A 288,358-nucleotide genomic window follows, 5' to 3' on the forward strand; every position below is an offset into this window, starting at 1 on the left:
CCTGTGTTAATAAAGTTTCAGAGACCAATACTTCCTTCCTTAGGTCAGGAGAGGATACCATACCAGCGTTATGCTGACCTGAGGCAGGAGGTTTTGGCCTCTGAAAGCTCATTGAAAAGGGTGTTAGGCTTTTAAATAAATTTTCTGAAACCTGATGCACTGAAAAGCAGCACTTTACCCCTATGTGACAAATGCATCTGATTAGTGTGAATAAATTTTGCTGGGGGAGGGGGAATAGAGAGAAAATTTTGTGCCCACCCACTTTAGGTTCAGGCCCATCCAAAATTGGCAGTCTGGCTACGCCACTGTTATGCACAAAGTACCCACAGTGCAGGCAGTTTGATTATATATAAAATACTGTTATATACTGTAGTATTCTATAAACCACGTTTAAAGTTAGGCTTAGTTTATAGAATAGTGCCTAAGCCCAGGGATCGGGCTTACCAACCAAAACATGGTGCAAATGCCTGTGCTTATATTTAGGCGCTGAACACCCTTATTCTATAATTACGCATGTAACTAAAAGTAATGCCCCCAATCTGCCATAGCCCTCCCATTTCCACACCCTCTTTTCCAACTCGCACATATAATTACGGTGCAAATCCCTCACCTAAATGTGCATGTGTACATGTTAATTGAATCTAATTAGTGTCAATAATTGCTTGTTTAAAACACTACTAATGGTGTTAATTAGCTCGTTATTCAGTTAAATTGCATGCACAAACTTTCCAACCAGAATTATTACAATAATAAAGTTTTCTGAATTAGAGAAATAATTTAGGGGCCCGCTGCTGCATGGCAACCTAGAACTACCACCAGCCCAAGGCAGGTGCTGGCGGTAGTTCCACCAAGCAGCACAGAGAGGGTCCAAAGTACTACTACTACTAATCATTTCTAAAGCGTTACTAGACGTACGCAGTGCTGTACACTTGAACATGAAGACACAGTCCCTGCTCGACAGTGCTTACAATCTAATTAGGACAGACAAACAGGACAAACAAATAAGGGAATATTAAAGTGAGGATGATAAAATAAGGGTTCTGAACAAGTGAATCAGGGTTAGGAGTTAAATGCAGCATCAAAAAGGTGGGCTTTTAGCTTAGATTTGAAGATGGCCAGAGATGGAGCTTGACATACCGGCTCAGGAAGTCTATTCCAGGCATATGGTGCAGCAAGATAAAAGGAATGGAGTCTGGAGTTAGCGGTGGAAGAGAAGGGTGCAGATAAGAGAGATTTACCCAGTGAACGGAGTTCCTGGGGAGGAATGTAGGGAGAGATGAGAGTGGAGAGGTACTGAGGAGCTGCAGAGTGAATGCACTTAATAAGAGGAGTTTGAACTGTATGCGGAAACGGATAGGAAGCCAGTGAAATGACTTGAGGAGAGGGCTGATATGAGCATAACGACACTGGCGGAATATTAGTACAGAACAAGTACAAATATCAAAGAAAAGCACCAAGAGCCTTCAAAATTGGGACACAATTTCTTTATTTGTATACCTTGATCATCAATTCCTTCCTAAATGACCCGACACAGGCCGTGTTTCTGTGCACAGCGCCTGTGTCGAGGGTCAGTCAATGGAGTGGTGATTTCTGGGAAGAAGCTAAGGCTTTCTTCTATGGTGGTGACGAAGTTGGATGATTATCCCACTTCTCGAAAAAAAGTACACTGAGTAGTCCAATAGGACTGTAACCAGATCCATCCCTTCAAACTTAGATTCGTGTATCAAACAAAACACCCAGTGCGCACCATTTCCGGCACTAGCAGAAATATTGAAAGAATTATTTCCGCAGAGGCTTACCCAGCGGTAATCGGGCAGCGTAGTGCACTGCTAGTTACTGCTAGATTAGCGTGGGAGGCCTTACCGCCACCTCAATGGGCGGCGGTAAGTGCTCCTCCCCGAAATAGCTGTGGGGCGAGTGCCATTTCATTTTTGTGTTATTTTCATTCGCTGAGGTAAAAGGGGCCCTTAGAGGGTCTTTTACTAAGGCACGCTCACGTTTTTGGCGCGTACTAAAATTGTGGGCATGCTAAACATTAGAGACGCCAATGCGTTCCTATGGGCATCTCTAAAGTTTAGCATGCCCACAGTTTTAGCGTGCGCTAAAAACGTGAGCGTGCCATAGTAAAAGACGCCCTTAATTAAGTATGTTTCTGTATCTCTATAAACTGAAATGCAAACATATTTCTTTCTTGACCTGTGTGTTTTTCAATCTGTTTTAGGTAATTAGGAAGCTTAAGTTGTCATCCACAGAGCACTGTAATAAGAGGCAAATGTCCCAGTCATTCAGTGCCAGAGGCTGTTCTCTCACTTGAACAGTAACTCATCTCTCATGTATCACTGTTTACAGAATAACTCAGTCAACAGTTAATTCTGGTACTCTGGTTCCCCATAGTGGAGGTCTCTATTACCACATCCCCCTGCCCCAATACTATGGATTTTTCAGATTTTGTGTGCTATGGGGAAAATGTATTGTATGTCTGGTCCTATATTTTAAACCGATGAACTCGTAATTGTGCCTGCTAGGATTTGATTGTTAAGTTTTAGAGGAACAGACAATTAACACAAGAGAGACAACACAGATCTAAAACTGAACAAAATCTATTACATTGTTACTCAGAGCAACTCAAGTCACTGAGGGATGTTACCAGCCATGCCACATTAGGAAACCAAGCTCCTGCTGCACATATATGCATGCAGTGGTTGAATTAACCTGCAGTGTTTTCTAGTATTCCCAATATGCTGGAGTAGTGTGTCTATAGTAGTGAAGGCAACCACTAAATGTATGTTTTGTATCGTTTCCTGTGTAGTTTGTGGGAATGTTCATTTTATTCATTTTCCTTTGCACATTTTTTTGAAATGGGGCGCACTTGGGGGGGGGGGGGATTCTACGTATAGCGCCATAAAAATCAGTGTTCAAAAAATGCCATTTTATAAGCCAGGCTTATAGTTAGGCATGATTTATGGAACAGCACTTAGGCACTGGGGTCACACGTAAATTTAGGCACTGTCATTTGCACCAAGAAAACGTGGTGCAAATGACTGTGCCTAAATTTACACGTGGTGCCCCAATTATATATGTAACTCAAAACCACGCCTATGCTCTTCCCTGACATGCCCATGACTCTCCCATTTCCACGCCCCTTTTTTTGGGCTGTGCGTAAAATTTAGGAGCAGATCCTGCGCCTAAATGTAAACGCCTAATTAACAATTAAATCTAATTAGTTGCAATAATTGCTTGTTAAAAGGCCAATTATTGACACTAATTGGCTTGTTATTCAATTCCATGTGCGAATCGGGAGCGAGCCCAAATTTCCGTGTGCAATTTCTGGTGGCTTTATTGAATTAGGTGGGCTATATGGAAAGAGAGTGCACTCTTTCTGAAAGAGTGTACACTATCCAGCTTATAATCGAAAGTGATCGCCGGCCATCTTCCGACACAAATCGGGAAATGGCCGGCGATTTCTTAAAAGCGGCGAAATCGGTATAATCGAAAGCGGCATTTTTGACAGCTTCGCCACTTTCCCGTCGCTTCGCCAGCGAAAGTTCAAGGGGGCGTGTCAGTAGATTAGCGAAGGTGGGACATGGGCGGGCATGGGCGTGGCTACCAGATGGCCGGCTTTCGCCGATAATGAAAAAAAAAGCGGCGTTAAGCAGTATTTCGCCGGCTTTACTTGGTCCTTTTATTTTCACGACCAAGCCTCAAAAAGGTGCCCCAACTGACCAGATGACCACTGGAGGGAATGGGGGATGACCTCCCCATATTCTCCCAGTGGTCACCAACCCCCTTCCATACTAAAAAAATAAAACTAAAAACCTTTTTTGCCAGCCTCAAATGCCATACCCACCTCCATGACAGCAGAATGTGTTGTATCCTCCGACAGCCTTTCCGTGGTTGCGATGTGGCTCTCGGGTGAGTGTGACACCTTTTCTGTTAGGTGCCCTGCAGAGTCACATTAGCAATGCATTGTGGTGGGTGTAGGGTACTGGGCTCTACTCCCATGGTGCTTTTCCCCCCTGCTAACTAGGTCAGAGTGTGCCCTGTTTTGTTTCCTGTTGTAGTCCATGCGGTAGTGGCCATTTTTGTAAGCCAGTTTTAGTTCCCTTTCCTGTGTTACCCACCTTAGAGAACGTAGTTCTTACCTTGAATGGTGCTGAAAGAGGGCATTGTACACCATTGTGCCAGCTCTGACCTACTGCTAATCTTAGTACCAGGGGGCTCTTTGCCAGTGGGGCACAACCTCTGATCTGCAGTTAACTGTGAGTAAACATGCTTATTTCAAGAAAGGACTTTTTTAGATAGATTAGTCTTCAGGTGTGAACTGGTGTGCCAAAGTTATACAGCAGCAATAAGTCCTAGAAGCTGTATGAAGGTCCCTGGAGCAGTTTTAGTGGGTGCAGTACATTTGTGGGTAGTGGGTTTGGGGTGCTCAGCTCCCAAAGTAAGGGAGCTATGCATGTGGGAGCTTTTCTGAAGTCCACCGCAGTGACCCGTAGGGTGGCTGGTTGGTGTCCTGGCATGTCAGGGGGGCCAGTGCACTAAAAATGCTGGCTCCTCCCACGGCCAAATGCCTTGAATTTGGCCGGGGTTTGAGATGGCCGACATAACTTTACATTATCGCTGAAAAACAAACCCGGCCATCTCAAACCCGGCGAAGTCCACGGCATTTGGCCGGGCTAAACCATATTATTGAAAAAACAGATGGCCGGCCATCTTTTTCGATAATGCGGTTCCGGCCAGCGATCTATTTGGCCGGCGACGTTCGATTATGCCCCTCTATGAGCTCATGCTCACTGATTCATATATGCACTATGGTGTGCACATGTGCAATTTATTTAATTATTTATTGCATTTGTATCCCACATTTTCCCACCTATTTGCGGGTTCAGTGTGGCTTACAATACATTGTATTGATGGAAGTACAATTTGTTACAACTCGATTATGGTTACATTGTGAGGAGTAAAGTGAAAACAAAGTCTACGTATCGCAAGGGGAATAGAACAATGGAACAGAACAATGGAATAGTGGAAGAACAACGGATACTGATAGGATTACAGAACAATAGCTAGAGAACGTTTGGTTATAACATTTTTACCTGTAGATTAAGGATTTGAGTGTGTTAGAATTTCGGGGGATAAGAGTATAAATGAGTATGTATTGATGCAGTATTAACAGTATGCGTGGGCTTCATGTGTTTTAATCCTTTCGATAGATTTTTTCGAAGAGATAAGTCTTCAGTGATTTGCGGAAGTTGGTCAGCTCGTAAGTCGTCTTCAGGTTGTGTGGTAGTTTATTCCACAATTGCGTGCTCATATAAGAGAAGGTTGATGCGTGTAGCACTTTGTATTTTATACCTTTGCAATTTGGGAAGTGGAGGTTAAGGAAAGTTTGGGATGATCTTTTAGCGTTTCTGGGTGGTAAGTCTATTAAGTCAGACATGTAGGCTGGGGCTTCACCGTGAATAATTTTGTGAACTAGTGTGCATACTTTAAAAGTGATTCGTTCCTTGAGTGGGAGCCAGTGTAGCTTCTCTCGTAAGGGTTTCGCACTTTCGTATTTTGGTTTCCCGAAGATGAGTCTGGCAGCTGTGTTCTGGGCTGTTTGAAGTTTCCTCAGTATTTGCTCTTTACAACCTGCGTACAATGAGTTGCAGTAATCCAGATGGCGGAGTACGAGTGATTGCACTAGGCTGCAGAAGACGGATCTTGGGAAGAATGGTCTTATTCTTTTCAGTTTCCACATGCTGTAGAACATCTTTTTGGTTGTGTTGTTTTGCAAATAGTGCACACTCTCTTGAAAGACTGTGCACTATTATCAGCAAATAATAAAACTCACATTTTTCTATATTTTCTGATCCTTTTCTGTGATAATAACATGTCATGACATGGGATATGTCATTAGCAAGTCCAAAAAAACCCAGGAAGAGCCTCCATGGAAAAATCAAAACAAAACAGCAAAAGTAGAGGCTGACAAATTAGATATATATAGATATATATAGATGTACAGATATTGATAGATAGTTCTAGAGAAAAAAGTCTGTCTGTATATTTATTTGTTCTTTATGCATTTGGACATGAGAGAATGCAACAAAAGTTTGTAGGAACCATCCTCTGATCCAGGAAGAGCTCAACAACTGCTTTTTGAAGCCCCCACCCCACATCAGTTCTCCACTTGCAACAGCCCGCCTATCTATCTGACTAATGAGATTGCACCATTTGATAGTATCATAGAACTACTGAACAGCACATTATCAGCAAGCACAAAATACATACCTAGGGCTTCCCGAGAGTGCTTGGCAGTCCATTTGCCTTAAAATCAGATTGAATGCAATATCGCATTTTCTGTGCAATGCCAGGTACTTCTGCTAGTTAAGAACAAAGATTCCAAACTGCATAGATAACTAGAAATCAATACTAGTAAGTCAGTGCACAATGATTATATCAATACATAGGCATACGAGTTAACTCAGTGTTTTTCAACCCTGTTCCACAGGCACACCTGGTCAGTGGGGTTTTTAAGAGTTTACAATAAATATGCATGAGATAAGTTCACCTACACAAGGTCTTCATTGTGTTACATTCTATCTTTTGCATTTTCATTGTGGCAGTCCTGCAAACCTGACTGGCTACGTGTTCATCTAGGGCAGGATCAGACAACACTGAGGGGCTGATGTAATAACATACATTAGGCTTTGTGCATGGTCAGCATGAATTTTGTGAATGTGCAGATGTGGAAAAGGGTTTTGCATATAACCTAAACCCTATGCAATGCCTTTGGTAGACACCAACGCATAGCATATTTAAATGCATGGTAATGAAGTTGTTAGCTATTCTGCACAGGTACAAAGAAGTGCGTAGAAGACTTGAAAGACTGAGCACAACTCTGCGGTTTAACCCCAAGTCTGAGGAGACTTAAAAGGTTGACTCATTCTTCTGCAGTCACATGAGTGGGGATTTCATACCTGTTTCTTCTCTTTACTGTCAGCATATAAGACCTGCAACTTTTTCTCTTGATTCTACAAAGAGCATTGGTAAAAACAAACCAAGACAACTGATGTTTTAGAACAGCTGGATTTTTAAGAGCTTGCATATTTGCACAGGTTTGAACAGAATTGTACCAACACTCAAAGCTGCACATCCATTTGTGCAAATGCTGGAATGCTGTTTTGAACCTAAATATCAGTATTTCAAACATTTTCTGCACCAATATACAAAAAAAAGGAGAACCACTACAAAAGTGAACACACCAAAAATACAAATAGTGGATCAATAATACTTCAAATCTACTCCAGGATGTGAAATATCTATATACTAGTAAAAAATGCCCGTTTCTTGGAGAGATGAAACGGGCGCTAGCAAGGTTTTGGGGCACGGGGAGATCGGGTTTTCAGCATCGACGTACCGTCAGCGAGGCAGCTGTCCCGCAACCCCTCTGTGATGCAGGTTCGGTGTGAGGCATGGCCGCCGAGTCGCTGAGGGCCGGGCACGGGGAGATAGCATTTGCAGCGTCGCTGTCCCAGCCGGGAGATTGAGTTTGTGTCCTGCTCCTGCAGTGTGCTCCGCCCTCGTTGTCATGACGTTCTGACGCGAGGGCGGGGCATACGGCACTTCAGAGTTCTGAGTTTCGGTTTGGAGGCCTGGGCAAACAGGATATCTCTGACGCCTCACACTTCCGGTTTGGAGCAATTTGGAGGCTTCATTTAGAACGTTGGGGTTACGAATTATGTCCGGAAGGGGCGTGGCTGGGGGGGGGGGCGGGTCTATGAGTGACAGTGGTGCATGAGTGTGAGAGTGAGTGTTGTGTTTGCCTCCCACAGAGTGAGCTTCAGCACAGATTGAGCTTCAGCAGGTGAGAGAGAAGGTGAGAATTATTTATATAGATAGTATAGAGTGATCATATAGCCACACAGTTCTTATGACATCTCTTCAGTGTCCTTCTACCTAATTTAAAGAAATTTAGAGAAAAAAAATGAAAAAAAAAATCAAAAGTAAAAAAAAAGTAATTAGTATGTACGGGAAGGTCCTGCAAGCCACAACTGCTGTGTTTTGTTTGTTGTTGCTGCTGCTGGTTCAGGAAAGCAGCAGCAGCAAACAGAGGTGAAGGGTGGCAGAGTAGTGCGGGAGGTCCCGGTGTGCCGGCTGCGCGATGCGGCTGAATGGCTGCACAGCCTCTTACCAAAAGGTGTGTGGCTGTGCAGCCATGCAGCTTAGAAAGAACAGAGGAGGCAGTCACTTTTAATTGAAATAAAGCTCTGGAACGAGGGGCATAGGGTGAAGGTGAAAGGGGATAGACTCAGAAGTAACTTGAGGAAATACTTCTTCACAGAAATGGTGGTGAATTTGTGGAATGACCTCCCAGTGGAAGTGGTGGAAACAAAAACAGTATCTGAATTAAAGAAATGTAGGGACACATTTATAGGATCTCTAATGGAGTGATAGGGAGAATAGATGGCATGGATGGGCAGCCTGGATAGGCCATATGGTCTTTGCTTATATTTTTCTCTGTTTTCAAAGTATTTTGAGCGCCACAGGCTGACACATCCTTTAAAAGACAACTATGGAACAACTCAGATATTCAGTTTTTCTATAGCCCTTAAAAAAAATAGTCATAGATGACAAATTGGTCTGTTGGCATTTACATGTTATAACCCTGCCATGGTTAGCAGATTATCAAAATTTTCTGAGAGAAATTCTGTTGTTGAATATCACAGTTACTAGCGCATACTTTATACATAATGAAACGACTTATTATGTTCAGAAAACTGTCCCAATGAGCCTAACTCAAAACCTCTTCTGCCAGCAAATGTCTCCTATGTACAGCGCATTTAAATACTGAAAAAGGCCAAATAACTCAATTAGACTGACAGACTTGACCTTTCCAATATTAGACTTAGCCTTTTACATCTCAGAGTTATTTGCTGGCAGCAAAGGTCTGAATTGGACCCAGTGGGTTTTGCATGTTCTCTTAAAACTTTTCTTCCGTAGATGTGCAAGCCCTAATCACAACAATACAATAATATTGAAAAGGTCCATTGAGCCTGGCATCCTCTCATCAACAGTGGCCAGTCTGAGTCATAGTTACCTGGCAGATCCCAGAAAGAATATCTACTTCTCATAGTTCATTTCCAGGGATCAGCAATTGCTTTCCCAACATCAGGACCTGAGAGCATTTTCCTTCCCCCTGCCTCTCAGCATCCTAAGAGACTGATATTCAGCTGGCAGTACTCTTACTGACTACCAGGGCATTATACCCAGAAATTCAATGCCATGCCATATCTGGGCTCCAACATTGAATATCTGGCTTTACGGAGCCAACGGAAGTGTAATATTCAGCACTTAGCCGGCAATGGTGAACTGTATAAAGATAGGTTACCTTGGCCGTTAAAGTGCTTAATATTGGCACTTAACCAGCCAAGTGCTGACTTTGCCTCCAGAACACCCCCAAAATAGCCAGTTTTGAGTTGGGCACTAACCAGTTAAGTGTCGCTGCATATGACTGGTGAGCCCCGAGCAATTTAATCAGCCAGGAACCATTTCTGACAGTTAAATTACTTTAAATATTGACCCATAACTTTTCCTTCTTTGGCCCCTTGGAGCCATAAAATAATAGTCTGTTGGGGATGGGGGTAAAGATGGGGCAGTTCTGGCTCTAAGGATAGAAAGCTGATTAGTGTAGTTCTACAGAGACTGGTCCTGCATCCAGTTCAGTTCATCTTTGTGAATGATATTGTGGAGGGTTTAGAGCAGGCTTGTCCAACCTATGACCCGCGGGCCAGTATCCGGCCCACCAAGTACTTTTTTCTGACCCTCGGAAGCTTGGCAATTCTTGTGGTGCTTACAGAAGGGATTCCTTACTCAGCTCTCTGTAACTTTGAGCCATGTGGTATGAGGTTTGGATCAGTCTTCCAGTTTCAATTTCATGAGACTTCAAACCATGAGACCAACCCAAACTTCCGGCACCAACTGGCTCAAGCTAGCAGAGAGCCATGTTGCAGTGGGGAAGCAGGAATCCCGCTGCTTCTTCTGCAGCTGAAGCCAGGTGAGTGGAAAGAGACTAGGTGAAGTCTTGAGTGGGGGTGGGGGAGTACTTGAGAGAGAAATTGGATGAAGGCTGGGGGAAGGGGAGACAACGTACCTTTGTATTTTACCACTGTTTCACGAAACATGTGGCAAAATATGACAGTGCATGTTTTGGCTCCCAGAATATTACAAAATATAAACTGTGGCTCCCGATAGAAAAAAGTTGGATAAGCCTGGTTTAGAGGTAAATATTTCCTTTTGTGGATGATACAATGCAATGGACATCCCTGACTGACCAGGCAGAATGAGAAATGATCTAACAAACTTTGTGCAGTGCTCTAATGCTTGGAAGTTAAGATTCAGTGCAAAGAATGCAGTCATTAGGCAAAATAAAAATATAAAAAGCAAATTTTATCAACTAATCTCCATAGTCTTTTCCACTTAGTTTTAAAAACTCTGTACCACAGCATTAGCAGATAGAATCTAGCAGGCACTGCAAGATCTAGTTTAGTATTAAGGGGGGAATAAAAAGAGAGAGAAAAGCAAGCATCATTAATTAGTTGCCGTGGTGTACAAACCCTTTCCTCATAGTTTTAAACTGAAATTTTCTCTAGAAATAGGCATTTTCCCCATAGTTTTAAACTGAAACCTTTTCTAGAGGTAGAAACTAAACAGCTAAAAACTCTTGTTCTAAAAGGCAGTTATTTTCTGTTCCTTGGCTGCCGGAGAGGTAGCTCATCCAGCGATCTCAATTAAGTGTTAATTAAGGTGTGGGGAAGTAGAATACTTGCATAGGTTGCTGAGTCAGCTTCAAAGAGCCTGTTTAGAAAAGGCCCCTTAGATTCAAAACTATATAAAGAGGAAAGGACCCACTGAACTTTCTTTCCGAGAAGTTCCAAGAGAAGAGGACATTTCTCTGGTAAGTGAATGCTATTTTGCTTTGTGCTTTGGGAACTTAAAGATTGGGGTTTAAAGGAGGAATTGTAGGTTAGTGTTAGGTAAAATAAAAATATAAAAAGCAAATTTTATCAACTAATCTCCATAGTCTTTTCCACTTAGTTTTAAAAACTCTGTACCACAGCATTAACAGATAGAATCTAGTAGGCACTGCAGGATCTAGTTTAGTATTAAGGGGGAATAAAGAGAGAGAGAGAGAGAAAAGCAAGCATCATTGACTAGTTGCCGTGGTGTACAAACCCTTTTCCCATAGCTTTAAACTGAAATTTTCTCTAGAAATAGGCATTTTCCCCATAGTTTTAAACTGAAACCTTTTCTAGAGGTAGAAACTAAACAGCTGAAAAATCTTGTTCTAAAAGGCAGTTATTTTCTGTTCCTTGGCTGCTGGTGAGGTAGCTCATCCAGCGACCTCAATTAACTGTTAATTAAGGTGTGGGGAAGTAGAATACTTGCATAGGTTGCTGAGTCAGCTTCAAAGAGCCTGTTTAAAAAAGGCCCCTTAGATTCAAAACTATATAAAGAGGAAAGGTCCCACTGAACTTCCTTTCTGAGAAGTTCCGAGAGAAGAGGACATTTCTCTGGTAAGTGAACGCTATTTTGCTTTGTGCTTTGGGAACTTAAAGATTGGGGTTTAAAGGAGGAATTGTAGGTTAGTGTTAGGTAAAATTAAAAAAAAAAATTTCATCAACTAATCTCCATAGTCTTTTCCACTTAGTTTTAAAAACTTTGTACCACAGCATTAACAGATAGAATCTAGCAGGCACTGCAGGATCTAGTTTAGTTTTAACCAGGAAAGAGACCTACGGGTGATAGTGTCTGATGATGTCAAGGTACCCTATCCGCCTTATTTTCGAAAGTGATGGCTGGCCATCTTCTGACACAAATCGGGGGATGGCCGGCCATCTTCTAAAAGCGGCCAAATCGGTATAATCGAAAGCTGATTTTTGGCCGCATAATATCACATTCATTGTTGATTTAATCATGAATTGATAATGAATATGACAGACTGGATGGACTATTCAGGTCTTTATCTGCTGTCACTTACTATGTTACTGTGTTACTATCAGGCTTATTTTCGAAAGAGAAGGGTGCCCATCTTTCGACAGAAATCGGGAGATGGGCGTACTTCTCCCAGGGTCGCCCAAATCGGCATAATTGAAAGCCGATTTTGAGTGTCCTCAACTGCTTTCCATCACGGAGCCGGCCAAAATTGACGAGGCCGTGTCAGAGGCGTGGTGAAGGCGGGACTGGGGCGTGGTTATGGGCTGGACAGAAATGGCCGGCTTTTGTCGATAATCAAAAAAAATTAGCCGTGTTTAGCGAACATTTAGGTCACTTTCTTTGGACCTTTTTTTTCACGATCAAGTCCCAAAAAAGTGCCCTAAATGACCAGATGACCACCGGAGGGAATCGGGGATCACCTGCCCATACTCTCCCTGTGGTCACCAATCCCCTCCCATACTAAAAATATAAAAACATAAACCTTTTTTGCCAGCCTGTATGCTAGCCTCAAATGTCATACCCACCTCCATGAGAGCAGAATGTGTTGTATGGGCTTTTCGGGGGGGGGGGGGGGTTGGGGGGGGTCAGCTCCCAAAGTAAAGGAGCTATGCACGTGGGAGCTTTCTGAAGGCCACCGCAGTGACCCCTATGGTGGCCGGTTGCTGTCCTGGCATGTCAGGGGGGGGCCATTGCACTGAAAATACTAGCTCCTCCCATGGCCAAATACCTTGAATTTGGTCGGCTTTGAGATGGCCGACATAACTTTCCATTATCGCTAAAAAAAGAAACCGGCCATCTCAGACCCTGGCCAAATCCAATGCATTTGGCCGGTTAAAACAGTATTATCGAAAATGATGGTCAGCCATCGTTTTCGATAATACAGTTCCGGCCAGCTTTAGTGCTGCGCCTAAAATAGATGGCCGCCAACCCATTTCAATATATAACAAATCAGTAAATGTTCTTTCTTATTCCACTGCTTGCATTGTTTTATTATGTCAGTAATACAGTATTCTTGGTTTACCTCATGTAAACCATGGGGCTGGGGATGGGGTTGGAGACTGCAGGGGGGGTGGGTCCCTCATCATCCCCCTCAAGGGGAGGCATGTAAGCCACATTGAACCTGCATCCAGTGGGAAAATGTGGGATATAAATGCTACAAATAAATACATTATGTTTGGTACCTCTGCCTTTCCCACTCATGGCAGGTTTGATGCAGCTTACATACTATATACAGGTATTTATTTGTACCTGCGACAATGGAAGATTAAGTGACTTGCCCTACGCCTGCAGTGGGAATTGAATGCAGATTCCCAGGACCAAAGTCCAACACCCTAGCCACTAGGCCACTTCTCAGCAATGCATATGCCCTGCATGTCTTTTCCACATTATTCAACACAGTCCTACAATCCTCCATAAGTATGGAACAACAACATTTCTACATTCTAGCCTACAAACTAATTTCAAGGTGGCCACAGGTAGGTGCCTACTGAGCCCTTAAGTCATAGTGAGAGAAAGGGTTTATTGTTACAGTTCCTACTCCAAATTACCTGCAGGTGGCTACAACCTGGTGGCTGGAGTGGCCTAGTGGTTAAAGCACTGGTCTTATAATCCAGAGATTGTGGGTTCAAATCCCGTCTGTTCCTAGTGACCTTAGACAAGTCACTTAACCCACCATTACCTCAGATGCAAGCTCAAAGCCTTCCTGGCACTGAGAAACATGCAGAATACCTGAATATAACTCACTGTGAGCTACTACTGAAAAAGCTGTCATCAAAATAAAAAATACATATTTATGTGCCCTTCTGTACCTGTTGTATTTTATTGTGATGAAGTAAACATCCATCTAATGCTTTTACCATTGTTTTCCCTTTTCTCCTCAGCACTATATACCATTGCTCAATGTGAAAAGATGACCCAGCTGTTTGTAGCTCCTTCCTTGCCCTCACCAATGAGGATTGGTTGTGGGTAAGGGTGTCTGGCGATCACAGAGCAAACATCGTCTATGTGATACCTATGGGTATCTGCTAGTTTCTAATTGGCAGATCACTAGTGCTTTGCAACATACCTATTATTTACCCAACTCTGTGCTGTGGGGCTTTATGGTAAAGGGGGGGGGGGGGAGAGTCTGGATGGGCATTTGTGTTCCTCAACAGAAACGCCCACCCAGCCTCCCCCCTTACCATACAGCCATGCAGTTTGGTTGGAACAGGTGGTCTTCTATATGGCCACACATCACACCTATGTACCAACGTTTATCTGTCACAGGTCACCTGTCATGCAATTCATATTGCTGCCTCCTCTCACATCAACCCCAGCATTTGAAAATATGTAGTGTACAAAGAGAGACACACACCCTGTTATATCAAAAGTATCAAATGTGTAGCAACTGGGTTTGGCCATCAACCAGTTGCTGCAGGAGGTGCAGTACTGGGGCAAGGAATGGGGCTGGGGATGGGGGTAGGAATGGGGGTGGGGATGGGGGTGGGGATGGGGTGGAGACTGCAGGGGAGGTGGGCCCCTCATCATCCCCCTCAAGGGGAGGCATGTCTGCCCAGGCGTCCTCCTCCTGGCCCTCCTCCTCCTGGCCCTCCTCCTGCATCTCCAGGGCCTCCTCCTCCTGGGCCTCCTCCTCCGTCTCCTGGCCCTCCTCCTCCTGGGCCTCCTCCTCTGTCTCCTGGCCCTCCACCTGCTCCTGGCCCTCCTCCTGCTGCCGCCCTGTGTATGTAACAGGATTGTGTTTGAGATCAGCACATCCAACATAGCTTATGTAGCTGGCCTGAGGAGCTGGCTGGCCTGAGGCAGGGGATGGGGTGTGAGATGCATGAGATGAGATGACAGGGAGCCCTGGATACTGGTCTGACTCAGACTACACAGGCAGACCACACTCATTGCTGAGCAGCATGTTTGCATAATGATTTGTGATTCTGCTTGGCTGACCATTTTGGGGTTTCCTTTATTTTTGTTTGGGGGGGGGGGGGGAAGCGCATCACTTTAATATGAGGCAATGACATCCAGTAAGAGTAGGACCAGAGGCAGCACTACCATGAACGAGTATCCACCCCAGAAAGGGGGATACAGAAGTGAGGCATGTCATCTCATTCATCTCATCTCAGAACAGGTGAGTTGGAAGTTGCAGCCATACTCACGGGAGGGTAGCGGCAACCTCAGGCCTTGATCTGGGACAGAGGTGTTTTGACCTACTAGTTGCCTATTAGCCACTTGGAACGTGATATTGTACAGGACATATGCATTATGAAGTCATTTAGAAATGAGTACAGGTGCCCTGTTTATAATACTTACGCTGATCTCTGATCCGCCGTCTCATGGCCCGGATCATGTCGGGCCTTTGCAGCCGGATGCGGCGGAACCTACGGTGGAGGGACTCCAAGTCCCTCCTGATTCCAAATCTTCTGCAAGATATAAGTTTGTAAACCAGGCGTTAGGGGATGGGCCTTCTTGCCTTCAGCACACAAATAATCATTTGTACATCAAATAGAAGACATTCTGAACACTTCTTGGGGAGGGACATAACATTGGTAGAGATGATGTCATACAGGTGGACATGAGGACAGAGAAATGTTTGTGTGTAGTATTGTAGGGATGTGGGAATGTTGTTTATTTCTACTACCTGGATTCTATTAATAAATGGGCATGTATACATATCAGTGATGACCCTTGAATGCAGACTAAAGTTTGTGGTTACACTGCTGAGGGAGCTCTTAGATGTATAGCTGCAGGAGGGAGGGGGGGACACCTACCTCTCTATCTGGTCTCTGATGTAACCCCAGGTTTGTATGCACCGATTCCTGGAGGGCAGATGGTGGTGCCAGGGGAAAAGAACACGCCTATGCCTTAGGCACAGGGTCACCAATAGCAGGTTTTCTGCCACAGAGAAGTTGGGCTCCCTTCTCATCGCCATATTTTTAATTGAATACAGGAAAACGTGCCTCACCTTATATGGCCGGCCATGCCGTGATGGCCGGCCTTAGGCTCCATATATGGTTCGCCATTCCATATATGGATAGGTTAGTACGTGCACGTCCACATGGCCGGCTATGACCCATGGCCAGCTGTGACGCATGGCCGTCATGCGTGCGGGGCCTACGTGTGGAGTTTTCCTTATATGGGATTTTTCATTTATGGATCATTATCAAATATGCAAACTTCATCCACAATATATTTCCCATACCTGCATGTTCTGCAAGCACACTGCATGTAGTTGCGAACATCCAGATAGTGGGAACATTTAAGGAACAGTGAAAACTATCAAGTACAGTAACGTATTATTTGTCACCACTACCGTATTCTTCGTATACTTTGGCCGTCCCTGATTTGGCCGGTTTGAACTGCAGTAATGGAATGTTTAATGGCAGCCTTTTTGCTATGCTTTAGCTGGATTTAATTTGGCCGGCTTCTACCGCGATAATGGTATATCTATGGCCGCCCTTATGGCCGGCCATCTCGTTTGAAAATACGGTTTGCTCCTCTGTTTCACTGAGCCGGCCATAGCGATGGCCGGCCATCTATTTGGCCGGCGCCGTTCGATAATGCCCCTCCACATCACCAATGTACCTAATAAAGATCTTCTTCAGATCTATGAAGGCCTTCAGCTGCTCTGGCACAAAAAAACAAAACAAAACATATTTAACACTGCCTAAATGGACTAAACATTTACAAGGATAGGCTAGTAAAAAAGTAGCTCCAATATTCTTCGTATCCTGTCTCCTGTCTCAATACAAGAAAAGCCTTTCTTCTCTCCTGTTTATAGAAAAATGAGCACAAAATACAGCATTTATTACTGCTGTTTCTACCAGTTACAATAATTTTTAAGCTGCTTTAGTGATATTCAATTGTTATTTCATGATATTTATATCTACATATGGGAAGCTTGTAGTTTGTAGATAATGAATGATTGTGAAGTTAAATACTGATGGCCAAATTTCAGTGAGAATATCCTGTTTCCTGATGGGTTTATGTTAAATGTTGTAATCTGCCTTGGAAGGCCTGGTGTTACAAAGATGGAAAGCAGGACTAGAGGAGGAAGATGGTGGACCATAGGAGGAGGAGGAGGAGGGAAAGTGAGTAAGAGAAGGGAAGAAATGCTGGGCCCACAGTTGCAGCTACACAAACCCTGATGGCTTTCTCCTTCCCGGATTGTGTATGCAGTAAACCACACTTAGCAGGCTTTCCATTCTGGTATGTGGTTTGCTGTCTATACAAACTGGAAGACTCACGGCATTAGGGATTTGTGTAGCCATGTCTCCTGGCATAATAAGAAGGAAAGGGGGAGAGAGGGGAAAGGGAATTGCTGGACCATAGTGGTGGAGGGGACAGGGAGAGGGGATAGGGAAATGCTGGACCATAGTGGTGGCGGAGAGAGAGGGGTTGGGGGACATTGAGATGCTGGACTACAAGGGTGTAAGGGGAGATACTGGCATGGTGGAACAATGTGGGGAGAAACCATGGCAGTTCTCAAGGAGAGATGGGTGAGAGGAGGATGGTAAGTACAGAGGGTAGAATTGTATAATGGGGAGTGGGTGAAAGAAGGGAATATGAGGCCAGGGATGGAGTGAGACAGGAGAGGTAGGGGTGAGAGGAGAAGATAGAAAGTTGATAGGTACTGGTAAGTGAAATATAGGTGGAGGACTGAAGAGTGAGAAGTTGAAATCTAGGGGGAGAGAGAAAACAGAGAAAGAGGAAATGTGTCAGAGACAGATATAGTGAGGGAATAGAAGATAAGAGGAAAGTGGATAAAGGACAAATGGATCCCACCCTCTGGAAAGAGAGCAGAAGACAGACAGGAAAACAAAAGAAGAAACTGGGACCAACATGCTTGAAAAAATAAAATACCCAGACAACAAAGGTAGGAAAAAGTGTTTTATTCTGAGTTTATTTGTTGGATTATGTTAGCTTTGGGAAATGTGCAACACGGATGCCTTTGTAATTTTATTTTATTTTTTCAGTACAAGAGGAATTACATTTGTGTCTTCATTTCTCCTATGTTGTGGAGCATGCCTAGTTTGAATTCCTGGGGTTCCCAATTCAGTTTTTATCTTTATATTTCTAATTTGTGATTCCTTGTTCTGTATTTGCTGTGCGACCTAGGTGTGGTATTCTGTGGGCAAGTAGTTTATGTGTACAGCTCTGTAGCAGTCCCACTTTTTCTGTTTTACCAGTAGTAGTTGTATTGGTGTTCTAGGGCCCCATAAGATATTTGCAGTGCTGTATGTTAAGTAGGATTCTTGTTTAAATCAGTGCTACCTTTCTATAGCAGATTTGCTTCATGTATATCAAGTTAGGATTTTTTCAAGTTTTGTATTATTTCATAATGTGCCTGGTAGTGGAGAGATTTATTTCACTGTTATTGAGATGATGTGAGAGTCATAAGTTTTTTTTTATTTTTGTATGGTAACTTCCATAGAGAAAATGTGCTAGTTATGATATACACTGTTTTTGTGGGGGAGATAAGAATTTTGTGGACGCAGAGCATGTTTACATTTAACATATAAGAACTAATATACTGTTTCAGACTAAGGTCCATGAGGATTACTACTACTACTACTACTTATCATTTCTATAGCGCTACCGGACGTACGCAGCGCTTTACACTTGAACATGGAGAGACAGTCCCTGCTCGATAGAGCTTACAATCTAATTAGGACAGACAGAACAAGGAAGGGATAAGGGTTAGGAAAGTGTTAGGACGGACAGGACATATCAGGGATAAGGGACGGTTGAAGGGAGGATGAAAAGATGAGGGTTGAGGATTATGTGAGCAGGGTGTAATGGATGCAAGCATCATCGATCATGTGTGTCCTGACTGAAAAAAAAGTTGAGAACCACTGGCCTTGGCATCACTACAGGGTCACACAGGGAATTGCACAGAACTTGATCCAGCATGTCTCCCTCTTTCCCGCGTAGTCCTATATCTCTCTTGGCCTTTCTCCTCAGTGGACCTCCCGTGTTTCTATGCCTGCTGGCAGCATCGAGACGTAAAGCAAACTGCGTCTGGCTGGCCCCACAAGCGTTCCCTGTATAGGTTTTAGTGTCTTTTTGCAGGGTTTTGTGTTATTTCATTTATTTTTTTTTATTACATTTGTACCCCGCGCTTTCCCACTCATGGCAGGCTCAATGCGGCTTACATATTATATACAGGTACTTATTTGTACCTGGGGCAATGGAGGGTTAAGTGACTTGCCCAGAGTCACAAGGAGCTGCCTGTGCCTGCAGTGGGAATTGAACCCAGTTCCCCAGGACCAAAATCCACCACTCTAACCACTAGGCCACTCCTCCATTTTGTAAACTGTTTGGCTCTATTTAAAAGTAGGCTCTGGGGCAAGGGCTGCCTTTGGCGGCCCTTGTCACCAAAAATAATGCTCAGGGCTAATGGGCTCCACATCCTGTAGAGTCACCACACAAACAAAAGCCCATCTGATTTAAACAAAGTGTCTACCGGTGGAAGGAGTATTCTGAGGTGATGGTCACAATTTGAATAATTTTACTTGCAGTCAAGACAGGCTGCTTGCTCTGGCTGGTCCCGGGACCTCTGCTACCTCCTGCCTCCTGATGTAACTTCCAGTTTCCTTGTAGGTGGGATGCAGCAGAGGCAGCCTGTATTAATCTTTGCCAGCCAAAGTCAGTGTACCTGAGCAACAATACTGGCACTGCTGCCTGTCCGACACCGACCAGCGCCTAATTTACAAAAGTCTGCTCCCCCTGAAATGAAAACCTGGCTACGCCTCTGAGACACCCTATGTATTAAAGTCTTGGGAGAAGAGCCAGACTTTCACCTGCTTCCTGAAGTAGAAGTAGTTTTTATACGCAGCCACTCTGGGAGTGAACTCCAGAGTGTGGGGGCTACTCCTGAGAAGGCTCGCTGGCAGGTATCACACTACACAATTTCTTTTACATAAGAACATAAGAGTAGCTATACTAGGTCAGACCAATGGTCCATCTAGCCCAGTATCCTGTTTTCCAAACAGTGGCCAAGCCAGGTCACAAGTACCTATTCTTATGATTTATGCCTTAAACTGTTCAGATAAGATTAGGATTTAGGTGTTATTTTTGATTTAAAAAATTAACTTTCAAACAGCATATAGATAAAGTATTACAATCTTCGTTCTTCGCATTACAATGTATTCATCCAGTTATAACTTACTTGCCTACAACATGTATCCAAATGCTTATTTAGTCCCTAGTCATCATACATTTAGACTACTGCAACTCTTTATTCTCAGGTCTCCCCCTTTCCTTTTTAAAACGGTTATAATTCATTCAATCTACAGCAGGAAAACTCCAAAGAGCTCATTGGTTTGATCGTGTCATACCTATATTAATTTCAAAACATTGGCTGCCAATTTCTTCTCACATTAAATTTAAATTATTAACTTTGGTATATAAAGGTTTAAAACTTCCAGCTCCAGACTACATCCCCAACTTATTTGATTCCCTACATCCCTGCTTATGCACTATGTTCTTCTCAGAACGCCCTTTTGCAACTTCCTCCACCTTCTTGTTTACAGTTGGATATAATTCGGCAAACTGCATTTGCCTGTGCTCCTTCAAAACTCTAGACCACACTGAAATTAAAATTGAAACCTCCCTACACCTCATTCAAAAAAATTACTTAAAATGTGTCTTTTTATTCAAATTTTTACTACACGCGGAGGATCATTTTTGATATGATGTCTAAATCTGACTTTGGACGTTTTGCTCAAAACATCTAAAAATCAAATAGCAAACATGACCATTTTTGAACTTGCAAAACGTTTATCTTTCTGTTTCAAAAATGCCCTTTTTCTAAACATTGCTGTACTTAGTACATTTATCTTTTTTGACCATTAAAAAAAAAAGTAGAAGTGAAAAACGCACTAAATCAAGCAATTAGAATGTAGGAGAAGCCAACATTTTTAGTAAACTAGAGAGATGGGGCCGGGGCAGACTGAGGGTGGTCTGGGCCCCCCGCCTGGCTGCTGTCCGACACCCTCTGCTGCCCCTGCTGCCACCACTCCTGCTGCCCCGGTCCTACCTGAGGGGTTCTAGTAGTCTGGTGGCCTCTGCGGGGGGGGGGGGGGGGGGGGGGGAGGGAGGGCATGTTCTTTTCTGCCTGTTGCACTGCCGCTATTCCCCCACTTGCCGGAGTCGCCGTGTTTTCAAAATAGCAGCTGAGACTTCCTGCGGTAATCTCACGGGTCTAGGGAGTCTCTGCTGCCATTTTTCAAATATGGTGGTGCCAAGTTGGGGGGGGGGGGGAATAGCAGCAGCCCAGCGGGCAGGAAAGAACATGTTTCCCCCTGCTGAGGCCACTAGATCGCCAGCGGCGTGCCTGGCGTCTGGGCAGAGCCTCTGGGCCTCCTAGAGCCTCTGGGTCCTTGGGCACTTCCCGGTTGCCCGAATGGTCAGTTCACCCCTGACCAGAAGTAATTCAGTCATTGGTGTAGCCAGGGGGCCTGGGCCATCCAGTTTGGGTTTAGGTCCCCAAAGTCTGCTGGTTTGGCTGTGGGGGTCCCCAAGCCCCACCAGCAGAAGCTTTCCTGGGATGATATTCACTGTCACATGGTCTGCCCTGCTTCCCCCTAACTTGAGCACACGCTCAGTTTTAATTGAAATTGAACATGCGTGCCAGGGGAAGGGGAGGGCGTGAAGCAGGGCAGGCAGTGTGGTGCCAAGTATCGCCACAGGAAGGTTTCTGCTGGCGGGACTTGTGGACCCCCTGCAGCCCAGGTATGTAGGGTTGTGGGGGGAACGGAGAGCGATAGGGAAGCAGGGCAAAATGCGCCCCCCTCCAATTTGGGCTCAGACTCCCCCCAAAATCAACGTCTGGCGATGCCTCTGAATTCACACCTCTTTGTTCCTTTGAGTTGGAATTCCAGAATTGGCAATGATCCTAAATTCCCTGTAGAGGGACAGGAACACAGGCGAGGGGAACTAGAAGTATGAGGCATCTGCTGAAATGGTAATTTCCCTTTTTCTGTTGCTCCCTATCCCCTCTGTATCCAAATTATCGTTAAGCTTTGGCACATTTCCTAGAGTCACTTTCTAGCGCACCTTAGTAAAAGGACCCCTTTGTGTGTTAAACAGGAAAAGAACTCTGATTACGTTATTGCTGACTTGAACTTGACAACCCCCCCACTGACTTCTCTTGTGCAGTTGTTTTATTTAGGACACTTTCCACCTGACATTTAACCGTTCAGGGCTCCTGGCCGATTAAAACACACGTAATTGGCTATCTGGCAATATTCAGTGGGAGATAGCCAGTTATCTCCCACTGAATATTACCGGTTAGCGGATAACCGTTTATATCATGCGATATAACTGGATAATCCACTAATATTTAGCGCATCGCAGGATAAGTTTGGTGGCCAGATTAGGCCGCCGAAATAGCAGGTCTATCTTTCACCGGTTTCAACTTAGCTGGCCAGTGCTGAATATCAACCAGTCATTGGGAATGGCCTGGTTAAGAGGCCTAACTCCCATGGTCTGAATATCAAGCCCTTTGAGAATAAGAACTGGAAACTGTTCCTATCAGTTTCCCACCAGTTTATGGATCATAAGGCTTTATGATCGTAAAATTATAACTGCTTTCTTTTTCAGGCAGCTATCTAAGATGTGCGTGACTATATATGTGGATATTAACTCAAATTATGTAAATAATGCAATTATGTGGTTAATATGTATATTTAGAATGAATCTGTTTGGGAAGTAATCCAGGGTAAAGGAAACATGGTACCTTCTAACGTTTAAGTCAATGGGTTAATTCACAGCTGTCAATAGAAACTGACAAGTGGTGAAACTGTAGCATGATATGAGTTTAATTGTCAGAGTTATTGATTTTGCTGGATCAGATACAAATGTTTATATATATATATATACAATCAAAAAATATATAGGCTTAAATCCACAATTGGCTGCATTGCTTATATATTATTATTCAAAACAACCGTTCACTCTAATTAAATTCAATACAAAACTTTATTAAGCTCAGAACTTTATATAACAAATCGACTTAGAATAAACCACATGCACATTCAATCTTCCATTCTTTCACACGATATTGATACAATCATCTAATAGATCATTAAAACAACTTATGCTTAAATAAATGTTAAATCGTGACACATTAACTGGTCCTTCTTTATCATAATCTTAATATGTCCATTAATACAACATTTGTAATGTCCCGTATCAAAGTTTGATGTTGCAGTTCTTGTCAAACATCTCTGATCTTCCACCAGACTTTATATGAACTGTGCTTTATAATACTGGGACAAAAGGACATCTCTTGTTTAATCATATACTTGTAGACGGTCCAGTGTTGGTGTCCGTAACTTTCTTTAGCCTCAATATTTTCCAAAATGTAGAAATGAAATGTAAAACCCGACACAATGTGTTTCGCCATCTATGGCATCTTCAAGGGTCGTACATTCATCCGACTTCTATCGACAGTCGGGAACACACCTCCACCAGCGGCATGTGTGGGCGTTTTTTTGCTTCCTATGTCGCGGTGGAGGTGTGTTCCCGACTGCCGATAGAAGTCGGATGAATGTACGACCCTTGAAGATGCCATAGATGGCGAAACACATTGTGTAGGGTTTTACATTTCATTTCTACATTTTGGAAAATATTGAGGCTAAAGAAAGTTACGGACACCAACACTGGACCGTCTACAAGTATATGATTAAACAAAAGATGTCCTTTTGTCCCAGTATTATAAAGCACAGTTCATATAAAGTCTGGTGGAAGATCAGAGATGTTTGACAAGAACTGCAACATCAAACTTTGATACGGGACATTACAAATGTTGTATTAATGGACATATTAAGATTATGATAAAGAAGGACCAGTTAATGTGTCACGATTTAACATTTATTTAAGCATAAGTTGTTTTAATGATCTATTAGATGATTGTATCAATATCGTGTGAATGAATGGAAGATTGAATGTGCATGTGGTTTATTCTAAGTCGATTTGTTATTTAAAGTTCTGAGCTTAATAAAGTTTTGTATTGAATTTAATTAGAGTGAACGGTTGTTTTGAATAATATATATATATATATATATATATATATATATATATATATATACACATACAGCTGCAAAGACTTATTGGAACAGTATCAGATAAATTGCTCTGACCATCACCCTCCCATGAAACAAAAACTAGCTAGGTGGATACCTAAGTCCATCTCCAAAGAACAAAAATCTGAAGATAGACAGCAATCACAGAGACTGGAGGTAACAAAAGACAGTGAATCTCCACCTATTCTCAGACAATGACTCAGAGACTGAAAAGCCCATCTACCTATCTAAGCTGACAAAAGAAGCCCACCTATTTCTCAGACAAAGACTCTTTTAATCCTGTCAGATGCCTTCTGGATGTATATCACAGCAGATGTCCAGACAAAGTCTTATGGTATCATTAAAACATGTGACCAGTTACCATGCTCATCTCAAAACTAGATGAAACCAGTTTTCAACTATCCCTGAGTTTTCATTGGATCGAGTACACCCCACCTGACCTCAGCCTATGGTCCAACAAGAGATTAGAAAAAGCCTGGAAAATGCTCAGTTCGCCCTCTTGCGCTCTGGCCCTGCTTTCTTTATCCGCTTCCTGATCTGGACCTTCACTGAGCCTTGCTAGACTTCACACACATCCCAGATAAGACTTTCTCCAGGCTCCAGCAACAACTGTGCAACAAAAAGACTTCTTTTCCAGCAAGAATCTCCAACCAGCAGCCTCCATCAAAGTGAGTTACCATTAATCCAGCATAATTTATAATTCAGACTTTATATCTTGAAAAGCACATTTCCCTTGTGAAAGATCTCTAAAAATTGTCTCTCTCTTGTTGTTAACATTATTACATTGCTTGTATTGTAAATAAACATTGTAAATACACATTTTAAAGTTAAATATATGGTCTTTATGTCCTGAGCACATGTCCTTAAATCTTACAGTGCAGGTTAACGTAATTCAACAAATATATTAGTTCATTCCCCTTTGTTCTCACTGCCTTATTTGTTAGAACATGATATAGCTGGACGCTGAACACACTGACCAGCCCATTGCACTGCCCCATTGATGAGTCGAGCAAGGGATCCCTAACCTTGGATCACTTTAAAGTGGAGGAGTAGCCTAGTGGTTAGTGCAGTGTTGGATTTGGGGGCTTCTTTTCAACTGTATTTTCCTTCTAAATGTTTTACTTCCCCTCCTTTTATGTGGGCTGTATTGGGTATACATTGATCTTATTGAATTTTGAATATTTCCTGGTTTTCTTTCTGGATTTCTTGTCAAAGTGGAATATTTGATGTTTTATGTTAAAAGTTATAAATAAATAATTTTTAAAAACTATTTTTAAAATTTATTTTTTATATATATATTTTTTACCAACAAGTACATCAAGTACTATACAGGAAACCAATCTAGCCCACATCACGGGAGAAAGAGGGAATCAATACAATCAAAGAAAAATAAACAAGAAATCAAAGACAGAAAGTCATTTCATTATCTGGAGAAATTATTTACGATGATATTATATTAAACCACCCCTATTATTATAGTTTAGCTTACCTATCTAGTAATAGCCTTTCCAACTGATCTGGTTCACAGAAGACATAATTGACATCAGATAGAGTTAAGCTTCTAAAAAACGGCAGCCCCAAGGCTAAAAGCTTAGGCTTTAACTGAAGAAGTTACCTGCACCTTAATTGAGTAGCTTTAGAAACATCCAGAAATACCTGTATTTTCCCTCCACCATAAAGAAAATCTTTCTTTTTAAAATAATTACGCATAATTAAAGCCTTGTCCAGTTCTGAAGAAAGAGACACCAGAAGGGTGGATTGTGAAGAAATATCATCATAAGAAGATTCCAAAAAGGCAAATTATCTAAATCATCTTTTACAGATAATACCTCTGACATCACACCCTCCAGGGCCCCTCTCAATACTTTCCGAGGCAAATAATATTTTGTTTTGTCAGTACTATAGTATGTGAATTAGACAAAAGCAAAACTTCTTTGAAATATTTCCTAAGTAATATCTACTACTAATAATCATTTCTATAGCACTACTAGATGTACGCAGTCAAGCGGCATGTTCATTCCTTGACCAAGAGGGGTTACTGAGGAAAAGGAGAATGGTAGAAGTTCGGTACCAGTAGGGTTTAAGTGATGGACACTGAGTTAGGAAAAACAGACTGCTATGTTGTATAGAAGAATAGGACATAGGGCGACTAAGTTTGAAAGGGCAAAGAGTGGGATTGATGTCTGCATTCAAATGTCAAGCACCTTAATCTCCAACTTTAACTCAATTTGCCCTCTTTGAAGCTATGTGGTTAAAATCAGCTAGCTCAATAAGTGTTGCACCTGCATATGTCTTCCGCAAAGTCTTTCTTTCCTCCGCTTGTTAAACAGTAAGTTTCCAGCTAGAAGTGTTATAAACAACATAATGCGCAGTGGAACTATAGATTATATTGTTGTAAGTTACCTGGAGGGGAGCCAGGAAAACAGGGCCCAGGAAAACTGGAGAGTTGGGGTCCAGTAGGGATGATGGAGAAATGGAAAGTCTGTATAATGAAGAAGGCTTGTTAAGTTCCTGTGAAGCTGAAAACACTAACCATGAAGGGTATGAGCTGTGAATATTCAGCTGAGGATAATTATCGTTGAACCAAATGTACAAGCAAAGGCCTTGAAACCTAGACATGAAGGAAACTGAGCAAATTGTGTATAGCTTAGCCAAAGAAGGAACAGTGTGGGCCAGAATGATATGGTGTACCTATTGATGGAACATACAGGGCCTGAGATAGGGAAAAAGTGTGTTACTTGCCAATTTATCTTATCATGCCAAAGAATTAATCTGTATTCAGAAATTTGCTCATAAAAACAGCTCACCTGATAGAGAGATTAGAGACTTGACTAGCATCAAATTTGCAGATGTCACCAAATTATTCAAAATTGTTGCATAAGTACATAAGTATTGCCATACTGGAACAAACCAAAGGTCCATCAAGCCCAGCATCCTGTTTCCAACAGTGGCCAATCCAGGTCACAAGTACCTGGCAAGATTCAAAAAAAGTACAAAACATTTTATACTGTTTATCCCAGAAATAGTGGATTTTCCCCAAGTCCAATTTAATAACGGTCTATGGACTTTTCCTTTAGGAAGCCGTCCAAACCTACTCTGCTAAGCTAACCACCTTTACCACATTCTCTAGCAATGAATTCCAGAGTTTAATTACACGTTGAGTGAAGAAAACTTTTTCCGATTCATTTTAAATTTACTACTTTGTAGCTTCATCACATGCCCCCTAGTCCTAGTATTTTTAGAAAGCGTAAACAGATGCTGCACGTCTACCTGTTCAACTCCTCACATTATTTTATAGACCTCTATCATATTTCCCCTCAGCTGCCTTTTCTCCAAGCTGAAGAGTCCTAGCCGCTTTAGCCTTTCCTCATAGGGAAGACGTCCCATCCCCTTTATCATTTTTGTCACCCTTCTCTGCACCTTTTCTAATACCACTATCCAGCTTATAATCGAAAGAGAAAAACGCCTATATTGCGACCCAAATCGGGAGATAGACGTTTATCTCACAAAAACAAATAAAGCGGTATAATTGGAAGCCGAATTTGGACGTTTTCAACTGCACTCCGTCGCGGATGCGGACTAAGTTGGCGGGGGGCGTGTCGGAGGCGTGGTGAAGGCGGAACTGGGGTGTGGTTATCGGCCGATCAGAGATGGGCACCTTTTGCCGATAATGGAAAAAAATATGCATTTTTAGCGAGAATTTATGGCACTTTTCCTGGACCCTGTTTTTCCACAAATAAGGGCCCAAAAAGTGCCCTAAATGACCAGATGACCACTGGAGGGAATCAGGGATGACCTCCCCTGACTCCCCCAGTGGTCACAAACCCCCTCCCACCACAAAATATGCCGTTTCACAACTTTTTATTTTCATCCTCAAATGTCATACCCACCTCCCTGGCAGCAGTATGCAGGTCACTGGAGCAGTTATTAGGGGGTGCAGTGGACTTCAGGCAGGTGGACCCAGGCCCATCCCCCCCTACCTGTTACACTTGTGCTGGTAAATGGGAGCCCTCCAAACTGCCCCCCAAACCCACTGTACCCACATGTAGGTGCCCCCCTTTACCCCTTAGGGCTATAGTAATGGTGTAGACTTCTGGGCAGTGGGTTTTGAGGGGGATTTGGGGGGCTCAACACACAAGGGAAGGGTGCTATGCACCTGGGAGCTGTTTTACCTTTTTTTTTTTTTAAGTGCCCCCTAGGGTGCCCGGTTGGTGTCCTGGCATGTGAGGGGGACCAGTGCACTACGAATCCTGGTTCCTCCCACGAACAAATGCCTTGGATTTATTCGTTTTTGAAGTGGGCACTTTCATTTGCCATTATCGCTGAAGAACAAAAATGCCCAGCTCAAAAAAAGATAAACGTCCATGTTTTTCAAAAATACGGTTCGGTCCGCCCCTTCACGGACCCGTTCTCGGAGATAAACGCCCATGGAGATAGGCGTTTCCATTCGATTATGCCCCTCTATATCTTTTTTGAGATGCAGTGACCAGAATTGAACACAATATTCAAGGTGTGGTCGCACCATGGAGCGATACAAAGCATTATAATGTCCTCATTTTTGTTTTCCATTCCTTTCTTAATAATACCTAACATTCTATTTGCTTTCTTAGCTGCAGCAGCACACTGAGCAAAAGGTTTCAACGTATCATTGTTAAATTGTGTAAGAAATTGCAGGAGTAACCTGAGAGACTGGGAGACTAAGCATCCAAATGGCAGATGAAATTCAATGCAGAGAATTGCAAAGTGATACACATTGGGAAGAATAACCCAAATTATAGCCACATTAGGAATCACCCCTAGGAAAAGGATCTAGGCATCATTGTGGATAATACATTGAAACTTATGCTCAATGTGTGGTAGTGACCGGAACAGCAAATGGAATTTTGGGAATTATTAGGAAAGGAAAATAAAACAAACAATATCATGTTTCTTCCATATTACTCTTGGTTCGACTGCATCTTGAGTATTGTGTGCAATTGTGTTTGCTGTATCTCAAAAGAAATATGGCACAATTAGAAAAGGACAGAAAAGGGCAGTGGGGTGGTGGTTACTACAGTAGACCTTAAACTAAGGGACCTAGGTTCAAATGTACACCACTTCAATAGCCTTCATGCTTGCAGGTGGCTTATATATTTCGTAGGTATTTTTCTGTTTCTTGAGGGCTCACAGTAGAAAGATAAAAGAGTTAAAGTGGGATTTGATCCTGGGTCCCTTGCTTTAAAGTCCACTACACTAACCACTATGCTACTCCTCAGACTTGTTTGCTGCTTAGCTAAGAATGCCCATAATACCTGAAGCTGTCATAGAGCTTAGTATAGAGGCCAACTGAATTTTGGTTTCGGGTTTGGGTTTTGACTGAAAATGCCAGGGGATTTTCAGCTGAAACTGAAACTCCCCCAACCCCTGCTGCCATATCCACCACTGCACACAGCCTTCCTTCTCCCTCCCTCACCTCACCACCACCGCTGCCATACACAGCCTCCCTTCTCCCACCTATCAGCTAGTCCCCACCTCCCCTGGGCCTACCTCATGTGCCCTTTTGTGAGACCTCAGGTGCCCAGTTTCATGAGACTGCTGATGAAGGTCACGGTGGCCATTTTGGTGGCGGAGATGGCTGGGATAAGAGCAACTGTAAATCACTCTTGCCCCGGTTAGGCCACTAGACCAACAGAGCACCTGAGGTAAGCCCGAGGGGGGTGAGGGGGGAGATGTCTGATGTGTAGGTCTGGGAGTGGGGAAGGGAGACTGTGCAGTGATCGCAGTTGTGGGTGGAGGAAGGCTGGCTGGCTGTGTACTGTGGCAGTGCTGGGATCTGGTTGACTTTGATTTTGGCTTCCGTTTCTGCTGAAACCGAGCAGCAAATTTCAGCCACAGATTCGGTTTTATAGGGCTGTAGTCTAGTATCCTCTTTCAGTTTCACTTTTAGGAAAGATAGAGGGGGATAGCAACCACTGATGGATTAAGGAGGTGTCATGCCTTAATTGTTTCAGTGGTCAGCTGCTCAATCAGGGCACCTTTTTGTACCCTGGCTGTGACTGAAACAGGATGTCCTTCTTGTTAGGCTTGGGTGTTTCTCCCCATTCAGTAAGCACTGTTGGATGCCCTGATTTTGGGCCCTCCCTAGTCCCACCCACCAGAGGCATAGCCAGGTTCTGATCTCAGGGGGAGCAGACTTTATAAAATAGGCGCCGGTTGGTGTCAGCTAGACAGCAGTGTCTGTGTTATTGCTCAGGTGCTATGGCGGGCAATGATTAATACAGGCTGTCTCTGTTGCGTCCTGCCTACAAGGAAACAGTAAGTTACATCAGGAGGCAGGACGCAGAAGAGGTCCCTGGACTGGCCAGAGCAGGCAACCTGTCTTCTTAACTACAAAGTTAGACACCTTGTTTAAATCAGATGGGTTTTTGTTTGTGTGGTGACTGGCAAGGGGGTACCCCAGGAGTGCCCTAGAACACAAAACTTACCACACCATAACAGCCCTAACCCACCTATCAGAAGACAGTGCTATATATATTACACTGGACTGTGGAGCACCAATACACCTACTGTTGGGAAACTGGAACAAACTGCACTGTTACACATTCCTACACAGAGACTACACGCTAGCAGAATCCTTCACCTCAGTCACATATGCAGAACAAGGACAGACCCTCATCTATATAAACATAAGATTAGCCATACTGGGTCAGACCAATGGTCCATCTAGCCCAGTATCCTGTTTCCAACAGTGTGCAACCCAGGTCACAAGCACCTGGCAGAAACCCAAATTGTGACAACATTCCATTCTACCAATCTAATACAGAATAGGGAGCCACAAAAAAAAATTGAAATTGAGACCCCCCCCCCCCCCCCCCACACACACACACTCTCTGTCTAAAGAAGCCAGATTCTATAAACAGAGCAATACTGGTAAAAAAAGAGATATAAATGCATTTTCTCCTGTACATTTTACAAAGCAGGTACATCTCAGTCTTTAAAAAGTATTAAATAAAAATTTCTACCTTTCTTGTCTGGGAATTTGGCTGGTCCCAGTCTTTTTTCCATGTTCCATGAGTCAGTCTTACAAATTCTTTTCCAGGTTGGCCTTTCCATTTCTTCTCTCGCCTCTTGTCTTCTTCCTTTCCTTCTGTAGCTTCCTCATCTCAGAAGGCCCTGCAAGCTCTACTATTACCCGTGGCTGAATAACTCAAGCCTGCAGGTCACCTCTGAGTTTGGAGACAATTAAATTAACCTCGCCTCAAGTCCTAGACCATGGAGAGGAAAGAAAACTAAAAGGATTTTAGGACCCAGTAACCAGACAGATGGTATTTTAGAACTCAGTAACCAGACAGATGGTAAGTACAAGTTACTAGTGGTTTATTTAAACCCAATTTGGGGTATGGAAAATGTGATGTTCTTAACACATTAGGTTCTTTTGTAAAATAAAAATACATTTAAACATAAACTAATAACAGAAGTTTTCCCATCAGGTGCAGTAGTAGAACAACAACAACAACAACAACAGTGAAACCAACTCAACCCAAGTATCTTAGTTGTTCTTTCTCAATCTATAAATTTCTTTTATAGTGTGTGTCTCAAGAATCAATTATTTTTAATTACTTTGTCTTTTAGGTGTGAACACCCAGATTCAGTCTCTACAACAGGTAAGTCAAATTAAACTGTGACCTTTCAGTGCCCTTTTTGCATAGGAGTGAAGACTTATCTTTGGCCTTTCTTGGAGCGTCTTCTTTCTTCTCCTTGCTTGTACGTTGGAGATCTTTCAATACAGGAACCTACTGCCACACCCTTTAAATGAAATCAACAACAAAAAAAAACCCTTCCTTCCTGACTAACAACAGGAACAGCACTAGCTGGGATTCAGGGATAACTGTGGCTTGCTAACAAAATACATAAATAATAATTCTATATCCTTAAATAGTTTCTCTGTTCTTGTACTGAGTTCCCTAACTAAGGAAGGGCACTCTTCATTGGATCTTGTAGTCACACTGCCCACAGCAACTTGGTCTCTCCAAACTCATACAATCATAAACTCATGCACCAGCAGACCATGCAGAGCACACATACTGCAAGCCCAATCTTAAGCTTGGAGATCAGTTTCCTAGTGGCTTAACTGGGATTAATCCACTTGCATAAACCTGTTTTACACAACCTTGCACAGGGTCTCTCCACCACAGTCTTAACTGCAAAACTTTTAAACAGTACACAAACAAAAAAACAGTTTAGTTCTTTCTTTCTCTTGTTCAAATCCAACACCTTTCACCTTCAGCACACTTCACCTGCATTCAGTGTTTCAGCACTAAACACTAGCAGAGAAATTCCCTTTCAGATACTTAAACAGCACACAAAAAACCCCATCAGTTTTAGAACTTTCTTTCTCTGCTCAAATCCAACACTTTTCAAATCCAACTCCTTCAGCTCACTTCACCTGCATTCAAAGATTCAAAGCTCACAGAAAAACTTACTTTCACATACTTTTCTGCCTAGAAATCCTGTCATGCACTCAGAGCTCTCCCAAACACATCTTTCCTCTTCAGTGTCTTTAGCCCTTCCTCCACTTCCTGGCAAGCTGTTGCCAAGGGACACTGGGTCTCTGAGTCACCAGCTGACCTCTGCTGGCCAATAAAGTGTCAGAACACAGGGTGTTTGCCTCATGGACACTAATTAACATTTTTTCACAATCTCCATTTTGGAAAATAACTTTCCATAGGAAATAATAGAAAAGTTATATTTTTAGACAAAAACCCATACAATTTCTATACAATCAGATCAAAATATCTTACAGTCATTGGTGCCATCAAACTATACATACAGTGTATTTTTTATATGTTTATACACACATTTAAATATATTTACAGACTTTTATCATAAATCTGTCAAAACTCTTATAAAACTAGAAATGTTCACTCAGATTAAACGCTGATTCACCACCACATACACGCCCAAGCGATGCCCACTCAAAAAACCCAAATCCAACACTCAGAGCATTGGGGCAAGCTGCAGACAGCGCAGCTCCATGCAGGAAGTCCAGAATCGCTTCTGGAGTCACAGCACTGGCCACCAACAATCTCTGGGAGCCCAGAGCCTCCCCCGGACCCCAGGTAAAAATAAAAAAAATAAATATAACCCAGCCGGTTACACTTCTCTACATCTGTTTGGCACTGATCTTGCATTTTACATCCCCACTGTCAAATAGCTGTGTAAAGAGCTGCCACATGATCCAGTTCCAGAAGGGAGATTTTTCAACCAGTCCTAGTGTGAACTCACATCCCAAATTCATACTGGATTTGCAGTCCCTGATTCAAATGACAGCGGTTCTAGCTGTTCTAGTTTTCATTAGCATACACGCTTATGTCCGCTATCAGACAGCACCAGCGTTTTTTGCTTTTTGTTTCATGAGTATCTCGGAGGTGCATCTGTAAATGTCAGATTCAGGACCCCTGAGGAAGGCCTGTTGGCCGAAACACGGACCGTGTAGGGTCCTAATAAACTTTTCTGGTGCTCTTACTCCTTATGGTTTTTCTGGTCTGTTTTGGTTCATCTTCCGCCATTTTTTGTGGTTTTTCTTCTGCCCATCTGACATTTCTTCTGTCTCCAAGTGCACCATCCTGCTTTCCTCTGCACCACTATTTGTTCTGTCCAGCATCTCCCTTCTGTGTCCCTGGTCCCTATCCTACCCCCAAGTTCAGCATCTGCCATTTCTGTGTCCCCATCTCCCCCCCCCCTTTTCAGCAAAAGCCTATCTGGTCTCCTCATCTCCCCCTTTTCTAGCATCTGCCATCCAGGTGTCCCCATCTCTCCCTTTTTCACCATTGTCCCCATATCTCCATTCCCCCTTCCAGTGGTGCCTCTCTTTGTCCTATCTCCTCCCCCCCCCCTTTCAGTAGTGCCCCTGTGTCCCCATTTCTTCATTTTCTAGCACTGCCTCTTTGCGTTCCAATGTCCCTCTCCTCTCCCTGTCCAGTATTGACTCTGTGTCCTTCTCCCTCCCTGTCCAGCATTTACCCTTCTCTCTTCCCGTGTTAACCTTCTTCCCTGTCTCTTTCAGCACTCCCCATCCTCCTTGGGGCCACATATCTCCCTGGCCTGCTCCCATGGTCCATCCTCTGGCAGCTCCAAGGAGGTTTAATAGACAGGAGACCAAGTGACATCAAAATGTTGAAACCAATTAGGCCAATCTCACTTTCCCCTTCCCCACACAGCTGTCATTGCTGTACTCTCAAAGCAAAGCAAGCAAACCTATGAGCTGCTGCATCCACGTTGTCACTCTTTATTGTTAAAAAGCAAACAAACAAACTTTATCCTTCACCTTTTAAGACACTGCCTATACTGCTGGATAGTGATGGCACAAAGAAAGCAAGTTTGGTCCAGTGAAGACTAGCTCAAAATAACCTGTTTCTTAGCTGGGTCCTAGTATTACCATATTAAAAATGCAACCATACCATGCCTCTGTGGCTATGTTCCACTAATGTTAAACAATTAACTGGATTTCTTGAAAGGATTATATAAACGTAGGCTGACTAGTGGCACAAACATACACTTATTTATTCAATATCACAATTCCTCATGTAAAGCCACAAAACAACTTTTAGGGCAGATAGTGTTCCTTTTATTATCGACCAGAGAGAGATAAGAGTTTTTAGTTTTGGCACAATATAAGTCATCATCTCAGGAACAAAATATAAGAAAACCAGTGGACTGAATTTGGGGCTTATATCCCATTTAAGTTTAAACAAAAGAGATCTGCATGAAACAAAATATTTATTTTTATTTTGACTTATAAAACTACTTGCCCCTGAAACACGTTCAAAACAGAATAATCCCTTTGTGTATCTAAAAGGTAACGTCTACAAAACAGATGAAGATGTGATTCCATGTGCCCCAAAGAAAGGAGAGTTTAATTCTACTTCCATTTAATTTCAGTATATTCTATCATCTTTATAACACTAGGCTTCCAAAGGCAGATTACAACTACAGTTAAGATGAACCCACCAGGAAACAGGATAGCCTCACTGAAATCTGGACATTTATATCTAAGAAGTGAAGAAAAATGACACAAACTATAGAGTTTATAATTGCAGTTTCTACCAGCTACAACAATTTTTAAAGCTGTTCTAGAAATATTCAATTGTTATTTCTTTTCTCCTCCACATTTTAAGATGGAGCAACAATAAAGAATGACAAGGTGGATGCAGCATCTCATAAGTTTGCTCGCTTTGTTTTGAGTGAACTGAAATGACGGCTGCGCAGGGGAGGAGGTGGTGGAAAGTGGAAACAGATTAACCAAATTGGCTTCCTTGCTTACAGTGGAGTACTAGTAGATAGGCTCACTTCCACTCTGGTCTTCGGCAGTGCTTTCTCCCTTCTCCATTCCCCCCCACCCCCGACTTTTACTTCCCTGAGGCCTTCTCCCTCCGGCACTGGCGATTCACTGTCAGCCTTCTGCCACCATCGGGGCTTCTCCTCAGGCGCATCTCACCTCTGCGCAAAACAGGAAGTTGCATTAGAGTAGGCGGAACGTGCCTGAGGAGAGACATTGACGGTGGCAGAAGGCTGACTGTGAATCGCCGGTGCCGGAGGGAGAACGGCACTTCAGGGCAGTAAAAGTGACTGACCATGCGGACGGGGAGAGCGGGCAGAGGAAAAGATTGGAGACTTGCTCGGGAGGGGACAGAACAAAATATTGGCAAGAGGCGCATAGGCGCCATTTTTTCTAGAAACCTGTTTGGGGGAGCAACTGCTCCCCCTGCGCCTCCCCTAGCTATGCCACTGCCATCCACAATTCGCCCCCTTGCTATCTGGATGTACTGCAGTGTTGAACATCCTTTGGAAAATCAGGATTTGGGTGTTTAAAGCACATGGATGTCTATTTGGACATTTTGAGACATCCATATTCTTCAAAAATAAGCTCCTTTGAGTATTTTTGTTCACCGATAATAGTGTGCACTATTTGGAAATACTGTACACTATCCAGCTTATTTTCGAAAGAGATCGCCGGCCACCTTCCGACACAAATCGGGAGATGGCCGGCGATCTCCTGAAACCAGTCAAATCGGTATAATCGAAAGCCGATTTTGGCTGGCGCTAACTACGTTCCATCGCGGAGCCGGCCAAACTTCAAGGGGGCGTTTTGGCAGGGTAGCGAAGGCGGAACGGGGGCGGGGCAGGTTTATGAGATGGCCGGCTTCGCCCGATAATGGAAAAAAGATGGCTGGCTCTGACGAGCATTTCGCCGGCTTCACTTGGTCCATTTATTTTCAGGACCAAGTCTCAAAAAAGTGCCCCAATTGACCAGATGACCACCGGAGGGAATCGGGGATCACCTCCCCTTACTCCCCCAGTGGTCACCAAACCCCTCCCACCCTAAAAAAATTAAAAAAAAATTTGGCCAGCCTGTATGCCAGCCTGAAATGTCATACCCAGCTCCTTGACAGCAGTATGCAGGTCCCTGGAGCAGTATTTAGTGGGTGCAGTGCACTTCAGGCAGGTGGACCCAGGCCCATCCCCCCCCCACCTGTTATACTTGTGGTGGTAAATGTTGAGCCCTCCAAAAAACCTCAAAACCCAATGTACCCACATCTAGGTGCCCCCCTTCACCCCTTAGGGCTATGGTAGTGGTGTAGAGTTGTGGGGAGTGGGTTTGGGGGGATTTGGGAGGGTTCAGCACCCAAGGTAAGGGAGATACACCTGGGAACAATTTTTGAAGTCCACTGCAGTGCCCCCTAGGGTGCCCGGTTGGTGTCCTGGCATGTCAGGGGGGCCAGTTCACTACAAATGCTGGCTCCTCCCACAACCAAATGCCTTGCATTTGGCCAGGTTTGAGATCGCCGGCATTAGTTTCCATTATCGCCGGAAACCGATGCCGGCCATTTCTAAAGCCGGCCCAAATGCTGACATTTGGCCGGCTCCAACCGTATTATCGAAACAAAAGATAGCCGGCTATCTTTTTCGATAATACGATTCGGCCGTCGCTTTACAGCGCCGGCCATAAAGATGGCCGGCCATCTATTTGGCCAGCGCCGTTCGATTATGCCTCTCCACGTGACAATAGTGTTCACTATTTGGAAATAGTGAGTACTGTTTGAGAAATAGTGCCCACTATTTCCCAATAGTGGAACCACCATGTATGCATGATCCATTGTGCATACAAAGCTAGTGCACATTTCCAAATGTGTTCTCTTTCCACACAGTGTGCATTATTTCCAAAGAGTACACACTATTAGCACTTACAAAATGGCAAAATGGCCATTCAAAAACAAATAAAATGAAAATTCCCATAAATAGCACAGGAAGTGATGCAAAACAAACATTTTCTAGCCTCCTATCCTTAGTTACCATACATTATTTTTGGCAAGTGCTGTACACTAACTGCAAAGCCTTAGCCCATCCTAGTGAAAATGTCTCTTCTCACAGGCAGCTTGTAAACCTGTAATTACATAGAATGTACCTTCAGGCCTTTGGGTTTTCATGACTGCCCTCTCCCAGTGTACAATATTGGTTTACCCTTATTGAAATGATGGCTTAAACCCTCTGTACATACCCACACCATGAACTAGGTTTAACTGATTCTGAGATACAGCAGAAAAATCATGTTGGATCTCCCTGGGAGCATCAGATCTTGCCCATAGCTGATAGAACTTATAGGGACATTACAAATAAATTTAACAATACTATCAAAACTATGCATCTTGGATCATTTACACTAACCTTTCAATATCAATGTTCTCCCAGAATAGCCAGAATGGGAAGCACAGAAGGTTTCTTATCTAAGGATTACAGCCTTGTTTGAAGTTTGGAATCATAATTAAATTTGTCTTGCAAGACTAAGAAGGTGGTTATTAAGGAGAACATCAGAAGCCTCATCAATCTGAAAAATGAGTATAAATAAATTTAAATTGTTATCTTGACTAAAATTGAAAGAATCAAACACATCTATTACATAATCCTACAGATCCTTTGGTACCTGAAGTGAAGGTTCACTGCTTGGCAAAAAGCAATAGAGAGCTAATGCTGGCATATAGCTAGAAATTATTTTTCACTGAGACACAGTTTAGTGGTTTTGGATCTTTTCATTCTTGCAAACAAGAGTCTGGTGAGATAATGGAATTTCACAGAGACAGCCTCCTCTGCCTGTTGAAGCAAATTAAATGGTGGGAGATCAAAACCTGTTGGGCTAAGAACAAAAGAAAAAAAGCTATGAATCAAGGAACTCAGTCTACTACACAAACAGCAGGTAGGATGATGAAATTTGCAGAGGGCTTGCTATATTATTTTGCAGTTAACAAAACTAACATTTATGACTGTGATCATCCTTGACTTTCTCAGCATAGCTGTGCAAACTTCTTCCTGAGTCATGTTTGTCTTTCTAATAGTTCAGTATAAATCTGCACTTTAGAATATTTAGGAATAGCTAATAAAGTAGTAAAAGCAGGGACATAGCCAGACCTCAACGGGAGGGAGGGCCAGAGCCCAAGGTGGGGGGGGGGGGGGCCCGCAGCCTCTACCGCCTCCCCGCCACTGCCCTCTTGCCACCACATTCGCCCCTCCCTGCTGCGACTTCCCCCCACCACATCTGCAAAGGTACCTTGGCTGGCGGGGGTCCCCAACCTCTACCAGCTACAGTGTTTGTCCTGCACTTGGTCTCACATTGCCTTGTGCCCTGTTCTGCTTTTAGTCACTGTGCACACTCATTTTAATGAAACTGAGCATGCCAAACTGGGGGCCCCAGGGTCAATTTGGGGCGGGGGCCCAGGCCCCAGTAGCTATGCCACTGAACAAAAGTAGAACCACTTTACTTACATATCCAAATAAGTGAATTTTTTCACAATTGATCTTCAGAGGTAGTTATCAAACATTTATTCTACATCAGGCCAAATTTCAAAAGCTCAGAATTCGATTAACCAGTAATCCTCAATATTCTTCAGTGGTTTCAACATTCATAAATATATCTATACTTATCTGTTTTACCAGCACTTAATTTTTTATTCAGGAGCCAGGAAACATTTCATTTACACCAGGAAACATTTCAACAGGAATCCATATTTTACTTAACACTACATCATGGAAAGGTCTCCTACAACAAACTACATAAAGCATCAAAAATTTAGAAACTCATCCACATGAAAAATGATCCATATGCCATCTTTTCTTTGTGATTGTCTCACTTTCAGAGCTTCATCCAAAATGGCCACGGAATCTTTTCAGTTTCTTATTTGACCATGGTTCAATGATTCCCATGAATGGGATGTGACCATTCTGGGCTGTAATCTTTTTAGGAAGGATAGGGAGGGTGAAGAGGTGGAGGAGTGACGCTGTATGTGAAAAATAATATCAGAGTGGCTGAAATACAGGGAACCCGGAAAAAGGAAGAAGCTATATGGATTGTCCTAGAAAGAGAAGATGGAACCTGTATCCACATAGTCGTAATCTACAGATCTCTGGCACAAATGGTGAAATTGGATAAGGATTGGATTGAACATATCCATAAGCTTGGAATTAAAGGGGAGGATCTGTTGCTGGGAGATTTCAACTTTCCTGATGTGGATCAGAACATCCCATCGGTAGAATCGGAAAGAAGCAGAGAAATCATGGATGCCTGTCAAAGTGCTTTGCTGAAATAGTGACGAAACCCACAAGGGAAGGGGCAAAATTGGATTTAGTGCTCACAAATGGAGGAAGAGTTTCCAACGTCTGAGTGGGTGCCCACCTAGGCAATAGTGATCATCACACAATATGGTTTAATATAAGAGCAAACGCAGAATGCAGGCGCACAAAATTCAAAGCACAAGATTTCAGATGTTCTGATTTTGGTAAAATGGGGGAATACCTAATGAAGGAGCTGATGGCATGGGTAGGCATAGGAGAAGTGGAAGGGCAGTTGTCAAAGCTGAAAGCTGCTATAAATACTGCAACAAGAAAGTAAACAAAAGCAAGAAAAACAGGAAGCCTATATGGTTCTCCAAACAAGTGGCCAAAAAGATAAGGGCAAAAGAGGCAACATTCAAGAATACAGAACACAACAAGAGGATCATAGAAAAGCTTATCAGATTAAACTAAAAGATGCAAAGAGGGAAAAAGAGAAGGCGAAAGCACAGGCAGAATTAAAAATGGCTAAAGATGTAAAGAGAGGTGACAAGACCTTTTTCAGATATCTTGTGGAAAGGAGAACAGCTATGTGAAGATTGATGTGTATAAAGCGAACGAACGTGCTAAACAAATACTTCCTTTTGGTGTTCATGGAAGTAAATCCTGCAGAGGGACTGCAGTTGGCTGCCGAGGGTAAATCTGGGAATGGAGTAGCCGTTGCACCGTTCACAGATGAAAGCGTTTACATACAACTTGAAAATCTGAAAGTGGACAAAGCTATCTGTCCAGATGGGATACATTCCAGGATACTAAGGGAGCTCAGAAAAATCCTGGTGGGACCTCTTAAGAATTTATTTAATAGATCTTTAGAGACGGAAGAGATTCCGTGGGATTGGTGACAATGGGATGTGGTCCCTCTTCAGAAAAGTGGGGACAGGGAAGAAGTGGGAAACTATAGGCCGGTAAGCCTCATGTCGGTGGTAGGAAAAATAATGGAGTCACTGCTGAAGGAAAAGAGAGTCAATTTTCTAGAATCCAATGGGTGGCAGGATCTGAGGCAACATAGCTTTACCAAAGGAAAAGCCTGCCAAACGAATCTGATTCATTTCTTTGACAGGGTGACCAAAGAACTGGATTAAGGATATGTGCTAGATGTAATCTACCTGGAGTTCAGCAAAACCTTTGATATGGTTCCTCACAGAAGACTTATGAATAATCTGAGGGCTGAATTTAGGACCCAAAGTGCTGAACTAGATTGAAAACTGGTTGACCAACAGGTGGCACAGGGTGGTGGGAAATTGAATTTGCTCAGAGGAACGGAAGGTGAGTAATAGAGTGCCTCAGGGGTTGGCACTAGGGCTGCTTCTGTTTAATATATTTGTGACAGACATAGCTGAAAGTTTAGAAGGAAAAGTGTGCCTTTTCACAGATGACACAAAGGTAGCTTATAGAGTGGATACCCTGGAGGGAGTAGAAACCATGAGAAGAAATCTCCAAAAATTAGAAGAATGGTCAAAGGTCTGGCAGTTAAAATTCAATCAAAAATATATATACTAGGGTATCCCCTGGTACTCAACTCAGTAATTATAGGAACCTTAGTAAATGGTACACACTTAATTTTCATCAATATCTTTTCTTAATTCATTATATAAAATATTATATGTGCTCAGAGTGAATTTGTGTTGCCCAACACTGGACTTATGCATTTCCTGCCTTCCAATACAAGTTTTATTACTCCATCATTGCACCCAAGACCTCTGTCCCTCCACTCCATTTTCCAATAGTATGCTGTTAGAAATGTCCATTATTGCACACCAGAATCTTAGTGATCACACCTATATTAGTTCATCTCAGTTCTTATACTCCAAAACATTAATTTGTTCAAATTATTATCTCTTATTCAAAAAATGGTCACTTATCTGAGTGCAGATTCCTTAATTGGGTACAGTTTCCTTCGGTGTTCCAATGACGCTTCTAGATTCCATAATCTTTCCAACCAGGGCTGGGCCCATGTAAAAAGTGCAAACTACAATCCCATTGCCAACAGTCCTGTTCCCGACACGGAACCACATTTTGCTATGCTGGCGTCTTCAGGAGAACAAGACTGTGAGCATTGACATTAATTAATCAATCTGCACTCTCTGCTCCCCCTAAACATTTTTCTATTTTAAACCTTAAAAAATTTTATAAAAAGATTTTTTCTAAAATTTCTTGAATGCCCTGGACTGAATAAACTCTATCTCAAACTGGCTTCACAAAAACACTAACGCATGCGCACAGTTACTGATTTATATAGTATCGTTCTCCACCCATTCAAATACAGCCAATCCACCCCCCCCCCCCACCTCCTTACTAGTGAAGACGGAGACTGTATAAATCAGTAACTGTGCACATGGAAAAGGCTGAGCTAAATTCTAATCATATCATACCAGGAAGATGCTCGATGGGTTTTATTGTCATTTGGATGGGATAATGGGGTCATTATGAGCTAGATTCAGTAAATGGCACCCAAATTTAGGCACTGAAATGAGCGCCAAGTGTTATTCTATAAATGGCGCTTCGAGTTGGATGCCGTTTCTAAAATTAGCATTTACTGCCAGGATCTGTCCCCAATTTTGAGTTCAAGGATTTATATCAGCTGAAACTTGGAGTAAATCCTTGCTCTTAAAATAGGTGCAGATCTCTCATATCCTATATTGCCGCATGCATCTTTAGTGAATATTCCAGATCCACCCATGCCCCTCCCATGGCCACACCCCCTTTTCAGCTGAATACTAAAAAACGTATGTGCGTCTTTATAGAATAGTGAGATGCGCACGTAAATGCAAATTGTTGCCAATTAGCATGAATGATTGCATATTAGTGCCCAGTTATTGGCACTAATTGGCTCATTAGTCGATAAAATTGCAACATGCACCCAAATTTATGTGCACAATGTTGAGCGCCATTTATAGAATTGGGGGTAATATGTACTATATACTGGAAGTTTTTATTTTTTGTAAACTTTTTGCTGTATCTATATATATATAAATAATGAAAAATATTTGTCTATATTGTTTGTTTGTATGTTTGTTTTTCATGCATTTGGACACAGTACATAAGCAAATGCAACCAAACTTTGCAGGGACCATCTTCTTAAGCAGGAGGAGGTCAATGACTACTTTTGATGAAAAAAACACCAGTCCTCCACCTGCAATAGCCCAGGGCTGCCGAAAAAGAAAGCTGGGCCTGGGGCAAACAATCTTCAGGCTTGCCGCCCAGGTGATTCTTCTTACCGTGTCCCGTTTCCTGTGAAGTAACTTCCTGTTTCAGCATAGGCAGGATGCAGCAGGAAGGACCTGTGGCTGGCAGAGCAGTCTCTTTTGATCGCCGGTGCTGGGCCTTGCTTGGAGGTTGGGCCCGTGGAATCTTGCCCCCCTCCCTCTTGGCGGCCCTGCAACTGCCCCTGATCTGTCTGAGCAATGAGACTGCAGCATTTCATAGTATTGCAGAATTACTGAACATTGTCACTAGGAACAAAGCAGGTGCCTAGGGCTTCTCGATGGTGCCCAACAGGCCATTTGCATCGAGATCTGATTGAATGCAATGCTGGGTATCTCCGCTATTCTCATATAGAAGGCAGTATATCAAATTTTAATTAATAAATTAATACACTTGCCCAGATTGTTGTCCACTGTTTTTCTAATTTCTTGTTTTCTCTCTTGCTTCGCCTTCTCCTTCATATTATTACCAGCCAACAGATCCAGTGGCAGCCCTGGCTCTACTAGACAAGCTGTACTATCCTCTGTCATTACCACTCAGTCTCCTGCAGGTTTTTGGCAATCTTTGACAAGTTAAGGGTACAGAGTGGGGATGGGGATATGCAGTGGATGGATCTGGCTGCAGGGTTAATTGTTGTAAGAGATGCAAATGAGGGCAATCATCATCTTTAACTGCCAACTCAATTACTGGTGCAGCATGCATCCTTCTGTTTTCACTGCAGGTCACTTCCAGGGTAGCAGTCAATCAAACACAGGGGAGAAAGAACCCTGGAAAAAGTTAGCTTGGAGGAGGGGACATCACAGATGAAAGGTATAATCAGGGAACAGCTGTCCAAATTCCAAAGCAGCATTGTTACACTCAGAAAGACATACTGTAGGAACATAACATTAGAACAGAGTCAGCATCTTACAACTTTAAACAAAAATGCATTCTGGAAAGTTTGGCACTGAGCCCTCTAGAGGCAGGGAAACCTACGATATCTGAATGTAACTCTTGCGCTACTGCTGAAAAACCTGTGAGCAAATCCTGCTATTTCTGTTCTTGAAGGTGTGCAGGGACTCCTTTTTCTTTTTTAACCAGTGCTCTAGGGAAGCTCTCAGGGACAATAAATGAACTGGTGTATTAGGACTGAAGAATAATGCCTTCCTCTTCTAGTAGCATCTAAATTGAAGTCATGCTTATTCTTGCTATTTGTCTCCCAGGGGAAAGATGTTTATCTGCATGTCTCTGATGCCTTGCCTACTTGCAGTGTTCTTTTTTCTGTCAGGGAAGCTGCAAATTCCTCTTCTAGTAGGTTGCTGGTAGCTTTACTAAAGGGATAATCACCCCCCCCCCCCCACCAACATAGCATTCATATGCAGATTTTCGATCCTTTTTATATTGTTGTGTATTTTTTATTTCATACTTGTAAAACACTGACCCATATAAAATGCTGATGCCACCTAGTGGTGTAAAAACATCCTCAGCACTTCCAGAATCACATGGTTTAAAGCAAAGGAAACATGAAAATACTGGTCCAACCATTTGGCAGGACTAGGCAGTGGCCTAGGGCAGCAGCTTCTAAGGGGGGGGGGGGGGGGGGCGATCAAGAGCAGCTGCAGTCAAAGCAAAACAAATGGACTGATGACAGAAGCAGGAGGTACATTTACCAGCAAGAAGGGTGAGCAGTTTTCAAACTGCCCATTTACCCGGATTTTTCTGGGAAGGGCGGCCTTCACTTGATACAAAACAGGGGGCCAAAAAAACCTATGCAGACAAAAACTGAAATGGAGACACCCCTCCCTCTCCTCCATCCAAGAAAGCCAGACTCTATTAGCAGAGCAATACTGGTAAAAGAGAAACAGAAATGCATTTTCTCCTATATTCTACCAATGAAATATAGAAAAAAAAGCATTCATTGCCCAAAGTGGACACATCCCAATCCTTAAAAAGTATTACATTATATTTTTATTTTTCACCTTTGTTGTCTGGGCATCCTATTTTTCTAATTGGGCTGGTCCCGGTCTCTTTTCCTCTTTCCTTGTCTTGGTCTCTCCTAAATTCTTTTCCAGATTTTCCTTTCCATTTCTTCTCTCTTCTCTTGTCTTCTTTTCCATCTGTACATCTATCTGCCACTGATCTTTCTATTTTTTTTCACTTTTCTCTATGTTTATACCTTCATTTTCCCTTTCTTTTACCCTCTTTTTACTCTCCTTCTTTTTACGTCTCATCTGCCTACTGGCTTTTCCCATTTCCCTCTCATCCCCTCTCCAGCATTCCCCTTGCTCCCTTCTTTCTCAGTTTCCTACCCTCCCATTTTCACCCTCTCCCTAGTCCCTCATTTTCATCCTCTATACTCACCCTCTTAGACCCCCACTTACCCTCCACTGCCTCTCATCCCTTCACCAGCCCCAGCGTCTCTTGCTGTCCCTCCTCCCTGCATGGTTCAGTATCACTTGTTCTCTCTCTAACCTCCCCCCCCCATATGGTCCGGTGCCTGTCTCCATTTCCTCTTCCAGGTCAGTGCTAGGGTTTCTGGCACCCCCACAAACTATCAGTCGGTGCCCCCTAACCGTCCAGTATATCCCCTTTCTTTCCTCCTCCAATGTCTGCCTCCCTCCAGTACCTTCTCTCTTTCCTCCCCTTCACAGGAGCAGCAGAATGCCTTTTTGTTTGGGGGACCTAAGCTCTGCCCCCAGTTTCACCTTCAATTCTCAACTTCCCACACCGATTTACCCTTTAGTCAATTTTATGCAACTCACATACCCCCTAATTCTATAACAGGGTGACTAAATTTAGGTGCCATTTGTAATGTATGCACAGTTTATATATGGCACTGTAAAAATTGGCGCAAAAAATACACCTAGGCGTATTCTATAAACTATGCCTAAAGTTAGGCGTGGTTTATTGAATATGCCTAGCGCCCGTCCACATGACTAAATTTAGTCACAGGTATTTACGCCAAGTAAAACTTGGTATAAATGCCGGCGACTAAGTTAGGTGTGAAGCAGGTGTATTCTATATCACAGCGCATAGATTTTAGAAATGCCCGTGACCTGCCCATTCCATGCCAATGGCCATGCCCCTTTTCGATTCTGTGATTTAGAATTTACGCGCAGAACTTTACAGATTATGCTTAGGAAGTTCTGCACGTAAATTCTAATTAATGCCAATTAGTGTCAGTAATTGCATGTGAAGTAGTAATTATGAGCACTAATTGGCTTGTTAAGATAATTAAGTTGCATGTGCAAATCAGAATATGATCTGATTTGTGCATACAACTCTGGTCGCACTATATAAAATCTGGGGGACAGGGGATAATTCTATAAGTGGTGCTCAAAAATTGGCACCAGAAAAGATCGGCACTACAGTAAATTAAGGAGGGTTGGCCCCTAGAACAGCTTCTGATCACAAAAGCATGCTAGCAAGACCAGGACCACCGAGAGGGGAGGCAGGAGGGACAAAATTCCCCGGGCCTCCAAGGGGGGTCCGGCGCCGCATTCCCACCCGCCCTCTGTCATCGACCGTCTGCCACCGGGCCGGGCCCCCTGCATTGAAATCACAGCACCTCTCACCTCCGTGTGAAAGCGCTGCAGGCAGCAGCAGATCGCCTCCCTTTGGGCCTCCTTCCCTCCCTGTGTCCCGCCCTCGTCTGACGTAACTTCCGCGAGGGTGGGACACAGGGAGGGAAGGAGGCCCGAAGGGAGGCAATCTGCTGCTGCCTGCAGCACTTTCACATGGAGGTGAGAGGTGCTATGATTTCAATGCAGGGGGCCCGGCCCGGTGGCCGATGGAGGGGGGTGGGTGGAGGGGGAGCGGCGGCAGCGGCAACCTCAGGGGGGTGGAGGGGGCAGGGCCCCGGGGGTGGCCTTGTCCCGGGCCCAGCCCAGTCTCTTGGTGGCCCTGAGCAAGACTGGGCTCTCTCACACAGCCTGCAGGGGGTAGAGAGGGAGGGCTGGCCCTAGCTCAAAGCTAGCAGCAAAGAGTGAGAGCTCACAAGGAGTCAATCACAGGATATTGCAAACTAAAGGGAGGGGGGCCCAGTACACAGTGCTATCTATTACACAGATAATGTAATAAAATAAAATTAATACGCATATTACATATGCTTAACAATACACCCTACCTCCATGAATATGGGGGTAGAATAATCCCCGCCTAGTATCGGAAGATACCACTATTTAAATCCTCAAACTATAAACATTATAAACATGCAAAGCCCATTCATTTCTGGATCTAAAACTTGGTAACTTCTTGCTTGCTTCCAGTTCACTGTAGCTCTAGCAGGAGCTGAAACGAGAGATAGACAACGTAAACAACAAATAAAACAAAAGAGAGAGAAAAGTCTTTTGAGTCTCTGGAGTGGACAAAGGTCCATAGTGTCCTTATCTTTTTGTGGTGTGGATCACTGGCTCAGTGATGGCTCTGCTGAAGAAGTCCTTTGTTTGTCTTCCAGGAAAGTCTTGTGTTGAAGTTTCCAGGTGGTGCCAAGTTGATATCGATGATCTGTAGTCCTTGCCTTTCGGCGCAAGGCTTCATTCTGTTTCTGTGAGTCTGACGTTGTGTGAGTCTGTTGTACATGCAGGACGTCAGACTCACAGAAACAGAACGAAGCCTTGCAGATCAGCCAGCAAAGCGGCTGCTGGCTGATCTGCAAGGCTTCGTTCTGTTTCTGTGAGTCTGATGTCCTGCACGTCCTGCACGCCAGAAGACGAGGACCTCGGCTGGCGGGGGCTGGGGTCCCCTGCCAGCAAAGGTAGGCAACGGCAGGAGAAGATTGGCGGCTGGAGGGGGGGGTCAAGAGGGTCGTCAGCAGGGGGGTCCAGGGCCAAATCTACAGGGGCCCAGGCCCCCGTGGCCCCACATAGCTACAACACTGCCCTCTTCAGATCCCAATGTAATCCAAGGCTTCTTTGAAGCGGAAGGGTGTCTAGTCTTAGATCTAGATCCTTTAAACTTTGGCGTGATCCTCTGCAGGAAATACGCTCATTACGTCTGGACTATTGGAGGCAATTTTATGGAGTCTCAGATTGGCCTCTGCCAGCATTGCTTGTGATATATTTAGCAAGTCAACGGCTTGTGCTACAGTAGGTAAGGCCTTCATTATCTATGTAAAAGTCTCTTTCAATGAAACTTCTGCCAACCATGCCATACTCCTTTTGGGCTGTCATTCTAAGCCCATAGGTTGCTACTGCAGGTGATGGACTATTACTAAAGACATGAACTCTCATTCTGTATTCTACAATCTCCTGGTTGATGTCATTGTCATAATACTACAGGAATTTCAAATAGTATCTGTAGTCTTGGTGTACAACAAAGCAATAGAACATTTGCTGGATATCTGCTGTTATGGCAATAGGGTCCTTTCTGAAGCAAATCAAGACTCCTAATAAGCTGTTAATGTTTTGTTTATGTTCAAGAAACTCCGTCATGGTTGGTAAAATAAACTCCCTTAATCTGTGGGGTTTTTTCCTTAGAACACCTTTGCAGAGTGAACCTTGACTTTGTGCCAAAATGTGCTGAATAGGAACAGCTAGGGGGTGAGGGCATGTAGCTCTCTGCCTCCCCCTGTTGCACAAGCACCTTGGCTAGGAAGCCCTTATATGGACATTTTTTTCCTTCTCTTTGTATCTTGCAGGCAGTGTGGGGAAGAAGTAGAGCTTCTTGCACTGTGAAAAGCACCTGCTTCAGCCAATTGAATGTTCCACACAATGTGGAGGCTGAAGCATATCAGGCACGTCATAACAAGGGATCTATTCCGTTCCCTAGTCCATTGGCTGGTCCTCTCCCATATAGACTACTGTAGTAGGATCTATGCTGGTTGCCGGGAATACATTCTGAAGAGGCTTCAGACAGCTCAAAACACGGCTGCAAGGCTTATTCTGGGCAAATTGCACTTCGACAGTGCTCACCCACTATGTTTTCAACTACACTGGCTCCCTATAAAAGACCGTATTGCATTTAAAATCTGCTCACTAACAGACAAGATAATTTATGGTGAAGCCCCTGACTACATGCACCATCTAATTGATCTACCATCAAGAAATGCCTTAATAACTGCAAGGACCTACCTCAATCTATTATCCCAACTGCAGGAATGTTAAATACAAGACCCTTTTTGCTTCATCCTTCCCCTACATCAGTCCAAAAACCTGGAATGTTCTGCCGAAACAACTACAACAGCTGGTTGACCATCAACTGTTCAAGAAGTCCTTAAAAACATACTTATTCGATAAGGCTTATTCCACTGGCAATTCCACTGTTTAACATCTCTCTCCTGTAGACTGAATAGGTTATTCGCCGGTTGCTTCACCCCCTGTAATTCATCCCATGTTATCCCATGTTCCTTCCCCTCCTGTCACATTCTGTATCTGAGCCATCTATATATTGTATTGTATCCTCTTGAATTCATGTAAGCCACGTTGCGCGTGCTCTTGTGGGAAAATGTGGGGTACAAATGCACCAAAATAAATAATTAAATAATTAATTATGCAGGTTGCATGCTCTTTACAGGGAAGCTGGCTCTACACTGTCTGAAAGGGCTCATGGAGTTTGTACAAATCCTTGGCTTATAGACTTGAATGCAAGGTCCACAATTCTCAGTTTATTCAAGCAGACCAGTCTCTCACTGAAATTCACACAATAATGTTCCAAGTCATGCATTTTTTTTTAAGCTTTGATAAGTTTCCTCAGAGAGAGAGAGAGAGAGAGAGAGAGAGAGAGAGGGAGAGAGAGAGAGAGAGAGAGAGAGAGAGAGAGAGAGAGTATTTCCTTTACTGTACCAAAACCGCCTTCTGTATAACTCTCTAGCAGAAATTGCCATTAGTCTTTTAGTTTAACAATCCAGCTTTCCACTCAAACTGACACAAGTTCTTTTAAGGCAATGCCATTTTAACAATGATACTTTAACAAAGTTTTCTACCTTTGTATTAAATTTGAGATGTTTTATATTTCATTTCATATGCATCCACTACTGATACATTCACTCTTTACAAAAAGCTGCATTAGAGGCTTTAAGCAATGTAGCACTTAAACTGTCTTTGTCAGTAAAATCCGCTGAGTTATTTTAAGAATTTTCACTCTTCCTGAGATTTTATGGCAGTGTCCAAGATTTTTTACCATGCTGTTCTAGGCAAAGTAGCTTCAACAGCCGCTTAAACCATCGCAAAGTAGAAACTTTACCAGTAGACTCTCAGGGCAAGATGCACTAAAAAATCGTTAAAGCCCTTCCCTTACTGATTCCCTTAGCGAATCGGTAAGGAACGGGCATGCATCAAGGAATAGGAATGCAAATGAGCTGCTCGTTGTAGCTCACTTGCATTCTCTATTCCATCGTTAAGCAGTCGACCGGTCGAGCATGCGCAGAGCAGCCAAGCGTTATGCTGGCTGCTCTGCATATGCCAAGGAAGTCCTTTATGGACGTCCTTCACTATATATAAAAAAAAAGACGAGCTGTACCTATGGACGTCGTTTATGAACGTCCTTCACTATATATATTTAAAAAAAAGATGAGCTGTGCCTATGGGCGTCCTTCATGGACGTCCTTCGCCCCCCCCCCCGAGATCGCCGCCGCTCCCCCTTCCCCTGCATTGAAATGACAGCTTCCCGCAGCCTCGGCCTCCCTGCCATCCTCCGCACTCCCGAGGCACCGCCCCCGCCACCCCCCTGAAGTCGTCACCCGCCGCCGCTCCCTCCCTCCACCCGTCCCCTTCGTCTGCCACTGGGCCCTCACAGCGCCTCTCACCTCCGTGTGAAGACGCTGCAGCAAGCAACAGCTGATCGCTTCCCTTCGGACTTCCCTCCTTTCCTCCCTGGCTCGCCCTTATGTAAGTTACTTACGTCAGACGAGGGCGGGCCAGGGAGGAAAGGAGGGAAGTCCGAAGGGAGGCAATCAGCTGTTGCCTGCTGCAGCGCCTTCACATGGAAGTGAGAGGCACTGTGAGGGCCCGGCCCGTTGGCAGATGGAGGGGGCGGGTGGAGGGGGGAGCGGCGGTGGCGACAACCTCGGGGGGCGGGGCCACGGGGGTGTGGAGGATGGCGGGGAGGCCAGGGCTGCGGGAAGCTGTCATTTCAATGCAGGGGGGAGCGGCGGTGGCGACCTCGGGGGGGGGGGGGGTGACCTCCGGGGGGGGGGGGGCTGAGCTAAACGCGCTGTGAGAGACTTCCAGGTCTCTCAGCTGAGTGAAGCACGTCCATAAAGGACATCCCTGACAAGCCCTTTTTTCCCCGATTTTTTTTTGTAACATTTATAGATGTTTTTCAATCCCGCGCAGCCCCAACGCCAGGTATAGACCCCTCGTTAGATTTTCCAGCGTTAAGGCAATTGGAAAAGGTTAGTGCATCATTACAATAGGGTTTCTACACAATTTGCTCATCTGCATTCCGTTTTCGTTAGCTGCTACCGTCATCGGAAAATGGCTTGGAGAAGTCTTTAGTGCATGCCAGGGTTTACTACTTGCTCGTTAATGGCTCTTTAAGTTTAGTGCATCTAGCCCTAAATTCTTAAGCAAATCTTCTCTATTGTAGTACTCAGAATAAACAAAGAAAATCTAACTTACAGTTCAGTTGCTTAGAAAAGAATTGTTGCCTTCTGCACATAAAGTCTGTATCTAGCCCTAGAGGCAAGGAGATGGCCAGAACCTCAGCCCAGCTGAGAGGAAAGCTGTAACACTCAAAGGAGAATGAAGGGGGAGAAACTCAGGGAAAATAAATGGGAAATGACTTGGAGAGATGGTGAAAAATCTTGATGGAATTACAGTATATTAAGGAAGGATCAGCCCCTAGAACAGTTGCTGAACACAAAAGCATGCTAGCAAGACTGGACTCTCTCACACAGCCCACATAGGCAGAGAAAGAGGACTGGCCCTAGCTCAGAGCTAACAGCCAATAGGGAGAGCTCACAAGGAGTCAATCACAGGATACTGCAAACTATAAGTATGGGGGGCAGTACACAGTGCTATTACATAGATAATGCAATAAAATACAATTAATACTCATATTAAATATACATAACAATACACTCTGCCTCTATGAATATGAGGGCAGAACAAAAAGTCATAAGAACATGCCATATTAGGTCAGGCCAATGGTCCATCTAGCCCAGTATCCTGCTTCCAGCAGTGGCCAATCCAGGTCATAAGTACCTGGCAGAAACCCAATTAGTAGCAACATTCCATGCTACCAATCCCAGGACAAGTAATTGCTTCCCTCATGTCCATCTCAATAACAGACTATGGACTCTTTCTCCAGGAACTAGTCCAAACTTTTTTAAAGCTATCCACTGTTACCAAATCCTCCGGCAATGAGTTCCACAGCTTAACTATTGTTTGAGTGAAAAAATATTTCCTGCTATTTGTTTTAAAAGTATTTCCATGTAATTTAATTGAGTGGCCCTGGTCTTTGTACTTTTTGAAAGAGTGAAAATCGATTCAATTTTACCTGTTCTATACCACTCAGTGATTAGTAGACCTCAATCATATCCCTCTCCCCCCCCCCCCCACCCCAGCCATCTCTCTTTCAAGCTGAAGAGCCTTAACCTCTTTAACCTTTCCTCATATGGGTGGGAAAGACATGGGGGAAGCCACTGCTTGCCCTGGGATTAGTAGCATGGAATGTTGCTACTATTTGGGCTTCTGCCAGGTGACCGGGACTGGCCAATGTTGGAAGCAGGATACTGGGCTAGTTGGACCTTTGATCTGACCCAGTTTGGCTATTCTTATGTTCTTAAGATTAGTAGGAAGTATAAAGCACTAATCAACTGTACTGGTTTAGGCCAGCAGGTCTTTTCACTGACAGGGGGAGCCTTTTGTCAGCAGTTTCACTCCTTTGACTCTCACTGACAGAGGCTGAGAATCCAACCTCTCTATGTCCAGATCTCTCTTTCTTTGGGCACTCTTGTATCTCAGGGGAGAAGCTGTGGATCATGACAGGCCCCTGATGAGGTTTCCTTAAATTGTGTGAAAACATTCCTTCCTCCTCCTCCTCCTCATGCATCAGAGATGGCTATGAGCAAGACTGACAACCCCTGTGCCAACGTCATCTCCTTCATTTTACTATAGTCCCTTGAGTAAAAAGTCAAGGCACCAGCGGGCCACCTGAGTGGGATTCCCCACTTACTGCTTCTCCAGGAGGAAGTAGAGAAGCTGCTCCTTTTACTTAGGGGTTTCTTCCTTCCAAAAGATCAAGCTCAATTGTTGTTGGACCACCTTTCCTTGAATGGACCTCCTCTATTTAGAACTGTATGGCACCTTTCTTGAGCAGGGGTCCAGAATGATCTTCCTGCAACTGCATGGAAAGAGCATTTTGGCAGCCTTTTACATAAGCTTTGCTTTGAGTGGACATGTTCTATTACTTTTATTCTATCCTCTTGCTATAAAGACATCTCCTATGTTTGCCCCATGCCTTTTTGAATTCATATGAGGTAATTAAATATCCTGATGACACAAAGGGAAATGGAAATGGGACTTGATATACTACCTTTCTATGGTATTTTGCAACTACATTCAAAGCGGTTTACATGAATACAGGTACTTATTTTGTACCTGGGGCAATGGAGGATTAAGTGACTTGCCCACAGTCACAAGGAGCTGCAGTGGGAATCAAACCCAGTTCTCCAGGATCAAAGTCCACTGCACTAACCATTAGGCTACTCCTCCACTCAAAGCTACTCAAAGTTGTTAAATCACAAGAGGATTGTGAAAAATTGCAAGAGGACCATACGAGACTGGGAGACTGGGCATCCAAATGGCAGATGACATTTCATGTGGGCAAGTGCAAAGTGATGCATGTAGGAAAGAGGAATCCAAACTATAGCTACGTGATGCAAGGTACCACATTAGGAATCACTGCCCAGGAAAAGGATCTAAGTATCATTGTTGATGGTATGTTGAAAGCCTCTGTTAAGTGTGCAGTGGCGTCTAAGAAAGCAAATAGGAATTATTAGGAAAGGGATGGTAAACAAAAATGAGAATGTTGTAATGCTTTTGTATTGCTCCATCCCTCGAATACTGTGCAGAATTCTGGTCACCGCATCTCAAAAAAGATATAGCGGAATTAGAAAAGGTACGGAGGAAGGCAACAAAAATGATAAAGGGGATGGGACGACTTCCCTATGAAGAAAGGCTAAAGAGGCTACGGCACTTCAGTTTGGAGAAGAGATGGCTGATGGGAGATATGATAGACTAGAGATACAGTTTATAAAATACTGAGGTGAATGGAACTGTTAGATGTGAATTGCTTGCTTACTCTTTTCAAAAATACAAGGACTATGGGACATGCAATGAAGCTATTAAGTAGTAAATTTAAAACAAATCAGAGAAAATATTTTTCACTCAACATGTAATTAAATTCTGCAATTTGTTGCCAGAGAATGTGGTAAAAGCAGTTAACATAGCAGGATTTTAAAAACGTTTGGATAAGTTTCTAAAAGAAGAAATCCATAAGCCATTATTAAGAAGGACTGGGGGAAAATCCACTGATTATTTCTGGGATAAGCAGCATAAAATCTGTTTTGCTGTTCTGGGATCTTGCCAGGTACTTGTGACCTGGATTAGCCACTGTTGGAAACAGGAAACTGGGCTTGATGGACCTTCGTTCTGTCTCAATATGGCATTGCTTATGTTCTTATGAATCAATTGATTTTCACGCATTAGAAAACTGTAATGCAGTTAAAACAATATTTTATTAACAAGAAATGTGTGAAACAAACTGTATGTTGTATGAAAATCAGGGGGAAAGGCTAAAATTGACAAAAACAAACTCAATTCCTTTTTGCTAGGCCATCTTCCTAAGAAGACACACAACATTTAGTGTACGCTAATTCCGATAGCACATGCTAAGCTTTGGTAAAAAGGCCCCTTTTACTATCGGTATGAAAGATCTCCATCACTGGTGGTTTTAAGAGCAAGATAGGCAAGTGTTTGTCTGAGATAACTGAGATACAGGAAATCCTGCTTGGGATCAGAAAGGTGAACCGGGTGATCATTTGAGGACCTTTCTAGCACTGTCAATCTGTGATTCCATTTCAGGGTTTTTGCATTTCTCAGCCAAAATAATTAATTGAAACAACCTGCAGAAGGCTGTGGTAATTAGAGAAAACTGAAGAATCCCAGTTAATATAGTTGCAGTTCCAGCTAGCTCACTAGAATTACATCAAATGAGGAATGAACTGCGACTGTATGAAATGAAATTCTCCTCTGTGTAAATATCACAGCATTCATGATATTTTTTAATTTGTTGCCTTGGTTGTGTAAAATCCTAGGATACTGCTCTTGTGAGTGGGGAATTTTTACAATAGGGCACTTCAGTTTCAAACAGACCTGAAAGGGATCCCACTTGGGAAAGCATCATCTGGCTGTAAGACACACCTTTTTGTGAGAGTTGTCAGGGGTATTGTCTTGCCTGTTTGCTATTCAGAGGTAGCTAAATTGCAGCAGGCAGCCACAGAAGACAACTGTATTTTACCTAAGGTAGCTCAAGGTCTGTTCAGGTGGAGGAGTAGCCTATTAGTTAGTGCAGTGGGCTGGGGAACTGGGTTCAATTCCCACTGAAACTCCTTGTGACCATGGTCAAGTTGCTTAACCCTCTGTTGCCCCAGGTATTAAAAAATTTAGATTGTGAGCCAGGCCCGCTGAGGGTGTGTATGTGTGTGCAAAATTCCCTAGGCCCGACCTCCAAGGGGGGGGGGGGGGGGCTAGTGCCAGAAGGTTCTGCTCCCTTTGTCTGGTTCTCTCATGCTCCTGTGTGTTGGGTCCCAGATGATTGTGTTAACGTGATAACCCAAGTCCCGGCACACAGCAGCAGAAGAGTGACAGACCGAGGGAGGAACAGACGCATGAATGTAAGGGGGTGTGCGATGGTACCCAAGTGTGGGAGGCGGTGGCCCAACTCTGTCTCTCAGCGGCCCTGTTGTGAGCCCCCTGGGACAGAGAAAGTATCTGCATATCCTATATAATAATTTGCACCTCCAATGTTCTACGTTTGGATGCCTGGGTTCATAACATCCATTCCCACTCATTGCTCCGCCCTCGAGTCAAAACGTAATGACATCAGAGGGCGGAACAATGAGAGGGAAGGGAACACTGGAGGTGAGCTGACTATGCACAACTTTTAGGAAACCCATGACTCGCCCTTGCACTTCTCATGGCCAACCGAAACAGCGCTTGCTAAAGTCTCCAATGACCTGTTCCTGGCCAGATCCAAAGGTCTCTATTCTATCCTCATCCTTCTCGATCTATCTGCTGCTTTTGACACTGTTGATCACAGCCTACTCCTTGATACGCTGTTCTCACTTGGATTTCAGGGCTCTGTTCTTTCCTGGTTTTCTTCTTATCTCTCCCAGCATACCTTTAGTGTATATTGTGATAAATAAGAGGCTGTCCTAGCCGGGGCAGGCCACTAGATGGCGATGTTCATCTAAAAATGTCCAGGATGTCCGGGATAGGCCACAAGAGGGCGCTAGGAGAATAGTGGAGGTCACTAGGACCGGGGAGAGCCCTGGGAGGTCCTGTGTGGGGAGGCTCAGTGTGAAGATATGTAAAATGTAAAAAGTATTTAAGCTAAAAGAACTTTGCCCAGGGGTTGGAATAAAGAATTGCCTGAATATGCTGTTGGTAAGACCTGTTTAATTTTGCCTCTGGAGAACCAGGTCACCCTGAGCGTGAAAGGATAACATGCTAATCTGCATACAATTTGCATACTGAGAACCAGCTCACCCTGAGTGAGAAAGGGGCCCAGGAGCTTGAGGTTGGATTGCTCAGGATATTAGAGGCCTGTTCAGAGACCACAGGCCAGTGAGGTCTGCTGGAGAGTGGGTGCAAAAGCTGCATGGGTGCAGTTGGGTTCCAGATCAGATCAGACCAGACCAGATGAGGGGCTGGTGTAAGATGGAGGTGTCCTTGGATATTCTGGAAGTTTGCTGAGAGGGCCAATACTAACAAAAGCACTTTGCTCACCTATCCCAAGTAAAGGGTACCTAGGGGGGAGGTGAGGGTGGATATGTAATGTTCTGGAGGCTTGGGAGTGGTTGTAGGGGATGGAGAAGGCCACAGGTGCAGCGCAAGCGTGGGGGCCAGGAGAGTTTACAGGCTGCACTTGGATTTGTTTGTGTGTGATTGCAGGCTGCACCCCATCAGACGGCCAGGAACCCTCATCCACACTCTTATCACCTCTCACTTAGACTATTGCAACTTGCTTCTCACAGGTTTCCCACTTAGCCATCCCTCTCCTCTTCAATCTGTTCAAAATTCTGCTGCACGACTAATATTCCGCCAGTGTCGTTATGCTCATATCAGCCCTCTCCTCCTGAGAAGCAGGAGGAAGGCCAAGCTGGAGAAAAGAAGGCCAGGGCTTCAGGAGCACTTGTCTGAGTCGGTTGCTGATGGAGAAAGAACAATAACAAAGATGGACATTGAGATCCAGGTTTTGGGACTTGCAGGGGATGAGGGTCAGAAGGGACCTAATGCAGAGAGCCAGTCTGGGGGAGCATGGTATCGGCGGGCGCCCTAGTGAGGGGGAAGGGCCCGGACCATGTGAAGTGCTAAGAGAAGAGTCATCAGGTGACCCCTTTCTCGGGGGGATCGTGGTGAGGTCGGATGCCCCAGGAGGTAGGAGGTGGCTGCAGTTGGAGGGTCAAAGAGGACCTGCTGCAGTTAGGCACCTCAGGTCCCTGGGAACGGGGGGAAGGGCCAAGCCATGTGAGGTGCTAAGAGAAAGATAAGGGACCTGGGCGAGCTAGGTGACCCCTCCCTCAGAGGGTACATGGTATCGTCGGGCACCCAGGAGGTAGGAGGGGGCTGCAGGGGATGAGGGTCAGGTAGGGCCCGCTGCAGTGAGAGCCCCTCAAGGCCTAGTGAATGGGAAGGGCCGGGCCATGTGAGGTGCTAAGAGGGGGATGAGGAGCCTAGATGGGGTGGTGAGGCCCAGGGATAGAACAGGGATGAGCCTGAAAAAGAGTATGCCCCCCTGTGTAGAATTGCTGCTCCTCAGTGGAGAAGACTTAAAGGGTTGCTGAGGGTGAGCAGCAATTAGCTTAAGGGTGGGGGTATGTGATAAATAAGAGGCTGTCCTAGCCGGGGCTGGCCACTAGATGGCGCTGTTCCCCTAAAAATGTCCAGGATGTCCGGGGTAGGCCACTAGAGGGCGCTAAGAGAATAGGTGGAGGTCCTGTGTGGGGAGGCTCAGTGTGAAGATATGTAAAAAGTATTTAAGCTAGAAGAACTGTGCCCAGGGGCTGGAATAAAGAATTGCCTGAATATGCTGTTGGTAAGACCTGTTTAATTTTGCCTCTGGAGAACCAGGTCACCCTCAGCATGAAAGGATAACATGCTAATCTGCATACAATTTGCATACTGAGAACCAGCTCACCCTGAGTAAGAAAGGGGCCCAGGAGCTTGAGGTTGGATTGCTCAAAATGCTGGGAAAAGGTTGTTTGGAGGCCTGTTCAGAGACCACAGGCCAATGAGGCCTGCTGGAGAGTGGGAGCAGAAGCCTCATCTTCACAATACTCTAGTGGATTCTCCTCTACTTCTATCCCACTGTCAGTTAGTGTACCTCAGGGAATTGTCCTGGGATCTCTTCTTTTTTCCATCTATACTTCTTCCCTTGGTACTCTGATCGCATCCAATGGTTTTCAGTATCATCTTTACACTGATGACTCCCAGATCTATCTCTCCACACCAGAAATTTCAGCCGAAATCCAGGCCAAAGTATCAGCCTCCCTGTCTGACATTGCTGCCTGGATGTCTCAGCACCATCTGAAACTAAACATGACCAAGACTGAGCTTCTTATCTTTCCCCCTAAACCAACCTCTCCTCCTCCCCCATTCTCTATTTGTGTGGATAACACTCTCATTCTTCCTGTCTTATCAGCTCGTAACCTTGGGGTCATTTTCGACTCCTCCCTCTCCTTTTCTGCACATATTCAGCAGACTGCTAAAACCTGTAGTTTCTTTCTCTATAATATCATCAAAATTTGCCCTTTCCTTTCTGAGCACACTACCAGAACCCTCATCCACACTCTTATCACCTCTCGCTTAGACTATTGCAACTTGCTTCTCACAGGTTTCCCACTTAGCCATCCCTCTCCTCTTCAATCTGTTCAAAATTCTGCTGCACGACTAATATTCCGCCAGTGTCGTTATGCTCATATCAGCCCTCTCCTCAAGTCACTTCACTGGCTTCCTATCCATTTCTGCATACAGTTCAAACTCCTCTTATTGACCTATAAGTGCATTCACTCTGCAGCTCCTCAGTACCTCCCCACTTTCATCTCTCCCTACATTTCTCCCCGGGAACTCCATTCACTGGGTAAATCTCTCTTATCTGCATCCTTCTCCTCTACCGCTAACTCCAGACTCCGTTCCTTTTATCTTGCTTCACCATATGCCTGCAATAGACTCCCTGAGCCGGTACGTCAAGCTCCATCTCTGGCCGTCTTCAAATCTAAGCTAAAAACTCACCTTTTTGATGCTGCTTTTAACTCCTAACCCTTATTCACTTGTTCAGAACCCTTATTTTATCATCCTCACTTTAATATTCCCTTATCTCTTGTGTGTCCTGTTTGTCTGTCCTAATTAGATCGTAAGCTCTGTCGAGCAGGGACTGTCTCTTCATGATCGAGTGTGCAGCACTGCGTACGTCTAGTAGCGCTATAGAAATGATAAGTAGTAGTAGTAGAAGTGGCAAAAAGAGCCATACTGCAGAGCAGGGGCGTAGCCAGACCTTACGGTGGGAGGGGCCAGAGCCCAAGGTTGGGGGCACATTTTGAGTGCCGCCACCCCCCTACCGCCACGCCTCACTTCGCTTTACCTCACCTTCCCCCTGCCTTCTCACACCCCCTCTCGCCTCCTTGCACCCCCTCGCCTCGCAAATACCTTTGCTGGTGGGGGTCCCCCGCCAGCCGAAGCCTTCTTCAGTGCCTTCTCCGGCGCAGCCGCGTTCCTGCCCTGCTCTTCTTGCTCCTCCTGTCCTGTGCATGCTGATGCTCCTTCTTAGTTTCACAGGAGGAGCAAGAAGAGCAGGGCAGGAACGCGGCTGCGCTGGAGAAGGCACTGAAGAAGGCTTCGGCTGGCGGGGGTTGGGGACCCACATTTCAGTAGAGAGCATCAGGCAGCAGCAGCAATTTTCATATCCTATCAGCTACCGTGCCTAAAGCCTTCTCGCTACTGCATCCCTCCCCCATTTGATATCGCTTCCTGCTTCCAGCATCAAGGAGGCTCTGGGCTTGGCAGCTGACAGGATATGCCGCAGTCTGCCACTTTCTACCTAAATGTGGTGGATGTATATCAAGGTATGGGGTGAGGTGGGGTTCCGAGAGCTCTAAAGCTCTAAACCGCCTTTTAAACAGATAAATTATGGCTTATGGTGGCGGGCGCGGGTGGTGGCAGGCCCGGCAGTGGGGCGGGCAGGCACAGGCGGGGGGGGGGGGGGGGTGGCCCACTGAACTGCTCTGCACAGGGCGGGCACCACAATTTCTAAGACCGGCCCTGAAAGAAGGACCCATATAGCGCAGAAGAAGCTGGATTCTACAATGAAAACCAAGCCTCTGAATTAGCTGATGGGGAGAAAAAGATGAACTGAAGGAGGGGACAGGTGGGTCTTGTTTGGTTAATTATTAAATGTTTTCATTTTTCTTCTGCGGAAAAGGCTGCCACCTGAAGTACTTGGCATTTTTAGTTTGACATTTTGAACGGTACATACAGGGGTGTGCTGGTAAATTTTTAACAACAGGCCCTTTCTCCGGACGTAGCCAGCTCTGCAGTTGGAGGGGCCAGGGGTGGCCCGGGGGGGGGGGGGCAACACTTGCCTCTCTCTCCTCCCTCCCTTCGTGCGGGCACGCTAGGCATACCTTTGCTGGCAGCCACCACTCGCAACGTCTTGCTCTGAGCAGCATGCTGGAACTTCTCTCACATGCTCGAGAAGTCCCAGCCTGCTGCCCAGAGCTGGAAACAAGGAGAGGGGAGCAGCAGCAGTCTATTTACTTGGCTGGCAGGGCTCAGCATCCCCACCAGCAAAGTAAAAGAGAATTCAGCAGGGGGCCCAAGCCCACATTTTGGGAGCCAGTTGTTAAAGTAGCCATGGAGGGCCCTACTTTAACAACCGGCTCCCAAAATTCTTAAAAACTTAACAACCGGCTCTTGCGAGCCTGTGAGAGCCTGCTCCAGCACACCACTGGGTACATAGCAACATAGTAAATGACGGCAGATGAAGACCTGCACGGTCCATCTAGTCTGCCCAACAAGGTGGCCAGAGCCGCACTGCTACTCCAAGCAGATTACACTCCTTCATGATTAAAACTGGTCAGCAAATCACCACCATGTGATCCACATATAGGCAGTTATATCTGATGCATTCTTTGAACCTAATGCTACAACACCATATCAATAGTCTGAAGAGTGCCTTTGTTATTATGGTAACAATAGACAAGGCACTATAGACAATTAAACAATGAAGGGAGCTACAACTGGTCTCCACCATGTATTGCTAATCGTAGCTAAAAAGCTAAGTACTTGTTTGAATTCAAGAGATATTATGTGATTTCTTTATAAATGCAAAATACAAAGAAAGACAAGGATGTTTTTGAAAAAATAAAAAATACTAAAAAACGTTTTTTGAGAATAAAATAAGGACTAATATTAAATGGTTTAAAATTGGATTGAAGAGGCTTGCGGTACCGCCTCTAATTGTATGCTTGGCTCATTGAATTATTCAGCCAAAGAGGAGGCGAGTACGCTTATCTGATAGATCCTATTATGATTCTTCTATCCTACTGACCCTTGTAATATAAGATTGAGAATTATCTGAGAAGCAGAGCATAATTGTGGTTTTGTTATTATGGTGGCAGCATAGTCACAGTCATTATCAATTCATGATTAAACCAACAATATTACTAATAATATTACTAATAATAGAAAGAACAAATTATAAAGAAACTTCAGACCGCTCAAAACACGGCAACCAGGCTTATATTTGAAAAAACGCGATTCGAAAGCGCCAAACCCCTCCGAGAAAAACTGCACTGGCTCCCAATCAAAGAACGTATTGATTTCAAAATCTGCACCCTGGTTCATAAAATTATCTACGGCGAAGCTCCGGGATACATGACAGATCTCATAGACCTACCAACCAGAAACACAACAGGATCAACACGAACATACCTAAATCTCCACTACCCAAGCTGCAAAGGACTCAAATACAAATCAACCTATGCATCCAGCTTTTCCTACATAAGCACACAACTATGGAACGCATTACCAAAAGCCGTGAAAACAACTTATGATCACCTAAACTTCCGGAAATCATTAGAAACTAACCTGTTCAAAAAGTCATACCCTACCGACCCAACTTAAATGCCTGTACCCTGCAACACAACGAAACCAAAGCTCGTAATGGACATATAATAACTTTTCCTCTCTACGATTCTCTTCCTCTCTACGATTCCCTAATGTGTCTGTACACACGAACATTATTCTACCACAACATTACTGTATTTGTTCATACCGGAATTGGCGAACGCCTTTACGGTACTATGTAAGCCACATTGAGCCTCTAAATAGGTGGGGAAATGTGGGATAAAAATGTAACAAATAAATAAATAAATAACATTTTACTCACTAAATTCAACTTAAAGATATGCTCCCCCCCCCCCTTCCCTACATAAAGTGACAGATTTTTAAAAGATTTATCTGGCTAAAATTGGGTGATTCAATCAGTTATCAGCTATGGCCCCTTTAATGGGCTAAATTTAAGCAGTTATAATTGCAATGTGCACAAATTAAATTAGGTACAAAAGGGGCCAGGTTGGAGGTGGGCTTTTGAATTTAACGAGTAGGCGCTCAAAGTCTGAGCCGGTAGTTTGAGCTAGACATTGAGTCACCCAATTAGCCCGGTAAACACTCAAAATATCCAATCAGAGATAACTAGAATCACCCAGTTATCACATCCAGCCTTTGGGTTTTGACAGTCAACTCCCTCCCCAGAAGACAGGTTTCCCCTTAATGAAAAGGAGATAGGAATGGTGCTAGCAAAAAACAAAAAGAGTACAGTCAAGACAACTGTGACAGGGGGTATAATTAGGGGGTGAACAAGAGGGGCAGCCGCCTTGGTTACAAATTCTATGAACAGATATGCAAGCATGGGTCAGGAAGAGTAAATCTCCCTTCTTAGCAACTGGGCTGTGGTAGAGGAAGGATAGAGAGGAAAGAAGAACTAGGAAATCAAGTGGAAGGGGAGACAAAAGGATGAGCAAGAGTAGGGGTGGAAATGCTCTTGTTTGCTGTGAATGCTACCATTCTGGGAGTTATGGGACCTTCTACTACAGGGTGTTAAGTCCTAATTCCCTGGATTCTATATAGTGTGCCTAGAGATCCATGCTAAAATCCAGGCGGATTCTATAACAACGCACGTAACTTAATTGGCATAATAAGCTAATTAGCATTGATAACAGCACTTAACATGCAATAATGAGCACTAATTGACAATAATTAGAATTTACGTGCACAACTTGCTAAGCGTATTCTGTAACACACTGCGCCTAACTTCTAACGTGCACAGATAACTTGTTACATGCACAGACAAAAATGGGCATAGTTATGGGCAGGGAAATGGGCATTTCATGGACATTCTGAAATTTACACATGTAGTTATAGAATATGGCCCTCCGTGCTTAAATCTACGTGCCAAGATTTACGCCATCATTTTGTTGGTGTAAATGGATGCACATAGTGTTAGGCGCAGGGATATCAACTAAACATATTCTATATACGGCACCTAAATCTAGGTGCCATTTAAAGAATATGCTTTAGCGAAAATGTTTTCCATGTGGATTTTTTAGGTGCCATATATAGAATTCCCTCCCAATTTGTGCTTAGCTTGGAAAAATCAAGCTGTGATTTATGGTCTATTTAATACATAATATGCCACTCTTAATACATGGTATAGCAAAGCAGTGTGCAAATAAAAGTTAAAAGAAAGTTGCAATTAAAAAAAATAAAACAAAAATGGAAAAGGAACTCTTCTGTTGTACGATTCCCTAATGTGGCTGTGCCACATGAACTTTATCTTACCACAATATCACTTTGTATTTGTTTACACTGGAGTCTGCAAACGCCTCTCCGGTTCTAGCCACATTGAGCCTACAAATAGGTGGGAAAATGTGCGATACAAATGTAACAAATAAAATAAATAAATAAAAATTGACAAATCAGGAAAGCATCCAAGCCAAGACATGAAAAGTCACATAGGGCCCCTTTTACAAAGTGGTGGTAAGCCCAACACAGGCTTATCGCTTGCTAAAAAAGAAAGTACCGCTGGGCTACCACAGCAGCCTGGCGGTAGTTCCCACCTCCAGTGCACTGTTATATCTGGTGCTACAAAAATGTATTTATTTTTGTAGCGACGGTGTGTACCCGGCAGTAATCCAGCAGTGCCACACACTGCCCAGTTACTGCTGAGTTCGCATGGAAGCCCTTACTGCCACTTCTATGGGTGGCAGTAAGGGCTCCTCCCTGAAATGGCTGTGCGGCAAGTGCTTCACTTGCCGCACAGCCATTTCTTTTTATAAAAAAAGTAAGAAATACCTTTTAGCCGCTGTAGTAAAAGGGAGCCTCAGCACACAATAAAAATCACATGCTGATGCCAGCGCAGGCCCTCTTTTGCTGCAGCTTGGTAAAAGGGGTCCTTAATCTAATATAATAATTTGCTATGTGAACGTTGTAAAGTGCCTACCTGGGATCATAACCCCCTGCTGACATCACTGGCCAGCAGTAGAACCCTGCTTGCCTGACGTCAGCAGGGGGTTACGATCCCAATGAGAGACGCGCGTTGAAGAACAGCAGGAGCGGGCAGAGACGTCTCTAAGTGCACGTCACCCCCCCTCCAAAATTGCCAACCCCTCTCTGCTACCCTCCCCTCACCCCTCTTACCGGGGTCCCGGCGGCAGCAGTGAAGAGCCTCGTGAGTCTGCTGCCTTTCCTTCTCTTCGCTTCGCTCAGCTCTGACTCTGGTCCCGCCCTTGCGGAAACAGGAAATGAAGGTGGGACCAGAGTCAGAGCTGAGAGCGAAGAGAAGGGAAAGCAGCAGACTCGCGAGGCTCTTCACTGCTGCCGCCGGGACCCCGGTAAGAGGGGGGAGGGGAGGGTAGCAGAGGGGGGTGTCAATTTTGGAGGGGGGGCGACATGCACGTAGGGGGATGGGCGGGGCCAGTGTCAGGGAGGGGAGGGCCGCGAGTGGAGGCATCGCAAGGACGTGTCTGTGAGACAGAGAGGAGGGGGACTGGAACTCGGGGGAGGGACAGAGGGAAGGAGAGGGAGGGAGGGAGGGCCTGGAAATCGGAAGGGAAGAAAGGGGGCTGTGGGACTTGGAGGGGACAGAGGGAGAGAGCGAGGGAGGGAGGGAGGGAGAGAGGGATAACCTTGCTAGCGCCCATTTTATTTCATACCGAAACGGGCCTTTTTTACTACTTATACTAAATCTGTGTTCCTTGCAGGCAGACCTCTCAGTCAACCTATAAAATACTTTTTTGAACAAATAAGTCTTAAGTTTAGGTGTGTTTTCCAGTATTTTGCCTGTTTCCACATGATAATCTTACTTTATTAGTTTGGAAAATATTTTTAGGAGAGGGTGTCAATGGACAGCTAAGGGGCGTGGAAGCGTTTCTCAGCTAGCGCTTTATGATTAGCATGTGCTAACTAGCCAAAGTAGACTTAAGGCGGGAGCACTTCTTGCTTCCTGAATAGGAGGCAGTAAGGGCCCCTTTTACGAAGCTGCAGCAAAAGGGGGCCTGTGCTGGCGTCTGTGCATGTTTTTGATACGTGCTGGGGCCCCCTTTTACTGCAGCGGGTAAAAGGCGGGTCTTTTTTTGAGGAAATGGCCATGCGGCAAATGAAGCACTTGCTGCACGACCATTTCGGGGGGGGGGGGGAAAGCACTTACCTTCACCCACTGAGGTGGCGGTAAGAGCTCCTGCGCTAACCTGGTGGTAACCGGGCAGTACACGGAACTGCTCGATTACCACCAGGTACACACTGACGCTACAAAAATAAAAATATTTTTGTAGTGCTAGATATGATGTGTGCTGGGGGTGGGAATTATCGCTGGCCTGCTGCAGTAGACTGAATATACTTCCCTATTAGCGAGCGGTAAGCCCACATTGGGAGTACTGCTGCTTTGTAAAAGGGGCCCTAAGTGTTCTTGCCGTTGTTCCCTGTAAGCCAAGTGGGAGTCCTACACCTGAAGTCCTGCCAGCAGGTGGTGCTCTTTCACTATTACATTTTCAATAGTGAGGGACAGGCAAGCTCTGCAGGATTCCAGGGAACCTGCCTGCCCCTAGCAATTGAAAACACAACATTGAAGCACCACCACCCACTGGCGGGAATGCAGTTGGAGAACTCCTACTCAGCTTTGAGGGAACAGTGGTTCCAACATCAATATTTTGCAGGTCCCACACTTTAATGGAAAAATTAGCATAGGATCTTAAAAAAAAAAACACTCTTGTAAAGTGCCACATTAAATCTGGGCTTAGCATATGAGAAATCTCAATTAAAACATTCTAGGCCCAGATTCTAGCACATGGGCGCTATGTTCTTAAAGGTAGCTGTTCTTTAAATGCATCCACTGTACTTGAGGAAGATAATGTAATAAAGTTCTGCCTGTAAAGCCTGTTTTACATGTGGAAAAGGCCTTTTCTGAAATCACCCCATGATATACACACTTATAATCATGCATGATCGCAAGACCCTACTTATTCCTACACTTACCATGTGTGTGCATTCTTAGGGGTGTAGCTTGGGTGGAATGGGAGAGGGGTTGCTAAGCCTATGTACATGAGTAGACTATGCACACAAATGTACACCTTCTTCAGCCCAGGGAGCTTATTGTATAAAGATAAACAGGCGCCTATGTTGCCACTAAGAAATATAAATAGGTGCCTTTTTTTGGACTTCTCATGTGGGCATACTGCTATAAAATCAGTCCTCTTATGAATTTGAAATACAACGTTTTTCCTACCTGATCTTCTTCCTTTTTGTTTCTTTTGCCTGTTTTCCCTCCCCTCCCCCTTGCCCATTTTGGTGTATTCTTCCTTTTAACTTTTATCTCCAGCCCTTTCTTTTTGCTTATTGCAGCAGTCGCTGCCTGCCTCTGCTTCCCTGCAGATGGCACCAATGGACTCTCCATTCCTCTCCCTTCTCCTCCCTGGCCCCCCTCCCAAACCCCTGCCCCTCGATCCTCTCCCTCCCCCGCCTTTCATGTTTTCTGCAGCTGTTGTGAAACCTCTTCAGTCACTAGCGTGAGCCCGGACTATAACACTAGTACTGGAATTGTTACAGTCTATTATAAAGAGCATAAGAACAGCCGTCGCTACCCTCTCCTCTTCCTCCTCCTCCTCCTGTCCAGAGGTGACATGTACAAAGCATGCCAATGACAGAGCATCATCCGAAAGCAAAACACAGAGAGCTGTTGTCTTCAGGGAGCAGCTACTGAGACATCAGCCTGAGTGTCCTGCTTATCTCAGTAGGAGAAAAAAAATCCACACTCACACACAGAACAAGATCCGTGGTCCAGGCTGATGCACTGGCTCCTTCTGTGCCCTTGGATAGGCGAAAGTATCTGCTGTTGTCAAAGGATTTGCCTATACTCCACAACTCAGATGGCTGCACAGGTGGGTGTACAGATTATATTTCAGAGCTGCGGGTAATAACTGCATCTTCTCTCACCTTTCTTTAAAAAAAAAATTCTATGTATTATTCTTTTGAAGGGAAAAGAGTCCAGTGCATAGCATTAAAATGAAGACCCAAGCAGGGACCCCTTCGCCCTCCTCCTCCCCCCTCAAACAACATAAGGACTGAAACTTCAGCAGTTTGACATGATTTCTCTCTTTCAGTCACTTGTTAAGGTTTGAGAATTAGCTGGAGATCTCTCTGCATCACAGCTACTTATATAGACACATACAATCCACATTCCTACTATTACTGTTTTAATGAATGTCTATCCATTGTTTAGTCTCTTGTTTGTCTTGCATTTTCTTTCCTTTTTCATTGTACAATTTTAAACTTGTGAATATGTGTAATTTAAGTGTTTGTTGTGTACTTATGATGTATATTTAGGGAATAACACCCAAAATGTCCTTTTGCACCCTTGAGCCTTCACCTGATCCATAAATACGGTGTAACCAGATACCCTAAAGGGTGCCACTATTCTTATAAAGATAAGTTGATTTTCAGAATAACAAAACACTTTCATAGCCCCTGGAGGGAGGGAATTGTAGTCATTGCTTAACAGCGACATCTGTTGACTGGTATAAGGTTGTAGTTTTGCCTGGTTCCAAAATGAATCATCCCCTCTAGAGAGAAGCTGGGATTGTTCTGTTTGTATGGGAGTTATAATCGTCTTAATTCAGCCAAGGTCCAAACAGTTTTATGTGTTCAGTGGGATCAGGTGACAAGGCATTTACCCTCTTTACCCCTCAACCCTCCCACGTTTGACAGCTTCTCAGTCACAGTGAAAAGGCCAAGCAGGGGCCACTGGCAGCTCATGACTGAGACTTGGCACTTGATCTTAGGCCAGAGGCTGAGAAGTGATGACTTTGGAATGACCAGTGGCATTAAAATTGGGGGAAAGCTCTCAAACTGCTTCAACCTCCGACCACCCATCTTCAATAACAGTGAGCAGAGCTGAAATTCATTCCAAACGATCAAGCTCACATAATGAAAGCAAGCCTTGCAGGTCATAGAGGAACGTGATCATTCATGACAAGCATTTGATACGTTAAAATAATAATAATAATAATAATTATTATTATTATTTGGGTCAATGTTGAAATTCCACAGTCTGCACTTTTTGTAACACAGGCTGCAGTGTTTAAATATTTTATGTATATTCAGTGCCATGATCCAGAGAGCGAAGGGCATAGACTAATATATGTGGAGAGCATCGCAGTGACCATGGCCAGCACTATGGACAGAAGTGATATTTCTATCCTTAACTAGGTAATCAACAGAAATAAAACATGGAAAAGAAAATAAGATGATACCTTTTTTATTGGACACCTCTTATCTCCCTGTCCCTCATCCACCCAGCTCTCCCTGTCTCTCACCATCCTGTTAGAGTGTCACTGAAATACTTTGATGTTTCACTTATATATAGTGTCATCTACCAAGATTTGCTTATTTCCGATCTGACGAAGAAGGGCAACCTTTGAAAGCTAATCAAGAAATGTATTAAGTTATGCCCAATAAAAAAGGTATCATCTTGTTTTCTTTTCCATGTTTTATTTTGTTTGATTTCTATTGATTACCTTTAAATGTGGACTAACACGGCTACCACATCTCTCTATCCTTAACTAAACAGCATAGCTGGAGTAGCAGCCTAATGGTTAGAGCAGCAGCTGAGAACCAGGTAAACCCAGTTCAAATTTCACTGCAGCTCTTTGTGATCACCTAACTCTCCATTGCCTCAGGTAGGAACTCGGATTGTAAGCCCTCCAGAGGCAAGAAAATACCTACTGCACCTGAATGTACCCACTTTGATAGCTTTTGGCTTTGCAGGCAGTATACAAGAAAATACCTAAATATACAGATAGCTGAATATTGACAACTATTCCTAGAGTTAGGCAGGACATCCTTGCTCTACCCTGACACTATGGGCCAGAGTCTATAAATTGTGCTAAAAAAAAAAAAGGTGCATGAAAAGATCGGTGCTAAGCACCAGGGCCGGTTTAACCTATGGACCAGGTGAGGCTGTGGCCCAGGGCGCTGGAGATAAAATGGTGCCAAATGCCTGGGTCTGTGACGTCATTGGCCCTATACTTTAAGCTGGCCCAGAGCTTACCTGACAGTGTTGCCTGTGCGGGGAAAAAAGAAGAGCCGGCAACCCCCTTCCTCTTTCTGTCTCAGGCCACCTTCCCCTGTCTACCTTTAAAGGTAGTTTTCTCCTCCAAAATACAGACAGCATTTCATCTAATGCATTTCATCAGTGCACCGGCATCTTCCTTCTGCCACACTTCTGTGGAAACAGGAAGTTATGTCAAAGGGGAGTAGGGCATGGCAGAGGGAAGATGCAGGGACCAATGTCGATAGCAGGTGAAGCTCTTTCGGTATTCCGGAGGGGGAAATTGTCTTTAAAGGCAGGCCGGGGGAGGATGGCCTGAAAGGGGCATGCCAATGAGAGGCGCCAAAGCAAAAGTTGGCTCAGGGCGCCACGGTCCCTTGAGCCAGCCCTGCTAAGCATGATTCTATAAAGAGCGCACATCCTTTTTAGCATTACACTTAGCGCCGTTCTCACCCCCAAACTTTAAGCTCCATACCTATACCTGCTGAAACCTGGTATAAATGCTGGCACCCAAGATGGGCACGCTGGCCCAGCAATGTTTTGGAATGCCCCTGACATTCCCATGTCCCTCCCTTGGCCACACCTCCTTTTGAGTTACAAGCTACAGGACTTAGGCACACTGCCATATAGAATAGCGCACATCCAGATGCACGTACAAATTCTGATGGGTGCCAATTAATTTGAATAATTGGTTATTAGCATCCACTTATTGATGGTTCTGAGCTCATTATTCAATTCATTTGGGCACACATTTTAGGAGCATGCCCAAATTTGGGTACTGTACGTAGAATCTGGGGATATATGGATAATGCTGCGGTAGTGTGTAAGGAGTTTCAGTAGCACTATCCAGAAAGTGCACTATAGGGGTAATTCTCAAAAGCTGTGCTTCTCAACCCAGTCCTTGAGGCAAACTTAGTCCCATCAGGTTTTCAGGATATCCACAATGAATATGCATGAGATAGATTTACATACAAATCTATCTCATGCATATTCATTATGGATACCCTCAAAACCACCTGGTGGACTAGGTGTGCCTCAAGGGCTGAGCGTGTTTTATCCCAGTGCCTAACTTTAGCCATCCTTTTGGGCAGTTCTTCTCAACTAAGTGCAAATTCTACATCAGCAATTGGTGCACACAACTGCTGTTATAGAATTCTAGCATAAGTCTGTATTTATGTACCAAACTTTAGACGCAAGCAATTATACTAGCTCAATGACTGGTGTACATGCTCATGCCTAACTGTAAGTGGTTAATCACGTAAATGCTACCATTCCATAGATTGTGTGAACTGCTAGGCATGACTCTGACCTGCCCGTACCCCTCCCAGGTCCATGCCCCCTTGCAGTTGCAAGTGATGGATTTTGCGAGTGCAATTAATAGAATACAGACTAATGGCAGTTATGCGCATTACTGCTAGATATTGCCAAATGGTGCCAATCTACACCAATTATAGCCAATAATTGGTTGTTAATGCCAATTAGCAGCTAATTAAACAATTAATTTGCACATTAACTAATATTATCTCTGATTAATTATAATGTCTCATTGTTATTAATTGTTGTCCACTGCCTTTTGTGTTTCTCTTGTCACATCGTCTATTTTAATTTTTGCTATTTTATATGTTTTTGTTGTTTGTGATTGTAAATGTTTTTATATATTGTAAACTGCTTTGCTATACCTCAGTTTGAAAGGTGGTATAATAAACTGTATGAAAATAAAATTAAATAAATAAATAATTCTATAACTTGTGCATACAGCTTTGCTCACCCTGTGTAAAATTGTGCACACAGCATTATACAGTAAGAGGGTATATGGCTAAGTGCTTTTGAATATTGGTCCAACAATTTTCTCCGTAAATTCAACTGGAAAGTAAGGCCAATGAGCAATCATTGTTTACAGACAGTATGAGAGTCTGTCAGTTACAGAGAAAAAAATGCATCAAGACTGATCCAGGTTCTGTTCTCACTGGTCATGAGTGTGAAGAAATGTTTATAATTAGGTCTCGATTTCTCAGTAGGCAGAGTAGGTATCTACCTAGGCTTGCCACATTGAAAGGGGCATCTCCTCCTCTGTCCAGGTAGCTCTTCCTTATAAGCTCTGCTCAGCCTGAACAGCAACATCCCAGCTGAGGTGTTCAGTGAGAAAAATTTCATTTTGTGCTATTTTCCATGTTATTTAAGGGAATGTTTGTTTTGTTGGGGGTGGGGTGGGCTTTTTTTTTTTGTTATGAGAGCAATGTCACAAGTGCACGCTCTTTCAGAAAAAGCATACAATTTTCACATAGAGGGTTCATTCTTTCCTTATAATGAATGCATGTCTGCACTATCAAGAAAGAGTGTGTATTCTTTGCAAAAAGAGCACACTCTTTGGGAAGAAAGCACAATCTGTGTCAAAAGTGCACACTCTTTCAAAAGAGTGCATGCTATTGATAACAAATGGAAAAACGCATTTCATGGGGGTTTTTTTCTGCTTGTTTTCTTTTAACAGCGACATGAAATGAGATGGGATATATTTGCCATGTTGTTTCAAATGAATGCATAGCTGAACCTTCTCCTTACAGGTACAAAGTATTTGGCACACTGTAAAATAAAACCACTGCTGGCTCACTGTGCCTTTAAGGGAGCACGTTTGACGGGATGCTGCCACTCTTGTTGTGCTTCTGAGGAGGTGCTGCTAGGCTTGCTTTCAGTGCACCAGCACACTTTTGAGGAGAATGTTTGAAGGGGGGGGGGGGGTCACTTTCTCCATGCTCATATATCTAAGAGCACTTAACAGATAAATGCAGCCCTACCAATAAATTCCAAATGGCATGTGCATTTATGTATTTATTTATTGCTCACATTTATATCCCACTTTAATACCAAAGCGGGTTACAATAAAAGTATTCATAAAATCAGGACACACATAACAATATAAATAATACAATAACTATCATACTAAAAACAATGGCCCTGATATTCAGACCGTTCGAGATAGCTGGGCTGTCTCCTGCAGCAGTGGCGTAGCCAGATCTCACTGGTGGGGAGGGGGGGGGCAGATCCCAAAGGGGAGGACACATTTTGACCTGCCTCCCTGTCGTACCCCCCCCCCCCGTCCCTGCCACCACTGAATCATCATACCTTGGCTGTCAGTGGTCCTCAACCCCCGCTAGCTGAAGCGTTTGTCCTGCTCTTTTCTCTCGTTGCCTACCCTTCTCTTCACTAAAATGAACATGCATGGTGCGACTGAGAAGAGCAGGGCAGGCCATGCGGCGAGATCAGTGTGGGACAAATGCTTCACCTGGCAGGGGTTGGGGATCCCGCCAGCCAAACCAGGGTCCCCAGAGCCAATTTGGGGGGGGGGGCAGGCCCCCATGGCCCCCCATAGCTATGCCATTGTCCTGCAGTCCGTGCTGAACCCGGATATTCAATGCTAGGCTGTTTCCGGTGACTGGCATTGAATATCTGGGTTTTATTTGGTCAGTTTGAAGATAACTGGTTATTTTTCTATTCAGACATAGTCGGTTATCTTCAAAGCGGTGAAAGATATACCAGGGTTTGACGTGGCCATATTTGACCACCAAACCCGGTAAAAAAAATCGGCAGGTAGCCGGTTATATCGTGTGTTATAACCAGCTATCCGCTAACCGCAGATATTCAGCGGATGATAGCCAGTTATCCCCCGCTGAATATTAGTGGATAGCAGGTTAAGCACTATTTAATCGGTTAAACAGCGCTAAATATTGGGTGGAATGAGTACTCCAGGAAGAACTGCCAAAACAAATCAAGATCAAACTTTAAAAAAAAGCTATCGTAAAATAGTAAGTTTTCAAAGGTATTTTTAAACTGTTGTTTACTGGGACAAAGTCCTAAGCAACCAGGTAGATGATTCCACAAATTCACTGCATGCATTCAGTTTGTATGGGCACCTACAATTTTTAAAGTGCGTGCAAATCACCTGTGCACAAATACCTACGAATTAACACACGAACAATCAGTTTGCATCCCCAGAACCCTGAATGTGTGCCAAACCAAAAAAGTGCTAAAACTATACTTTTTATTTTTGACCATGCAAATGACTAATTAATGATGTACACTACAAGAATACAAAGTCATCAAAACGAAAGACCTGCTTTCAGAGCAACCAGGACCCCCCAAAATGTAGAAAGCACATTCTGTAAGAAAATTGAAAAGGTACTAATAGAGTGTACAAGTATGGAAGTTTCAGGATCCATTGTGCATTCTGAAAGGTGCCGTCACGTCTAAATCTTATAACTGATTCATTTCATAAATTCAGACGAATACTAGGATAAAGCATAGCTGGTAGTGAGGTGATGATTGCATCCATTACGTTCACAGGTTTTCTTTTTATAACTCAGTTGTACTTCACTAACAGCATTAACACATATCAGGGAAACATATATGTAGTTAAGGGGCCCTTCTAATAACCCCCCCCCCCCCCCCCATTTACGAAGCCACGCTAGCACCTGTCATGCGCTAATGCCAACACAGCCCATTCAATTTGAATTGTCATGCAGCAGCCGCTAGCATGGCTTAGTAAACAGGGGGGAAAGTGCGCTGGAATCTGGGATTAAAGGTTTTATTGCAGGACTTTTCTGCATGCTAAGCCCAGATTTAATGAGGCATTTTTAGAGGGCATTTTCCATTTTTTTAAATTTCAGGAAGCGGGTAGTGCTCTAGCATTCTCTGCATTAGCCAGTTAGCGTGCGCTAATCATAACACGCTAGCTGGTTAATACTTCCACACCCATCCTCCGCCCACAGCACACCTCCTCCCAAAAATATTTTGAAAAAATAGCTAATGCGTTAGCACACATAAACAGGCAAAATGCCGCAAAACACTTTAACATGTTTTGCAGTAGCCTATTTTCCCCTCATGAATTTTTCACGTTTGTTGTTATGCATGTTTTGTATGTATATGATCTTTCCTGTCTTAAATGGAGTTCCTTTCTGTTTCTAATTTGTTTTATGAAATAGTATTATTGATCACTGCTTTGACCTTTTATTAGCAAAAGCGGTATATCAAAATCCAAATAAACATAAGGATCTGTTTTAGGAGGCAGCACTAGATGTCATTGTAGACAATATGCTGAAATCTTATGCTCAGTGTGGGATGGCGGCCAAAAAAGCAAACAGGATGCAGTCTCACCTTGAGTATTGCGCTCAATTCTAGTTGCCGATATAGCAGAATTAGAGGAGGTTCAAAGAAGACCGACCAAAGTGATAAAGGGGTTGGAACTCCTCTCATATGAGGAAAGACTAAAGAGCTTAGGGCTCTTCAGCTTGGAAAAGAGATGGATGAGGGGGGATATGATTGAGGTCTACAAAATCCCGAGTGGTGTAGAACGAGTAGAAGTGAATTGATTTTTCACTCTTTCAAAATGCACAAAGACCAGGGGACACTCAATGAAATCGCATGGAAATACTTTTAAAACAAATAGGAGGAAATGTTTTTTCACTCAAAGAATAGTTAAGCTCGAGGATGTGGTAAATGCGGTTAGTATATCTGGGTTTAAAAAGGGTTTGGACAAGTTCCATGAGGAAAAGTCCACAGTCTGTTATTGAGATGGACATGGGGGAAGCCACTGCTCACCCTGGGATTGGTAGCATAGATGGACCATTTGTCTGACCCAGTATGGCAGCACTTAAGTTCTCATTGGCCCTTTTACTAAGGTGTGCTAAAAAGTGGCCTGCACTATTACCAGCAAGTGGGTTTCCTGTGCACTGAAGCCACTTTTAGTGTGGCTGTAAAACGGATGCATATTCCATTTGTTCAATCGATGACCATGCGCTAATTTCCCAATTAGTGTATGGCCATTAGCTCAGGAGCCCTTACAGACCCCTATTTACTAGGTGGTAAGGGCTCTTGCGCCAACCACGTGCTAATCGGTTAGCACGTGACAAGGCAGCTGCGCTAGCTGATTAGTACTGGGCAGGCCTGCTCTCCACCCCAAACATGCCCCCAGTGCTAAAAATATTTTACATTTTTTAGCGTGTGGGAAGCACGCACCAATACCCAGACTACCATGGGACACATGAGCGTACCCCGCGGTAGGTGTTTTTAACCTATGGTAAGCATGCATTAGTGTGCGTTAGGGCTTAACACCCCTTTAGTAAAAAGGACCTTAGATAAATAAAATTGAAAAAGCACTTTGTTAATGGCAGATCCCAGGGTTTCACTCTCTCAAGCAGTACTGCCACTCCTGTCACCATGGCTCCTGATATGGAGTGTTATTCATCTCCCATGAATATCACTCAAATAGGTCTTCTGATGTTCAACCCCAAAAAAGTACAGAAAGAACACGTTTTACCCAACATTAACCATCTGAATTGCAAAAATAAAACCATATAAGAAAAAAACTTTTACATGGGAGGCACAACAGGCAACTTTGTTTCCCAGACTACCAAAGATTCTAAAAGATAGGGTGGTACATTTTGCAGTGTCACCCTTACAATACACGTTATATTTTATGTCTGTTGAATTCCATTTACTTTGTACTGTCTAAACCAAAAGCCTGTCACCTACTCAGTCAGCGTGTATTTCATAGTCATTCTTTAATGGATGGCCAGTTTGGAGGGAATATGTTTTGTACAAACTAAATCAATGTCAGCTCCTATAACAATACTTCATCTGCCACTAGCTAATAAAAAAAATCAGAATGTTCCGCTGAATCTGGAGCAGAGCTTCTTCGTGGCAATCGGGTTCTTTATTGCCGTAGCAATCACAACATCACAGGACTTTGTTTTGGGTGGAGGATTGTTGTAGGCAAGAATGACTACAGATCAAATTTTAACTTAATTAAGAGTAAACCTACACACAGAAGTGTTTTATTAAAGTATTATGGGACCCTTTTACTAAAGGGTTGTTGCACGGCAACCCGGAACTACCGCTAGCCCAACTTGGGTGGTAGTTTCACCCCCCCAGCACGTGCTATTTCTAGCACTAGCGGAAGAATTGTAAAAATATTTTCACAGGGGGTTACCCAGCATTAATCGGGTAGCGTCACGTGCTGTCCGGTTACCGCTGGGTTAGTGCGTGAGCCCTTACCAGCTCCTCAATGGGTGACACTAAGGGTTCCCTCCGAAATGGCCGCGTGGCAAGTGTGAACTTACTGCATGTGGCTATCTCTTTTTTCGAGCTTTTTACCCGTTTGGTAAAAGGGGCCCTGGTGTCTGGCAAAAATGGCTGCCGTCGCTAATGCAGAGCCCCTTTTACTGCACCTTAGTAAAAGGGCCCTTATAAGAGGGAATTGTACTTCTGGATTGATGTCACTGAGTAGACCCATGCCTCCATGTGCAGATCTGGGCACACATGTGCAGTCTTGACCTTTGAATATAAACAGTATGAGGATTTTGCACTTACGGCCCTGTGCATTTCTTGTTTACACTTTCAATGCCAGTGTCTTTTATATATCTAGTAACATGAAGGCACTTCAGCCACAGGCCTGTACTCACTCAAGAACTGATTTGAACCTTTGACAGGAATATGTATCCTCCACGAGTAGGAGATCCAGTTGCTGGAAAATCCAGAAATGACCTAACAAGTCGAACAGTCCAGGTATCATAGTATATAAATGCAGGGGGTATGGGACTTCTTGGGGCTGTTACATGTACAATGGTGCACATAACCCACAGGGCTAAAGAAATATTGTTCATATTGGCTCTCCTGTTGGCTTACATTCTGAGGAAGCCCATCAAGAATATTCTGATCCTTTGTTTCAGAAGGGTGCCAATTAATTTTAAAACGTCAGAGGTCCATTTTGAGGAAGTTACCCACAAATATTTTAGCCTGCGTTTTTGGAGGGAAATATAAATACACATACCTTAGTAAAAGGAAAAGCCTTGTCTTCCTTCCTCAGAGGGAGTCTTGAGAGGAGAAAGTGTCCCCTCTTCCCCCAAGAGGTGGTCAAGCAAGGAGCATGGAGAGCAGCAGAATTTGGAGACCAACCCCTTTCTGGGGTTTAGTGAGGCCTTGGCTTCCTACTCAAAGGGCTAAAGAGGAAGAAGAAAAGGACACAGAAACACAGGGGTTGTCAGTCTGGTCCACAGTAGTCCTCTGGTGCACAGAGAAAGAGACAGACTAGTTGCCACACTAAGAGAACAGTTCAAAGGTCTGTCAGTGTGATCACCAGCTGTTCCCCTGAAGCACAGTATGTCCTAAGGAAGAAGGTCTGGTCACAGAGAATCTTGATCCAAATCTTCAATCAGATACATTTTATGGGGTAGCTGCTGGCACCATAGAATTCCTGTTAGGGAGACAATGGACTCAGTAAGCACAAATAACCTTAAGCAGCAAGAGATAAGCCACCCATTCAGGATCTTATCCTTAATATAATCTCCTGGTAAATTGGGAATGAGAAGGGTTGTGGATTTCTCTGGGGATTACTAAAACTGATATAGGTAACTCTCCAGATTTACTGGGGGGAGGTACTGTGTGAGTGGGAGAGTGAAGAACCTGACCTGGAGGGAGGTTTTGGGAGATAAGTGACTAGTGATGTCATATTTGGGGTGGAGTTTGAACGTTATAAAAGTTGTATTATTAGAGAGCACATGGTCTTTGGTTGCCTTCACCCCTGCCAAGACCCATGAGGAGAGGGGGTGACCTGATTAGGCCCAATAGCCTAAAGCTGAACTAAAGAGTAGTTGCTATTAATAAAGGCAGTAATGGTGAATAGAAAGGGTTAACACCCCCTCCCAGAGGAAGAACAGGAAGAGCCTGTTCATTTCCAGAAGCAACAGCTGGAAGAAGTGCACCTCTGGAGGAGTAGGACAGACAGGGTGGTCTGATGATCCTAAGTGGGTCCAGTGGCTGGGTAAAAACCCAGTAGGACATCTTCCCGCAGAAGGAACAGGAAACCAGAAAGGATGGGTATTGGAGGACTGGTTGGAAGTGTAAATATGTAAATACCTAGGATTTATTAAGAGACTATTAATTCGGTAGTTGGAACTTTTACCAAAAGTCTTGGATTGACACAAAAACCTCTTTCAGCAAAGTGACCTGTTGGTTACAAGAAAAGCATGAAGTTTGGATTATCTGCCTGTTGCAGAATTCCAATAAAGTTTATGTTTTCCATTTAATATAAAACCTGAAGTGGACAGTTTCTTTGGAGTGAGAGTGAAGTAAATTTATTCATAGACTGGAAAAGAAATAACAAAGAGTGTAGCTTATAACCCTAAGGCCTACTTGTGGTGAGACAACTTGTTCAACAAGACAAGCTATAGCACTGAAGAACGAAGGAGAAACCAAGCAGAGTAGGAAGAAACATTAAACAAGGAGAAAAGCACTGAAGACCTGTAGCCACCAAGAACTATTAGCAGAGTTTAAATGTTGCCTAAGAAGATTAACGTTGCTCTTACTTGTTTTGTGTGCAGCTCTGTGTATGTGTAGTAGTGCCGTAAAAATGATAAGTACTAGTAGTAGTAACTAATGGAATAAAAGATACAGATTAGCAGAGAAGAGAATAGGGTATCAACATAAAAAGATAGGAACTATTTTTTCCTGCTATACAGCCTGAGAAGCAGTATAAATGATGCTGGGGATAGCAGTGAAAGAAAACAACCAAAGGAGATCTAGAATTGTTTCTTTGATGAAGTATTGTGATTCTTGTTGCAACCATTTTACATTGATGTTGATTGCTTTTCATCATTCTTCCTTTGTACATACTTGTTCACTACTTGAGTGCCCATTACAGAGAGTTTTATATTAAAGCCAAAAATTGCCTACAGCTTTCTTTATGCCTGTTAACTTTTAGTGCCTTAATATTCCTGAATCAGACTAAATTCTAAAGCTCATCAGTGATGGGCCCTTTACAGTTTGTGTGCTGGGAGACAGAGAAAAGGAGTAGGAAGGTAAATTTTGGTTGTAGACATCACATTCTTGATTAATGTACTGCCTCTGGGGTAACCCTCAACCCTAAGTAACGAGAAGGCCTCTACACTTTATTTCCTCCTTTACTCCAGCTGTCTACCTTCTTGTTTTTACCAGAAAGGTCTCTTATTTTTGTAATCCCCTATTAGGTTGGGATTACTAAGAGAGGAGTCACTGGTAGGTGTGATTGGGAGGTCCCTGGGTAGCAGGGGCATATCTAGACTTCGCCAGTAGGGGGGGTCCAGAGCCGAGGTGAGGGGGCACATTTTAGCCCCCCCCCCCCGGTGACCCCCCGGCGCCACTGCTGCCATTGCCGCCACCCCCTGCTGCTGCCAGAACCACCTCCAGCAACTGTGGCCTGGTCTGCCCGCCCTCCTGACGACCCTCTCGACCCCCCGCCCGCTGTCGCCTACCTTTGCTGGCGGGGGACCCCAACCCCCGCCAGCCAAAGTCGTCTTCCTTCGTTCGTTTGGGTTTCTTCTTTCTGAGTCTGACTCTGATGTCCTGCACGTACACAACTTGCAAGACGTCAGACTCACAGGCTGTTTCACGTTGTGAATGAAGGAAGACGACTTCAGCTGGCGGGGGTTGGGGGTCCCCCGCCAGCAAAGTATGGCGATGGCAGGTTGGCGGCAGAAGGGGGGTTGCGAGGGTCGTCGGTAGGGGAGTCCAGGGCCAAATCTACGGGGGCCCTGGCCCCCGAGGCCCCATAGCAGATACACCCCTGCTGGGTAGGAGGAAGCCCAGCCCAAGGGGAGTAGTCTTGAAATAAAATGCAGGAAGAAAGTTCACTGAAAAGAAGAGTGACACGGGAGATGGAGTTAGTTATTAATAAAAGAGATTTTTTTTTAAATTTGTACCCTGTGCTTTCCCACTCATAACAGGCTCAATGCGGCTTACATATTATATACAGGTACTTATTTGTACCTGGGGCAATGGAGGGTTAAGTGACTTGCCCAGAGTCACAAGGAGCTGCCTGTGCCTGCCCTTGAGAGGGAGAGTAGAGTTTTGTTTTTAGCTGTGGGTCTTTGGTTGCCTGTAAGCCCCTGCCAAGTGACCCGAAGAAGGAGAAGGGGAATCCCATTTGAGAGGAGTTGGGGGCTCAGCAAAACCACAGCTGTGACAGAGGAGAGCTACGGGTGGGCAGTAGAGAGACCGAGCCCAGGAGCGTTGGATCAGAGCCAAGGAGCAGTGACGTTCCTAGGCTGGCTGACATCCAGGGCGGATCGCCGATGCGCCCCCCCCCCCCAGGGTGCAGTGCACCCCCCCCCAGGTGCATTTTTGCATGCTGGGGGGGGGGGGTGCCGTGTAGGCATGTGTTTTGGATGCGCACAGATCCATTTTTCAGCGCGCTTGTGAAAAAGGCCTTTTTTTGACCGAAAATGGACGTGCAGCAAAATAAAAATTGACGCGCATCCATTTTGGGTCTGAGACCTTACCGCCACCCATTGACTAAGCGGTAAGGTCTCACGCGTTAACCGGGCGGTAATTATCAGCGCGTGTACACTGCCGATTACCGCCCGGTTAGCGCCGCTCATTGAAAAATAAAAAATATTTTCCGATGCGCGTATCGGACGCACGTAAAAAATGGAATTACTGCCCAGACCACGCGGTAGCCAGGCGGGAATTCCAAATTGGTGCATGTTGGACGCATGTAGGTGACTATCCTGCTTATTTTCGAAGAAGGCCGGCCATCTTCCAACACAAATCGGGAGATGGCCGTCCGTCTCCTACGGCCGGCCAAATCGGTATAATTGAAAGCCAATTTTGGCCGGCTTCAACTGCTTTCCGTCGCAGGGCCGGCCAAAGTTCAAGGGGGCGTGTCGGCAGTGTACTGAAGGCGGGGCGGGGGCGTGGTTAAGAGATGGCCGGCTTCGGCCAATAATGGAAAAAAGAAGGCCGGCTCTGACGAGCATTTGGCCGACTTTACTTGGTCCTTTTTTTTTTCACGACCAAGCCTTGAAAAGGTGCCCGAACTGACCAGATGACCACCGGAGGGAATCAGGGATGACCTCCCCTTACTCCCCCAGTGGTCACCAACCCCCTCCCACCCAAAAAAAAATTAAAATATTTTTTGCCAGCCCCTAAGCCAGCCTCAAATGTCATACCTAGCTCCATCACAGCACTACGCAGGTCCCTGGAGCAGTTTTAGTGGGTACTGCAGTGCACTTCAGGCAGACGGACCCAAGCCCATCCCCCCCTACCTGTTATACTTGTGGTGGTAAATGTGAGCCCTCCAAAACCCACCAGAAACCCACTGTACCCACATCTAGGTGCCCCCCTTCATCCCTAAGAGCTGTGGTAGTGGTGTACAGTTGTGGGGAGTGGGTGTTGGGGTTTTTTGGGGGGCTGAGCACCCAAGATAAGGGAGCTATGCACCTGGGATCAATTTGTGAAGTCCACTGCAGTGCCCCCTAGGGTGCCCGGTTGGTGTCCTGGCATGTGAGGGGGACCAGTGCACTACAAATGCTGGCTCCTCCCATGACCAAATGGCTTGGATTTGGCCGGGTTTGAGATGGCCGCCATTAGTTTGCATTATCGGCGAAAACCGATGGCGGCCATCTCTAACGCCAGCGATCTCTACGGGCAGTCCAAATGTTGAGATTTGGCCGGCCCCGACCGTATTATCGAAATGAAAGATGGCCGGCCATCTTGTTTCGATAATACGGTTGGCTATGCTGCTTTACGGGGCTGCCATTATAGATGGCCGGCCTTATAGATGGCCAGCCTCATTCGAGTATGCCCTTCCATGCGGCTTAGTAAAAGGACCCCTAAGTTTGAGCTGGCAACCCCCCCCCCCCCCCTGGAAATTCAATGCTGCTCACCGGAAACAGCCCGGCATTGAATATCCGGGGTCAGCACCGGGCTGCCTCCTGGGGTCTGAATATTGGGATCTAGGTAACTACTTCTCTTTATAAAATACTAGTGTAATAAGTCAAATATGTGCCTATATTACTACTAATCATTTCTGTAGCGCTGCTAGACATACGCAGCACTGTACACATTATATATAGGTACTTTCTCTGTCCCTAGAGGGCTCACAATCTAAGGGGTCCTTTTACTAAGGTGCTGTGAAAAATGGCCTGTGCTGGGGTAAGCACGTGTTTTGGACGCGCAGGTCCATTTTTCAGTGTGCCTGTAAAAGAGGCCTTTGTTTTGGCCAAAAATGGACAGGCATCAAAATAAAAATTGACGAGCGTCCATTTTGGGTCTGAGACGTTACTGCCACCCTTAACTTAGCGGTAAGGTCTCACATGTTAATCGGGCGGTAATCAGCACACATACACTGCCGATTACTGCCCGGTTAGCGCCGCGCATTAGAAAATAAAAAATATTTTCCGACGCATGTAAAAAATGGAATTACTGCCCGGGCCAGGCGGTAGCTGGGTGGTAGTTCCAAACTGGCGTGCATTGGACGTGCATAGGCACCTACGTGGCTTAGTAAAAGGGTCCCCAAGGTTTTTTTTGGTACCTTGAGCAATGGAGGGTTAAGTGACTTGCCCAGGGTCACAAGAAGCTGCAGTGGAAATTGAAACCAGGTTGCCAGGATCAAAGCTTGCCGCACTAACCGTTGGGCTACTCCATAGTGTTGGTGTACATGCTCATGCCTAGATTTATTTATTTATTATTACATTTGTACCCCGCGCTTTCCCACTCAAAGCAGGTTCAATGTGGCTTACATAATAATATGGAATACAGAGTATTGATAGAGAAAATATAAGTTAATTATAGGAGAGTAATAAAAGAGATAGTTAGGTAGAGATGGGGAAGGGTGAAGGGAGTATGAGAGGTTTGAGCAAGGGGTAGATGAGCATTGGAGGAGGGGTAGAGGAGGCGGGAGGGGGATGGGATAGGGGAAAAGCATAGGGAAATTTGGTGGTAGATGCAGTCTGAGTCATTGTTGTCATCTTCTGGATATGTGTTGGGTAGATGTGTTGGGTAGATTGTGAAAGTACATGCATAGATTATAGTATTTTATAATCTATACACATAACCTCCCATGTGTGCCCAAATTCCACTCATGTGAATGTTTACCTGCAAAGTACGCACTCAATATCAGTGTGCACCTACAGAATAGCTCTTAGCCAGAGACTGCTTATGCACACGCTGATGTGTTCATATGTGCACTTAATTGACTAGAATACCAGTATTTAAGCACAAGTTTGCTGCCTACATCCGGTCAGCTTCTTATAAAATTACTCCTTATACCCCTCTCTGACTAGTTTGGGTAGATGCTGAGGCCACCAGGTCACTGGATCTCATTCATTCAGTTCTGTTGTTCCTAGTGTTTTGCTAATAAATTGTTGATCCTTTTGTAGGTGTTGCTGGCAGAATCTCTCAGACAACACTGAAGATGAGAAATTATACAAGGTTGTTGTTGGAAACCATATCGAATTGGTTTCAATAATTGGAATGCCTTCTAAGAAATCAGTACGAATATTAACATTTCTTTGTGAAGGTTAAAGACAACATGGAATATACAGCATAAGGGATTGGTTATTCGTTTTGTGATGTTTGCCAAGAGCAACATGGGAAATGGAACTGTCAAAGCCCCAAGAACTGAGGACAGTTGCCTGTCTTCTATGAGGGACTATCCCTCCGGGGTTTTTGGGAAATTGCAGGAGACAGTCCTTTATTTGCAGAAGGAACTGGAACAGAAATGGGAAGAGCTAAAGGAGAAAGATGAAAAAATTAAGCAGCTGGAGAAAGAGCTGAAGGTAAAAATCTCGCAGATAGAAAAGCTGCAAGATGCCATTGGGTACAACAGCGTGCCGCCATCTCCAAGAGACAAGGAGAAAAACGGGCTTCTCAGTGTAATAAACCAAGGGCCTCACCATTTTAATGATTTGGCTACAGAGGTTCATAGACGTCTGAAGGCCAAAGAAGGAGTATCAGCAGAGCCTACCTCAAGGAATTATTATTGTCCCAGCACTAAGAAATTCTCCATGGCCTGTATCCGCAAAGATTCAAGGTAAGACTAAAGGGGGAAAAATATCTTTTTTTCTATAATTGCTTTAATTTTATGTATATGTTGATCCACTTGAGGATGTTATAATGCCTTTGTATCGCTCCATGGTGCGACCGCACCTCGAATATTGTGTTCAATTCTTGTCACTGCATCTTAAAAAAGATATAGTGGAGTTAGAAAAGGTACTGAGAAGGGTGAAAAAAATGAGAAAGGGGATGGGATGACTTCTCTATGAGGAAAGGCTGAAAGGGCTAGGGCTCTTCAGCTTGGAGAAAACACGGCTGAGGGGAGATATGATAGAGGCCTATAAAATAATGAGTGGACTGGAACGGGTAGATGTGAATCGCTTGTTTACTCTTTCCAGGTTATCAATAGAAATCAAACAAAATAAAACATGGAAAAGAAAATAAGATGATACCTTTTTTATTGGACATAACTTAATACATTTCTTGATTATCTTTCGAAGGTTGCCCTTCTTCGTCAGATCGGAAATAAGCAAATGTGTTAGCAGATAGTATATATAAGAGAAACATCAAATCATTACTTTGACAGTCTGACAGAGTGGGAGGGTGGGGGTATGCATGGGGACATCAAAGCATTTCATTGATATTCTAACAGAATGGGTGTTGGTAGGTGAGAGGAGGGTAATAAACAGAGAAATAAACAGAGAATTACAGCTTTATGGTTTATATTGGGTTAGAAAACTCATTACTCTTTCCAAAAATACTAGGACTAGGGGGCATGCAATGAAGCTACAAAGTAGTAAATTTAAAATGAATCAGAAACAATTTTCTTTACTCAATGTGTAATTAAACTCTGGAATTTGTTGCCAGAGAATATAGTAAAAGCAGTTAGCTTAGCGGGGTTTAAAAAAAGGTTTGGATGGCTTCCTAAAGGAAAAGTCCATAGACCATTGTTAAAATGGACTTAGGGAAAATCTACTGCTTATTTCTAGAATAAACAGCATAAAATGTATTGTACTTTTTTGGGATCTTGCCAGGTGCTTGTAACCTGGATTGGCCACTGTTGGAAGCAGGATGCTGGGCTCAATGGACCTTTGGTCTGTCTTAGTATGGCAATACTTATGTACTTATATACTTATGTAAATTCCAAATATGATAACATTTTATTCTGCATACTTCTTAATACACTAACCCCCTAATTCAATAATCTTGTGCACAAATTTTAACACTTAGTGCACCAAGGGGCCCTTTTACTAAGCTGCGATTTAAGTGGCCTACAGTAGTCTGGACGCGTGAAATTGGAGCGCGCTGGGCCATTTTTTACCACAGCTGGAAAAAGTGGCTTTTTTAGGTGGGGCAGTAAATGGCCGTGGCTAAAATGAAAAGTAGCGTGTGGCTATTTCCTGCCTGAGTCATAACCAGCACCCATTGACCTAGCGGTAAGGGCTCACATGCGCTAATCAGGTAGCGCGCGCCAATATGGCTCACTGCCGATTACAGCTGGGAACAACCCCCGTGGTGGAAAATAGAAAAAATATTGTCTACCGCGGGAAATAGCACGTGCCAACTTCAAAATTACCCCAGGTGCCAACATTAGCCCGGCGGTAGTGTCTATTTGATGCACGCTACCCGCACATTAGCCCTACCACGTCTTAGTTAAAGAGGCCCTAAATTTGCATGCATAGGTTATAAAAGACTGACAGCAGCGTGCATAAGTCAATTATTAAATTAGGCACTAATTGGGACTAACAATCAATAATTGGCAGCAATTGGCACTGTTCCTAATTTGTAATTATGTGCATAACAACCCTTAGTCACTATTCTCACTCATGAACTTTAACACCCTACCACTCTGTATCTGTCATACCAGAATTGGCGATCGCCATCACGGTACTATGTAAGCCACATTGAGCCTGCAAATAGGTGGGAAAATGTGGGATACAAATGCAACAAATCAATAAATAAATATTCTAAAACCTTAGGGGCCCTTTCACTATGCCGCAGTAAAAAGTGGCCTGCAGCACTGCGAGCGCGTCTTTTGGGCATGCACCGGGTCAGTTTTTGCCACGTCCTGGAAAAAGGGCCTTTTTTTAAGGGGCCAGAAAATGGACATGTGGCAAAATAAAAATCAGTGCACCCTCCATTTTTGGCCTCAGAACTTACCGCCACCCATTTACTTAGTGGTAAGGTCTCACGTGCTACTCATGTATGAGACATGCAGCGCGTGCCCACGGCCATTTACTGCTTTTAATTGTTTCCTATTTTGACAACTGTAATGGTTTATATGTAGGTCATCCTCTGAATCTTGTGGACAGGCTTCAAGTAGTGAAGAATGTGGTGGCTAGATCAGTGTTAGGTTGCTCTTAACTGACCTCGCTAGTCCCAATGCTAAGCATTCAGATTTATTAGCAGTTGGCCAATGGATGTAAGTTAAAATCTTGTCCTTGGTTTTTCACATTCATAGTGAGAATGGCTCAGAATATTTGAAGAGAAAGTTGAAATGGTATGTTCCTCCAGCAACAAATGCACTCATCTGCTTTTATTAGCAGTGCCTATTAGGATGTGCAGCAAGAAATATTTTGTGTTGTGCCATTTCCTGGGTTTGTTTCTGGGAATGTTTATTTTTTATTATTGTTCTTTTCATTCTGTTGTCATAGTAGCAATGTCATTAAGAGTGCACATGTTTTCAAGTTCTCATTCTTTTCCCAACAGTGTGTACATGTAGGATAATTCACATATGTGCATACTATTAGGAAGGAGTGCACACTCATCTTTTGAAAGAATGCACACTATTGATGACACATGAAAAAACACAGGGGCCCGATATTCAAAACAATTTAAATGGCAAGGACAGACTCCTTCCCATTTATATCACCTGTCTGGGGCTAACCAGGCATTTCCAGCAGCAGTTAACCAGATTGTGCCGCTGAAAATGCCCAGCTAGCGCCCAAGCCGGAACTGGCTATTATGGGGGCATTCTAGGCACTGTTCCCTCTAAGGTGAGTGGGAGTCCTCCAAATACAGGCCTGCCAGTAGAGGGTGCTGTTTCACCATCACATTTTCAATAGTGTCTGCAGGATTCCAGGGAACCTGCCTGTCCCTAGCGTAGTCCTCCAAGGTTCAGATCCCACTGCTGCTCCTTGTGATCTTGGGCAAGTCACTTAACCCTCCATTGCCTCATGTACAAACTTAGATTGTGAGTCGTCCTGGGACAGAGAAATATCCAGTGTACCTGAATGTAACTCACCTTGAGCTACTACTGAAAAAGGTGTGAGCAAAATCCAAACAAATAAATAAATAAAGGGTAGAGTCAGTACTTGGTCAGTTAAGTAACGATTTTCAGATTCTAGATAGCATGACTGAAATTGCATGTCAAATCCGGTCATATTCTGGATTTGCGCATGCAATTTAATTACTTAACAAGCCAATCAGCGCTGACAATTGCCACTTAAGCAATTTTTGACATTCGTTGGCATTAATTGGAATTTACGGGCACAACTTGCTAGGCGTGTTCTGTAGAATGGTGCTTGTAAATTTTAATGCGCACTGTCAAAAAGGGGGTATGGCCATGGGCATTCTGAAAATCTATGCACACAGTTATAGAATACACCTGCTCCACACCTAACTTAGGCACTGGTATTTACGCCAAGTTTTACTTAGCCTAAATGGATGCGCCTAGAATTAGACACAGGCATGGCTGCTAGGCGTAGTCTATAAACCAGCTAGGCATATTCTACAAACTGCGCTTAAATCTAGGTACGGTTTAAAGAATATGTCTAGGTGGAAATATTTTTGTCGCCGATTTTTAGGTGCCATATATAGAATCTAGTACTTAACGGCTAAGATAATGACATAAATGGGGCCGCATAAAATGCAGTCCTATCTTTATGCAGTTCTTAATAGCCAGTTATGTGCTGAATATCGCACTTAGAGGTCCTTTTACTAAGGTGTGCTGAAAAATGACTTGCGGTAGTGTAGGTGTGGGTTTTGGGCGTGCGCCAATCCATTTTTCAGCGCGCCTGTAAAAAAGACCTCTTTGTTTGCCGAAAATGGATGTGCGGCAAAATCAAAATTGCCGTGCATCCATTTTGGGTCTGAGACCTTACCGCCAGCCATTGACCTAGCAATAAAGACTCACACGGTAACCGGGTGGTAATGACCTACATGCGCCAAACACCACTTGGCACGCATTTGTTACGCACGCCCAAAAATAAAAAAAAATATTTTCCAGACACGTGTATTGGACGCGCGCCAAAAATAAAATTACCACAACAGCCACGCGGCAGTCGGACGGTAACTCCATTTTGGCATGCATTGGGCGCACGTAGACATTTACACGGCTTAGTAAAAGGGCTCCTTAACCAGCTATCTTTTCGCTGGATTCATACACCTGGAAATTCAATTCTGGAGCCTGAAAGTGGCCCGGCATTGAATTTCTGTGTATAATGCCAGCAGCGGTCAGCAAAACGCTAATCATCGCCAACTGAATATCTGTTCATTTCTGTTTGCTAATGACATGAAATGACATGGGATTTGATGCACATCCCTAGTGCCTGTTAGTGATGTAACAAAGAAAGGGATGATAAGGACAAGGGTGTTTGCCAAAATTCTGGTAGATATAAGTACCTTTTCTTTCACAAGAAGACAAATGTTTGGCTCTTCCATTGAGGGGTGACTTTATAGCATAGCTTGTAAGGAAGCCTTGGCATTCAGGGATTTTAATTTCATTTTGTTTGTGCATTTGCCTGTGTTAGGTTTTATATTATATGATTAGAATGTGTTTGTACAGCGCCTTTGGTTACACGAATATCAGGAAGATGGTTTTGAAATTTTATAAATGATTAAACCCTGCACAGTAATTATTAATGGCATCTTCCATTTGATCAGGATGCGAATATACTTTAGAAGAATAATATGTCAGAAATCTACAGGCAACCATTTAAGGAACAGTTGGCCAAATACCTACTGGGAATGCTATTTTCTAAAGAAACAATAGTTGATGATAATGACAACTGGCTTTACTGAACCACAAACAGATTAGGTAACTTGCCCACACTCACACAGGCTAGTTTATAGATATTTGTCACAAATACGTTGGATTTGTCTGTCTCTTCTGACCCCTTGATTATTATAACTCCTTTCTCATAGTTCTACATTATAAATACCAAGGACAGCTCTCGAACAAGGAATAATGTGAATTTTTTTTCTAAGCCTAAAATAGACTATGGGGTCGATATTCAGAACGCGGGAGATAGCCCAGCTAATTCCTGTGGTCAGTGCTAAACTCAGATATTCAATGCCGGGCTGTTTCCGGTGACCGGCACTGAATATCCGGTTAAGTTTTGGCCGGTTTGAACATAACCGGCTAAGTCGATATTCAGACTTAGCCGGTTATGTTTAAACTGGCCAAAGATATCCCACCTATTCAGGAGGCCAAATATAGCCACTAGCGTGGGGCTGAATATCACCAGATAGCCGGATATGGGACATTTAACCGGCCACGTGCTGATCCTGACCAGTTAAATGCTTTTGAATATCAGGAGGTACGAGCATGCCTCGTTAAAAAACAATGTTTATGTGACCCTTTTCTTTGCAACACCCCATTGAGGGTAATTTTGCAGCAGGGCACCTAGTTTGGGAGGGCAAGTAAGTGCTTTTGGAGCTCATTTTCAAAAGAGAAAAATGTCATAAAGTGGCATAAAATCTGCATTTGGATGTTTTTCTCACAAAAATGTCAAAATTGGTATTTTCAAAATCAATTTTTAGACATTTTTCTATGAAGTCCATCAGAAGTGTGTTCAAATCACAAGGGGGTGTGTTAAAGGTGGGATCTGGATATTCCTAACACTTGGACGTTTTTCAGCCATAATGGAACAAAACAAAAGTGTCCAGGACTAACACTAAGACATTTTGAACTATACCTTTTTGTTTTTTTATAATGAATAAGGCACAAAAGGGTGCCCTAAATGACCAGATGACCACTGGAGGGAATCAGGGGTGACCTCCAATACCCCCCCCCCCCCCAGTGATCACTGACCCCCTCCCACCCGCCACAAATGTGAATACAAATATGATTTAGCAGCCTCTATGACAACCTCAGATGTTAGAGCAGCATGCAGGTCCCTGAAGTAGCGTAGTGGTCTGTGCAGTGTACCATGGAGTGGGGGACTCTGGTCCCATCTCCCTCTCTCTGTCACATTTGTGGGGGGAACTGTAAGCCCTCCAAAACTCACCAGAAACCCACTGTACCCACATATAGGTGCCCCCTTCACTCATAAGGGCTGTTGTAGCGGTGTACAGTTGTGGGCAGTGGGCTTTGGGAGACTCAGCAGACAAGATAAAGGAGCAACGGTGAGATGTGTACCTGGGAGTATGTTTTGAAGTCCACTGCAGTGCCCCCTAGGGTACCCCATTTATCTCCTGGGATGTCTGGGAGACCAGTCTACTAAAAATGCTGGCCCCTCCTACATCCCAATGGCTTGATTTTCTACGGTTTTCACTTGGACTTTTTTTGTTTTTGGGAAAATGGACCAAAAAACAAAATGTCCAAAGCACAAAACCTTGTTAGAAGCAGTATTTTTGAAAACAAAAGATAGACGTTTGCTGTTCAATAGGGGCATGGCTATGGGCAGGGAAATGGGTGTTCCAAAATTTACACAAGTAGTTATAGAATATGGCCCAGTGCATGTAAATCTACATGCAGGAATTTATGCTGTGTTTATGCATGTAGTTTTAGGCGCTGGGATGTCAACTAAGCATATTCTATATACCATGCCTAAATCTAGGTGCAATTTATAGAATACGCTTAGGCGGAAATGTGTACTGCGTGGATTTTTAAGGCAGCTTATATAGAATCTGGTCCCTAAACATTTTTCTACATCCTGCTGGTCTGCTCTGATTTGTTTATGTATGTGGCTATATATCTAGTTACATAGGAGTAAATCTAGCTCTTCATAACATTGTTGTTTCAGAGAAAAGTATTTTATCTACAGAAAAAGCAGGTGCATGTATTTGTGGGTACTTTTTCTCTTGGTACACACTTTGCTTAAGAGATCTAGTGCAAAATACAAAGGTTAAGGTACTCATGGACTTTGCATCTACCTGCATTATTTTCAAAAATTTCCCCTATGAAAACAGATGCTGTATAAAACATAAGAATACTGAGTCAGACCAATGGTCCATCTAGTCCAGTATCCTGCTTCCAACAGTGGCCAATCCAGGTCACGAGTTCCTGGCAGAAACCCAATTAATAGCAACATTCCATGTTACCAATCCCGGGGCAAGCAGTGGCTTCCCCCATGTTCAACTCAATAACAGACCATAGGCTTTTCCCCAGAAACTTGTCTAAACCTTTTTTAAACCCAGGTATGCTAACCGCTATTACCACACCCTCCGGCAGCGAGTTCTAGAGCTTAACTGTTGTTTGAGTGAAAAATATTTTCATTTGTTTTAAAAGTATTTCCATGTAATTTCATTGAGTGTCCCCTGGTCCCCCCCCCCCCCCCCCGTCTTCTTTTTTCCAGGCTAGGACTATTCGATGAAGCTACAAAGTAGTAAATTTTAAACGAATCATAGAAAATGTTTCTTCACCCAACATGTAATTAAACTCTGGAATTCGTTGTCAGAGAATGTGGTAAAGGCAGTTAGCTTAGCGGGGTTTAAAAAAGATTTGGACGGCTTCCTAAAGGAAAAGTCCATAGACCATTATTAAAATGGACTTGGAGAAACTCCACTGCTTATTTTTGGGATAAGCAGCATAAAATGTTTTGTATTTTTTTGGGATCTTGCCAGGTACTTGTGACCTGGATTGGCCACTGTTGGAAACAGGATGGTGGGCTTGATGGACCTTTGGTCTGTCCCAGTATGGCAATACTTATGTACTCTTTAGTCTTTCCTGATATGGAAGGCGTTCCATCCCCTTTATCATTTTGGTCACTCTTCTATAGGACTTTCTGTGCTTCAGGTATCAAAATGTTGCATCTTCTGTCTTAAGTTTGGGAATTCCTTTGCATATATTTTGTTTCATCAGTTTTGGAAATCCTGATTTAGTAGTTAATAGTTAATGATGGCCTTACTATTCTGTGGAAAATTGTTTAGAGCTGTACCGAATAGCATATTTTACCATTGGGCCAAACACGAATAATGAAAAACATTATTCGGTTGAATATGAATATTGAATACAAATAATGGGCATTGAGATTTAACGTAACAACTAAAAAAGGTAATGTGAAATCAGAGATCAAGTGTTTATTTCAGTTTTATCTGCTATAGCACAGAAAGCCCTATAGAAGAAATGGACAGAAACTTTATTGAAGACATTCACAAGATAGCTGGGAATTGGGAAGTACTACTAATAGGTGATTTTAATATGCCAGATATCGATTGGCGAGTCCCTGCTGTGGGCTCATCTAGAAGCAAAAGGATCTAGGATTCTCTACAGGAACAATTGTTCCAGCAGTGGGTAATATACCCAACATGGGATGGAACGATTCTAGACCTGGTGCTTATAAAAAGGGAGAATGTTTCTGATGCTACGGTGGGGCATCATTTGGCATCTATTCATCATTGAAAGGTGTGGTTCAATATTAAGATACTAGTAAAAGAGGCCCGTTTCCAACTGAAAGAAAATGGGTGCTAGCTAGGTTCCAGGGATCCCCTCCCTCCCTCCGAGTTTCAGCCCCCCTCCCCTCAGAGTTCCATGCCCCCTACCTGCCTCCCTCCCTCTCCTCTGAGTTCCAGAAACCCCTCCCCTTCCAGGATACTCCCCCTCCCCTCCCCCTTCCCCATCCTCCCTCCCCCTTCCCCTCCTCATTTCTCCCTCCCTCATCCCCCTTCCCCTCCCCCCTTCCTCCTCCCCTTCCAGTTCCAGTACCTGCCGCTCCCCTTCCAGTTCCAGGACTGGCCCTACCCTTCCGGTGGCGTTCCAGGACCCCCCTCTCGGTCGAGTTCCAGGGCCCCCTCCCCCTCTCTCATCTCGTGCCCCCTCCTCCCTCTCTCATCCCGTGCCCCCTCCCCCCTCTCTCATCCCGTGCTCCCCACCTCTCGTCCTGTGCCCCCTCCCCCCTCTCATCCCGTGCCCTCCAAATTCCATACACCCACTGTCGTCCGAGTTGCACAACCCCGCGCCTCCCTTCCTCTCTCTCTGTGGCCTCTGAGTGCAAGCAGGACGTGTGTGGCTGCCCCTCACATTCGTAAGTGCTGGTCGTTCTTTAAAACGTTTTACCTCATGGTCTACCGGCAACAGTGAAGTCGAGCAGGCACAGAATGACGCTTCAGACTGCCTTCGCTTTCGCTTCTGTTTCAGCTGTGCCTCTGGTCCTGCCCTTCCAAAAGCAATAAAATACTCCCAATGACTTCAATAGTTTACCTAGTGGCACTAATAGATGTTAAATAACAGTGCCGACAGTGCAGACCCCCGTGGCATACCACATTTTACACTGACTGATCCTGACAATTGTTCTCCACTGCAAATGACTGTAGATCGTCCGGTCAAACAGGAGGTAAACCAACACAAAACTTGCCTACTAATCCCTAAATCTTTTAATCTAACAAGTAACAGATCCAAATCAATGGAATCAAAAGCTCCTGAAACATCTAATGATACCAAGCAGTAACAAGTATTATCATCCATCCCTCTCTTTATTTATCCACTGTTGATACTAGTGTCCATGCTATGCGTGCATCAAAAGCCATATTGGCCATATGAGTATGTGGATCTATTTGATCCACATACTCATCTAGTTGTCTAAGGACCACTTTTTCAAGAATTTTATCCCAAAACGGAATAACAGGGATGGACCTATAACTACATGGTTCTAAAGAATCCATGCTAGAATTCGTCAACAAGGGCTTCACAGTAGATTATTTATAAAACTTAGGAAAAAGACTATCAGTGGGCAAAACTGAAAGAAGCTATTTTAAAGTTGACAAACCTTTATGTTAGAAAATTACATAAAAGTAAGAGGAAAAGAAGGTTGCTCTGGTTCTCAAACGTAGTAGCTGAAAAAGTAAGGGAAAAAAGGTTAGCCTTCATACATTACAAGACATCGCAGAAAGAGGAAGGCAGGCAAAAATACCTGGAAAATCTAAGAGAAGTTGGAAAAGCTGTCAGGAAAGCAAAGAGACAAATGGAGGAAAAGATAGCCAATATGGTAAAATTGGGGGACAAGACATTTTTTTAAATATATAAGTGAAAGGAGGAAGTGTTACAGTAGTGTTGTGAAGCTTGAGGCTGAGGGGCAGGAATATGTAGAAGCTGATAAAGATAAAGATGAACAATAATTTCTGTTCTGTGTTCTCGGATAGAAGACCTGGGGCAGGACCACAGAAAACAAATGCTAATAGGAATGGTTATATGGTAGACCAGGATTGTTTCTTAGAAGACTGTGTTTGTGAGGAACTAGTTAAACTAAAGACAAAGCAATGGTGCCTGATGGGATACATCCGAGGTTACTCAAGGAACTCAAAGACGTTCTGGAGGCTCCACTGTCTGACCTCTTTAATGCTTCCCTAGATTCTGGAGTGGTCCTGGGGGACTGGAGAAGGGTGGATGTGGTCCCTCTGCACAAGAGCAGAAGCAAGGGAGAGGTTGTGAATTACAGACCAGTCAGTCTGATCTCAGTGGTGAGTAAACTAATGGAAATGCTTCTAAAGTGAAGGATTGTAAGGTTTCCTGAATCAAATGGACTGCAGGACCCGAGGCAGCATGGTTTCACTAGAGGCAGGTCTTGTCAGACAAATCTAATTGACTTCTTTGACTTGAAGGCCAAGCAGTTTGATATGGGAGGGGTGCTAAATGTGGTGTACTTGGATTTTAGCAAAGCTTTTGACACAGTTCCGCATAGGTAACTGATAAAGTGACTGACTGGGTTAAAAACTGGTTAAATGGAAGGAGACAGAGGGTAGTGGTAAATAGAGCTTGCTCCAAGGAAAAGGATGTTATCAGTGGTGTACTGCAGGGATCGGTCCTTGGGCCGGCTCTTTTTAACATCTTTGTGAGTGATATTGCGGAAGGACTGCCCAATAAGGTTTGTCTCTTTGCGGATGATATCCAACTCTGTAATAGGGTGGACACCCCAAAGGATGTCGATGACATGAGGAAGGATCTAGCAAAGCTTGAAGAATGGTCCAAAAATTGGCAACTAAAATTTAATGCTAAGAAATGCAGCATCATGCACTTGTGTTACTAGAATCAAAGGGAATGATACAGTATAGGGGGTGAAGTGCTTCAGTGTATGAAAGAAGAACGGGGCTTGGAGGTATATAAAATAATGAGTGGAGTGGAACAGGTGGATGTGAAGCATCTGTTCACGCTTTCCAAAAATACTAGGACTAGGGGGCATGTGATGAAACTACAGTGTAGTAAATTTAAAACAAATCGGAGAAAATTTTTCTTCACCCAACGTATAATTAAACTCTGGAATTCATTGCCAGAGAAAGTGGTGAAGGCGGTTAGCTTAGCAGAGTTTAAAAAGGGGTTGGACGGTTTCCTAAAGAACAAGTCCATAAACCACTACTAAATGGACTTGGGAAAAATCCACAATTCCAGGAATAACATGTATAGAATGTTTGTACGTTTGGGAAGCTTGCCAGGTGCCCTTGGCCTGGATTGGCCGCTGTCGTGGACAGGATGTACATAAGTACATAAGTACATAAGTAGTGCCATACTGGGAAAGACCAAAGGTCCATCTAGCCCAGCATCCTGTCACCGACAGTGGCCAATCCAGGTCAAGGGCACCTGGCACGCTCCCCAAACGTAAAAACATTCCAGACAAGTTATACCTAAAAATGCGGAATTTTTCCAAGTCCATTTAATAGCGGTCTATGGACTTGTCCTTTAGGAATCTATCTAACCCCTTTTTAAACTCCGTCAAGCTAACCGCCCATACCACGTTCTCCGGCAACGAATTCCAGAGTCTAATTACACGTTGGGTGAAGAAAAATTTTCTCCGATTCGTTTTAAATTTACCACACTGTAGCTTCAACTCATGCCCTCTAGTCCTAGTATTTTTGGATAGCGTGAACAGTCGCTTCACATCCACCCGATCCATTCCACTCATTATTTTATACACTTCTATCATATCTCCCCTCAGCCGTCTCTTCTCCAAGCTGAAAAGCCCTAGCCTTCTCAGCCTCTCTTCATAGGAAAGTCGTCCCATCCCCACTATCATTTTCGTCGCCCTTCGCTGTACCTTTTCCAATTCTACTATATCTTTTTTGAGATACGGAGACCAGTACTGAACACAATACTCCAGGTGCGGTCGCACCATGGAGCGATACAACGGCATTATAACATCCGCACACCTGGACTCCATACCCTTCCTAATAACACCCAACATTCTATTCGCTTTCCTAGCCGCAGCAGCACACTGAGCAGAAGGTTTCAGCGTATCATCGACGACGACACCCAGATCCCTTTCTTGATCCGTAACTCCTAACGCGGAACCTTGCAAGACGTAGCTATAATTCGGGTTCCTCTTACCCACATGCATCACTTTGCACTTGTCAACATTGAACTTCATCTGCCACTTGCACGCCCATTCTCCCAGTCTCGCAAGGTCCTCCTGTAATCGTTCACATTCCTCCTGCGACTTGACGACCCTGAATAATTTTGTGTCATCGGCGAATTTAATTACCTCACTAGTTATTCCCATCTCTAGGTCATTTATAAATACATTAAAAAGCAACGGACCCAGCACAGACCCCTGCGGGACCCCACTAACTACCCTCCTCCACTGAGAATACTGGCCACGCAATCCTACTCTCTGCTTCCTATCTTTCAACCAGTTCTTAATCCATAATAATACCCTACCTCCGATTCCATGACTCTGCAATTTCTTCAGGAGTCTTTCGTGCGGCACTTTGTCAAACGCCTTCTGAAAATCCAGATATACAATATCAACCGGCTCCCCATTGTCCACATGTTTGCTTACCCCCTCAAAAAAATGCATTAGATTGGTGAGGCAAGACTTCCCTTCACTAAATCCGTGCTGACTTTGTCTCATCAGTCCATGTTTTTGTATATTCTCTGCAATTTTATTCTTAATAATAGCCTCCACCATCTTGCCCGGCACCGACGTCAGACTCACCGGTCTATAATTTCCCGGATCTCCTCTGGAACCCTTCTTAAAAATCGGAGTAACATTGGCTACCCTCCAGTCTTCCGGTACTACACTCGATTTTAGGGACAGATTGCATATTTCTAACAGTAGCTCCGCAAGTTCATTTTTTAGTTCTATTAATACTCTGGGATGAATACCATCAGGTCCCGGTGATTTACTACTCTTCAGCTTGCTGAACTGACCCATTACATCCTCCAAGGTTACAGAGAATTTGTTTAGTTTCTCCGACTCCCCCGCTTCAAATATTCTTTCCGGCACCGGTGTCCCCCCCAAATCCTCCTCGATGACCCTGGTCTTTTCCCAGTATGGCATTACTTATGTACTTATGTAATCTTAAGGTGGCAAAACAGATGGAAAAGGTGCTAGTCAAAGTCAGAAGGATGTTCTGGTGCATAAGGAGAGGGATAACCAGCAGGAAGAAAGATGTGATAGTGCCCTTGTATAAGTCTCTGGTGAGGCCCTATTTAGAGTACTATGTGCAATTCTGGAGACCATACCTACAGAAAGATATAAACAGGATGGAGTTGGTCTAGTGGGTGGCTACAAAATTGGTTAGTGGTCTCTGTCATAAAACATATAGGGCCAGGCTTATGGACCTCAACATGTATACTCTGGAATAGAGGTGGGGGATACGATACAGATGTTTAAATACATCAGTGGCATTAGTATACAGGAGGTGAGCCATTTTCAAATGAAGGAAACATTTCTAGAATGAGAGGGCATAGGATGAAGTTAAGTGGAAATAGGCTTAGGAGAAATCTAAGAAAATACTCTTTCACGGAAAGAGTGGAGGATGCATGAAATGGCCCCCTGGTGGAGGTTGTGGAGGCGAGGATTGTGTCAGAATTTAAGAAAGAGTGGGACAGACACATGGTATCCCTTAGGAAAAGGAGGAGTTAGTGGTTACTGAGGATGGCCAGACTGGATGGACCATTCGGCCCTTATCTGTCGTCACGTTTCTATGTTTCTTACTACAGAGAATACAATTTTGGCGAAAGACCTCCTGCTTTTGATCTGCTGTTTCCTACTAGCACTAACATGTGATAACGCAGGATTTTACCATGTGCTACGCTCAAATTTAACACAGCACTTTGGGGAGATTTTAAAAACTTATTTTTAGAGACAAGATGGCACCTTGAGAGAGGGAGTGTGACTCGTGAGCTCCTGCCCAGATTTCCTTTTTTCTTCTAACTTTTTCCTATTACCTTTTTCATTAATGCCAAAGAGGAGGGGGGAAGCAGCTTGTTATCCTTGCCGCACCAGCAGCCCTGGTTCTGGGTCCAGTGAATTGATTCGCCATTCCATCTATATTTTCCGGATTGACTGCCTTGCTAGCAGAAGGAGTGTCAAGAGGGGAACTGGAAGCTTGGAGTCCACTCCCAATGCCAGTGTCTGCGGACCTAGTGCAGCGGCAGCCCTCACAATCTGCTGTGATGATTTAGGGCTTCTTGGCAGGGCTGTCAGGCTCTAGAGAGACCCTGAAGGCATTGCTGCAGTAGTAGCAGTCCAAGAAACTGGATGTGATAGTGCTGGAGAGAAGTCAGAAGTGTCGGTAACAATGGAGGGAGAGCGTTCACGTCTTCATGCAGAGCTCAGTTTCTTCTTTTCCTCAAAAGCCAGCTGATATTACGTTGTATACTCTCTGGGATGCAATGGTTGGTGTGGAACAGACTCTATCCCAGAAACATTTGTTAATTTTGCAATAATTTTCAGTGGACTTTGCCTGGGTCAGAACAGAAAACTATTTCAGTTGAAAGAAGAGTAGAGAATGTGGAATCTAGAGTTAATGGGCATGGTTCCTTGGTTACACCATAAGATTGTGAATTTGGATAATATAATAAGACGTAGGACTCTATGATTTAAACATTTTCCTAAAGTATCTGCTGAGTTTCCATTGATTACTTTCAAGAAATATTTAGTAGACATTTTGAAATTTTCAGAAAGTTCTTATCCACCAACATCTAAGATTTATTTAATTCCACCTTTTTCAACTAAAGTGATGGACCAACCTAAATGCAGCAACTAATTTGGATGTTTCATATGACTTGTTGAATTTGACTCAGGTTATAGAAGCAAATGCGACTGAAGTTAAACCTGCAACTTTAATTGTTTCCTTTGTATTAGACCCAGACCATGATTGGGTTCTAAAGCTGTTCTTTCGCCATCGTAATTCCCTTTTAATGGTTTGTAAAGTCTGGGCTTTTCCTGATGTTGGAAGAGCCACCCAGAAGCGTCACCAACAAATTCTGGTTTTGAAACCACTTATATTACAGATGGGCACTCTCTTTTGGTTAAATTATCCATTCAAATGTGTCATTAAGTATAACTCTGTGAAATATGTTTTCTTTGATTCAGACCGTTTGAAGAATTGTCACCTGCTATTGTTTCCCACCCCCTCTAGGTGGTTCCATTTCTACTCTGTAATTAGTAATGGATGGTTTGTCTCTTTTAAATTTCCTTTAAAATGTAAATTTTCCTGATATTTTCCTTGTCTCCTGCCATTAATGGTGGACTTTAAGACAGAGCAATAATTTCTTTTTGTTTAATTTTCCTAGTAATTTCTTTCTTTCTTTGATTGTCTTTTTCTGTAACAAGGATTATATGTTTAGGATTTAATTTGATAATTGCATAAATAAAATATTTGTTAAAAACATATTTTAGTGCAGGTCATGCACTATATATATTTTTTAAATTCTGGACTATTTAGGGGCTCATTTTCAAAACAGAAAATCGTCCAAAAAGCAGCAGATGGATGTGTTTTTTTTTCTTTTTTTGCCCAAACATCCAAATCACTATTTTTGAAACCTATTTTTAAGACAGTTTTCTATGCTATTTGTTTGCAGTGTATCCGAGTCACAAGGGGGCATGTTAGGGGTGGGATTTCGGCATTCCCAAAACTTGGAAGTTTTTCTGCCATAATGGAACAAAGCAAAAACATTTGGGGCTAAAAGTTAAGTGTTTTGGTCTAGACCTGTTTCAATCATGAATAAGTCTCAAAAAGGTGCCCTAAATGACTAGATGACCACTGTAGGGATTACGGCATGACCCCCTTACTCCCCCAGTGGTCACTGATCCCCTCTCCCCTCCCACAAAGATGTAAAAGAAACAGTACATACCAGCATGTATGACAGCTTCAGATTTTATGGCCAGTCCTATTAGAGCAGGGAGCAGGTCCCTGGAGGATCCTAGTGGTCAGTGCAGTACACTGTAGAGAAGAGGACCCAGGCCCATATCTCACTCTAACTGTTATGCTCCACTTGTGTTAGAAAGTGTGAGCCCTCCAAAACCTTACTGTTTCAAGGAGGAATCTGTTTTATAATCAAAGGAGTATTTCTATTGCCACCAGAGCTCCCCTCTGATTATACTAGTTACTGATGTTGTAGAACATTTCCTGCTTCTTCTATCTCTTTCTGGAATGTCAGGAAGTTAGAAAGTTCATCTAAATGTAAACCAGTCTGCCTGCCTACATATGAGGTAAGTCAGAGGGTTTTATTCCATTGGTGGATTCAAGTAGATGAACTGAACATTCGGGCAACACTCATTGCTGAGTTCCTCATGCTGCCGCAAATAAATAAATAAATAAATAATTTTACTCACAGATGTCTTTCACCTCGTGTTTTAGTATATATGATAAATTCAGCTAACTCCTATTTTTACCGGAATTATATAACCCCTTTCCCCTCTCCCTGTCCCCAAATTTCTTCCTTATTTTTTTATTACTAGCTGGATTTCCTGGCATTGCCCAAGAAACCCAATATCTAATGACTGACATATTAGAAAATACCGAAGCAAAGTGAAATACACTTTTAGAATATATATTAGATGAGATTTTTATTGCATAACATTGGCATATACAATAATTCTTGTTTTAGAGTTAGTGGCAAACACATCCAATTTTCCAGTTCCATCGCTTAAGCATATTATGTGAATTTGTTAATGAGCACAGCAGAGTCACTAGGTTTCTTCCTGCTACCTTAAGAGACCATGCTTGAGCTTTGCTGACAGTAATAGAGTGAATGTGTGTGTGTCTCTCAGAGACAGAGTCGGAGTAGTATCGGAGCCACACCGGACCCGATTGGTGGACTGCAGGACAGTGACGGCCTCGCCAAGTTCCAACGCGAACGAGTGACCAGAGGCTGATCACGGTGGCCTACCTGCCTCGTGGCCACGACCCGTCCTCAACCGGACTGAAGCCCAACTGTGCCGGAGACGACTAGCCTCGCCAACCGGAGGCCTCTGCAGAAAAGCTCCCACAGCCCGGGTCCGTCACACAAGGGGGGACCATCAAATTCTCGTGGCCATGACCCGTCCTCGACCAGACCAAAGCCCAACTGTGCCGGAGATGACTGGCATCGCCAACTGGAGGCCTTTGAGGAAACGCTCCCACAGCCCGGGTCCAGGTCTGTCGCACAGAGGGGGGACCATCGGATTCTCATGACCACGACCCATCCCAGACCGGACTAAAGCCCAGCTGTGCCGGAGACGACTGACCTTGCCAACCAGAAGCCTTTGTGGAAGCGCGCCCACAGTCCGGGTCCGGGTTCGACGTACAGGAGGGAGACCATCGGAGCCTCGCTGTACCTGAGAGGAGTGGAGCGTGAGGAGACGATAACCACCGCGTGGATCGAGAGGAGGAGGAGAAGGGCACCGTGCACTCGACCACATCCCGAAATGCAGGACAGCAGGCCCCCAGACAGATCCGGAGTACCAGGAAACTTGCCTGAACCCAACCTAGCACCAAGGACACCCGATCCTCAACACATCTTCACAGGTGACTACCTGACCGCGATCGGGCAGGAACCACATGACTGAGGCCTCCCCGCTACCCAACCACATCAAAGCCCTGAGTAGCACAACCCAGGAGGCAGATTTCAAATGCCCCTCGCACAAAGCAGAACATGGGCCGACTGCACCTTCCCGACGGACTACATGGGATCGCAAGCACCCAGACAGGACCTGATCGCCAAACTCCTCCCAACACAGCGGATCGGGGACCAGAACTCATGCGGGAGGTATCACACTACAGCTAGAATTGTAAATGCCTCGTAACTGCTTGCTTTAAATCATATAGCACTGCATTGAAACAAGTTCTGTACGGCTGTAATCTAAATGCCTTTTTAAATGTTTGCTAGACTTCCCTTAGCATTATATTGAAGCAAGAAATGTAATGCTTGTAACTGCTAATTAAGCACCTCATAATATAATACTGCATCTTGATCTGTAATTTGCTAAACACTTGCTGGGCATCTCATAGTTCTATACTGCATCTTGAACTGTAATTTGCTAAACGATTACTAAGCATCTCATAGATCTATACTGCATCTTGAACTGTAACTTGCTAAACACTCCCTAAATAACTATCACTGATATGAAACCCAGCAAATTACTATTACTAATTACATACTGTCTCTCCCTAACCCACCTCGCACCTACAACACCTAATATAGACAACACCACACTCAAACCTCACAAACCACCCTCACAACCCATACGTAACATGCCCATCCAAAAAATTAATCAACAGCACGAAAAAACTACTAGCCCCATTCACCGTCAACAAAAAGGAACAAAAGGACATAACAAACTTACACATCAAGAAGACAGACAGCTGATAAGAATTAACACCACCACAAACCCAACTGAACACCACCACCAACAAATACAAATAGGATACATCAATGCCAGATCGGCAGTCAACAAAACTATGATACTAACCGACTGGATCACAACTGACCATCTCGACTTCCTACTTATCAATGAAACTTGGATCCATGAACCCAAAAATCCAATAGTATTACAGCTCTGTCCTCCAGGATACAAAATTACTCACTGGACAAGAGAAGGAAAAAGAGGAGGAGGAATAGCAATAATCTATAAATCTCAATTCACAGTCACAACAACAGCAGAATCTATTCTTCCCCAACTCGAAATAGCCTCAGTCAGAATCAGTCACCCTAACCTACGTGATCACCTAAACCTAATCTCATTCTACAAACCACCGGGTAATTGGCAAGTCTCACAAACACACTTTCTGGACTTTATATCAAACACTTGTATTTCCACCCAGAACATTCTCATAGCAGGAGACATCAGTCTTCACCTTGAAGATACTAATTCAAGCAATATACGCGAATGTAAAGACTTCCTGCAACTATGGGAGCTCCACTGGTCAAATATACAACCTACCCATAACAAAGGACACACACTAGACATCATCACCCACAAATTCGCACCAGAACCAAATCTCACACTAATAGACACAAAATGGACAGCTAGGCCATGGTCTGACCACTACAGTGCAAACCTTTCCCTCCACTGGAGAACAAAGAAGACACAACAACAAATAAAACAACAAACATACACCACGAGAGGCAAAATAGACCCACCAACATTCTGGCAACAATTCTACACTGATGAATGGACAAAACCTACAGACTCACCCCAATTTCTCCAAGAATGGGATAACAGATGCAGAACAATACTAGACAATATAGCACCACTTCAAACCAGAATCTCACATAGAAAAAACTCAATACCATGGTTTAACGAAGAATTGAAAGAACTAAAAACACAGCTCAGAAGATTAGAAAGAGCAAGGAGCAAGAAAAAAGACGAAAACACACACAAAGACTGGAAACAACTACAAAGAAAATACAAATACACTATCAGACAAACTAAAAGGACCTATTACAAAACCAAAATAGGACCAAATTACAAGGATACGCACAAACTCTTCTCACTCGTGAACAATCTTCTAAATACTACCAATGTCACCTCCAACAACTCAGATACCCCATCAGCAACCAACCTTTCAACCTACTTCAATGAAAAAAATCATAAAGCTCCGATCCATGATAACCACCAACACAACGGACTACACAAATATCCTTGAATGCCTAGACTCAAAACCCGAAGAATGCCCAGCAGACCGATCATGGACCGACTTTGACACGCTGTCATTAAATGAAATCTCACACTGCCTCGGAAAATACGCCAAATCACAATGCAAGTTAGACATCTGCCCTAACAGTCTAATAAGATCCGCACCCAAACAATTCAAAGCAGACCTCACGAACCACATAAATTACAGGCTTCAAAATGGACTCTTTCCCACGAATAAAGGAAACATCCTACTCACTCCACTACCGAAAGATGCTAAATAAAGCACAATGGACCTAACCAACTATCAACCAGTAGCATCTATTCCACTCATGACTAAACTCATGGAAGGCATAGTGACAAAACAACTTACTGAATACCTAAATAAACATTCAATTATACACGAGTCTCAATCAGGATTTCAGTTGAATCACAGCAGCAAGACTGTACTAGTGTCTGCAATGAACTCATTCAAACAAGCAATTGCGGCCGGCAACAACATCCTCCTCCTACAATTCAACATGTCTAGCGCCTTTGACATGGTTAATCATGATATACTAATACATATACTAGAATACTTCAGAGTAGGAGGCACAGTTCTCAAGTGGTTCAAATGGTTCCTGACCACAAGATCATACCAAGTAACAACGAACGTTGACAGATCACCCCCATGGATACCTGAGTGTGGAGTCCCCCAGGGATCCCCTCTATCACCAGCATTATTCAACCTAATGATGATACCTCTAGCCAAGCTACTAGCCAATCAAAACCTCAACCTCTACATTTATGCAGATGACGTCACAATTTACATCCCATTCAAACATGATATAACTGAAATCACCAACGAGATCAACCAAAGCCTCCAAATAATGCACACTTGGGCAGCTGCATTTCAATTAAAACTTAATGCAGAAAAAACACAATGTCTTGTACTCACCTCACAACATAACACAAAAAACTTCTCCACCATAAGCATACCATACTGCTCTCTTTCTGTCTCACAAAACCTGAAAAATCTTGGAGTCACCATTGACCAAAACCTCACTCTTGACACCCACGTGAAAAACACGACGAAAAAGATGTTCTACACCATGTGGAAACTCAAAAGAGTAAAACCTTTCTTCCCGAGACACATCTTCCGTATCCTGGTACAGTCAATGGTAATAAGTCACCTGGATTACTGCAATGCACTGTACGCCAAGTGCAAAGAACAGACAATCAAAAAACTCCAAACTGCCCAGAATACGGTCGCCAGACTCATATTTGGAAAAACTAAATACGAAAGTGCAAAATCCCTAAAAAAGAAACTTCACTGGTTCCCAATTAAGGAACGCATTGCATTCAAGATCTGCACGATTGTACACAAAATCATCCACGCAGACGCCCCAATCTACATTCTAAACCTTGTGGACCTCCCTCCCAGAAACGCCACAAGATCATCTCACAAATTCCTCAACCTGCACTATCCCAGCTGCAAAGGACTCAAATATAAACTAATGCATGCCACTGCCTTCTCATACATGAGCACACAGTTATGGAATACGTTACCTACAGACTTGAAAGCAATCAAGGAAACAACTATCTTTCGAAGATCTCTGAAGACATTCTTCTTCAACAAGGCCTACAATGAGAACCTATAGCCTCACTAAGGCAAGGCCTACAATGAGAACCTATAGCCTCACTAAGGCAACTCACCAACTCACTCAATTAAGAACGCCCACCTTATATATCTACCCTAATCACTCTCTTCCTCTTCTTTCTTTCTTCCCTTCCATAATAGCCACACATTACTAATTGTATCTGATATCCTGGAATGAAAATGTTATCAAATCTATGTAAGCCACATTGAGCCTGCAAATAGGTGGGGGAATATGCAATAAAATAAATAAATAAAAATAAAGAGAGTGTGTGTGAGGTGTCCCCCTCCCCCCCCCCCCCCCCAATATTCAAAATCATTAACCAGACAGGAATGGCACCTGGCCGGTTAAATGGTACTTAGCCTTCTATCCAGTGATATTCGGCTGGAGATAGCCAGCTGTTTCCCGCTGAATATTGCCGATTAGCAGCTAGTGGCTAGCCAGTTTTATCATGTAATATAACTGGCTATCCACTGATTTGTAGCTTGGGTTTGGTGGCCACTTTTGGCTGCGTATATACCTAGAATATCTTTGACCGGTTTGAAGCTAACCAGCCAGTGCCAAATATCGGCTTGAATGGTTAACTTGAAACTGGCTAAAAATAAACCGAATATTCAATGTTAGTCACCGGAAATGACCACGGTGGTCTGAATATTGGTCCCCGTGTGTTTCTCAAAGAGAGAGTCAGAGAGAGTGTGTATTGAATAGAATTGGGTGGGCCATAAGGGCCATGACCCCACCAATATTTTGGCCTATACAGCATCAGGAAATAGAGAGTTTGGGATCAGGATGTTTTGCTGTTCCTGAGTATGTGTGTTTCTTAGAGATACAGAGAGAGTCAGAGAGAGTGTGTACAGGTGTATATGTTGCTTGGAGAGTGAGAGAAATAGAGAGTGCACATTTCTCAGAGAGATTCTTAGTTTGAAGCCTCTAGCTTGAAAAATACTAGACCTGATCCCCCTGATATTCAGCTGGCAGAGGTGAATGTTTTGCTGCCCACAGCCAGAGTTATTTCCATATAGTCAATGCCTGGCACTGTTCAGGCTTCAGCATTGAATATCCAGGGTTCTTTTTAGCTGGCTACCACATAGCCGGCTAAGTCAATGATTTTAACCACTTCTCACATTCTTGTGTTATAACGTCTTTCAGTTGAGCATCGTCAAGGGAGATGAATGGTATTAAAAGGAGAGGTTAGTCCTTGCCCACATAAGCCAAACTGCTTAAAGATAGAACTGCTATGTATGCAGCCAAATTTAAGCAGTTTACTTATGCGGTGAGAGGCTGAATATCGGCACTTAACCCAACTCCGCCCCTGGAACACCCACAAGTTAGCCACTTTTGAGTTCGGTACTAACCGGTCATTTTCAGCAAAGATAACTGGTTAAGTGCCACTGAAAATGACTGTCTAGCCACAAACAAGCTACTTAACCAGTTGGCAGCCATTTCAGGCTGGTTGGCTGTGATATTCCTTGGTTGCATTTTCTTCAATGGTGTCCGAATGAATAAGGAATAAACAAACTTTATATATATATATATACACAGATGGTAACAGTTAATAACGGGGATGGAATGGGGTGGGATTTGATATATTGCCTTTCTATCTGACTTGTTTGAATTTGCAAGGCAATAGTTGAGACTTTGCTGGGGCTTGCACAGTACACGTTAACGTTGTTATTCTGATCGTAGTGTCAAGAAGCTGCTTATTGGTGCCATCATGAGTAATGATTTCCTGAGGCAGCTGGAGGCCTCACATGTCCGGCGCATGGTAGACTGCATGTACGAGAGGCAGTATGGACAGTCACAACTTGTTATTCGAGAAGGGGAAGCAGGAAACCACCTCTATGTGCTGGCAGGTAAGATAGTACCATGTGCGCAAACATCTGAAGGCTCCTGATATAGGGTGGGTGGGTGGGTGGAAAAGAGAAAGATGCTTATCTCCCTCACCTTGAGAATAGACTTGACTAGAGGAACCTGTAGAGGAAATAAAATAGAAATCTGGAAGAGTCAAACACCCTGTTGTGATAACGTTTATGCTGTCAGTAATGACCCCATTACAGTCACCGGTGAAAACCTTCCATAATCTTTTTCCGAATAAAATGCACTGTAATGCTCATTCAGTCCCGTTATAAATTGTAAGAATTATATGAATTGTGTCTAATGGGATCTTTAAAAATGCAGCAAAGAGGCAAAATGATAGCACTTACCTTGTGACACCATCCCAACAGGGATCTCTGTTTCACCAAAGACTTCTTCAGGGGATAAACTGGTGCTGTCTTACTAAATCACATATGATTCACTTTGATGCCGTGGACTTACTATATACTTCCTCCCGCTGCTCATGTTGGAAGAATCTTTGCCCCTGCATCGGTAATTAGTGAGCAATGATTAAACTGGATGTTTGGACTGAGATAGTGCTTACAATTCCAGCATATGGATTCATGACTATGAACCACACCACTATCAGTACAAATTGACCATTCCTTTAATGGTGAGGAAATTAAATTTCTTATAGTAACTCACCTGCACCTTCTCATCTCCTGCTCACTGTGTCATACTAGATGCAATTAGTCATATAAGCAAGTAGCCTCCAGAAAAGAAAAGATGTAAATGGGGACAAAGGTTTGAGTGATGCCAATTGTGTTCCTTGTCACTGTTCCTTCAGGATATCTGCATATCCAGTACTGAGAGATCTTCCACACCATAGTTGTGTGTGTGTGTGTGTGTGTGTGTGTGTGTGTGTGTGTGTGTGTGTGTTTACATATTGTTTTGTATTATACTGACAGCCTCTAAGCTGTTCTTGTAGGTTAAATGTTGCATGTGACCCATTACTTCCAGTCTCCTACCTGGCTTCATGCCTCAGCTCGAAATATAATCCTTGACCCTGGTGGCCATTTCCAGAGACCTTAGTCCTTATGGGTATTCCTTTGCTCCCTTCCCTTTAGTGCGTCTTGAGTTTAGAAAGCAAGTACTCCTGCCTTTCTCTCTCTCTCTCCCCCTGAAATACACATTCTTGTACAATTAATTCAACATCCATCTCTTCAGTTATTCAACATCCACTTCTTCAGTAATTCAGCATCCAGCCATAGTCAATTAATTGAATAGCAATCAGGACTCTGTGTGACTGTACTGAAGCAGAATCAGTGCAGCACTCTTGTTTCAACTATCTACAGTAACTCACCTGTTTACTTATTTGTAATAAGCAGTTGAAAATTAAGAAAGTGAGTCTTCCCTGTGGATGTATTATTCCCCAATTCTATATATGGCACCTTAAGTTTGGCCATGTGTCCAAATTGCATGCACAATTTAATTGATTAACAAGCCAATTAGTGCAGATAATTGGTACTTAACAACCAATGAGTGGCACTAATTGTCTTTAATTAGAATTTATGTGCACAACCTTATTCACGTATTCTATAATGCTGTGCATGTAAATTCTAATGTGCACAGCTGAAAAGGGGGTGTGGCCATAGGCGTGGAATAGGCAGGTTGTGGGCATTCTTAAAAACTATGTGCACTGTTGTAGAATGCACCCAATCTGCGCCTAAGTTAGAAGCAGGTATTTAGGCCTGGTTTTAGGTGCACCTAAATTTCAGGTCCAAGAATGGCACATGTGCATAATTCTATAAAGTGCGTCTAACTTTAAGCATAGTTCATAGAATAGCCCTAAGCATGTGGTTTTTCAGCGTAATATATAGAATTTGGGCCTATGAAAATAGAATTTGAGCTTTCAGTTTTGATTCCTTTTCTTCAAAAAGCATCTACTACAATGACAAATAATAAATGTTACAACTGTACTCTTTCCAAAAATACTAGAACTAAGGGGCATACAATGAAGCTAGAAAGCAGTAAATTTAAAATGAATCTGAGAAAATATTTCTTCGCTCAATGTGTAATTAAACTCTGGAATTTGTTGCCAGAGAATGTAGTGAAAGTGGTTAGCTTAGCAGGGTTTAAAAAAAGGTTTGGATGGCTTCCTAAAGGAAAAATGGACTTGGGAAAAGTCTACTGCTTATTTCTAGAATAAGCAGCATAAAATGTATTGTACTGTTTTGGGATCTTGCCAGGTACTTGTGACCTGGATTGGTCACTGTTGGAAACAGGATGCTGGGCTTGATGGACCTTCGGTCTGTCCCAGTATGGCAATACTTGTGTACTTATATAACAACAACAACAACAACAACAAAGCACTGCCTTTGTAAAAACAAGAATAGCTCCCAACCCTTAGTAATCTGTGTTCGGACATTTTTTTCATTACCATATGAACAGAGTGAGAAAAAGAAAAGATGACAGCATAGTCTGGCTTGCATCAAATTCTATAGGAGAAAAGGAAAACAATTTTCATATATTTAGGAACACAAGAATCTAGAGTCAATAAATGATTGCCAAAGGTATGTGCTTGGATGATCCGTGCTAAGCTTGTATTCTATAAATGGAGCTCTATGCAGAATGTCCTTTATAGAATATTAGCTTAGGGGGTCTTTCACTAAACCGTGGTAGATATTTTAGTATGTGCTAAATGCTTAATTACTGCGTGCTAAATGCTAGAAACGCCCTTAGGAATAAATGGGCATCTCTAGTGTTTAGTGCATGCTTATTTTTCGCAATCGCCAAAAATGCTATTGTGGCTTAGTAAAAGGCCCAATCAGTGCACATTTCCTTTAACTAAAGGGTTGCTGCTCTGCAACCCGGAACTATCACCGTCCCAACGCGGGTGCTGGCAGGAGTTCCACCCCTGGCGCACATCATTTCGGTGCTACAGAAAATCAGGTCTGATTTTCTAGTACAGGGGTTAGCACCGGGTTAGCGTGGGAGCCCTTACCACCACCTCAATGGGTGGCGGTAAGTGCTCCCCCCCTAAAATGGCTGCTTGGCAAGTTCAAACCAACCACACGGTCATTTCTTTTATTGGCCTTTTCATCCCCTGTGGTACAAGGGGCCCTAGCACATGGCAAAAATGGCCGCTGCCACTATTACAGGGCCTCTTTTACCAGCAGCTTTTACCTTCAGGTGCAAGCACTTATAACTGCCAAAGGCTGTTTGTCTGTCCCAATTAGATTGTAAGCTCTGTCGAGCAGGGACTGTCTCTTCATGTTCAAGTGTACAGTGCTGCATACGTCTAGTAGCGCTATAGAAATGATAAGTAGTAGTAGTAGTAGTAAGGCTGATATAAATGCTGGTGCCCAACTGCTGGCAGTTAGTTGTGTAAATCCAGGCATCCTATAATGTCACACCTAAATTCTGAGAATGCCCCTAACCTGCCCTTGTTCACGCCCCCTTTGAAATTGTGCACCATGAAATTTAGGTGCAGCTGTTATAGAATAGGGCATAAGGCAGATCTGCACATAACTGCCAATTAAGTGCTACTTTAGTAATTGATCGTTAGCTCCTGATTGAGGGGGGTCTTTTACAAAACATCGGTAAGCCCAACGTGGGCTTACCGAATGCTAAATTGGGACTACTGCAGGCCCAATGCAGCTGTCGGTGGTAGTTTCCCTTCTCCCCCCCTCCGAGTGTGTGCCATTTCCGAGGGGGGGGGGGGGGAAGAAAACCCCCAGAAATTGCTTGCACAGTGGTAACCTGGCGGTAATCGGGCATTGCTGTGCAATGCCTGGTTACCTCCGGATTACCGTGGAAGCCCTTGTTGCCACCTCAATGGGTGGCAGTAAGGGCTCCCCGCCACATGGCCACGTGGTAAGAGTTCTCTTACCACGTGGCCATATTAGTCTGGGGGCTTTTTAACTGCTGTGGTAAAAAGGGCCCTGGTGCACGGGGAATAACGGCCCCCATCGCTAGCACATCAGGGCAAATTTGGGCAACCTATATAGAATCTGGGGGAAGATATGCTAAAAGGGGTCAGACCAATGGTCTATCAAACCAGCATCCTGTCTCTGACAGAGGCCAATTCAGGTACCTAGGAAGTACCTAGCAGATTACAAAGAGTAGATTCGTTCATTGCTCACTCCCAGGGATAAGCGGTGGCTTTCACCAAGTTTCTCTCACTGATAAATGTTTATGAACATTTCCTTCAAACCCCTTTAAATCTAACTATGCTAGATAACTGGACCACATTGGCCTACAGAAGATGATGGTAGCTCCACTGGAAAAAGAGAAACCCAAAAAGCTGTTCCTGCTCTTAACTAAAGTAAATGTAATTAAAGATGGAGGGTTCTGGGATCCAAATAAAACCTGCAGAAATGGAGATGGTAGGGGAGCTTTTTAGAGGAATGGAACACAGGGTTTTCACAAATCATCTAAGATAGCTTCACCTTCTGTATGTTCCAAATTTCTTTCTTTCAGACCATACCAAATAGATATTTATCTGACCCAAATATTTACCCAAATAAACCCTTCTGCAACAGTTCAGCAGAACCTACGGATGCTACCACTGTTTGCCAACTGGAGATTCAAAACGGTAGCAGCTAATCAACTGCTGGAGGTCTGAGATTGAAGCAATAAGGTTTAGAGGAAAACACTGGTCCATGAGTATGTAATTATTATTATTAGCATTTGTATAGAGCTACCAGATGCACGCAGCGCAGAACACCTGATACAAAGAGACAGTCCCTGCTCAAAAGAGCTTACAATCTAAATAATACAGACAGACAAGACAGTTACGGGTGAGGGAAGTAATGGGAGCTAAAAAGCAGCAGTGAAAAGGTGGGTAATGATGTCCTCTTTCCTACAGATGGCTTGCTAGATGTGGTTCAGAATGGTAGACGGCTGGGACAGATGCATCCTGGGACAGCGTTTGGAGAACTAGCGATTCTGTACAACTGTAAGAGGACTGCCACTGTGACAGGTATGAAAACAGCTATAAGGGCAATTCTGCAACTGTACGCATATAGGGGTCCTTTTACTAAGCTGCGGTAAAAAGTGGCCTGCAGTGGTGTGGGCGTGTGTTTTGGCATCCACTGGGCCATTTTTTAACTTGGCTTGGAAAAAAAAGACTTTTTTTAATGGGGGCAGTAAATGGCTGTGTGCGAGAATTAAAGGCAGCGTGCGACTCTTTACAGCCTGAACCCTTACTACTACCCATTGACCTAGTGATAAGGGCTCATGCGCTATACATTCAGTACTCATACAGTGTGCATCAAATCAAACAGATAGGATATTAGTAATATCTGCAGTAAATCAAAATGAATAAATGCACATCAGGTATACAATAAGCTGATTTTATACTGTATATAGCATGTATTCAAGCAATATTAAATAAGACTTCAAACCAAAGTAACTTGTTGATTCTGCTCCACTGTGAGCCATTGGCATAGCACGGGGGGCCTTGGAAGCCTGGACCCCCCCCCCAATTTGTGTTCAGGGGCCCTCCCCACAAGGTCTGCTGGTTTGGCTGTCAGGGGTCCCCAAGCCCTGTCAGCAGAAGCTTTCCTACGGTGATATTTGCCACTGCACTGCCTGCCTTGCTTTCCTCCTCCCCCCGTGCGCATGCTCAGAAGCTCATGCATGCTCAATTTCACTAAAACTGAACATGCACATGGAAGAGGGGAAAGCAGGGCAGCCAGCGCGGCGGTGAATATCGCAGCAGGAAAACCTATGCTGGCGGGCATGGGGACCCCTGCCAGCCCAGGTATGTGGGGTTACGGTGGGGGTCGAGTGCTGCAAGGAGTTGGGGCAAAATGTGCCCTCCCCCCACTTTGGGCTCATGCCCCCTCTGAAATCGAGGTCTGGCTATGCCACTGCTGTGAGCATCATTCAATAAAGATTTTTTTTTCCATAAGCACAGCATAAGAAAAGGTCTTTACAGAATAAGGCCATTGGGCCCACTTTATACAACATTCACAACTCCCAATAACTTGCAGTGTATGGCATGGTTATTGCAAATAATGTATCACTATGATTTGTAAGTGGTTCCCAGTCACTCTGGATCATATAATTACACTGCCACTAAAATGTTATTGCCTGTACATCTGTACTTAAAGGTTTTCTCACATTTCATGTATTCTTGTATAAAGGAAAAAGTGGTGAGTGTTGCTTGTCTTAGGCAATGTTCTCATGCCGAAATGTAGAAATAGTGTGACCGCAGAGCAGTACAACTCATCAATTTTTTAGCACTTTTGACAAGCAGGTGTAAAAGTAATCTCAAATGAATAATATAGCAATAAAGCAATATGTTTTAAAGTCTGGAGCTGACTTAAGTTTGCAGAATGAGGTGGGAACACCTCTGTTGTAATCAGGTTTACTTCACTTTTGCTATGAAATGAATATTGTTTTGAAGTATGCATGCAGAGAAAAAGATTGCCTCTTCAATTTACCAATTAAGCATTATAAAATAAAATCATAAGTTAAAAAAAAATCTTTAAAAAAAGGTGACACATAAGAACATAAGCATTGCCACACTGGGACAGACCGAAAGTTCATCTAGCCCAGTATCTTGTTTCCAACAGTGTCCAATCCAGGTCAAAAGTACCTGGCAAGATCCTGGAGCAGTAAAACAGATTTTATGCTCCTTATCCTAGAAATAAACAGTGGATTGTCCCAAGTCCATCTAAATAATGGCTTATGGAATTTTCCTTTAGGAAATTATTCCATCCTTTTTTTAAACCCTGTTAAACTAACTGCTTTTACCACATTCTCTGGCATTGAATTCCAGAGTTTAATTATACATTGAGTGAAGAAATATTTTCTCTGGTGTGTTTTAAATTTACTACTTAACAGCTTCATTACATGCCCCCTAGTCTGTACCCATTCCACTCCACTCATTATTTTATAGACCTCTATCATATCTCCTCTCTACGTCTCTTTGCAAAGCTGAAGAGCCCCAGCCTTTTTAGCCTTTCCTCATAGGGAAGTCGTTCCATCCCCTTTATCATTTTCATCACCCTTCTCTTTACCTTTTCTAATTCTGCTGTATCTATTTTGAGATGTGGTGATCGGAATTGCACACAGTATTTGAGTGCAGTAGCACCATGGAGCGATACAAAGGCATTACAATATTCTCATTTTTGTTTTCCATTCCTTTCCTAATAATTCCTAACATTCTATTTGCTTTCTTAGTTGCTGCTTGCTACACACTGAGCAGAGAGTTTCAAAGTATCATCATTAAGGACAACTAGCTCCATTTCCTGGTCGGTGTCTCCTAAAGTGGAACAATGCATCGTGTAGCTATAGTTTGGGTTCCTCTTTCCCAGATGCATCACTTTGCACTTGCTCACATTAAATGTTACATTACATTTAGGGCTTATATCCCTCTAATACCTGATGACCAGTCTCATATAAAGAGTTTATTTATTTGTTTAGATTTTGCTCACACCTTTTTCAGTAGTAGCTCAAGGTGAGTTGCATTCAGGTACTCTGGCTATTTCTCTGTCCAAGGAGGGCTCACAATCTAAGTTTGTACCTAAGGCAATGGAAGTTAAGTGACTTGCCCAAGATCACAAGGAGCAGCAATGGGATTTGAACCAGCCACCTCTGGATTGCAGGATTGCAAGACCAGTGCTCTAACCACTAGGCCACTCCTTCAATTGCACTATAACATACAGGAGATGCTACAGAAACCTACATTTTAAAAAGGTTTTCACTACTGAACTCGAGCAATCCGTTGATTATTTTTCTGTATAGTCAGGTTACTGCTGCAGCCTGCTGACCAATAACGACTTGGGCCCATGAACACAGGACATATTGTACAAGAAGATCACAATTTTTTATTTTCATATTAGATTATTTATATACTGCCTTTCTATGCTACAGCCAAAGTGGTCTACATATTGCATTCAGGCACTTCTTTTGTCCATAGTGGGCTCACAATCTAAGGGGTCCTTTTACTAATTCATGCTAAAAAGTGGCCAGTAGTAGTTTTATCGCGTGGGTTTCCTGCATGCTCTGGCCACTTTTTAGTGTAGCTCTGAAATGGCTGAATTTATATTTTGGTCAATAATGGCCATGAGCTAATTTCTAAATAAGCGTGCAGCCATTACCACTTGAACACTTACCTATTTAGCAGGCAGTAAGGGCTCATGTGCTACTCATGCAGGAATCAAGCAGCACTTGGCAATGTGCCCGTTCTGCTCGATTACTGCTGGGGAACGCCTACACCCCATCTCCCCACACTAGGAAAATAAAAATTATTTTCTAACGCAGGAAACAGCGCGCAACAAAATCAGAACTACTTCAGGGTGCCTGGGTGCACCCCGCAGTAGCGCTGCTTTGCTGCATGCTAGCCACACAGTAGCCCTACTGCATCTTCATAAAAGGACCCCTAAGGTTCTTACCTGCGGCAGTGGCATGTTAAGTAACTTGCTGAGAGTCACAAGGAGCTGCAGTGGGAATTAAACCCAGTTTTCTGGGTTTTCAGACCACTGCAATAACCATTAGTCTACATTATATCTGTGCATATAGGTGAAGATTTGCTTCTTTTGTGGAAACTGTATAAAGTCGCATTGTTAGCAGTGGTGCAGCCAGAGGTTGAATTGGGGGGGGGGCACAAAATTTTGCCCTGCCCTGACTCCACCCTGCACTCCATGCCCCTTGCCCCTGACACCCCCAATTCAAATGTAAAACACCTATTGGTGAGGATTCCCAAGCCCTGCCAGCAGAAGATGTTCTCCTCTGGTGGGCAGAAACTCCCAAGGCTTGCTGCCCTTCCCCCATGTATGCTTCATTTTTGCACATGTGTGAAAATCGAATATGGGTGGGGGAGGGGGTGGTGGTGACTCATGGAAAGTGCCACCAACTGCAACAGAGAGTTTCTGACTGCCACAGGAGGATCATCTCTCCTGGTGGGGTTGAGGATCCCCACTAGCCACAACAAAAGATTGTGCGCAATTTTTAGGGGGCCTGCGCCTACAGTGGGTGGGCCCAAATGCAGATTTTTATGCCACTTTTTGGACATTCTTCTTTTTTGAAAATGAGCTCCTTACGTACCCCCTTGTGACTAGGATGCCAGCTACCATAGCAATAACTACTTTGTCATCTTCTGATTACCCATCTACCTCTCCCTGTTACTCTGTGTCACTCCTTCCACCCCCTTCCCCATGTCTTTCATTGCAATCCTTTATATTTTCCACTAGGAATCCCAGGTAGGCTTGGGGGGCCTATCAGGACTGGGGATGGGAGAGGGGATTGGAAGGAGGGTGGATGGGAGAGGGAAGGGGTGGGGGGATGTTCCAGGGGGGATTAGAAAGTCTGATTTCTTCAAAGAGTTATACAGGTCCTGGTTGATATTCAGCCAGGGCCTGCACAGCTAACTAGATGAATTTAGGACAGTGGGCCACATTTCGACAAACACAGTCTTCATCAGGGGTTCTTTCAAGCCAGCAAAATAAAAATGACCACACTCAAAATATGTTAACAGATTGCTTTAAATGCTCGCAGCAGCACAGAGCCTGTTGAAACGCAGCCCATGTTGGGTTGGAGTGTCAATAATTTTTGTTTGAAGAACAAACTTTGGTCTCCCTGGACATTGTGGCTGGCTATTTCCACTTCCTTTGACAAAATGCATTAAATCAGCATTGTGATTAAGGTAAACAAAGATAACCCTGCTTCCATTGCAGCCGTCATCCATTCTAAGATCTGGGTTCTAGACCGGCAAGTCTTTCAGTTCATCATGATGAGTTCGGGACAAGCACAACATCAGGAATATTGCAGCTTTCTACACAGGTATGTGCTGGGGTGTATTAACAGAATTACCACTGATAAATGAAGTGAAGTTATTCTCATGCTTAGTCCAGCACTGGGTAATCCTTGGTAGGTATACTGTGTCCACTTTTTGGTTTATCAGTATACTTCACTTTCAGAAGAATTTTGAGAAAATAGAAAATCCAGAGAAGAGAAACAAGAAATTCAGATAGCATGATTTGTGGTGAAAAGTTGAAAAACTTGGATATATTTAGCCTAGAGCAGTATAAATGGAAGTGTGGGAGACCAGCCAAGGCTACCTGACCCTTCAGGTGAACCTTCAGCTGTGCATCCCTCCACCATTTTCATTTCTATTTATAATGCCATCATGTGGTATAGAAGATATTCTATCATTGCCAATGTAGAGAAACATTTAACATCAGAACATAGATAAGTTGCATGACTTATTTAAGATTAGGGAAGGACCAATGGTCATCCACTAAAGGAGCCAAACCCAGACATCAAGGTAAATAAAATCCAAATTCATTGTAAAAAATAAATCAGATATACTCAAACTTAATCAGACTCAACATGGAACCGTGTATTGGCAATCCAGTATCTGCTTCGGGAGTCGGTATATCTGAGTTGTACCCTCACAGAGGTTCTTCATCTAGTGGGAGAATAGAGTGTGTTTTCATTCTGTTTTGTTTACCATCCTTTCCCCTTAACGTGTAATACTGCCACTTCACCCAAGGTATAATACTAACAATACACCCAAGTAAAATGGAGCCTCCAGATGTTGGGGGACGGGGGAGTCTGATTAAGTTTGACTATATCTGATTTTTATTTTGGGACAATCAGTTTGGATTTTATTTACCTTGCTGTCTGAGTTTGGCTCCTTTAGTTGATGGCTATTGGTCCTTCCCTACTCTTTTTCTTTGGTATTTGCATTCATAGGGAATTTGCCTTTTTTGTCTTTTTCTACATGACTTATTTAAGCTCAGAAACCTAGCAGAGAGTAGAGGAGTCAAAGCAGGGGTCTCCAGGTCTGTATCTGCATTGTTCCAAAGACTGTGCTATAGTACCAACTGAGAAAGAATGGTAACTTGTACTGATTTTAAAACGATGTTATATATTAGTTGATTGATGTGGCACTCTCTCTAAATAAATTCTTTGCAGGTTGGGATATTTTTTATTAGATCAACATAAGACCTACCCAAAAACACTGGGGTCAATATTCCGTGATAGTAGCAAGTGTATCAGTTTAAATGCTAGCGCTCGCATGTAAATGAATATGCATATTAAGTGGCGCTATATCTATAGGAGGCAATTCTATAACTTGGCACATCAATTTAGGTGCTCACTTTATGCAGGCTGTGAGCCTGTTCTGTAATGGCACTTACACGTGAAATTGCCATTATGGAATACTAGTGTACATTGAGCACCAACATTTAGGCGCTAATAGTTACTCCAGGTCTATGACTGGTGTACATTTTTATTCTTAAATGTGATATTTACGTCAATCAAAATACTGGAGTTGACAAAGGAAGTATTATACCTTATCAAAAGACCTCAGCACTGCTACTCAATGAGCATAATTCATCTCATTGAGATTTAGGCACCATCGTCGTCATTGGTCTTTTCAGACATTTATCCAAATATATTTTTTCAGATATACTTTTTGCTTTATAAAAACTTTATATCACATAAATGGACATATCTTATATCAGCTCAGGGGTAAATTATTCAACATGAGTCATGTTTCGACACTTGCTGAATCAAGGATATACCCCTTAACATTAAGCCACATGCATCTTGCTGACAAATGCTCTCCTGATCAAGATACTGTAATGCAGCATATATAGGCTGCAAAGAAAACCCACTACAATCATTGCAAACTGTCCAAAACACAGCAGCGAGATTGATGTTCGAAAAGTCCACTACTCATAATGCTATATTGGTTCCGATCAAGGCCAGACTATTTTTCAAAACCAGCACAATCATCTTCAAAATACTGTTTGGCATGTCACCAGACTACATGCTAGACATGATCAAACTATCACCAAGAAATGCAAACCAAGGAACCAAAGGTTACCTACTACTTCACCTGCCCAACTACAAAAACGTACTATACAAGTCCACCTACATGGCAGGATTTATCTATCTGGGCTCAAAATGTTGAAACTCAATTCCCATAGTCATAAGAAGCATCACGAATTACCTCCAGTTCAGAAAAGACCTAAACAACTACCTCTTCAGGAAATTCTATGAGTAAAATATCCACTGATCATTCTGGAACAACAATACACAACACAACCTCTAACTGTAACACATCTTTTCATTTAAAAAATGAACTAAGACATATCTTCTCAAGAAACCCAATGACTATTCCATGCACACTAATAGTTATCTTGCCAACCACCTTGCCAACCACTGTAAAACACATCATCATGTAACCTTGTAAATGTAATTGAATCAATGTAATCTCTAACAACTGTTAAATGTAAGCCACATTGAACTGAAATGGTCATTTATCGATTTTCTCAAGAGCGGACTACCGTTGTATTGAGCTTCAAAATATATAGCTTGAGCAACAACTCATGCACATAGTGTTGCTCAAATTGACCCCTGAAGCAGGCATTAGTCACGCCGAAACATACCTCGTGTCACGTCATTAATAAAGCACACTAGTTCCATTCTTGAAAGCCCATTTTGTTTATTTTTCTGGACTGCTTATGTTGTGTACTTTGACCGTCTTCATTGCATATTGCTGTATAAATTTAAGCAAGCAACAGGTGCTTAGATGTAGGCAACCTGTTATAAAATGAGGGGGATAGTCAGTGGTAATTATTATACATATTATATCGTTATTATAACAACTCAAGAGGGCTAATACTATAAGGAGCTGAATAAATTTAGGCAGGAAGTATGCATGTAAATGCAAGCATTCTATTCATTTACATGCATGTGTGAACACATGTGCACATGGAATGACAATAATCTGCCTATGTGTTATTCTGTAAGTACGTGCCTATCTTTGATAGCATGTACTTTGCAGGTGGGATTACATGTGGGTGGAATCTGGCCAGAGCATGGGCAGGGATGCACACTTACATGTGTACTTTATGGAATACTAGGAGTTGCAACATGAGCATTTCCACCAGATCTATGGCTGGCATAAGTGCACATGCCTCAACGCATTCTTGTGTACATACCTTGTTACACTAGTATTCTATAAAGGAACAGGCTCCTTATAGGTGACTCTTTAAAAAATTGCCCTCCCTATATTTAGTTCAAGCCTGCTGTTCAGGCCTAAGGGTATAACATCTGGATAGTGGCTGAATATAGCACCAAAAATCCATGGATAGGGAACTTATATGTTTACTGGCCAATGGTGAGCCTATAACTTCCTTGGAACATTGACTTGAATGTTGTACATGAGCTATTGAGACTAGGGTTGTGCCGAATATTCATATTCAATTCGATTCAGCCCTGAACAGTGCCCCGAATACATTATTCATATTTGGTCAAATAATGATTTAAATTCAAATACAAATAATCTGGGGATTTACTGTGCTAAATCCTACTGCAATAGACACTTGATCTCTGATTTCACATTGATTCTTGTATTATTTATTATCTTAAAGCTCAATGCCTATTATTCGTATTCGGCTGAATAATATTTTTAAGTATTCATATTCGACCGAATCGTAAAATATGCTATTCGGTACAGCTCTAATTGAAACCACATAGATCCATTTCCTTCAGATGTCATCTCTGAATGAATAAGATAGGATTTTCTCTAAGTTATGGACCCTATCAAAAAGATTTAAGCTAATTTGTTATTTGTACAACAGTATATATTTTTGCATAGGTCAGGCCACCACATAATTGAAAATACATTTTCCCCCTCATTTTATATAGTGTGCCAAAAGTTAGGCACCAATTCCATGCATAACTTCCACCCTACAACAACAGTTACATGCCAAAATGGGGGTGAAACAGCAGGTATACACGTAAGTGCACTTAGGGCAAGTTGCTGTATATGGTGCCTAAAATATCCATGCGGAAAAAAATGATGCCTAGGCGTATTCTGTAAAGTACGCCTAAATGTTATAGAATAGACTCAAATTCTGAGTTGAAATTAGAGGCTTGATGTCCGTCTCTGATGGAATTTCAAAACAAGGCCTTGTCGGTCGGTCTGTTAATTATGAGAACATTTGACTAATAAAGACATTGGAAGAATTTATTGGAGCACTGGACTTTTCTTTAAATTGTTGATTGATTGAGCCCCTGCCGTGAGAACACGTCTACTAGTTACAAATTGAATAGTCTAATCCTAACATATTTTCCAGAACTAAGTCAATCTGATAGGTTACCACAAATATAACAGATGATCAACTCCTAGACAACAGGCATTTTTGAAACTGAAAAGTCCTCACTGCTTTTCGGAAGACAAAATCATTTTTGGACATTCTGATTGATGATGGTAAAGAATTCATACCATAGCTGCCTGATAAAGAAAAGATGTTAAGAACGTTTGAGATCTGATCTTATTAACAGCTGGGAAATGCAGTACCAACTGATTCCGGAGAGATTGCATGTTACCACCCCTTGATAATTGAATTACGCTAGTATTCTATAAAGGATATAGGAGGCTGATATACCTTTAAAGAAAACTAGCTTAGCACTCTAATCTTTGGTACCTAGTTTTTACTGCTTTTTGTAGAATTGCCTCCTTTAGTGCTTGAAGCCCCTTGTTTGGGGTTGACTTTGTTTCAGCCTTTCAAGTACAATAGTCAACATCCCAACTGACAAGAACAGAAAATTTCATTTGCAGTAAAACACATACAATTTTAAAGTGTTTTAAAAATACCAAATCTTTAAAGTTTTTTTTCCTTTAATCAGTATTAAAATATTAGGTAAATATAGAGGAATCTTATTTGTAGTTATAAAAGCAAAAATAAATAAAGACAAAGTGAAAAAGAAATATATTGGTTAAAAACTTTAAATCTACTAATATTATGTAATCACTAATACCAGAAACGTTTTCTATTAGGGATATGACACTATATTAAATCTATTCTTCTTCAACTTGATCTTCATAATTTTATTACGTTTCCTTCACTCAGAGGATGATTAATGTACCTGGTTGGAGGGATTGCCAGATCAAACAATTGGTACGTTCCTTATTAGATAATGAAAGTGTTTTTTTTTACGTGGTAGTGTCTCCCTCTTGAAGGATTTACCAGAAGAAAAATTGGCTAAGATAGTGGACTGCCTGGAAGTTGTAAGTATGTGCATTATGATTACAAGAGAATTCATCCACATATGGAATACAGCTGGAGGATATAGTCAAGGCATCTAGCATAGCTGGGTATGAAATGGGTTTGGACATGGTTCTGGAGGAAAAGTCGACAAATTTTTTGGCAAGAATGAACAACAAGGAATGGATCTACTTTTTGGGATTTTCTGGGTACTTCCCATCCAGATTGGTCACTGTTGGAGTCAGAATGTTGGGCCCCATGGATCTTTGGTCCAACCCAGCATGGAATGCCTTATTTCCTTATATAATTGATATATCAGAAAACAGGGAAGAGCACAGTTGAGTGTGTTTAAAGGATGACTACTAAAATGGTAGACAGTGAAGAAGACAGAATACAAAATGATGCAGTCTTCCGTATAGAGGACTTAGAGGAAACCTGATCCAGTAGTTTGAGATAATATTCAGATGGGTCATCGAGACACTAACCACTGGATTCTGTTTAGGTCAAATTTGGATGTGGATTGCAGATCTACATAAAAACTAATTAGCTAATTAGGTACTGATAATTAATAATTGGTGTTATCAAGCACTTAATTGGCAGTAATTAGGGGTTATGCGTGGAACTGCCCTATGCCCTATTCTATAACATGCACACCTAAATTTCATAGCATGCAACTCCAAGTGGGCATGGCCATGGGAGGGGCATGGGTGGGTCACGGGCATTCCAAGAACGTATAGAATACCTGCATTTGAGCGCCTAATTGAGTCCGAGCATTTACACCAGCCTTTGGCAGGTGTAAACGCTCACACCCAAAATTAGGTGTGAAATGTGTGCTAAGTTAGTATTTTATAAAGGTTGCTCCATACAGAGCGCCCTTTACAGAATGCCAGATTAGCACCCATCATGTGCGTAATTGCCGCTATTGCATCTTCTTTGGCGTAGAATTAGTGTATTACTTTAGATGAGGCTTATAGAATTGCCCTTCATGAGTCAAAGACAGAGAGAGGGCCTTCCTCTTCTAACTAAACTCTAGAAGGCACTTCATCACATAAAAGGGCATTAGGATTTGGTGTGTTACTGCAAGATCAGTGCTGTTTTCAAAATCCACTAGCAGGGAAGTACTATGGAGATTTTCCACCCTGCATACTTAACAAGGCTAGAGTACATAGGATAAAGTACACAAAGCCTAAACCTACCACCAATACCTCTCCTTTTCCTGATTCCTGAAAGTTCACATACTGTGGCAGATTTTCAGTCTGTACAGTGGCCAGCTTAAGTTAAATTCCAGTACCAGTACCAGTGCTTAACTGAATCCAGATATTCAACACTGCTAAACATATAAGCAGTGGAAGGTCATCATTTTGGCACCATCCATTATTTAGGCCTACTATTGAGTGGGGCCTAAACTGAACATACACACATGAACAAAGTGACCAGAAACAGCTCCTGGCCAGTTGAATTACTTGTGCGGAGCTATCCATTGATATTCAGTGGCAATTAACTGATTACTGCCGCTTAATATCAACAGTGACCACTAAACACAAAGCCAGCTATTTTGTGGGCGGTCTGGGGTGGAGTTGGCACTTATGCAATTAATTCAGCACATAGGGGCCGATGCACAAAAGTTCCTGTAAAAAAATGTGCGTGTTTAGATCCTTGGTAAAAGTTACTGAGTTTGAAATGCTCATAGGACATCTCATGCAAATGAGTTGCTGGCAATTACAGCAAGCATCTCGGTAGGGAAAGCGCCTAGCACCTGTGTAGAACAGTCACTCGCTAAGTGTCGATGCTATGAGCATGCCCATAACTGCGTGTGCTGTATGTGCACCTCCACAGCAACACATGGCTTTCAATCACGCACATATAAGCAATAAGCCACCCAGGGTGTGAAAGTTTCTTTTTGTGGGATTCCAGGCCAACTTTCAGGCCCTAGGGGATTTATTGTTTATATGTGCATGCATGAAAGCAGTGTGTAGCTTGGGACGCACACACGTGCAAATACTATTAAAATATGACAGCAGACTGCTCGGCCGAGAAGCCACCGTCATCCTACGACAGCTCCAGACCTCCCATAAAAATTTGATCGTTAAAGGTAGGCGGTCCTTTCTGTTCATCGCTCAGAAACAGCTCTGCATCGCTCAGAATGCTCATTTTAATACTAATCAGCTTGTTGAAATATTTGCATACGATTCTCATTGGTTGCTAACGCAAACGGTAAAAAACACGCAGAACCCCTTTGTGTATTACTCGCTGAATACCGTGCACACTAAACTGCCTAGAACAAGTCAAAATCAGGCATTGCTATCATGGTGAGTTTTGTGCACCAGCCCCTTAATCAACTAAGTTAAGCAATCAAATCGGACCACATAAAACTCAATTCTATCTTTATGCAGGGTTGCTTATGCGGTTAAGTGCTGAATATCGCACTTCACTGTATAAGAGATAGCTGGCCACATAAAATATCTGGAAATAACACTGGTGGTGGTTAAAAAAAACGCTCACCGCTGCCAGCTGAATATCAACCCCTATCTGTTTAATGTATGCTAAACCAATTTAATGCATGTTAGCCTACACATTAACATGCGCTAAGCCAATTGATTTGTATTAAAAGGTTCTAACATACATTAAAATATGTTTATTGACGTCAATGTTTGAAAGTTCAAACAAACCAACAAAAACAAACTGAAAATCGTTGCCTTTTGCTCATCCCTATGAGGTTCTACGAATGCCGGAGGCAGGGCCAACATTATAGGGTGGCAAACAAGGAAATTTCCCTGGGCTCCCATTCCATAGGGGGCCCCAAACCTGCCTCAAGCTAAAGGAGGCATAGTCTGAAGGCCAGATTTTGGGTCCCCTCACCCAGTTTCTGCCCTGGGCTCCTGAATGCCTAACAGCATCCCTGACCAAGGGGGGGGGGGGATTTTGTTTGATTTGTTTTGTTGCATTTGTCTGTTGCTTGAGACATTTTCTTGTGTTAACAATGTTAAATGAATATGAGTGTTCTCCTGAAGTGCTGTGTGTGGATAATTATTCTCACAGGGGATGGTGAGGTGGACTATGGAGATGATCTGGTTATGCACTGCTACAACCTAAGACAAGCCTTTAGATGCATCATGTCAATATATTTTCAGCATTAGTCATAAGACCCTGAGGAGCTCTTTAAGGATTTTAAATTTACCAGCTTCTCATCAGCATGGATTTTGTTTTACCAATCATTTGATTTTATTCATGTTATGAATTGCATTGTTTTCCGGAACATTCTGCCGACCCCAGTAAGTGCACCAACACAGCTTTGATTGCAGTGTGCATGATTTCAAACCTCCATCATATTTTGCCTTCAAATGGTGAAATGCAGGATTAGATGTCCAAAAGTAAACTGCAGAAATGCTTTCAGTGAAACCCAGTATTATTGTCTGCTATAGTTTTTGTCTCACATGGGATTGCAGACCACTGTAAATTCTCCTTCCCGCTACAGGATTACTATGATAAAGGAGATTACATCATCCGAGAAGGAGAAGAGGGAAATACTTTCTTCATCATCGCAAAAGGAAAGGTACAGAGGTCAAAGGTTTTCTGGGATTTGATGAAGGGATTTTTTTTCCAGCACCTCCATTTGTTTTTAATTTATTGAATAAAGTTTGACATTTCTAGGGGAGATAACCCTAACTGAGGCTTCATTTTGTTGTTCTGAAATTGCCAAGACTTTTCAGGTCTTGGATAGCTGATAGTGGCATGATTTGTGGTGCATTTGGTGCCGTCTAAGTTTGACAGGTGGACGACCTATCTCCAGGTTATCGACAAGGACTAAGAGCCCTTTTATAAAGCTGCAGTAAGCAGTAACGTGTGCTTACTGCAGCAAAAAATGCCTTACTTTGGGGCACGCTCAGTCATCCCACGATAATTTTGGGATCGGCACACGCTACCCATGCCCTAAAAAATAAAATTAATTTTTTAGTGCTGGGGGCGGAGAGTAGGTGTCATCTGCACGATTTGGTTAGTGCATGGGCATTGTTGTGCACTAAGCAATTAGCACAGGTTTAGTGCATGAGACCCCATGTATGTACCTCCAGGAGAGAGTTGAGAAGCTGAGAAGCATTGGAATAAGCTCTCAGTGGGTCTTTTACAAAGGTGCGTAAGTGTTTTTAGGCCACACTAAAAATAAGTGTGCGCTAAAATCTAGAGATGCCCATATATTCATATAGGCGTCTCTAGCATTTAGCATGCACTAATCAGTGTGAACTAAAAACACTACCGTGCCTTTGTAAAAGACCCTCTCAGTGAGTGGCATCAGGATGCCTAAAAGGAGATTCCCAGTTATGGAACTGCTCCAATACTGCATCAAAATACCTCTGAACTGAACCCTGGAAAGGGGATCTTAGCAGTATTTGAATTGAATTTTCTCCTATTCCTATATGAAGGGTCCTTTAAGGCCCTTTTATCTGGTATATCCACTCCCAGAGCAAGTAAAAACATTTCAGGCTGGAGTTTGCATAAATCTTTGCAATTTGGTACTTGGTTCTCTTTTTCAGAGCTGAAATTTCCTTGTTGTCATGTTTGACAGGTGTGTGTGACGCAGACCTTAGAAGGATCTCAGGAGCCACAGGAGATTAAAACTCTGGGAGTCGGGGACTACTTTGGAGAGAAGGCATTAATCAGGTATCATTTCATCCATTCTCTTTAAACTCAGTTTTCAAAGATCCAGACCCTGTCATTTCTTGCAGCTAGAAACATTTGTCATGCCTTTAGATAGGGATTCTGAGAAAGCAGAAAACACAGCATTTGGGAAGGCCAGATAGGAAGTTAATGGGTGAGGGTCATTTTCGAGGATGGCCTTAGTCTAGTCTGACAGTGATTATTTGCATACATTATAAAATTACCCACATGGTAGTTTTGTAACAGCCTTCACAATTGGCAGGCTGTGATACATCTGAGTTATGGCAGTTTACTTATTTATTTAAAATATTAATATTCCACAGTGCACAGTTCCTAGTGGATTACAATAATAACATACATAATCAAAATAACTAAATACTTAACGTGTAATAAAAAAACAAATTCACAAATCATACAAAACAAAAGAAATTTGCATGTGTTTCTTTAATTTACACATGCTAAAATATAAAGGTAGATTTTTCAGAGAAATTTACACACAATTATAATATGTAAAATGTAAGCAGTTATGCCTTAAATCAAGGTACATTTTTGGCCAGTTATGCTAAAATGTTTATAAAGAAAAGTCAGGGATTGTTCAACTTCCATTACTTCATCCACTGAGACTCTTGACGAGCAAGCTGCAACGGAAGGAAACTTTGAGACCAGTTCTGAAGACATCATTCTGAGTCAGGATGAGTCTATAGAGATCACCGAGATATAAACGATGACCCAGCACTTTAGCCATGAAGAGTAACAGATGGCCAGCAATGTGAACTTGTTCAAACAAGGTCCTAAACAAATACTGGCTACAGCTGTTCCAGATGCTTTAGCAAGGAGAATTATTACATTAAGTTGAAAAATAATGATAAAATTCTGCAATCATGGCTTCTATATTTGGTGTCAACATATAATGCATTTTGTTTTTGTTTTGGTCTTCGTGGAAGGCATGATTATGGGATTTCACAAGACGGCTTTAATGCATCAAAACACATTCATTCTTTTCTCAAAGACCATGAACACTTCCAGCATGTCTTTACAACATGGTGGCATAGTGAAATCTGAAAACAGGGATCAGTGGCTATCAAACTGTCGACAGTGTCAATGTAGAGTTCATTGGCATGGAAAGAAATTACTGGAGATCTGTCCTCATGTGAATCATTTACATTGTTTACAATTTGGCAGAAAGGAATCTAGGGTGCTGTGGAACAACATAAAAACTTCACGGCAATCGATATTTCTATGACATGAAACATAAGAAACGTGTCCAAATCACTTAAGGGCTCTTTTACTAAGGTGTGTCTAAAAGTAGCCTGCACTGGTGTAGGCACGTGCTTTGGATGTGTGCAGGTCCATTTTCTCAGCGCGCCTGGAAAAAAGGCATTTTTTTGTGGCCGAGTGCAGCAAAATTAAAACCAATGTGCACCCATTTTCGGCCTGAGACCTTACCTCCGCCCATTGACTTAGTGATAATGTCTCACGCGCTAACTGGGCGGTAAGTGGCCAGGGCACCTAAACTGCCAATTACCACAGGGTAAGCGCCATGTAGTAGAAAATAGAAAATACGTTCTATCGTGTGTTTTGGGAACATGTCAAAAATGGAATTACCGCCCGGGGCACGTGGTAGCCAGACGGTAGCTCCAATTTGACGCACACTGGATGTGTGTAGGCACCTACGTATTTTTTTAAAAGGGCCCCAAAGATGGGAAATGATCTTTCTTGTAAAATTTTTAATTACTTTATAAGAGTCCTACTTTAGACAAATGTTATAGATGATTGATATAAAAGCCATGCAGTACAGATAACCTTGCTGCTACCTGAATAAGTTATGCATTCAACTCTGAATGCAAAACCAGAAAGTTATCTGGATCACAATCCCCTGAAAATTATTCATATATCTTTATGTGGTCACTGGACCACTGGATGTTGACGCTCTTGTGTTTTTATTATTATTATTTATTGCATTTGTATCCCACATTTTCCCACCTATTTACAGGCTCAATGTGGCTTAAATAGTGTTGTTAACAATGTCATTAGAAGATATCATATACAGTTAGTATTGTGCAGAGATTAAGTAGGGGAGAGACTGGCATAGAGGCTGGAAAAATATGTTTTTAAATTTTTTTTTTGGATGGGAGGGGATTGATGACCACTGGGGGAGTAAGGGGAGGTCATCCCAATTCCCTCCGGTGGTCATCTGGTCAGTTCGGGCACCTTTTCGAGGCTTGGCCGTGAAAACAAAATGGAGCAAGTAAAGTCAGCCAAATGCTCGTCAGGGACGCCCTTCTTTTTTCCATTATTGGTTGAGGATGCCCCCGTCCCGCCTTCGGTATGCTGCCGACACGCCCCCGGGAACTTTGGTCATCCCCGCGATGGAAAGCAGTTGAGGACGCCCAAAATCGGCTTTCGATTATGCCAATTTGGGTGACCCTGAGAGAAGGACACCCATCTCCCGATTTGTGTTGAAAGAAGGGTGCCCTTCTCTTTCGAAAATGCCCCTGATAGTGACATTTCTACTGAAATAAAAATGAAGTCTAACCAAAACAACACAAAATGAACCATGCTGCATGTAACCTGGGAAATGAAACAAAATTAAAATTTGGGGGCTGGCAATCCATAGTAATCATATAGCGCCCCTTTTACTAAGCCACTTAGGTGCTTAGGCATGCCCAATGCACGTCAAATTGAAGTTGCCACCTGGTTACTGCGTGGCCCTTGCATTAATTTCCATTTTGGCGCGCGTCCACTCTGCACGTCTGAAAAATATTTTTTATTTTCTGGTGCAAGTAGCGGAAGCGCGCCAAGTGGCATCTGACGCGCGTAGGTCATTACCGCCCAAATTCTTTACCGCTAGGTCTATGGCTGGCAGTAAGGTCTCAGACCCAAAATGGACACACGGCAATTTTGATTTTTCTGCACGTCCATTTTCAGGGAAAAAAAGAGGCCGTTTTTTACAGGTGCGCTGAAAAATGATTCTGTGCGCGCCCAAAACCAGTGCCTACACTACTGCAAGCCATTTTTCAGCGCGTCTTTGTAAAAGGACCCCATAATGTTCTGATATGTTGGGGGTAGGGGGAATTAGAAGATCAGCTGGAGTGGGAATAAAAAAAATTGGTGGATCACTGGGGATGAGGTGAGCAATGAATCTGGAATTGGGGGGCAAGGATCAGTGTTCCGTCATGTCTAACACTAGATCTATCAATGACACTAGCTGTATGTTTTACAGTGAGGACGTTCGCTCTGCCAACATTATAGCAGAAGAGGATGACACACAATGCCTTGTCATTGACAGAGAGTAAGTATGGTCACCACAGGGGCGGCTAATTATGAAATAATCATAGAATTATATGTAGAGATGCTGTTCATGTGGCCTGAACCCATTGTTATGAAAACAATGCCTCCTTTAACCTAATATTATGCTGTTTGTTATAGGATCCTGAGCTGTGCATCATGTTATATTATTCAATATTAGAGAAAAATTATCAAATTTGATTACCAAATATAATATTAGCTAGCAGAGAGCCATTAATATAGAGTGGACTCAAAGTCAGCTGGCGGCAGCCAGAAGTTTTTAAACAACTAACAGCTGTGGGATGAATTAAGCCTGGATGTTTGATGCCGGGCCATATCTGGGAACTGCCACTGAATATAAGAACATAAGAGTAGCCGTACTGGGTCAGACCAGTAGTCCGTCTAGCCCAGTATCCTGTTTCCAAACAGTGGCCAAGCCAGGTCACAATTATTAGCAACATTCCATGCTACCAATCCTGGGGTGAGCAGCTGCCTCCCCATGTCTGTCTCAACAGCAAGCTATGGACTTTTCCTCCAGGAACTCGTCTAAACCTTTTTAAAACCCAGACACATTAACTGCTGTTACCACATCCTCCGGCAAAGAGTTCCAAAGCTTAACTATTCGTTGAATGAAAAAATATTTCCTCCTATTTGTTTTAAAAGTATTTCCGTGTAACTACCTTGAGTGTCCCCTAGTCTTTTTGGAATGAGTAAAAGATTGATTTGCTTCTACTCTTTCTGTACCACTCAGGATTTTGTAGACTTCAATCATATTTCCCCTCATCCATCTCTTCCAAGCTGAAGAGCCCTAACCTCTTTAGCCTTTCCTCATACGAGATGAGTTCCATCCCCTTTATCATTTTGGTCGTTCTTCTTTGAACTTTTTCTAATTCCGCTACATCTTTTTTGAGATACGGCAACCAGAACTGAATGCTCAAGGTGTGGTTGCACCATGAAGCGATACAAAGGCATTATAGTATTTTCGGTCTTGTTCACCATCCCTTTCCTAATAATTCCTAGCATCCTGTTCGCTTTTTTGGACGCTGCTGCACACTGAGCAGAAGAATCAGCATATTATCTACAATGACACCTGGTTTATTCACACCTTCAAGAAATTAAGCAAATTAGTGAGGCAAGCCTTCCCTTAGCTGAACCCATGATGACTCTGTCCTATTAAACCATGTTTGTCTACGCGTTCTGTATTTTTATTCTTTATAATAGTTTCAACTATTTTGCCTAGCTCTGACATCAGGCTTACCGGTCTATAATTTCCTGTATCACCCCTAGAACCCTTTTTAAAAATCGGTATTATATTAGCCACCCTCTAATCTTCAGGTACTACTGATGATTTTGTTGACAGGTTACATATTACTAAAAGCAGATCAGCAATTTCATGCTTGAGTTCTTTGAATGTATGTCATCTGGTCCAGGTGATTTACTACGCTTTAATTTGCCAATTTTGGCTCAGTGCATCTTCCAGGTTCCTCTGCATCATCACCTTTGAAAACCATTTCCGGTACAGGCAGATCTCTTAATCTTTTTCTATAAAGATAGAAGCAAAGAATTCATTCAGTTTCTCCGCTATGGCCTTGTCCACCCCTGAGCACCAAAGTTGTTACTGTGAGTTTTAGCCTCTGTGGCAAGTTTCTCTTCATATTCTTTTTTAGCCTTCTTTATTAATGCTTTGCATCTAACTTGACAGTGCTTATGTTGCTTCTTACTTTTTTCGTTTGGGTCCTTTTTCTATTCTCTGAAGGACAGTCTTTTGACTGTAATAGCCTATTTTACTTCATCTTTTAACCATGCTGGCTGTCATTTTCTCTTCTTTACACCTTTGCAAATATGTGGAATGCATCTGGACTGGGCTTCCAAGATAGTATTTTTGAATAACATTCATGCCTGATTTAGTGTCAATCCTTTAGTTTCCTTGTAACCATTTCCCCCATTTTATTATAGTCCCCTTTTTGAAAATTAAATGCAGCTACAGTAGATTTCCTTTGCGGATCCTTCCCACATATTAGCTCAAATTTGATCATGTTATGATCACTGTTTCCCAGGGGACCCAGCACCGCCACTTCTTGCACTATGCCCTGCATGCCACCAAGGATCAGATTCGACATGTCTTCCTCTCTTGTTGGTTCCTAGACCAGCTGCTCCAAGAAGCAGTCATTTATTACATCTAGAAATTTTATCTCCTTGGCATGACAATGCCTGACCCCGGGGGGGGGGGGGGATTTGGGAATAGAGAGGCTATGCTGGACACTGGGAGGGAGGGGTATATGGACACAGGGGACAGATACTACACATGGGGAGAATAGGAACTCAGAAGGGAGGTACTGGACATGGGAGGGCATAGGGACACAAGGGATGATGCTGGACATAGGGGTAGGGGATAAAAGGGTGATGGATGCAGGAATTTGAACATAGTGGAGATACTGGACAAGGAACCATGGGGACACAGAGAAGGGAGATGGATGGTGGACATGGAGAGAGAAGACATGACAAATAGACAGGAGACTCTGGTGAGTAAGTTAAGACAGAGGAAAGAAGAAACCAGAGACTAGGACCAACTGATTTGAAAAGTAAAATAGCCACACAACAAAAGGTAGAAAAAGAATTTATTTTCTATTTTCTGATTAGAATATGTCAGATTTGGAATGTGCATCTTGCCAGAGCAGGTGTTAGACATGGCTGGAGCCCATGGCTAGAGCCCAGGCCATAAATTTGGGAGGGAACCCCAAAGCCCATCACTAGGCTGCACTGCCTTCAGCTTCCATCATGCTTGTGGTTCTCTCTGGCCAGGGGACCAACAGCAGTTGCTCCAGTTGCACTCCTCTAACACCATCCCTGTCACGTACTGTCTCTATATTTTGCACAGGAGGAAATGCATTTTTTTCTGTTTTTCTGGTATTGTATTGCATGCAAGGTCTGGTTTCCTGTGGTTTGGGTTATTTTTATAATTTGTAGTCAATTATTCTATATTTAGCATTTTTGTTCCATGTGTGTGATCGAGGTATTCTGTTAGCATGAATTTTCTATGTAGCCTTCTGTAGTAAGTTTGGTTTGTTTCGTTTTCCCAATAGATGTATTGATGTTTTAGGGCCCCTCTGTAATATCTAAGGCAATGCCTTTTTCATAGGTAGGATCCTTGTTTTGGAAGTTAGTGCTGGCATCGTAGATTTGCTCTAGGTTATGAGTGACATTTTGTTTTAAAGATTGTTTTATTTACTATATGGTGGCTGTTGAGATGACGGTGAGTTTTATGGGAAAATGTCCTAACTCTGCTCTGCACCCATTAGGGGAAAAGTGTTTGGTCTTGCTATACAGGCTAAGTATGTGTGTTAGGGGACCGAGGCTCAATGGAGGCTGAAGAGTGCAATCTCTTGTATTTCCCCCTAGCCCTCAATGTGGCCTGCAGTCACTGAAGCCTGCACTGCTACCCTCATTGAAGTTATTGGGAGTGGGGTAGCGGTGGAGCATGGGGTGGGGCATCAAGTGGCAAGTTTTTCAGTTTCAAAAAGTTGGCAACCCTGGTGCCCACCCATCTGACCTGTTGGCCCACCCCAAAATTGCCTTCTGGCTATGCCACTGATGTGAAGGGTGGAAGCTGGAGTTGTGGAGGTAGCTGCATTTGTCTGTGGGTTTCTTGTATATGGATGTTTGTATATAGCCATCGCTGACTGAGACTGTGGTGTCCAAAAAATTGACTTTTTCTGGGGAGTAGTCAATTTTGAATCTGATTGTAGGATGGTATGTATTGAAGGAATTGTAGAATTGTTTCAGAGTTTCTTCCCCCCCAGTCCAAATCATAAAAATGTCATCGATGTACCAGTAGTATTTTAGGGGTTTGGTCTGATATGTATTCAGAAATGTTGGAACAGGGTCATACTCTATCACACATTACCAAAGACACCGTTGACAAGAAGCAGACTTCCATTTGATTTAGTTATTTAAACTTTCAATGAATTAAGATTTACACATTATAAGAAGATATTTTGATTAGTACTTCCACTAAAAACAACCTTATAACATTGCAGAGTCTACTGCTTTCTGTAAAGTGCATCACCACTTTTACAGCACATTATACACAGCAAGAATGTGGCTGGGTTGTGATTTTATTCCCCTGAAACAATCTGTTACTAAAGTGCACCAAGATGCTTTCAAGCCTTTCCCATTATTTTAAGTGAAACAGAGAAATGGAAGAGGGGATAATGGCACTTCATCATATTACAGATCTGATAACTTTTTCATTTTGATTAAAATAAAATTCTCCTCCTTCCATCTCTACAAACCAGTTTATGCATTTTGGAAGAATGTTATGGTAAAAATAATGTACAAGAGATATTCCATACAAAATAAGATGGATTTGTAGCTATCAGTTCTTCTTTTTTTTTTTATTCATATGTAAGGAGTGGTCCTGGTGCATGCCCAGATATGGTAAGGGGGGATATGATAGAGACATTTAAATACCCATGTGGCATAGATACACAGGAGGTGAGTCTTTTTCAATTGAAAGAAAGCTCTGGAATGAGGGGACATAGGATGAAGGTGAAAGGAGACAAACTCAGAAGTAACCTGAGGAAATACTTCATAGTACATCCTCCCAGTGGAGCTGGTGGAGACAAAAACTGTATTTGAATTCAAGAAAGCTTGGGACAAGTACAAGGGAGTGTAAAGGAGAGTAAATGGCATGGATGAGCAGAGTGGATAGTCCATATGGACTTTATCTGCGTTCATTTTTCTCTGTTTCTATAGTAAAATTTATTGGTTTCTGACCAGGGCCAGGACAGGCAGAACCACAATCAAAGAAGGAAAAGCCTCCATGAATGGAATAAATCCAATTGAGAAACAAAAAGTGGAGTCCACAAACAGAATGGGAACCAGGAATCCTTTATTGCCAGCATCAATTATATGACTCGACATCTGTGTTTCAGCATCAACATATGTCTGCATCAGGGGTCTCTAAAATATCTTGTTATTCTGCTAGTATAAGGAGCATTTGATGAACACTGAAGACTTTTACACACTGTTACACTATATAGGAGCATTAGAACTGTGAAGCAGCCTTTTATGACATCTGCTTTGAAGATATTCTAGAGACCCCTGATGCAGACATATGTTGATGCTGAAACACAACTGTGTAGGGTCATAAAATTGATGATGGCAATAAAGGATTCCTGGTTCCCATTCTGTTTCAGGACTGGCAAAAACCAGGAGGCTGTAGGCTATTACTCTATACACATGCTACACACTTCACAGAGTCAATAAGGCAGACCACCCCAGGATTGGAGTTCTGAACCAACGAATGTACTTAAAATCATTTAAGGGAAGTAACTGGGACAATATCTATAACAGAAGCAACAAATATGGCAGAAGCAGTATTCATATATCATTTACAGTCTCATTTTTTTCCCTCTTAATCTTCTCATCATTAGAGTAGGTTTATAATATCTCATTAGCTTTCCTTTTTAACACTGCAACTGGTAGGGCCTGATATTCAAAAGGGGTTAACCAGGCAGGAGAGGCTCCTCCCCAGTTAAACCCCGCTGAACAATCTAGCTTCTGATATTCAGCAGCACTTAACCAGTTAGTTCTGCTACATATCACCACAAACCAGCCTTCTCCTAACCAGTTAGGGGCAGGCCGGGGGCAGAGTGTGGGTATAGGGAGGGATTCTATATATGGCGCCTAAAAAATCGGCATGGAAATCATGTCGACTAAGCATATTCTATAAGCAGTGCCTAGATTTAGGTTCAGTATATAGAGTATGCTTAGTTGATATCTCAGTGCCTAAAACTACATGCCTTCATTTACACCAAAGAAAACGTGGCATAAATCCCAGCATGTAGATTTAGGCACACTGGACCACATTTTATAACTACATGCGTAAATTTTGGAATGCCTACAGAATGCCCATTTCCTCACCCGTAACCATGTCCCTTTTGAACTGCGCACATTAGAATTTAAGTGTAATTCATTACAGAATGCGCTTAGTGAGTTGTGCGTGTAAATTCCAATTATTGCCAGTTAGTGCTCATTATTACTTTACTAGTAAAAAAGGCCCATTTCTGTTTTAAAGGAATTGGGCGCTAGCAAGGTATTCCTCGGAGTGTGTATGTTTGAGAGAGTGTGTGTGAGAGTGACTGTGTGAGGAGAGTGACTGTGTGAGAGAGTGAATGTGTGAGTGTGTGTGTGTGTGACAGAGAGAGAGTGAGACTGGGTGTGAGTGTGTGTGTGAGAATGAGAATATGTGCCAGGGTCCCCCTCCCTCCCAGTGCCAGGGTCGTCCCCCCTGCTCTGTCTCCCAGTTGCAGGGGGTCTCCCCCTCCCTTCCTTCCTTTTTCCCAGTTGCAGGGTCCCCCCTCCCGGTCTCCCTCCCTCCCTCCCAATTGCAGGGTCTGTCTGTCTCCCTCCTCCTTTTGTCCTCCACATTTTAATGCACTGTCTATCCAGTTGAAACATCTTTAGACTTGTTTCAGATGGAACAACAATTTTAAAACGCCAATGTGAAGCAGCAGCTCTTAGGTTTGCTTGGTTTTGAGTGTATACCAATGACGGCTGCGTAGGGGAGTGGAAACAGAGATTAACCAATGGGCTTCCTTGTTTACCGTAGACTTGCATTGCTCACTTCCACTCCTGTGCATTAAACGTCCTGCAGCATCTCATAGGTTTGCTTCAGTTTTTTTGAGTGAACAGGGATGATGGCTGCGCTTGAGTCGGACCCACTGCTCTGTCCCTCCCCCCTCTTCCGAGTCGACAGTGGACCCCGACGGCCGCCCTGAGCCCTCACCCGCCTCCTCCACATTGGACAGTCGCCGCAGGTTCTCTCCTTCCTCTTCGTCCCCTCCAACAGTCCGAATCCGGACTTGGAGAGGAGAGGGAGGGCGGCAGCGTTTTTTTGATGGCGGTTACTGCACGTGGGTGTTTCGTGATGTTTACAGCCAGTCTTGAGCAATTCCTAGGCAGGGGGAGGAGTAGGGAAACGCCTAGGTCGCTGTTTGCTGCTGGCTGGGTCGCGTTTTGTTACTGTGCGTCCGGCTGGTGACATCACCCGAGGCGCAGCCAATCAGTTGGATTCGTGACGTCATTTTGATCTACAGCACCTAGCAGACCACGGCAGAAGCCAGGATGGCAGGCAGCTTCAGAACGTTGGAGGTGAGAATTATTATATAGGATAAGAGCTGTTATCAATGCTGATTAGCTTATTAAGCCAATTAAGTTACACACATTGTTATAGAATATGCTTGGATTTCGGCGTGGATCTCTAGGTGCGCTGTACAGAATCTGGGGGATAGTGCCTACTTAGCCAGTTAGTGGTGATTTTCAGTCCTGTAACTGGCTAAGTAACTGCACAAAGTTAGAACAGCAAAGAGGCTGTCCTTACTTTATGGCTAAAGTTAACTGGGCACTGGTCTGAATATCGGCTGGGCCTAGTTAACTTCCAGATGACCGCTGATTCCTGGATATTCAATGTTGGAAGCTGTGCATGCCCCTGCATTGAATATCTAGTGTCAGGTTAGCCCATGGCTGTGAGAAGCTGTAACGCTGCTTAACGCCACAGGCTGAATATCGGGCGGTTACTTTCAAAGAAGATAGTCACTTACACTCTTTGTTAGAGGTGCTAGAAAACTCAGGAACTCTGAGGCTCCAGTGTAGCATGTCTTGGCCTTAGTTGGAGGTGTTGGTCTCCTGGAAAAAGGTAGCTGCAAGCAAGAGTGGACTGACCAGTCAATCAATAGCAGGCACAGCAAACAGGGAAAAATCACTACTGGAAACAGGGGCGTAGTAACGGGTGGGCCTGGATGGGCCCAGGCCCACCCAGTTTTGTCTCAGGCCTATCCTCACCTTCTCCCACCCCCGCCATAGCGCTGCCTCCTCTCCTGCACTTCATGGTCTCCGTCTCCCACCCCCGTGGCAGCGTTCTATCGGCGCTGCCTGCCTGACAGCTGACAGACGTGGCGCGACGTCCTCCTGCTCTGGGGCCTTCCCTTTGCCGTGTTGATTCAACTTCCTGTTTATGCAGGGCGGATTGCACGTGGCAGAGGGAAGGTCCCAGAGCAGGACGTCGTCGCGCCGTGTCTGTCAGCTGTCAGGCAGGCAGCACCGATAGAGCGCTGCCGTGGGGGTGGGAGACGGAGACCATGAAGTGCAGGAGAGGAGGCAGCGCCACGGTGGGAGAAGGTGAGTGGAGGCAGCACCGATAACTTTAAATGTGCTGGACAGACGCGCGCGTGTGTGTGTGTGGGTGGGGGGGGGGGGGGGGTTGTAGTGCCCACCCATCCAACCCGCTGGTCCACCCAAAAATTGTCTTCTGGCTACGCCACTGACTGGAAAGCAGCATAAACCAGAGAAAGTAGAGGCTGACCGAAAGACAGACCACCACAGGGGATGTTGCTTATTAACACTTTATTCAGAGCACCTGTAGAAGGACCCAACACTGGCCATGTTTCAGCTGGAAAACCCGCCTGCCTCAGGAGTCACAACAAATGTCTCTATTGACAAAAGGAGTGTGTAGTCGCTGGTGCAGAGATACTTGTAAATCACAAAGAAAAAAAGAAAGGCACTGGTCAGACATGAAGCCTCAAGCAATCACCATAGCAGCACTGTATGTGGTGATTGCTTGACAATTCACATCTGACCAGTGCCTTCCTTTTGTTTTCTTTGTGATTTACAAGTATCTCTGCACCAGCCACTATACACTCCTTTTATCTAAAGAGATATTTTGTTGTGACCCCTGAGGCACGTTCTCCCATTCATGCAATCAATAGGTTCAGTGTTCAAGAGCTCAAACAGTAGGGAGCCATCAGTAATAATATGTTAGGTATTCTGACTATGGTAGTTAGAAATCTCTTCCTTATTTGTGCTGTAGCTAGTTTTCTAGAGCATTTGAGCTGGATGAATGTTTCCCTCACACGTAAAGTCAGCATCCAGGGAGGCTAGGAGCCAAAGACCAAGATTTGAAATGAACACAGGGTTTTATAACCCTGGCTAGTTCCCTCCAAAATTAATCTCCTCCCCTGATTATACTATTAGACATAAGGGAATCTCCTCTTTAGCAATCAGTGATGTCATAGTAAAGTAAAAGTATATTAATTTAGCAGAGCTGCTAAGTGTCACTGTGGTGACCCTTAAAGCGGGACTCTGGGGTCATTAAACTTATGGGCCCTTTTACCAAACTGCGGTAAAAAGTGACCTTAGTGTGTGCGCACGCAGGTCATTCGGGTGTGCTAAGCCCATTTTTCCCGCATGGGTAAAATGGCCGAACTTTCTAATTTTTTCATTAATGGCCAATTGCTAATTTTCCCATTAGCACATGAGCTTCTATCGCCACCTATTTTGTAGGTGATAAGGGCTCATGTGCTCATCAGTGTGCGGCGAAGTAGCCATGGTAACCGATTAGCGCAGTACACTCCTACTCTCTGCCCCCGACCCACCCCCAGCACTAAAAAATAACATCTATTTTTGAGCACATGAGAAGTGCGTGCCAATACCAAAATTATTTCAGGATGCCTGAACGCAGAATGCATAAGGCATTTTAAGCTGTGGTAAGTACACAATAGTGCTTACTGCAGCTTAGTAGAAGGACCCCTTAATAAACAAAATAGAAAAAGGAAAATAAGATCATACCTTTTGTTATTGTACTAACAATAGATTTTCTCACTTTTCTTTCTTAGCTCCTTCAACCAAATGGTGGGCACTTACCAGGAACTGCAGAGCTACCTGCGGAAGTATGTATACCAGCTGGCACTCAGCGACCATGACCGCAGGACTGCTGGGTATGTAGATGCCAAGTAACAGTCCACTGAGCTTTTAACACCATTGGAGATTAATTTATTTGAGTAGTGACAACAGAGTGTAAAGTTGTATCATCCCACATTGACCTGTACAGCCTCTCTACCAGTCCTATAATATTTAGCCACTACACTCAGCATTTTGTTTTAAAACTCTTACCATGGCAGTTAAAAAATATCTATATATTCAGCATCACTAATCAAGTTCCTGGAGGAAAAGTCCATATCCTGTTATTGAGATGGACATGGAGGAAGCCACTGATTGCCCCGGGATTGGTAGCATGGAATGTTGCTACTAATTGGGTTTCTGCCAGGTACTTGTGACCTGAATTGGCTGCTGCTGCAAGCAGGATACTGGGCTAGATGGACCTTTGGTCTGACCCAGTATGGCTATTCTTATGTTCTTATGGAACCAATGCAACATCACTCCTGAGATCTCTAGACATCTAAATGTGTTCAGGAGAATATAGTTATCATTGGTGTCAAGGCCAAGTGAGAGATTCAGCATAATGAAGAGGGAATCCCTAGCTTTGTCTGGCTCTCTCTGTACATCACCCACCAAGGCTACCAACAAAGTCTCCGTGCCATATATAGGATGGAATCTCGAGTGAAAAGAGTCAAGGATCCCAAGCAAATCATGATAAACATAAGGCTGAATAGCAATTGTCTTCTCCACACACTTTACCAGATAAGGAATGTTAGCAATAGGCCAGTAATATTCTAAAACTGAAGGATCTAGTAAATGTTCAGCAATAAGCAACTTCATTGGGTCAAGCAGACAAGATTCAGCCAAAGAATTATTATCAAGACATTAGAATCCACATAAATAGATCCTTTAGCACTGAGAGATATGGATATAAACTACAGAATCTCTCTGCATTGGAAAACGTTTCATCAACCTGTATATTATACTAAAAAGTTGAAACTAATCCTGTGTTCGAAAAGCTAGGAACTCGCTTCCATTCAGAGACAAAGAAAAAGATTTGAAATGGCATAATTGGCAGTTGATTACAACAATCACTCATATTCTCCCCAAATTAATCAGGACTGGATTTTAAATCTAATTTTTTTGCTCTCCTGTCACCCCATGAACTTTTTTGTAATTGAGACATGAAAAGAGATTAGCAACTGATGAAACCAGGGTAGTGATTCATAATTGAAATCTTAATTACAGAATCCAAGGGTAACAAATTTGCATCAGAACAAAAAAAACTAGGTCAATTACATGGCCATCCTCATGCATAAATTGAGATGTAGCCTAAACAAATCTTATCAAGTCCAGAAATTCCTGCTGAGCAAATCCCACCAGATTAGCATAGTGAACATTAAAATCACGCAGCACAATCAGTCTGGAGCGATTCACTACTGCCTCTGCAATGATGTTTGACATGCAGGCTTATTTTCGGAAGAGAAGGGCGCCCATTTTTCGACACAAATCGGGAGATGGGCGTCCTTCTCCCAGGGCCGCCCAAATCGGCATAATTGAAAGCTGATTTTGGGCGTCCTCAACTGCTTTCTGTTGCGGGGACGAGCAAAGTTCATGGGGGTGTGTTGGAAGCGCAGCGAAGGTGGGACTGGGGCATGCCTAACACATGGGCGCCCTTGACCAATAATGGAAAAAAGAAGGGCATCCCTTACGAGCACTTGGGCAACTTTACTTAAAAACGTTTTAAAATATTTTTTGCCAGCCTCTATGCCAGCCTCAAATGTCATACCCAGATCCATCACAGCAGTATGCAGGTCCCTGGAGCAGTTTTAGTGGGTGCAGGGCACTTCAGACCGGCAGACCCAAGCCCATACCCCCCCACCTGTTACACTTGTGGTGGTAAATGTGAGCCCTTCAAAACCCACCAGAAACCCACTGTACCCACATGTAGGTGCCCCCTTCACCCCTTAAGGCTATGGTAGTGGTGTACAGTTGTGGGTAGTGGGTTTTGGGGGGGGGGTTAGGTGGGCTCAGCACCCAAGATAAGGGAGCTATGTACAAGGGAGCTATTTCTGAAGTACACTGCAGTGCCCCCTAGGGTGCACGGTTGGTTTCTTGGCACGTCAGGGGGACCAGTGCACTACGACTGCTGGTTCCTCCCATGACCAAATGGCTTGCATTTGGTCGTTTCTGATATGGGCGTCCTCAGTTTCCATTATTGGTGAAAATCAGGGACAACCATCTCTAAGGACGACCATCTCTAAGGTTGACCTAAATTTCGCGATTTGGTCATCCCCGATCGTATTATCGAAATAAAAGATGGGCGCCCATCTTGTTTCGGTAATACGGGTTTCCCCGCCCCCTCACCAGGACGTCCTGCATTGGGCACGTGAAGACGCTTACACGGCTTAGTAAAAGGGCCCATTAAATACTACATCTACCCCCCCCCCCCCCAATATCCTACCATTAGAGCCAGACCTGGGTTAATGGAGTATATATGATAGTAAAGTTTGGAGGACACAGCAGGATTTTTCAGGCATTCTGACTGCAAAATGAATAGTACCAATCTTTCACACAAGATGTATGTATATGTCTGAAGTGTTAAACTGTAGAGCAGGGGTATCAAACTGCAACCCTGGATGTCCACAAATCAATCATGTTTTCAGGATATCCTTAATGAAAATGCATAACAAAAAATATAATAGCGGGGCATAAAAAATCTCAACACACCCCTGATCAAGTGTATTGTGAATTAACCAAAAAAGAGAAAAATGATCAAGGTGTCTAGGGGGCCCTTTCACTAAGCTATGTAGGTGTCTACGCTCACCCAATGTGTGCCAGTTACCGCCTAGTTACCATGTGGCCCTTACAGTAATTTCAATTTCTGGTGCGTGGCAGCTATGCGCGTCAAATGGCATTTGGCGCACATAGACCATTACCGCCTGGTCACCGAGTGAGACCTTACCGCTAGGCCAATTGCTTGCGGTAAGGTCTCAGACCCAAAATGGACGCGCGGCAATTTTCATTTTGCCGCACGTCCATTTTCAGCAAAAAAAAGGGGATTTTTTTGTAGGTGCGCTAAAAAATAATTCTGCACATGCCCAAAACACGCGTCTAGATTACCACCGGCCATTTTTCAGCGCACCTTAGTAAAAGGACCCCCTAATTAACAAATCAATAATTAAAAACAAGATTTTTTGAAATATATGAAGTGTGCTCAGAACCTAGTGCTACCCGAATAGGGTAATACCCACCGATCTCATCATTGCACATTTGAGAGAATGATGAAAGATAATGCAGTCCATTAGCAGTCATCTTCTAAAGCAGATGCACCCTGAGGTGCTAATATACTCTTATGAACCGAAACAAAAAAATATGGCTAGTCTCTCAATTGATTTTTTAGAATGATTTTGTTTTGATTGATCTCTCATACATGAGATATAAGTGCATATAACAGAGGTGGTGCTTGCAAATAAATCCTAAATATTCATTAGGAAAATCCTGAAAACCTGACTGATTTGTGGCTTTCCAGGATTACAGTTTGACTCCCTTGCTGTAAAGTACATTCAGATCTGAGATGGATGAAATACCTAATATAAATCCAAATTTTTCTAACTAGGTATCCTAAGAAAATTAGCACATTTTCAGTTAACTGTGGTTTCATTTGATTAAAAGGTGGGCTAAAGTGTCAAAAAACAAAAAACCAACAACCCTGAACTACTAACACCCAAGAAGCCTTTTTTCTCCTATTCTGACTTTGACAATAGAATAAATTGTTTAGATTTGGATGCATGTGACTTTCTTCAATTTCCAGAACTCACACCTGCTCCCTTAGAAAGCAGACAGCGCTTAGATCAGCAGAAGATCTTTTGAATTATTCTGAATTTAAAATCTGAAAGAAAGGAGAGGCTAGAAAAATGAACTGAGGTGCTCAATCAGGCATATCTCTTTGGTGGAACAAACTGTGCTATCAGCTGTTAAAATGAAACCTCTGATTAATAAGCTTGCAGTGTTAACTGTTGTTTTATGGAGAATGTGGAAAGAATTGTTGAACCAGAGAACTTGCTGCACTGACCCCTCCACCCCCCCCCCCCCCGTACTATATTTATCAGCCCTAAATGTTCTGCATAATCTGATGTGTTGATAAGGGTGCAATTAGAAATTCAGTTCCCATTGTGTTCATGCATCCTATTGCATGACAACAACCTTCCTGACCGGCTTGTTTATGAAACCTCTTGGAGAGCTTTTTTCATTTCAATGAAAATTCTGCAGAACTGCATAACAAATACCTCATTTATTAAAGGGGAGCGGATGTCCATTCAGACTGCAATGATGTACACTCTGGCAGCCAGGAACAATAGAGCCAGGCAATCAAATTAAAATGATTTCCCATTTCTCAAAATTGTACATAACACATTCATACATTATCCACTGAATGCGAGCAGATCCAATTTATTCAACAGCAATGGGGAAAAATATACATTATGGGCTTCACTGTCAACACCGGAAGGAAAGAAGCATTAATGCTGATCAATTTGTACACTTCTTTGGTCATTTGCACAGGTTTGCCCACAAAGTACACAGTTTTTTGTTTTGTTTTTAAATAATTAGATGATATCAAAGGTTGGTCCAGTCCAGGGACTCAGTAGCAGTGTCTTCCACTGTCATATAAAGGACTTGAATTTAAATCATGACTGGGAATGCTGCAGAAGCATTTAGACCACTGCACAATGGTGACACCTAGTGGCTTTTTTTTGTTATCCTTAGAGCTGGTGACTGCATTGATTGGGCTAAGCAAGTTGGGGGTGCGAGGGAAACGGACAAAAATCTCTGGGCAGTTGTGAATGAAGGCTTATGGCCCTAGGATCCCAATCCAATTCCAAATGAGCTGGAAGTCCAAAGGAGCAGGAGGAAACTGCTGGGAAGTGATTAAAAAAAAAGGGCTAAAACAGGTGTGCAGCATTGTCCCTGCTCGCAGAGGGAAAGAGGATCTTTGGTTTAGCTATATACGCAGGGTTCCTGATCCTGTGCACATTTCCCCACCCCTCCTGAACAACAATAAAATCAGCACACACCATGTACTCCCTGCATGAATTTCAAATATGATGAAGAGAAAACATGAAAATGAAAAACAAGTGTACAGTACAGTCTCGATTATCTGACCTAAATGGGACCAAACCATTGTCAGATAAGTGAAAATCCAGATAATATGGAAAAGAACGTAACCCTTCAAACAATGCATAAACAAAGGCATACAGATTCCGATTGGAGAACTAAAACATAATTACTGTACATGTGCTTGTTCAAAAGCAAAGGTTTTTAATAGAAATAAACATGATGATGTCACCAGGGGGTCCATAGGATATGCCAGATGGTCGGATTAGCGAAGGTTGGGTAATCGAGACTATACTGTAATTAAAATATAGGAGCCATTATTTTAAAGCATTTATCTTGATAGCTTCATCTAGTACCTGGAGAAATGCAACGGAGAGACATTCAATGGCACTAACCAAATAATGCTGTTGAATATACAGTGGGGGAAATAAGTATTTGATCCCTTGCTGATTTTGTAAGTTTGCCCACTGACAAAGACATGAGCAGCCCATAATTGAAGGGTAGGTTATTGGTAACAGTGAGAGATAGCACATCACAAATTAAATCCGGAAAATCACATTGTGGAAAGTATATGAATTTATTTGCATTCTGCAGAGGGAAATAAGTATTTAATCCCTCTGGCAAACAAGACCTAATACTTGGTGGCAAAACCCTTGTTGGCAAGCACAGCGGTCAGACGTCTTCTGTAGTTGATGATGAGGTTTGCACACATGTCAGGAGGAATTTTGGTCCACTCCTCTTTGCAGATCATCTCTAAATCATTAAGAGTTCTGGGCTGTCGCTTGGCAACTCGCAGCTTCAGCTCCCTCCATAAGGTTTCAATGGGATTAAGGTCTGGTGACTGGCTAGGCCACTCCATGACCCTAATGTGCTTCTTCCTGAGCCACTCCTTAGTTGCCTTGGCTGTATGTTTTGGGTCATTGTCGTGCTGGAAGACCCAGCCACGACCCATTTTTAAGGCCCTGGCGGAGAGAAGGAGGTTGTCACTCAGAATTGTACAGTACATGGCCCCATCCATTCTCCCATTGATGCGGTGAAGTAGTCCTGTGCCCTTAGCAGAGAAACACCCTCAAAACATAACATTTCCACCTCCATGCTTGACAGTGGGGACGGTGTTCTTTGGGTCATAGGCAGCATTTCTCTTCCTCCAAACACGGCGAGTTGAGTTCATGCCAAAGAGCTCAATTTTTGTCTCATCTGACCACAGCACCTTCTCCCAATCACTCTCGGCATCATCCAGGTGTTCACTGGCAAACTTCAGATGGGCCGTCACATGTGCCTTCCGGAGCAGGGGGACCTTGCGGGCACTGCAGGATTGCAATCCGTTATGTCGTAATGTGTTACCAATGGTTTTCGTGGTGACAGTGGTCCCAGCTGCCTTGAGATCATTGACAAGTTCCCCCCTTGTAGTTGTAGGCTGATTTCTAACCTTCCTCATGATCAAGGATACCCCACGAGGTGAGATTTTGCGTGGAGCCCCAGATCTTTGTCGATTGACAGTCATTTTGTACTTCTTCCATTTTCTTACTATGGCACCAACAGTTGTCTCCTTCTCGCCCAGCGTCTTACTGATGGTTTTGTAGCCCATTCCAGCCTTGTGCAGGTGTATGATCTTGTCCCTGACATCCTTAGACAGCTCCTTGCTCTTGGCCATTTTGTAGAGGTTAGAGTCTGACTGATTCACTGAGTCTGTGGACAGGTGTCTTTCATACAGGTGACCATTGCCGACAGCTGTCTGTCATGCAGGTAACGAGTTGATTTGGAGCATCTACCTGGTCTGTAGGGGCCAGGTCTCTTACTGGTTGGTGGGGGATCAAATACTTATTTCCCTCTGCAGAATGCAAATAAATTCATATACTTTCCACAATGTGATTTTCCGGATTTAATTTGTGATGTGCTATCTCTCACTGTTACCAATAACCTACCCTTCAATTATGGGCTGCTCATGTCTTTGTCAGTGGGCAAACTTACAAAATCAGCAAGGGATCAAATACTTATTTCCCCCACTGTACTTTATTCCTTGGCACTATCCAGAAAGGGGAAAAGTAGTCTGGGGGCAGACTCGAGGTAGAAACACAAGTAATCAGGATAGTGGTGATTTTCAGCACCACTATCTAGATAACTAGTCATATAACAGGATAACAAAAAAAGCTGTCAAGTGCTATCCAGATAAGCTATCCGGATAGTGGTTAAATATCGCTACAATCTTGAGAGGGTCAGCAGCTCACTGCTCTATCCAGATATTCAGAGGCAGCCAATGTCTGGATATTGCCACTGAATATCTGCCCCCCATTGGTGGCCGGTGTTTAAAAAAAAAAACGCTGACTACTGCAGGCTAAATAATGGGTGGATAGGGTTCCCCCCCTCTTTATTTCTGTAGATAAAGAGGGGCATAATCGAACGGGGCACCCAAGTTTTCCTGAGGGCGTCCTTGCAGGATGTCCTCGTGAAGGGGCGGGGAAACCTGTATTATCAAAACAAGATGGGCATCCATCTTTCGTTTCAATAATACGGTCAGGGATGCCCAAATCTCCACATTTAGGTCATCCTTAGAGATGGTCGTCCCTGGTTTTCAGCAATAATGGAAACCGAGGAAGCCCATCTCAGAAACGACCAAATCCAAGTCATTTGGTCGTGGGAGGAGCCAGCATTCGTAGTGCACTGGTCCCCCTCACATGCCAGGACACCAACCGGGCACCCTAGGGGGCAATGCAGTGGACTTCAGAAATTTCTCCCAGGTGCATAGCTCCCTTACCTTGGGTGCTGAGCCCTCCACCCCCCCCAAAACCCACTCTCCACAACTGTACAACACTACCGTAGCCCTAAGGGGTGAAGGGGGGTACCTAGATGTGGGTACAGTGGGTTTGTGGTGGGTTTTGAAGGGCTCACATTTACCACCACAAGTGTAACAGGTAGGGGGGAGGATGGGCCTGGGTCTGCCTGCACTCACTAAAAGTGTTTTTTTTAGGGTGGGAGGGGGTTAGTGACCACTGGGGAGTAACGGGAGGTCAACCCCAATTTCCTCCGGTGGCCATCTGGTCAGTTCAGGCACCTTTTTGAGGCTTGGTCGCAAGAATAAATGGACCAAGTAAAGTCGCTCAAGTGCTCATCAGGGACGCCCTTCTCTTTTTTATTATTGGCCAAGGATGCCCATGTGTTAAGCACGCCCCAGTCCCGCCTTCGCTTTGTGTCAGACACGCCCCCGTGAACTTTGGTCATCCCCGTGACAGAAAGCAGTTGAGGACGCCAAACATCGGCTTTCGATTATGCCGATTTGGGCGACCCTGGGAGAAGGATGCCCATCTCCCAATTTATGTCGAAAGATGGGCACCCTTCTCTTTCGAAAATGAGCAAAAAAGTCAACAGTAAAATGATACCCCAAAAAGTTACAAAAAGATTATACTATCACTATCAGCAGGTATAACTCAAGTAGAAACAGGCTTGAAATCAACCACAAAGATCCAAGAAACCTAGCAGTTCTTATAGTATATTTTTCCCTCACATGGGACTAATGGAACAGTGCAAGCTTAAATATATTTGACAACTATGCTCAGAAGGGATGGTGTCCGAATTCCAGCAGTGTAAAGATAATGTTCCACATCACATCCACAAGAAACACACGCTTTATATTTACAAATTTGGAACATTCTGGGGATGGCTTCAGGGTACTGGCTGCTGTCCATGGTGTCCTCACCTGTATCTTGAATAATTCATGTGTACCTTTAAATATGTAGCCACAGCTCTTATTAAGGAAGAAATACTTAGACTGCCCCAATTTGACTGCCACTACTTGATGTCTGTACATTTGTCCATTAGATTGTAAGCTCTTCGAGCAGGGACTGTCCTTCTATGTTATATTGTACAGCGCTGCGTAACCCTAGTAGCGCTTTAGAAATGTCAAATAGTATTAGTAGTAGTAGTAAATACTCCAGCACTTGGAAAATATGGGAAGAAACAGCAAAAATGGCCAGTGGCTCAAACATAAAGGCTCTAACTGGACTGGAAGAGTAAAAAACCTCAAGTCCTAAGATGGAATGGGGAATACAAGCAAACCAACCATTCAAAGTCTTGTGCAAAAGTTATGTGAAGGCCAGGAGTATCCCTTTAGATAAAGCACCTTTATCGGTGATCCCCAAAAGAAGCATGCACATAACAAAACTTAACTTGAACAAAATAAGAAAACCAAAAATGATATGTCAATTAAATTGAAGTAAACTATCCTTAAGCCTGTAGAAGAAGTAATATCTTCTTATACAAACTCCTTTCCTCTCGTTCATTCTTTCTCTCTCCTTTGCCTCAGAGCCTCAAGTAGAGCTCTCTCTCCTACTTTACGTCCTCTGGGTCTCAAACTGCAGCTCCAGACATCTCTCTGTAGGTTCTGCAACATGTACTCGCAAAAATTCCCCTCATCACAGCATAACTGCCTGTAATTCAATGCCCTGGACTCTTAAACCTTAGTCCAAAACCTTCTTTAGAAAAATACCTTCTAACCAGAGGCGTAAAAATGGGTACATTCACTCATCTCTCCAAGACAACTTTGTCTCCAGACAAACGTAGAAATTTGGTTCCAGCTCAAAGCCAAGAACCAGCCTCAGTCTGGGTGTTTGGGATGTATTAGGGTTATTGCTGCCTTCCTTCTCAGCTCTGGGTCTCTCAGTGAGGGAAATGGGTGCAACGTTTTGGTCTTTACTACTTATAGCTGAAAGCCACAATATACTTAATACTCAGAGAATCAACCTCAGTACCAAATGCCTTCTACAGGGTACAGTGAAATAATCATTGGTCACCTATTACTCTGTGATTTTAAAAAAGTGGAGAGAAAGGCACAAAAAACCCCGTCCACTATCAAAAAAAACTTCACAATTTAACAAATCAAAAATTGTGAAGGAAAAAGGCAGAAGGCACCAAAAAATTCCACATTAAAGGCTGCAGCAATAAGTAATATAGGGGTCCTTTTACTAAGCCACGGTAAAAAGTGGCCTGTGGTAGCCTAGGCGCATGTGTTGGGCGTGCACCGGGCCAGTTTTTACCGCATCTACAAAAAATGGCTTTTTTTAATGGGACAGGAAAAGGGCCTGCGGTAAAAATGAAACCAGCATGCTCCCAAAACTGGCCTGAGTCCTTAACGCCACCCATTGATCTAGCGGTAAAGTCTCACATGCTACACGTGCGGTGACCGGTCGGCGTATGCCAAGTGCCGATTACTGCCAGAACTAGTGCCCGTAGGAGGAAATAAATAAATAATTCATCCACGCATTATGGGCACATGCCAGATCTGAAATTACCACCAGGAGGGTACGCTGGCCTGGTGGTAGTCTCATTTGAGCACGCGCTGCACGTACAAAGAGCATACCACAGCTTAGTAAAAGGGCCCCTCAGTAACATAGTAAATGATGACAGATAAAGCCCTGCATGGTCCATCCAGTCTGCCCAGCAGTCAAATTCATTGTCAAATTGTTATCGAACCAACATGCAATAGCATCATTATTTATTTAATTTATTTGTTGCATTTGTACCCCACATTTTCCCACCTATTTGCAGGCTCAATGTGGCTTACATAGTACCGTCAGAGGCGTTTGCCCAGTCGGTGGATAACAAATACAAAGTTGTATAGTGATCGTATGAGGTATAAGTGGAGGGTCGGAATGGATGAAGATTGCGTGTTGTCCTGTTCGATCATAGTCATGCTGTGTTGGAAGGTGAAGAGGGTTACGTGGGGTCGTTGGGGTAGGCCTTTTTGAAGAGGTTGGTTTTTAGTGATTTCTGAAGTTCAAGTGGTCGTGGATTGTTTTCACAGCTTTTGGGAGCCCATTCCATAGTTGTGCGCTTATGTAGGAGAAGCCGGCTGCCTAAGTTGTTTTGTATTTCAGTCTTTTGCAATTTGGGTAGTGTAGGTTTAAGTAGGATCTTGATGATCTGACTTTGTTTCTTATTGGTAAGCCTATGAGGTCTGTCATGTATTCTGGGACTACGCCATATATGATTTTTGTGGACTAAGGTGCAGATTTTGAAGATGATCGGTTCTTTGATTGGGAGCCAGTGCAACTTTTCTCGGAGGGGTTTGGCACTTTCGAAGCGTGTTTTGCTGAATATCAGCCTGGCTGCTGTATTTTGTATTATAAACATTTTACTCACTAAGTTCCACTTTACAATGTCTTCCCCTCTCCCACTGAAATATACAGGACCTACACTCATAACATGATATGAATGTGGTATAAAAGTTACATGTATTTGCTCCTGATTCAAACTTGCCATTTTCAGGGATCAGACCATAGAATTGGAGTGGAGGAGTGGCCTAGTGGTTAGTTTGGTGGAGTTTGGTCCTGGGGAACTGGGTTTGATTCCCACTGCAGGCACAGGCAGCTCCTTGTGACTCTAAGCAAGTCACTTAACCCTCCATTGCCCCAGGTACAAATAAGTACCTGTATATAATATGTAAGCTGCATTGAACCTGCTGTGAGTGGGAAAGCGTGGGGTACAAATGTAACAACAACAAAAAATGTCTGCCTGGCACTGGTTCTACTTCTAGCTACTGGAGTTGCTATTAAAACCCACTCCAGCCCATTCTGATCTGTTTTGCCATATACAAGACACAGACTGTAGAAGTCCATCTGGCATTGGCTTCACTTAATTCACTGTGAATTATTCTTATACTTGAATACCTTATTCTTTTTACAGCAGTGGAGAATTGAAGCTGAAAAACTCAGTCCAAAGTTTCACTAAAAATATTTCATTAGCAATCATAGTATCATCAAGCCACTGATTTGTAGAAAGGTCCAATCATAACAGCCTGATGCTAATCTTCAGTCACACCTGACAAGGGCCCTTTGTTTCGCTAGAGCTGTGTCAGGGGTTCGTTCAATGATCAAAACTTCATAAATGGAGACAGCACATTTGTTCTTGTCCTATGACATGATGAACTATGGTTTATTTGTTTTGTCCTGGGAGTGTATTTTATTTTCAGGACACCTTCTAAATCTATTAGAGCCTCTAAGACCAAAAGCCAAAGCATTGAAATTCTACAGAAGGTTTGAGTTACCATATATTGATGATTTTTTTAAAATATTAAAATCTTTTATATAATGCTCAGGAGCTAATTAAAATTATCCGAGCAGTGTACAATAACAACTACTGACTCCAACACCCTCTCATAAATCCAATAATCCTAAAACAACAAAGATTAAAACCAATAAAACCCTCTACTAAATCATTATTCCGTCTCATTCTTCAATATCCTCCTCTTATAGCTGTAATATTTTTATGCTGGCTGGTTTTCTGACACTTTTGATGAATAGACTGCTAGAAACAGCATATAACCAGAGTATAGTCTTTTGTGTTTTGATGACTACTATTGTTTTATTAACAACTAGTAAAAAAGGCCCGTTTCTTGCACAAATGAAACGGGCGCTTGCAAGGTTTTCCTTGTAGTGTGTATGTTTGAGAGAGTATGTGTGTGTGTGTGTGTGTGTGTGTGAGAGAGAGAGAGAGAGAGAGAGAGAGAGAGTGAATGTGCGAGTGAGTGTGTGTGAGAGAGAGAGTGAGACTGCTGGGTGCGAGTGTGTCTCCTCTGTCCCCCCTGCAGCCATCCTGCGATTCTCCTCTCTCCCCTGCTCCCCCTCCAGCCACCCAGCGATTATACTTTTTCCCTTCTCCCCTGCAGCCATCCCCTGATGGTGTTCTCTCCCTTGCCCCCCCCCCTCCAGCCCACCAGCGAGTCTCCTTTGTCCCTTGCCCCCCTGCAGCCACCCAGCGAGTTTCCTGTGTCCCCTGCTCCCCCTCCAGGCACCCAGTGAGTCTTCTATATTCCCTGCCCCCCCCCAGCCACCCTGCATTTGTTCTCTCTTTCCTGCCCCTCCTCCAGCCACCCAGTGATTGTCCTATCTCCCCTGCCCTCCCTCTAGCCACCCTGCTATTCTCCTGTGTCCCCTAGCCCCCCTCCAGCCACCCAATCGATTGTCCTCTCTCCCCTGCCCCCCCTCCAGCCACCCAGTGATTGTCCTATCTCCCCTGCCCTCCCTCTAGCCACCCTGCTATTCTCCTGTGTCCCCTGGCCCCCCTCCAGCCACCCAGCGATTGTCCTCTCTCCCCTGCCCCCCGTCCAGCCACCCAGCGATTGTCCTGTCTCCTCTGCCTCCCCCCGTCCAGCCACCCAGTGATTTTACTGTGTCCCCTGTCCCCCCTCCAGCCACCCAGTGATTGTCCTCTCTCCCATGCCCCCCTCCAGCCACCCTGTGATTTTCCTCTCTCTCCTGCCCCCCCCCCCGTCCAGCCACCCAGCATTTATTTTGTGTCCCTGTCCCCCCCTCCAGGCTCCCTGCGAATTATCCTGTCGCCCCGTCCCTTTTGCCACGCCCCCCCAGCGTCCGTCACCGTTCCCGTCCCCCCTATGTGTTTGTTGCCACTGCACCCCCTTCCACCCCCACCCATGTCGTCGCTGCTGGCGCCGTTCCCCCCTCTCCGAACGCCCCCCCACCCAACTAACCTGCCCAAACAGAAACAGAAGATTATAAGAAGTAAGACGGTACCACAGGCAGCCAGCAGGCATTGGCTGTACACTCTGAAGCCGCACCTCCTCTAGCCTCTGACGTTACTCTACGGGTTCGTCCTGCAGGGGCATTGACATCAGGCTAGAGGAGGTGCAGCTTCAGAGTGTACAGCCAATGCCTGCTGGTTGCTTGCGGTGCCGTCTTGCTTCTTACAATCTTCTGTTTGTGTTTGGGCAGGTCAGTTGTGTGGGTGGGCGTTCGGAGAGGGGGGAGCGGCTTCAGCGACAACCTGGGTGGGGGTGGAAGGTGGGTGTAGTGGGTGCAGAGTCATCGGGGGGGTGGAACGTAGACTGCCTTTGGGGGTGCGTGACGGCAGGGGCGGGGAGAGAGGGGACTTGCTGGACGGCTGGAGGAGGAGCAGGAGACTTGTGCCAGTCTGTTGGGTGGGGGGGGCGTGGCAGCAGGGGCGGACTTGGGTTCGTCAGTTAATTGTTTTGCTTACCCGCCCTCGACGTCATCACGTTTTGACGCGAGGGCGGGGCAGAGAGACATGGTGAGTCTGATGGCTTCAGCACCATGAACTGTCGAACCCTTTAGGGAGTGACTGAGTGACTTCAGAACATTGTCTTCAGAACGTTGAGGGTGAGTTTTATTATAGTAGATTGTTTTAGGGGGTGAGGGAGTTCCATCATGATCAATCCATCTTATTCCATTCGGAACTTGCTGTGTCATTATTACATCTTTACATATAACACTGCAATAATTTTCCACTCCAGTTCATGCAGGCCACAAACATGTCCAGTTTTCAAGGTGGCCAAAATATGTATATTAATTTTTTTTTAGATAAAATGCCCTTGTACGTTCAGTGAGGATATCCTGGAAACGAGAACTGTTTTGGGACTGTTAGGACTGGAGCTGAAAAGAAATGGTGTGTACTGAGTCCCTACACAGTCCCTGCTTTTAATTTTCCCTTTATTCCACTAACATCTCCACCTTGTTTACAACCTTTTGTTAGGACCAGCCTTTTCAGAGCTGGTATTAGACATGCTGGAGTCCAGGACACAAATATTGGAGAGAGCCCCAAAGCTTGCAGACAACAAAATGTGTCTTCTTTAGCTTTGAGCAAGCTTTGGACCACTGTTCCCTCTGAGCCGAAGTCCTTCAACAGCATTGCTACCTGTAGTGGGTGGTGTTTCAATATTGTGTTTTCAGTTGTTGGGGTCAGGCAGGTTCCCAGGGTCCTGCAGAGCTTGCCTGTCCCTCACTATTGAAAATGTAATAGGGAAACAGCACCTCCCATTGGCAGGACTGTAAGCGGAGGACTCCCACTCAGCTTAGAGGGAACAGTGCTTTGGATCACCAGTGGAATGGCCCAGAATGCTGGCCTAGCACCTATTGCTGCGTGATCATTCATGTTCATTTGCTGTACAAACGTGAAATACTCCAGAAAGGTCATGGAACCATGTTGTTATTCTGCTGATATAAATGGTCTTTCAAGAAAAGAATAGGAAACTGGAATCAAGGAAGCTCTCCTGCTTCTCTCTTCAATTTGGTAACTACAGTCTTGTATTATAAATGTTGTGTTTCACATTTCACAGGCCCCAAGCCCCGGTTCTCTCCAATTCCTGGGATAACACAGAGGCTAACCGGTTGAAAGAGATGGTCTCCAAATTCTCTTCCACCACACCCTTCCGTTACCTGGATGTGATAACTACTCTCGGAACGGGAGGTTTTGGACGTGTTGAACTGGTACAGCGATGTGATTCCCTTCTTTTATGTAGTGCTGTGTACATTGTTAGTGTTCTATAGATAATATGTAACAATAATAATCAACATGGCGGTCGATGATTCTGCTGTTTGTGGATGCTGAAGGTGGTGGGGCTATAGTGGGGCATAGGGCAGGTCTAGGTAGAATAGAACAAATTAAAATCCGTGGGTTGGGGGCAATACCTATGTCTGCAGGAAAGGGATAGTGGAGCACTTTGAACATAGCAGGGAAAGAATCCCTCTCTCTGTTACTGATGGTAATATACAAACTAAATACACTCTAGGAATTATGTACCAAAAAAAATCAAAATAATGCACCAAAGCAATACAATATATTAAGAACATAAGTGTTTGCCATACTGGGACAGATCAAACGTCCATCAAGCCCAGTATTCTCTTTCCAACAGTGGCCAACCCACTTCACAAGTACCTAGTATGATCCCAAAACAGTAGAATACATGTTATGGTGCTTATCCTAGAAATAAGCAGTGGGTTTTCCCCAAGGCCATGTTAATAATGGCTTATGGACTTTTCTTTTAGGAAGTTATCCAAACCTTTTTTAAACCTCGCTAAGCTAACTACTTTTACAAAATTCTCTGGCAATGAACTCCAGAGTGTAATTACACATTGAGTGAAGAAATATTTTTTCTGATTTGTTTGAAAATTGCTACTTTGTAGCTTCATTGTGTGCCCCCTAGACCTAGTATTTTTGGAAAGCATAAACAGACGCTTCACATCTACCCGCTCCACTGCACTCATTATTGTATAGACCTCTATCGTATCTCCCCTCAGCCATCTTTTCTTCAAGCTGAAGAGCCCTAGCTGCTTTAGCTTTTCCTCATAGGGAAGTAGTCCCAACCCTTTTATCATTTTTGTCACCCTTCTCTGTACCTTTTCCAATGTCACTATCAGGCATATTTTCGAAAGAGAAAGATGCCCATATTTCGACCCAAATCGAGAGATGGGCGCCCTTCTCTCATGGGCGCCCAAATTGATATAATTGAAAGCCGATTTTGGGCGCCTCCAACTGCAGTCTGTCGCGGGAACGAACAAAGTTGACGGGGGCTTGTCGGAGGCGTGGTGAAGGTGGGACTGGGGCGTATTTATCGGCCGAGGAGAGATGGGCGCCCTCGGCCGATAATGGAAAAAAGAAGGGCGGCAATAGCGAGAATTTAGGCCGCTTTTTTTTGGACCCTTTTTTTTCATGAACAAGTCCCCCAAAAGTTCCCCAGCTGCCCAGCTGACCACCGGAGGGAATCCGGGATGACCTCCCCTGACTCCCCTAGTGGTCACTAACCCCCTCCCACCAAAACAAAAAGAACTTTAATAACTTTTTTTGCCAGCCTGTATGCCAGCCTCAAATGTCATACCCAGCTCCATGACAGCAGTATGCAGGTCCCTGGAACAGTTGTTAGTGGGTACAGTGGACTTTAGGCAGGACCCAAGGTAAGGGAGCTATGGACTTGGGAGGTATTTTAATTATATTTTTTACTTTTTACAAGTGCCCCCCTAGGTGCCCGGTTGGTGTCCTGGCACGTGAGGGGGACCAGTGCACTACGAATCCTGGCCCCTCCCACAACCAAATGCTTTGGAGTTGTTCGTTTTAGAGCTGGGCGGCTTCGGTTTCCATTATTGCTGAAAACCGATACCGCCCATCTCAAATCTGCCCAAATCCGATAGTCACCCATGGAGATGGGTGTCCGCGTTCGATTATGCCCCTCTATATCTTTTTTGAGATGCGGTGACCAGAATTGCACACAGTACTCGAGGTGCGGTCGCATCATGGAGCAATAGAAAGGCATTATAACATCCTCATTTTTGTTTTCCATTCCTTTCCTAATAATAGCTAACATTTTATTTGTTTTTTTAGCCGCCACTATACACTGAGCAGAGGGTTTTCAAATTATCATCAACGATGACACCTAGATCCTTTTCCTGATCGGTGACTCCTAATGGGGAATCTTGCATCACTTATCTATAGTTTGGGTTCCTCTTTCCCACATGCATCACTTTGCACTTGCTCATATTAAATGGCATCTGCTCAGTCTCCCAGTCTCATAAGGTCCTCTTGCAATTTTTCACAATCCTCTTGCGATTTAACAACTTTGAATAACTTTGTGTCGCCATCAAATTTAATTTCCTCACTAGTTATTCCCTTCTCTAGATCATTTATAAATATGTTAAAAAGCAGCAGTCCTAGTACAGACCCCTGCAGGACCCCACTATTTACCCTTCTCTATTGGGAATACTGACCATTTAGCCCAACTTTCTGTTTTCTATCTTTTTAACCATGACTTTCCAATTTCCTCTGGAGTCTTTCATGAGGTACTTTGTCAAATGCCTTTTGAAAATCCAGATACATAGTATCGACTGGCTTACCTTTATCCACATGTTTGTTCATCCCTTCAAAGAAATATGTAGTTCACCATCTTCCAGTTGGCCATATGAACAGTAGCTCAGTGACGTAGCTACTTTGGGCCACGGGGGCCACGGGGGCCTGGGAACCCGTAGATTTGCCCTGGACCCCCCTGCCGATGACCATCTCAACCCCCCCTCCTGCTGCCAACCCGCCATCGCCGTCGCCTATCTTTGCTGGCGGGGGACCCCAACCCCCGCCAGCCGAGGTCCTCTTCTTCCTTCATTCTGTTTCTGAGTCTGACGTCCTGCACTTACAACGTGCAGGACGTCAGACTCAGAAACAGAATGAAGAAAGAAGAGGACCTCAACTGGCGGGGGTTGGGGTCCCCCACCAGCAAAGGTAGGCGACGGTGGGGGAGGGTTGTCGGCAGGAGGGGGGTCGAGAAGGTTGTCAGCAAGGGGGGGTCAACATTGGGGGGTCGGCAATGGCGTGGGGGTGTCGGCAATGGTGTGGGGTGTCAGCAATGGCGTGGGGGGTCGGCGGCACCAAGGGGGGGGCTAAAATGTGCCCCCTCACCTCGGGCTGTGGACCCCCCTCCCGCCAAAGTCTGGCTACACCCCTGCTTTAGCTTATTGTTCCATTTCTAAACATTTATGAAATATGTTTTATCTATATTAGCAGTACTTACTACTTAGAGCAGCAGTCTGAGAACCAGGGAAGCCAGGGTTCAAATCCCACTGCCACTCCTTGAGATCTCGGACAAGTCACTTAGTGCCCTGTTTGCTAAGCCATGTTATAGGTACGTTAGAGTTTTTAACGCGTGTTAACCATTTATGCATATTAAAAGTGTACATGCCTGCAATATCCTTATAGGCGCCTATACAGCATGCACGCTAATTGTAGGAGCATTAAAAATGCTAATGCACCTTAGTAAACAGGGCCCTTAACCCTTCATTGCCTCAGGTACAAACAGACTTTAAGTCCTTCAGAGATAGGAAAATACCTACTGTATGTAAACGTAACACATTGAACTACAACTGAAAAAAAGCGTAAGCTAAACCCAAAATTCAGTACCAGGCATATTGTGATATAATACAAAAAACTCTACTTAAGCCACCCAGAACCTATCAAACAATTCTACCATATCTTAACAGTACCAATTTCCAGGAGTCACACAACAAGGGCCTACCTAGAAAAAGGTAGTGAACATTAGGTCATCAGTTTGCCTACTGGAAAACCAAAGCCTGATTAGCAAGGATTGGTCTTACATAGATATTCAGTGCTAACAGAGATCCCTGTCTCTTTCACACAAGCAGGGCCGCCGAGAGCCGGGGCCGGGGCCGGGACAAGACAACCCCCCCCCCACCCACCCAAGGTCGCCGCCCACCTGAAGTCGCCGGGCCCCCCCTCCACCCGCTACTGGGCCGGAACTAACCTTAAGTCTCCTTCTTTCACTTCGCGCAAGCAGCAGCAGGGCAGACCTCTCCTCCTTCTTTCCGTGCCCCGCCCTCGCGGACGTTACATCAGGCGAGGGCGGGACATGGAAGGAAGGAGTGGCCTGCCCTGCAGCTGCTTGCGCGAAGTGAAAGAAGGAGACTTAAGGTTAGTTCCGGAGCGAGGTGGGCGGGCCACATTGCAGCAGCGGCGCTGGGCCCCCGCCCCCCCCGGAGTCCCGGGCCCGGGGACATTTGTCCCCCCCTGTCCCCCCCTCTCGGCGGCCCTGCACACAAGCAGAACACAGACAGATCTCACAAAAGTACAGAATAAGTAATCACAAACTAAAAATGTACACAAACATTAAAATGAACCCCCCCCCCCCCAAAGCCCGCTTCTACATATAAAGCAACAACCAGGGAAAAAGAAGCAGTGACGCATATCCCCCTTTGCTGTGCAAAGTATAAAGATAGCAGATATAAATTTCAAAAACTGGCACATTCCAATCACTACACTACAAATCAATATATATAAATGGCGAGTGTCATACTCACTCGCAAATGCGCAGTAGAGACCCTCTCTGCCCCGTCCCCGCGTCAATACGTGATGATGGGGATGGAACAGAGAGGGTCTCTACTGCGCATTTGCGAGGGACACCGCCGTCACTAACGCTCCCCCCACCCGGAGTCGCCGCCGCCACCACCCACCTTCCACCCGGTCGGGCCCTCGCTCCGCTATTGAAACAGCGAGGGCACGCAGCACACAGCTCTGCTGAGCTGCCGTCGGCCTTTCTTCTTCTTCTCTGCCTGTGTCCCGCCCTCGACGACGTTACGTCACACGAGGGCGGGACACAGGCAGAGAAGAAGAAGGAAGGCCACGGCAGCTCACCAGCAGAGCTGTGTGCTGCGTGCCCTCACTGTTTCAATAGCGGAGCGAGGGCCCGACAGGGTGGAAGGTGGGTGGTGACGGCTCGGGGGGGGGGCAAACTCGGAGGGGGAGCGGCAGCGGCGAACTTGGTGGCGGGGTGGGGGGGCCTTTCAACCCCCCCTTCCTATACTAGCCCGTTTTTACGGGCTGAACGGCTAGTTAATAAATAAAACACAAATGGAAAATAAAGTGATACTTTTTTTTATTGGAGTAACAATTCAATTTTTGACTAGCTTTCGAAGACCAAAACCTCTTTTCTTAGGTCAGGTCAGGACAGGATACCATAACAGCAGTATACTGTCCCAACCTGAGGAAGGAGGCTTTGGTCACCGAAAGCTAGAAAACTAGTCAAAAATGTATTTAGTCCAATAAAAAGGTATCATCTTATTTTCCATTTTTAAAAATGTATTAATCTTCAAAGTGGGCTTTCATGGCTACCACATTATATTATCCTAAATAAAAAATAAATTTCTTTTTCTACCTTAGTTGTCTGGTCACTTAATTTTTCTAATTGTTTTGTCCCAGTCTCTGGTTACTGCTTTCTGTCTTCTTTTCATTCTCTTTCCAAAGGTCTCCTGTGTTCATTTGTCATTTTTTTTCTCTTTGTCTTCTTCACCTCCTCTACTACATCCTGCTCTAACATTGATCTGTTTCTTTCAGCTTTCTTCCATTTCGATTTTGTTCATTCATATTATCCAGTATCTCCCTCTTGTTACTGCATCTGCCTACAGCTTTCCATCTCTTTCCCTCATCCTGGCCCTCCCATTCTCCTTTCTCTTATTCCCCAGTCTTTCACTAAGTGCCCCCCCCCCCCCCAAGCCATCCAGCTTCTTTCTGTCTACCACTTGCCACCCAGCAGTCTCTCTCTCTCCACTACCTGACATCCAGAAGCTTCTCTGTGTCTGTCTCTTTTCTGCCTTCCATCCAGCATCTCCTCCCTTGTTTTTACGTTTCTCTCTCCTCACCATCCTGCATCTCCTCTCTTCTCTTTCTCCACCCACCTCACCATCCAGCATTGCACCTTGTATTTGTCTCTCTCTGTCCCTGGCATGCAACATTTCCCCTGGCTCTCACCCCCCCCCCCCCTACACCATTAATCATTGTCCTTGTCTCTCTCTTCCCCAATCCAGCATTGCTCTATATCTCTCTCCCTATGCAATATTGCCCATCTCTCTCTTCTCCATCTAGCATTCACCCATCTTTTTCACCTATGCAGTATTGTCCCTTTCTCTCTTTCTCTACTCCCCCATGCAGCATTGTCTCTATCTATCTCTTTCTCCCCATACCATCTAGAATCTGTCTCTCCACCCCGTATTCAGCATTGCCCTGCTTGTTTTGCCCCTGTGTGTCTCTCTATTCCCACCTAGAATTGCCCCTTTGTCTCTTCCCATCACCAACAATTCTTCTCTCTCTCTCTCTCTCTCTGCAATCCTGGCACTGCTCCTTTCTCTCCCTCCTGCACCCCCCCCCCCCCCACACTGTTGTTATTTCTCTCTCCCTCTCCAGGCCACCCACTGGTATAGAGTAGTTTTTGTTCTCCCCCTTTAGTTACCATCTCTGGCATGCCTGCGGTCCTAATTCTACAGCAAAGCTGCACAGGACCACAGCTCTCTGCATGTTGCAGCTGTTTCCAGCCCAGAGAAAGCAGCTGCAACGTGTAGAGAGCTGTGGTCTTGTGTGGCTTTGCTGTAGAATTAGCACCGCAGGCCTGGCAGAGATGGCAACTAAAGGGAGAGAACAAAAACTACTGTATGCCAGTGGGCGGCTTAGGTGGAAGAAACGGGGGCAGCACTGGGAAGGCAGTGGTGGGAAAAGTCACTGTTTGGACTGGGAGGCTTAGCCTCCCCAAGACTCTTATACTAGGTACCTATGATGCAGAGTTTGATTTTCTGGCCCACCAGAATTTTCCTTCTGGTGACTAGATTCAACTTGCAGAAGAAGGATTTTTCTTTTCCTTTTTTTGGTGTGAGCAGAAGAAGATATGTGGTGATAGTGACAGTGACGAAAAGGTTGGAGGGAAGGCCAGCCAGCTGGACCTACAATTATAGAGCGCCACAGGTAGAGAAGCTAGTCTACTTGAGCATTAAAGAAATCTGCCAGGACCATGGTTATTGAAAAAGCTGCTGGAAGGAGTCAGAGCACAGCCTGTGCTAAAGGAGCTGCCAAACCTGCATCAATGAAAAGAGTCGCTGATGGCAGAGTATCAAGAAGACATGAGGTGGGAGGAAGACAAGTGAATCACAGGGAAGGAAGGAAAAGGGGAGGAGGTGGAAGAGTGATGGAAAGGAAGGGAACAGGAGACAAGAGTGAGAGGGAAGGGGAGAGGGTAAGTAAAGAAAAGGGTTTCCTTGCACAGACTCACACCATGCATGGATGCACAGAAAATGGGCAGCACACCGAGCACAGAGCATGTGCCAGATCGGCCATAATCACCCGCACAGTTTTGGCAAGCCCACAGAACAATCAGCTATGGCCCAATCCACTCAGAACGTTCCCCACATTCCAGCTCCCCACATTCTACGGCACCCACTCCAAGGACATGCAGAATGCTGGAGCCTTGACCCTGACAGGTACAGCAATATAACACGGTCAGAAGAGGCCAGGCGCACAACGCGATCCCCTACAAGGGGAGCAAATGCGATTCACAGCCCTGCAGCGCACCACCTTTGGAACTTGCTGGTGCTGACAAGGCATTCTGTCCCCTAGAACTGGACAGCTCAGAAGCACCTGGATGAAAAAAACAAGACTAGTAGAGATTGCAGGAAGGCAAGGTAAGCCGAGGGCAACATACCCAGGGGTGATCGGTACTGCAATTGCCAACACCACATGAAAACCTGGTGCTGGCACGCCTAGATCCCAAATTTGAATGCCCGTTCTCCCGCTTCTGATTCGCTCTCTATCTCCTGCACCTGATTGGTCCCTTCCCCCCCACTGGACCCCCAAAACCCCACACAACCCCCCAGCTCTCTGGCAGAAACCCAAATAGTAGCAACATTCCATGCTACCAATCCCAGGGCAAGCAGTGGCTTTCCCCATGTCTATCTCAATAGCAGACTATGGACTTTTCCTCAGGAAACGTGTCCAAACCTTTTTTAAACTCAGATACACTAGCCACTGTTACCACATCCTCTGGCAAAGAGTTCCAGAGCTTAACTATTCTTTGAGTGAAAAAATATTTCCTCCTATTTGTTTTAAAAGTATTTCCATGTAACTTCATTGAGAGTCCCCTAGGCTTTGTACTTTTTGAAAGAGTAAAAAATCGATTCACTTCTACTACACCACTCAAGATTTTGTCAACCGGAATCATATCCCCCCTCAGCCATCTCTTTTCCAATCAGAAGAGCCCTAACCTCTTTAGTCTTTCCTCATATGAGAGGAGTTTCATCCCCTTTATTATTTCGCTCACTCTTCTTTGAACCTTTTCTAATTCAGCTATATCTTTTTTGGGATACGGTCACCAGAACTGAATGCAATACTCAAGTTAAGGTCTCACCATGAAATGATACAGAGGCATTATTATATTCTTGGTCTTATTTACCATCCCTTTCCTAATAATTTCTAGCATCCTGTTTCCTTTCTTTGCCGCCTCATACAATGCAGAAGATTTCAGTGTATTGTCTACAATGACACCTAAATTAGCACAGAAATGTTTATTCTCCATCCCCAGACATAGCTCTGCAGCCAAAAAAATAAATAATATTTTGTTGTACATGGATAGCCTGCACAGATTCAGGAATTACCACATGATACCTGAGCACGTCCCGCTGTAAACCCTTTTAAGCTGTGGTGAGCACATGCTAGTGCATACCGCAGCATAGTAAAAGGATCCCTAAAAGAATAAACTGAGTTACAAAAGACAGAAACTTAAATCAAAGGAGGAGAGGAAAAATTAAGAAAGAAAGAAAAGATAGAGAAACTGGAACCCTAATAAAAGAATAAAGAAAACAGAAAGGGAATTGAAGAATAGTCAAGAATGAAACATAAAGAAGACAATAAAAGATCAAGATATTAGAAATGTTTGAAAATATTTATTGAACTGAACAGGTGGGAGAGCTGAAGGTGGTAGGGTTAGACTAGGAAGAGGAAGAGAGAATGTGTATGTCTGTATGTGTGCATGAGAGAGAGAGAGAGAGAGAGAGAGAGAAAGGTTGCACTCTATCTCCTCTCCCTCCAGGCCAATCTGAGAGGAGAAAGAGAAAGTTCAGCTCCATCCCTACCATTCTGCCCTTTTTGCCTCTAAAACTAAACAGGCAAACTACACCTATGGTATTAGGGATTGCACATAGAGCGGACACCTTGGCACTTATTGTTCCAATTTTTGGCTCACACAAGATCGGATTGGTGAAAATGCCAACTAAAGTGGTGAAATTGGCAACACTTACTAAAGCGATAGACATGTACTCATCAGCCTTGAATACACCAACTTTCATTTGCACACCCAGTGGCCAATGGTTCTACTGTTTATATATGCTATTTAGCAACCATATCTTGATACACTTTTAATTTCAATACCATGCTATGGATACTTTCAAAGTGCATGTAAATATACATGCTCACTGGAGTTAATTCTACAAAGGAATACACAAATTTTCTTTAAAAAACAGAGGAAAAAGACTTCAGCTGGCTGTGATCGTCAGCAAACGATATAAACACTGGCCTTATTCAAAGACACCAGTTAACTTCATAAACACAGCTCACAGTTTTATTGTTTGGTCAAAAAACCTCCTTCAAAGTCCCAAATATTCAACATCATTGCTCACTTCACAGTACAAACCTGTCCACATAAAACTCAATTTTTAATATGTTCAATATATTTCTTTATTTATTTTTTTGTTGTTGTTGTTGTTGCTGCATTTTTTCATCAAATTATCACAAAGCAATGTTTGCTCTTTATCATCTACCTGCTAACCCACTCTGTAATCTGCTATGAAACTTGTCTTCCCAATGCCAATCTTGTTTAACTCTCTTTACTCTGTAATCCGCTCCGAACCTTTCAAGGTGTGAGCGGAATATACGCACCTAGTAAAGTAAAGAGGCATCTATTTGTAGGCACCTAGCTGTAGCCTATTCTATAAAGGAAAGTTGGTGATTACTTTCTTTTGTAGAATACTAGAGTAGCAGGTCAAACATACGCCTATATTTTAGGCATGTACACTTACCCAAGTCAGAGCTGGTATAAATGTTCACACCTAGATTGCTAAAAACCATCTGTAAATGATAGTGTACTATAATTTATGCATGCAACTGTATGTTTTGCCCATGCTTTACCCAGACTCACCCATGTATATGCACACCTTCAAAGTACATGTCATCACATTTATCTTCGAGAATAGTGCATAGTTGGAACATTAGTACTTACATGTTCAGTTGCACACATATGTGCAAATATGCCAGCATTCTGGTCATTCATATGCTTTCTTGGTGCCCTCCCTATAAATTGCCTCCATTGTGCATACATTCTCACCATATTCATACATACACAGACACAGACACACACACAGACAAACAACCTAGGCAGGTTAGGGCTCTTCAGCTTGGACAAAGACGGCTAAGGGGGGATATGATTGAGGTCTACAAAATCCTGACCAGTGTGGAGCTGGTGGAGGTGAATCGATTTTTCGCTCATTCAAAAAGTGCAAAAACCAGAGAACACTCAATGAAATTGCATAGAAATACTTTTAAAACAAAATAGGAGGAAATATTTTTTCACTCAAAGAATAGTTAAGCGCTGGAATTCATTGCTAGAGAATGTGGTAATGGCGAGTAGCGTATCTGGGTTTAAAAAAGGTTTGGACAAGTTCCTGGAGGAAAAGTCCATAGTCTGTAAATAAGGGGGAGAACAGTTTCTCTTCATCTTAACCTTTACCAGCATTGTTATATTATATTATGCTATGTCTTCAAATCTAAGCTAAAAGCCCACCTTTTTGATGCTGCTTTTAACTCCTAACCCTTATTCACTTTGTTCAGAACCCTTATTTTATCATCCTCACTTTAATATTCCCTTATCTCTTGTTTGTTCTGTCTGTCTGTCCTAATTAGATTGTAAGCTCTGTCGAGCAGGGACTGTCTCTTCATGTACAAGTGTACAGCGCTGCGTACGTCTAGTAGCGCTTTAGAAATAATAAGTAGTAGTAGTCTGTTATTGAGGTGGACATGGAGGAAGCCACTGCTTGCTCTGGGATTGATAGCATTGAATGGTGCTACCATGTAGATTTCAGCCAGGTATTTGTGACCTGGATTGACCACTGTTGGAAGCAGGATACTGGGCTAGATGGACCATTTGTCTAACCCAGTATGGCTATTCTTATGTTCTTACAGTGTATTAGTGCAAAATCTAGCTAACTGTGTGGTTAGAACCCAGTTCCTTTCCTTGTTGTTTCAGGTGAAGCTCAAGAATGAAGACATAACCTTTGCCCTTAAGTGCATTAAGAAGAAGCATATTGTGGAGACACACCAGCAGGAACATGTCTACTGGGAGAAGAATATCCTCCAGCAGATCAACTCTTCATTCATCATCAGGTGACAGAGTATTCCTTCATCCAGGATTTCCCACACCTGCTTGGTTTTCAGGAGTTTAGGAATGCAGGCTGAGATGACATTGATTGTTGTTAAATAGGTTGTTCTGTTATATATGATTCATGTATGGCTAACTTTGCAAATGACCACCTAGGGGCAGTGGCAGCCCTACTTTTAGGCCACCTCTTTCCCCCAAATTACTGTTTTCTATTCTTTTCTTGTTTTTCAAAGGAAGGCGGCAGCAGCGACTTCCATAGGCTATCCTGCCACCGTTCATGGCTCTACTGCGGGTGGCCCGCTTCTCTGATGTAATTTCCTGTTTCTTCATAGGCGGGCCACCCGCATTAGAGAGAAGGAGCTGGGACCTGTGGCAGGGCAGCCTGTGGGAGTCACTTCCGTTGCCCAGAAGCATAGACAGGTTGAGGGCACGGGAGAGCGGACTGCCCATGGCAGATCATTTGAAAATATCACACTTACCTGGCGGCTATGTTTTTGCCGACTCCATATACCCAGAAATTCAATGCTGGAGCCCTGACATGGCCCGACATTGAATTTCTGAGTATAAGACCAACGGCAGGCAACTAAATATCAGGCCCTGCATGTACACACACGTGACAGCTCATTTTATCCAAGAAAAGAGAGGAAAACCAAAGTACAAAAAATATAAGCAATGAAAAAAGCATCAAGGGCCCTTGAATGCCCCTGATGTAGCTGGCTTCCACTTTAGCACTAACTGGTCATTTTCAGCACCGCTGTCCAGCTGTGCTGCTAAAAATGACCAAATAGCCATATACAAGTGAGTTAACCGGTCCGCAGCCATTCTCGGCCGGTTAACTCACTTTGAATATCAGCTAGGAGGTGTATGTGCATACAGTAGAGATGGCAAATGCATATATAACTCATGTATATTTAGTGTGGATTTCCAGAAAACAGAACCAGCCAGAGGATCTTTGATAAAAGGTTAGGGAACCAGTGCTCCAAATAATGTTCTGAACACATCTATGCCATAGGTCTGCAAAGTACAGCATTCAATCTGCACATGCTGGCTACAGTAGAGCTTCTGGAGTTTGTATTCATTTTTAACTGGGCATCACTAATAACTCTACATAATGGGAAACATCTCTGTACCAAGTCTATACCAGATCTCAGCAAGATGATGCCACAATACAAGAATGGTAGGAAGGAAAACAAGGAACGTGCTGGATGCATGTGCCTAGGATCAAAAGTTGCCCACCCTTAATTCATTCACTTCAGCTAAAAAAGGCTGTAGCACAGTGTTTCCCACAGGGGAGCCGCGGAGCCACGGAGAAAGGCGGGAGTTTATCCTTAATGGCACATGTCACACACCATACACATGCTGCATTTAATCTCATGCCCCGCCACCGCTGGAGTTTGGAGCTGTACAAGATACATTTTTATTTTTTTTTTGTGACTGCCTGCTTTATCCTATGCCGCTCCTGCCTTGCAGCGATTCACACATGCTGTCTTCCGCTACCCTGGGGGCAGGAAGCGGCAGGCAGCGTGTGTGAATTGCTGCCTCGGATCTGTTACAGCAGGAGCGACGTGGGAATCACTGCCGCTGTTGGGCTGCAGAATTCAAACGGTGAAAAAGCCCATGCAGGAAGGGGGAACACCCTCCCCCCCTCCAGATATAATAACCCTTGGAAGTGCTTCTTGTTTCTAATTTAAAAAGTCAATGCAATCATCCCACTGGATGCAGCACATTAAGATTAGATAAGATTAATGTTAATTCTGCATTAGTGATGTGTTCTTAACAAGTTTAACCTGTTTAATGTCCAGCCTTACACTACCTGGATCTTAAGGAGTCTTTCTCATTTTGTGCTGCCGGAACTGAAAGTTTAATACAGCGTGCAGGCTGGGATTGTAGTTTGCAAGACTACAGATTCATACGTGCAGCAGAATAAAATTTGCAGCCAACTGGCAACCCTAAATACAACAATTCCAAAGCAGCAGGCAGGCTATTGAAAAGCTTGGTGATGTTTTATAGAATCTACACAGCCTCAGGTGGGGACTTTCTTTCATGGATAGGAGTTGGAGCTAATGATAATCCAGCAGAGCCCTCTGCTTCAGAAAACTGAATGTCAGTGAAAGTCAACTTTGAATGAGAGGGCTTCTTTACCAACTCTCTATTTCAGTTGATAACACCCTCATCCTCCCCATCTCATCAGCCCGCATCCTCGGAGTCATCTTCGACTCCTCCCTCTCCTTCTCTGCGCACATCCAGCAGACAGCCAAGACCTTTCTCTATAACATCAGCAAAATTCGCCCGTTTCTCTCTGAGCACACCACCCAAACTCTCATCCACTCTCTCGTTACCTCTCGCCTTGACTACTGCAACCTACTACTCACTGGCCTCCCACTTAACCATCTATTCCCCCTTCAATCCATCCAGAACTCCGCCGCGCGTCTCATCTTCCGCCTGGACCGATATACTCACATCACCCCTCTCCTCAAGTCACTTCACTGGCTCCCGATCAGATACCGCAAATAGTTCAAGCTTCTCCTACTAACCTACAAATGCACTCAATCTGCAGCCCCTCATTACCTCTCTACCCTCATCTCCCTGTACGTTCCTAACCATAACCTCTGCTCACAGGACAAATCCCTCCTATCAGTACCCTTCTCCACCACCGCCAATTCCAGGCTCTGTCCCTTCTGCCTCCCCTCACCCTATGCTTGGAATAAACTTCCTGAGCCCATACGCCAAGCCCCCTCCCTGCCCATCTTCAAATCCCTACTCAAAGCCCACCTCTTCACTGTAGCTTTCGGCACATAACCATTTACCTCTATTCAGGAAACCTAGACTGCCCCTATTGATTGACTGCATACTTGTCCTTTAGATTGTAAGCTCCTTTGAGCAGGGACTGTCCTTCTTTGTTTAAAATTGTACAGCGCTGCCTGACCCTGGTAGTGCTTTAGAAATGTTAAGTAGTAGTAGTAGTAGTAGAAATCCGATTCTCCACCAGTTGACCCCTGAGCTGCCCACGCCCGGCATCAGGGGTCCTGGGTGCCCATGGGACATCATGTTGCCTCCCTCCTGTGTTCAGCTCCAGGCTCTTCTTCATCCTCCTCTCTCCAGCTAAATTGTGGTGAGAAGTGGGAGAGATACAGCAAACAGTCGAGGGGAGGGGAGGGGAGGGGAGGGGAGGGGAGGGGAAGATGCTGCATGGAGATGGAGAAATATTGGATATAGGGGTGAAGGGAGAGATAGTGCATGGGGGAGAGAGGGAGAAATACTGGATATGATGTGTGGCAGGAGGGGGTGTGGAGACCTGTGTGGCCAGGAGGGGGCGCCGCAAAAAATTGCTCAGACACTAAGGGTGCCGTGAACCGAAAAAGTTTTGGAACCACTGCTGTAGCAATAGTGCAACAACTTCAGGTGAAGATAACATCCTTGGTGTAGCAGATGACAAATGAGTTTTCAAGATATCCAGAATATATATGCAGGCAATATATGACCACAACCATGAATTATCCAAATATTTTATTACATACTTCAAAGCTTATGTTAAAATAATATTAAAAAAATGTAAAATCACATACTTATAGTACTGCTATGCACACAATCTAAACACATATCACCCTGCCCTTTACATCATACCACCTGCTAACCGCAACCCTGCTGCTTAACAAGATCAATATATCCAATCAAGTCTCTACAAGAGGTGAAGTACTTATCAACTTTTCTCTTCCAGTCTCAAACAACCTGAAAATTCTTGGAGTCACCATTGACCGAAACCTCACACTCGAAACACACGTGAATAATACTACGAAAAAGATGTTCCACTCCATGTGGAAACTCAAAAGAGTAAAACCTTTCTTCCCGAGATCCATCTTTCGTATCCTGATACAATCAATGGTACGAAGTCATCTGGATTACTGGATTACTGTATGCTGGCTGCAAAGAACAGACCATCAAGAAACTCCAAACAGCCCAAAACACCGCCGCCAGACTCATATTTGGAAAACCAAAATATGAAAGTGCAAAACCCTTAAGAGAGAAACTCCACTGGCTCCCACTTAAGGAACGGACCACATTCAAGATCTGCACGATCGTACACAAAATCATCCACGGAGATGCGCCGACCTACATGCTAAACCTCGTGGACCTGCCTCCCAGAAATGCCAAAAGATCATCCCGAAAATTTCTTAATCTACACTTCCCCAGCTGTAAAGGACTAAAATACAAACTTGTACATGCGACCTCCTTCTCCTACATGAGTATGCAGTTATGGAACGCACTACCAGCTAACCTGAAAACAATCAAAGAAATATCTAACTTTCGTAAATCACTGAAGACGTACCTCTTCAATAAGGCCTACAAAGAGGACCCATAGCTTAACTATACCCCCTCACCAATCCACTCTAATCCGAAAGTCATCTCTCTATACCTATTTTCTCAATACGTCTTTCCATCCTAATCTCTTTGCATCACCAAATGTATCTGACACCCTGGAATGGCAATGCCATAACAGACCTCTGTAAGCCAAATTGAGCCTGCAAATAGGTGGGAAAATGTGGGATACAAATGCATTAAATAAATCTCAACAGTCCTCCAATAGTTTGTTCAGATAAGAAGTCCACATTGCATACGAGATTTTGGGGGGATTGTGATATCCTTGGAGGGTGGCTCAATAATACATCGGTCATGGAGCATGTTTTGGATTTATAACTGTTTGTACTGCACTAGTTAAAAGGATTACAACTATATCGCAATTTATGTACCCATGTGATGAGAAAGTTGTTGAATATATATGCATGTGATAAACATATAAATACTAGTGACTGGGTAGGGAGGAGGGTATGGGGCTGCTTATTTTAATTAGACAGGAGGGAGGGGATTGATCCAGCATCAGACAAAGATTTTTGAGGTTATTTTACTGGGCGATGGTTGACTAGTCAGATTTAAGTGTGCTTTTGCCAGCCTAATTAAGAAGCGAGCACTGGAACATCAGTGTTAATCACCTAACTTTCTATGCCTACCCTAGCCTTGCCCTCAAGGCTATCCAGAATTTGACTACTTAAATTGAGCAGATTTATGAGATTTAGGGGGCAAAACTTAGCTGTGTAGCTGGGTCAGTTTTCAAAGGCTTTGATTTAACCAGCTAAGGAAGGGCTTAACCAGTTTGACATGTTATTCTTCCAGTTGAATCAAATGATGAAATGCTCTAGAAAAACAGGTTCTCAAATTGTCATCCCCATACTTCTCCTAGGGGCTTTGTTGATAGACCTAGGAGTGTGCTAAGTATCCATATGTAGGGCCTGCTCAACTATTGGGCAGGACTAGGCAATTGTCTAGGCCAGGGCAGCATCTTCTGGGGGTTGGGGAGCAAAGAGCAGCTGCAGGCAAAGCACAGCAATAGATCCTGACAACCACACAAAGTAAAAGAATCAACAAGAGGTACTTTTACCATCACAGAGTGTGGGCAGTTTTCAAGGACCAGATTATTCTGGGCGGGGTGATGTTGAGGTAATCTTGACTGTTGCAGGGGGAGGGGAGAGGTGGGGAGGAGCAAAAAGGTAAATGCTATAAGTAGTGCCTAAAAATTGGTGTCAAAAATTTAACGTGCTTAGCGTGATTCTATAAGAAGTATGCGTCCTTTATAGAATAATTAGCCGTTAAGCCCGTTAAAACAGGCGAAATTTTTGTTTTTAACAATGTAGTGGAACAGCCGAAGAAAAATGAGAGTTGGACGTCCAGCATTTTTTCTCTCTCCCTTCCCATCCATCCATGTGCATCTCCTTCCTCTGTGTTCCCTCCCCTTCATCCACATCCAGAATTTCTTCTGTCTCCCCTCCATCCATGTGCATCTCCTTCCTGTCTTCCCTTCCCTCCCCTCCATCCATATTCAACAATTCTCCTCTCTCCCTGCCCTCCCCTCCATGCATCCATATCCAGCAACCCTATTCTCTTCCCTGACCTCCCCTCCCCTCCATCCATCCATATCCAGCAGCCCTCTTCTCTCCCCTACCCTCCCCCCAGCAACCATCCTCTCTCCCCTGCCCTCCCCTCCATCCACCCATGCCCAGCAACCATCCTCTCTCCCCTGCCCTCCCCTCCATCCACCCATGCCCAGCAACCGTCCTCTCTCCCCTGCCCTCCCCCCATATCCAGCAACCGTCCTCTCTCCCCTGCCCTCCCCCCATATCCAGTAACCGTCCTCTCTCCCCTTTCGTCCCCTCCCCTGACCCTGTGTCCATCAACTCTCCTCTGCTTTCGTTACCTCCTGTGAGTCCTCTCGTCAGCTCACCTCCAGCGCAGCATTCCTTTCCCTCCTGGGAGTTCTCTCGTCAGCTCACCTCCAGTGCAGCATTCCTTTCCCTCTCTGTTCCGTCCTCTGACATCATCATGTCTTGACGCAGGGGCGGGACAGAGAGGGAAGTCTCTACTGCGTATTTGCGGGTGAGTCGGTCACCTCTCGTTTATATAGTTAGATCCTTAGACATAAACTGCGCCTAACTGTAGGTGCCTGCAATAAGGCCTGCTATAAGCAGGCTTAAATGCCGGTGCCTAAGTTAGGTGCATATTGGCCATATTCTATATCAATGTGCATAACATTTGGGACCTCTCCCCAAATTGCCCCTATCCACGCCCCCAAATAGGTCTGTGCATTTGGATTTATGTGCATAACATTATAGAATACAATATGTGCGTAAATTCTAATTATCGTCAATTATCGTCAATTAGTTATCACCCAATTATCAGCACTGATTGGCTCATTACTCAATTAAGTTAAGCACTTAAATTGGGTGCATGCCCAATTTAACGTGCGTAACTCTTAGCGCCATATATAGAATCTGGGGGGAAATGCTTAAAAGTTTAATTTGAGTATGTAGTGGGGGGTGGGGACACACAAGGCTAAAGGTTTGCCTAAAGTGCCTAGTACTACTACTACTACTACTACTAATAGCATTTATATAGCGCTACCTCTTGTACTGGCTCTGTGCATAAGGTAAATTGCACAAAAGACTTTAATTTAACATTTAATTTAAAATAGGTTATATATCTCATTTCTAACACAATGATTCAAAGTAGATTACAAAAGAAAATGATCAATTACAATATATGCATACACCTTGCTAACGATTAACTTACAAACTTCTAACTATTCCAAATAGAGTATCCCACCTCATAACTCAGCCTACAATATGCAATGAACCTACATACCATGATCTCAGTATATATCAGGTTTAACATGACATATCGTCCTTCGTTACCAATTTTACACCATCCATCTTCACAATCTTAATGGACTAATAGATACCGCAAACATCAAGGTATCATTTCAACCAAAGTTCAGTACCACATGCATGAATTAAACTCAGTACAGATTAAAATTTAATAATCCAACATCGTAGTCATTGTCATTCACTGCAGACCTTTCTCAAAATCCTTTGATACATCAGATCCGCTCCCTCCAGTTTCCCACTATTTCTATCATGATATTTGACCCCTTATATACACAGTAGGAGCCTACGTTCCGCAAACCAGCATCTCTTAAATGTTCCATCTTTTCACCAAATATGCTACGAACATATCTGTAGCCTCTTATTCACTGTCGTAGCCTGTCTCATTGGAACAACCTTCCATTATACCTATGTGCTGATCCATCTTTGAAAAAATTTGAGGCATATCTTAAGACCTATTTCTATGAAACAAAATAAAAAACAATCCTGGGGAAAGATGAAAGACCTGGATTCTCTGATGTTACACTGTAGGCTGCAATACACTGGAACCTTGAACCTCGAATTGCAGGCAGACTCAAAAGTGTCAATGGTGACATCATCAGTACAGAGTCTCATTGCATAAAATGGTACTCATGCTAAAATAGCATGGGCTGTGGTAAAATAACCTGTCTTAACAGTAGTCCATGTTGATAACTTTCCTCCCTTAGTGTGAGAAGTTTCAGTCTCTGGTAACCAGAGCTGATATTGTGATGCCATAATGCCTCATTCCAGCAATACCTAAGAGCCAACCTCATCAGTGATGTCACAATGGCTTGATGGCTCTATACTTATACTTAAATAGCAGTGATTTCAATTTCTAGCGATATTTCTTTTTCCTTTATTTAAGGGGGGAAGTTATCAACATGGGCTCTCGTTAAGCAGGTTATTTTACTGTTAATTTCAGTTATTAGTAACTAGATCTCATTGCATAAGATGGAACCTATGCTAAAATAGCACGACTTCTGGTAAAATAACCCATCTTAATGGTAGGCCATGTTGATAACTTCCCCCTACTGCTAGCCACCAAAGATCACTATTTTATGATGTTCCACAGTAAGGATTGGAATTCATGACAGCCAAAAGTTTCCAGGACTTCACAGATCCCTTTATATATTGAAAATCATCTGCTGCTAACTTTTATTTTTGTTTCACAACTTGGGAAAAAGTTCAATTTTCCCCAGGATCTCTACAGCCTTCAATCAGGAATAAAGGGATATATAATAATTTAACCCTAAGAATTAGGTTTTTTTCTGCTTCTTCACAGTATCTGTATCTGACCTAGAACAGGTGTAAGATGCTAGGAATTATTAGGAAATGGATAGTGAATAAGACCAAAAATACTATAATGCCGTTGTATCGCTCCATAGTGCGTCTGCACCTTGAGTATTGGGTTCAGTTCTGGTTGACGTATCTCAAAAAAGATATAGCTGAATTAGAAAAGGTTCAAAGAAGAGCAACCAAAATGATAAAGGGGATGGAACTCTACCACACTCCTCTACTCTTGAATGAGGAAAGGCTACAGAGGTTAGGGCTCTTTAGCTTGGAAAAGAGACTGATGAGTAGTGATATGATTGAGGTCTACAAAATCCTTAGTTGTGTAGAACAAGTAGAAGCAAATCAATATTTTACTTGTTCCAAAAGTACAAATACTAGGGGCATTCGAGGAAGTTACATGAAAATACTTTTAAAAGAAATAGGAGGAAATATGTTTTCACTCAACAAATAGTCAAGCTCTGGAACTCTTTGCCAGAGGATGTGGTAACAGCGGTTAGTGTATTTGGGTTTAAAAAAGGTTTGGACAAATTCCTGGAGGAAAAGTCCATAGTCTGCTTTTGAGACAGACATGGGGAAGCAACTGCTTGCCCCAGGATTGGTAGCATTGAATGTTGATGCTAATTGGGTTTCTGCCAGGTACTTGTGACCTGGCTTGGCCACTGTTTGGAAAGCAGGATGCTGAGCTGGATGGACCATTGGTCTGACCCAGTATGGCTACTCTTATGTTCTTATATGTTCTTATGTCTTGCAGACTCTACAGGACTTTCCGAGACTCTAAGTATGTGTATATGCTGCTGGAAGTGTGCCTGGGAGGAGAGCTCTGGAGTGTTCTGCGAGACATGTGAGTTCTTCTGAACATCCTGAGACACTTTGGATGAAGGGGAGGAAATAGGGTGATTTATTGAGATTTTAATAGACTGCACATGTCAATTAAAACAAATGACTGCAACCTTGTGATAAGTAGACACAAAAGTTGAGTTTTTACAAAATTTTGAGGAGTGTAAAAAAATTATGCTTACTGCACAAGGAACACTTCAACGGTGCAGATTTGCCAAAGGAGAGTGTACTGTGCTAACAATTCTAGCATAAGGCAAATCAGTAGCTATTGATCAACCACTGGATAACTTGAATAGTGGCACAATTTAGAGTCTAGTCTGTTTACTAGTGAGTTGACAGTTGATTTCTGTGTCTGGTGTGTGTCACCACAGTCACACTTTGGACTGTAGTTTAATTTCTAGTTGTGGAAAAGATGTAAACAATATCCAGTTGATGTTCTAAAGCAATTTATGGAGCATCAAACCTTTCTTGGCAAATTGAAACCATACAGAGCTCTTGGATAGCCTTAATGATAGAAGTCTACAAGATAATGAGCGGAGTAGAGCGGACAGATGTGAAGCGATTGTTTATACTTTCAAACAACAACAAACCAGGGGACACAAGATGAAGCTAGAATATGGTAGATTTAAAACAAATAGGAGAAAGTTTTTCTTTACTCAGCGTGTAGTTAGACTCTGGAACTCGTTGCCGGAGAATGTAGTGACAGCAGCTGGCCTTACGGAATTTAAAGGGGGTTTGGACAGATTCCTGAGGGAAAAGTCCATTGAACATTATAAATTTTTTTTTTTTTTTTTTTTTGGGGGGTGGGGGGGGTTGCCAGGTTTTTGAAGCCTGGATTGGCCGCTGTCAGAGGCAGGATGCTGGGCTTGATGGACCCTTGGTCTTTCCCAGTATGGCGATGCTTATGTACTTATGTACTAATGTGGCCTAGTTGTTAAGTGCCTTATCATATAACTAATACCATTGACCCAACTTTGTGGAAATTAAATTCATGCTTTGTAAACATTTTCCAGTTCATGTAAATGTCAAAAATCAAAGAATTGGATAATTTTATAAATTTTTAATTTGTCCCCCTGTTAACTGGCTAAGGGCCCCTTTTGCAAAGTGGCGCTACCGATTGACATGCACCGAATGCGAAGAAGCCCATGGGAAATATAATGGGCTTCTTCACATTCAGCACACTGCTAATCAGTAGTGCCGCTTTGTGGGCCTCTTTTACAAAGCCGCGCTACCGATTCTTGGTGTGGCAAAAGAGAGGAAGCCCGTTCAATTCCTCTCATTTGCCATTTGGGAATCGCTAGCACGGCTTTGTAAAAGAAGTCCTGTAAAAGCAGAACTAAATACAGGAAGAATCAGAAGTGTGCTGGGAATACAATAAAACTTTAATCAGATTGTGCTGATATTCAGTGATATCCAGTGGGGTGTGATCACTGAAGGACCAGTCTGACAATAGCACGGCCCCTTGTAACCAACCACAGAATCTATGAAAAGACAGAATCAGTGTGCAGAGCCTGGGATCTTTCATCGATATTTAAAGGTTGTGAGTCAGTTTTAGCATACAATGGAAAATATGCCCATACTGAGTACCCCTGAGTAGCCCCTGAAAAAAAGTCCTGGTGCTATCCAAAAGTTAACCAATTATGTCTGATTGGAAACATACATGTTCTAAAGTCAATTAATGATATCCAGTTAACTTTAGTAAGGCATTAAAGCCACTGGAGGAGTGGCCTAATGGTTAGTGCAGGGGACTCCAATCCCAGCATCCTGGGTTTGATTCCCACTGCAGCTCCTTGTAACCCTAGACAAGTTACTTAGCCCTCCATTACCCTCAGGTACCAAAACCACAAGCCCTCTAAGGATAGAGAGAGTACCTGCTTATAATTGGATTGCAAGCCACAGTGAACCTGAACTCTGTTTGGGATAATGCAGGATACAATAAATAAATAAAATCTGGTTCAAGTTATACCTTGGCAGAATATCAGCCCTGTTATTATCATCCTAAAACAGGCCCTTCCTAGAGCCCACAAATAGTAGGACCCAAATTTTGAACAAACCAACTGAATGTAGAGTGTCTCTCATTCTTTCCAAATGCCCATGCCTGAAATCTGTTGGCTGAGAATGAGCTGATTTAACAAACAGAACTGCATTGCATAATGTCGCAGATGACTGCAGGGGAAATAGCAGTGGAGCTAGATGTGTTTGGAAAAGGACAGAAGAAGGATAGTTTTTGTGATTTCAGAAACAGAAGCAGAGGAATGAAGTGGGAAAGGGAAGGAGAAGGTGATTTGGTAGAGAACTCAAGATTAATCTTGTAATCCTTGTTATAGAAATAGATGGCCATCATCTGAGCAAAGAATGAAGGGAAATAAGCAGGGCCGCCAAGAGGGAAGGCAAAATTCCCCAGGGCCCAGCCTGCAAGGGGGGCCCGCTTGGCATTGGCTTGGCTCAGATGGTTTCTCCTGCTCGCATTCTCTGCTGTCTACTCTGTAGGCCACAGGTCCTTCTTCTTGCTTCATCCCGTCTACTGTGTGAAGTACTTCCTGTTTGGACGTGGCAGGAAGAAAGACCTGTGCAGCAGAGCGGAGCAGGAGGAAACAAGCAAGTAAGTAGGCCCGGGGACATATGCAGGCTAGGGGGGCCATGCACCCAGGGTAGGGTTACCATATTTTGTCCCCCAAAAAGGAGGACACATGCCCCGCCCCCACCACACAACCCGCCCACACCCTTTCACACCCTCGCTCCGCCCCTGTCACATTTTCCCCTCCCCCCCGTCACACACCCCGTCACCCCCCTCCCTGTCACCCCCCTCCCCTTACCTTACTACTGCCCTGGTGGTCTAGTGACCTCTTCGGGACAGGAAAGAGCCCCCTCTTTCCTGCCCGGAGCGCTGCCCTGCATGCATCTTTCCTGTTGGTGATCTCAGTGCCGATTCAAAATGGCCGCCGAGAGTTGAAGTCTCTCGAGGTCACTTCAACTCTTGGCAGCCACCAGCATGCCCGTTTGTCCAGAAATCCAGACAAATGGGCAGATTGGCAAAACCCGCCCGGTTGCCCAGATATGTCCTCAAAAAGAGGACATGTCCAGGTAAATCTGGAGATATGGTAACCCTAATATAGGGGTGTGTGCGTGGGAGGTGTTTGCCCCGGGCCCGGCTTTGTCTCTCAGCGGCCCTGGAAATAAGGCAGAGGCAACTGAGGAGAGTGATGAGTGACACAAAAAGATATAGATGAACTGCAGCCTCCCCATATTTCTTTTGGGAGAATGTCTCACAATCACTGTTCCCTCTAAGCTGATGGGGAGTACTCCAAATGCATTGCTGCCAGTGGGAGGTGGTGCTTCAATGTTGTATTTTCAATCGCTAGAGACAGGTAGGTTCCCTGGAGACCTGCAGAGTCCCACTGGCAGGACTGTAGGTGGAGGACTCCCTCTCAGCTCAGAGGGCTCCCAATGGGCTACTTTTGTGCGTGCAATGATAGAAATGAACATCACTCCTAAGCCAGGACATGTAGAGTATGATCGGTCTCTTAAATTTACTTCTAACGCTTGGTGTAGTACTTGCATCATGTCAAAGAGCTTTCTTCTGCAGTTCATAGGATATAACATGTATAGGCCACCTATGAAGGTATGCTTGGAAATTGCTTTAAATCAATCTTCTTGCTCCCAATACAATGGGAAATATTTCTGTATTTTTCTGCCACACATTCTTGGTTTCTGACCACATTTCTTAATATTTGAGGATCTTCTCTTTCTCCGTCCAATTCACAGAATAATTGCTTGGAACTGACACCTCTATAATCCAGGGGTGTAGTCAGAATTTGATTTTTTTTTGGGGGGGGGGGCTAGGGGTAGACGGGGACGCAAGTATTTCCTCTCAGTCCCTCCACTCACTGCTGCTGCGACCCCCTCCACCCCATCATACCTTTGCTGGCGGTGATGCTTAAGTCCCACCAGCTGAAAACATTTTCTGCTAGAGCCTGGGGTCATGCTGCCTGAGAAGCAATGAAGCAAACAGGCTGCTCCAGTCTCTGATGCCAGCACTTCCGCATGGAAATGCCATTATGGGTGGCTGAAGCACCCCGCTGACTTCTTGCTGCTCAATCAGTACGGGCAGGGGCTCCGGTGGTGAAGTTCTTTGGCTGGCAGGGCTTGAGCATCCCCACCAGCCATGCATTCGGTGCTGCAGTTTTGGAGGGGGCCTGAGTCCAAAGTGGGGGACCCCAGGCCTCTGAGGCCCCTCCATGGCTACACCACTGCTATAATCAATGTCACTATTGTATGTCCAGATTTCTCTTTATTCAAACATCTTTGTTTGCTGAAAAATCCCTTGCATTACATCCACGACAATCTGGTTTTAGAACTCATTTCAGCACCGAGACAGTTTTAGCAGTCCTTTTAAGTGAAATATATTCTCATCTTGATATGCATAATATTGACCTAGCTGTTTCACTTGATCTCTCTGTCGCTTTTGATTTAGTTAACCATTCCCTCTTGCTTTCCCGTCTCACCTCTCTTGGTATAAAGGGAACTGTACTGGCTTGGTTTAGCTCTTTCCTCTCAGACTGTTCCTATAAGGTCATTATGTGGTCTCCTTAGCCCCTCACTTGTGGTGTTCCCTTGGGTTCTATTCTGTCCCCACTCCTTTTATCCAATCAGTTGGCATTTCCTGCTATTTTTATGCAGATGGTAAATGATTGCTCTTCCCTACAAGTCCTTCTTCCCCATCTATTAGTCCTCTACAGAACTGTTTAAACTTAGTGGCCCAGTGTCTCTCTGATAACAAATTAGTTCTCTTGTTTCAGTATTTTTATTGGTTTTCAATACAGTACAAGCGATAAGCAACAACTATGCAACAGGAATCATAAACGGTTGTACAAGGCTAATAAGAAAGAAAGAAAAAAGGAAAAAAAATGGACGTCCTTCTCTTTCGAAAATAAGCCCAATAAGCTCCTAAGGGGTGTATTTTCAAAAGAGAAAAGCTTCTAAAAAATGGCATAAATTGCCATTTGGATATTTTTCTTCCTAAAACGTCAAAAATCACTATTTTCATAACCCATTTTTAGATGTTTTTCTATGTAGTGCATCCAGATCACAAGGGGGCGTGTTAAGGGTGGGATGTGGGCATTCCTAACACTTGGATATTTTTCTGACGTAATGGAACAACACGAAACCATCCAGGGCTAAAAGTTGGACATTTTGGTCTAGACTTGTTTTAATAATGACTAAGCCACCAAAAAGTTCCCTAAATGACCAGATGACCACTGGATAAATAAAGGAACGACCTTCCCTTACTCCCTCTGTGCTCCCTGACCCCATCCCACCACCCGAGGATGTGAATGACACAGTACATACCAGCCTCTATGACAGCTTCAGATGTTATGGCCAGGCCTACTAGAGCAGCAAGCAGGTCCCTGGAGTAGTCTAGTGGTCAGTGCAGTGCACTGTAGAGCAGGGCTGGCTCAAGGGATAGTGGCACCCTGAGCCAACTTGCTTTGGTGGCTCCCACCACACCCATAGCATGTTTCCAGTACCCCCTTCCTTCCTCCCATTCTCCTCGTGGAGTTCAACATCTCTCCCTCTTGTGGGCTGGCCAAAGGCAGCCTGTCATGCTGCTGCTGTTGCTACTTCTGCCAGCAATCAACATAAACTTTACAAGACGATGGGGGGGGGGGGGGGGGGGTGTAAAAGAAAACAGTGCCAGACCCACAGGGAGGGGGGGGGGGAGAGATTATACCAAGGGTGGTGGTGGGGGGGACGGTTTAACCTGTAGACCATGTGAGGTCAGAGGCTGAGTATTTTGGTACCCTTAGTCAACGGCGCCCAGGGCTAGAGCTTCAGCTGGTCCAATGGTTAAGCTGGCCCTGCTGTGGAGAAGGGGACTCAGGCCCAAACTCCACTCTAACTGTTACACTTGTGGTGGAAAGTGTCAGCCCCCCCCCCCCACCCCAAACCCCACCAAAAACCTACTGTACCCACATATGGGTGACACCTGAAGCCATAAGGGCTATCGTAGTGGTGTATAGTTGAGTCCAGTAAGTTATTGGTGGGTTTTGGAGGGCTCACCATACAATATAAGGGGGTAAGGGTGTGTACCTGGGGAATTTTATGTGACATCTACTGCAGTGCCCCTTAGGGTGCCCCACTGCTCTGCTGGGATGTCTTGTGTGGCCAGTCTACTAAGAATGCTGGCTTCTCCTACATCCCAATGGCTTGATTTTGTGCTTTTTTTCACTTGGACTTTTTTTTTTCAAAAATGGTCACAAAAGAAAAATGCATTGGGCACAAAATGTCAGGTAGGATGTAGTGTACCCATGGCTGAGGTGAGAATTTTGGGGTCATGGCCCAAAGGGAAAAGACAGTTATAAGGAGTCTAACTTGGATGGTATTGAAGAACATCGGGAGAATGAAATCCGCTCTGGGGTTCAATCAGGCACAGGACAGGCATAAGGGTTTTGCGTGTATGTTAACCCAGAAAAGATTATTGCTCATGATCATCTTGAAAGGCATATATGATTTACAATCATGACTGTATCAAGATCAATGCAGTGAAAATCATCAGTTATTCAGTTAATAAATATTCCAGTTATTCTAATCCTCTGAGTGTCGTGTGGTTCCTGAATGGACTTGGACAAAAGTGAAAACCAGTCTCTTGAGCCTCCCTCCCCTAACCCAGGTGTTTGGCCTGGGTTACACCTGTATTTTTGGAAAAAGTAAGCAGGCAATTCACGTCTACCCTTTTCCCTCCACTATTTCATACATCTCTATCATATCTCCCCTTAGCCCTTTCTTCTCCAAGTTGAAGAACCTTATCCTTTTTTAGCCTTTCCTCATTGGGAAGTCGTTCTATCCTCTTTATCATTTTCATCACCCTTCTCTGTACCTTTTCTAATTCCTTTATATCCTACAAACAGCTCAGCTCTGTTCGGTGATGACCAACATCCTAGGGTTTTATTGCACGGACATAGTCATTTTGGATTATGCTTGGAGTGTGCTTGGAGTTCAGATCTTGTGATATGAAAGATTTGTAGAAAGATCATGGCTCTTCCCTGGCCTCTTGGTAGCAATGACTCAGCTTTGGAATGCTGCCTGAGTTTTATTGTACATTCTTGAAACCTACAGGTGCTTCTTCGAAGAAGGGACGGCACGCTTCTGCATCGGCTGTGTCCTGGAAGCATTTGACTATCTGCACCAGCGGGGAATTGTGTACCGTGACCTGAAACCAGAAAATCTACTCCTGGACAGTGAAGGCTACGTAAAAATGGTCAGTTTGCTGAAAGGTCTTTGAAGTGATGACTGTTTCAGAGAAAATATTTGGACTGCATGGATAGTGCAACCTGTGGATTTAGGGCAAGTAAACATTCCAAGGGTTTTATTCGTATGAGGTCATAAATGGGGAGGTACCCATTGCAGTCATGTCATTAAAAAAGAATGCTATTACAGTTGTCAATAACTATCCCCTCCCCACCATATTGAGCCCACAGTGGTCACTACAGACAAATAAATCCAAACCTTCAGTGGCAGTATCTGGATAGTGGTTGCCACTAAATATCCGGATAGAGTGGTGAGGTGCCGGCATAATCCAGATAGCAGCAATATTCAGGCACTATCCAAACAACACTTGGGACAGATTTTTTGCTGTACTAACTTATCCGGATAGATGTGCAGAAAATTGCCACTATCCAGATAACTTGTGTTTCCACCCCGACTCCACCCTAGCATATCTAGCTAGTGCCAAGGCGGTCTGTAAAGACATTCAGTAGTATTATCCTGATAGTGGTGTTGAATTTCTCAGCAACATTTACTGAGATAACAGGTGCTGCTATTGGATAAATGCTTTTAAATGTTGGCTCCTATAGTTTTTGGATACTGCTGAGATAATCTAGTTCGTGTTCTTTGGAAGGCCGCTGAGAGACAAAGCTGGGCATAGGAAAAACAATCTTTCGCACCCCATATCATCAGTCAAAAGTAAAACTTTTGATATTCATAATCCCCATAAATTATATCCGATGTTTTAGTTTAAATTCCTGCCCGCCCCACATATTAATTGCTTGCCTTTAAATTCAGAAATCTACTGCTGCTTACTTACTGAGACAATAGTAGTCTTCTTGAAGATGTTAAGAATGGCACAGCCCCTGGTAAAGAGCAAGCTCTGTGTATCCGGCTCTGGGTGGGCAAACTCAATAATGGCATGGGCAGCTGCCTCCTCTGCTCTGCTGTCCAAGGGCCCAGGGTGTGGAAGGGAAATGGAAACCACCAGTTGTGCTGTGCTTGTGAGTTTTGTGGCTCCCACAGAGTCCTTAGATGTGTGTGCATGCTCAGCCCGACTGGCACTGCCTCTATTCCTTAATCCTTCTGAGTGTCTTCTTTCCTCTACTGCTGCTGCACTTGTGCTTTTGTGTCCAGATTATCGTGTTAACTTTCTCTGCTGACTGCCGCCGCAGGTCCTCTTTCTGCCACGTCCCCCCCCCCCCCCCCCACACACACACACATGAAAGCAGGAAGTACATCGACAGGAGGACAGGCAGGAAGAAGGACCTGAGGAAGCACAGCAGAGAAAACATAATGCATTAACATGATAGGTCCCGGCCGGCACCGGCCCCCTTTGGAGGCCAGGCCCAGAGAATCTTGCCCCCTGCCCTCTCCTCTTGGTGGCCCTGGTTGTTTGTAACATTAGTGAGGAATTTTCAGTATGGTATTTGGCATATCAGTGATGCTATTGCTTCTTTTTTCATTTGGGGGATGCGGGTGGGGATCTTGCCAGTTTTCTTCTGCTTCTTTAGCTTACCAAATCAATCTGATCCAGGATTCAACACCATAACCTTCATTTACAACTATCTGGGGATTTACCTCTATTTTACATCCCTTACCAGTTCATCTGTTCCATGAGGACAATCACGGAATTCTATAGAATTCCATGAGATAATGCATCAGGATTCCTTCTAGAATCCTGCAATCATGGGCCCTCAGTCCAGTCATTAGGCTTTGCTATTGCGCAATGACTATGATGCCTTCTTTCCATTTGTATTTTGGATGCAAGTGAGCTATCGGCAATGTACTTAGGGCCAGGTACAATAAATGGTTCCATAAAATTTGGCACTCAACACTATTCTATAAAAGGCACGTCGGGATGAGCACTCTTTATAATATAACACTGAGCACCGAATTTGACACTCAACTTTGGACGTGAGGACTTATTCCACCTGAAATGTGGTGTAAATTCCGGTGTGCAAAATGTGCATGGATCCCCACTATTCTGTAACATTGTGTACATCCTTGTGAATGCCCCTGACCTTCCCATGACCACGTCCCCTTTTGATTTGCCCGTGATCTAATGTAGGCACCCATTATTAAAGACTACTGCTTTGGCAGATTGGCACCCAAATCATAATTAGCGCCAATTAAGTGCTCATTAGCTCCAATAATTAAATCATTGGAGCCCATTAACTAATTATTTTGGGCACCGACCTGGGATCTGCGTCTAATTTTGGGTGCCCAAATTTGGGCTACTTTTATAGAATCTGGGGGTTATGGTGCAATAAGGGGTCCTTTTACTAAAGGGTTGGCGTGCGGCAACAGGTTTGCCACACGCCATTCCGGAACTACCGCAGGTGCCTGGCAGTAGTTTCCACCCCAGTGCATGCCATTTCCAACGCTACAAAAAAGTTTCTATTTGCAGCGCTGCCCGGTTACCACTAGGTTAGCGCGGGAGCCCTTACTGCCATCTCAGTGGGTGGTGGTAAGTGCTCCCCTCTGAAATGGCCGTACAGCAAGTTTCATTTATCGTTTATTCATTTACTAGACCGTCGCTTATTACAGAAGTAAATCAGGACGGTTTACAATATAAAATCACATTAAAATAAAGAATGAACAACACTCTGAAATCCATTTGTGATAGGAAAGCACTGCAAAAGTACATACAGATTTTGCCGCAGTAGCTATAAAACATTAATAAAACACAAGCTAAAAAATTTGATTAATAATATAGATATACCTATATGTACACATACACATATGCATACATATATCTATATCTATCTATCTATCTATCTATCTATCTATCTATCTATCTATCTATCTATATATATATATATGCGTGCATATATATGCCCTTTTTTTTGTTCACTTATTGCACGGCCATTTCTTTTCCAAAACAACAGACAGCCTTTTACCTGTTGCGATAAAAGGGGGCCTCAGCGTGCATTAAAAACACATGCTAATGCTAGCTCAGGCCTCTGTTTACTGGAGCTTAGTAAAAGGACCTCCTAAATGTCTGCCCTGTGCGGTCACTTCACATGCATATGCTGGTTACACCCCCATCAATTCACGCTCAGGCTTTGCAGTTAACCTGTATTAATTTTGCAACTAAGAGGCGATAACGGTAAAACTTTACTGTAATCTAGGTAAGCATACCCCTATTTGCAACAGGAACAATAATAGTGTACATTGATAATAAATAAGAAAACAGCCATTCTACACACAAAGAATATAAAGAGGAGATTAACAGTGGAGTACCACCTTTTGAAAAAAAAAAAAACTAGGATTTCATACTGAGGTAATTTTCTTTGTTGCTTCTATCATGTTCTTTTAGGTGGACTTTGGTTTTGCCAAGAAAATTGGGCCGGGTAAGAAGACCTGGACATTTTGTGGCACCCCGGAGTACGTGGCCCCAGAAATTATCATGAACAAGGGTCATGATTTTGGGGCAGATTACTGGTCTTTGGGGATTCTGATCTATGAACTCCTAACAGGATGGTAAGATGATGCAAGTGAAGCTGCAGATGTGAGTGTTCCACACAGCTGGATCCTAAAGTGCATTTCTGTCTCAAATGTTTAGAACACCTCACATATATCCTTTTGAGTTTTATCTCATACCTATTCAGTAGTAGTTCAAGGCAAGCTACATTCAAATACAGTAGGTAAATTCCATGTCCCCAAACAGCTTACAACAGAAGGTGGTATCTGAGGCGATGGAGCGTTGAGTGACTCACTCAAGGTCACAAGGATGTTATAATGCCGTTGTATCGCTCCATGGTGCAACCGCGCCTCGAGTATTGTGTCCAATTCTGGTCGCCACATCTCAAAAAAGATATAAAGGAATTAGAAAAGGTGCAGAGAAGGGCGACGAAAATGATAAAGGGAATGGAACGACTTCCCTATGAGGAAAGGCTGAGAAGGTTAGGGCTCTTCAGCTTGGAGAAAAGGCGGCTGAGGGGTGATATGATAGAAGTCTACAAGATAATGAGCGGAGTAGAGCAGACAGATGTGAAGCGTTTGTTTACACTTTCAAACAACAACAAAACCAGGCGACACAAGATGAAGCTAGAATATGGTAGATTTAAAACAAATAGGAGTAAGTTTTTCTTTACTCAGCATGTAGTTAGACTCTGGAACTCATTGCCAGAGAATGTAGTGACAGCAGCTGGCCTTACAGAATTTAAAGGGGGTTTGGACAGATTCCTGAGGGAAAAGTCCATTGAACATTATTAATTTTTTTTGGTGGTGGTGGGGGGGGGGGGGGGGGGGGTTGCCAGGTTCTTGAAGCCTGGATTGGCCACTGTCGGAGACAGGATGCTGGACTTGATGGATCCTTGGTCTTTTCCCAGTATGGCGGTGCTTATGTACTTATAAGCAGCATGAGTGGGATTTGAAGCCTGGCTGCCAGTCACTAGGCTATTTCTCCATTCAGGACTCATTTGTGGAACTTAATCAGTGACTGTCTGCTAAGGCCAGTTTAAATTACAATGTGCATTTGTTTGAAATGAAATGGGACATTTTAATAAAATATTTTAAAGGTGAAATGAAATAAAAAGGGATTAAATAAAAGAAAACCAACTGAAATTTCTTTAATTTTCATTTCTTTTCATTGTACAATTAAGGCCCACCAAACTGTGGAAAAGAAAAAACAAAAAAACAAACAAACAAAAACACCCCTATGGGTCCTCATAACCCACAGATCTCCTGCAGCCCTGGGAGTCATTCTGCAGGCCTCCCCCCCCCTCCCCCATGTATGTGAAGGAGTGTGTGGAATAAACCCAGTTCCCCTTAAGGACACTCCTTCACAGATTCACATTAAGTGGGTTTCTAGCTCTAGGCTATTTAGCCAGGAAGGCATGGTCCAGTCAAGTGGGCATAAAAATCTCAGAGCAGGAACAAGAAAGAGGCCCAAAGCAGGAATGTACATCCCTTCAAGGTAGACCTCTATAAGTTAATAACAAGGAACCAGAAGAGTGGCCAAGGTACGAACGTTTTCAGTTGAACTATGTGAATTGATGATCTTGTGGCTTAATGGAAACCAGGCCCTTCCTCCTCTGTTAAATGGTGACCTTTGTTGATGCTCCTGTATACATGCTGACTAGATGTAGCCTGGCAAGAACCACTCCCTTTGTATTGGAACGGAGTTACAAGAGGATCATGTTTGTTTCTGAGTTACCAGGCCTGTGACAGGAACAGGCCTAGGTATATAACTGATGCACATCCCATTAAATAGTTTTGTTCTACTTTACACTGTGGCTTAGCTGTGTCTGTGGACAGGGCTGGCAGAACGCAGTAAGCAGGGTATGATTGGCAGGGGGGCGCCAACATTCGAGGGGTGCCAGAGACTGCCATGCTTACCCTTGCTTATCCCCCACCACCACCACAGTGATGCCGCCATCCCCCTCCCATCCTTGCTGCCTGCCCTGGTGGTGTAGTGGTTTCTGCAGCTGCGGGGGCAGGAAAGAATCCCACTCTTTTCTGCCTGCTGCCACTACTCTGGCGCTCTCCACTTTTCTGTGCTGCGGACGGCCCCACCGTATTTTAAAATGGCTGCTGAGGCTTCCGGCGGCAATCTCTCAAGACTACCACCAAAGTCTCAGCAACCATTTTGGGAAAACACAGTGGCAGCACCCACAGCACAGAAAAGAAAAGCAGAGCGTGCCGGAGACAGAGTAGCGGCAGCGGGCAGGAAAGAGTGAGAATCTTTCCTGCCCCCGCAGCTGTAGAGGCCACTACACCAACAAGGCGGGTTGCAAGGTAGGACTCTAGTATGCTGGAGGAGGATGATGGAATTACTGCGGCGGGGGGGGGGGGGGGCAGGTTTTGGCACAGTATAAGTCATCACAAGAACAAAATATAAGGAAACCAACAGACTGCATTAGGGGCTTAAAGCCCATTTAGTTATGTTAAAACAAATGAGAGATCTGCATGAAAGAAAATATTTTTTTTTATTATTTTGACTTATGAGAACCACTTGTCCCTGAAACATGCTCAATACAGAATAGTCCATTTGTACAAAAGAGATGAGATGAAGATGTGATTCCATGTGCCCCAATAAAAGAAGAGTTTAATTTTACTTCCAATCTTTATAACACCAGGCTTCCCAAGGCAGATTACAACAGTTAAGATGAACTCCTCAGTAAACAGGATATCCTCACTGAAATTTGGCCATATATTACTGTATTATATAGAACAGTGTAGAAAAGGGAGCACAAAATATAGCCTTTATTAGTGCTGTTTCCACCAGCTACAGTAATTTTTTTTAAGCAGTTTTAGTGATATTGAAACTAGGGGGGGGGGGGGGGGACACGAACTGATAGTTTGCAGGAGGGTGCCAGAGACCCAAGCACTGGCCCTGTCTGTGGAGGGTCCAGGCCTCATGCCCGCTCACATTATCATAGGGTTACTATCCAGATAAAAGTTAGGACAGCAAAAAGGCTGCTCATATTTTTCTGGGTAGTTATCTGGCTACTGATCTGAATATCACCAGTTCTTGAACAAATCCTGCTGCCCACAATATAGCCAGATAATCAGTACTGGTATCCAGGTATAGTCTGGCTTTAAATATCTGTCTATAAAATGCCTGCAGTGACTGGCATTTAAAAAAGAAATTGCTGTCCATCATGAGTTTAACATGACTGGAATATATTTTATTTTATTTATTGGTTGGTTGTTATTTTTCTACATAAAATAAATGGCAAATGGAATGGGAAAAAATGAAAAGAAACAAAAAAAAACCATTTAAAATGATTGAAATTAGGGGCATAAACAATCGTGGCATCTCAATCAAATCCATGTCCTTTAATCTGTATGGTGGAAAGATGCAAGCACAAGTATTTATCTCAAGAATATGATAAACAGAACATACTAAAAGTGTGTTGATGGCTACCAGTTTATCCACCTCTAATGCGACTAAGATTCCCTCACCCTCCTCCATCAGATTTACTTCTTCAGTCCAAATGTAAATGAGTATTTGGATTGTACATTTATGGCAATTTCTAGAAATGGGCAGCCAGCTAAACTTTTGTTTTGTGTCGTTTCTCATGTCTTTTCAAGGAAAGATAATTTTGTTCCTTTTGGGGGGAGGGGGACATTTGTTTGTTACAGGCAGAGCCGGTCTTAGGCAGAGGTGACCAAGGCGACCGCATAGGGCCCCCCGCCTAAGGGGGCCCCGCACGGCACGCCTAAGGGGGCCCCGCGCAGCGCCTCAACTCTGCCTCGCTCATGCCTCCGCTCCGACCTCCGCCGCTGCTCGCCTTAGTCGCCTGAGATGATCCCCATTCCCGCAGCTCGGCCACTCTGCTCCCACCACCACCAGCGCGGCACCCACCCCCGGCTTGGGCCCGCTGAGCCCGCCGTCAGCTCCCGAGTTCCCGGACCCCGGCGACTAACTGAGCGATGCCAGCGAGCCAGCCCAGGCAGCAACGGCCCCGCCCCCGACGGCGACGACAGACAGTTGCAGCGCGACGGCTCACCTCCAGGCTCCAGCTTCCCGCTCAATGTCCCGCCTTCTGATGTATTTCCTGTTTCCGGACGTGAGGGCGGGAGTCACTGAGCGGGAAAAGCTGGAGCCTGGTCGGAGGTGGTGAGGACGTGAGGTGAGCCATCGTTGCTGACGCCAACAGTTGTGCACTTATGCCAAATCAAAATCGGATTCCATGCAGGCAGGCAGATCAGGAGAAGTGTCTCTCTCATCTAACGACGCTTGCAGATGGTGCAAGGGTTGGAAATGTCTGCCTCCCTGAGAGGGATTTGGCCCAACAACATTAGTTGCTAGAGAAGCTGAGCAAGTAAGATCTTCTGGCTTGGAAGAGGCTGTTTCTAACATATCTGAGTTATTTTCACATAGATCTGCAGATATTTTTCCTGATAAAAATTTGGATGGCAATAGCAGACTTAGCTAAAACACTGCTTCCAGTAATTAATGGTATGACACCTCAAATTAATCATTTGGAAACTAGACTGCAATCACAGGAAGAAAAGATTACTAAGCTAAAATCTGAGCATGGAAGTCATGAAGTAGCAAAATCTGATATAAAGTAGGTACAATCAGTTCAAACTATTGAGTAACTGATGAGGCTACTTGCCTCTCTGGTTTGATGGGTTACAGAGTAATAGGGGAATTTGAAAGTATTGGAACTTTTCTTAATATTTTTCCTTTATTCTCCTTTGTTATGAGAATTGGAACTACTAATTGTAGTGGACTTGAACTGAATCATTTCTGGGGAGGGGAGGTTTCATGATAGCATTGTGCTTATTATTTCAGGTTTTTTGTACAAGTTTAGCTTCATTTGTCTTTATTTGAAATTTCATAAATAAAAAAAATGTTCTAAAAATGGAATAATCTTATCAATGGGGTGGAGCTAGGGTGGGGCGGAGCTAGGGTAGGCGGGGCTAGGATGGGGCCCCACCAAATTGGTCTGCATAGGGCCTTGCACTTGCTAAGACAGGCCCTGGTTACAGGAACTATGTTGTCGAGTTTGCACACCATTTGCTCTGTTTTCCAGATAATGCATGCATGTGTAATGCCTCGCACATGCACACAATCTGGAAAATAGTGTACACTGTTGTTGCCAAACAAAAAACCACAAAATGTTATTTTTTTTCTTTTGCTCATTTTTGTTTTCAAGTAATATGCAATGTCATGGAATATGTCGCTGACATTTCCTGTGTCTTTACAAAGAACAACCCACCCCTAGTCGTTTTTTACATGCTTTCTAATGGACTGATTTGTAAGATCCTTGGGGAAAAGATAGCAGTTGATTTCTTAAATTTCTTTAACTAAAGTGTCCATTTATCTCCATGCGAAAAGGGCTAGACCGTCCTAATCTAAGTTTTAACTCATTGCACATAGTTCTGGTTTGCTATGAAAATAGGATGAACATCTCCACGCATAGAATAGGGGCAAAACCAGAGGCTGGTTCAGTCTCTTTCTTTTAACATGGGGCTATAGGGTCACCCTCTCTCTAATTTTCTTTATGATCTTTTTCCTTAGTCCACCATTCTCAGGCCCTGACCCAATCAAAATTTATAATATGGTGATGAAAGGAATTGAGAAGTTGGATTTCCCACAGCGGATTGGAAGACGACCTGAGGACTTGATCCGAAGACTCTGCCGGTTAGACTGATGCATCTGACTGCCAAGTTCAAAAATAACCCTGATTCATAAGCTGAATTTCACAAATTCCAGCCTGATATTTAAATCCAGTTATATGTTCACTAGCAGCTGGTAAACATATTCCCCCGGATACTATAAATAATGACTACATTTCCACATATAACATAATTGACCTTAACAAGTGTTAATTGAGTCAATTAGTAGTTACTAGTAAAAAAGGCCCATTTCTGACACAAATGAAACGGGCGCTAGCAAGATTTTCCTCGGAGTGTGTATGTTTGAGAGAGTGTATGTAAGAGTGACTGTGTGAGAGAGAGTGAATGTGCGAGGGTGTGTGTGTGTGAGAGAGAGAGTGAGCCTGGGTGCGAGTGTGTCCGTGAGAGAGAGATTGTGTGTGTGTGAGAATGAGAGTTTGTGCAAGTGCGTATGTGAGACAGTGTGAGAGAGAGATAGTGTGTTTCACACAGATACAGTGTGTGCGAGAGAGAGAGTGTGTTTGAGGCACAGACTCTCTGTGAGACTGAGTGTATGAGACCAAGAGAGTGTGTGAGTGACTGTGTGACACATAGAGAGTGAATGTGATAGAGTGTGAGACATAGAGTGTGTGAGAGACAGTGTGTGAGAGTGAGAGTGAGAAAGGCATTGGCTGTGTGAGAGAGAGAGTGTGTGTGTGTGACAGAGATACCTCCCCCCCTCTGGTGTCAGGCCTCCCTCTCTCTCTCTCTGGTGTCTGAGCGTTACTGTGTAGGACACTGTGCTCTGGCTGTGCTTCAAGGAACTGACCAATCCTATTTAATAGAATGCACCTCCAACATTCTGAAGCCGAGAAACCTCGTGTGGTTGGTCACTTCTGCTTGTGACGAACCCGAAAGTACGTGATGTCAATTCAGGAGATGGATACAGAGAGCAGGAATGCCTCAGCCATGCAGTCAGCTTCAGAATGTTGGAGGTGCATTTTATTATATAGGATGTGTGGAAATGCCTTATGCCCTATTCTATAAAAACTTGCCCAATTTCTATGGTCATGGCCATAAGAGGGGCATGGGCAGATCAGGGGCATGCCATAAAGTTAGGTGCAGTGTTATACCATACTATCATTTCCACGTCCAATGCCAGGACCTATATGTAAGCATTAAATGCTCGAGCCTAAAGTTGGGCACAGAAATGCAGATAATGCTAGTATTTTATAACATCAGTTCCACACAGAGCTGCCATTATAAAATTTGCGCTGAGTGTGGATCATAACAGCACCTAACTGTGGGCACCATTTACTGAATCTGGCCCATAACTGGCTAATCCACGGATTTTCAGGCTCTGAATGGATAGAATTGGGCAAAACATTAGCCTAAATGTAATGTAATGAGGCAATTTGACAAACTGACAAGTAGCAAATCACCTGGACCAGACAGTATACATCCCATAGTACTGATAGAATTGAAAAATGAACTTGCAGAGATATTGTTAGTAATATGTAATTTATCTTTAAAATCAAGCATTGTACTAGAAAATTGTAGGGTGGCCAATGTAACTCCAATTTTTTAAAAGGGTTCCAGATGTGATTTGGGAAATTATAGACCAGTGAGCCTGATGTTGGTGCCAAACAAAATGGTAACACTATTATAAAGAACAACATTACAGAGCATATACATAGGCATGGATTAATGAGACAAAGCCAACATGAATTTAAAGGAAAATCTTGCCTCACCAATCTAACACATTACTTTGAAGGGGTGAATAAACATGTGGATAAAGGTGAGCTGATCAATATTGTGTATCTGGATTTTCAAAAGGCATTTGACAAAGTACCTCAAGAAAGTCTCCTGAGGAAATTCAAAAGTCATGGGATAGGAGGCGATGTCCTATTGTGGATTAAGAACTGGTTAAAAGATAGAAAAGAGAGAGTTGGGTTAAATGGTCAATATTCTCAACGGAGAACAGTAGAAAGTGGGGCTCCCCGGGGGGGTCTGTGCTGGGACCTCTGTTTTTAAACATATTTATAAATGATCTGGAGATGGGAATAACTAGTAAGGTAATTAAGTTTGCTGATGACACAAAGTTATTCAAAGCTGTTAAATCACAAAAGGATTGTGAAAAATTGCAAGAGGACCTTACAAGACTGGGAAACTGGGCATCCAAATGGCAGATGACGTTTAATGTGAGCAAGTGCAAAGTGATGCATGTGGGAAAGAGGAACCCAAACTATAGCTATGTGATGCAAGGTTCCACATTAGGAGTCATCACCCAGATAAAGGATCTTGGTGTCATCGTTGATGGTACGTTGAAACCCTCTGTTCAGTGTGCAGTGGCATCTAAGAAAGCAAATAGATTGTTAGGAATTATTAGAAGAGGAATGGAAAACAAATGAGAATGTTATAATGCCTTTGTATCGCTCTATGGTGCAACCGCACCTCGAATACTGTGTTCAATTCTAGTCAATGCATCTCAAAAAAGATATAGCAGAATTAGAAAACATATAGAGAAGGGTGATGAAAATGATAAAGGGGATGGGACAACTTCCCTGTGAGGAAAGGCTAAAGTGACTAGGGCTCTTTAGCTTGGAGAGAGATGGCTGAGGGGAGATATGATAGAGGTCTATAAAATACTGAGTGGAGTGGAACAAGTAGATGTGAATCGTTTGTTTATTCTTTCCAAAAATACTACGACTAGAGGACATGCAATGAAGCTACTAAGTAGTAAATTTAAAACTAACTGGAAAAAAATATTTCTTCATTCAACGTGTATTTAAAATCTGGAATTCATTGATAGAAAGTGAGGTAAAAGAAGTTAGCTTTGCAGGATTTTAAAATGTTTTGGATAATTTCCTGAAGGAAAAATCCATAAGCCATTATTAAGGTGGACTTGAGAAAATCCATTGCTTATTCTAGGATAAGCAGCATAAAATCTGTTTTAATGTTCTGGGATCTTGCCTTGTACTTGTGACCTGGATTGACCACTGTTGGAAACAGGCTACTGGGCTTGATGGACTTTCGGTCTGTCCTAGTATGGCAATGCTTATGTTCTTAAGTTCTAATAATATCCATATAAAAAAGGTGTAGAGGAAGGACAGAGCATGAGGAGGCCAAGAACTAGCTATTTATAGTACAATTCTATAATCTAGATGCCCATATTTGCATGCATAAGTATTTGGAATAGTGGCATATAGGTGCATAAATGCCTAAATTCTGTAGTCCAAAGCAAGAGTTCATTTATGGAAATTAGGGAGGCTGCTGGGGGTGGGAGATTTACGTTTCAGGTGTTTAGGGCTGTAATAAACGGGGATTTCTATGTAAGGCACTGAAAAAACCCACACTTAGCGCTGTTCTATAAACCTTGCCTAAAATTAGTCATGGTTTATAGAATACGCGTACGCCTATCCTTGTGACTGAATTTTAGTCATGGCCATTTACACCAACTAAATGCACACTTCTAACAGGTGTGGATTAGGCATATTCTATAACAGTGCACATATTGTTTTAGGAATGCCCATGATCTGTCCATGCCCCTCCCATCCACGCTCTAGAATTTACGCATACGGGGGAGGAAGTGACGTCACCAGACAACATGGTCGCTTACTAAAAGAGCTCCCGCTCCTCCACAGAGACAAATCGCTATAAAATCAAGCCCAATGCGACAAATCAAACAAGAATAGCGAGCAGATGTTAGCAGGCTCGAACCGGACTGCTGCGGAGAAAAGCGGAAAGACAGCGACTATAGATTTCTCTCGCTTTGCCTTCCCCGGAGGAGTGCATCACGGAAAAAACAAAATGGCGGAGACTCGTAAGACCAAAGAAATGGCAGAGACGGAACCCCAGGCGGCACTACAAACGCTAGAAGGGCCCAGAGAAGAGATTCCCGCAAGCCTACAAACGTGGCTACAACAAATAAGCTCCGACCTCAAAGCACTCCGAACCGAGGTGGCAACATTAGGTTCGGATCTACGAGGAGAAATCCGTGAGTTGGGAGCTAAATTAGAAGAGATAGAATCGCATGTGTAAGAGCATAGCGAAACGCTGGATTCCCTGCAACGCCAAGTTGACGACACGCGAGATGAACACCAAAGCCTCCTGGATAAGATTGAGGACTTGGAAAACCGAGGTCACCGCAATAATTTGCGATTCCGGGGTCTCCCAGAAACTCCAATATATCAAGATTGTGAGCAGGTGATACAAAAACTGGTCCATGAATTATTATCAATAAATGAAGATCGCGTGCCAAGCGAGACAGTTCAGATAAAAAGGGCACATAGAGCGCTGGGCCCACTGCGAAATAATAAAGCTAAAGACATAATAGCCTGCTTTACCAGCTTCAAACTCAAAGAGCGGATTCTGAGAGCAGCGCGCCAAAATCCTAGCTTTACATGGGATTCATACACGATTGAAATCTATCAGGATCTAGCCGCAGCGACTTTAAAACGACGAGGATAACTCAGAACTTTTACAAGACATCTGAGAGAGCTCAAAATTCAATATCGCTGGTGACACCCTTTCGCTCTGGCTTTTTATAAAGAGGGGAAACTGTACCAAGTGAGATCTCGCCTGATCCTAGCCAAAAAGCACCTGGAAACTCTGTGCACTTGGAGTGAGGGCCCTGGGAAGGTCGGGGTGGACCTGGAGTCACCCCGGATACAGCTGTGAGGAAATGCAGAAGGGCTGCAAGTCCTCCACAGCACCTGGTGGGAGCGCTGGGCACCTAGAGCGGAGGCCCTGAGTAGATCGGAGTGGACCTGGGTGTCACCCCGGAGAAGGCTGTAAGGATATGCAGATGAGCTGCAAGTCCTCCACAGCACCTGAAAGGCAGCTGGTGGTAGAGCTGGGCACCTCTCAGCTGAGGAAAGGCTTACCAGGGGTTAGGCCGAAGCCAGCATTCCTCCCCCTGAGGGTCGCCTGATCCTACATAGGACAGACCCATTTCCCATCTCCGATGATTTCCCTGTTCCTCCCCTTGCTTGCTTTCTGCACAGGACAGACCCAGTTCCCAACAATAAAACACATTTATTGGTTTTATGATGCCAGTAGGGAAGTACATAGCCACTATCACTTGCTCAGTAGCACAAGTAACAAGCACCAGGTTAAAATTCATGATTTTCATGCTTTGCTAGCAGTCTGTAGCCTCAAACTTCAGCCTGGCATCTTCTGAATTCTTTTTTTCTCACTCTTTCAGGCTCAATTCAGTGGAAAGACTCGGGAATCGGAAGAATGGGATCAGTGACATTAGGAAGCACAAGTGAGTGTTAAAGGCAATACTAAGTTCAGATTCTAGGGGTATGTGAAAAAGGGCTTTGGGCTGGCAGTAACTCGGTAGCACAAGTGAGTGAGAGACCATTGTACTAGTTAATACCTACCTAGTTTACAGATATCCAGTTGGCATACTGAGTTCCACCTGGAACTAAAAAAGCCAGCTTTCAGGGATCAGCGTGTACCTACTTTTGTTGTGTTTATGTCCATGGTCCACATATGTATAAGTAAATCCAAAAAACCCACACCCAACATGTCCTGAAAATTGTGTATTAGACACCGGACCAAAAGCTATGGGGACACATACTCACAAGTACTGATATCCTGTGTCATAAACCTTTTCCTTTGGAACATAGGCTAACAAAAATGGAAATCATTTGCATAAAACTGTCTTAATCGCGCAGGTGGTTTCAAGGTTTTAACTGGGAAGGACTTCGGAGTCGAAAGTTAATATCACCACTGAAGAGAGAGGTAAGAGTTTCCATCAGCTCTATTAAACAAAACAATTATTGCTGTATTTTGTTTTGTTAAAAAATGCTCTTTCACAAGATTTGATTTTTAAAAATAGTCTGGTAGTTGCATGGATGGAGTCCTGGACATAATTTCTGGTTCAGGTTTCTGTTTATCTATTTGCTTGAGACTGCAGTCAAAGTAGCACTGTAACAAGAATTAATTTATAACTTGGGGATATTGCTCTAGAGCACTCGCTAATATTTATAATTTTTAAGATATATATTGAATAATTCTCCACCAGTTACCCATTAAGGCAACAAAATTCACAATTGCAATGAATTAAATATTATCTCTGTTAAAATGCAGTATCCTGCGCTGCAAGATTTAAAAGCATGTACCCAGGACACAAAAGACCATATATTTAGCTTCAAAAGGGTTTATTTAAAATACAAATCATGTGAATAATATTGCGAGAGGTAGTTCTTTCTAAGAGATCTTACAGAGAATCTGTGCTTAAAGTAAGGTAGCAGGTGTAGATATGAATTATTAACTTACAGAAAAGTCTTTGTTATAGGAGCTGAGTGATGAGCCGCATGGTTACAGGAGAGGTCCTCATAGCAGGGAGATGAGCTGCAGGTCCCCAGAGAGGCAGATCCCAAAGAGTAGCAGGTCCCAAGAGAGCGAGCTGGGCTGTTTTCAGGCTTTTATAATGTTCCCTAGTCCTGGATATTGAAGGTTGCAGAGGATCTTGGGTATTGTAGTCTGCAGAGAAACATGGCCACATGCCATCAGCCCTTTGTCCTCACGTGTGTTGGAGTCTTGTCTGAGGGGGGAGCACTGAGTCCTCTGTGGCAAGTGTTAAGTGTTTATAATTGACTAGCCCTGCTATCAGAAGTTCCCAGGAAAGGGGGGGGGGGGGAAGAGGGACTTGACATGAAAGCCAGTTTCATTGCTGCAGTTTCAATACATTTTTAAAGCTATATTGGTATATCTGACTCAGCATAATCAATAATTATGCTACATATATTTCAATAATCCTGACAATTAACTTATACCATAACAGCACCTATCTTCATTTTCTACATCAGTGTTTCCCAAGTCCAGTCCTGGAGTACCCCTTGCCAGTCAGGTTTTCAGGATATCCACAATGAATATGCATGAACTTGATTTACATATACTGCCTCCATTATATGCAAATTTCTTTCATGCATGTTCATTGTGGATATCCTGAAAACCTGACTGGCAAGGGGTACTCCAGGACTGGACTTGGGAAACACTGTTCTACATCACAAAAGTTGGCATCTATAGTGTAGCATTTTTGTTTTGCTTAGTGATATTCTCTTCCAGCAATGTGAAGTACTCAAAAAATACTGACTTGCAGGCGAGTGTTGCCATCTTTTTGATCCCCAAAATTGAAAAGCTCTTCCAGTTCAGTTTCATATGGAATACAATTTTATAGTTTGTAGACAAAAAAAGCACATTTATTTAAGCAGACGTTGCAACACAACACTACTCTTCCACATTACGACTATTCTGTGGCTTTGCCATATAAACTTCATCTTACCACAACAGCACAATGTATTTGCTCACACTGGAAACAGTAAATTCCGGTACTATGTAAGCCACATTGAGCCTGCAAAAAGGTGGGAAACTGTGGGCTACAAATGTAATAAATAAATAAAATTATTTTTGTTTATTGTGGGGCTTATTGTTTTATTCTTTATTTCGATATATTGTTTTATGTGTGGTACTGTTGTATGAATTGCTTTTGTTTATCTTTAGTATGAGTGTAACGTTGTAAGCCATTAAGAAATGTACAGATAGGCAGATTTTATAAATAGTAAATGCAAAGTGATGCACTTAGGGAGTAGAAATCCAAGCGAGGCATATGTGTTAGGTGGTGAGAGTCTGCTAGGTACGGATGGGGAGAGGGATCTTGGGGTCATAGTATCTGAGGATCTGAAGGCGATGAAACAGTGTGACAAGGCGGTGGCTGTAGCTAGAAGGTTACTAGGCTGTATAGAGAGAGGTGTGACCAGCAGAAGAGGTGTTGATGCCCCTGTACAAGTCGTTGGTGAGGCCCCACCTGGAGTATTGTGTTCAGTTTTGGAGGCCGTATCTTGCTAAGGATGTAAAAAGAATCGAAGTGGTGCAAAGAAAAGCTACGAGGATGGTATGGGATTTGCGTTACAAGACGTATGAGGAGAGACTTGCGGACCTGAACATGTATACCCTGGAGGAAAGAAGAAACAGGGGTGATATGATACAGACGTTCAAATATTTGAAAGGTATTAATCCGCAAACAAACCTTTTCCGGAGATGGGAAGGCGGTAGAACGAGAGGGCATGAAATGAGATTGAAGGGGGGCAGACTCAAGAAGAATGTCAGGAAGTATTTTTTCACGGAGAGGGTGGTGGATGCTTGGAATGCCCTCCCGCGGGAGGTGGTGCAGATGAAAACGGTAACGGAATTCAAACATGCGTGGGATAAACATAAAGGAATCCTGTGCAGAAGGAAGGGATCCTCAGGAGCTTAGCCTAGAATGGGTGGCAGAGCTGGTGGTTGGGAGGCGGGGCTAGTGCTGGGCAGACTTATACGGTCTGTGCTAGGGCTGGTGGTTGGGAGGCGGGACTAGTGCTGGGCAGACTTATACGGTCTGTGCCAGAGCTGGTGGTGGGAGGCGGGACTGGTAGTTGGGAGGCGGGGATAGTGCTGGGCAGACTTATAGGGTCTGTGCCAGAGCTGGTGGTTGGGAGGCGGGGATAGGGCTGGCCAGACTTATACGGTCTGTGCACTGAAGAGGACAGTGCAAATAAAAAAGTAGCACATATGAATTTATCTTCTTGGGCAGACTGGATGGACCGTGCAGGTCTTTTGCTGCCGTCATCTACTATGTTTACTATGTAAATGAAATGAAATATGTACATTTGCAGCTATATGCAGGAATAGTAGGAGCACTCAATTATACCTTATCCGAGGCAGGTGTAATTATCTGTATGTATGTTCCAGTATGAATTGGTGAATATCCTTCGGTTTCTATATATCGTGCCCAAATTTCTGCGCCTAAATTTGTGCATGCATATTATACTGGATGTACAAAGTCGATGAATGTGGATAAAAAAACTGGAATGTGGTAAGTCATGGGACGGAACTGGATCATGAGGCATGTTATCTATTAGTATCATTGTTGGGAGATTAAGGTGGGGTTAGTAGCAAATGATGAGATTTGTCTTTGTTGTGTATTACTTATGTATTATACTAGTAAAAAAGGCCCGTTTCTGACAGAAATGAAATGGGAGCTAGCAAGGTTTTCCTCGGAGTGTGTATGTTTGAGAGAGAGTGTGTGTGAGAGATGGAGTGTGTGTGTCAGAGAGAGAATGAGAGAGAGAGACAGAGTGCGTGTGTGTTTGTGTGAGAGAGAGTGTGTGAGAGACAGTGTCTGTGTGTGTGAGACTGTGTGTGTGTGTGACAGAGAGATAGAGTGTGATAGACAGAGAGTGTGTCAGAGAGAGTGTATGTGAGAGACAGTGAGTGAGTGCCCCCCTCGCAAGTCCCCCACCCCCCTCTCGCAGGGCCCCCTCCCCACCCCCACCTCTCTGGTCTCAGGACCCCCTCCCCACCTCCCTCTCCCCTGCCCCCCCTCTAGCCATCCATGTCCAGCGACCTTCCTCTCCCCTTGCAGCCACCCATGTCCAGCAACCCTCCCCTCCCTCCAGCCACCCATGTCCAGCGACCCTCCCCCCCCCCCCCCCCCCCCGCGCATCAAACCCCCTTGCCACCCGCAGCTTCCACTGGTAACGCTGTTCGGCCGCTGCTGCTTCTCCTGTTGAGCAGCAGCGGCCGCTACAAAAAAGAAAATAAGCAATAAATGTTTTTAAACATCAAGCGTGGCACTGCAGACAGCCATCAGGCATTGGCTGTCGGTTCTGCAGCTGCTCCTCCTCTCCCCTCTCACGTCCCTGCGCTCCTCCGGGGTCTTACTCCAGGGGCAGTGACATGGAGGCGAGAGTAGGAGCGGCTGCGGAGCCGACAGCCAATGCCTGATGGCTGTCGGTGGTTTATGGTTTTTTTTCTTTTTGTAGTGGCCGCTGCTGCTCAACAGGAGAAGCAGCAGCGGCCGGACAGCGTTACCAGTGGCAGCTGCGGGTGGCAAGGGGGTTGATGTGCTTCAGGGGGGAGAGGGGGGGTTGATGTGCCAGGGGGCTTGGGTGATGCACTGAGGGGGGGTTTGATCAGGGCCGTGCCAAGGGTCTCTGGTGCCCCCCTGCAGACTATCAGTTGGCGCCCCCCCCCCCCCCCCACCAGTTTGGCACAAGATGCAAAGGAAATAGGAGCTGAAAGATGGAGTGCAGATCTTTTCAAGAAGGCATACCGTAATCATCCATCTTAAACACTAAATAATAACACTACACAGGATCTATCCCTCCCCATCTTCAAATCCTTGCTTAAAGCCCACCTCTTCAATGTTGCTTTCGGCACCTAACCATTGGACTAACCAGGAAACCCAGATTGCCCCAATTTGATTGACTGCATTCTTGTCCCTTAAGATTGTAAGCTCCTTTGAGCAGGGACTGTCCTTCTTTGTTAACTTGTACAGCGCTGCATAACCATAGTAGCGCTTTAGAAATGTTAAATAGTAGTAGTACTATACAAAACCGAAAGCCTATCACATGATTGATTACCCTCCTTGCTACCTATATTTAAGCACTACCACTTCAAACCTCATGTCGAATAGAATCTCTCTATAGCAGATGACTACTGCTTATCATTTAAAATCCATTTTATTACTCATCAGCTTATCTTCCTTGTTCCTTTCCTCCTGCCTTGGTCTCCCCTCCTCCTCTCCCCCCCCCCCCCCCCCCACAGAAATTTCCTCCTTGTTTTTCCAATCTTTCTCTTTGCCTTTCTGTTCCATCAGTTCTTATTTTCCTTTCCTGCCCTTACTCTCCCCTCCTTCATTCCTCCCTGATTCTAGCTTGTTCTCCACCCCCCCACCCCCACAGAAATTTCCTTGCCTGCCTTGTCTTTCTTTTCTTCTTCCCCCACCCAACCTGCAGCCTCAAATGTACTTAAAGTAGGCCCACCACGCCACGCCAGCCAGCAGCCATTATAATGAAAAGTACAACAACAAGGGCAGGCAAAACCTTACCAATGATGTCCAGTCCACGCCACTGCCACAGAACAGCAGCGGATCCAAGCAGCGCGGTGCCGGCTCGCCTATCCTCTCTCCTGTAGGGCAGCACTAACGTGGCGTCGGCACTCGGCTCGGCAACACCCCTCCCCCCATAGGCGGTCGGTGGCCCAACTGTTTGGGGAGGCTAAAGGGGCGGGGTTAGGGGTGGGGATGGGGTGGAGCTTAAATCCATAATTGTCTGATCACACACAGAAAAAAATAAATAAATGTCACAATTAATACCTTTTATTAAATTTAGATATTAGTTATGTATCATATGTCAAAGAATAAAGTGGTTGCTCAAAGCATATACTAACCACAATCGCTCAACTGCAAAACACTATGCACAACTTTGTGCAAAAACACACTCTGAACCTTACTGTACCATAAATATTACACTGGGCAGAAACTAATACACCAATATACCACCCATACGGAAAATGCAGACCGTCAACAATATTGAAACAAGGGATCATAATATCACAATTCTCATGTAGAGCCACAAAACATCCTAATTCATGTTTAATGTGGGATAAAATGTCATAAATAAGTAAATAAACTTTTAATGTTGAACACATAATTCTCAAAGTGGACATATTCCAAACACTATAATGAAAATAAAATGATCTTTTCTACCTTTGTTGTCTGGTGACTTTGTTTTTCTGATTGTGCTGGCCCAGTATCCGATTCTGCTGCTATCTGTCCTCTTAACTCCGTTTCCAGGGCTTCCTTATTTGTTTACTTTCCGCCTTTCTTCTTCATTTCTTGTCCTCTGCAAACTTGACTGTCCAGTGGATCCAGCTTTTGCCTATTTTCTTCATCCATGTGCAGTTTTTCTACTCTCTTCCTTTTCCATCATCTCATCTACTTCCTCACTCCACCCATGTCCAGCAACTCTCTTCTCCCCTGCCCTCTCCTCTCCCCTTCATCCACCATGTGCAGCAACCCTCCTCTCCCCTCCATCCACCCATGTCCAGCAACCCTCCTCTCCCCTGCATCCACCATGTGCAGCAACCCTCCTCTCCCCATGTCCAGCAACCCTCCTCTCCCATGTCCAGCAACCCTCCTCTCCCCTGCCCTCTCCCCTTCTTCCACCATGTGCAGCAACCCTCCTCTCCCCATGTCCAGCAACCCTCCTCTCCCATGCCCAGCAACCCTCCTCTCCCCTTCCCTCCATCTACCCATGTCCAGCAACCCTTCTCTCCCCTGCTCTCTCCTCCCCCCTTCATCCACCATGTGCAGCAACCCTCCTCTCCCCATGTCCAGCAACCCTCCTCTCCCATGTCCAGCAACCCTCCTCTCCCCTGCCCTCTCCTTTCCACTTCATCCACCATGTGCAGCAACCCTCCTCTCCCCATGTCCAGCAACCCTCCTCTCCCATGCCCAGCAACCCTCCTCTCCCCTTCCCTCCATCTACCCATGTCCAGCAACCCTCCTCTCCCCTGCTCTCCCCTTCATCCACCATGTGCAGCAACCCTCCTCTCCCCATGTCCAGCAACCCTCCTCTCCCATGTCCAGCAACCCTCCTCTCCCCTGCCCTCTCCTTTCCCCTTCATCCACCATGTGCAGCAACCCTCCTCTCCCCATGTCCAGCAACCCTCCTCTCCCATGCCCAGCAACCCTCCTCTCCCCTTCCCTCCATCTACCCATGTCCAGCAACCCTCCTCTCCCCTGCTCTCTCCTCTCCCCTTCATCCACCATGTGCAGCAACCCTCCTCTCCCCATGTCCAGCAACCCTCCTCTCCCATGTCCAGCAACCCTCCTCTCCCCTGCCCTCCTTTCCCCTTCATCCACCATGTGCAGCAACCCTCCTCTCCCCATGTCCAGCAACCCTCCTCTCCCATGCCCAGCAACCCTCCTCTCCCCTTCCCTCCATCTACCCATGTCCAGCAACCCTCCTCTCCCCTGCCCTCTCCTTTCCCCTTCATCCACCATGTGCAGCAACCCTCCTCTCCCCATGTCCAGCAACCCTCCTCTCCCGTCTGCCCTTGTTTCCTTCCTGCACCCCCCCCCCCACGCCGCCGTCGCCGTCGTACCTTTAAATATTATATTTTTGCTGAAGTCGCGGGCAGCACTGGCATTGAAGGCATCAGCAGGCTCATCGCGCTTCCAGCAGCCTTCCTTCGCAAGTCGGATGATGGCTCCGCCCCCTTCTGACGTATTTCCTGTTTCTATGAGGGCGGAGCCATCATCCGACTTGCGAGGGAAGGCTGCTGGAAGCGCGATGAGCCTGCTGATGCCTTCAATGCCGGTGCTGCCCGCGACTTCAGCAAAAATATAATATTTAAAGGTACGGAGGGCGGCGGGGGGGGCGGGGCAGTGGCGGGCTAGCCTCCCCAAGCCTCTTATACGGGGCGCCTATGCCCCCCCCCCAAAGTCCTCCAGAGTTGGACTGCCTGCGAGGCTCCAAGCGCAAGCGTTGAAGAGCTGGGGGGCGGTGCTAACAATCACCAATGGAACGAGGCAGCGCTGCGCACGGGAAGGCAGCAACCAGAGCCAGCAGCGGCGCATGCGCATATAGGCGCCAATGCGACTACGCGAGAGAGGTGAGGTTTACATTTATATTTTTTAATTGACTCGGCCGGCGGCGGCGGCGCCCCTGAAAGGCAGGCGCCCCCCTGCCATGCTTACCCTGCTGAGTGGGTTAGCACGGCCCTGGGTTTGATGCACCGAGGGGGGGTTGTCTGAAGGCTGTCTGTGGTGCCGCGCTTGTCATTTTTTGATGCGCCGCTCCCTGTCACTTGCTCGGAGCAAGTGGCAGGGAGTGGAACACTCACAACTGATTCCCAGGCAGGGGGAGGAGTAGGGAAACATGCAGAGAAAGTTGCTCCGCGTGTTTCCCTACTCCTCCCCCTGCCTGGGAATCAGCTGTGAGTGATGTCAGCCTGGCTACGGAGCCTAGCTCAGCAACTCCAGGAGCCACGGACACAGGCAGTCACTCATTAGAACATTGGTGGTGAGAATTATTATATAGGATATGTATTTTTGAAAGCGGGTTAAACATTTTAAAATTAATTAATTAATTAACCCCATAGCATGGAACGAAGCACAGAATGAGTGTGGACAGTACATTGCAGATAACCCATGGTAATTTACTGCATATTAACTTTTTACATAACCGATAACTGCTCCATGTAACATCCCCTACTGAAATGGCATTAAGTGCCTATTCGTTATCCACGGGTAGTAATTCTGGCTCACGTGCACACCATTAGTGTCATGCTAGAAAATATTTTTGAAATTTTTACCATGGCACTAACCTGGTGGGACCCTTATCATCACCTCAATGTGTGACGGTAAAAGCTCCCTGCCGCATGGCCACACGGTAGGAGTAACTTTACAGCATGGCCATTTTTTTGGTGTTGGGGGGGGGGGGGGGGATTTTTACCTGCTGCACTAAAAATGGCCTGGCGTGTGGGAAAAAGTGACCCTTGCCGCTAGCTCAGGGCCCTTTTTACCGCAGCTTGGTAAAAGGACTCCCTAAGTGTATTGTTTCTGTGTTATCTATATAGGAAAATAATAGACATGTCCTCCAACAGTTAATGTAGAGGCTTTGTAACTACTGTGTATTGATTTTTGGTTTTACCACACTTTAATGAAAGAGCCCTAAAGTGACTTGGTCAGGATCATAGATTGTTGTCCATGAAAGAGCATGATTTGAACTTGCATCTCCGTTATTGTTCAGATGTGAAGTTGAATGCGCTATACCACTGGACTTTACCTAGGAGTTAAAGTGCATGCCTTAAGACAGGAGGACATTTTGGCTATCACCAATCTTTCATTCTGTTTCAGCTCAAAGGAATCACCGATTACAGCCACTTTGACAGTTTCCTTCCTGAGCTTGATGATCCTCCAGACGAGCTCTCAGGCTGGGATAAAAATTTCTAAGTATCTGCTGTTTTATTCCACACCCAAGATGCACAAGCTCAGAACTCAGGACTATGGGAGAAAAAGAAAAAGGAAAAAAAATGAATGAATGAAAATACCTGCGTGTCAGGCTCATGATACAACTGTAAAGACCCACCCCTGCTTGATATGAACAGGAAATTAACTCTATTTTGGTTACTTAATCCATCTAGTTCACTATCTGAACATAACCCATAGGCCTATTTACTAAACTGCTTTAGCTGTTGATGAGGCAATTAGAGGGGCAGTTTTATAACTGCGTTATTCCATTTAGATGTCCTGAGGGTGCACAGCACAAGTCTATTCTATAATGAAACTTAAATGCCTAGGTTCCATTATAGAATACTAGCACAAGCTGATATCAGCACTCCTAACCTAGACACCCGTACCTCCATCAACCATAGAGCTGGCATAAGTGGACGTACCTAGGTGTGGCAGAGATGTACGCAACTTACAGTATTCTGGAGGTATGTGCATAAGTGGGAACCCTACCTATATCCCACTCATCCTGTACCCCAGTGTACACCCACCTTGCAAAAGTCAAGCTAGTAATTTGAGAATCGTGCTTAGGCAGAATTATTGTATTTACCCATATATGTGCGCATATACGAGCATATAGCCATAATTAGAGAAACATTTTCATGCTTAAATGTGGGCACCTAGGTGGTAAAATTGCCCTTTTAATGAGCATTAACAGACAATGCAGGTGCTGTGCTAACAGTTAATATGGCTTCTTAGCCACTAATGTGCGATAATTTCCATATTAACTGGTAATGCAGGATGGGGAGGAGAAGAAATGAAGAATGGGTGGGGATTGCACTTTACAGATTTTATAAATGGCACGCAAATTTCTGTGTACCAAATTATGTGCTTTTTTTGAGATGCACACTTAACTAAGGGGCCCTTTTAAAAAGCGGTGGTTAATGTGTGCCAATTTAGATCTACCACCGGCCCTATGTAGTTTCACCCCCCAGCGTGCGGCAATTCTGGCACTAGTGGAAGTATTCAAAAAATATTTCTGTAGGGGGTTATCCGGCGGTAATCAGGCAGCACTGCGCGCTACCCAGTTACCACCGGGTTAGCACAGGAGCCCTTATCGCCACCTCAATGGGTGGTGGTAAGTGCACCCACCCCTACCATATGGCCACGTGGCAAGAGCAATCTTACCGCATGGCCATGTCTTTTTTCAGCCTTTTTTCCTCAGATTAGTAAAAGAGCCCCTAAATTTTTTTTGTTACATTTGTACCCTGCGCTTTCCCACTCATAGCAGGTTCAATGCGGCTTACATATTATATACAGGTACTTATTTGTACCTGGGGCAATGGAGGGTTAAGTGCCCAGAGTCACAAGGAGCTGCCCGTGCCTGCAGTGGGAATCAAACCCAGTTCCCCAGGACCAAAGTCCACCACACTAACCACTAGGCCACTCCTCCACTCCAATGAGCCAATCGACACCAATAATTGGGTGCTAACAATTATTAGAATTAATTGGTAACAATTTGGATTTATGTGTGCATCTTGCTACACACTATTCTACAAAGATCCGTGTGCAAACTTTTTTAGGGGCCCGTTTACTAAGTCACCTAAGGCTCTACATGTGCCCAATGCGCGCCAAAATGGAGTTACCGCCCAGCTACCGCGTGGCTGTTGCAGTAATTTCATTTTTGGCACGTGTCCGATACTTGCGGCCAAAAAATCATTTTTATTTTCGGACGCACGTATTGGACGTGCACCAAGTGGCATTTGGTGCACGTAGGTCATTACCGCCCAGTTACTGCATTAGACTTTACCACTAGATCAATGGCTGGCAATAAGTTTGCAGACCCAAAATAGACACATGGCAATTTTGATTTTGCCGCATGTCCATTTTTGACAAAAATTTAAAAATGGCATTGTTTTACAGGTACACTGAAAAATGATTCTGTGTGCACCCAAAACACGCATCTACACAACCGCAGGCCATTTTTCAGCATGCCTTTGTAAAAGGGCCCCTTAATGTGGAACTCAAAAGGGCATGTGGGCATGGGCGGGTGTGGGCATGGGCGGGTCAGGGATGTTGACTAAAGATTTGCACAGTATTATTGAATATTAGGGATCTACGCCTAAATTACATGACAGGATTTACACCAGGTTGGTGTAAATCCTCATGCTCAAAATTTGGTACAGAACTCGGCTCTAAATGCTATTCTGTAAACTGTACCCAAATTGGAGCACCATTTACAGAATAGTGCTCCATGCAGATTTTTTCGGCATCAAATTTTGAGTGCCATTGACTGAATCTAGTCCTTAATGTGCAGTAAGTTATCGCATGTTAATTATTAATGTGGCAGATGTTATTTCCATCTGAATAGATACAACTGACTGCATCATATTATCTGCAATTCAGTTAGCACATGGTTAAAAAAAACCTTTCTCTGGATTAACTGAATAGGAAAATCCTGGCAACCCCCATCAGTTAATGCAAAGGTTTTTTAAAATAGTTATTACACATTAATTTTGGTAGTTTACGTGTATTAACTGCAAATTCTTACCAGACTTTAGTAAATGGGAGTTGAAGGGGCTCTTTCACAAAAGATTAGTAAAACGGCCCCTATGTGTTCAACTATACAACTAGCCAAGATCTGGTGAAGAGGACAGGGAAGAGCTGGATAACACTCCTTTGGTAGACTGGATGAGGTTCTGGTAAACACAGAGATATGGGTCAAGCAAAATTTATGGAGACTTTGATAAAGCTCACAGTGGATTTTAATTATTTCTTTTCTACATTCACAATCAAGTGACCTCTGGAAGGAATATAGGGAGAGAATCCCCCTGTAGTTATAAACACTTAGAGCTACTACCCCTCTCCTTTGTCCACATCATCCCCTCCTTCCCTCACACCTACAGAGATAGGACTTTTCAAACTATCTCATGAAGAAGAAATCTCCCAGACATGTGGTGCCTCATGAAGGAGGATGTCTGTGTAATCATTTTGATAAAGGATAACGGGAAATAACTAGAGTATGATCAGGTATTTACTAAACCTCAGGTTCATGGCTGTCTAATTTATAAAACCCTTCAGAAAAGAAAACAAAATCATGAATGCAAAAGTAACAGACTTCTAAAGGGGTTTCTTGTCTTCAAAATGCTGAGCCTTGTAGTTATGTTACATTTTTTTAAAGGGTCACAGTTTAAAATATGGAGACATTGAAAATGGGGTTTCGAGAAAAAATACACCACAGGGTGTTTTTTTTGTATGTGTGTTCCTGTAAATGAACACTACATTCACTTACCATACCAGGCTGTGATTTTGGTAAAAGTCTATGTTTTCCAAATTTGTCTTTCTTTCTATTTATATTTCTAATATGATATGTGATAGTGGGAACCCAGCATCTAAGATTACCACATGAAATCACTGCTGTTCCATACACATTCCTGCAACAACATTGCTGCAGTCCCATAGGTGGTACTCCATTCCCACAGTGACATCAATGACGCTCCATCTGCAGAGTTCCATACCTCTAGTGACATCACTACTGTTCTTTAGGTAGAATCCCATCCCTGCAGTGACATCACTGCAGTTACGTCTACAGAGTTCCATGCCGCCAATGACATCACTGCAGTTCAATATGTGATAATCCATTATTGCATTGTATGTGGCATTCTTGGGTTCATTTATTAATGTATTCCATAAACATATTTTCCTAAACAGATTACTAAAAACAGAGTATCAGTTAGACTACACAAATAAAGCAATATAAACATTTTAAAATGCCAAAACTACATGCAAAATGTCAAAACAAACAGCCATCAGCTCATCAACAGCATTCTAAAGCAATCCTAATACCAAGCTCAAAGTTAAGAACGATGGCAAGGACCCACCAGTTTGGTAGATGAAAGTTTATTTGCTGAACACAACTTGTTCTTCCCTTATGATGATTACTGATTGGTATTTCTTTGCCTTCCTTTTGGACTAATACCACATTCAGCCAATTGCTTGAGTACACAAAAACTCTTTCAAGTATTTTCTAAAGGTCAGGTAATCAGGTTCAACTCTAACATAGTTGGGGAGGGCATTTCAGAGTTGAAGACCTGCCACAGAGAAGATAGCTATGGAGCTCATTTTCAAAGCAGATGGATGTCTCAAAATGTCCAAAAAAAAAAAAAAAATCCATCTATTTCCCCAAAAGATTCAAAATGTGATTTGGAACTGCAGAATTTGGATCTTTTGGGCAGATAGACAGATTTTTTGGAACTGCAGAATTTGGACACCCTACATTGCAGTATGTCCAAATAGTAAGGGTGTGTGTTTTGGCCGTGTTTTAGGTAGGACTAGGGAGGGCCCAAAATTAGGACATCCAACAGTGATAATCAACTGGGAAGTAATATCCAACTCTGAAAAGAAGGATGTTTTTATTTAGAGTACAAAAAGGTATTCTGATTGAGCAGCTGACCACTGGAGGGATTAAAACATGACACCTCATGAATCCTCCAGTGCTTACTGTCCCTCTCCTTCACCCCTGAAAGTAACACTGGAAAGAGAAACTAGGCTCCCTGATAATATTAGGTATTATGGGCATTCTGAGCATTGCAGCAATCAGGTCTGAAGGGTAGCTTAGTGGTCAGTGCAGTCGACTGTAAACTAGGGGACTCAGGTTTAAATTACACTTTAACTCTTTTTTTTTTTTTTTAATCTTTAAATTGTGAGCCCTTCAGAACCAGAGATATACCTTCTGTGTCTAAATATTAAAGAAAGACACCTGCAAGCCATTCAGGTACAGTTGGTATTTCCCTGTCTCTGGAAGGCTCACTATTTAAAATAACAGAATTGCAGTGAAATATGAACCTGGGTGCCATGGATTAAAATCAACTGCACTGACCACTAGGCTGCTCCTCTGGTCTGCAGGAACATCTGTGTGGTCATTTTCATACAAACGCTGCCAGACAGATGCCCTTGCCTCTGGATTTTTGGCATTCATAATTTGGATGTTTTATTTTGGAACATGGCTGTTCATTTTGGACATTTTTCGTGTTCAAAAGTGGCTATGAGCTGGACTCTTTTTTTTTTTTTAATGTTATGAGTAGGACGTCCCAATTCTGAATTGGATATTCTTTTGAAAATGCTCCTTCCATGAGTTATAGAGAATCTTACGACCTTAACAGAAAGGACTATCAACTTATTAGTCCCAGCAGAAAGATGACCCAATATAAATTGGAAAAAGTGAATATGTCCTTCAAACACGTAGGTCCACTTCATAAAGCCTTGAAAATTAATAAATAGATTTTGAATTTTACTCATTTCTCAACAGGGAACCAATGCAAATCTATAAGTTTAGCATAACAGAAACACAGATGGAACAGTTTACATTTTTTTAATACATGACAACAATCCTTTAGTTTAAACTAACTGCTCCCTTTAATTTAGTCCAGGAATCAGCATTGTCTATTTATTACCTGATTTTCACTTTCATCTGCCACCATAGGTAACAACATTTTTAAATGATTTTGAGTACCAAACACAATACAAATTACCCCTCCTTGTACATAATGAAGGAGCTTGCTCAACATTGGGGTGCTCAGCACTCGCTGGCACCCACAGAGCTGGATCCTATGTCTGCTACCCCCGTGTACACAGATGTGTCTTCATTTTCCAGATGCTCTGATGCTGTTGCTCGTTTGCATGGCTCACTGATGCAGCCAATAGAAAGTACATTACCAGTAACATTAATGTCTTCAAAGACCATAATGGTACCACATTTTCAAAAAACAGTCAACAATATGACCAGTTTATTAGTGGTTAAGCTGGAAACCAAAGTATGCAGGCCAAATACCATGCTTCTACTGTACACTTTTTTAAAGTAGGTGTCCCCTTCCAAAAACAAAATATTTCAGTACCTGAAGATTTGCACAATATTTAAACTAGAGGGTGAGGCAAAAAGAAATGTAACCCCCTAAGTTTTTTTGCTGGTTTCTCAGCAACTGCTTGAAATTTCAATGGAAAATTTTATAGCTTTATTTATTGTTACTACCTACATTTATGTGCCAAATAGAATGAGATTATCTTTAAACATAGCAAAGTTACAGACTTTTTAGCATGACCACCAAATGATTTTCTTGTGTTCAAAAATGTTTGCACTGTAAAACTACTATTATGTGGGGAATAAAACAGGGTACTAGCTTACTGTTAATGATGTCACAGTGAGGTAGACTTTTATAAACAATAATTTGAATTTGAATAAGTTGTATTTGATAATATGATAATTTACAGATAATTTCTTTAAAAAGCATTTTGGATCGAAACGATGATCACGGGCATGCTGTCGGTAGTGGACAAAATGAGAATCCAGACGCCGCGTGAACAAGGTTTCAAAGCAAAGACGATAGTGGCTGCGTATCATATCAAGAACTGGAAGCTCAGCACTATGAATAAAATTTGTCTGTGTGACTGTAAAATTCTGACATATTGTTAATGGTATTGTTTGAATGACATTATTTTACTGTCTTTTAGCTCGAACATTTCTAATGTGCAAAAATTGCTAGGTAGTAACAGCAACATAGATTAACATAATTAAATGTTGTTTAATAGTAGAACATATAATGACTAAACAAGCACGTAAAATTTCTCATGGAAATTCAAAGCGGTTGCTTAGAAAATTGCAAAAAACTCTGTGTGTGTGTGTGTGTGGGGGGGGGGGGGGGGGTTACTTTTTTTCCTCACCCTGTAGATCATGGGTATAAAGCTTATGTAGATCTTGTATGCATTATGAAGGTATTTGTATAAGGAGGGTGCCAGCAATGTGAAAATGACTACAATACCGGCACATAAGCGCATCAACACCAGTTTTCCAGTTACTCACTGCTCTATAAAATGGCATCTAAATGTGATGGCAGATAGGGGCCCTTTTACTAAGCTGTGTGTCTATGCATGCCCAACACGTGCCAAAATGGAGTTACTGCCCAGCTACCGCATGGCTTTTGCAGTAATTTCATTTTTGGTGTGCGTCCAATACAAGCAGATGAAAAATAATTTTTTATTTTCGGAAGTGAGTATTGGATGTGCGCCAAGTGGCATTTGACATGCGTTGGTCATTACTACCCAGTTACCGCGTGAGACTTTACCGGTAGGTCAGTGGCTGGTGGTAAGGTTGCAGATCCAAAATGGACACGTGACCATTTTGATTTTGCCGCACGTCCATGTTTGGCAACAAGTTTTAAAAAGTCCTTTTTTACAGGCGCGCTGAAAAATGGATCAGCGCGTGCCCAAAACCTGTGCCTACACTACCCACAAGCCATTTTCAGCGTACCTTAGTAAAAGGACACCATAGTTTAAAGGTGGGCATACACGTGGATGGGAGAGGGGCACAGTTATGCATGTAAATTATACAATGCTGTAAAATTTGTGCATTTTCTAGCAATCCAGGCACAAACATTTACACCAGTTTCATGGCTGGTGTAAATGTTTGACCCTAAAACACACATGTATATTTGCCCTGCTAAGCTATTATTCTATGAAGGGAAGTAGGTACCTTCTTGGCACCTAAAAATATGTGCCTCTTTATAGACGTATCCTCTACAGGAGTAATTCTTGCATACGTGGCTATGTACATGCATAAAATGGCTCTTATACAATTGCATCAGGCATGTACTTTTATTATAAGCATGCACAAAGGCTGAGTTAGGGTACAGTATGGGCAGATCTGCAATTTATATGTGTATTTGTTCTGTGTAGAGGAAGCTTAATAGTAAGGACAGATGCTGGGGAGAGGAAGCAGGGGGGTAGGGTCAGATCTGGGAACAATGCCCCCTGCTTCCCTCCTTCCCTGATACTTGAAATCACTGACAAGGCCAGATATGGTCCCCTTCCACTTTCACTCATCAAACTCCAAGGAGGGCCCCATCTCATGCAGCCTTCACCATGATTTCATTTACCCTATGTGGCCCTTCACATGACAGTTTTAGAGACCACTGATTTTAGTCTTCCGAGTTTGCTCTGTTACATCCAGTGGAATGTACCATATGGGTTTGTGGGTTATTCCAAACCATAAAAGTTTAGAGAGGTCTTTTACTAAGGCATGCTAGCGTTTTTAGTGTGCACTAAGAATAGGCGTGCGTTAAATGCTAGAGACGCCAATGTATTCCTATGGGCATCTCTAGCATTTAGCGTGCACCTATTTTTAGCGTACGCTAAAAACACTAGCGTGCCTTAGTAAAAGACCCCCTTAAAGAGGCTATTTGTGGAATAACAATGATGTGATACAACACATACTTCTGTCTGGAAATGTCTATAGAAGAAACAAACATCAAGTCATGACAGCAAGCAACCAGGGGGATTCCTCTGTCTCCCAGACCAATATCAGGGTTCTCTGTAGAGATCTTGCAGACTGTATGGGCTAAACACAAGCTGATGATTCAGCAAGGCATTTTCCCTGTAGAGGTAAGGGGTCCTCTTTCAATCCTGTGGTTTCTTCTCTGAGAAATCTCTCCTACCTCTGTCCTCAATGCAGACTAGAGACCTGCACGGGAACGGGGTTTGTGGAAATCCCACAGGGACGGAAGTAGTTCCTGCGGGGATCCCGTGGGGACGGAAGTAGTTCCTGCGGGGTTCCTGTGGGGACAGAAGCAGTTCCTGTGGGGTTCTCATGGAAGTGTATGCTGCATTTGCACCAGCCTCTCACCTATTGATTACCAAGTTCTTTGAGTGCTGTCTCCTCCTCCTTGCTTCAACAGCACAGATGCGAAAAGTCTCCATTAAGGAGGTGGTAGAGATACAAATGGTGATGAAATTCAAAAAGGCATGGGATGAACAAAGAGAATCTCTAATTAGAACATGGAAGTTATAAAAAACCTAAACTTAAATGGCTGCTTCTGTGTGGATGTGTTGAGTGACAGATGGTGACTCTGGCTGTGATGAACTAGGGCTGATACCAGGAGACCTGTACGGTCTTTGTCTCATATATGGCAATCTGGTTTAGGATGGGCTGGAAAGGGTTTAGACAGCAACTTTAGTGGCTGGAATATGAGGACAATGCTGGACAGACTTTTATGGTCTGTGTCCCACAAATGAGAAGATGAATAGGCTGGAGTGAGCTTTGAGGGCAACTCCAGCAGTTGGAAAATAAGGATAGGGCCATGCGGACTTCTATGGTCTATGTCCCAGAAACACCACAGAAAGACCATAACAAGTATATAATATCACATTCATTGTTGATTTAATCATGAATTGATAATGATTGTGACTATTGGGCAGACTGAATGAACTGATCCGGATTTTATCTGCTGTCATTTACTATGTTACTATCAATCTTCTCTGCTCCCGGGCTGATGCGCAGACCTTAGCTCCAACATAGGCACGAGCATCAGATGCCACCTGACCTACTGGCGCGTGCATGTGGCGATCTCTTTGCACACAGTGCCAGTGAATCAGAGAAACGTGCACACCAGAGTGTTCCAACTTCTGTTCCTTCTTTGCCTGCAGTGCAGAGACTGAGAGAGCCAACAGCTTTTTTTATGTACCATTAAATTCTTGCAGGACTGGGTGAGAACAGGTTAAATTCTTGCAGGGACAGGCGGGGATGGGTTAGATTCCCCGCGGGGATGGGTCAGGTTCCTCGTAGAGATGGGTTAGATTCCCTACGGGGATGAATGGGGATGGGTTGGATTTCCACTTGAAAACAGAAAATGCCAACTATTCCAGGATAATACAATAAAGAAAACAAGGAAATTCAAACATGGACATGGGCAGTATATACAACCTCAATAGAAGGGGGGAGAGAAGGAAGAGGAGGGGTAAAGGAAAATGGAAAAGGAGGAGTACCTAATCCAATATAGAAGTAACATAACAGGAAATTTCTTCCAAAGGCTAACAGTTACATATTTCTATAGAAAACTAATCAGCGGCAACCATATTGAATATGGGAGAGGATGCTACAATCGGAGCTGGTAGCTTCCTAGCTTCAAAAAATTTCTTAAATTGTCCAGGTCAACAAAGGAATAATGTTTAGTCCCCAACTTTACAACATATTTACAAGAAAACTGCAGGAAATATGTAACTCCCAAGGCCAAAACTTGATTTAAGAGCCAAAAAAAAGCCTTACTCTTCATTTGTGTGGCCCTGGAGAGATCAGGAAATACATAATTTTTTGATCCAAGAACATCTGATCTTTAAAGCGGAAATACAAACATAGGACCCAGAGATGATCTGGTTCCAAGGCAAAAGTGGCAATTAAGGTGGCTTTGGAGACAACTTCGCCAGAACTCTCTAAGAATTCTGTTAGGTTAAAACTCTGACGAGCTCCACTTATTGTTATCTTCCACTTTCAGGGTCTGAACATAATCTCCAATATAGTACGCTCTAGTAATAGGTGGCATCGAGTCCACAGATATTTTCAGGACTTCACTTAAATACTTCTTTAGCATCTCCAGAGGTGAGAGTATAGGTGACCTTGGAAAGTTGAAAAATCTCAAATTCAGACATCTCTCAAAGTTCTCTAAAGCCTCCATTTTTTTTTCAGAGACACAGTATTATCTTTTAATAAACCAGTCTGAACAGTTTTCAGCTCTAAACTTGAGATCCTTTCCTCTTGTTTCTTTACAGCTTCTCCGTGGGTATGTATCTGTGTTTGGAGAGAGTCAGGACCAACCAAAATCTTATCAAATTTAGTTAACTTGGAGGGGCATAATCGAATGGTGCCGGCCAAATAGCTGGCTGGCCATCTTCGGGGCCGGCGCCGTAAGTGGGCAGAGCCAACCGTATTTTCGAAAAAGATGGCCGGTTGGGCCTGGCCAAATGTTAGAATTCGTCAAGCCTGGCTTTTTTTTAGCCATTATCAGGCGAAGCCAGCCATCTCGTGAGCACGCCCTGTCCCGCCTTCACTACCCTACCGACACGCCCCCTTGATGTTTCGCCGGCTCCGCAACAGAAAGCAGTTGAACCCGGCCAAAATCGGCTTTCGATTATACCGATCTGGCCGGGTTCAGGAGATCGCCGGCCATCTCCCGATTTGTGTCGGAAGATGGCCGGCGATCACTTTCGAAAATGAGCTGGATAGTACTTTCCAAAGAGCCTATTGCAGCCAATATCTCTCTTAATCCTGTAGCTCCATTCGCAGCAGCCTGTCCCAGGCGTGCTTGATCGCCAAACTCCTTCTCAACCCGCAGAACTTTCGGATCGCTTCTATCGGGGGCTACTGCCTCCTCCAGAGGAATCGACCACACCAGCTCCTGCTACTCTATCGAATGGGTTTACTGTTGCTGCACTTCCAGCTTCAGCAGCATTCCCCTGCAGCTCAGAGCCGCCTCTTAACTGGGTCTGGGAGGAGTCTTCGACGAGCCCAGACTCAGCGTGGTGTCCAACGCTGCTGGAAAGGCCCTCCACCACTCAGCTCCTGTTCTTGGCTCAGTATACTGGTGTTACAAAGCCTATAAGCGTCTGCTGTACAATGTTCAGCAAAGGTGAGTCTGCCAATGGAAACATTCACACCTTGCCCTTGCGTTTCACTATCGCTGATCCCACAGTGAACCGTTCCAAAACAAGATGCTGAGGAGCGATGTTTGTACTGTTAGCCATCTTGCCCCCTCCCCTGATAATAGCTTTTAATTGCAATAATTTACGGGCATTTTTTCTGTAATGAGTTAAGTGGCAGTTTTTGCACCTTCACTACAAAACGTAAGTGCAAAACCCATGCAGTAAATGCAGGGATGTGCCTAGCTGCGGCAAAAGGGGGCCTTGCGCGGTACTGGCATGTATTTTTGATGCGCGCCGAGCACCCTTTTTCTGCAGCGAGTATAAGGTCAGTATTTCTTCTCTTTAGGAAATGGCTACGCGGCACGGCCATTTCGGGGGAGTCCTTACCGCCACCCATTGAGCTGGCGGTAAGGGCTCCTGCACTAACCCAGCAGTAACTGGACAGCAAGTGGCACTGCTCAATTACTTCAGGGCACACACTGATGCTACAAAAATAAAAAATATTTTTGTACTGCCAGATATGATGGTGCACTGGGGGTGGGAACTACCACCAGGCTGCTGTGGGAGCCTGGCAGTACTTCCTTTTTAGTGAAAAGGCCCTCTATGTGTACAGAGCAGACACCGCACAGGCACATGTTACATCCCTGATCAAGGGCCCTCAATCCAGGGGCATAGCAGGGGAGGGGGTCCAGAGCCCGAGGTGAAGGGGCACATTTTAGCCCCCCCCCCAGCGCCACCAACACCCCACCCGCCATTGCCGACTGCCGCTGCTGCCACCACCACCAACAACTTTGACTCCCCCTGCCAACGACCCTCTCGACCCCCCTCCCACCGCCAACCCTCCCCCGCTGTCACCTACCTTTGCTGGAGGGGGATCCCACCCCCGCCAGCCGAGGTCCTCTTCTTCGTTCTGTTTCTGAGTCTGACGTCCTGCACGTTGTACGTGCAGGACGTCAGACTCAGAAACAGAACGATGGAAGACGAGGACCTCGGCTGGCGGGGGTTGGGGTCCCCTGCCAGCAAAGATAGGCGACGGCGGGTTGGCGGCGGGAGGGGGGTCGAGAGGGTCTTCAGCAGGGGGTCCAGGGCCAAATCTACGGGGGCCCAGGCCCCCGTGGCCCCACTTAGCTACGCCCCTGCCTCAATCTGATCCCATCTTACACATCCCCCCCATTCCAATTGTCCTTTAAAGGCCCTCTTAAAGTACCACCCAAAAATTCCCCCCAATACCCCAACCCCCTTCCCAGCTCCCCAGAACTTGCCTGGGAGTCTTCTGGGTAGTGTTTGTGATCTGAGACAGGAGTGGTTTCCATCCGCTCTCATCCTGGTACTGCCCTGGGTTCAGAATGGCATGTATGACTGCTAGCAGTAATATTGTGGTTCTACCACTATGGGTCATTCATCCACATAAGGAAAATCACTAGGGGTCACTGGTGTAATTTTGAACGCAGAGCTGCACCAGGAGGATAGGAGCAGAGGGGGACCATTCCTGTCTCATACAGTGTAATAACACTACCACGAAGACCTCTGGGTAAGTTTTGGGAGGGGCTGCTTTATGGGAAGGGCACTCTTGGGGGTGGGGGGGTAGGCATTTGAGGGAGGGATCTGAATGGAGGGTGGTGCCATGTCAGAGGGGTCTGACTGGTGGAAGATTATGTGATGGGGATCAGATCTGGGAAGGGAAAGATTGGGGAGGGGAGGGGCAGGATATGCTGCTATGGCTTCTTTCCAGATCTTAATTTGGGCACTGGCCACAGCTGCACTTAACTCCACCTCTGCAGTTGATGTTAAGTATAGCCATGCTAATTGGCAGTCTTGACAGTTAGCACTCAGCACCTAACAGAGTGGTAGCTGTCACAGCTAGCTATGCCCAGGGCTGCCGAAAGACTGAGCCAGGCCTGGGGCAGGGCCACCCCCCCCCCCCCCGAGGATTGTCGCTGCTGCTGCCCCCCTCCCCCGGGATCACTGCCACCCCCCACCCGCTGCAACTGTAAATACCTTGGCTGGCAGGAATCCCAAGGTTCTGCTAGCAGAAGAGTCTTCTTCCACGGCTGCTTTTCTTCACTGTGCCGCATGGCCGGCCCCTGTGGCTGCTTTTCTCTCATGTCATGCATGCTCGGTTTCAAAACCGAGCACGTGCGGCCTGAGGGGAAAAGCAGCCGATTGGCAGGCAATGCGGCAGAGTGAAGAAGAGCAGCACTAGAGGAAGGTGTCTTCTGCTTGCGGGGCCTGGGGGGGACCCCCGCCAGCCTGCTGTGTCTGCTTCGCTGGGTTCTCCCCAGCCTCCAAGGAAGGCCCGGCGCCGTTTTCTCTCTCTCTTGCTCTTGTCGGGACATGATCACCCAGGTCCTGTCAGGAGCAGGAGAGAGAGAGAGAGAGACCTCAGCGCCAGGTCCCCCTTGGAGTCCTGGACCAGGGAGTTTTGCCCCTTGCCCCCCCATCTCAGCGGCCCTGGCTATGCCTCCACTCCACTCCTGTCATGCCTGCAACTCACCCCTACCTGCATTAAGCAACTAGTATGGGATTTTTACCACTCTGGCTGGTTTAATATGCAGATTAGTAAAGAGCCCCTTAATATTTTTTTATCTTGCTTTCAGAAGCCAAAACCTTCTTCCTTAATTCAGGACTGTCCTGACATGGGGAAGAAAGTTTTGGCCTCTGAAGCTAGTAAAAAAAAAATGTATTAAATTAGAAGAGAAAAAGGTACCTTCTTTTCCATATTATGATTTTATTTATTAACCTTTAAAGTGGTCTAACACAGTGCCACAATACTTTATTCTGAGTCTTGAACTCCTTTCTGGGAAAAAAAAGCCAGAAGAAACATATGAGATAGACTGTACGCCGCTTTGGACCTATTTTTAGGGATTAAGTGGGTTACAAATGTCAGATTAGATTAGAAGAAAAGAAAACAAAGAAATATCCTTCATTATGTCGAATCAGCTCTACCTGGACATGTGTCATCCTTCTATCCATGAGTGTCATAGAATACACTACAGCTCACTTTTTGGCATCGGTGATATGAGTCTGAGAAGCACACACCCGTCACTGGTAATGGACCAAGGGATATTTAGGATCCACTAACATGTAAAAACAATTCACCAATTCAGCACATGCAACTTTCTTAGAAATGTCCATACCTGGGTGGCAATTTCTCTGTAGTAAGTCAAATAAGGCAAAATCTCTGCAGATGCTGGAACTTCACCATATGAATATTCCTTGGATACAAAACTCTTTCCTGACCTCTAGAGGACAAATAGAGAAAATCTTGTAGAGCATTTATCAATTAAAATTTATGTGCATAGGGTTTTCAGAACTTGTCCAATTTAATTTTAATTGTGTTTTCTCAAGTAACTAGAATCATCAGTTTCATTATTTCCAATGCTCCAGGTGTTTTTTTTCTGAGGTAGTAAACCTTTATTTTACCACACATGCTGTTTTTTCTCTTTGCCAAAATTCCTATTCAGCATGACAACTTACCCCATCCTCCCTAATATTCTGACCCTTCCTTTCTTAGGAACCCTTTTACTAAAGTGTTGCCGCGTGGCAACCCATAGCTACCACCGGCCCAACACAGGCGCTGGCAATAGATTCAATATAGGAAAAATATTTCTATAGGGGGTTACTTGGAGGTAATCAAGCAGCGCCATATACTGCCCGGTTACCGCCATGTTAGCACGGGAGCTCTTAAGTGCTTCCTCCAAAATGGCTGCATGGCAACTGCAAACTTACTGCATGGCCATTTCCTTTTTTGGGCTTTTTACCTGCTGCGGTACAAAGGGATCTGGTGTGCAGCAAAATGGCCGCTGCCGCTAGCACAAGGCCCCTTTTACCACAGCTTAGTAAAAGGGTCTGTTAAAGAGGACCTCTAATGTATTATCAGGACCCTTACCAGCTCTTTTTCTCAGTGTGATTTCCACAAGGTTTTAGCTGGTGGGAAGGAAATACCTACAAGGTTAGAGCAGTGGACTGTGAGTCAGAGACACCAGTGTTCAATGATCAATAAGTAAGCATGTAAATTACTGTCATATTAGAATTGTGGGAGTATTGCCAAGTTTGTATCCCCCCTCTTCCCCCCAACATCACATATCCTTGTAGTCTATATAAGATTACTATTTGTGAGTTAGCATGTAACTGTGGCTATCTGAGGCATGGTTTACTTTTACACTATGGAGGCTTCACAGATGATAATAAGTATAAGACTGTGACACATCAGCAGAGGACAGTCCTTTTTCAGCTCCCTGGATGAGACTGAGAACCTGCACAAAATGAAAAGGAGTTAATCTCCTGATAGCCATATCCATTAGGGATGCAGTGATTTTACAACCATAGTCACAAGTCAAAACTAATGGTAATAAGTTACACCCTGCTATTCCAGTCATTTTGCAAAACACACAGTATTTCTCAGTTCTCCTTACTCCAGAGAACAGCTCAGTTTTCATTGCAAAATATACAAGAATTTCATGTGGTTATTTTCCTGTACATCCACTTGTTATCCTATGACCATGGATTTACGAGACTTTCCTGTTCAGATAAAAGGATGCTTTCGCTAGAAATGTAAGGAAGGCATCAGATTACACACTGCCCTAACAATCATTCTGATTGTATGTATTATAATCTGTACAGCAGCCTCTGATCCTTAAGGGTCCAAAAAATTCTGAATTATCTTGGGGGGGGGGAGGGGGGGAGCTCTTTAACCAACATCTTGCTTTAATTAGACATTTCAAAGCATTTATCTGTCACAAGTAAAATGTGCCAAAGTGTACTTCAAATGCTATAAACTTTTCCAAATGTAGGGTAACATATAGCAAAAATCCAAGGGCACAGTACAATGTAGGAAAGGTATGTGAATTCATTTTTAACTGAATTGTAAAACATGACAGCTATTTTTGGTTCATAAACCTTTAAACAAACCATAATGTGCATGTGGGTGGAATGAGTTGAATCTTCATTTGTGTTCAAAACATGACAAATAAGGTTATTTTTGGTTCATTAACCTTTAAACAAACCAAATGAGCATGGAGATGGAATGAGCTGAATTCTCTATTATACACTTGTAATGCAGGCTATGGGATCAGACATAGGGGAGCCACTTTGGCAAGGGCAGAAGGCAGAATCACAAGTTATTTCACCAATCATGTTGAAACTTTTTGACAAGCACCTAACCAAGCCTATCCTTGCCTCACTTCTCCCAAATCCTATGGCTGATGATGTTAGAAGCTCAGCAGGGAACTGAAAGCAAATACCCACAATCCATCACAATTTTCTTTCCTGCTTTCACAGGAAGAAGGTCAGAGAGAAAAGTGTATCTTCAGAAATTACTTTATTGAAAGAGCACAGAGCTCTGAGAGTGAGAGGGAGGGCAGTAAAAAAAAACAAAAACAAATCTCAGCAACACAGAAAACTGACTTTTCTTTCAGGCTCTATGGATATGGGTCTAGATCCAGATGGCGCATAGTGATGGAGAAAGGAAGAACTGAAACAGGACAGGGCAAAACTTAGGAACCTGATTTCTCTCTTTAAAATCTTCAGGTTCTAAACATCTCTCTATATAAAAAGCAACACCAACGTTCTATGAAGCCTCCAGCCGGAAGTGTGAAGGGGGCGAGATATCCAGTTTCCCTATGAGTGTCTGCCCCGCCCTCTCTGTAACACAGTCAGTGAAGGAAAACAGCAGAGCACGAAATCAAATCACTGGCTCTGTAACAGTGAAGGACTCAGAGGGGGGAGGGGAGAGAGGCCAGAGGCCAGAGGGCAGGGACACACACACTCCCACATGCACACAGAAGAAAACATTGCTAGCCCCCGTTTCATTTGCATCAGAAACGGGGCTTTTTTACTAGTACTGCTATATTTTGTACTAATCCTAATGATATAAGGAATAGTAGTAGCCCAGCTTCCTGATCACTGTCATCTGGACAGCATTAGAGTCCAGCAACCTCAAATTATCAAGGATCAGCAATCACTTAAGATGACCAATTATCTGTAACAAGCATTTACTACAGCTACAGTCTGAGAGGTCTTTGATAGACTCTCGTCAAACTTGACCCTCAACTCCAAACTCATATCCTCAACCAACTGCAATGATTTCCATTCCATCCAGTACACTACAATTGTAAACTTCTTATGTGCACTTCATTTCTAGATAGCCACACAGCAGACAACTTTGGTGGATTTAGAATCAACACATGTGACGTCAGCCATTCAGACACCTTTTCAAGATACCTAAGTTAGAAACAGCGTCCTCTAGTTCACCTGGTATATAGGCTTATGTCTGCATACATAAAAAATGCCACATCGAACTGTGCAATCACCAAAGCTAATAGTATAAGATAAATATGAAGAAATTAGGGCTTACCTGCTAATTTACTTTCCTTTAGTTGCTCCAGACTATGCAGGGGGGACTCAATGGGGGGGAGGGACCGCAAGGCATTGTGTACACCCCCGGGGAGCTGCCAGGAGCCCTTGGCCTGGATTGGCCGCTGTCATTGACAGGATGCTGGGCTCGATGGACCCTTGGTCTTTTCCCAGTGTGGCATTACTTATGCTCAAGCAATGCGGATCCCCACTGCATGTCGGGTAGGCAGGTAAATGAGGCTGTTCCACAGTACCAGCAAAGAATTGGCTCCAAGCAAAACTGCAGAGCTGATAATTAATCTCTGAGTTCCTCCTTAGTAATTTTTTAAACACTGCTAAATCAGATTTTTTTTTTTTGAAATTGAACAAGTCTCTTAATCTGTTGTTCACCCAGAAGTAAAGGGAGTAATGAAAGAAAAGTGGAAGTATTACTGTAATTTAATTAATTATTATTTTTTTTAAATCAAGACATGCAGAGCCTACAGCACCTACCCACCATCTCCTGAGGAGACTGAGAAATACTGAGATGTGCAGGGGTCCACAGCACCAAGGGGCCCTTTTATAAAGGCGCACTGAAAAATGGCCTGTGGTAGTGTAGATGCGTGTTTTGGGCGCGCAGAATCATTTTTCAGTGCACCTGTAAAAAATGCCTTTTTAAAATTTTTGCTGAAAATGGATGTGCAGCAAAATGAAAATTGCCACACGTTGCCAGTCATTGCCAGTCATTGACCTAGCGGTAAGGTGTCACATGGTAACTGGGCGGTAATGGTCTATGCGCGTAGAATGCCGACTTCTGCTCGATTGCCGACTGCGCACCAGAAAATAAAAGTATTTTCCGGCATGCATAGTGGATGTGCGTCAAAAATGAAATTACTGCAAGGGCCATAAGGTAGCCGAGTGGTAACTCAAAATTGACGCGTGATGGGCTTGCGTAGGCACCTACCAAGCTTAGTAAAAGGGCCCCCAAGTGTATGCACAGTTTGTCTCAGTGTCCCCATCTGCTGGTTGGAGGACATATACCCACTCATAGGGCATGGTCTGGAGCGGAAGCTAAGGAATAAACAGGACTGGTGATAGTAATAAACCTTATGAAATACCCTACCTCAAAATCCAAAACTTATGAATTTTTCCCCTACAACACAGCTCGGGATCTGTCATTCAGGAAGGAGGCAAAACATTTAAAAACTGCCTTCTGAATGCTTACATCATATAAACATGGTCTTGACATCCAGAGGTGACTGGTTCAAATCCCGGCAAGTCACTGAACAGTCCATTGCCTCAGGTACAAACTTAGATTGTGAGCCCTCCAGGAACAGGAAAATACCCAGTGTACCTGAATGTAATTTACCTTGAGCTACTACTGAAAAGGTGTGTGCAAAATCCAAATAAATAAATAAATACATAACCAAAGAAGTAGCTGCTTGTGAGGGAAAGTGAAAAAGACTGCTAAAAGGTCCAACTGAATCCACAGTGTCTCTAAATTCTGATTTGAATGCACTTTGATATCGTTCATCATAGCCACCAAACCAAAACCACCTTAGTACTGTGATTGGCTCTGAATCATGACTGCAATATGTGCAGTTTACCCTGTAGTAATTGCAAAACTACCACAAAGCCCCTTAACACAGCAGCTACCACACCATAAACTATGCTTACGTGCTTAATGCGGTTTAGTAAAATGCCCTCTAAGTGCTTTGTTTTAAAATTTGCCCCCAGCAAATGGATAAAAGCTGACTATGTAGTCAACATAGAGGGGCATTTTCGACAGGGATGTCCAAGTTTTGATGAGGACGTCCTCGCAAAACGTACCAATCCAGGGGCGGGGAAACCCGTATTTTTGAAACAAGATGAACGTCCATCTTTCGTTTCGATAATACGGTCAGGGATGTCCAAATCCTGAAATTTTGTCTTCCCTAGACTTGGTTGTTTCTGATTTTCGACGATAATCGAATGGACGCTGTCGCTACTGAAGCTTGGTAAAAGGGCCCCCAAATGTAGCTGTGCTGATATTTTTTAGCACATGGTCTGCAGGATGCCTGAGCACAGCACATGGTAAGCACTTTTAAGCTGCGGTAAGCACATGCTATTTACCGCAGCTTAGAAAAAGGACCCGTTAATGCCTACTATTTTAACTTGCCACTGAATCGGAAAAAAGGCTTAGTAAATCAGCACTTCTATATTTAATATCATTAATATAAGAGTGGTATATGATAGCAGGACCTGGGTAACTGTAATGCAGAAATGAACTGAATAGGTTTTATAATACCAAGAAATAAAAAGCAAGATCAAAGAGAATAGAAATGAGTTGCGTTGCTCTGCTCTGCATATTCTATAGCGTTTTCTGACCTTTTAAAACTCAAGACACATTTATATTAATAATTGGGTAATTAAATATTGGATAAGCCTTCAAACCTGTGGCTCCTTCAAGCTGCAGCGCTTCTGAGCTCTAAAAAGAAAAAGTACAGAGCCACAAGCTGCAACACTGACAGCCAGGTTGTGCCGGAACCCTGTGACGCACTTCCTGCTGCCGTGGGGGAGGTTCTGGCAGAACCTGGCTAAGCATCACATAGCTCTGTACCAGCAGCTCTATCTTTTTTCTCTTTAGAGCTCAGAACTGCTGCAGGTTTGAAGCTCGTGGTGGGGGAGCCAAAAGGGACAGTGCTGGACAGGAAGAGAGGAGAAAGAGGGATTTATGCTGGGCCAGGTGGGGAAGGGGAAGATGAGGGAGTCACCCAGTCCAGCAGTGTTTATGGGGGGCAATATCGGTTGGGTATAGACTGGCTGATATTTTTTTTTCTCTCTCTCTCTCTTTGTCTCATCGGGGGCCAGCATCAGGCACTGGTAGAAATGGGACTCTCCCTTGACAGGTATGGTCAGTGGTGGCCCACTGGTGGGAGAGGTTACATAGACAGATTTTTGGTAGCAAAGTCAGAGTTTAAATCTCTTCGGAGGTCCAATGCTCCCCTGCTTCCAGGTCCCCTTCCAGAAACTACCACAAACTGCTCTAATCCTCTGGCAGGATCTGGTGCCAGAAGGTCTGAGTACCTTGTGCACTAGAACAGGTACAGGAAGCACACAGGAAAAAGAGCAGGTCAGAAGTACAGCCTAGAAACCCCTAAAAAACAAAACCATTAACCATTCAGTATTATGGGCTGACAGAAAAGAAGACATACAGTATATGGCTGTATGTATTTTTTCCCCTTGCTGTTCCTAATAGTGTATCAGTGTCTGTATCTAGCTGGTGACTGGTAGTCTTCTTTTCTGTCAGCCCATAATACTGAATGGTTAATGGTTTTGTTTTTTAGGGGTTTCTAGGCTGTACTTCTGACCTGCTCTTTTTCCTGTGTGCTTCCTGTACCTGTTCTAGTACACAAGGTACTCAGACCTTTTTTCCCATAAATACACCATAAATCTTCAAACTACATCCTATAGGAATCTCAGATTAATCCAGGCGTGTCAAATATGCAGCCTGTATTGTAGTATCTAATTCACATTCTAAATGTAACATCTGGTTAATTATATAATATAAAAGTAATTGTAATAAGGAGAATAGAGCGGACAAATATTTTAGTGTGGCCCATCAATGTGGCCCATCAATGAATGCACTGCTGCTTTAGCAGCCCATCATTAGTCATGAGTTTGACACACTTGGATTCATCCAAGTCATTTAGCAAATGCAGCTTTCTCTACTTCTTACCTTGCTGGGTCTGAAGAACAGGGACCAGGCTCAGGAACAACTCAGTTTCCCATGTTAGCTTGAAGTGAGTTTGAAGAGTTTTAATCTCTGGTGGTAACCAAGGCTGATGTGATGTCACAATAGCTCCTTTCCTAGTGCCTAAGAGATGACCTCAGCATTGATGTCATAATGATTTGATTCTCCTATACTGGGTAAAAGTAACAGTGACTCCTAGAACATATCTAAAATGGAGCATTAAAATACCCATTGGTATCCTTATGCCTCACCTCTCAGAGTTTGGGGAAATGGAGGATTATTTTGCTGGACTAACTAGCATATTACCACAAAATGCTTTAACGCGTTTTGTGGTAAGCCTTTTCTCGCGCACTAACTAGGCATTAGGGCTTAGCACCCATTAGTTTAAGGGCACCTATGTGAAATATTCTTTAGATATTTCTTTTGATTTATGTTTTAGATCTTGATACGTCATAAATCTCATTCTCCCTGTCTCCTCAGCTCGAAACCTTGGGGTCATCTTTGACTCTTCTCTCTCCTTCTCTGCTCATATCCAGCAGACCGCCAAGACCTGTCGTTTCTTTCTTTACAACATCCGTAAAATCCGCCCCTTTCTTTCCGAGCACTCTACCAAAACCCTCATCCACACCCTTGTCACCTCTCGTTTAGACTACTGCAATCTGCTTCTTGCTGGCCTCCCACTTAGTCACCTCTCCCCTCTCCAGTCAGTTCAAAACTCTGCTGCCCGTCTCATCTTCCGCCAGGGTCGCTTTACTCATACTACCCCTCTCCTCAAGACCCTTCACTGGCTCCCTATCCGTTTTCGCATCCTGTTCAAACTTCTTCTACTAACCTATAAATGTATTCACTCTGCTGCTCCCCAGTATCTCTCCACACTCGTCCTTCCCTACACCCCTTCCCGTGCACTCCGATCCATGGATAAATCCTTCTTATCTGTTCCCTTCTCCACTACTGCCAACTCCAGAATTCGCGCCTTCTGTCTCGCTGCACCCTACGCCTGGAATAAACTTCCTGAGCCCCTACGTCTTGCCCCATCCTTGGCCACCTTTAAATCTAGACTGAAAGCCCACCTCTTTAACATTGCCTTTGACTCGTAACCACTTGTAACCACTCGCCTCCACCTACCCTCCTCTCTTCCTTCCCGTTCACATTAATTGATTTGATTTGCTTATTTTTTATTTTTTGTCTATTAGATTGTAAGCTCTTTGAGCAGGGACTGTCTTTCTTCTATGTTTGTGCAGCGCTGCGTATGCCTTGTAGCGCTATAGAAATGCTAAATAGTAGTAGTAGTAGTAGTAATCTTCAAACTACATCCCATAGGAATCTCAGATTAATCCAGGTGTGTCAAACATGCAGCCTATATTGTAGTATCTAATGCACATTCTAAATGTAACATCTGGTTAATTATATAATATAAAAGTAATTGTAATAGGGAGAATAGAGAGGACAAATATTTTAGTGTGGCCCATCAATGAATGCATGGCTGCTTTAGCAGTCCATCATTAGTCATGAGTTTGACACACTTGGATTCATCCAAGTCATTTACCAAATGCAGCTTTCTCTACTTCTTACCTTGCTGGGTCTGAAGAACAGGGACCAGGCTCAGGAACAACTCAGTTTCCCATGTTAGATTGAAGTAAGCTTGAAGAGTTTTAATCTCTGGTGGTAACCAAGGCTGATGTGATGTCACAATAGCTCCTTTCCTAGTGCCTAAGAGATGACCTCAGCATTGATGTCATAATGATTTGATTCTCCTATACTGGGTAAAAGTAAAGAGTAGTTACTTACCTGTAACAGGTGTTCTCCGAAGACAGCAGGCTGCATATTCTCACAAGTGGGTGACGCCACGTCGGCCCAGGAGGATTTTAAAGCAAAATCTAAAAATCTCTTCTACGGCGTTCCGTCGCGCGAGCGAACGCACTGCGCATGTGCGCACACCTCTTCCCGCTCGCCGTGCGGACACGCCCCTCAGTTAAATCCAAAAGATGGAGGAGACAACTCCAAAAGGGGAAGGTGGGAGGGTTTGTGAGAATATGCAGCCTGCTGTCTTCGGAGAACACCTGTTACAGGTAAGTAACTACTCTTTCTCCAAAGACAAGCAGGCTGATATTCTCACAAGTGGGGTATCCCTAGCTTCCAGGCTTACACAACACAACAAACAGTGGTCAATTGAGTCTCGCAACGGCGAGGCCAGAATAAAATTGACCTGAAAAGAAGAAATATCTAAATGAGTGTAGCCTGGAACAGAACAAAAATGGGCTTAGGAGGGTTGGAGTTGGATTCTAAACCCCAAAGAAGTTCTGCAGCCCCGACTGCCCAAACCGACTGACGAGTCGGCTATTGCTGAAGGCAGTAGTAAGATGAAAATGTGTGGACTGATGACCACGCCGCAGCTTTGCAGATCTCTTCAATAGTGACTGATCTTAGATGAGCCACCGACTCAGCCATGGCTCTAATTTTGTGAGCCGTGACATGGCCTTCTAGAGTCAGTCCAGCTTGGACAAAAATGAAGGAGATGCACTCTGCTAGCCAAGAAGAAATTATGCAGTTTCCGACAGCAACTGGCATTAAAAGAAATAAACAACTGGGCGGACCGTCTGAGGGAGCTCGTCTGCTCCACGCAAAAAGTGCGGAGCTTGCTTTCGCCAGGGCTTGTAAGATGAGGGAGAAAGAATGTTGGCAAGACAACTGACTGGATCAGCTGGTACTCTGATACCAGCGCCAGTGAGAACTTTGTCTGCATGCAGAGAACTACTCTGTTAAGATGAGAAGTAAGGTAAGGCGCTTGAGCTACTAGAGACCGAAGCTCACCGACCTTACGAGTTGAAGGAACAGCCACTAAGGAAAACGACCTTCCAGGTCCAATACTTCAGATGGCAGGAATCCAGTGGCCCGAATTGAGCTTGCAGCAGCTGGATGAAAACGACATTGGGACCCCAAGATACTGGATAAGGAGTGATAGGAACTCTGACCGAAGCATAAGAGCCAACTGTCAAAATTATTGTGGGTGCTAAGCCCAACAGAAATAATCTCCCCTAGACACATACAAGGAATTCTCTCAATATTGGGGGAGAAATAAACCTCTCGTGAAGTGGACAGCTAAAGGCTGACCTTTCACACGTTGATGATAAGCTCTATTGCACAAAGATGAATACTGACAGAGTTGGTCTTGAGACCAGACTCAGACAGGTGTAGAAAGAACTCAAGCAAGGTCTGTATAAGACAAGATGCAGGATCTAGGGCCTTGCTGTCACACTAGACGGCAAACCTCTTCCATGAAAAAGAATAACACCTCTTTGTGAAATCTTTTCTGAAAGCAAGCAAGAGTCGGGAGACACTCTGGAAAACTCAACGAAACCCCACTCTCAACATCCAGACCGTGTGAGCCAGAGATTGGAGGTTGGGATGTAGAAGTGCCCCCTCGTTCTGCGTAATGAGAGCTGGAAAACATTCCAACTCCAGAAGAAGAGGGGATCCTATTTGACGCAGCTAGAAAAGAGCAATCAGAAACATGGCTCCACAATCTTGCTTGAGAAACAGCAAAGTCTTTTCCACCAGATGTATGGGAGGATACGCATACAGAAAACCTGTCTCCCAAAGAAGGAGAAAGGCATCCGATGGTAGCCTGCCGTGAACCTGCAGCCTGGAACAGAACTGAGGGACTTTGCGATTGGACTAAGTAGCAAAAAGATCCACTGAGGGGTCTTTCGAACTATAGGCATGCTCAACTGTAGCATTATCCTGCTCAGCCTGTCGGCCAGACTGCTGTTTACGCCAATTAGATAAGTGGCTTGGAGAAAACATGCCGCATTGCGGGCCCACCGCTACATCTGCATGGCATCCTGACTCAGAGGGCAAGATCCAGTACTCCTTTGTTATCGAGTACATCACAACCCGATTGTTTGTTGAATTAAAATAATTTGGTTGGATAGCCAGGAGGGATGCAACCTTCGTCAGCAGCTTTTGACTGAGAAAGATGCCTCAGAATCAAAATAGAGAGAATTAACCACCTCTGAGGGGAATACCGAAGACTGGCGAACAGTTGGGTTACATCCTCTAGATACCCTAAACTTGATACCACTGGGAAGCTAGGATGCACTGAGCGGATGTCATGTGGAAAAGTGCCATGGGAGTTACATGAACTGTGGAAGCCATGTGTCTAGAAGTCTCAATATGTACAGTGCTGTAATCTGTTGAGACGGGCAATCATCGTGTTAAGGGAACACATGCACTCCCAGTCCATGAAGATACGCTGCAACAACAGCCAGGCACTAGGAAAAAAACATACTCTGGATGCAAAGAGAGTATAAGTATCCTGTAAATCCAGAGAGCATAACCAATCGTTTTCCTGAAGTATGGGAAGAAGGATGCCCAGGGAAAGCATCCTGAACCAAATCTGTTTAGGCCCCTTATGTCTATGATGGGACGCAACCCACAAGGAAAGACCTGGAATAGAATCTCAACCCTTCTTGCCCTGGTGGAACGGGCTCGACTGCATTGGCGCTGAGAAAAGCAGAGAGTTCCTCCGCAAGTACTCACTTTTGATGGAAGCTAAAGGATTAAGCTTCCAATGAACAATGTGGAGGGTTTGATTCCAGATTGAGAATGTATCCTAACCGGACTAGTTGAAAAAACCCACCGGTTGGAGGATAAAAGAAGTCACCTTTGGTGGAGAAAATTTAAACTTCCCCCCCGACAGGCAGATTGGCCGGTACGGACATTTTTTTTTTTTTTTAGTGGCTATACTGAATTGGAGCCAGTCAAAAACCCCTCTGGTTCCTGGGGAATAGCTGCAGGGGCCTGATTAGGTGCACGCCGCTGACTAGAACGAGCGTGCTGAGGCATAGCCCGAACCGGCTGTCGAGAAGTAGGAGTATAGGTACGACCCCTTAAGGCACAAGGAAAACTACTCCTCTCTCTAAAGAACTTCCAAGATGAGGAAGTGTATGCACAGCATATCTACAGTTTTCTGCTGAGTCTCCTCCTCCAGGAGAGAGGCACACAGTCATGAGAGTCTGCGCATCACTGTACCTAGAGCAGAAATCTAGGTGTTACATTACAAGTGTCGAAAATGCCCTTGGACAGGAACCTGCGACACACCGTGTGCTACCTGACCACTTGGTGAAAAGGTCTAGCCTACTCCGGTGGGAATGCTCATAAAGATCTGACAAGACTTGATTTGGGATGCGATCATGCCAGCCTGGTACGCCATTCTCCAAAAGAGGCTAAGGATGTATGCTCTGGCCCCGGGGGCGCCGAAGTAAGTTCTTAGAACTCCTATCTGTTCTGAGTGCAGAAGACTCAGGTGAAGATAGTAGTCCAGGACCTCTAGCATCTGGGCATTGGGATTCACAATCTCCACTGTAATGTCAGATGACCATCATTGAACTGAACTAACTACTCAAACAGAGCAGCTCAGATCCAAACACGTCCGATATGGAGGCTACTATGGGTCGAGAAGTTGCCCCAGTAGGGTGCGAACACCCATACCAGAGGCAGCATCGGTGAAGGAGACCAGGTGAAAAGCTAGATGCCGCAGGAGGCGGTAGCACCCATGGCATCCAATGGTACCCATGGTCCCGAAGCCAAGGACAAAGTCTGGAAATGCAAGAGAATCGAAACCAGACTGCTAGACCATGGCACCGACGGTACCGATGATACACATGGTACCGATGGACCCCGGTACCAATGGTACCCATGGTACTTGGTACCGATGATAGTCATGATATCTGGTATCGATGGTACCCATGATACCTGGTACCGATGGTAGCCATGACATGTGGTACCGATGGTACCCATGATATCCGGCACCAACAGCACCGACGGTACCGATGGTACACATGGCACCGACGGTGCTCATGACACCTGGTACCAATGGCACCCATGGCACCGATGGTACCTGGTCATGATATCTGGTATCGATGGTACTCATGTGCCGACGGCATCCATGATACCTGATACCCATGTATCCACGGTACCGACGATACCTGATACTATGGTACCGATGGCACTCATGATACTCGGTACCGATGGGCGATGATACCTGGTACCGATAGTCGATGGTGCCCATGATACCTGGTGCCGATGGTGCCCATGATACCCGGTACCGACAGCACCCATGGCACCGATGACACTCGGCATCGACGGCACCCATGGTACCGATGATACCCGGTGCCGACGGGACCCATGGTACCGATGATACCCGGTACCGACGGGACCCATGACACCGACCATGGTACCAATGTTCTTGGTATCGATACTCCTCGGTACCGACGCACCGATGATATTCGGTACCGACAGTACCCATGGCACCGATGATACTCGGTACCGACGGCACCCATGGCACCGATGATACCCGGTACCGACGGCACCCATGGCACCGATGACACTCGGCATCGACGGCACCCATGGTACCGATGATACCCGGTGCCGACGGGACCCATGACACCGACCATGGTACCAATGTTCCTGGTATCGATACTCCTCGGTACCGACGGTACCCATGACACCTGGCACCGATGGTATCCACGGCACCGATGATATCTGGTACCGATGTACCGGTGCATCGACGTCCAATGCCAGGATACCTCCATAACAGAGGGAGCAACGCTCTCGGCACCGACTGATGTCTGAAGCCCGGATACCTCCATAACCGAGGGAGCAAAGCTCTGGGCATCTCCTTTGGGCATCCCTGGCAGAGTAGAATAAGTCTCGTCTTTGAGACACTACTTGCGCTTCACAGGGAGATGATCCGGCCCAAGACACATCCGCCGATGTGCCCGAATGACCTGCCAAGCAGGAGGCGCCGAGGCAGGTGGAGACCTATTCGATGCATAACTATACCCAGCGTGCATCGGTCTCTGTCGGACTCCAGAATGATCTCCTTTGGGCATCCCTGGCAGAGTAGAATACGTCTCGTCTTTGAGACACTACTTGCGCTTCACAGGGAGATGATCCGGCCCAAGACACATCCTCCGATGCGCCCGAATGACCTGCATAGCAGGAGGCGCTGAGGCGGGTGGAGACTCACTTCAAAGGTTACACCACTGATATTGTGTCACCAGGTTGCCCATTCAGTGGCTGACCAGGAATGCACCTGCTTAGGTTCCTGGTTTTTCCTGTGACATACACCTTCACCACTTGTGTGGCTTAAAGACAGTGGTGTGCTGGAGCAGGCTCTCACAGCTCTGGAGAGCCATTTGTAAAATTTTAATAAATGGATCCTAAAAATGTGGGCTTGTTTAGTTTGCTGGCGAGAGAGAGCCCACAGATAACAATATGCCAGCACTTTTATAAGAAAAAAGAAAAAGAGACGCTTATATGCTTTGTTTTCCTTTCAGGCACAGCCCCTTGTGACTCTGGCAACTACTTAACTTTTCCTTGCCCCAGGTACAAAAAAGTACCTGTATATATAAGCCACAATGAGCCTGCCATGAAAGGATCAAATGAAAAAATAAAATAAAAAAAGAGATTTTACTCCGAGGACCTGAAGAAAACACGAAGCACTAACGAACTCCGTGTCTCCTCAGACGCGGAAAAAGAAAAACTGAGGGGCGTGTCCGAAAGGCGAGCGGGAAGAGGTGTGCGCACATGCGCAGTGCGTTCGCTCACGCGACGGAACGCCGTAGAAGAGATTTTTAGATTTTGCTTTAAAATCCTCCGGGGCCGACGTGGCGTCACCCACTTGTGAGAATATCAGCCTGCTTGTCTTTGGAGAACAGTGACTCCTAGAACATATCTAAAATGGAGCATTAAAATACCCATTGGTATCCTTATGCCTCACCTCTCAGAGTTTGGGGAAATGGAGGATTATTTTGCTGGACTAACTAGCATATTACCACAAAATGCTTTAACGCGTTTTGTGGTAAGCCTTTTCTCGCGCACTAACTAGGCATTAGGGCTTAGCACCCATTAGTTTAAGGGCACCTATGTGAAATATTCTTTAGATATTTCTTTTGATTTGTGTTTTAGATCTTGATACGTCATAAATCTTCAAACTACATCCCATAGGAATCTCAGATTAATCCAGGTGTGTCAAACATGCAGCCTATATTGTAGTATCTAATGCACATTCTAAATGTAACATCTGGTTAATTATATAATATAAAAGTAATTGTAATAGGGAGAATAGAGAGGACAAATATTTTAGTGTGGCCCATCAATGAATGCATGGCTGCTTTAGCAGCCTATCATTAATCATTAGTTCAACACAATTGGATTAATCCAAGCCATTTACCAAATGCAGCTTTCTCTATTTCTTACCTTGCTGGGCCTAAACAACAGGAACCAGGCTCAGAGACAACTCTGTTGCCCATGTTAGCTTGAAGTGAATTTGAAGAGTTTTAATCTCTGGTAACCAAGGCTGACATGATGTCACAATAGCTGCTTTCCTACTGCCTAAGAGATGACCTCAGCATTGATGTCATAATGATTTGATTCTCCTGTACTGGGTAAAAGTAACAGTGACTCCTAGAACATATCTAAAATAGAGCATTAAAATACCCTTTGGTATCCTTATGCCTCACCTTTCAGAGTTTGGGGAAATAGAGGATTATTTTGCTGGACTAACTAGCATATTACCACAAAATGCTTTTAACGCATTTTGTGGTAAGCATTTTCTCGCACACTAACCATGCATTAGGGCTTAGCACCCATTAGTTAAAGGGCCCCTGTGTGCAATATTCTTTAGAAATTTCTTTTGATTTGTGTTTTATATCTTGATATTATAGTGAACTAATAAACTTTGCCAATCTCCTAATCAAGTCGAGGAAGAGACCAGAGTTCCACAAACAAAATCTTCTAGTCCTGAGCCAGAGAGTGAGGCATGTCAGTACAGCGCTGATGATGTCATCAGAGTCAGGAAGCCAATGGAGATAAAGCCAGAACAGTCCTCACTGCTGGCATGTGCACTGCACATTGAAAACTTGGGCTTTTCTGATGATCCATCTAGTGTCACTTTTTAAAGCAAGAAGTGATTGCTATTTGCCGGTAAGATAACCACGTTTTTATAACTGGTGTGTCTATCTTTTGGGGTACTAGATTAAGTATGAACTTGCTTTTGGGAATTTTTTACTTTTGTTTGTTGATTGTACGTGGTTTAGGATATAAAACTGCAGCCTGCAATGATACAATGCAGGCAATATTAATAACATCTTTTACCATTTTGGTGAATATGCATTATTGTCAAAGCTTATTAGTATACCATAAATAATATCGAGATCTAAAACATAAATAGCAGGCCTTTTTCTGTGGCAGAAGGGGAAGGAAGGATACTGGGTTGCACCCCCAATCATTGGGAAAAGTTGGTTCTTATGGTACTCTTTACTCTGAAATCTCCTGCTTTTGAGTGTCTCACCTAAAAACAGGGATGGGGGCGGAGGGATGGAAGGACTTGATATTTATTTATTTATTGCATTTGTATCCCACATTTTCCCACCTATTGGTAGGTTCAACATGGCTTACATGGAACAATGGGGGGCGGTTACAAAGTATCGAGCAAGGTTAATAATTCAAGAGAAACAGTGAGAGTCTGTAGAACTTTGTTGGGCCAGGTTAAGTCCTTAGGAAGTTCAGTGAGGTTTACATGATTCATTGACAGATAGTTACAGAGTGGAGGAGTAAAAATTACAATATAAACGGATAAGGTTAGAAATAGATATCATCAGCTGATGGACTTCCCTACTATCTCATGAGCCTAAAGTGAAGGAAGTTCATCCCCTCAGAACCAACTTAAACATCTAGACCACAGAAACACAACCTAAATACTCATGAAAAAAGAACAACAACAATGCAAACCTTTCTATTGCCTATCCAGCCCAATACTCCCCAAACATACTGTAAATGCAGATTATGCAATCTCTAATCAATTGCACTAAGTAACATGGCTCCACAATCTTGCTTGAGAAACAGCAAAGTCTTTTCCACCAGATGTATGGGAGGATACGCATACAGAAAACCTGTCTCCCAAAGAAGGAGAAAGGCATCCGATGGTAGCCTGCCGTGAACCTGCAGCCTGGAACAGAACTGAGGGACTTTGCGATTGGACTAAGTAGCAAAAAGATCCACTGAGGGGTCTTTCGAACTATAGGCATGCTCAACTGTAGCATTATCCTGCTCAGCCTGTCGGCCAGACTGCTGTTTACGCCAATTAGATAAGTGGCTTGGAGAAAACATGCCGCATTGCGGGCCCACCGCTACATCTGCATGGCATCCTGACTCAGAGGGCAAGATCCAGTACTCCTTTGTTATCGAGTACATCACAACCCGATTGTTTGTTGAATTAAAATAATTTGGTTGGATAGCCAGGAGGGATGCAACCTTCGTCAGCAGCTTTTGACTGAGAAAGATGCCTCAGAATCAAAATAGAGAGAATTAACCACCTCTGAGGGGAATACCGAAGACTGGCGAACAGTTGGGTTACATCCTCTAGATACCCTAAACTTGATACCACTGGGAAGCTAGGATGCACTGAGCGGATGTCATGTGGAAAAGTGCCATGGGAGTTACATGAACTGTGGAAGCCATGTGTCTAGAAGTCTCAATATGTACAGTGCTGTAATCTGTTGAGACGGGCAATCATCGTGTTAAGGGAACACATGCACTCCCAGTCCATGAAGATACGCTGCAACAACAGCCAGGCACTAGGAAAAAAACATACTCTGGATGCAAAGAGAGTATAAGTATCCTGTAAATCCAGAGAGCATAACCAATCGTTTTCCTGAAGTATGGGAAGAAGGATGCCCAGGGAAAGCATCCTGAACCAAATCTGTTTAGGCCCCTTATGTCTATGATGGGACGCAACCCACAAGGAAAGACCTGGAATAGAATCTCAACCCTTCTTGCCCTGGTGGAACGGGCTCGACTGCATTGGCGCTGAGAAAAGCAGAGAGTTCCTCCGCAAGTACTCACTTTTGATGGAAGCTAAAGGATTAAGCTTCCAATGAACAATGTGGAGGGTTTGATTCCAGATTGAGAATGTATCCTAACCGGACTAGTTGAAAAAACCCACCGGTTGGAGGATAAAAGAAGTCACCTTTGGTGGAGAAAATTTAAACTTCCCCCCCGACAGGCAGATTGGCCGGTACGGACATTTTTTTTTTTTTTTAGTGGCTATACTGAATTGGAGCCAGTCAAAAACCCCTCTGGTTCCTGGGGAATAGCTGCAGGGGCCTGATTAGGTGCACGCCGCTGACTAGAACGAGCGTGCTGAGGCATAGCCCGAACCGGCTGTCGAGAAGTAGGAGTATAGGTACGACCCCTTAAGGCACAAGGAAAACTACTCCTCTCTCTAAAGAACTTCCAAGATGAGGAAGTGTATGCACAGCATATCTACAGTTTTCTGCTGAGTCTCCTCCTCCAGGAGAGAGGCACACAGTCATGAGAGTCTGCGCATCACTGTACCTAGAGCAGAAATCTAGGTGTTACATTACAAGTGTCGAAAATGCCCTTGGACAGGAACCTGCGACACACCGTGTGCTACCTGACCACTTGGTGAAAAGGTCTAGCCTACTCCGGTGGGAATGCTCATAAAGATCTGACAAGACTTGATTTGGGATGCGATCATGCCAGCCTGGTACGCCATTCTCCAAAAGAGGCTAAGGATGTATGCTCTGGCCCCGGGGGCGCCGAAGTAAGTTCTTAGAACTCCTATCTGTTCTGAGTGCAGAAGACTCAGGTGAAGATAGTAGTCCAGGACCTCTAGCATCTGGGCATTGGGATTCACAATCTCCACTGTAATGTCAGATGACCATCATTGAACTGAACTAACTACTCAAACAGAGCAGCTCAGATCCAAACACGTCCGATATGGAGGCTACTATGGGTCGAGAAGTTGCCCCAGTAGGGTGCGAACACCCATACCAGAGGCAGCATCGGTGAAGGAGACCAGGTGAAAAGCTAGATGCCGCAGGAGGCGGTAGCACCCATGGCATCCAATGGTACCCATGGTCCCGAAGCCAAGGACAAAGTCTGGAAATGCAAGAGAATCGAAACCAGACTGCTAGACCATGGCACCGACGGTACCGATGATACACATGGTACCGATGGACCCCGGTACCAATGGTACCCATGGTACTTGGTACCGATGATAGTCATGATATCTGGTATCGATGGTACCCATGATACCTGGTACCGATGGTAGCCATGACATGTGGTACCGATGGTACCCATGATATCCGGCACCAACAGCACCGACGGTACCGATGGTACACATGGCACCGACGGTGCTCATGACACCTGGTACCAATGGCACCCATGGCACCGATGGTACCTGGTCATGATATCTGGTATCGATGGTACTCATGTGCCGACGGCATCCATGATACCTGATACCCATGTATCCACGGTACCGACGATACCTGATACTATGGTACCGATGGCACTCATGATACTCGGTACCGATGGGCGATGATACCTGGTACCGATAGTCGATGGTGCCCATGATACCTGGTGCCGATGGTGCCCATGATACCCGGTACCGACAGCACCCATGGCACCGATGACACTCGGCATCGACGGCACCCATGGTACCGATGATACCCGGTGCCGACGGGACCCATGGTACCGATGATACCCGGTACCGACGGGACCCATGACACCGACCATGGTACCAATGTTCTTGGTATCGATACTCCTCGGTACCGACGCACCGATGATATTCGGTACCGACAGTACCCATGGCACCGATGATACTCGGTACCGACGGCACCCATGGCACCGATGATACCCGGTACCGACGGCACCCATGGCACCGATGACACTCGGCATCGACGGCACCCATGGTACCGATGATACCCGGTGCCGACGGGACCCATGACACCGACCATGGTACCAATGTTCCTGGTATCGATACTCCTCGGTACCGACGGTACCCATGACACCTGGCACCGATGGTATCCACGGCACCGATGATATCTGGTACCGATGTACCGGTGCATCGACGTCCAATGCCAGGATACCTCCATAACAGAGGGAGCAACGCTCTCGGCACCGACTGATGTCTGAAGCCCGGATACCTCCATAACCGAGGGAGCAAAGCTCTGGGCATCTCCTTTGGGCATCCCTGGCAGAGTAGAATAAGTCTCGTCTTTGAGACACTACTTGCGCTTCACAGGGAGATGATCCGGCCCAAGACACATCCGCCGATGTGCCCGAATGACCTGCCAAGCAGGAGGCGCCGAGGCAGGTGGAGACCTATTCGATGCATAACTATACCCAGCGTGCATCGGTCTCTGTCGGACTCCAGAATGATCTCCTTTGGGCATCCCTGGCAGAGTAGAATACGTCTCGTCTTTGAGACACTACTTGCGCTTCACAGGGAGATGATCCGGCCCAAGACACATCCTCCGATGCGCCCGAATGACCTGCATAGCAGGAGGCGCTGAGGCGGGTGGAGACTCACTTCAAAGGTTACACCACTGATATTGTGTCACCAGGTTGCCCATTCAGTGGCTGACCAGGAATGCACCTGCTTAGGTTCCTGGTTTTTCCTGTGACATACACCTTCACCACTTGTGTGGCTTAAAGACAGTGGTGTGCTGGAGCAGGCTCTCACAGCTCTGGAGAGCCATTTGTAAAATTTTAATAAATGGATCCTAAAAATGTGGGCTTGTTTAGTTTGCTGGCGAGAGAGAGCCCACAGATAACAATATGCCAGCACTTTTATAAGAAAAAAGAAAAAGAGACGCTTATATGCTTTGTTTTCCTTTCAGGCACAGCCCCTTGTGACTCTGGCAACTACTTAACTTTTCCTTGCCCCAGGTACAAAAAAGTACCTGTATATATAAGCCACAATGAGCCTGCCATGAAAGGATCAAATGAAAAAATAAAATAAAAAAAGAGATTTTACTCCGAGGACCTGAAGAAAACACGAAGCACTAACGAACTCCGTGTCTCCTCAGACGCGGAAAAAGAAAAACTGAGGGGCGTGTCCGAAAGGCGAGCGGGAAGAGGTGTGCGCACATGCGCAGTGCGTTCGCTCACGCGACGGAACGCCGTAGAAGAGATTTTTAGATTTTGCTTTAAAATCCTCCGGGGCCGACGTGGCGTCACCCACTTGTGAGAATATCAGCCTGCTTGTCTTTGGAGAACAGTGACTCCTAGAACATATCTAAAATGGAGCATTAAAATACCCATTGGTATCCTTATGCCTCACCTCTCAGAGTTTGGGGAAATGGAGGATTATTTTGCTGGACTAACTAGCATATTACCACAAAATGCTTTAACGCGTTTTGTGGTAAGCCTTTTCTCGCGCACTAACTAGGCATTAGGGCTTAGCACCCATTAGTTTAAGGGCACCTATGTGAAATATTCTTTAGATATTTCTTTTGATTTGTGTTTTAGATCTTGATACGTCATAAATCTTCAAACTACATCCCATAGGAATCTCAGATTAATCCAGGTGTGTCAAACATGCAGCCTATATTGTAGTATCTAATGCACATTCTAAATGTAACATCTGGTTAATTATATAATATAAAAGTAATTGTAATAGGGAGAATAGAGAGGACAAATATTTTAGTGTGGCCCATCAATGAATGCATGGCTGCTTTAGCAGCCTATCATTAATCATTAGTTCAACACAATTGGATTAATCCAAGCCATTTACCAAATGCAGCTTTCTCTATTTCTTACCTTGCTGGGCCTAAACAACAGGAACCAGGCTCAGAGACAACTCTGTTGCCCATGTTAGCTTGAAGTGAATTTGAAGAGTTTTAATCTCTGGTAACCAAGGCTGACATGATGTCACAATAGCTGCTTTCCTACTGCCTAAGAGATGACCTCAGCATTGATGTCATAATGATTTGATTCTCCTGTACTGGGTAAAAGTAACAGTGACTCCTAGAACATATCTAAAATAGAGCATTAAAATACCCTTTGGTATCCTTATGCCTCACCTTTCAGAGTTTGGGGAAATAGAGGATTATTTTGCTGGACTAACTAGCATATTACCACAAAATGCTTTTAACGCATTTTGTGGTAAGCATTTTCTCGCACACTAACCATGCATTAGGGCTTAGCACCCATTAGTTAAAGGGCCCCTGTGTGCAATATTCTTTAGAAATTTCTTTTGATTTGTGTTTTATATCTTGATATTATAGTGAACTAATAAACTTTGCCAATCTCCTAATCAAGTCGAGGAAGAGACCAGAGTTCCACAAACAAAATCTTCTAGTCCTGAGCCAGAGAGTGAGGCATGTCAGTACAGCGCTGATGATGTCATCAGAGTCAGGAAGCCAATGGAGATAAAGCCAGAACAGTCCTCACTGCTGGCATGTGCACTGCACATTGAAAACTTGGGCTTTTCTGATGATCCATCTAGTGTCACTTTTTAAAGCAAGAAGTGATTGCTATTTGCCGGTAAGATAACCACGTTTTTATAACTGGTGTGTCTATCTTTTGGGGTACTAGATTAAGTATGAACTTGCTTTTGGGAATTTTTTACTTTTGTTTGTTGATTGTACGTGGTTTAGGATATAAAACTGCAGCCTGCAATGATACAATGCAGGCAATATTAATAACATCTTTTACCATTTTGGTGAATATGCATTATTGTCAAAGCTTATTAGTATACCATAAATAATATCGAGATCTAAAACATAAATAGCAGGCCTTTTTCTGTGGCAGAAGGGGAAGGAAGGATACTGGGTTGCACCCCCAATCATTGGGAAAAGTTGGTTCTTATGGTACTCTTTACTCTGAAATCTCCTGCTTTTGAGTGTCTCACCTAAAAACAGGGATGGGGGCGGAGGGATGGAAGGACTTGATATTTATTTATTTATTGCATTTGTATCCCACATTTTCCCACCTATTGGTAGGTTCAACATGGCTTACATGGAACAATGGGGGGCGGTTACAAAGTATCGAGCAAGGTTAATAATTCAAGAGAAACAGTGAGAGTCTGTAGAACTTTGTTGGGCCAGGTTAAGTCCTTAGGAAGTTCAGTGAGGTTTACATGATTCATTGACAGATAGTTACAGAGTGGAGGAGTAAAAATTACAATATAAACGGATAAGGTTAGAAATAGATATCATCAGCTGATGGACTTCCCTACTATCTCATGAGCCTAAAGTGAAGGAAGTTCATCCCCTCAGAACCAACTTAAACATCTAGACCACAGAAACACAACCTAAATACTCATGAAAAAAGAACAACAACAATGCAAACCTTTCTATTGCCTATCCAGCCCAATACTCCCCAAACATACTGTAAATGCAGATTATGCAATCTCTAATCAATTGCACTAAGTAATCTGTATTCAATTACACCAGATTCTGTAACCATCCCCCTGGAAACACATAAGCCACATTGAACCTACCAATAGGTGGGAAAATGTGGGATACAAATGTAATAAATAAAGTAGTTCGGTATAACAGGGATGCACAAGTTCAGTACTTGAGCGCCAGAAACAGGTCAGGTTTTCAGGATATCCCTAATGAATGTGCATAAGACAGATCTGCACACATACTTCCTTTGTTGAATATGCAAATTATCTCATCCATTAGGGGGTAGCCTGAAACCTGACATATTTGTAGACCTCTACTTGAACTTGTGTACCCTACTGTACAATAACCTATTTTGGTTTACCAGGTGATGATGTTGTCTCCATAATTTCTGCTGGATTTTACTGTACTGTTTCAGATATAGAAAATCTTTAGCTTGCAGAGCTGTAGGTACATTGACCAGATCTTCATTTTTCAATTGCATCTGGATTAAATAGATAGATTCCTTCGCAGTTGAGAGTACCGGTACAGGCATTGCAGGAAAAATAGGGATTCTCCCTATGAGCTGTCTATGGTCATCTCCCGCCTTTGACCACTCAATTTTGGCGAGCAAAACAGGAGCTTAAATTGCTTTGGGGGGGAGGGGGAGTTCCCTGCTGCCACCAGGAACATCCTTCAAGCATCAAAACTCTCCTTCTCTTCCACTGACTTCCCCTAATCTCTGGAAGGTTCTGGTGCCAGAAGGCCTGAGTTTCTAAGCAAGTGCAAAAAAACAAAAGTTCACCGAAACGGCAATCTAGGATCTCTAGGGTTGCTTTAAAAACACTGGAACAAAATGCTACCAGAATCTGCAGGCAGCCTGCTCTCCAAGAACTGAAAAAGGCTGTGTAGGAATAGGCACCAAAAAAAAAAAAATCACATTTGGAACAGCAGGGATAAATTGATAGCTGACTAGCTGAATTTCTCCCAATGTTAGATATTTTTATTATGGAAATGCACCTGCCAGGTACTGTTTGTAAGTCTAAGTGCTTTGAAAGTGAGCCCCATAGCCTCCCTGTGTGTTTCCCAGGCCCTGGAACAGGCCAGTAAAATGTCCATCTAAGCAATCAATTGAGCTCAATTAAAGGCTGTATTCTAGCAAGATGTGTGTCAGTGCATGCTTAGATCTCACCGATTGGCACCTGGAAGAGTTATCTGTGGCTGCACAGCAGATGTCTTGGTCGAATGGATGGTATTTTTATCTGTTGCTCTTATCTCCATTGCAGCTCTACATTTATATTCACTATTATGTTAGACACTGCAAGTAGTGCAAGAAAATGAAATTATACTCTTACCCCAAGAATCAGTAGGCTCAGGTGAGCTCATGACAATACCTGCATCAAGACTGTAGGTACCAGAGACCCTGTGGTAGCCTCTGTCTTACATGCTATCAAATTTGGTGTAACAGAGTTGTTTATTTAACAGAGCTTCTGGCCTATGTAGTGACTTATATGCCACCTGCTTAGCTGATAAGGAGTACAACTGGTGATGCATAAGATAAAAGAATATTACCTAATGAAGTCAAAAGAATTTTGTTAGAATGTGTTCTTTTCCGCTTCTGCCCTGCTGTTTCTAAATTGCATGTTTACAGATTTTAAGCTGCTGGTGCATATTTGTAACACATACAACATATTTTAAATTCACTTTGTAATTGTGAAGATCTAACCCTAGGCAATAATCATCCACATACTAACAAACCAAAACTGCAGCCCTAATTACGATAATATTTAATTTTCCACTTGGGAGCATATGCTCAGAATTGAAGGGGGTGGATGGGAGCTACAGTCAGGAACAAATCTTGTGCTACAAATGGTCTGAAAGCTCTTCACCTGTGGGTGAATTGAATCTAGCCTTAGATTTGACTCCAAATCTCAACAGGCCAAAGGTGTGCAGGGATGCAGTGATCTCTGCAAATGGGAGTGAATAGTGCTGTTCAGTAGCACTATTGGGGCCAGTGGAAGAGAATTGACACCTTAGATAAATCTTCAGCCTTACGTCCTACCTAGGGTTACCATATTTGCCGTAACAAAAAAGAGGACACAAGATATAATTCAGCCACACCCCCTGTCACACCCCTTCCCGCCCCACCACACCTCTACACTGCAGTGTCACCTTGATCCCCCCCAGACAGCCAGATTCCCTGTCTCCAATCTTTTTTCCAGCCTCCCTCCATCCTTCTTTTTTTTTACAGCTCCCTCCCTCCACCCACATGACTCCATTCACATCCCCTCCCCTCTCTTCCTGCAAATTATCGTCATGCCCTGGTGGTATAGTGGCCTCTTCGGGGCAGGAAAGAGCCCCTTATTTCCTGTCTGGTGCTGCCGCAGACTTCTTGCTCCTGGTGCCGCTTCAAAAAGGCTGCTGATAGTTCAAGCATTGACCTTGCAAGACCTCTGGGGAAGTCTTGCAAGGTCGCTGCTTGAACTCTCAGCCGCCATTTTGAAGTAGTGCCGGTAGAGGTCTGCAGCCACGCTGGGGCCACTAGAACACCAGGGCATGACAAAAAGGTACAGGAAGGGAAGGGAGGACAGGACACCCTGAGGCCTGCCCGCCCACCAGCCTGCCCATCCGTCCTCAAACCTGGACAAATGGGCAGGCTAGCAAAACCCGCATGGACGCCCCGCAGTGTCCTCATAAAGAGGACATGTCTGGGTAAAACCGGGCATATGGTAACCCTAGCCCCACCCCCATCACAGTTCCCTCTGATTTCTGCAGGAGTTCTCCAACTGCATTATTGGGGAGGGGCAGAAGTGCTTCAATATTGTGTTTTCAATCACTAGAGACAGGCAGGTTACCTGGAGTCCAGTAGAGCTTGCCTGTCTCTTATTATTGAAAATATGATAGTGAAACAGTGCCCCCCCCCCCAACTGGCAGGGCTATAGGTGGAGGACTCCCACATAGCTTAGATGAAACTGTGCCCCCCATAAATTTTCAGGTCTGTGACCCATCAGCTCCGCCCTCCAAGATTTTGATAATTAACGTCTTCATTCCTTGTCAGAGCTGCCAACTCTGTGGTTTTCCCTCAGGATTGGGCAGCTTTTCCAGTTAGACGCAGGCAATTTTTGCCAGTCACAGGTTGCAATTTTTTAGGCGGTTTTGGGGCAGTCCGGTGGCCATACAGCCCATGCCACTTGGTTCTGTCTTTATGCTAAATGTGGAGTCGGATTGATATCTCTCAAGCCTCATTCCGGTTCCAAATTTGACTAATAGAAGGTGAGGAGGCAGGGTGATGAGCCCAGCTCTTCTGACAGTCTCTGAGACAGCCTCATCTTGGCAGGAAAGCAGTAAGTACCACTCTAAATCTTGAATTACTGTCGGGCTTTTTTTTTCTGGTTGCAGCAGTTTACTTTCACTTTGCTCTGGGACCGCAGGATTGTATTCTGGGGCAGTACTGAGGTGGCTGCCACGGTGTTTTAGGGCTCTGCAAACGTTTCTTTCACTGCCTGGATCATGCTATGGCCGGCACTGAGAATTCCCTTGCTGTCTCCTCAACCTCCATATCAGGGTTGGCAGCAGAGCCATTTTGGAACCATGTGGTGAGGAGGTGTTCATGTCAGGGCAGGCCTGTTCTCTCTACAACTCTGGTGCAGGTAGGGACTTCAGCCTCAGAATTGTGCTCCTCTCCTGTGGATGCTTCACTCCAGGATGCTCAGGTTTCTTTTTTTTCCTGGCTTCATTTTATTGATGCACCAGGCATATTTAATGAAAAGGGCCCTTCCTTCTCCCTCCACCTCAAACAGGCGGACGAAACGCTGGCCAACGTATGTCACAGTCTGAATTTTTGGAAAAAGAAGCACAAGCTAAGCATTTTTCTTGCATTTGGCAACACTGTAATAATATAGCAATAACAAAAACATTAAGTATTAAGAATAAAGAAAAATCTGTGTGGCTATGTTATGAAGGAGTGGCTGGATTACATAAGGAGGTTTTTTTGTGCCAATGATGAAGCAGTCCTGCTCCCATTGCTTAATATAGCCGGGAGCTTCTTGAGGCTTTTTCCTCCTAGTATTCTCATAACACTCCACAGTATTTTTGAAGTCAGACACCATACGAGAATCCCTGCTATTTATATTTGTGTAGATTTGAACTATTTTTTAGGGTTCTCCCCCTGGTTTATTGTTGTAGTTTAACATTAGCGCATGGCCATTAACAAAAAAAAAAAAATAGAAAATCGGTCATTTTCCAGCTGCAGTTGTATAAATGGCCTTAGCATAGGGGAAAAACCAGTGTAAGGCAGCACTAAGGGCACTTTTTACTACAGCTTAGTAAAAAGACCCCTGTGTTATCTATACTTCATCATGATCCTTGGTGTAGGCAAGTAATAAATTCTCACTCAAATATTTAAAATGTAGCAGGCTTCTCAGTGAATCATCTGGCAATCTTATTTGTTTATTTATTTACAGAGTGGGATGTTCATTTGGAAGTGTATTGTTGGAACTATACCAGTGTGACTTTGGCCTTTTTGCTTTTTGATGTGGTAAATATATTCTTTTGGTGTGGAGCAGCGTGAAAGATATTTCCGGTTCTCATCAAGCAGTCAGGGCCTTGGGCTGTGGTCTCACCTCACCAACCAGAACTATTTTTTTTCTAAGTTATACAATTCTGTGTGTACCCTTTGAGGGGGGGGGTTAGGCAAAACCCATCCCAGCAGTGGGTTACATTCATAAATAAATAAAATTCCTTGACATGATGGTGTAATCAGTGAATAAATTAAATCGAATCTTATTAAAGTTTAAGTGCACCAGTGCAAACTGCTTCTCCTTCGCTGACCCAGGACATTGCAGTTTCATTAACACATTTTCTTCCACCAGATGGCAGCCTGACTAAATACAGTATACAGTCCTTGCTTATAACAGACCCACTGAAAGGACAAAACGTAGTTTCTTTGACACACACACACACACACACACACAAAAGGGTTTAACCTTTAATCATGCCTGGTTTTAATTATAGAACTTACCTCCATCTATAAGCCCCAGCCCAGGAATATTATAGGAGTCACTAAAAGTGATTTATGAAGCGATACTCTGTGTTTGCACATGTCAAAAAACATTGGATCAATATTCAACATCGCTTATCCAGATAACAGCACCTGCTATCCAGATAAGCGCTGCTGAGTTTGTGTGTGTGTGTGTGTGGGGGGGGGGGGGGGGGCACATTTACCTGCCATGTGAGCACATAAGTGTACAGAGTTCTGTCACTTTTGTAGGTAGATGTACACTTCTACACATAAGCAGCGGCAAAACATCTAAGCACTATTCTGTGAGGTTGTGGGTAAGTGGCATAGCCCCGGATTCTATATACGGTGCCTAGATTTGCATGCTAAAATCTGGCAGGAGAACCTCCACAAGAGGACCCCCAACTAACTGCTGGAAGCTCTCCCTCGCTCTCATTCTTCCATTCCCTACAGTCTGCTGGTACTGCTAACTTACCTTGATCGTTGCTGGTAGGGGCACTGCAGTGATTGAAAGGAGCTGCCTTGGGGCCTCAGTCCTCCTTGTGACATGTCCTGCTGATGCAGAACAGGAAGTTGCATCACTGAGGAGGCGGGACACATCACAGGGAAACCGAGAGGCCCTGAGGCAGCTCCTTTCAATTGCTGTGGTGTCTCTACTGGCAGCCATTGAGGTGTTAGCAGCACCAGTAGGATGTAGGGAGCAGGAAGGAGGAAGAGACTCTGAAACCACAGGGTTGGGGGAAGGAAAGGGGAAAAATGCTAGACTTGTGGGTGAGAGGTAGAGAGAGAGGTGCTTGACCCAGGGAGAAAGAATGAAGTGCTGCTTCTCTAGATCGGGAGAGAGGGGAGAAAGGGACAGACATGAACAGGTGCTGGATGGGAAGGAGGAGAAAGAGAGGGATAGCTGCTGCACCAGCTGGGCAAGGGGAAGAGAGAGAGAGAGAGAATGATTGACTGAGGGAAGAGAAAAAAGGAGGAAAGATGCTGGATGGAAGAGAAGGAAAGAGACAATGGAGTCCCAGGAGGAAGCCATACTGAACTATGAGGGGGTGGGAAGAGAAAGGGTGAGATACTGGCTCTAGGTTGGGGGTTGTGAGATGAAGGGAAGAGAGAGGGGAAGGACAGGGAGATAGAGAAGAGATGTTGGCATGGATAGGGAGACAGAGAAGAGATGGTAAGTATGGAGGGAGAAGGGATAGGGTCACAGAAGGGCAATGCTGGACAAGGGGGGGATAGGGTAATAGAGGGGCAATGCTGACCACAGGGGAAGGGATAGAGACACAGGGGAGACATGCAGGACAGGGCAAGACAGAGACACAGGGGAAATGCTGAATATAATGGCTGGATCGGGACACTAAGAAGGCAGATGCTGACACTGGAAAAAGGTTAGGGACAGGAACACAGAGGGAAGATGTTGGACAAGATGGATAAGGAAACAGGAGGAGGATAGTGGGCATGGAGAGCAAAGAAATGTCAAATGGGCAGGAGACATTACAAAGACAGGATAAAAACAGAAACACACAGAAAAGAGACACAAGGACCAAAGTGAATAGAGAAATAAAATACTCAGACAACAAAAGAGAAAAAAAATATTTTATTCTGAATTTATTAATTGAAATATGTCAGCTTTTAGAAATGCATATCTCTGATATTTTGCATTTTAGTTTCAATTTTTCTAATATTGCTGTATACCGAGTCTGACTTCTTGAGGTTTTGGCGTTTGGTACATATTTATAGACTCATGCCCCAACCACTTTAGCCTCCCCAAACAGTTGAGCCACTAACTGCCTATGGTAACTGGCATATAAACATCAATTTTTCCTTGTATTTTGGAACATCTATATCCACCATGAATATGCATGAGAAAGATTTGCATACCAAGAAGGCAGTGCATATTAATTGTGGATATCCTGAGACCCAACTGGCCAGGTGATGCCTGAGGACTGAGTTGAAAACCACTGCTCTAAACTGCCCATAACCCCCCCCCCCCAAAAAAAAAAACTATCACCTTTCACACACACTGCCCCACCCCCAAACTACCCTCTCACAACTTCCTCACAAAATGCCCCATCCCCCCCAAACTCCATCACCATAGCTGTGCTACCACCTCATAAACTTACACCCCCCCTACAAATAAGAAATTGCACCTTGCAAAAAGAGCTCCCCTCTTATCTACTATCCCAATCACAGACCAAAGAAAACCAACACAGATATAAATATACATGCATGCACAAACATGTCCTCTCAGTTATGTTTGGGCCGACAAATTATTTTACTTCAATTTGACATCTCTGCGGCCTTTGATGCCATAGACCATGGCCTCTTATTGGAAAAGTTGAGTGGTATTGGCTTACCTGGGACAGGTTTAGCTGGTTCCATGAATTCTTAATCAATTAGAGCTATTGTGTTAGAAAAAAATAACCTTTTTTCTCAGTACTGGTTTCCGGGATGTGGTGTTCCGCAAGGGTCGCTGCTTTCCCCTATGTTTTTTCAATCTATTTATGTCCTTGTTGGGTACTATTGATCTAAAAGCAGATGAGTTGCTTCTCTCATATGCAGATGATGCTTTTCTGTTATTTCCAGTAGCTGAGAAGTTTACTGATGCTATTAAGAAATTTACTTCTTGCATGCAGAAGGTCCATGATTGGGCTTTGAGTAACAAATTAAAGCTGAATACCAACAAAACGAAAATATTATGGATTGCTGTTCCTGATATTGTCACCCTTCCATTGGGTAGTTCTTTTCCTATTTAGGATAAGTCCCAGATATTGGAGGTTATTCTTAATTCAGCTCTGTCTCTAGAATCTCAAGTAAATCACCTGTGGCAGACGATGTTTTTCAAGATGAAGCAGCTAAGGTTGGTAAGATCCTATTTTGATCAAACATCTTTTGCTGTGCTCCTACAGATGTTGGTGATATCCCACATAGATTATTGAAATATGTTTTCTTCAAAACTGACAAATACATTGCAGATAATACCTTGGTAAGGTTAATTCATTTTTCTTACATTTGTACCCCGCGCTTTCCCACTCATGGCAGGCTCAATGTGGCTTACATATTGTATACAGGTACTTATTTGTACCCGGGGCAATGGAGGGTTAAGTGACTTGCTCAGAGTCACAAGGAGCTGCCTGTGCCTGAAGTGGGAATTGAACTCAGTTCCTCCATTCCCCAGGACCAAAGTCCACCACCCTAACCACTTGGCTACTCCTCCACTCCAGACTGTGAACAATTGACAGGATTTCATCTCACCTGAAATCTTTACATTGGCCTCCGATACGTCAATAAATTCTGTTCATATCATTTTGTTTATTTTTTCAAGTGCTGTGTGGTTTAACTTCTGAACTACTATGTGGCTTATTGCAAACTTCCTTGTTTGGCCACTCATCTCAGCTGCATCACTTGCTAATTTTCCATCCTCCATGTGCTAGGGGTATTCAGTTTCTGCACATATTTAATACTCTCTATTCCTTTTCTATAATTTCATCACAAAATAGCCTACCATTTGGATATGACTGGAGTCCTCTTATTTGACTTTTTGGAAAAAGTTAAAAACTTTTCTGATAAGAGTTGTTGACTTGAGTATGGTGGGACAGTATGTTTTAATGTATTTTATTTGTATGAGGGGATAGTATGATTTGTTATTCTGATGTGTTTTACTTGTTACCATGTTTTAGATATGTTTGTAAACTGCATTGAACCCGAAAGGGGATTTTGCTGTATATATGTCTTTTACTGATATGATATTGATACTCATATACAACCACACACATGCAATCATGCACATGTGTGTAACATACATGCATGAGCACATTGAAATACATGCACACACATAAATACACAGAGATACCATCACACAAAGATAAACACACACACACAGAAAACAGATAAACATACAAAATAGAGATAACACATACACACAGACAAAAGACAAACATGCACATGTACACACATACGTGAAGAGGGGTTGGAAAGAATTCAATAAGCCATGTTCTGCATGCTTTTTGTTTCTTTCCAACCCATTAGGAGTTGGAAAGAATTATACAAAAGGGGTTGAGAATTGTCTGTCTCTCTGGGTGCAAAGTAACTCTCTGAAATTTTAACGGAATGGGATGAAACTTGGCATGTGGTCATTAATTTAAAAAATGGAAAATTGGCCATTGTACTGATGCGGTAAACATGGCCTTAGCACGTGGGATAAACCCACATAAGGGCACACTAATGCCACTTTCTACCACAGCTTAGTAAAAGGACCTCATAGTGATTAATGACATAGAAAACAAACACAGACATATACACAGACAAAACAGATAGACATATAAAACAGAGGTGCTCAGACACACACGCCCCACGTGTACAAAACACAAATAAAACAGAGCCACAGGCCATACTGGTACACAGATGCATATGTGCTGAGAATGGGCTACATCAGGCAGCTCATAAAATCCTGAGTGGTGTGGAGCTGGTGGAGGTGAATCGATTTTTTACTCTTTCAAAAAGTACGAAGACTAGGGGATACTCAATGAAATTACATGGAAATACATTTAAAACAAATAGGAGAAAATGTTTTTTCACTCAAAGAATAGTTAAGCTCTGGAACTCATTGCTGGAGGATTTGATAATGGCGGTTAGCATATCTGGGTTTAAACAAAGTTTGGACAAGTTCCTGGAGGAAAAGTCCATAGTCTGTTATTTAGATGGACATGGGGGAAGCCACTGCTTGCCCTAGGATTGGTAGCCAGAAATGGTGCTACTAACTGAGTTTCTGCCAGGTTCTTGTGACCTGGATTGGCCACTGCTGGAAGCAGGATACTGCACTAGATGGACCAATGTCTGACCCAGCATGGCTATTCTTATATTCAGAAAGGTTGGCAAGAATTTCATGAGCCATTATCTGCATGCTTTACCCACTTGTAAATCTTTGAATGCCCCACCCCCAAAATTTGAGGGACAAATTAGTAATGCAAGCTCCTGCACAAATCCTTTGCTCATCATAAGATTCTGCTCTGCAGGTATCTTCTCCAAAGAAGATTAGATTAATGGAAATGCAGAAGAAAGTTTTTCATATTTTGGTTCAAATATCTAAAATTCTATTCTGACAGGTTTATTGAGAGATTATTGAGTTTACTTGCATGTACATGTGTAAATAGCAGCATACAAGGATTCTGGAAAACTAACAGCAAAGCATACTGTGAAAAGGGATGAAGACACGTTCATACAAACAAGTTGATTAGCACTTGCCACTGTACACAGATGTGTGAAGCATCTCTTGGGAAACATAACCAGGGAGACAAGGGCACTTAATCTGGTGAGCGGTGCTAGGTCTCTCTGCTATCTTGTTTACTCTTGATTGCAGGGGTCTCTAGATTTCTCTCTCTCTCTCTCTTCCCTGATCATGTTGATGAATGTATTGCTGTTTGCAAACCAAGAGGATTAGCAAAATTCTGCATGTTCACTGGGGGGGGTGGGGGAGTGAGTGTGACGTGTGATTTGTTGTCAGATACCCCAGCTCCATAGCATCTATATCCCAGTAAACTGGAGGGACAAAGGGAGATGGAGAGGCTGAGAACATCTGTGGTTTGTAATAATGGAAGCTAAAAATACTAAAATAAATATTATAATACATTAGAACAGTGATTTTCAAACTTTTTCATCTCACAGCACACTTACAAGGTGCAAGAATTGTCAAGGCACACCACTGGAATCTAATCTATACCCGCCTGTCCCCACTAAGATCCATTCCATCCCCATCCATCCCTGCAAGTAATCTCTTCCATCCCCACCTGTACCTATAACCTTCAGAAGTAGTTATTTCATTTAATTATGCTGCTGAAATACATTAGAGCACCAATATATGTGCTACCGGGAAACTTGAACAAGATGGACCGTTACAGATTCCGACACAGACACCACATGCCAGCAGAATCCTTTACCTCAGTTGCAGTTGCAGAATATGACTCTCACCTGATACAAAATAGGGAACTGCAACAAACATGCAGTCAAAAACTGAGAGCAGAGATATTGGACTCTGCATGCATGCAACACCAAAGAAATAGAAAGAAATGCATGCCCTCCTGTACAGTGCAAAATAAAGCCGACAAATGTAAACTCTCAACACCAACACAATTCAATCACTAAACTGAAAATAAAATCATTTTTCCTGCCTTTGTAGTCTGGTGATTTTATTATTCTAATCATCTTTTTCCCAATCTTTGGTTCTGCTTTCCTTTGCCTTAACTCTGTTTCCAGAGTCTCCTTTCCATTTGCTATTTCTTTCTCACTTCTTGCCTTATGTCTGTTTGGTACTAATCTTTCATGTTCAGCTTTCTTCAATTTCTCTGCCTCCTTCTCAATTCTATCTTGTCTCCCCTCTTCCCTTCCCTTCATGTGCAGCCTGCCTCCCCTCCTCCATTCTCTTCATGTGCAGCCTGTCTTCCGTTTTCCCTTCCCATAATATGTAACATTTCACTGATTTTCCTCTGTGGTATTGTCTCTCCTCTTTCCCACCCCTTCCACAGTTCCAATATCTTTTCCTACCTTCCTCCTCCCACTCCTCAGGCCTCTCTCTCCTCTCCGCCATGATTCTGCAAATTTTATGGTTACCAGCAGCTATTAAAACAGGCCTTCCTCTGAGTCTGGAGGTTTCCCCTCTGTCATGTCCCTCCAATGCTGGCAAAAAGAAGTTGCGTCCGAAGGAAGGACCCTGTGGCTTGTCAGAGGAAGGCCTGTTCTTAAGCTTCTGGCAACTGCAAAGTTTGTAGAATTGTGGCAGAGAGCTGAGGGGTGGGAGGAGGAAGATAGTGAGACAAATCCAGACCTGGGGTGGAGGGGAGGAAATGTGCTGATTCTGTTTGGGGTGGCAAGGTGACACCTGTAACCTGGAGGGGATTCTCATGGTATCCCCGCACACCTGAAGGGGATCCTCATGGGATCTCCATGGAACACCTAGGGAACAGCCACAAAACAAAGGTTGAAAAACGCTGCATTAGAATTTATATGTTGCACTTATTTGACAGTATCCAGAGCAGGTTGCATCATAGCACCTATACATATTCAATATAGATGATTTTTAATGCACAGGGCTCTGATTTCTTTCTTGAAAGGGCCTGAATGTGTATGATTGTCCCTTAAGGACAATTTGCTTTCCTGTGTGAACTGGAAATTACTGATTTACCAAAGGAGGATACACTGCATTGGTATCACAGAAAAGTTGCTGATTTTCCAAGGGAGAGTACAGTTCAACAATAATGCTGAACAGATCCACCCCCATAGTTCAGCATCTCCTTTTCTCATCCCTATGCCCCCCAGGTGGTCAGCATCTATCCTTACCCTATCCAAAGGATATCCAGTATCTCCCCTTCATCTCTCTACTCCCCTTGCCCCTTGGTGGTCAATGTCGATCCTTCCCTTTACCCACCCCACCCACCCACCCAATTGGCTAGCATCTCATCTCCCTTTCCTTCCCTACCCACACCCTGTGTCAAGCATTTCATCTCCTCACTTCTAGGTCTGTAGCCACAACCTCTTACCTTCTTCCAAACCAGCCTCAAGCTTAAAGAAGTGGAGGAGTAGCCTAATGGTTAGTGCCCTGAGAACCATGTTTAGTTCCCACCGAGACTCCTTTTGACCCTGGGCAAGTCACTTAACCCTCCATTGCCCCAGGTACAGAAACTTGGATTCTGAGCCCACTGGAGATATAGAAAGTACCTGCATATAATAAATGTAGAAGTCTTGCAAGGTCACTGCTTGAACTCTCAGCAGCCATTTTGAATCGGAGCCAGGATGGGAGGCAGCAAGACAGTCTGCAGTCACGCCGGGCAGAAAAGAGGGGGCTCTTTCCTGCCCTGAAGAGGTCACTAGACCACCAGTACTCTACAGTAAGGTAAAGGAGGGGAGGGGAGGATATGACACCTTTAGGGGGGAGTGACGGGGGCAGAGCAGGGAGTGACGGGGTGGGGAGTGGGTGTGACAGGGGCAGGGGCAGGGGCAGGGCAGGGAGGGATGTGACACATAGCGGGGCGGGTGGGATGTGGTGGGGGCAGGGCATGTGTCCTCTTTTTTTGTGGGAGCAAATATGGTAACCCTACCTCCAGTCTGCTTAGTGGCTGGGCTGGCCCTGTCCCCAAGGTAGGAGCCTAGGTCAGTGGCGTAGCCAGACTGCCAATTTTGGGTGGGCCTGAACCCAAAGTGGGTGGGCACAAAATTTTCTCTCTACCCCCCCCCCCCCCCCCCCCCCCCAGCAAAATGTAGTCACACTCAGATGCATTTGTCACACAGGGTAAAGTGCTGCTTTTCAGTGCATCAGATTTCAGACAATTTATTTAATAGCCTAACACCCTTTTCAATGAGCTTTCAGAGGCCAAAACCTCCTGCCTCAGGTCAGTATAATGCTGTTACAGTATCCTCTCCTGACCTAAGGAAGGAAGTATTGGTCTCTGAAACTTTATTAACACCATATTACTTTATCCTAAATTAAAAATAAAATTATTTTCTTTACCTTTGTTGTATGGCCATTTACTTTTTCTCATTGTGTTGCTCCCAGTCTCTAGATTCTGCTTTCCTTCGTTTTCGCTTGACTCTTCTGCCAGGGTTTCCTGGCCATTTGTCATTTTTCTCTCCTTTTTCTTTGCTTTCTTCAATATTTTTCTGCCTCTCTCTGTGTCCAGATTTAATTCATTCTTACTATCCATTCTTTAATTTCCTTCATCTACTTATGGCTTTTCATCTTTTTCTCACCCTTGTTCTCCCCATGCCCCTTCCTCTTATTCTCCAATCTTTCACTACTCCCCCTTTCCATGCAGCAGCTCTCCTCTTTCTCTCCCCATCCTTCCAGTGTCTCCCCTCTCTCTCCCCATCCTTCCAATAGTCTCCCCTCTTTCTTTCTGCATCCTTCCATCCAGTGTCACCTCTTTCTCCCTACCCTTCCATCCAGCGTCTTCCCTCTTTCTCTCCCCATCCTTCCACCCATCTACCCTCTCTCCTGATCCTTCCATCTAATGTCTCTCTCCCTCCTTCTAACCAGTGTCTATCTCTCTACCCTTTTCTGTTCAGTGTCCCTTCTCTCTCCACATCATTCCAGTCTCTCCCCTTTTTCTCTGCATCCTTTCATCCATTTCCCCTCTTTCTCTGCCATCCTCCCATCTGTTTTCCCTCTTTCTCTCCCCATCCTCCATTTTCCCTCTTTCTCTGCCATCCTCCCATCTGTTTTCCCTCTTTCTCTCCCCCATCCTTCCATTTTCCCTTTCTCTGCCATCCTCCCATCTGTTTTCCCTCTTTCTCTCCCCATCCTTCCATTTTCCCTCTTTCTCCCCATCCTGCCATCTGTTTTCCCTCTTTCTCTCCCCATCCTTCCATTTTCCCTCTTTCTCCCCATCCTGCCGTTTTCCCTCTTTCTCTCCCCATCCTTCCGTTTTCCCTCTCTCTGCCATCCTCCCATGTTTTCCCTCTTTCTCTCCCCATCCTTCCATTTTCCCTCTTTCTCCCCATCCTGCCATCCATTTTCCCTCTCCCATTCAGGCCCACCAGCCCCAGCTCCCATTGCCGGCCACTGCTGCTTTTCCTGATGAGCAGCAGGGCCGGCGCTACAAAAAGAAGAAGCGCTCAGCTGACTGAGCTGAGCGCCAACGCGTCGCTAACCCGACGAGAAAAAATGTTTTAAAAAAAACGCGGCACTGCACGCAGCCTCGAAGCATTGGCTGCTGGCTCTGCAGGCTCCTTCCGTCTCTTACGTCACTGCCCCTGCTTCGCTACAGGGGCAGTGATGTAAGAGACGGGAGGAGCCTGTAGAGCCAGCAGCCAATGCTTCGAGGCTGCCTGCGGTGCCGCATTTTTTAAAAAACATTTTTTCTCGTCCTTAGCGACGCGCTGGCGTTCAGCTCAGTCAGCTGAGCGCTTCTTCTTTTCGTAGCGCCGGGCGCCGGCCCTGCTGCTCATCAGGAAAAGCAGAAGTGGCCGGCAATGGGAGCTGGTGCTGGCGCTGGGCGGGCCTGGGCTGAAATTGGGTGGGCCTGGGCCCACCCAGGCCCACCCGTAGCTACACCCCTGGCCTAGGTTCTATTATAGAATACAGTATAGACTAGGGTTACCATATGTCCGGATTTACCTGGACATGTCCTCTTTTTGAGGACATGTCCGGGCAACCAGGCGGGTTTTGCCAATCTGCCCGTTTGTCCAGAAATCCGGACAAACGGGCAGATTGCTAGCCTCCCATCCCCTTAGTTACTACTGCCCTTGTGGTCTAGTGACCTCTTCCGCCTTCAGGGCAGAAAAGAACCCCCTCTTTCCTGCCCAGAGCACTGCCCTGCACGCATCCTTCCTGTTTGTGATCTCGGCGCCGATTCAAAATGGCCGCCGAGAGTTGAAGTGACCTCGCGAGACTTCAACTCTTGGCGGCCATTTTGAATTGGCGCCGAGATCACCAACAGGAAGGATGCATGCAGGGCAGCACTCCGGGCAGGAAAGAGGGGGCTCTTTCCTGCCCCGAAGAGGTCACTAGACCACCAGGGCAGTAGTAAGGTAAAGGGAGGGGTTGACGGGGAGGGGGTGACGAGGTGTGTGACGGGAGGGAGGGGAAATATGACAGGGGGCGGAGTGAGGGTGTGAAAGGGGGCAGGGCGGGGTGTGTGGTGGGGGCGGGGCATGTGTCCTCCTTTTTGGGGGACAAAATATGGTAACCCTAGTATAAAATTTAGGCAATTCCACTTATGCCAGCCATAGTGCTGGTGTAAGTACAAGCACCTAAGTGTGCAGGGACATGTGTAACTTGCCATAGTATGTAAGTTACACTTGTAAGTGGAAGCCAGATCTAGGTCTTGTCTCCTGTATATGCCCCCCTTTCCAAACGCATTCTATATAATTTAAGCAGGCCTTTGCGGAATAATGCTTAGGCGGCATACTGGCATAGGTGTGTATATGCTAGTATTCTAAATATCTACATGTGTAATGCATAGGTAAAATGTAAGCACCATGGATATAGAATTGCTTCCTTAGAGGCAGTTCTATAACTGGTGCCTGACAGGACCCGATTCTATAAAGCAGCCATTCCCAACCCAGTCCTCGAGGCACAACTAGTCTCATCGGGTTTTCAGGATATCCACAATGAATATGCATAAGATAGTTGCCTCAATGCATGCAAATCTAACTCATAAATATTCATTGTGGATATCCTGAAAACCCGATGAGATTACTTGTGCCCCAAGGACTGGGTTGGGAATGGCTGCTATTAAGGAACGTATGGGCCTGATGCTCAAAGAAACATTTTTTTGCTGCTAATGCACAGAGGCTTTCGGCCACTGCTTTACCGTGTACAGAAGCAGTGACCAAAAGTCTTATGCTAATGAGCATGCTTGTATTAAAATGAGCTCACTAGCAATTCTGTGCAATGCTCAGAACAACAGCACATGAAAACTCCCTGCCCTAATGACTAAAACCTACCGATTAGTTCTGCAGCTGTTTGTAGGGTTTAGTTGTTAGAGCAGAATGATTTTTACAGTCGCGCTTGCCTCCTCACTTCGCCTCAGGTGGCAGCAGCAACTTTTTCTCTCCCCTGCACACTTACCCTGTTGCTTTCTATTTCCCGCCACTGCTGAAAAGTGTTCTTGCTTCCCCCACCTTCACTGGACATATACACAAGAGCTGCGTCTACCACACAGCTCTTGTGGGCATGCACCAGGAAGTTCCGAGCCCTTTACTGACTAGTGCTCAACACTAACAGCATGCATATTTTTTTATTTTATTTTATTTGTTACATTTGTATCCCACATTTTCCCACATATTTGTAGGCTCAATGTGGCTTACATAGTACTGGAGGGCGTTTGCCGGCTCCAGTGAGAACAAATACAAAGTGATGTTGTGGTAGGATAAAGTTCGTGTGGCACTGTCACATTTAGGGAAACGTACAGCGGAAGAGTTGAGTTATGGCCATTATGTACTTTAATTTTATTGTGTCGCAGAGATCAGGCATTTAGGTTGGATCGGCAGGGTATGGCTTTTTGAATAGGTTAGTTTTTAGTGATTTCTGGAAGTTTAGGTGGCCGTGCGTCATTTTCAAGGCTTTTGGTAATGTGTTCCAGAGTTGTGTGCTTATGTAGGAAAAGCTGGATGCATAAGTTGATTTGTATTTGAGGCCTTTGCAGCTTAGGTAGTGCAGATTTAGATATATTCATGTTGATTCTGATGTGTTTCTAGTTGGTAAGTCGATCAAGTCTATCATATATCCAGGGGCTTCAGCGTAGATTATTTTGTGAACAAGGGTGCAGATTTTGAAGGCAATGCGTTCTTTGATTGGGAGCCAGTGTAGTTTTTCGCCGAGGGGTTTTGTGCTTACATATCGTGTTTTTCCAAATATAAGCCTATCTGCCGTGTTCTGAGCGGTCTGAAGCTTTTTTAAGGTCTGTTCCTTGCACGCTTGTAGTGTTGAGCTTTGGTCAGTAAAAAAAAAAATGGGTGTCCCACCCATTTTTTTCCGGTGCTGTAGATAACAGCGTCAGAGTTCTTTGCATCTCCTCCATATTTGTCTATTTTCCATTATAAAATACTAGCACAATACTCCCTTATATGGTAGGGAAGCCCTGCCAAGCACAACCCAGGGCAGGGCACCACCATTTTGGAGGCGGAACTGGAAGGAGGAGGGAGTGCTATTCCCTCCTCTGCTATCTCAAGGTATGGGGGATTCGGGAGGTGCTAGGTTCCAGAGTGGGAGGGTGGGTGAGGATGGGGTTGCCCACTGGGCAGAAGAAGCCCAATGATCAAAACTAATAGTGTATATAAGTTTGAACGATATTAGTTTTGATCATCGGGGCACTGTTTCCCTGCACTGTTCCGGCACTAATTTTACAGCGCAGTTTGGAACAGCGTGGGAAAATTGATCATTGGGACCTAAGTGCTGCAGATATGCATGTAACTTATTATTCTGTGAGTTACATGCGTGTGAGTCCCACCCAGAATCTGCTGATGTGGATGCCCGCTTGTTACATACATGCTAAGATATACACTGGTATGTACACACATACACTGTATATGCCACTATTCTAACAAAATATTTGCATAACTGGTGTGTAATTGTGAGTGCACACTTTGTAGAATTACCCTGCATATGTCAATGATGATGATGTGGCTGCCAGCTAAGTTTAGACGATATTTTAGCCCGGGTAGCCAATTTGGTTGCAGTAAATATTTCACCTAAAATCTATCTAGCTAGTCTTTTGTTTTTCCAAATATGTTTATTACATTTTCATATGTACAAATTTAGAATATAAACATTAGAGAACCAAAAACATAAAAATCGCATGAGTATCATGGTCAGATTAAATAAAATTAGCAGGTATTATAGGATTAATGTACAGGATTAATGAAAGAGGTTGTTATGATGAAAGGTATGAGTCCAGTTTCTTCCATTTAAGGTGTCATTTACAGAAATAGGAAAAATGTATTTCTGATAGTTTTTCATATTTTTTAAATAAAATGATCCAGTTCCACCATATGTTGATATCTAGCATAGAATTGTCTTTCCAATGATTAATGACTAATTTAACCACAACAGAAATTAGAAAATCAAACATTTTGGCTTCCTCAGAAAGCTGGTACGTGGGAGCACAAGATTTTCAAATAATATGTTTGATCTGTAAAGATTCATCGAATTGCAAAAGTAGAAGGATCTTACTCTAAACTTCAGCTCACAAGATTCTCAAACTGACACATTCAAATAGTAACGTGGTGAATGACGGCAGATAAAGACCTGTACAGTCCATCCAGTCTGCCCAACAAGATAAACTCATTTTACATGGTATGTGATACTTTATATGTATACCCGAGTTTGATTTGTCCTTGCCTTTCTCAGGGCACAGTCCGTAGAAGTCTGCCCAGTACTGTTCTTGTACTAAGTTCCCCAAGCTAACATCGAAACCCCTTAAAATTTACACTCCAGCCCATCCCTATCTATTCATAGTAGATGACGGTAGAGAAAGACCTGCACGGTCCATCCAGTCTGGCCAACAAGATAAACTCATATCTGCTACTTTTTGTGTATACCTTGACCTTGATTTGAAGCAGTGTACCTGTTTGTTTACCACAGGACCAGCATTTTTCAAAAGTTGTAGTACCTGCGAGCTGTGATTTCCTCTGGGTCCATAACGCTCTGTGCTACATAAAGTAGAAGGATTGACTAATTGAGGGTGAGAGAGAGGATCGAGGGCCTCGGGACCAAAACATTTTCCAAGATTCTGGTGAAATAGTGTCCTTTAAATCAGTGTTTCCCGAGTCGATCCTGGAGTACCCCATTGCCAGTCAGGTTTTCAGGATATCTGCAATGAATATGCATAAAATAAATCAATCTCATGCATATGCATTGTGAATATCCTGAAAACCCGACTGGCAAGGGGGTACTCCAAAACCAACTTGGGAAATACTGCTTTAAATCATGTTCCCATACTTTGTGTACCCAGACAAAAATGTTTCTTAGCTAGCTAGTCTTAATCCAAGGAGATTGAAGAAAACAGGAGATGGGATGACGTAAAAAAGTTGAAGCCACTTTGGTTATCCTCTGTTTCCCCTCCCCCATGCAGCCATAATTCAAGTATGCTCATAATAAAGCAAACAAACCTATGAACTGCTGCATCCGCCTTCTCATTCTTTATTGTTGGTAGCATTTTTATTTGATCCCACTTATATTTTCAAACATGCTGGCTTGCTAAGGATGTAAAAAGAATTGAAGTGGTGCAAAGAAAAGCTACAAGAATGGTATGGGATTTGCATTACAAGACATATGAGGAGAGACTTGCTGACCTGAACATGTATACCCTGGAGGAAAGGAGAAACAGAGGTGATATGATACAGGCATTCAAATATTTGAAAGGTATTAATCCGCAAATGAACCTTTTCCGTAGATGGGAAAGCGGTAGAACTAGAGGACATGAAATGAGATTGAAGGGGGGCAGAATTAAGAAAAATGTCAGGAAGTATTTCACGGAGAGAGTGGTGGATACTTGGAATGCCCCCCCCCCCTCCCCGCGGGAGGTGGTGGAGATGAAAACGGTAACGGAATTCAAAAATGTGTGGGATAAACATAAAGGAATCCTGTTCAGAAGGAAGGGATCCTCAGAAGCTTAGCGGAGATTGGGTGGCAGAGCCGTTGGTGGGAGGCGGGGCTAGTGCTGGGCAGACTTCTACGGTCTGTGCCCTGAAAATGTCAGATACAAATCAAGGTCAGGTATACACGTAAAGTAGCACATATGAGTTTATCTTGTTGGACAGACTGGATGGACCATGCGGGTCTTTCTCTGCCATCATCTACTATGTTGCCACGTTACACAGAGGAAGTATAATAACGGAATAACTTTTCATAGGTAGAGTAGTTATAAATCATACTCAGTGTGTCATTTGGAGGGGCTGGTTATAGGGACACCCTAGCACTGTTATATTTGTGCAAAGATTTTTTTTTCCTGGTAAAGGGCCACTAAAACAAACATCATGTTATGAGAATCATGTGCTCAACATTCAGAGTTTCTATCTATTTATTTACTTATTTATCACATTTATATTCCACATTAAACATGAATAAGGTTGAAACCTGAGAACATTTAAAATCTTTTTTTTTTCATGTGGCAACTTGCTCCTTTTGTTTTGTGGAATGCAGTGGTATATTATAAAAATGCACTCAATATTGTTTATTACTACTATCAAGAAAGATATTAAATAATGAGGACAGAGCTACCTTCATGCAAAGTTCACAGTCAGTCTAAATGTGACAACATTTTCCAGTTCTGTGAAATATATTTATTTCTTCTTCAAGTTAGTTTTCAACAGCATTTTCTGAGTTATTACCTAAATGCGAACACAATTATAAGGTTAATTAATACGTTTTGGATGTTACTGAATTCTATTTTTCTGTTTCACTTTATTTCCAGTTTTGATACAGTATAAGTCATCACAAGGACAAAATATAAGTAAACCAATGAACTGCATTAAGGGCTTGTAGCCCATTTAGTTATGTTTAAACAAATGAGAGATCCGCATGAAAGAAAATATTTATTTTTATTATTTTGACTTATGAAAATCAGTTGTCCCTGAAACATGCTCAAAACAGAATAATCCATTTGTACAAAAGAGATTAGGTGAAGATGTGATTCCATATGCCCCAATGAAAGAAGAGTTTAATTTTACTTCTAATCTTTATAACACCAGGCGTCCCAAGGCAGATTACAACAACAGGTAAGATGAACCCATTAGTAAACAGGATATCCTCACTGAAATTTGGCCATGTATTACTGTATTGTATAGAACAGTTTAGAAAAATGAGCACAAAATACATCCTGAATTAGTGCTGTTTCCACCAGCTACAATAATTGTTGAAGCTGTTTTAGTGATATTCAATTTTATTTCATGATATTATATCTACATATGGGATGCTTTCAAATAAATTAAAAAGCTATCAAATAAGCTTTAAAAAAATCTTTGGTCTTCTATCTTTTAAGGCATTGCCTATCCAGTTGGAACAGCTGTTGACTTTTTACAGATGAACCATGTATAGGTAGTCCCTTATTGTTTTCAATAGCGTTTGCTATTGTTTTGAGTGAACTAAAATGGTGTCAAGCTCTACCTTCTGCTTGGAAGCTCCGCCTACTGGCTTCAGCTCATATAATGGACTAGATAGGTTCACTTCATCTCCTGTTCATCCAACCTCCTTGTCTTAATCCTGCTCTCCAACAGCTAAGGAAGCTTGGCCTTAAAGCACAGAAAATTCATGCGAAGCAATTAAGTCGCCTCGTCATCCCCACAATCAAACTATGGCCCTGGGTGTTTCTACATTTTCAGCAGCTACAAATAGCTTCTTAGTTAATTTAGGGTTGGATTTTCAGTGGTAGTGGTCAGTATGTTAATTTAATTGCTGGCTGTGACATTTAAATTAATATATATATTTAGCAGGCCTGAATATAGGAATTAGCTGCCGACTGCCACCACTGATATCTTTTTATTTTAGACTTGCTATTCAGAGTTGATTTGAATGAACAGCACTAAATCAGTTTCAAATCAATAAAATATAGATTCAAGACTGGAACAGTAGGGTAAAAACGCATTACCAAAGCAATGCAATGACAGAGATAGGGGAGGAGATCAGCCTAGAACACCAACAAGGCCCCAGATCAGAACTCGGACAAGTGAGATTAAAGTAGAGAGAGTAGAGGTGATGGAAGAGGGTGTTAAGAAGCACACAACACCAAATCTTCTTACTGCAATTCATAAGCCAAACTCCAAAACCAAAACACAAGAACTCAGCCAGTTCCATAGCAAATATCTGAAAATCTTGCAACATCAAAAAGCTATTTGCTCACTTTTCTCTCTCTTTTCAATTTTATAATGCCGCCTTTTTATTCATACATACATACAAAGGTCAGAGAAGTGCTTTTCTCTCTCAGCTTTGTGTGGCTGATGGATGGCTGACGTGGCCACCCCTCAGCAACGCATTTTTCAGACACAGAGCCCTTCAGCCACAACATACACACACATGCTCATACACATAAACATAGGCTGAATGGCCCATTAGGAATCTCCTTTGTGATCTAATTGAATTTCTCCCCTTGTTAGTTTGCAATGAAAATGTCATGTATACCAAAGAGAAGGTGGACTTTCATCTCAAATTAAATTCGGTTGCTTCTTCGATGAGCTGTGAAGCTATTCACACTGCAAGCAGCTGCAAAGTCTTTTTTCTCACAAAAAGAAAGAGTTTAGAGCTCAGTTGCTGTCCAGACGACCCAGCTCACTTTAAGTGTTTAATCAACTCCTTAGGCTTACCTCTCAGCCTATTCTTCCACCATAGCAGCAAGCACTCCAGTAGGCCGATGATCAAATTCCTCACACTGTTCTGAACAGCGCGGAAAAATTAGCGCCGGAATAGCACAGGAATTAAAGCCCCGATGATCAAAACTAATAGCATTCAAATTTATGCACACTATTAGTTTTGATCATGGAGGGTGCTTCTGCCAGAGGATTGTGCCTGGGCATGCGTCCAAGGCACAGTCCTCCTGCAGAAGTTGTTTGACAGGTCCAGACTGTCAAGAAAAAAAAGTCCAGACCTGTCAAACAGGAGGACCCCCGCCCGCACTCAAGGGAATGGAGGACCGGTGGACCTCCAGCCCCCTAACCTCCCCAGCCAAGTTTCCCTGGTGGCCCAGTGGCCTTCTCCCTCCCTCCGAACCCCCCCTGACTCAAGAGCACAAGGGGGCTGGTGGTCCGGTGGACGACTAGCCTTCCTAACACAAAACAAATTGTCCCTAGTGGCCCAGTGGGCACCCCTATCTCACATCTGAACAACTGTCTATCACAGGTCTCCTCTTGGCTCACAGTCTTCTCTACCTTAACACTGCCAAATGTAAATCTATTTTCTTTCCTTTCATCTCCTTTTCCTTCATTCAGTGACACTCCACTTCCTTTTAAGGACTGTCAAGATTCTGGTTGTTACTTTTGATCTACATCTTACTTTCAAGCCCCAGATTGATTCCATTCTTTGCTCTTCATTCTTTGTGCTTCATTGTGTTCGCTCAGTTCGCCCATTCCTTCCTGCTGACCATTGGAGCCGACTCTGTGGGTGCTGTGGGTACTTGAGCACCCCCAATATTGAGAAACTTCCTTATATGTGTCCAGTGAGGGGCTATTTTCATTGGGCTTAGCACCCCCAATAATTTTGAAAAGTTGGCTCCTATGCTGCTGACCACCTTCGTTCTTTCATCCTGGCGCTTGTCGTTTCCCATCTGGACTACTGTAATTCTCTCTATGCCAGCCTTCTTCTCTCCTTTCTTAAATGCCTTCAACTAGTCCAATCTTTAGCAGTGAAATTACTTCATAATGCTCATTGATTTGACCATGTAATGCCTACCTTAGTAACCACTTCATCCCCTATGCTCCTCTCTGGTGTCTCTGATCAGCTGACAATAATCTCCTGGTTCTTTCACCTTCTCAACTCAGTCTCTCCAACTCCCGTCACTCTGCATTCTGCTGTGTTGGACCTAAGCTCTGGAATGACCTACCACAACACATTAAGAATCAATCGTCTTTTCCTGCCTTAATTTGTCTCCTTTTGTCATTTATTTTTTGTGTAAATGCTATGTACACCGCTTAGGTTTCTGCTCCAATCATATGTTTGTAACTGCTTTACTGCCTATGTAACTGTTATGTATACTGCTTAGGTATCTGCTCTTATTATTTGATTATTATGAACCGTTTAGTTGCCTGTGTAAAGGCTTTTTAGCAGTATATCAAATGTACGTACATACATACATACATAAAATAAAAATAAATAGAAGCAGAGACTCTTCCACAGTGCCTCACCACTCTTTTTATCCTCTGTGCTTTTAACAATTCCTTTGTTTGACATCTTAATGCTTGACCTGGAATATAATCACAACATTTTCCCACAAGTACTTTGGGCCTGAAGCCCACCTTGTCTTACATAAGAAAATAAGCCTTGCCACACTGAAACAGACCTTCAGTCCATCAAGCCCAATATCATGTTTCCAACAGTAGCCAATCTATGTCCCAAAGAAGTAAAACAGATTTTATGCTGCTTATTCTAGGAATAAACAGTGGATTTCCCCAAGTCCATAATAATGGCTTGTGGACTTTTCTTGTAGAAATGTCTATACCTTTTTTAAACTTTGCTGAGCTAACTGCTTTTACATTTTCTGGCAATGAAGTCCATAGTTTAATTAAAGGTTGAGTACTACTATTACTACTTAGTAGCTTTATTGCATGTCCCCTAGTCCTTGTATTTTTGGAAGGAGTAAACAAGTGATTCATGTCTACCTGCTCCACTCCATTCAGTATTTTATAGACCTCTATCATATGTCTTCTCAGCCATCTCTTCTACTGGACCCTGTATTTTACTGGTAGCCATTGCAATTGCTTTAGTACCAGCATAATACATCCCTTTCTTTTCAGCCCAGAGAAAATATATGGACCATAGTGTTTTGGATCAGCAGCTGCCTATGTGAATGGCCTGCATAGATTGCATTACAGAAGTCCAAACAAGGGAGAATAAATGCTTGTTACTGTAGTAAAATTCTCTGATTCCAAATATGCAAAGCTATCCAAAGGACCCCTAGACTGCCCAATATGATCATTCTATTTTTTAAAATAAATCATCTTTATTAAGTTTTAATGAAAAATACAAGTACAAAAGGTATCAAAACTTAAAAAAATCAAAATAAGAAGAAATCCCACCTTCCCTCCCCTCCTCCAATAGCAGAGACCCAATGAACCATCAAGCGCTGTAACATCAAAGAAATCATGGCAGGAAGGTGCGCCCAGCTTCATGCATTAGCATTGAAGTACATTTAAAAGTCCACTGCGTAATCTGGCTGTCAAAGAGTCCAAAAACAGAGTCCACACTTTGATAAGGAAGTCAATATTTTTATGATCGGTGCCCAAGACTGACAAACGTTCGATACAAAGTAAAGAATGCATTTGATTTCTCCAAAGGGACAGACAATATTGGAGGTTCAGGATAAATCCATTGCAACAAAACACAACATTTTGCCATCAAGCATGATTTCCTCACAAATAGTATTTGTTCCTCACTGGGTAACTCCAGGTCACCATCCAAATCTAGTAGGCACAATTTCTGGGTTTTGGATATAGCATGTTGAAGAAATCTCTCAAGATGTCGTGTCTTCCAGAGTCAAGAAATCTTCAAACAAGACCACCAACAATGAATATAAGTACCTTCTTGAGCGCACTTTGGACAATCAATGGATCTGGTCGGCTAAATTTGTGCACACAACTAGTGCTTATATAAAAGTGATGCAAAATCTTGTAGTGTGTTTCCTGGAAGGAGATAGACTCAGTCAGTTCCAATGCTCCAGCCACTCCTTCTTTAAATTCGCTAGGAGCGTATTCATCCTGCATGATCATTCCATTTTAACCTTGAGTCCAACCATACCCCTACTTTGCATGCAGATGTCTTAAGATCTACCTGAGGTTCTTCTGTTTGAATTGCAACACCAGATTGACTCAACCAATGAAGCTCAGTTTTCCTTAAATTTAATTTCAATTTTTGTAGTCTAAACTATAAATCACCAACTCTTAACACCTCTTCTAGTTTCATCTGCATATCACTTTTAGTTAGGGTTGCCATCCTTTAGGGCTGGCCAGTATGCTTTTCTTGGCTGCCTGTATGAGTGATTACTGTGTTGTCTCACCTCCTTTCCCTGTGGATTCTAATAGAGCTCTTCATGAGTTTCTCTTTTGTCCCAACAATAACTTCCTTCCAAGTGTCTGAACAGAATTTAAATATGCATTGGAGTTAGAGAAAGGCAACCAGATTGCTATACAATTACCCTTCAGAGCCAACTGCCAGATACATTTTGAAGTACTACAAAACCCTGCAAAAAGACCACTCAGCCTATAGAAAGCCTGCCATACCATAACAGTACTGCTAGTACTCACACAGCACCAACCCTACCTTTGAAGAGGCAGCACTACAAATATTACATTGGGCCCAAGAATATCAATACATCTCTTAGTGGGAAAACAGAACAAGTAGGACTGTTACAGAACTTTCTATAGAAACTACACGTTAATAATGCATCTCGGTCACACACATTAAAAAAAGACAGACCCTTTCCAAATACAGAGCAAAGGACCACAAGTTAGATATAGATATATGAAGACAAAAATTGAACTGAAAACCCCAAGAAGTCAAACTTACAGTGTATTTAAACTGGAGAAATAAAAATAAGAATGCATTTCCTATTTTACTCAACAAAATACAAAGACATCAGAGATGCGCATTCCCAAAGCAGACATATTCCAAATAAGACACTTTTTTCCCACCTTTGTTGTCCCGGCATTTTGAGGAGTATCTATCCATCTGTCGCTGTCCGTATGTGCGCATAGATATAAAGACAGACACACTCCCCTCATACAGCCCCTGTCACCCTAAAAAGACATACTTTATCATGTTTTTTCACACCCAGTCTGCAAACATAACAAATGGAGAAAGTAGCAATGTGCTATTTAGTCACTTTATAAGTATGCACTTTTCCACTTGTATTTTTCCAATCACATTAGTTTCTATTTTCTGATTTGCAGTCTCTTCTCCTAACCTTGAGGTACCTGCTATTTGTGATTTCTTCTCTCTCTTCTTTTCATCTTCTAGTCCTTATCTACATCTCTCTTTGTCATATTGATCTATCATCACTTTTAGCTCTTTGATCCATTTTTTTCTCTTCTGCCTCTCTATTCACTCACATTTTACTCTCCTTATCAATCTTCAAATCTCACTTTCTTTTTACTTTTCATCTACCTATCAACTTTCTTCTTCTCACTTTCTGCCAAGCCTATTTCCCCTGTATCACTCCTTTTCGGCCTTTTATTCCCTTCTTTTATACACTCCCCATGACTAAATTTCTACCGTCTGTACTCACCATCCTCCTCTCACTCATCTCCTTGTCAACCCTTTCCATGACCTCTCTCACATGGTTCCTTATGGCCAGAATCTCCCCCCTTCTCTCTCTCAACCTCTCTTCCCCTTTCTCTCCTTACAGTCCAGCATCTCCCCATCCCCTCACCCTTCCTTTGCACCCCAGCCTGGTTCAGCTTCTTCCTTCTTTCTCTGCTCCTCCCTGTCCCCCCCCCCCCCCCTTCACCCCACCCTGTAGACAAGCAGCTTCCTGTCTCCTCCCACTTCTTTCCCTTCACCTTCGTGGCCCAGCATATCCTTTTCTCTGTTTCATCTATAGTCCAGCATCTCCCCGTCTGTACCCCTTCTCCTTCACCCTTATGGTCCAGTATCTCTCTGCCCCTTCTCTCTTCACCCATTCCTTGGTCTAGCTTCCCTGCACCTATCTTCTCCATATAATCCAGCGGCTTCTAGTCCTCCTTTCTTCCTCTTTGTAGTCCAGCATGTCCCTCTTTTCCTTCCCCTACATTGACACTGTAATAACTGAAAAAAAAGGAAAAGCATTATGGGGTCTTAAAGTGCATGTGTCTGCTATAGGTCCAGAGCATTCCTGCCTCTCAGTAACAAAATGTTTGTGTCATAGGGGCATTGACATATCAGACCTGTAGCAAATGTGTGATCTAAAAGGCCCCATAGTGCTTTCCCTTTATATCAGATTTCAGCCTGCCCACAGTTACTAGCTGCTCGACTGAAACTGAGCCCAGCAGCTAGCTCACTGTGCTGACCATGTTGCCCCATACAGTGCAGAGTTTGCACAGTGGGTTATAACAGCCCTGCAACCAGCCGGTATTAGGCCAGCCCTGCCAGTTTTCATAGCGAAGCAAGCAGTCAGGACAGAAAACCAGCCAATTTCAGTGCCAGTTTTCTGGCACTCACCAGCCACAGAGTAGCCAACAATCCCCCTCTATACCTGCAGCTGTCCTGCTCTCCCTTCCTTCTTTTCATTTATTTATTTATTTGGATTTTGCTCACACCTTTTCAGTAGTAGCTCAAGGTGAGTTACGTTCAGGTACATCACTATTACTATTATGTGCATATATATATCTTCTTTACCCCAACGCACAATCAATAAAAATCAATGATTAGCCATAGAACACAGTAGAGACACGTATAATCACAGAGAAGCACAGACAGAAAGATACATATATACATACATAGTAACATAATAGATGATGGCAGATAAAGACCTATATAATCCATCCAGTCTGGCCAACAACATAAACTCATAGCATAAGGTATGATGTGATACTACATATGCATATATACTTGATCTTGAATTGTCCTTGCCAATTTCAGGACACTGACCGTAGAAGTCTGCCCGGCACTAGCATTATTCTCCAACTACCAAAGCTGTCATCAAAGCCCACTCCAGCCCATCCAAATCTCTCCAGCCACAATCGGGGGAGAAACAATCCCACTTTGCTCCCAGCCCCACTGCATTGAAGGAAAGTTAGCTGTAACCCTAGACAGAAATGCCAGGAGATGGAGTCTTAGAAACAAATGGCTTTGAAATCTCGCTTACAGCCACATATTTAAGTATCTTGGATGGAGATGTCATGCTACCCGATTCAAGGCTGGGACAGTCCTGGTTTTCTGACCATCCCATCCTGGTGCATTATGGGATCTTAAGCACTGATTTCATTGAGCAGGATCCCCGATCAGGCACTAGAAAATCCCACACTGATTTGGGATGTAAGTTCAAAAACAAGACTAACCCAAAATCTCAGCACTGGAACTGAGTAACCTGGCATCTCTGCTTGGAGCAGAAGCATGCACCCCAATCTTGTGGATGTCACTTATAAAGTGCACAGAAGTGGGATGTTCTCCTCTTACAGGAAAGTAACCTAGCCTAAGGTTTTTTCTTTGAGGAACAGACATATGAAGCAGAGTTGCCAAGTTATCCAGTTCCAGACTGCAGATTTTGAGACAGTGCTGGATTCTTGACCACCCCCTCCTGGTGCATTATGGGACATATAGCGCTGATTTCAATGGGTAGAATCACGGACTACAAATCCCACTGCTTTGGGATGCAAGTTCAAAACCAGGACTGGTAAAAAGTCTCTATATGAAGCCCATTTGAGCCTCTTCTCTAAGAACCTCCTGTGAGTGTGCTAGGAACCACTAGATACACTTCATAAAGAACCTTTCTAAGGCAGAGCTGCCAAGTGGAAGAGCAGCCTAGTGGTTAGAGCACTAGGCTTGATGTCCAGGAGGGCCCGGTTCAAATTCCACTGCTGCTCCTTGTGATTTTGGGCAAGTCATTTAACCCTCCTTTGCCTCATGTACAAAATTAGATTGTGAGCCCAACAGGGAATTACCTAGCGTACCTGAATTTAACTCACCTTGAGCTACTACTGAAAAAGAGGTGAGCAAAATCCAAATAAATAAGGCCCAGATGATAAAAAGCAAATGCAGGTGCTAGAGGCCATTAGCACCGGACTAGTGCCCATGTTTGCCTACATTGCAGGATCACAGCAGGTAAGCGCATAACTTGCTCGCCGGCTCTGATTGTTTATAGCATGCAGGGGACATTAATACTCCTTCCTAATGCTCAGTGGGCAGCAAGCCAAACTAGTGAGCTGCTACCGCTGTAAACCCTATGCCAGTTTGGAGCTGGCGTTAGGGTTTACAGAGCATTGAGGAGGAACGGGAAGCCCTGTCCACCATGCATCTGCATGCTAGCAGGCCCCCCATCTCCCCATCCCTCCAACAGAAGAGCCACAGCCCCCCCCCCCCCAGGCAACAGCCGACCCTGACCCTCCCCACAGGAACCCCAACCACCCACCCTCACCTGGTGGCCTAGAGGCCGTGACGGAGGAGGGAATAGCACTCCCTCCTCCTTCCAGCACCACCTCTAAAATGACAGTGCCCTGTCCTGCCCAGTGCATCACTACCATATAAGGGAGTTTCTCCCTTACATGGTAGTGCAGTCCCGCTCAGTGCATCGCCATTTTGGAGGCAGCGCTGGAAAGAGGAGGGAGTGCTACTCCCTCCACTGTCATCTAAAGGCCTTTAGACCACCAAGTGAGGGCTGGAGGGCCACCGGACCTCCAGCCATCTCTTCTGTCATGAGGGTTGGGGTTCTTGTGGGGGGGGGCAGATTTCTTACGGGTGTTCAAGGGGGCACTAGACCACCAGATCCTCTGGCTGGGGGGAGATTCTTGGGCAGGCTGGAGGTCCACCGGACCTCCAGACTGCATTGCTGTTTGACAGGTCTGGGCTTTTTTTGACAACCCAGATCTGTCAAACAACTTCTGCAGAAGGATTGTGTCTTGGACACATGCCCAGGCACAGTCCTCCCTTAGAAGTACCCCTATGATCAGAGCTAATAGCGTGCCTAAATTTGCATGCTATTAGCTCTGATCATAGGGGCGTTATTATCCCACACTGTTCTGGCGCTAATTTTAGAGCGTTGTTTGGAACAGTGCAGGTCTTCTGATCATCGGGTTGTAAGTTACCCAGTTCCAGGAGGTAGACTGTTTGGTTAATCCAGATTTTGAAGTTACACCCCAAAGCAGTGTAGGACTTATAGTCCCTGATTCTACTCATTGCAATCTATACTGCAGGACCCATAATGTATCATTATAGGCTTGTCAGAAAGTGAGGTCTAAAATTATTGTTTTGGCACTGGAAGCTTGGCAGTTCTGTTAATGCTTTCTTGGTACCACTAAACTTTTAAGGAAAAGGTTCCTGAAAGGTTACAAGAGGTTTTCTGGCAAAGGAGCTAAGTGCAGCCTTTACTTTATTAGAAACTAGTATAAAAGGCCTGTTTCGGTAGGCAATGAAACGGGCGCTAGCAAGGTAATCCCCCCCCCCTGCAGCATCCTTCCTGTCTCCCCTGCCCCCCCTGCAGACACCCATCTGGTCTCAGGACCCCCTCCCCACCAACCCTCCTCTACCCCTGCAGCCATGCATGTGTAGCGGCCCTCCTCTCTCCTCTGCTCCCCCTGCAGCCACCCAAATCCAGCAACTCTCCTCTCCCCTTGCCCCCCCTGCAGCCACCCATGTCCAGCGACCCTCCTCTCCCCCTGCTCCCCCTGCAGTGTCATTTCTGTCTCCCCTGCAGCCACCCATATGGTCTCAGGACCCCCTCCCCCCTCCCTCTTCCCTGCCCCCCCTGCAGCCATCCATGTCCAGCAACCCTCCTCTCCCCCTGCAGCCACCCATGTCCAGCGACCCTCCCCTCCCCCCTCAGCGTATCACCCAAGCCCCTACCCCCCCCCTCGGGCACATCAACCCCCTCGCCACCCGCAGCCGGCAATACTAATGCTGTCCGGCCGCTGCTGCGTCTCCTGTTGAGCAGCAGCGGCCGGTACAAAAAGAAAAAAGCCAAAAAAAGATTTTAAACCTGAAACACAGCTCCGTAGACAGCCATCTGGCATTGGCTGTCATCTCTGCAGCCGCTCCTCCTCTCCTCTCTGACGTCGCTGCGCTCCTCCGGGGTCTTCCTGCAGGGGCAGTGATGTGGAGGGGAGAGGAGGAGCGGCTGCAGTGACGACAGCCAATGTCAGATGGCTGTCTACGGAGCTGCGTTTCAGGTTAAAAATCTTTTTTTGGCTTTTTTCTTTTTGTACTGGCCGCTGCTGCTCCACAGGAGAAGCAGCAGCAGCCGGACAGCGTTAGTATTGGCAGCTGCGGGTGGCGAGGGAGTTGATGTGCCCGAGAGGGGGGGGGGGGGGTAGGGGCTTTGGTGATGCGCTGGGGGGAGGGTCTTGGATGATGCGTCGAGGGGGTAGGGGCTTGGGTGCTGCGCCGGGGCGGAGGGGCTTGGGTGTTGCGCCAAGGGGGGGCACTGTTTCCTTACTCCTCCCCCTGCCTGGCTTGCGGTTTTGCAGGGCAGGGGCTTGGGTGTTGCGCCGAGGGGGGGGCACAGACAGCTGTTTCCAAGGCAGGGGGAGGAGTAGGGAAACACGCGTCAGTGACATCAGTGACATCACTGACGTCAGTGCATTCTAAACTGCCTAGCAGACCACCTCCGAGGGAGCCACGGTCCCAGGTTAGAACGTTGGAAGTGAGAATTATTATATAGGATGGTTTCACTGCATTTCTGAACTGGATCACTAATGGGACAACCAGGATGAGAAGTGAGCTTGGTAATAGTCTGCAATAGTATAACAGTGAATTTCATACAAGGCTTCAGGACTATAAGTCTAGGAAATTAAGACAAAATTTTTTTTAAAGGTTCCAGAATACTTTCCCTAGAACTTACAGTACTAAGGTACTTACAGTACCACATCAAAAGTCTTTAAAGGAACTTTCCAGAGCTGTTCCAGGAGTGAAACTGTAGGCCAGTCCTGGATTTCTGGCATAATTCTAGTGCATTATAGGGCATGCAGTACGGGTTAGAATCAGGAACTACAAATCCCAAACTGCTTTGTAATGTTAAGCTTAAAACCAAGACTGATCAAAAAGTCTACCTCCAGAATGAGTAATTTGTCTGCTTTGCTTAAGCTGCTGTGGGCGCTCAAATTTAGCTGAGTTTTTCTATCAGCTTTTTTTGTTAGGTGACTGAGTCAGTTTATCAGTACCTTTATTTTTGCTGTTGCATTCTCTCACACAGAGTCCCTAGCCAAGGTGTGGACTTTTAAGGCTTTTATGGTAAACAATCAAGATGAGATTACTCAATTTTAATGTCACTGTACCAACAGGCTGGACAAGAAAACAAGACTGAAACATCAGGGAACAACTCCAGACATGGGTTGAAATACTTAGCCTGCCCTGGGCTGGTCTTTGCTGTGCTAATCAGGTTACAGAACTAAGGGGCCCTTTTACTAAGCTGCATAAGTGTCTACACATGCCCAACGCATGCCAAAATGAAATTACTGCTCGGCTACCACATGGCTCTTGCGGTAATTTAATTTTTGGCGCGCATCCGATACGTGTGTCCAAAAAATAATTTTTATTTTCAGATTTGCGTATCGGACGCGTGCCAAGTGGCATTTGACGTGTGTAGGTCATTACCGCCCGGTTACCATGTGAGACCTTACTGCTAGGTCAATGGCTAGTGGTAAGGTCTCGACCCTAAATGGACGTGCAGCAATTTTCATTTTGCCGCACATCCATTTTCGGCAAAAATTAAAAATGGCATTTTTTGCAGGTGTGCTGAAAAATGATTCTGTGCGCGCCCAAAACCCGCGCCTTTGTAAAAGAACCCCTAAAATTACAAGAAGTATAAGACACAGCAAAGAATGGGCTGGCTACAGCCAGATCCCCAGACGGAGAAAGCATTCCTCCTAGAAGACAGGTACTCTCTATCCAGCCGGTCACTGGTTTGAGGCTGGCTCTTCCCTGGTGGCTATCAGCAATACTAGAAAAAGACAAAAAGTTAACAACATGGAAAAAAAATGTGAAATTTCAGGTTTTATCCCTGTTATTTAAATGATATGAGACAATACATTTCCCATGTTATTTCAAACACATGCACCTCCCTGGTAATCATCCTTAATATGAATGGTCGTAATTTAGTCTGAAAAAAATCCCTCCCTCATACGTGGGCCAGCACACAGAAATAAAGAACATTTATTGTGGCACTGTTCTGTACAAAATTTCTCCATTATAATTATATCAATTATGACAATGGGTTTTCCATCCAAAACATTACGAACAGCCATCTAAACTGGCTTTTATCTGCCAGATGCCACGGCTGAATGACATGAGGTTGCCACACTGAACCCACCAACAGGACATGGGGCTGGGCAGTGCTCTATGACATCACAGCCCCTAGGTAATGACTTCAATGAATCAATTGGGAGGGAAAAATTGATTATAAACACAAAAGAGTTTTCAATGTGACAAGAAACAAAAACAGAGAAAATGCTGAGAGGCCACTTAAAGATTTAGGGCCTTATTCAAAACAGATTATTTTTGTTCCATAGGCAGAGAATGGGGAAAAAGTCCTTTTTGAATAAGAGCCTTAATCCATTAAAGGTTGCCTGACTGTGTGGGGCTAGAAGGGCTCTTTAAGGAGATAAAATCAGTGTCACTGGAAGCCTGTTGGCAGTTATGTGTGACCCTGCTCCCTGACCGAGGTTAGAACCATTGATTATCCTTTAATCCTATCCCAGGCGACAGTTGCCACCATAGGCGCTAGGGATGGTTCCAAGAGCTCAGTTGGTGTTCCTTGCCTCCTCCTTCCTGAAGTCTCAAAGGAGGGATTTGTGTTGCTGAAAATTATAATTTTCTGTGGTTTCAGTTAAACAGCATCCTCTTAATCCTTAAACAATCAAGAATGAAAAAAAAAGAAAGAAAGAAAGAAAGAATGAAGCTTGCAGGATAAGGAGTATGTTTAACAGGCAGAAGAACAGGACTGTATTCAGATGACAGCACCCCACGGTCCCTACCCCACCCCCATGTTATTCTGTCTTTCAGACTCCACCAACAATTCTTTTAGGATTTTAGGTTTTAAGGCTGATGCTTAGGGTTAGTGCCTAGGAAAATTAAGGCATGGGGCACAATGGAGACTGAAGGCCTGTTTGAAGAATCTACTGTAATTGATAGACACAGTCAAGGAACATCATTTGTGAGCGTTCCCTTTTGCTGCTCTGCCATTGACCTCAACCCTGACCTTTAAAGACCACCCACTCTAGGAGGTGAGAGGTCATTCTGTCCCCTGAACCACTTCAATGCTGAACTGTCAGTGCTGATAATTTTCACGCGGTGCGGTTTTGCTTACATGGCCTCTTGCCTGTTTTGGGCTGAGGCACACCAAACTTTTTTTCTCCTAAGATGTGCTGGAAACCTTTTCTGTCCGCATGTAGCAGGTCACGTAGGGTTACCATACAGCTCCAGAAAAATGAGGACATTGATCCAGTCCGGGTTTTGCTTCCATTGAAAGCAATGGAAGTAAAACCCAGACTGGCTCAATCTGTCCTCCTTTTTCTGGAGCCATATGGTAACCCTAAGCAGGTGAGCAGTTCGTACAGCCTCTGCCTTCATGTCAACATTATTATATAACAGCTGAAACAGGTTTAAAAAATGACAGAAGAAAAATACCAAGAACATGGCCAGTAAAATTGGAATTGGACTATGGGAGGGGAGAGAAAAAAATGAACACTACCCTCCCCAATAAAAAGTGGATGATTTTTAAAAGCCATCTTCTTACCTCACCGGGGTTACGGCGGTGGCAGCATACAGTGAAAAGCGTGCAGGCTCGGCGCTTCAGCCTTCCTTTCTCTCTCTCTCAGCTCTGGTCCCACCCTTGTGAAAAGAGGAAATGAGGGCGGGACCAGAGCTGAGAGACAGAGAAGGGAAGGCTGAAGCGCCGAGCCTGCACGCTTTTCACTGCATGCTGCTGCCGCCATAACCCCGATGAGGTAAGAAGATGGCTTTTAAAATTCGGAGAGAGGGACCCTGGAACTGGGAGGGAGGGATGGAGGGAGGGAGGGAGCGCGGACAGACCCTGAAACTGGGAGGGAGGACGGACCCTGGAACTGGGAGGGCGGGCGGGCAGGCAGCAGCGCATGTGGTGCCCTTGAAGGCAGGCGCCCCCCTGCGGTGCTTACCCCACTTACTGGGTTGGGCCGGCCCTGTAACCAGCCACACAATTCTATGTGAGTCACAATTGGGATTCAGACTCCAGTTCTGCACCAAAACAGTCCTGATAACACTAGTGGCAAATTTAACGAAGGAGAAAAGCAAAGGGAAAAAGATAATGCTACTACAATTCGACCTATCTTCAGTATTTGACATGGTAGACCACCAAATTCTACTCAGACTTCTAAATGAAATTAGAATCGGAGGTGAAGTCCTCAATTGATTCCAGGGCTTCCTAATGGCAAGAACATACCAAGTGAAGATGAACCAAAAATTGCTGGCATCCTGGAAAGCAACCTGCAGGGTCCCACAAGGGTCCCCCATCTCACCAACACTCTTCAACATAATGATGACCCCACTGTCAAAACTAACAATTCAGGGTTTTCACCCCTTCATCTACACAGACAATGTGTCCGTTTATATTCCCTTTGAAAATAACCTGAATGAAATAAAAGGAAAAATCAGTCAAACAATCAAAATGATGGAAGCCTGGGCAACTGCCTTCAAACTAAAAATGAACAAAGAAAAAACACAGTTTCTAATGCTCTCCTCCTCATACTGCAAAGCCACTTACACCAGCATTGAGATCGGCAAAGCCAGTTACCCAATCTCAAGTACACCAAAGATCCTAGGGGTCACGTTAGATCAAAAGCTCACCTTCAAAATTCAGACAGCAAAGGTGACAACCAGGACGTTTCAAATTCTCAGGAAACTTAGAAGGATAAGGAACTGCTTTCCCAAAGACATTTTTTGCATGCTAGTACAGTCAATGGTACTAACACATATGGACTATTACAATGGAATATATGCTGGCTGCAAAATAGAAATCCTGAAAAACTTCAAACTGCACAGAAAACAGCAGCAAGATTAATAGTAAGAAAATCACGCTACGATAAGGCAGGACCATTACTACAAAACCTCCACTGGCTCCCAATTATGGAATGCATCTCCTTCAAAATTTCTACCCTGATCTACTGAATAATCCATAGTATGGCCCCGACCTATATGAGAGACCTGATTGACCTTCCACTCAGAAACATAGAAACAGGAGCCTACACATACCTGAACCTCCACTACCCAAAATGCCAGAAATTTCTTTAGAAGACCATTCACTCAGCAGGTTTCTCATACCAAGGCACAAAGGTATGGAACGCTCTACCAAAAAACTTAAGATGCATAAGTCAATACCTCGACTTTCGCAAATACCTCAAAGCATTTTTCTTCAGAAAACTATATTATGAGGACTACAAATAATCTCATGTTAACTCAGACCAATCGTTGTTCTCTTGGTACCCATCATATACATTGACATTTGACCCATTACACTCCATCCTTAGGAAGCTACTCTATCATTTAGTATCCCTCACTGCATATACTCTGTATTATCTGTCAACGTCCCTATTACTACTGTAAGCATGGGCGTAGTTTGACTGTTTCATTTGGGGGGGGGCAAAGGATGGGGTGGGGCATATTAGCATATCATTTGCATATATATATATATATATATATATATATATATATTTGCAAATGAATATGCTAATATGGAGGAAGGAAGGAAGAAAGGGAGGGAGAAAGAGCTGGCTTTTTTGGGAATAACCATAATGAATACATATGATCTCATACATATTCATTATGGTTCTTCCCAAAAAAGCCAGCTCTTTCTCCCTTCCTTTCTCCTTACCCAGCACTCGCTCTTCCTCTCCAGTAGGATTTCCCCACCCCCTTTCCCATACCATGCCAGTGTAGACCTTAGAAATGCATAAGCTCTATTTGTAGATCCTTCAAGAGGTAGTGTGTCATGATTTAGGCTCTAAAACCCTTTCTGATGTTTTGGTGCCACCTCAGTAAGGCCAACACATAATCTCTCCACTGCAAAACACTATACACAAACTTGTGCAAAAACACACTCTTAACCTTATCAAACCATAACAGCACTAATTCCAAGCACAGGGCAAGCTACAACCTTATGCGTGGAAAGGCAGCACTGTAATTACACCGGGCTCTAAAATACCAGTACACTAACTTGTGGAAAAAAACAAAAAAACAAAACCAAAAGGGCAGCAAATACTACACGCTAGCAGAATACTGCACCTTGATCACACATGAAAAACACATGACACAACAGATATGACACAGGGAACTAGAAAGAAAAAAATATGAAAGCAAAATACTGAACTGGAAAGTTACCTCAAAAAGTCAGACTTAGCATGCAGCAATACCAGAAAAATTGAAACTTACATGCAAAATATCACAGATGCACATTTCCAAAAGCTGACATATTCCAATTAATAAATTCTGAATAAAATACTTTTTTCTACCTTTGTTGTCTGATCATTTAGTTTTTCTATTCACTTTGGTCCCAGTGTCTTCTGTTTTATGCAGTGTCTTCTTTCCATTTGATATTTATTCACGCACCATGTCTATCATCCTCCTGTGTCCTTATGCATACTGTCTACCATCTGTAGCCCTGTCCCTATCCTTCCTCTAGTTTCAGTATCTGCCTTCAAAGTGTTCCGATCCAGCCCTTAAATTCAGCAGTTTCCCCTGCATCCATATCCAGCATATCTCCTCACTCCCCTCCCCTCCATCCATATGAATCTACTTCCTCTGTCTTCCCTCCCCTCCATCCATGTCCAGCATTTCTCCTCTCTCCCTTCCACTCCATCCATGTGCATCTCCTTCCTTTGTCTTTCCTTTCCTCCATCATTGTCCAACATTTCTCCTCTCTTCCCTGCCCTCAATCCATGTGCATCTCCTTCCTGACTTCCCTCCCCTCCATCCATCCATGTCCAGCAACTCTCCATTCTCACCTGCCCTCTCCTCCATCCACACATATCCAGCAATTTTCTCTCTCCCCTGCCCCCTCCATTCATCCATCCATGTCCAGCAATTCTCCTCTCTCCCCTGCCCTCCCCTCCATCCAGCCATGTCCATCAACTCTCCATTCTCACCTGCCCTCTCCTCCATCCACCCATATCCAGTAAATTTGCTCTCTCTCCTGCCCCCTCCATTCATCCATCCATGTCCAGCAATTCTCATCTCTCCCCTGCCCTCCCCTCCATCCATCCATGTCCAGCAATTCTCCTCTTCCCCTGCTCTCCCCTTCATCCATCCATGTCCAGCAATTCTCATCTCTCCCCTGCCCTCCCCTCCATCCTTCCATGTCCAGCAATTCTCCTCTCTCCCCTGCTCTCCCCTCCATCCATCCATGTCCAGCAATTCTCCTCTCTCCCCTGCCCTCCCCTCCCCTCCATCCATCCATGTCCAGAAATTCTCCTCTCCCCTGCCCTCCCATCCTCCACGTCCAACAATTCTCCTCTCCTCTCCCCTGCCCTCCCCTCCTCTCCACGTCCAGCAATCTCTTCTCTCCCTCTCCCCTGCCCTCCCCTCCATGTCCAGCGATCTCTTCTCTCCCCCTCCCCTCCCATCCATGTCCAGCGATTCTCTCTGCCCTCCCTCAGCTCCCCGACAGCCTTCCTCTCCGTTCCTTCCTGCCCCTAGTGCGTGTTTAAACCTTTTACTTTCCTCCCAGCGACAGCAGTGAAGCACACAACACAGCGGGCTCGCCTGCAGCCTTTCTTTTCCCTCACACAGTGTCCCGCCCTCGCGGAAACAGGAAATACATCATCGCAAGAAGGCAGGACACTGAGTGAGGGAAGAGAAAGGCTGGAGGTGAGCCTGCTGTGTTGTGTGCTTCACTGCCGTCGCTGCGAGGAAAATAAAAGGTTTAAACGCGTGGGGGGGGGGGGGGCAGGAAGGAACAAAGAGGAGCTGAGGGCGGGAAGAGCTGCCTGCAGCATTGCACCAGCCCTGCGTTTGGGGGGGGGGCAATGCCCCCCTCGCCCCCCCCAAACTACGCCCATGACTGTAAGTCACAATGAACCAATGTAAGTTGGAATATTGTGGAGTACAAATGTTATTATAAATAAGATAAAATAAACATAAATGACAGTGTTTCCCAAGTCCAAGTCCGGTCCTGGAATACCCCTTGCCAGTCAGGTTTTCAGGATATCCGCAATGAATATGCATGACATTGATTTGCACACACTGCCTCCATTATACTCAAATTTTTTTCATGCATATTCATTGCGAATATCCTGAAAACCTTAGTGGCAAGGGATATTCCACGATCGGACTTGGTAAACACTGGTATATGATAACCACATAAATAGGACCATATAAAATGCAATCCAGTTCACCTTTTGAGAAACTCCTGAGAAAATGAAAAAAAAAAAGTCATGGGATAGGAGGCAATGCCCTTCTGTGGATTAGGAATTGGTTTTTGGACTGAAAACAGAGGATAGGGTTAAATGGCCATTTTTCTCAGTGGAAGAGGGTGCATAGTGGAGTGCCGCAGGGATCCATACCAGGACTGTTACAATTTAACATACTTATAAATGATCTGGAAAACGGAATGACGAGTGAGGTGATTAAGCTGGCAGATGACACAAAACTATTCAGAGTTATCGAAATGCATGTGGATTGTGAAAAATTGCAGGAAAACCTTAGGAAACAGGAAGACTGGGCATCCAAATAACTGATGAAATTTAATATGGACAAACGCAAAGTGATGCAAATCATAGTTACCTGATGCTAGGGTCCATCTTAGGAGTCAGCACTCAAGATAAAGATCTAGCTGCCCAGTGTGCAGTAGAGGCAGCAACAGCGGCAGCCAAAAAAGAAAACAGGAGCTAGGAATTATAAGGGATTCAAAATAAGACCAAGAATATTATAATGCCTCTGTATCGCTCTATGGTGCAACCTCACCTTGAGTATTGTGTTCAATTTTAGTTGCTGAATCTCAAAAAAGATATAGTGGAATTAGGAAAGGTTCAAAGAAGAGTGACCAAAATGATAAGGGGGATGGAACTCCTCCCATATGAGGAAAGGCTAAAGAGACGGATAAGTGGGGATATAATTAAGGTCTATAAAATTCTGAATGTTGTAGAATGGGTAGAATTGAATCGATTTTTCACTCTTTCAAAAAGCACAAAGACCAGGGGACACTCAATTAAATAACATGGAAATACTTTTAAAACAAATAGGAGGAAATATTTTTTCACTCAAATAGTTAAGTTCTGGAACTAGCTGCCGGAGGATGTGGTAATGGCAGTTAGCATATCTGGATTTGTTTGGACAAATTCCTGGAGGAAAATCTATAGTCTGTTATTGAGATGGACATAGGGGAAACCACTGCTTGCCCTGGATTGGTAGCATGGAATGTTGCTACTAATTGGTTTTCTGCCAGGTATTTGTGACTTGGATTAACCACTGTTGGAAGCAAGATCTGGGCTAGACAGACCATTAGTCTGATCCACAGGGCCGGTCTTAGGCAGGGGCAACAGGGGCAGTCACACAGGGCCCCGAGCTCTGAGGGGCCCCGTATCTCTGGCACGTCTGTCCTCCTTTCTTGGAACACCTCCCTGCTCTGTACCTTAATGTGCATCTGCATATCAGTAGAGAGCATCAGGCAGTTGCAGAGATTTTCATATCCCGTTAGCTGCCGAGCCCAGAGCCTCCTTCTATGTCCCGCCCCCTTTTGATGTCACTTCCTGCTTCCGCATGGGTGGGATGCAGCAGTGAGGAGGCTCTGGGCTCAGCAGCTGATGGGATATGAAAATCTCTGCCGCTCTCTACTGAAACATGGTGGATGCACATCAAGGTACGGGGTGAGGTGGAGTTCCAAGAGCTCTAAATCTCCTTTTAAACTCTGATAAATTATGGCTTATGGTGGAGGATGCAGGTGTGTGGGAGTGGGAGATGCAGGAGCGGACTCGGGCAGGGGACCCCAATGAACTGGTCTGCACAGGGCCCCGCAATTGCTAACACCGACCCTGCTGATCCAGTATAGCTATTTTTATGTTCTTATCTTCATAGGCATTCTGTACAACATACCGAGGTCCTATGTGTTCGCAGTTCAGGAGAAAATCAAGGTTGTTTCCTCCACGACAAGAGGGAACTACTTTCAGAGGAGCAAGGTCATCTAGAGTTGAGGATAGCTCTGGTCTGAACAAGGTGACTGGCCTCCAAAGGTAGCTCAGGACTGCTTGAGAAAGTGTAAAATATCAGGACGCAAAACATTCATTATCTCATGTGCAGAGTTTTGGAAGGAAACAATATGAGACCAAACAGGTGATTTTAACCTGAGATTTAACCTGAGAAGGGCAGGGACAAATCAAACTCGGGTATACATTTAGAGTAGCACATACCATGTGAAATGAGTTTGTCATTGGGCAGACTGGATGGACCGTTCAGGTCTTTATCTGCCGTCATTTCATTTATTATTTACCCAGAAAGGAACACTGAAACTTTATCAAACTTAATCTGTCTATGAGATAGGAATAAAAGAAAAACAGCTCTAAGTAAGAGCGAGATTTCTAGTAGATACTAAAAATTCAAACAGTGACTGACTGTATGGGTTGGGGTAGAAGATAGCAGATCTTAATTTAACCTTGTTAGTAGCTGCAGGAATTTTTTTTTCCATTTGGGACACGGGTTTTATCTGTAACCGTAAAAATATTTTTAAAAGAGAGAAAAACACACAACTATAAAGAAGTGAAAATGTGAAATGTATATGCCTGCAGTATGAACTGCTTTCTCCCAAACTAGTTCTCCAGTCCAGTGAGAAAAGCCTTCACCTGAGTAGACAGGTAGCAGCCATGTGGGCAGCAGGCTGTAAAGTTTCATTCAGCTGCAGCACAGCAAAAACACAACACAACACAAGCGCTCTAAAGTTTAAAAGAAACTAGGGATGAGCAGATATTTGGGAAATGTCAACACAAAAATCTCATGCTGCTGCATGTAAAATGAGCAGAGAACAATATAACCGTGTTTTTGTACTCGCAAATGTTTAGTACGCACTGGGATAGATTCTCTAAAGGGAGTCCAAAGTTAGGCACCCTTTACGAGCTTGCTAAACAGGA

The 288,358-nt window shown here is 44.0% G+C and overlaps 1 protein-coding gene across 1 annotated transcript; it reads left to right on the forward strand.

Annotated features, from left to right (window-relative positions):
• Positions 1 to 84,079: 84,079 nt before the first annotated feature.
• PRKG2 (protein kinase cGMP-dependent 2) lies at positions 84,080 to 207,711 on the forward strand. Its single transcript, XM_030204906.1, has 18 exons — positions 84,080 to 84,540; positions 107,824 to 107,990; positions 112,823 to 112,936; positions 117,642 to 117,747; positions 122,932 to 122,995; positions 126,448 to 126,525; positions 127,534 to 127,628; positions 130,849 to 130,917; positions 140,588 to 140,689; positions 155,830 to 155,980; positions 167,101 to 167,237; positions 176,509 to 176,598; positions 183,711 to 183,852; positions 187,180 to 187,343; positions 192,841 to 192,963; positions 198,124 to 198,186; positions 198,602 to 198,668; positions 207,616 to 207,711. Exons 1-18 carry the CDS (start codon positions 84,080 to 84,082, stop codon positions 207,709 to 207,711), a joined length of 2,289 nt encoding a protein of 762 aa, XP_030060766.1.
• Positions 207,712 to 288,358: the final 80,647 nt, after the last annotated feature.

This window comes from Microcaecilia unicolor, chromosome 5, assembly GCF_901765095.1.
Source record: "Microcaecilia unicolor chromosome 5, aMicUni1.1, whole genome shotgun sequence".
Lineage (NCBI taxonomy): Eukaryota > Metazoa > Chordata > Amphibia > Gymnophiona > Siphonopidae > Microcaecilia > Microcaecilia unicolor.

Bases quoted from the DNA above. Each gene is read 5' to 3' on its own strand.
- PRKG2 (XM_030204906.1), top strand. From the start codon at position 84,080: ATGTTTGCCAAGAGCAACATGGGAAATGGAACTGTCAAAGCCCCAAGA. The intron at 122,996-126,447 runs GTAAGTATGTGC...TTCCCGCTACAG, and splicing joins TAGTGGACTGCCTGGAAGTT to GATTACTATGATAAAGGAGA. The intron at 140,690-155,829 runs GTATGTAGATGC...CACATTTCACAG, and splicing joins CATGACCGCAGGACTGCTGG to GCCCCAAGCCCCGGTTCTCT.